Below are 231,228 nucleotides of genomic sequence, written 5' to 3' on the forward strand. Positions count from 1 at the left end.
AGTTAACTGAACTTAAAAAGATAAGTTGAGATGCATTTGTGATTATTCCAGAGAAACACAATTTTCTAGTCAAATAAACTTGACATCAAGTCAGTTGTACTTAAATCTTTAAGTTAACAAAACTTTTGATCACAATTCATTTCCTGTGAAATTATCTAGTTGAGGCAAAATGGTCTTTCAATTTCTTTTGACTTGAAATCCAAAATTAAAAATACTTTATCAAAAGTATAGTTAAATGAATTAATCAATTCAAATTGAAAATATATTTCTATTTTAGTAAACTTAAAATCAGTTTAGTTAATATATTTTTTAGTGATTCTCTTTTATGGAATCTTTCAACTTCTTTTCAAATATATATAAAAAAAAGGTATCATCTCTACAGGTTATTCATTTCATCTTAGAAACCAACCAATTTGAGTTTTTCAACCTTTATTAGCAGATCAGATCAAATGGCACATCTAAACATTTACAAATGTTTTTACATCATACTGTGCTGGCTTGTTGGTAAAAACATGTCCCCACAAGAATCTGCAAAAAACAGTTTCTTTTGCTGCATTTACTATTTATCGGTCACGTTTCTCACCATATTCAGATGAAATAAACATATAAATTATAATAAGTAATTTTCACATTTAATGAGGTGATCTTAGTATGGTAAAACAAACACTTCAGAAAAGATTTGTGAGACAACGTCCAAATATTTCTTGGTAGCTTTCAGAAAACTCCTGACAAATGCATCGTGATGGGAAAAGTGGAAGGAACAAAGGAGGGCCTGTCGGACCAGTGAATACCCAGGAAAGGCAAGCCAGTGATGAAGAGGAAGACAATGGCGCTTCTGGGGTGGTAGGAAGCACTGAGAGAGAAGGTAAGGAGCCAACTCTGTCAGACCTGATGTCCATTCTCCAGGCCCACATGGGTCATCAAGAGGCCTGGGAGGCTAATTATAATGAGCTAACTGCAAGGCAAGAACAGTGCTATAAAGCACTTCAACATCAGTTTCAGCTTCTGCAGTCAGAAGTTCAGGCCAGAACAACTCCAGTACCTGATTCTCAGTTTCCAAACTCTGACCCATCAAATGTGGAGGCTCTTTTCAATAGAGCCTAAGCTGATGCCTCTGCAGGTCCTTTTCACTGACACTATGAGCCCAGGTTGGATAAATTTTCTGATAATGACGACATTGAACACTTCCTAGTCACATTTGAACAAGTGACACCATCCCTAGCTGTTGTGTTCATGGAGACGAGAAGCCTTATCCAACAGCTGACATGTAAGGTAGAAGGTCAATTTTACCTTTTAAACATTGAGGTTGCTGATAATCTGCCTTTAGATGCTGTTCTAGAAAGAGACCTACCAGATCTTTTTGATTTGTTGGAGCCAGAACAAAGCAGAAAGTGTAATGCTGTGGTAACCAGAATGCAGGCCAAGCACTCCAATGAGCCCTCCACAATTCTCAGTGCCCTGCCCTTTTTCAATGAGGAGTTGGAGACCACACCTGAGATGTCCCAGAAAGAGAAGCAAAGCAGGAAACTGTTATATGCTGGTTTTAACAGACTATGCTACCAAGTGTCCAGAAGTATTTCCACTAAAACCCATAAAGGCTAGCTAACTTTATGTCTACTCTGCCTTAACAGGTGTACCAGTTACTGGGTATCAGGAGCCTCAGGACCACACCATATTGTCCTCTAATGATTGGGCTAACAGAGCGCTTTAACCAGACCCTGAAAAAGATGCTCCAGAAGTTTGTAAACAACACTGGTACAGACTGGGCTCAACGGCTGCCCAACCTCCACTTCGCATATGGAGAAGTACCCCAATCCTCCACTGGTGTCTCTCCTTTTGAACTTTTGTATGGACATGAAGTTCGGGGGCCGTTGGTACTGTTGAGAGAGATCTGGGAGGGGGGCTTGGGGAGGGTGGGATCTGTTAATGTTGTATCCTATGTCATCCAGATGAGAGAGCGGCTGGAGAAATGGGTAAGCTGGCCCAATCGCACATGGCGGACGCCCTGAAGCAGCAGAAGTCCAAGTACAACAAGTCAGCCAGGCAGAGATCCTTCGACGCAAGTGCTGGTGCGCCTACCTGGTGATGACATCACACTGTTGGCTAAATGGAAAGGACCTTTCCAGATCCTAAAGAAACTTGGACCAACTACATACCAGGTATAAACACCAGGGCACTCACACTCCAGTAGGGTACTTCACATAAATCTCTTAAAAGAGTGGGTGCAGTGACCTGAAAAAAAAAACATTAGTGATGATAATAAAAAGTGTGCTGGATGAAGAAGAAGTGGATGAACAATACTTCCCTCTCTCTCAGTAACCTCTCAGACGACTTCAGGCTTCAGGTGAGATCTATCTGTAATTCAGAAGTTTTCCAGGAGAATCCTGGGAGAACAGATATTGTTGAACATGACATTGTTGTTAGAGAAGGTGCTTCTGTGAGAAGATTAAGTTACAGGATCCCTGAGGGTCTGCTGGCCTCACTGAGGAGGGAGGTTGACCTGATGCTGTCCCTGGGGATCATCGAGTGGTTTAACCCAGTGGTGCTCGTACCAAAGAAGGATGGAAGCATAAGGTTCTGCATTGATTTCAGGTACCTGAATTCCATTTCTTAATTTGATTCCTATCCAACACCAAGAATTGATGAACTGCTTGAAAGGCTAGGAAAGCCTTCAGGACAGCATGGGGCCCTTTCCAGTTCACAGTAATGCCATTTGGGTTGCACGTCGCTCCAGCAACTTTCCAGAGACTCATGGACCAGGTACTTTGTGATTTCTCTGGTTTTTGCTGGAGCATATCTGGATGAAATTATCATTTGCAGGAACACCTGGAACACCTGCAAGCTGTCTTGGATCGCCCTCATTCTGCCGGGCTGACTGTCAACCCATCGAAGTGCGTCTTTGCTGCTGCAGAGACGGAGTACCTGGGCCATGTCATCGGCAATGGGGTTGTACGCCCTCAGGTCAACAAATCCCAGGCCATAGAGTCCTGTCCCCTGCCACAAACAAGGAAGCAGCTCTGATCCTTTTTGGGCTATCAGGCTTCTATTACCGCTTCACCCCGCATTTCTCCAACAGGGCAGCTCTACTCACAAACTTGACTAGATCCCAGAGTCCCAATCAGATCCAGTGGACAGAGGAGGCAGTGGTGTGGCAGAACCTGTTCTGTACAACTCTAACTTTGATGAACATTTTCTGATGCTTCTGACAGGAGTTTGGGACCCTGTGTTACTCCAGGGACCTCAGGATGATCGGCATCCAGTCGCATACATCAGCCTGAAACTGTTCCCCAGAGAGGTTCGGTATTCGATGGTGGAGAAGGAGGTACTGACTATCAAGTGGACCCTTGATTCCTTTCGGTACTACCTTCTTGGTTGAGCGTTCACCTTGGAGACGGATCATAAGGCCCGTTTGGTTTGTAAACCTAGTTTTCTATTTTTGGGTAAAATAAAAACCCACCTTTTCTTTAAACTTACTACTATGTCTTGTGCCTTAATGCTCGGTCCCTAACAGTCCCCCACAAGAGAATCCTTCAGTGTTTCCTAATTCCTAATCAATAGCTCGAGTTAACATCAGTTATTTCCACTGTACTTTCATAAGGTAAAGATTATTATTATTATTCAAGAAAATAACCACTGTAAGAAATACACTTCTTCTTTTGTGAAGTAGGCTATGTTGTTTGGGACATAAAACCTACTTTTATATTTTTTAACATCTGTGTGTACTTAGTTAGCTTTCACCCTAGTCGATTAAAATGTTTATTTTCCACCTCCTGTTGCAATTAATAGTTTAAAGCTCTTGCCTTTAGAGTATTGATGTCTAAGAGCATGAATGCATTTTGTGCTAGAAGTCCTCACTGAATAGGTATGTGTGCATGCTGTAGGTCTGGTTGGAAGGAAAACGTATGGGCTCACATGAAAAACTATGCTGAAGTTTCTTTACTGCTCTAAAGAAAAAATGATATTTTGTGTTCACACTATATTATAAATTGCCCATTGTTTCACAAATGCTCATCTTCTCTCTCCAGATACAATCATAAACCATCCCCTGCTATCCCTGGGTCGTCTGTGACCACTTCTGCTCCCTGCACTGTTTAATATTGTTTGTTCTGTTAAACTAGTTGTTTTTATTTATGCATAACAAATGTTAATTATTACTATTTTATTCATGTTTGTTTAGAAGTATTTTTTATTTCAAAGATAAAGAAATTATGTTAAATATAAAGATGTATGCCAGTTTTCTTTAAAGTTTGTCTATGAATATCGTCTTTGGTGGTGGAACTGTCTGCCAAATCTTGCCTAGGGCACCAACATGGTTAGGACTTGCTCTGTGTCTGTATGTTTTAATTTTGTTCTATTTAAGGAGGAGAATTATGATTCCAAAGAGTTGGAGAATCTCACGTCCCTGGTGTCTCAACTCCATCAGCTTTTGGACCTGCACAAGAAATATGACTGCAGAATTTCACTTTCAGTCTTTGAGAAGGTGGGTCATAAAATACAAACTTGTCTGATGTTACAGTTGAATTCATGATGAGATATGAGATATTCATATCTACTTCTAACAGTAAAGTACTCATGGTGTAATGTAGAAATAGACTTAAAAAGAAACAAGTTGAGTTCAGGTGACAAAGTGACATTTGTGGGGATGCGATATTGTTTATCACAATACTGATGTTTTTCCGACTGCATTATAAGCTGGTTTTGGCTGTAATCATTCTAACTGAACTGACTTTGACAGGGAAGTGGACGGAGTGTGGAGTTCTTCATGCTGGACAAAGAGCTGGATTCAGAGCTGATCGCCTCAACAGTGGAGAGCAGTATCCTGCCTCGTGACGATCTTCTTCCACAGTATATCAAGATTGTCCTCTCCTCAAATTTATTTATATTTTTCTGCTGTGAAGTTAAACAACTTCTGACTTGCTCAAAACTACCAAACATTCAATTATTTTCAGGATTGTAACACTTTAAATGCTAGGTTATTAGTTGGATGGTGATTAGAGTCTTGTATATGTGAAAGACTAGCAACAAAGTTGATTTGATTGCATTAGTCTTTTCCCTTTACACCTTTGTTGCCAAAATGTACACACAAAGTCTGCAATAAAATCATCAATATTTGCTTTTGTATTTTTCTGTTTTTTCTGCTTTCTTTTCTGCTCTTTTATGGCTTTTGACGGTAGAGGGAAATCTCGCCAAGAGATCTCACCTCCCCACCGTTAATGGTTGCTATTCTGCGTATTTAATACTTTTAATTGTTTGTTGAAGGACTGAGGATCATACAGAGTTATCTTATGATGATGTTTGGGGTTTGAATTACTTTTATGTTGGTGTTCTGACGGATGGCTGCGGCTAATGGTTCGATGAAGAGTCTGAACAGAGAAGGGGAGAGTGGGCATCCTTGCCTAGCCCCCCCTTAGAAGTGTGATGGGTTGTGATGATTGTCCATTGGTGATAACAGTGGCTGATGGTGAGGTGTATTGACCCAGTTAATAAATGATTCACCAAAGCCAAATCTGTGTAGTGTGTTTCTTAGAAAGGACCAGTTTACTCTATCGAAAGCTTTTTCTGCACCATATAGTGATGGGTTTATGTAAACTGGTGAATTCCATTTGAATGAGACTGAAGCATGGTCACTAATGATGTTGGCATGGATCTTGTTGTCTGAAATGTTTGTGATGATTGACTTGTTGGTAATAAAGAAGTCAGTGTGAATATGAGTAATGGACCAGTGAACAAAAATGACTATTCTTTTGTTGTTGGGTGCCGCAGACGCCAACTATCGCCAAGACCAAAATCACTCATGAACTGGTTTATTGTTTCAGTGGATTGCCAGATGCGTTTATTACTTGGGATATTTGATCTGTCTATTGATGGGTCTCGGCACAAAAGTAAGGACCCAAAAGCAAGACTCTGAACACAGAAGCACAATTAAACAGTTAATAGTGCAACAAAACTAATAGTGCAAGGGGAAGGAGTGTTCAAATCCTCTCGGAGAGACGGTGAGTGTAGCTGCAACGAGCAGGCAGGCAGGCAAGCTGGCGATCAGGCAGACAGGCACGAGCATGTAACAAAGGATCACACGGAGAGATATAGGATACTCAGGCGACGAGCGGTGAAAGACCAGAGTAGATATACTGCTTGATGATGAGGGGTGGATTGTCAGCACCTGGGCTGCCTGTAGAGATAACCATGCCTACCTGCACTCACACACACAGGGGAGTATGTATTTTAATAAAAAACTGTCTTTTGTTCACAATATCACAATCACAGACCCAGAAGGACGTTTCATTATCATAAACATATCAATCAACAATAGGTCATTAACAATAGGTAACTCTATGGCCCAAAGCCAAATGAACCATCATTTTTTCACAATTTAAGCTCATCCATATCAAGCATTTGCAACTCCCCAATAAGCAGAGGTGACTTGTTATGGTTCACCCATAGCAGCCCCTCCCTTCCTCTTGTATCTGTCCATCTCTCTTACTATTATTTTTCGGTCCAAGACGGTGAATGCGGTGGAAAGTTATGATGTTGACAAGAGTCGGTGGGAAGTTGTTCCAGGCTGAATTCAAGGCTTAGGCATAGAGACTTAACCTTATTTGTGTACATCTTCAATCAGTGCGATGCGGGTGTCGAGGTCGGTAAGTTTATTTTGGGACGAGAAAGTTCAATGCCACTGGGAACGCAACTCTCACGAGACAGTGTGAGATCCATGATGGCAGCATCCAGCTGCTAGACGACAACAAACAACTCTGATTGGACTTTTAAGCATATTTCTTTTTCTTTTTCTAAAATCTGAATTTCAAGCGACCTGGACCCCCTGGAGAATTGTCTTGATGACCTCGACAACTGTTTTGACCACTGTTCCAAAAGACTCAACATCATAAGCACGGCAACTTCACTCACCAAGAAAACCGGGAAATCCAGCCACTCTGCAGATTACAAAAGAGCACGTTCAGACTCACTGCCCAGCACAGGTACACCTCCATCTCCATCCACATCCCCGAAACCCCCTTGCTGCAACCAAGTAAGAGAAATACTCCTCTCAATAGAAAACAGAGCTCACCATTTTGAAGTTAATATGAAACACTTTTCAAAGTTGAAAAACTGTCAATTAGTTGAGGTGATATAAACATATAATATTGAGTTAAAACAACGTTTTCATAGACTTGAAGTAAAACTAACTTAGAATTTTATGTTATCATGACTTTTTGTTATTACAGTGCAGTGTCTGTCTTTAAAAATGAATCCCTCTCTGCTTGTAATGAAGCTGGCAGCTTGTCAGCCTGAGATGTTTTACAGATGTGTCATGAGCTTGTTATGAGCGAGCGGTGGAAACCTTTCCAGGAAGGCAGAGTCTTAGGAACGCGGTCTGTCTAAACGGGACGGTGATGGAGTGTTGTGTGTTTGATTTGTGAGTAAAAATGAACACGTCGTACGTCACTTCAATGCAAGCATGTTGTGTCTGAAATCTGTTTGAGTGTGTTTTTTTTTCTGAACATGTTTGGATAAAGCAGCTGGTCCTGAGGTTAGACGATTAAAGAACTACATAAAACACAAACAACACAACACTTTACGTGTTTGGTGCAACACGTCTTTCAAATAAAATCATAAGCAAGAGCTTTAAAAATTAGAGTGATGTTTCTAATCGGCCACTACTGAAGCTCAGCCCTTTGAGCTGGATGTTAAAACGTTTTAAAGATAAAATCTAATCTGATATCTTTCCTGTGATCAGATCTCTCCTGGGCGAGATTTAAAAAAGCACTTAGTAATGAAAGATGAATCTCGAGATAAAACAATGCAGTAGGATCACACGCTTCCTTAACAACATTAAGGCGCCTACATTTCCCACAATGCAGCTGAGAAACAAACAGCCTAATGTAGCCTCAGGTTGCTAGCATGCTGCAGGGATTGGAAGGAAAAGTTTGAAAAATCGAAGGGAGGAAGCCATAATCAAACATCATTCATTCATTAATGTAGAACTTTTTTGGGACAACAGTAGTGAGATTTTGAAGAACTACTCTGGAATAAGGATGCAGACCATCAGATATTTTATTCCAGGTCTTGGTCAGATCTTCTCACGGCTCCAACAGCCTATTTTGACCTCTGTAGGACATAATGCTGCAAATAAATGTACAAAAAAATAATAATGATAATAATAATTTCAATAAGTCACAGATTTTATGAGTCATGAAGCATCTTTGATTTTAGTCAAGTGAAGTTTATTTTTAAACATTTAAAACAGCCTCAGCTGACCAAAGTGCTTCACAGACAAGGTGTGATAACAACTACAACAACAAATATACAATAGAAAGACATTTTGAAATATACTATAAATATATATCTATATCTAGATATACTGTAGATATATATATGAGCTTGAGGGACGACAAGGAGAGACCGCTCAGGTTTTCAACTTTAATAGTTTAATTCTTTAAAGTGTAAGAATTGTACTTTTGATCATGATCAGGAGCTGTTCCATCTGGTCTGAACGTCGTCATGGATACGATTTGTGGACACTTCTTACAGTTCAGTCTTCAAAGAGAGACTGGCGAGCTGAGAATGCTTAAAGAGCCCCTGCATATTTCTTGATCAGTGACAGATACATAAATAACATCAAAATATGACAAAATCAAAATATATGGTCCTAAAGAAAAAAGTAGTTGCCTTTTCTGTTTGGACGAAAACATCTAACTAAGGAATGTATTTAAACCAACGTTAGCGAGCGTGGTCCTCTGATGATGGTGAAAGTGAACTCTTGAAGTTTGGCCTCCAGGTTTGAAGAAAGAACTGTGTTGTTGATGCTCCTCTGTTTAAGAAAGCATCAGTGTTCAATATTTTAAATGCAAATGAGTAAGAGTGACAGAGAGGGATGTTACAACCCGTCAGAGACAATGAACCTGCCCCCTAGTGGATTACTTATTGCACGGTGTGTTATCAGGAAACCAGAAAATCTTGGCATGTTGATAGATTGTCTTTTTTTTAAATTAGCAGCACAGCCGAGTTTTGACTCGTTCTTTAAAGATGATTTCATTAGTTTAAAACTGGCTTGTTTAGAAGTATTAACGTGTCATTGATGATTGAATGTACTTCCTTGACTTTCCAGCCAGTTTCCACAAAGTTTACCTTCCTTCTAATGAGCTCTCATTTTCCACTCTGCTCCTGTTAGAAATGCAAATGCACCAGTACATCCATCAACTGCTTAACTGGGAATAAAAACACAGTCCTCACTGTTTCCTTTCAAGCTGTGTTCCCCCCAAAAAAGCTGCACTAACTTCTACTTTCTGGGATTAGCATTTGAAGGCTGCTTCTTGACGTCACTCACCTTGAATCTGTTTCCTCATCTGTCTGGATCAGCTTTTCAGTGGCAGATTTCCTGCGCGTGACGCCATCTTTACGGGACAGCTGGCAACGATTACAGCGGCCCGAGAGACTGACGAGGTGTTAAAGCTCAGAAGAGAGAGAACAGACTTCAGGCCTGAACTGAAGACGGGAGTTTTCAAAATGTAGTTAACTCATTAAACAGCCTTACTGCAACAATAACACAGAACCAGTTGATTTACACAATGAAGCAAGCTATAACAGAAAGACAGCGGTAAAGCTAAGTGCGTCGTTGGAAGAACACATTTTCATCAGCTGATCTTCAGCTAAGAAGAAGAATGACCACGGGAAATCACTTTTACACTCTGTTATTGAGACATGCTACACACAAACAGGCTGAAATACGCACACATGCACAAAGAGGTTATTATGGACATGCACCAATGGAGTGATGTCAGAGTGAGGGTCTGCACATGAAGTAATGCCGGAGCATTTGGGGGCTCAGTGCTTCTGCTATAGGACAGTGGTTCTCAACTGGAGTGGCTGGACCCAAAAGTGGGTCGCATGGCCATTTTCAATGGGTCGCGATTGTTTGCCATGGAAGAAAAATGCAGTCAAAAAGTCTATCAAGACATTTATTTATTTTTTAACAATTTTGTTTTATTCAGTTTCTTTGTCCTATCATGTTTTGCACTGTCCGAGGTCTAAACTGCATAATATTTCTTTAAATGAATCGGATTGATTGAAAATGTAAGAATTGTTGGTCGTGATTTTTCATGAAGGAGTAGTTGGTGCGTTGTGTCGCTTCACCAGTTGAGAACCACTGCTCTTGGACAGACAGCTAGCTCTCCAGCTATCAGACCGGACTGGGTCTGTACTGGGACTTGAACCTGTGACCCTACGGTTCTTAACCTGAGTCCCTACTGACTGAGCTACTACCGCCCAAAAATATGAACTACACCTATTATATAATATATAAGCTCATGTTTCTCAGTTGGGTTTCTCTTAATACGGTTTGCGACACACGACCTCCAGTCTGTTTACTGTCAGCTCTGTTGGTGGTAAACAAACTAACCAACATGTTGCAAGGCGGTGGATATCAAGAGTAATCAACGCTGTGTATAACGAGAATGTTAGGGGGGTACTCAGCAAAAGTTTGGAATAAGGGCAAAAAAAAATACATTTCATCTGGTACTCATGAGTGATTTTAAATAGAAGATAAGATCAGGTCAGGTAGGACTTCTGAAGAAATGCACCTCAACTTCTGAAAATGTTCGATGGAAGGAATATAACTGATGTTAAAGTGTTTTATCTTGACTATTTACCGTCTATTCTGACTGGAATACTTTAGTGCAGGAGGCAAATCAAATGAATAACATGAAAACTTCAAACTCCTCTGCTGGGAAATATTGGAGAAAGTGTTGAAGTTGAAGTTGGCGGTCCGTGGGCGGCGGCGGCTCCATCCGTCACCGTGAGCCTCACACAGAGCTGCTGCCACACACACACACACACACACACACACACACACACACACACACACACTGTGAGTGCTGAGGGAGTGTTTCTGTGGCAACAGTTTGTGGAGTGTTTGTGAGTGTTTCAAGCTCCCGCGGGATTTGGAGGGGGTGGACGAGCTATAAACTTGTGTGTGTGTGTGTGTGTGTGTGTGTGTGTGTGTGTGTGTGTGTGTGTGTGTGTGTGTGTGTGTGTGTGTGTGTGTGTGTGTGTGTGTGTGTGTGTGTGTGTGTGTGTGTGTTTGTGTGTGTGTGTATGTGTGAGTGTAAATCAGTGTTGGCTGGGAATGCCTGGGTGACCTAATGCACATCTGCGAGTGTTGGACTGATAGACAGAGAGCTTTGAAAAGAGAAAAGTTCCACTTCTGTCTCTGAGTGTTAAGAAGCAGAGAGCTGAGTCTCTTTTCTAACTTCCTAAACATAAACAAACAAACCAACAGGAAGGAGCCCCACTAACGCTCTGCTGGCTCAGCATTTGGATCAGGTCGGCTCAGATCAGGTAGTGGCCTCCAGCAGCTGCTCCTCTTCTGAGCTGTTATTTCTTATTCATGACCTGCTGAATAGAAACCAGATCCGGCTCATTCTTCTTCAGCCTCTTTATCAGGCAGCTGCTCACACCTGAGCAGTGATGGCCGAGTTACTGAACTAAGTCACTAATTATAATTACTAGTTACTACTATTAACCTAATCATTAACTGAGTTACTTGGGATTTTTGACAACTTATCTGTTTGATTTCATAAAGGATAAATGTTGGCTGACCTGACTGACAGGTGGTCGCTGTGTAGCTGTTTGTCAGGAGGCTAAAAACCCGCCTCGGCTTCAGCTCTTTGTCTGGTGTTAAGTTGACTGAAAGATAAGTTGAGACAACATTTCCAATATAGTGACTGCCTTCAACGGGATTCAAGCGTACCCACCAACGGGTGAAGTCACTGACTCTTCGTCCATGTTTATATACACGGTCTATGATATGATCCTAAAACATTCATGAAGACTAGAAGTAGAAAATATTCAAACACCACAGTCCTGACTGTTCGGGCTTTCACACTTGCAGAAAACTCCTGAAAAACTGCTGATATTTGCTGGGAGGAGCTGTATGTGTGAACACAAATAGCCACATTTTTCTCCTGACAGACCCCTGGTATTTTTTCCGCAGAGTGAGCTGATGTGAGAACACAGCAGGATATTCTCAGGAAAATTCACCTCGAGCCAATAGGAGAGAGACTGATGTTTATATCCTGTGATTGCTGCACGCTGCATAGAGTGTCTGCACGCGACCACTATGATCTCCATGCACATAATTAAACGGCTGCATTAAGGTTTTCTGTTCATCAGTATGTTGTTCTCCGTTCTTTTGTTGATGTTGTCATTCCGTTGGACTACACATAGCATTGACATGGAGGCAAATATTCTCATTATAGCGTGTAGCGGACTCTGTTGCTCCATCTACTTCAGCGTCTTCTTTTCCACATCACCTTAGGAGACCCCCCGCCCCCCCCTCCCGTTTGACAGGGATAGTCTCCAGCTGTGAAGAGCATATGTGAACAACCGGGTCAGGAGAATATCCGGAACAATCCTCCTGAAATTATCTAGATATTTTCAGGAGTGCAGATGTTAAAACAGCTTTATGTTGATATTCTGTAAAAGTGGTGACTTGAAGTCGTTTTTTAAATTTAAATCTTTATTTTTAACATCTTCTAAGACACCAAGACCTGAGCTTCATCCTTACACGCATGTTGAAGAGGTTTGTTAGAAGGTGATACACTCTTCAAAGTTTATTGGATTTTGATGGATTGTGCAAAGAGATAAAGCGGGTAGGTGTAAGTAGGTGACGTTAACGTGGCTTATTTATTTCACGGGAGGCTGACCTAGTGATAGTCACAACAAAGTGAGACTGCTGACACTCCCCTCACAATTTGAATTATGCACAATACACATGCATACGATATTGTCAGCTATCCTCTGTTATGATATCATCTTACTCTGGGGAGAGTCACATGACCCCTGTTTGGGATGAAGACAAGGGGGGGTCAGAAAGCTTCAATGAAAACCACATGGAGGGAGGAGAGAGCTGCGACTGAACAGACAGAGAGAGGGAGAGAGAGTGAGAGAGAGAGAATGAGTGCGAGAGAGAGAGATGGCAACAAGAGCCACAGAAACATCTCAGGATAACAGGAGAGCAGCTGTGAGAAACTTCTGAGCCTCCAGACCAGGATCAGGACCAGGACCAAGGGTTACAAGACAACCAGAACCACAACCAAAGACAAGGAGCAGCCCTATCCAGCATGTCAGAGTCGATCAGGAGGAAAAGCTCCAGCAGACAGCTGCTGCAGAACCTCATCAGGTGAGAGAAACTCTTTGAACACATTACAGGTGGGTTTTTTAGTACTCTGACCTGCAGGATTTAATTTTACATTAACTCACAGTGTGTCTACAGAGGTGGATCAGGTCTTCTTTTGCTTAAGGTAAGCGTATTGATAATGCAGAAAAGCCCATTTTAGAAACGTATTTATTATAATACTTGAGTAGTATTAGAGATACATTAATATTTGCATCTCTCTAACTACTTTTTTAATGCCTTGGTGGCATCATAATATAATGTTGTTTATTTCTTGATTTATATTTTGCATTGTTAAAATAAATTCACAAAGTTTTCTGAGCCATCAAATAGATGTTGTGAAGTAGCAAAATAAAGCAACACAGAGTGGAAATAATAAAGTTAAGTTTGAGAACCCCACAGCTTTAACATGGTCATCAATACGCTGTTCAAATTTTACTTACAAAGGCTCAAAGGTAACTTTATGGACTCCATTACGGTTCTTTAATTCTGATGTAATGTGAGATTTATTTTTGTGATGTTTTATTTGGTTGGAATAATTCACATTATTTTCTTTTATTTTTATTTGTACTTGGTTTTAACTTTGGTTTAATAAGTGTGCACGTTCCCTTTAAGGTTACTCCTAGTTACTGTTGGTTGAGTGATATTGGCTGAAGACAAATTAAGTGATGTGTCATAGTTGACAGTTTTCAGTCACGTTATGAGACATTAAACATGTACCAGACTCAGAGCAGACGTCGACCTCTTGCTTATCTTCATCCCAAAGGGAGTTAGTGTTCATAGTTCAGTGAAGTAGTGTTCACATTATCAGCATCGAGACATACTCACGTTTTCACAGCAGTAATGGTTGCAAAACCGTCAAGACTGCTGTCAGATTGGGATCCCTTTGGGGGGTTTCCTATTATCATTGCAAAATTTGCACATTTTGAGCCACTGCTGTGGTTGAAATTTTGTCAGTCCTTAGGTGCCCCCCTGTCAGCCCTTTAGGGCCCCATTGGCCTCGGTCCCCACAGTTCCCTGCCTTGCCTGTTGACAAGCAGCGCCTCTGTTAATGCCAACACACACCAGGGTGGACTGGGAGTGAACATCACCAGTGGCTAATCTAGAGTCTGTTTGGCTCCGAGGCAAAAACTCACAGGGGGCCCCTCCAACTAGCATTCATCCCCGTTACGTTATATATAACCGACAGAGGTGCAGCTTGTCAACAGGCAAGGCAGGCAACTGCCTGGGGAACCCTATGCCTTTAAATGCCTTTAAAAACCGTGCTCTAATGAAAAGAGAGCAAGAGTTCAATATTTTGTGAAAGGCTTCAAACATAGTACAAATAACATCAAATAAGAAAAAACAAAAAAGTGAAATACCAGAAGAAGTGATATTATCCAAGTCAGTCATTTACTGTAATATTTAATGGTCATTATCTGCTCTATTTACCACTGTCTTACTATCTTCCAGACAGATAATTCCTCTTCATTTATCTTTGTTCACTTCATTGACAAAATTTTGACAGTTATGGTTACTAGAGACGTATCTATTTGCAATGAACAACAAATTTGTAAGGGCGGCTGTGGGTCAGTGGGGGGCGGCTGTGGGTCATTTGGTAGAATCGGTTGTCTCTCAACCAGAAAGTCGGGGGTTAGATCCCCAGCTCCTGCAGCAACATGTCTGATGTGTCCTTTGGCAAGACACTTAACCCCACGTTGCTCCTGCTGCTTCGTTGGCATACGCATCTTTATGAATGGGATTAGTTACTTCTGATGGTCACTTTACATATCAGCCTCTGCCATCAGTGTGTAAATGTGTAGGTTTGACCTGCGGTGTAAAAGAGCTTTAAGTTGTCAGATGACTAGAAAAGGGCTATACAAGCTCAAGTCCATTTAACATTTAAGGGAGTGTTGTATTGATATTATTGATTCTATGTTTACATCTGCAGAAAAGGGGTGGAAGAAACCACAAAGGAGAATGTTTATGTTCTTAAAAAACACAATGTAGTAACTTTTCCTAACTTCTGTTATGGGTCATGGGTGCTGATTTGAAAAGTGTTCATGTAGAAAATAACAAGACGTAACTGGTGGTATGTTTTGGGATGAGGCTCAGTTGTTTGTGGTCGTTGTCAGTCGTAGTTTCTAACTTTGCCTCCATGCAGGATCTTTTGATCTTTTACTCCAAGCTTTATTCAAATGTTCTGTGTTTTTGTATGATAACCAAGATCAAATTGTAAACCAGATTATTACCGGAGGTGGATTTTTTTTTCTGCATCACTGCTAGTCAGAAAAGGTTTCTAGTTCTTGAATTACAGTTTAAAGTAATTTTTTCTTGCAAAGAGATATAACTGAACACGCAACCATGAACAAAAAACAATTGAAATATGTATTTTTTGACTTGTAAAGCCTCACATGTCACTTAAAGAATCTATTAACAGCTGGATTATATGCAGACACCAACATCAAATCTGAACAAAGGTGGTTAGAACAAATCTCACAACATTATTAATCTGAGGTCAGATGATCCTGACACTTTAAACAGTTTGATGCCAGGACAGAATGAGTGTGCATGCATGATTCTAGATGGATGTGGAGGGGTTACAGTCTGTGGAGAGCATGACGTAGCGTCTGCACTGTCAGCCATATTTACAGCTTCTTACAATCAGTGAAAATCACTGAAACAAAAAAATCCAAACATTGGCGCTTAGGTAAACTTCTGCCCAAGTATTAAACTCTCAAAACAGCTATACTTTAAGTTTTAAAACCTATAATGATGGATATCAAAGCTCTTAGTGCTGAACTATATGATTTTCCAGGGAGGATTTTTCATATTTACTGTGATTACAGATTGGGGTAGTGGCAGCTAGAAAATTCTTCCTGCATTGACTTCACTGTTACTATGAAGTATAAGTGCCAATGAAGGAGTAAAAAAGTACAAGGTGTTCTCAATGTTATGGACTAAAACAGTAAAGAAAAGAAAAAAGTAAGGGACCCAGAATGAGGCCATGTGGAACACCAGATAAAAAAAAGATACAGAGCACCATTTTCAATCAGGAGTCAAGTGAATAAAGAAATAATTAATTACAATAGAAAACATGGAGATGTGATTTGACAGAACTTCTTTGGTGCTTGGATTCTATGAGGCGGTTGATGTGTTTGGAGAATGTCACTTTTGAGTGTCAACAGAATATATCCCCTCCATGGAGTCCAGGGCCTGATGGTGGTGAAGCTGATGACTTGTTGAGACCGGATGGGTGAAGAATTGATGGATGATGATTCTGCAGAGATGGGCAGTGATGGAGAGGTGGAGGGGCGTATGAAACATTGGCTTGAAGGAACTTAACACAGAGAAAGAATCATATTCAAAAGGGGAGTAGAACGATGCCAGGCTGACAATGAGGGAGGAATGCCATGCAATTGGTTAGATGAATACTACTGATGAGACAGCTGATTACCCAATGACAGCCACAGAAAATGACAGCTCAAGAGAATGACAGCATAAATGTGATTGAGCGTGCGTGAGAGGGATGAAAAAGAGATAGACCCGACCGTAAAGGCAAAAAGTCTTCCTGAACGTACTCCAACTGGCCATTAGCCACATAAAATTAGGTTTAGGCTAACCTGCATTGGCTTAACTATTGAAACCAAGGATATCCTCATTTTGGTAATGGTCAATGTCTTGAAGACTCAAGCAGAGCTGAAACAGCTATTAGGGATGTCTGTTAAGCTCAGTGGTTAAAATCACTTTTCCCATGTGAGAAGGCTGAGCCCTCGAGGTTTGACTCCCACCTTTGGCATTTGCCTCATGTCATCCCTCAATCTGTCAGCCCTGTTTCTAACTCTATCCACTCTCCTGTCCTCTCATTAAAGGCATTAAAAGCCCCAAAAATAATCTTCAGAATCACAACAAACATACAATAGAACACCAATTTGATGCTCAGCTAAGAATCCCGAGAACTGTGTGCAGTGGAAAACAGAGTAGAGTATCAGTATCAGTTTCTATCGTGCAGAGTTGACTGATGTTTATTCCCTTTGATAAAAGGCATGGGAGGCTCATTTCTCGTGTTGTTTTCAATAATTGCATCCGTCTTTAAACTACTGTTCCTTAATGTCAGTGAGCGTTCTTCTTTTCCTGAGTGATCGATGGAACAAACTGTGTGACTTCACCAAACATGACACCGAGCTCTGAGTTCAATGGCTTCTTTTATTGCTGCAACTTCCTTAACGACCATGACATCATCTGGCTGAGTCCTCAACCCCCTCCTGCCCACACACACACACATACACACATTCACTCACACACACAAAGACAACCCCGTTCCTCAGGCCTCCATTGCCTCATTGTGTAAATGGTGGAAAAAATGATGTGTATCCGTCACATTTCCTCTAAAATTCTGCTCTTTTCATGTTCATGCCTCTCAGCATCGGGTTTAAATGTCCCAGCAGACTCTGGAGATACCTGAAGGTACAGACTGTCCCGTTGAGACCTTCCCCCCCCCGAAAGGGAACGCTGCATGAATTAATCTTCATGACTTCCTACATTTCCCAAAAGTCATTTAAGAGTGAGTTAATGGCCTAATTGTCCTCAGCTGTGGGTTTGACATGTATTTAATCACCACTCAGATATTCATGGAGCCCCCAAAAAAGTCCTCATAGATATTCTTTTCATCCAGCATCCTGTCTGTAAATACAGTACTAAAATGTTTTTTCTAGGTACATTGTTTATAAAGGTAAATGCCACATTTAATATCTTATGTTTAGTGGCTGCATATTCTTGAGAATGAAAACTAGGGTGGAGGTTGTACAATGCTCTTAAACATCAGAGTGTTTGGTTTGCATGCAGGATCCGGCCTGTGGTTCATATTAGACAATCAAAGCCTTCTGGTGAAGTATGGGAGAGATCAGGGTTCCATTAAAATGCTAATGAGCAGTTTGTGTCCTTTTTAAACAGAAAAGACTTGCCAGGCAAACAGCAAACCAACAGGTGTTCCAGTGATGGAAGCGGGCGATAGAACTGGTTCAGATAGAAGTGATTGTACTCGACCTAAAAAGCCTCTGCATGTCTCTAATAAGCTCCACAAGCAGAAACATTCTCAAATTAGGATCAATATTGGAGATGCTTTTAAAAAATGGAGAGAGGTTTACAGACCAATGCAGAGCTGGATAAACACTGAAGCTTCAGTGTCCACCACATGGCAACCTGTGTGAACATCGACTCTAGAGAGGAGGGGGCGGGGGGGACAGCTCTATACAATGTCTTGAATTTTGACTGCAGTACCCATTTTAAACACTAGGTGACAGAGTTAAATATTGCTCCTTTAAGATCAGCAGCAGCTCTGCTCAAGCTGAGTATCTCATCATCCCCTCCTTTAAAGTTGAATTTTAAGTTAAATTAATTTAAAGTCTTTTTCTTTTGCCAAATTAATTATCATAATTGTGCATCATGATTTTGGCATTCTGGTATTCGTTATTCTAAATAATTAGGTGTTGAGCCGATGTTCCAGTGGTTGCTTTGCCAGAGAGAAATGAAAGAACGTGTACGGTTTCCTTCAGTCTCTGTCGAGTTGTGAGAAAACAATAACCATGGAGACCAAAAACAGAAAAGATGGATGGAAATGGTGATGATAATAATTCAGAAACTCTTTCAAATCCAAAAAACAATAGGAGTAATTTTGTGAAGGGAAAATAGTCAAAACCATCAGCGAGGAAGCCATTTGGATCAGTGTTTAAGTGAGATCATAGACACATCTGTGATTACTGCTTATCATCATACTGTATGTGTCAAGATCTTCAGAACTGCTTAGTATGTTAAATAACTAATTATACAAAATTAAAATAATGCCCCAGAAAGTAAAAAAAAAAAAATAAGCTGCATAATGTAGCGGACAACAAAGTCATACGTTGTCATTGAACATTTTAGAGACATTTTCTGCATCAGACTTTTTGATCCTCAACAGATACTGTGATTAAAAGCTTTTCTTCATCAGGTATTTATAACCTGTCCTTAAATGTATTTGCTTTTTTACATAGTTGTCAAATTTTAGAATCAATCAATCAGTCAAACTTTATTTGTATAGCACTTTTCATATAACAAATGTATCCCAAAGTGCTTTACATCAACATCAAGAATGAAGCGTGGGGACAAGATTAGCGTGTAAGCAGAAGTTATATCTGCCCAAAAGCATTTTTTAATCTTGGAATATAGGGCACAGTTTGGTTTTTTTTCAAAAAATGTTAATGCATTTTAATTTTCAAATTAGCTATTTAATTTTCTTTATGATCATAATTTAGTGAGGCATTCTTTGAAAATTAAAATGCAAATTGAATAATTGGATATTCATTTTATGTATTATTCAAATACTGTATATTTCTGTGAATGAGTTTTAATTTTAATTTGATTTTAATTTGAATTCTGATCACCATTTGCTTCAATAGATTATAGTTTTTATACACTGGAAAAACTCTGGAGATTCATTTCGAGCTCCTTCCTTTGAGGAATGTTCATTCTGTGTCGCTCTTTTGCAACCAATGTGAATGAAAAGCAAAACTTATCTCTTTACTGATCTTGTCCTGCATGTATAAGTCATGTTTTCTGGTTAAAAGAAGTCTCTTCCTGCTGTCCTTTAACTGTAATATTTATCTCTTACAGTGAATATTTACATTTGACTTTTCAGTTGACAATTTAAATGCAGCGACCCAGTAGCAGTGCAAGCAGACACAAAACAACAAAATAGAAATCATCGGTCTTCTTCTTGCCTGTCTCTTTTTCTCTTAAAGGTCACATAGATACTACAATATTCCTTTAGGTCTGTTTCATAACCTGATAAAACTCTTCAGGGGTGCTTTAAGAGTCAGGGTATGGAAGTTGGGAGTTAGAATTTAAACAAATGTGATTATGAAGTTTTTTGCTAAAGCATGCAAAATCACCATTATAGTCCTCAGAGGAATTTCAGCTCCTTCCTTTTGTTATATTTCAGACAGAACTGATGAGATCCAGACAACCTATCTCATCCCCAGTTGACCCTTTCCCCCCAAAAAACATCTAACAGAGAATCTAAAACAGACCCATATCACACATCCAACTGATTTACAGCAAACCAAAGACCCACTCTTGCCAATATGGCTCCCACTGCGTCCAATATGGCTCCCAATGTGTCCCCGCTGAGTATGATCTCATGTAGGTCACTTTCCCACATAATAATGACCGCAGTATGTCTGACTAAAAGACGCACATGGACAGTGTCCTCAACAGCCACGGCTAATGAGACATTCACATCAGCCTTTTATACTTCAATTCGATGAGTTCATTCAGTCAAATGTTTGATGTCTTGATATTTCAGGAACATTAATCATCATTCTGTAAAAAAAGACAGCGCATTAAATCTGCACAACTGGTCAGTGAAGGGGAACAGTCTGCATGTTTTATGTGTTTGTTAATGAGTACCTACAAGCTCAAGGTTTTGGCCTGTTTCTTCTCCTTGATGCTGCTGCAATCCAGAATCTGAATTAACCAGTAGACTTGTCCAGCCTCTGTTCTGTTCAAAGACTCGTTCCAGAGTTAGGCCACGTTTACACAAAAAAATAGTTTTTCATTTTTATTTTCAGAAGCAGCGTTCAGACGAGTCAACAACATTTTGATAACGCACATGTGGCACACGTAGCCACAAAACGACTAAAAACACTGTAGTACACATGCCAGGCCAATAGTTGGCGACTTGACTTTGTAGTGAAACAACGTGCAAACATACTCTTCTGGATACAGAGCGGTGAGATGTAAACATACAAAAATGGTTAACCGCCCCTCACCGGTGTATTGGTGGATTTAGAATTTGGAGCAATGCTCAGCAATGCTTCTATCCTGATGAAAGTGATGGTGCAGTAAATCTACACTTTGATGAAAAAGCGTTTCATATTCGATAGAGTGAGCAGCACAAGCAGAACTCAGGATTCAGCCATTGTTGTTGTTGTTGTAGTCCACCTTATCGTGCATGGCCCTGACCGGAACTGTTCAGGTGTTTCAGAGGAACTGAATATTTCCAGTTTACACAACGGAGATCCAGCCCTTTTCAAAAGTGTGCCTTCTGGAACCAACCATGTACGGTCAGAGAGTTATAATGTTAGAAGTCAGATGAAAATCTTCTTCTTCTTCGTGGTCTCCTATGTTTTTAAAATCGGTAAAGATTTGAAAATCATCCAGTGTGTAGCCAGCCTTATTTATATTGTGAGGCAGAACTGTTGTATTGGACCACAGCAACAACAACTCCAATGTTGCATCATGTATGACTGTTACTTTCTCGTCCTCTCTAACGTTTGGCACCACATTCTTTGAGATCTCTGCAACTATTTTGGTTAATTCAATGTTATCATGGCCAAATCCCCAAATGAGATCCAAGCTGTAAACTGTAATTATCCTTTAAAGCCAATGACATCAGACTTAGGAAAAGTTATTTGTACCCAATAACAGGTGCTCTCAAGAGATTTCAAACTTACATCCAATCACATGGCTGACTGAGTATTTCCAAAATCCTTGTTATTCCAGATTTTCTCCAGACCTCCATGACGAGATGGAGTTCTGGCCAGGCAGGATTAAGGTCTCTCTCCATCATCCCTCCTCCTCCATCCCTTCACCCCCCTACCCTCCCTCTTTCTTTGTTTCCCTCCAGAGATTTAATTTAAGTGAAACAGCACAGCAGCTGGCTCCAGCTCTGCCAGATGTGCTTGAACAATAAAGAGACTTATTGTTATCAAGTCCGGCCCACTGGAAACTAAACGTGATCAGACAAAAGAACTGAATGGGCTTCCTGTGCAACACAAGAGCAGCTCATTTTTCCCAAATTATTTTACTGTACCTGAATACAACACACGTCAGCTTTTCCTTAGATACCAAGTGTTGCTGCAAACAAATAACAAACAGGAAGTATGACTAATGTAAAATTGAGTGTCAAAGTAATTAATAGAGCAGAGAAAGTAGCCTATTTAAGATCGTTTCCCTGCATCAGACTCGTTTATATTCCTCTGGAGGGAATGCTACATTAGAAATCATGCTAGTTTTTGAAAGTTACCAACCCTGCCTTTAAGGGCTCAAACCTACAGTTAAAATAAATGCTAAAGCTTCTACCTGCTGTGATATTTTTGACACTTACAGTACATGCTTCCAACTCTGTCGCAACACTTTGAAGATCTCATTTTTCAACATGTCTCCAAACACAAAGCTAGCTTGTTGAAGGCATGGTATTTTCATGCAATGTGGGAAGATAGACTTAAAAAAAAAAAGAATGGTCGTTGCCACAAAGTAATATGATAATTTCCCTCACCTTAACTCACTTCTCAGATCGTCTTTTAGTACAATAACAGCCAAGGAACTGCAGCCACACATGTTGCAGCTTGTGATGCGTGCACACAGTAATATTTACAGTCTATGACACAGCCCTGATTTCATCCCTATCCAACACTTTTGGGATTAACTTGAATAAGTTATCCTTTATCACACAACATCAGAGCTGAGCCTCTAATACTCTGTGTCTGAGGGGGGACAAATCCCTTCAGCTCGGCTCCAATGTCTGGTGGAAAAACTGAAACCAGAAGCGTTGTTATAGCGGCAGATTACTGCTCACAGTTTTGGAATGACATGTTTAACAATCACATATGGCTGTAATGTAAGGGTGTCAACATACTCTCAGCTATGTAGTGAAAATGAAGCATTTTAAAGCCCCTGGGGATTGAGGCATTTGCAGGCAGCTGGTGTCAAAGGTCTGCCAACTTCTCAGAGTGTTTCTGTGGTGTCAGAGTGTGCTGAAGGCCTCTGTTTGGTGTCTGTGTTGGTTGTAGGGTGACGGCCCAGCGGAGTCAGGAGGATGCTGAGGAGGTAGAGCGGGAGAGAAGGAGGAGAACCAGAGAGAAGCAGAGAGGAGAGGGGAGTCCCTCCTGGCCAGAGCCCCCCCCTGAGCCCCCCCACGACGACCTCCCACACAACAGAGAGTGAGTATGAGGATAACACATTTAAGGCCTATAAAAAGTTATATGGGAAATAGATTTATGTCTTAGTGAGGTCAACAGTAAGTACATGTATGTTTCACTGCATCTTGAGGGTCACGAAGAAATACTTTCACATTAAGTAAATAAAGAGCACATCAGCACCGTGGCAAATAAACATGACATTTAAGTATTTAAAGTTGACCTATCATGCTTATCCCCATTTCAAAACTCACATCTTTCAATGCCGGATGTCCATACTACAAGTGGGCAAAGTTTCAGCTCATGAGGTAAATATGTGTTGGAGTAATCCCAGGATAGGTCTGCAGAGGGCGCTAAACAGCTTGTTATGCAAATCATGCGATAGTTCTCCGATATGAAACCAAGAATTTCTTGAAACGGCTTCAAGCCTCAATGAAAGCTTTTGAAACCTCCTACATAGGCTCTCTGGTCCCAGCGCTGGGGAGCAGCCCTGCAGCGTTCTGCCCCACCAAAGACTTCCAGAGAGCTGGCCACTCAGAAGAAAGTGGGCACGTGGGGAGGGGGGCCTTAAAGAGACAGCAGCTGAAACGCAAATCATGCAAAGCTACTCTATAGGTTTCACAGACTGACAACAAGAAATGTGAAAATGAGTATAATATAGGATCTTTGAGAAAGGTAATAAAGAACTATTGTGGCTTTTTATTGATATTTTGGGAAACAAAGAAGGAACTCAAAGAACTCATATCTGTACAGTTAATATAGACTCAGAAACAGCAGAAGGTTGGCGTGTCTAATCTTAGCTTAGCTTAGCATAAAGACTAGAAACAGAAAACAGCCGGCTTGAGTCTCCAAAACAACAAGCACCTTTGACTACATCCTCCACTCAACGTCTGTTTTCATCTCCATTGCTCACTAATTAAGGTTTTATGTTTCCTTTGTTTAAGCGTGACATTCCTGCTAACAGCCAAGAAACGGTCCACCACATAACACCTTGTTAAAACCACACCGTGTCATTTTTACACTTCAGTTTATGAAGACATTTAACAAACAAGATACCACACATCAATTAGTCAGGTTTAGGAGTTTCCACTTGCTGCTAATCTTAAATCTAAGCTAAGCTAGTAGTGTTGGATATTCATCTTGTTCGTTCAAGCAAGAAATTAAACCAACTTTACCATAAATTAAAAAAATTGGTTAAAAGATTTGTACAGTGGCCGACAAGTGCAAAAGGCAGAAATGACCAGGGATGTCGCCCTAGCTGCCCCGACACACACAGCACCTCTGTCAAAGTCCAGACTGGACTTCAAATCTCTTAATTGCTGAATTTCTATAGCTTTACTCTCTGTCTTCAAGCTATGATATTTTCCCATCCAATCAATGAATTCACTTCCTCTTCACCCTAGCTCTCTCCTGTTAATTAAAAAAAAACAGTTAAACTGAGCACTTCTGATTGAGCCTGGATGTGCAGTTTGTCTATTTGCAGATCTTTTTTTTAAATATGTGTGTTTTTGCTTTGTATGTATTTGCAGTGCGTTTGATGTCAATGCAGTTGTTTCGACTTTTTGCAGCGAGTTTGTTGCATTTCAGCATGTTTCTGAAGTTGCATGTGTTCAGCATTCAGCATTTGTCTTTAGTCGACTTCTCTTAATTTGCTACACGATTTTCTTAATGCGAGTCGTATAAAACGAGGCCAAGCCTTTTGACTCATCGAACGCCGTAGATTTGGTATAAGCATATGTATTCATTAAAGTAATAAGTACAGTGAGTACTAAATATGGTTGCAGCACTAATTAAACGATTTTAGTCTTTGCAGCAGTGACTTATTTGTTTAACATCACGTCTCTTCATGTTTACAGCTGCGTCTCCACCCCGCAGTGCTGATTAAAGGGGAAAGACTTTTGTTTATGTGTGTAATTGATGGTTCAGTCCAGTGATGCTGCAGCTAAATATGCTGAGAGAGATGCCTCTGGTTGATCGCTCAGAGACGTGATGAGGGGAAAACTCCTCATCATCAGCAGAGACTATGAGCTGCTGATCAGACTTGTTTACAGCACTCTGAAGGGAAACGTAGTTCTCTCATCAAATGCTGCACTGTTCATTGGTTTAATTATCAGCTTGATGGTTTTTCCAGCAAGCGTACAGTGAAGTTTGGTTGTGAGACAGCTTGTTGGTTCAAAAAGCAGCTGGGACATCAACACTGTTCAGTTCATCACCCTGTATTTATAGACTGTAGCCGAAGACTGCAAAAATGAAATTAGATTATTTACTGATACTTTTGGGGGATTGCAGTGAAACCAAAGTATTTATGAGCCAAATGTGGTTTTAATTGAAGGGGACTTTTGCAAAAAGTGTTCATTGATGACATAGCTGAGAAATCCTGTGAAGTATATCTCTGCCTCAGGTTTCATAAATGGCTTCCTGGTAACTTTCTTCAGTCCATGACCTTACATCCCACCAAATTTGAGAAGTTTTTGAAACACTGCAAACTAACACAACAAGACTTTGACTTTAACTTTAAACAACAAGAAGTTTAAAGAGACCACATGAGACTGATCATAATACTGGGCCGCAGTGAGAACTGTTTTTGTGTGATCCTGCTTCATTCATTCTTTGTAAACCTGAATTAAGTGAAGTCTTAAACAAGCACAGCTTACATGCTCAAGCCGCTAGACACTGTGGAAAAAAAATAAGCTTTTAGGTGTTTTGTTAGCGCAGACGAGGTCCACTCTGCTGATGTGAGCTCACCTGGAACAAGAGTCCACAGTGCCACTCTGTTTATTGTTTCCATGGAGACCGTCTCTCTTTCCAGGGAGCCTGAGGCTACAGGCCCTGTCTGCAACCTGCCATCTGGTGAAACACTTTGCCCCATCAGAAACCTTTAGGTAACATCCGAGACACCAGGGTGTTTAGCTGGATCCAGTCCAACATGTAATTGGTTCTTTCTTGGCACCTTGATATACACCTATACACCTCTGATAAATTGTATGCACACACAGGAGCGCTTAAATCCATTGCAAAAGCCCAAAAAGCACCTTCAGTATATCCTCTAAACCAGCCTAACCCTAACTCTAACCCTCACCCCCATCAAGAGCAGAAAACCTTTGGTTGAAACATCAATTGATGTCGTGTCTGAGCGAGGCTCTTTGTTAATGACAGCCAGCAAAATGAACAAAACCAACATGTGTGTAAATCTAATCAACGCCAACAGATGCACTTAACATCTTCAAAAACAGCAGCTGAAGGGGGTTCATACTAAACAAGAGACATCATTGCCTCAGTGACGTCACCCATTGGTTTCTGAGGAGGCGTTATGAAGCTCAACGATGGCATTCACCATATTGGAAATGCTATCTCAGCCCAACCATCAGTCTAAAAACAGACAAAGAGGTAGCAAACGGCTACAACCCACCAACCTGACACTCACCTCACCCACGCCCCTAACTATTCAAATATATTCACAAGTGTTACCCTTAATATAATCAAAACATCAATCCATAATCAATACTACTTTTCCAGTTCAGGGTCGCGGGGGGGCTGGTACAGATCCCAGCTGTCATTGGGCGAGAGATGGTGTACACCGTGGACTGTTCACCAGTCAATCACAGAGCTGACATATAGAGACAGACAACCAACCACACTCACATTCACACCTACAGACAATTTAGAGTCACCAGTTAACCTACCAAGCATTTTTTTGGACCGGAGTACCCACAGAGAACATGCAAACTCTACACAGAGAGGCCCTGTCCGAATGGACGTTGGAACCAGGAATCTCCTCGCTGACTGCACCACCGTGCAGCCCTATAATCAAAACTAGTTATAAAAATGTTTTACACCCCTTACAGTTTTTTCAAATAAAGAAATGAGCTGTAGAGACCAAACAGCTTTTTAATGCCAGGCTATAAACGTGTTTATTTCTGCTGTAAAATTGGGCATTTTTATATGGGACCTAATGGAGATTTCCTGGCTTGACCAGCATGACTTCAATGGTCATGTAACCGTTCTCCTCTCGCTCCTCAGGCTGGACGAGGAGCTGAAGCCCACCTGCCGTTTGGTTCTGGAGGAGGACGAGGGCTTCAGTGACTGGAGTCACAGGTTGGAGAATCGTAATGACCAGGAGGTGCCAGTTGCCTGTAGAGCCAGGGTGCAGAGATCTTTACCACCACAGTGGAAACCAGAGCCTGAAGTGGAGAAACAGCAGGAGAAAGAAGAGGAGGAGGGATGTACTCCAGAACAAAGCAGTCCATCACAGGAAGCTCAAAGACCTACACAGAAGGTACACTAACAGATCAGTAGAGTCAAGTAAAGTAACCGATGAGTCTGTGTTTTTTTCTGTTGTGTTGTTCAGTCCAGTCCTTTAATTTATTTAATATTATGAACTCTGTATTTTACTGGTTCTTATGTCGGTAAAGGATCTGAAAACGTCCTTCACTTTAGAGTTACAGGTTAGGCTTACCATATTTTCTTTTGGCTCATTGTAGATGTCCAGCAACAGGAAAGAAATCAGGACGTCTTACAGCTCAACAGTCTTCCTGCCACAGGACGTCAGGCTGCCTGACAGGACGTCCTACCTGGTGGCGGGGACGATGAAGCCCCGGTGTGTGCTTTACTCTTTTTTTGAAGTTTTTTTTTCTGTTTGTTCTCCTGGTACTGATTCAGTAGGATCTGATCATGGCAGTTTCTCACGTTCACCATTTTATTAACCAGTTATCTGCTGTCCTCCACAGAGGAGGGGCCCGCAGGGTGGATGGGGGGGTGAAGCACGACGAGCAGAAGGAAGAAATGGAGGTGCAACCTGACCTGCAGAGGGAGTGGAGGTCAGCAGGGGCCCCACGGAGCCACAGAGATGAAGATGAGGAGGAGGAAGAAGAAGAGCTGAGCTTCACACATGAAGGGAAGGAAGACTTCCACTTCGGACAGGAGGAAAGACACAAGGAAGAGGAGGAGGAGGACCAGGAGGACCAGGAGGAGGAGAAGATGCCAGACGAGGTTAGCTGTCCAATGTTATTGATGCTATTACATCCCTGCAACCTTTTATTCCAAGATGTAGTCATCGAGGTGATTTCTAAAATATATGTTGAAAGTCACACTGTTTCCACATCTTGGGGTAATGATGGGTCTCTGGTCAAATATTGGCTCAGTTGGTAGAGTCAGTCGTCTCTCATCCAGAAGGTCAGGGGTTTGATTCCCAGCTTCCGCAGCCACATTTCAGATGTCTCCTCTGGCAAGACACTTAACCCCAAGTTTTTCTCACTGCTACGGCAGCTGTGTTGTTGAATGAATGTGTTCTGATGGACACTTTACATAGCGGCCTCTAATATCAGTGTGTGAATGTGTAGGTGAGACATGCGGTGTAAAGTCAGAAGACTAGAAGAGCGCTATACAAGCTCAAGTCCATGTACCATTTACCAGATCAGTGATACTTGTATAAATACCAAATGTGTCTTCTAGCAGGGTTTCATGAAACATGACTTTGAAAAACATGCATGCTGTTAAAAAACATTCACAGTTCATAAATCTGAAAGTAGTAAAGTAAAAGAATGCCTGTTTGGCACAGAAAGTGTAGAAACGAAACATGCAGCCCAAGGAGAACAGCTCTGATGTAACATGTAACAAATTATTTCTTTTAGCACCTGCTGTTTGCCAGTGTTCCCGAGATTCCTCAAATAACTCAGCCCGGGTGGCCATGTGAGCTTAAGAAGGTTTTTAATCATGAGGTGATACATTCAAACATGACATTATACCATCTATATTTTTCTACTCTTACAGACTGCTGGTTAAGCAGTGGCATGATGATGATGATGTATGTATGTTGGTGTTTGTGTCTCAGAGGTCAGCGGAGGGCAGGAGAAGTGAGGAGATGAGCAGGAGGTCTGCAGAATCTGTTTGCAGCAGCGAAGGAGACGAGGCATTAAACTGCTACGGACCCATGAGCCCCACATTCAAGGTATCTCAACAAACCCAAAGTCAGCTGTTTTATGGAGTATACAATATATAAAATATAAATGTATATATATATATATATATATATATATATATAATACCGTTTCATTCCATGAATTACATTTTAAAAAGTCCCCCCAAAATTACAGTGTACCTTGTTTTTAAGTAGCCACTTAGCTCTGAAAGAACATCATCTACTTCCTGTTTCATGTTGGACACCAGCCATGCACAGTTTGTCTGATGTGTTCCGACAGGATGAGTTGTTCTGTCACTAATTCCTCAAGATTTAAGTATTGAAATAGATCAATTATTTTTAGGCTGTATCATGTTAACCATCTGTTAATGCTTTGATTTCAACAGAAACTCCTCATCCAGTTCTACCCGGTAAGTCCTGTTCAAGTGTCAGCTTGTGTCACACTTTTCTGGACTGATATTTATGTCAGAAACAGGATTCATGTCGCTTACTGTTTGTCTGGATATGATGTTGACAGTGATCTGTGTCTCTGTACAGGATGAAGCAAACAGCAGAGTCTCAACAGATGTTAAATGCAAGGTGAGTACTGCTGTGAATGAATGTCAGGGATGTAGCAGGTCACTTCTTCTTCTTTCCTTCTGTTATCAACTTCTTTTAAGCATCAACGGATCCAGAACTTCTTAATTACTCAACTTTTATCAACTCTAGCTCACTGTTTGAATTAAGGCTGTCATCGGTAATGCGTTAATCGCAATGTGATTAAGGTCAGAAATTAATGGGTTCATTTTTTAATCGTATTAATCACGTGCTAGGGGTACCATAGGTGAGTGTTTTTTTTTTCTAAACGACCCAGCTGCATCTTTGAATGGCTCATTAATTTTGAAAAAATCTCCCAGACAGCTCAGTTAACGAGTCCAAAGTCAAATCAACATCATGACATCAAACATTTCACTTTAATACCATTCCTTAGAGCTGTTCTCACTTTTTTTGTGATCTGTAAAAAGTTTGTTTTTCCGTTGTTAAGTTCATTCCCTGACCTTCGATCTACAAGGAGTTCATTATTTTATTTTAAAATAAAAATGACGTTTTCATCAAAGCCAACAGTAAGATACCCTTATTAAGACAGTACACAAATTCAAAATAAAAGCACAACAACTGTTTGAGTGCAAAATAGCAGAGTTTCAAACAAGTAATTAAAATGTGAATAATGTTGATTTAAAAATCTTTTGACTGCTTTAATTCTGGCACACTATTTGTTTTTATTATTTTCCTCATTCCTACTGTATGTTTTACATGTTTTAATCCTGCTTCCAGCTTGTAAACACTTTGCTCATTTTAGTGCTGCATGAAAAAATGTTTCCCCTCTCATTTAAGTATTTCACAACCTCCTTTAATTTACTCCATGTTTCAGATTGAAGTGTTTTTTTCTTAAACCCTCCCCTACAAAGAGAACACAAGTTTCTGATTTGCTTGATGAAAAGATATCTGTTTATAATTACTTGAAACTACAACTCAGTGCTGGTTTGTAGTTCAGATGGAATGGAACACGCCTCGATAAAAAGTCTGTTTCACATTTCCCATGTGCGTGTTACAAGTCTTATTCCCGAGAGTTTATTGATTCTCCTGATTCTTTCCTTTAGATCATAGAGAGAACCGAGTCGCTGAAGAAAAGGTGAGCCTGTGTTTGTGAAGGTCTGCAAACATCTCTTATTATGATACACTTAACAGGAATAAAAGCAACAAAATCAAAGTGCAGTGCTGTTCACAAAGACTTCCCCCTGAACAGACACTCGGTTAAAGCTGTCTTTATGTTTTCAGTCACCCGGGTCATGGTAAATTTGAAGCTTGATCCAAAGGCAGCTGGACTTGGTTGGAGATCTTGGAGATTTTTCGTCTCTGCTCCTTTGAAAAGCTTTTTTCAGTTCTGAACTATATGATGGACGGAGCTAGAAATCTAAGCCTCTGTGGATGATTATCATGCTAATTATCAAGGCTGACTCACATGAGAGTTGTTAGCTGAGTTGTTAACCCTCCCAGTTGTCTATGAGTCGTTGGGGTCACATGTTCCAAGGTGTGACCATGCAGCAACCTCTGATCTTGAAAAGCTGAAGCTGATGCGGAAGAGCAGAATCCTACAGTACGCTGAGTGTCCACTGTCGTTAGGTTGACTGAAAGTTAGGTTGAGACAGGATTTCCAGCATGGCAGCTGCTGCTGATGAGCCTCCAGAGCCCCCTGCAGGAACAGATGGGTGACGTCACTCAGGCTTCAAACATTAACATTTACAGTCTGTGGGTTGGACTGGGGCTTGAGTTTTTTCACCTTTGGATCAAGCTTCGATTTAGCTCCTGAGGCACAATCTGTGCATGCTCAGCAATTATTTGACACTTGTACAACTATTAAACCTTTTATTTGGGCTGACAGCAGAATTTACCTGAACATTAATCCTTTCTTCTAAAGCACCAGCTGCACAAAGAAGACGCCGCCACCTCTCCCTGTTTCCAAGATTAACAAGAAGCTGGAACAGTACACACACGCCCTCGAGGTAAAACCCCACCGAGTGACTCTTAACATGTTTGTTTGTTCTCTTTGGCTCTTAAAATAAAAATTATGACAAACAACAACCTCATCACTGCAGCCATGTTGACGAATAATAAGAAACACAGCACACAGAGAAACCTCTAAAGTGCATAAAAACAAGAGAGCTTGGAAGTTCAAACATAGTGAAGGTGCTCTTTGGTGGGGAAAGTCATCAAAAAACTGGATGACTAACCCAGTTTTTAACATTTCTGTGATGAAATAGCCAATTTAGTAAAGGATTGGTACTTTTTTAGATGGGTGCCTTTCATTTTTCATCATTATGAACCTCCATTTTGGAGGTTTTAGTTTCAAGCCTCTTATAATTAGAGTCAGTCTGGGCCTTAACATTATTGCAAATGCATTGAAATTGTTATTATCAATTCATCAAAAGAAAAAGCAACACATCTGTATATGGTCCTGCGTCTTTAACTAAGAGTAAAACATATAAAAAATGTAAAACTTGTCGATTCTCGACATGTTTTTTCTCAGGTTTCCTCAAAAGAAGGCCGACCGAGCGGTCAGGTGCTGACAGACCTGACGAGTCCTGCTGAACCCGTCTCTTCAAAGAAGAATCTGTTTGAGGCCGGAGAAGCCTGGAACCAATCCAGCGTCTCAGTCACGCCATCCAAAGTTAGCAGTTACATTAACTTCATCCATCATACAGACTACTTACAGCAAGACTGAATAAACAGGCGCTCCTTCTCCTGCTCAGTTCTGGTGTGAGGTTTAATGTTGATGTTGTTTAAAGGTGAATGTACTCTGAAAGGAAAAGGTGATGATACTGTACTGTAAGGGGGTGAATTATAGTAAACAGCTCTGTTTTGATTTCATGAACGATGCGTGTTATCCATAGTTAGGTGCGTGGCTGACATGACTGACAGGTCGTTGCGGTGTAACAGTTTGTCAGGAGGCTAAAAACCCGCCTCAGCTCCAGCTCTCAGCCTGTCATTAGGTTGACTGAAAGTTAGGCTGAGACAGGATTTCCAACATGGCGGCTGCTGCTGATGAGCCTCCAGAGCCCCCTGCAGGAACAGATGACTGACGTCACTCATGCATTAATATTTACAGTCCATGGTCATGACGTATGATAATAAGTCATACGCCACAAAAAATGGGTCCAAGTCGGCTTGAACTCGTACAATGTACACCAAGCTTACAGCCTCTACCAATTAAAGGCTCAAAAGTGTTGCATGAAAAACCTTTAGAAGTGGTTGATGCATGCTTTGCTGCCACTAAGTTTTGAGACGTTTGAATGAGGGATTTGTTTTATAGGTAGTAAAAACAGGTGTAAACAGCATGTTTAAAAATGTAGTCCCTCTTTTTTTTTTTTCTAGCAGGATGCAGATGGATTAAAAGTTGGGGTGGCTGATCTCATCAACCAGTGGGTGAAAGGAGGTGAAGACGCCAGCCGCTGCAGCTCGCCCTTCAGACCAGCAGTAAGTCACAATTTGACCCTAAATGACCTTTTTTTTCATAAAACTTTTAAATGTGATTTACTAGTTTGCTACGTGGTTGTATTTGGCAAAATTCCTAAAAGCATTTTACATCATTCACCTTTTCCTCTCTGAAGTTCTTCTTAGTTCTGTTTCAGTCTGTATTTTTCTCTGGTGCAGTCAGCTTTATGCAACCACACCCAGCCTCTTTTCATCTGGTGTAAATCATCTCAATTTAACAGAGCGGTCAGTGAAAGCCTGCCCCCTGTTGGCTGCCGCAGCAACTACCCAGTTCATAATTGTGGCGCTCACACAGCACACATGACAAACTGCAGTGTGTGTGCTGCTGTGGTTTCAGGAAAAGAAACCTGGACGTGTTTTAAACATGACAAATCTGTTTTTTTTTTCACTGCAGAGATGCAATATGTGAGCATGTTCTTCTCAGTCCCGTTTCTTAAGACAATAGTTTGTTACATAATTCTGACATTACTCTTAGTAATGTGTTTAATAAATGTACGGTGGCTGGGAAGTTCAAACCAAAATTACAAAGTGTGAAACAGTTTTACAAAGCTTGAGACACGTTTTGGAAAACAAGTTAACAAGATGCAAAACACTTTCACAAGCACTGAGATTAATGTACAAGTCGCAGAACATTAATTTTCAAAATTCAAAATTATGTTTTGTCCATTTTGTGGAACCACCAGAGACAGTTAAGCGATGTATAAAACATTTCACACAGTATTCCCGCCAAAATGAAATAATTGACCGCTCAGTTAGTCACTTCCGGGTCCCTTTTGGTACGTTCCCTTTCCTTAAATTTGTTTAGGGAATGGTAAAATTGTTCTGCCTCTTGTAAATTTGTCTCAAGCTTTGCACAAGTGTGCCACATTTTGTAATTTTGTTTTGCACTTCCCAGCCACCATAGTATAAAACAGACTACATGAAGCCACAGTGTAAATGTTTGTGAACGTGTATCTGATAAAAGTCATTTGATGATCTGAATTTCAGGAGGGCTCAGCCGGTAAAAGATATAAGTTTGTGGTGACGGGTCACGGCAAGTATGAGAAGGTTTCTGTCGATCACGACTCCGGTGAAGACGCAAACTGTCCGTCAGGTGAGAACAATCGTGCATCCTTCACTCAGTGAGAAACATCTGAGGATGACTATCATGTTTTTTAAGGCTGTATGTAATGTTGGAATGATTTTTAAATGTGCGCTTCTATTATTTAATTAACTATTCACTCATTTAAACATACCTTTACTGTATGCCTTCAAAAACCTCATCCCTACTTTTTCTAGTGTGTAAAACCAGTGAGAATTTGAATTCTCACCCCTTCAAAAAACCTGTTGAGTTTGAGTAAAACAACCCCATAGTGCTAAAATGCTAACGTACTTCCTGGTTTTAGATTATTGTCGCGCCCTGTTGAAGATGTCGACCAAAGTTTTGTGATAAAAGAAATAAAATATACAGAACAAGAGTTTCACATTCAACTTTATGCATTTTTGAGAATCACACAGTGAACAAGAAGAAATGCCGTATTAAGCATCAGTGTATTAAAAGGCTCTGTGGTTAGCTTATAGGGGTAAAGCCCCCCCTCACCAAAGATTACTCCACATTGTGATATTTTTTTGTAAGGCAAAAAAAAATTAAAATTCAACATAGCAACAGAAAGGGTCAAAATGAACGTCAACATCAACATGCTAATTTCTGCAACTGCAGCAGCTAAATCATCCAAAGCTCATTATCAAACATCTTTTCCAGCTATCACGTTTTCCCTCTTAGTCTGTCTTACTTCAGCAGAACTTATCATCATCATCATCATCATCATCATCATCATCATCATTATCGTCATCATCATCATCATCCATTGGTCTTTACTTCCACATCCTCGATACAGTCTGGTCTCTGACATATTATATACACAGGTCCTTTCTGTTAAATCTGGTCACACTAATCTATAATTGATAATGCTGCTTGGATTTATGATCAAAAGGAGTTCAACTCTTTGATTTGTTTGGGCTGGATAATATATGATATGATGATCTTAGCACCAAAACCATTATTAGGTCTCTTTCCCAACCCCAATATGCTAGCATTGTCACTGTGAAGATGCTAACAGCACTGAACATGTTCAGTAGGTATAAAATCCACCAACCCCACAATAACTCATTAGCACCACACATGAAGTACAGCTGCTCTTAATGGGAATGTCATTACATATGCAGCCACGTCAGCAGAAACCAATGTTTTTGACAAATTAAAATTTGTCTAGATGATGACCTCATAAACTAAATCAGCGGGACACTAAATTTTGAAAGACTTTATCCTTTAGGATCATGAAAAATGTGCAAATATATTGGCAATCCAGACCAAAGTTGTTGGTATATTTTAGTGAAGATAATAATAATGAACCAACTCAACAGCATATCCAACATTGCCCTACCTAAAGTTAAAATCACTTGAGCAGCTCTTGACCTAAGCAGATACTTGACTTAAAAACAAATATTTAAGGTTTCGTATCTTTTTAAATATCCAAGCCCAACAAAATGTGTTTGTAGTTTCTTACCCTGATCAAAAGCCTCAAAATCCACTCATGTTTCCAACCATACTTGACTTACTGTACAGAAATCTGTTTTATCTGGACCTTCATCCTTCATCCATCTGTTTCTCTTCTTTCAAAACCCATCTGCCCTGTTGTTCCAGGAATGTAAAAGCCCTATTTATCACATAGATTTTTTTTAAACTGCCTACTAGCAGTGTATACTAAAAGCTAGCTTATTTAGAAAAATAGAAAAGGATGAAATCAATACGTTTTTTTTTTTTTTAATCGAAGTATCTACAGTTCATGCATTTAATCAAAGGCAACACTAGATGAAAAAGGAAAAATCAAACCAAGGAGAGTTGCGGAGTATATGAATTTTTCTTCCTATTAAATCAAAATTTGCTTTTTTAGTTTGAATTGAAGGATCATACCAAATATTAAGTCCCAACAGTGATTTAAGATGATGGCAATTGAGCAGTAATCAATGAAACATTTAATATTATTCCCTTCAGAATTTAAGAAATTGCCCACAGCTTACTGTATTTGTTCCTGAACTTGACAAATGTTTGTTTGCTAATTTCTTACACAACTCCCTCAATTAACTGAGCAAGCTTTTTTGTGTTTTATGATTAATTACACAACAGTGAAACCATACACAGCACTTATCATATAACAATCCCAAACATACTTTTGCATCGGTTCAAGTTACACAGCATCAGTTTTTGTCGGACCAAATCCTCTTGCCTTTCTGTTGAAGTCCTTGTGTTCCTCTTCCTGACATTTGCGTTTTATCAGCCCCCTCTCAAACACAGCTGCTATTTTTGTCAGCGGTTTCTCAGCCGCCTCTTTTAGCTTTCGGGCATCAAAACGGGGGCTGTAAAGCAAAATTGGCAGACGATTGACAAATGAGGGGACTTCTGCTTGATTGTCCTTTGATGCCTTTTTCTCTTCTGAATCTTTCTTGGTTGCTTTGACATGTTGCATGATTCGGTCTTTGGTTGAGAACATCTGAAAGAGGAGGGCATCCCACATCTTCAACGCCATGGGACCACTTTGGTTATTTGCCACCTCCTGATTGGCACATTGGTCTGTGGATGGCAAATCATTATCTCCTTTATCCACTCTCTCCTTGTTGCCGCTGGAATCAACTTGAGATTTGGCCTCCAGCTGTGGAAACTCTGGTTCCTCTGGTTCAACAACCATGTGTTTCTTGAGCCGTGTCCATCCGCTGAGCTTACCCTTCAGACCTTTTGGCTTTTTGGCTGCTTTGTGCTCAGAGGCTGTAGAGGATGTCTCTGCTTTTACCGTCTTCTTGTCAGCAGTTGAAGATGCAGTTGATGTCGGTGACTTCGTGGAGGGCTCGACTGTCGGGGCTTCCGTTGGTGCTGCTGTAGTTTTGGTCCTCAGAAGGTCCTTGGCTTTGAGTCCAGTTTTTTGCTGAGATGGCGGTGACATTCCTCTGTTTGGGGATGGAGCTTTGACTGAGACTGAGGCCTGAGGCAGAGGAGCAGGAGTGGCAGAGTCAATCACAGCGGCTTTAACTACGGACGGTTGTATGACAGTATCTTTTGATGGCTTTGCAGAGGAATTGTTCTCTACTGGTAGCTCTGTCGAAGGCTGAACATTACTGGTGTGCAAGCTAGTCTGGACCGGATCTGGGGAGGACTTTGACAAATTGTTCATAACAACTGAGGGCTTAGTTTCTACAGTGGCAGAGGAAGGTCTTGATTCAACCTGCGTAGTGGGAGGTTGTGCTGGTAGCATAGGTTTACTGACTGAAACAGTATTGGGAGTATTGGGAGAAAGATCAGTGTTTGGTGAGGACAGTTGTCCTTCACTTATGTTATTAGTTGCTATGTTGGTTTTTGTCTTTTGCATTTGGGATTGTTCCTTTACTTCAGCACTGTTAGGCGGGACTGAAATGTGTTTAGTGGTAGGGACTATTGCGTCTGGTTTTGGGATAATCTCTGTTCTTGACTTAGCTAGAGGTTTAATGGTGCTATTAGTGGAGTTATTTGGAACAGGTGACATAGAAGGGTTTGTCTGGTCTTTCAAAATGACTGGGGATTTCATTTCTCTGGTATGGTTTGGTGAACAACGCACTTGGGAGGACTTGGGCAATGTTGGAGTATAAGATCGGATAGGAATATTGTGCATTCTTGGATCTGGTAGAGGGGAGGCTCTCATTGTGGGCAAATGTTTTATTCCTGTGGGAGGGCTAAGTGGTAATTTAGCATCTCTGGTAAGAGTATTTGAAACGTGAATGTTATTTTCCATAGATTTCCTTGTTTCAGGGATAGATTCCCTTAACTGTTTTACTCCTGTCTGAGGCATCATTGAATTCACAAAATTTTGAACATTATTTTCTGGCAACATGATTTGACTTTTTCTTCCAGTGGTTTGCTGATCTATGCTGAAACTAGATTTGTTAGCAATGACATGACTAATTAAAGAAGAAGTTGTTGTTGTCTCAGTAAAAGATGTTGCAGAATTCTTAGTCTTTACAGGTGGACTTGGTACTGACTTATTGACTATAATTGGCTGAATGAAAGGGGGTTGTTCTTTCATGTTGGTTTCAGTAGTAGCCAGTGGTGGAGATGTATCAACAAATCTAGGTTTTGCAAGAAGATTTGCAACCTCTTTATCATTTGGCCCTGGTAAGGCATAGATCTTTGTTTGAGCATCAATACAGGAAACACGTTTATCAACGGGTTGCATTGCTGAAGGTTGACCCTGAGGTCTGTCTAATCTCATTTGAGGGCTTTTCGGTGTGACTTGCCTCATTTTAGGGCTAAATGGCACTGGAGATTTACTTACCTGTAAAGTATTAAAAGACAGTTTATTGCTAACTCCTGTGTCTGTCATCACAGGCAAAATAGCTTCTGTAAAAAGCTTCTTTGGAACTTCTGTTTCAGTTGCTTGAGTACTTTGAACATTATCCAATTTAGGTTTGTTTGTCTGTGTAGTTTCTGCAACAGGTCTAATTTGTTGAATAGCCATAACGCCACCTGGTTGCCCAGGGGAGAGTGTGTCTGTTGAAGACTTGCTAATAGTAAGTGATCCTGCAGATGGTTTGTTGGGAGGTTTGGTTTCACTGCTGGACACATTAAGTTCCATGTTTCCGTTTGAAAGACTAGAAGATGTTGGTGGTAAAGCTGGCAGATGTTCTGTTGGTGTTTTCCCAGTCAGTAAACCTACTCTCACATTGGTGGGTTGTGGATGTTGTTTAGTTTCTACTGGTGTATTTCTAATTCTGTTAATGTCAGTAGTATTGTTAGTGGGGAGTTTGTTTTCTATATTAACTCGGCTCGGCAGAACTGCATCTTTAGCAGGCATTGGAAAACTTGTTTTAGTTGCTGTTTGGCTCTCAACTGTAGAGTTTGTGTAAAAACTTGCTCCCTGAGCCATGTTTTCTTGGACATAGGAACTTACATTACACATTGTGTTTAGAACTACAATATCATTAGTTTTAATTATCTTAGGAGGCTCTTGTGCTAGCAAACTCGAATCTAATGGAAATTTAATGCCTAAAATTTTGGGTGATTTGGTTGCAGGGACAGATGGGTCAGGTAGCATTTTTTCCTTGGTAGATTTATCTGACAGGTGAGTATTAGTAGGAGGTGTATTTGGTAGACTGTGTGCTTTAGAAGGTGTGAAAGAGAGGCCTCCTCCATGCAAATTAACTTTTGTTTCTTCTCTGAGCTGCTGGGTCGTTTTAATGTATTGGCCCACAGCTGATACAGTGCAGGTGCCGTACTGTGCAGAACATACTGATGCTCTGACAGGTTCATGTGGCATAATTGATTCAGTTGTTGCTCTAACTGAATCTTTATCAAATGTATTGAAGATCTGTGGCTCAAGGTTCGTTTTGACAGCGATACGTTCTGTATTAGCAGCCATTGAAGTTGAAATGCTGCCATTGTTTGTATTATTGGTAAGAGTAGCCTCACTGTTGGCTTTACTATGCGTATTGAGATCTTTTCCTTGTTTGGGTAAAAGCCCTTTAGGAGTTGTTTGACTAGGAAGTGGTGTTTCTGAAACTAATTTGGTGGCTTGATGCTTTCCCAATTTGAATGCACCATTTGTGTTGGCACACCCTGAGAATTTGGGGTCTAACTCAGTTGCAAGATATTTAACAGCCAGATTTTTATGGCCAGCTAGATCTTTCACAGGACTGGCAGAGAGTGGGACATAGAAACCATTAGTTGTTGGCTGACTGACTCCACCAGCACTTTGGCTAGACTTGACTGGAGCTATCTCAGTTTGTCTCTGTTTTGCATTTGCGACACTGGAATCTATATGTTTAGGAGTTTCCTCACATTTTTTAGCATTGTCTATGACATCTATCCCTTTTGTAGTATGCTGTGTCTTCACATTAGAATCTTCTTTGACTAAAGATGAGAAAGAACTCAGCAGCGTATTGTTATCAGCCAGGTATGGATTTGTGTTTAGCACTGCCTCTATAGAAAGTATAGCCGCACTTTGTGTGTGTACCTCACCTGCTTTAGGTATTGATATTGAAGCATCAGAGTATGAGGCTTTTGGTGTGGATACATCACTTGATGATTGTTGCTTTGTTTTCTCTGCCAAGCCAGATGGAAGCTCAGGTTTTATTGTGTCCACAATAGATGTTTCAACTGATTGTATTCCAATACTATGAGCTTCAGACTGCTTTTCCTCAAACACATCTTTGCTGTGTGTTACGATCTGTTCAGCTGGAACCTCAGGATCCCTTGGTGGTGATGATGTTTTAGTACCAGGAACCTCCACTGAAGACAGAAGATCTTGGTGTCCATTGAGTTGTTTTGTTGCATCGGATGTTGACACCTTGGGTTCATCTAAAGCTAAATACGAATGTGTTTTCTTTGCAGAGGTTTCATTAACTCTGGGAAGTATGGGGCTGTGATGAGAGGAACTAGTCCTGATCCCACCATAGGCCAAATATTCAGTTGGTGTAAGTCCATAATACATGGATCGGGATTTGGGCTTTGAGGCTGCTAATGACATTTGATTCCCCAAAAGAGATGTTAAAGACTTGCGTGCCTCAACCACAGGTGGACCATAAGTGGACTTAAGGGGGCTTGGACTGGGTGGGGCTCGCACCAAATTCACAAGCGGAGGATTAGAAAACTTTGGTGCGATGGAAAATGATGGAACCTTTGGCAAAAAGGAATCTTCACTTTCCGAATCTTGGACTGATGGTGGTTTTGAGTTGACTGGTTCTGTCAGTGTTGGTTTAACCACAGCAGATGCAGGTGCATTCACATTTGATGCTAAAGTATTTCCGGGGTTGAGCTCACAATATTTTGGACTTCCTTCTTTATTTTGAAGTTCTACATCTTTATAATTCCTAGCTTTTTTGATTGAAGAATTGTGATTAACATCAGTCTGTTTGAGCTCAACTGTGGCAGCTGGAGGTGTACATATACTGTTAGTTTGAATCCCTGACTTCGGTCGGGTAGCCTCATTTGGAATCACAGGAGCTTGAGACTCTTGAGAGCAGTTGAAAGCAGGACTTGCTGCAAATAAAAGGGGGTTAGGTTTGGATATTTCAATAAAGGGTGTGGATACTCGAGCTGGTGTACAAGAGGGAGTCTTAGGTCTTCCAGATTGGGGCCTTGACATATACAGATTACGATCAGATTTCACCACACACACAGCTACTTTCTCCCCAAGTACAGCAGATGACAAAGTTCCATGGTTAGTTTGGTTTAAAACTGTTAAGTCCTGCATGGAGGGAGGTTTAGAAATCTCATAAAATGTTGCCTTTGATGTATAAATCCTGGTTTGTGTGGCTTCAGGCCTTGTCTCTTTGACTGCTTCAACAAGTGATATTTTTGAAGCGGTTATCTCAGAGGACATTTGGCTCAAAACAGAGTTCCCATTATTGGTAGGTCTGGCGGTCCAAAACACTGTCTGGTTTTGAGGGTATTCCCTTGAGCCGGCCTTTGTCTCCCTCTGGCTGGGAATAACAGGTTGTGTCTGAGGGTTTGAAACTGATAGCAGCGCTGGAAGAGGAGGTAGGTCTGCAACTTGAGAAGGTGCTGGGCCTGGGCCAGAGTTAGGTGAGGCTGGGGATAGGGTCAGGCTGTGGGTTGATATTTTAGTGCTGGACTGCGACACAGCAACTGGGGGTACTGTTGTGACTGACCCATGGGAATTTGGTGTCATGTTTACATTGAAGGCAGAAAGAAGAGGTGTTGCTGGAACCTGCTCAGGTGGTGATGGGGGCAGTGAAGCTAAAGGTGGCATCATGAAAGGTGTCACGTCATCAAATAAGAAAGAAGAGCACTCATACAGCGGAGCCACCTGCTCTTCAGAAGTACTGATATGAGCTATGGAGGGCTGAAGGGGGTAGCTGCCTGTTTGGCCATATGGACTGATCTGAGGATGAGGGAATGCAGATGCAGGGTGATTGTAGAGGGAGCCAAAAGGGAAACTGGAAACTGTGGAATCCGCAACATAGGCTGAATCTGGGGTCCTTGGTGGGCTTGACTGATCACTGTGTTCGAGGTCGGTGCTTGCCTCGTTGACAGGCGACAAACAGGATCGAAAGGGTACTGGCGTCTGGGAGAGGTTCCCTTTTTTCTTGGCTCTCTTCTTCTTAAGTTTTTGAAGCCTTGCGTTATCTTTGCCCGGCTTTGGCAGTAAGGGCGGAGGATACTGCTGGGAAAGGTCAGGATCCAGCCCATTACTGTATCCAACATCCATCAGCATTTTAAAGGCCTGCAAGCGAGAATAGACTGGTCACTTCTTTTTTCTGCCGCTAAAAATATATTGAACTTTTACAGCAAAATGGACACAAAATAGTAATATTGATCACCAAAAGAAGCGTGTCATATAAGAGTTAATTTGCCAACAAATCTATATAGAACAAAATGGTTCCAACATTTATGGTCAATACTTACCTCAAACTAACTAAACTAGGAAACCTTTTGTACCTTTCTAATCAAAGTTATAAAACCAGAGGCAAAAAAAAATATCTCATGTAGGGGTTACAAATGTTCCTGATAGGAACCATATTATCATGAAATCAAAGCAAACATATTATATGATGCAGGTTGCATGATGTGAAGTTCTCTTTCACAGTTTGACATGGGTTTAGTTTCAATACAGAACTACCAGTAGGTCCATTGTAAATGCCTGACATCTGTTTTTTTTTTCAAATCACTGAGTTTGCATGTGATTAAGGGTTTAAAGATGTGTATATAGATACATTTTGGTCACAAATTGGGTAAATATAATTACTGACAAACTCTTTTTCCATATTTTGCAGCTGGGCAGTTCTATGAAGATTTGTGAAAGACAAGCTGGACTTTCTGTGTCGGGAAAAAAAAATTAAATACAGCACACATTTTAGCCACTATCACTTCTTCATTCCCTGAATTTCAAATGTTTGTTTGTAAATGTATTTAAATCATGTTGTTTGGATTTCTTTCTTTTTTTTCCCTTTGCAACTTTGGTATCTTTTTACCACAGGTAATGAAGAAAATACCAAGTCATTTTTCTCCTGTTTATACCAGACAGTTAACCGCTTATTTTGTGAATATTAATCTCAGAAGTAGTACATCTTTAATAAAACAAATTAAATGTAATTAAGAAGTTATTTTGTGTTTCATCTGTCAGTACTTAAGCTGTTACAAAGTGTACCTTCTTTGTTATATCCTGCGTACGTGAGCTCATCGTCATACTGTGTTCCCAGTATGCAGCTAACTGCCCACCAACTGTACTGATTTAACCCGTGCTAATGGCTCTCAGACAAGCCTGCAGCTGGCTTTAGTAAACCACGAGCTCTCATGACAACGGCCTCATTAGCAGGTTTCGAAACTCTTAATTGGGTCCTTGAAGATGCTGCATGGCAACAAGAAGCGTCACTATTGTAAATAGAAAGGCATGTAAAGCTGTTACTTAAAGCGAGGCTACTTTGAAATGATGACAAACTACTTGTGAAAATAGTCTCTCAAGGAGACTGTCTGGTTTAAAAGTGACCTCTGCAGGAAATGACAGTAAATTCAGAGAGAGACGATTGGGACATACTGTACAGGAGGGTGACCAGGTTCTTGCAGGAAGGAGGGGTAGTAGCATCTGAGCTAAAGATGCTAAACGTTTGACCTGCAGGAAATTGGTCCTAATACCTCAGTCACTGGCAGTACAAGAAAACAGTAAGGAGTTTAAAGGTTAGAAGAATAATTAACAGACAATGTAGCATACATTCCTCTTTACCCAGGATTAGAAAGACAATTGAGAAAGAAAATAGAAGTTGAATGTGACTCAGGTTTCATACTAAAGCTAATTTAAAACTTACTTAACTGACAAACAATGAAAGCTGGATTTACTTACTATACAAAAAATACTTCTATCTGGTTGTCTCACATGGCAATAGCAGCCTCTTTCTGACTGAATATTTAAGTATCTTTGGGTGACAGTAGGAAAGGTCTTCTGTCTAATTTTAGACTGAGGGAAATAAGAGCAAACATCCTGACACCCAGCACCTGCTGCCTGCTGTCCTACGATCACACAAACAGCCTCAGTCTGCTGGAAATCAATCCCAGGCCCAAATCCTCTCAGAGCTGCTCGGACTGTGAGCTTAGCCTCGTGTTACAGAGTGATGTTTGTCTTCACTTTTTAGTAGTGCCATTTACAGTATACAACAACTTTGTCTGAGGAAAGATAGAAGTTTTTCCACTGGGATGTTTTCCGCAGTTTGGACTTAAATATTTCGATTTTAAAAGCTTCAATGGAAAAATACGTCCTCTGAGAGTATGTCCTGGTTTACTAATTGAATTGGTCTGATTGTTTGAAAAGTTTTGAGTGAAAGTTTAACACGAAGCCTTGTTGTCAAAGTGACTCCTGCACTTGCTGTGACAAGGAGGCCAGCTGACACATGAGAAGTCCCCCTTTTAAGGCTCTGGGGTTGGATAGCTGGGAGGCTTTCATTGGACCAGCTCAAAAGAGGAAAGTGTAAGATTAGCTTTGCGATAAAACTGTGCCATGACCTCAATCTTATTAGCTGTAAAGAACTTCATTAATCAAAATGGAGGAGGAGGTCTTTATTAATAATCAGCCTAAAAAAATCCAAGCAGGACATACCGGAAGAAGATTTAGGTGTCGCTTGTGTTTTATCTTGACAGACTGCAAAGCAAACAACAGTTCTATGTCAAAGGGGAGGTACAGAGACAGTGAATATATTTCCATTGTACAACTAAAATTTAATAAAAATGTCAAGAAAATAACTGGAACAAGTTAAGTGTCTTATTGTTCATGTAAGCTGATTCATGCCTTCATTTAACTATAAAAGCATATAATTGTGCAGAAACATACAGCCAGACTGCAAAGCAAGCTCTTCCTCTCATGGGTAAAAAGTCTGATAAGCATCATCCGTTTTTTTCACATCGTGCACGTGCTTCTATCAAATCCTATGCATCATTGGCAGGTTAGCACCAGGCTTAAGGGTCAGGACCATGCTGCAGTTCAACCAGCTTGTCAATCAACAGACATTGAGTTTGACTGGTTTACCTTCGATGAGCGGCTGTCGGGACAAACTGCTGTCTGCTTGTTAATCCCGGCTCAGGGTGCCACGGGGCTCATCCTGAAGTGAACTGGAGCCTTAGGGAGCGAGCCACAGTGCTCACGGCTACTCCAAAAATAAAACTGTCCCCTTCAGTGTGTGTTGCAGCAGGGGCAGATGGGGGTTTCCAGGCCACCTGAGATGGCTGAGGTGCAGCACCTATAGGCAATCGGCAGAGACCTCCACCTGAAGGTGGTCGATTCATTCTGCTCAGCAGACCATGAGCGGAGAAGTCCAGTTTGTTCCACTAACGTAGGCTCTTTATGTGACATCAACATGGGTGGGTTTCCTGTTTCTTTCCTAACCCAGCTTCAAAAGTAATGTTTACCACAACATCAATCCGACCTTTAAATTAGAGGAAGTCTCCACACTTCTGCTGCCTCTTAACTTGTTCATGCTTTTAAAACTGGGTTAAATTTCCATCTACATGGAGTTCAAGTTTCTACCATGGTATCAGAATTGCAGAGTGAAGAATTTTTCTTTCCATATCTTCTTTTCCAGCTTTCTTCAAGTTACATTGACATGGCAGACCTGGGGTTATTCAGTAGAATTTGTTCGACAATATTCAAACATTTTGGTCTACCAAACCTTTGACTAAAGTTCTATGCACACTTGTAAAGTTCTTTGATAAAGTTGGATTAAAAAACTCCAAACTAGTTATGACATAACACCAAGAATGGGCGTCATTGTACATTGAATCTTGCTTCAGTTGCTATTAGTTGCTGCTGTTAGCGTGTCCTCCCATGAAGTAGGTGTCCTTCAAACTAAGTGTCACTTTACCTCGTAAAAACTTGGGAAGTTTATTTTTATGAGGCAGCTTAAAGAAGTGAGCCTTGGATGAGGTGATCCCTGCTATCAGTCAGTTGTTCAGTCTTTGGGCAAGACATCCAAATATTCTGGAGGATCCAGTCAGGGTTCTGTAACAGGTTCTGGTTGCACTTTTAAGCTCCCATGTGCAGAAGTTTACAAGTATTCCAGGTATTTGTGGCTTTGTATAAAAGTTTTGTGAATTATTATGATATTCTGTTTTGGGTCTGACTTTCAAACTGTGTTTTTTTTTTAAATCAATTATGATGTTGCAGTTAAGCCTCCAACCACTAGAGGCAGTGTGGTGCGACATTGAGGCGCAGCACTTCACTCACTGACAGAAGAAGAATGTATTCACCTATCAGGGCTGTGTGCAGGGAGGGGTCTGGGTTGGCACCGGCCCCTCTTTTAAACTGTTGATAGTTTAGCAAGCTGTAATCAACTAGGCAGTGTTTCAACCAATGAATTAAAGGGATACTTCACCCGTTGAAACATCAATCTGTCTTGACATTGGGTCATATATGTAGTAGAAATGTGAAATACATTTTGAAGTTGTTGCCTTCTTGGCCGAGAAAAGGCAGAAAGTGTCTTTTTGACTCATGTGGATGAAAGACAAGAACTCCCAGAATGCACAAGAACTCCCAGAATGCACAGTACCACAGGCCACTCCCACTAAGGTCCTCTAGTTCAGAATCAGAAATACTTTATTAATCCCAGAGGGAAATTCGATCGATACAGTTTTTCCAAAATATACAGTATAGCAGTAGAAATAAAGTAATAAAAACATTTACAGACATATTTACTTAAACACATGAGGCCATTTCCTCAACTGATTCCGAAATTTCTTCCAGAATTGATCTTGGAAATTCCTGGCAGAAAACAGACTCTATGTCTGTGTCCATAGGCAAACAGTGAGAGCACCGACTCTACCAGTCCGCCCCAGCTCAAGCCGGCCCGGGCTCCTCGTCCTCAACGCCGTCGACAGGCAGGCCTTATGTCTCGGCTGCTGAGCCGGCAGCCGGTGGTCTTGTGTCGCGGCGGCCAGCGCCCGCCGGCAAGCAGCAGCCAGCGGCCGCAGCAGCCAAAACACAAGACCGGCCTGTCGGCCATGCAGTCTATATTTATATTTTATTATTTATATTTTTTCGCCATTATCAGCTTTCTCCATAGAGCCTGTTAGCATAGCTTCCAAGCAATATGGAAGACGTTAAGTTTCGATTCTGGGAGTGAGTTCCAACCCACTAATGTGGGCTGTAGCTTCAGTGGTCGAAAATATGAGGAACTAGTGTTGTAGTTTCACCCCGCTAACCGCAACAGCTTCCAGCGACGCAAAAATCATCATTTTATGTCATCAGAAGCTCCTTTTCAGACTCAGAAATACAAAGATTTCCCATCTCAGGGTAAAATGAGGGTGGGATGCACGACTATTCAAAAATACTACCAGGTTTCTAATGATACAAAGCTTAATGCAAATGGGTGAAGTATCCCTTTAACAACAATATCCAATACTACCAAGTCAACAGCAGCAGATAAACACATCCTCTATACCAATGCTCAAAGTTGTTAAGGGTTTGCATGTTAGCAATCAATTCGCAACATTAGCATTCATCAGGGGTCATGTTTCTGACCCTATTAAGCGAAATATTCTCTCCTCATTAACCCCGGTTTGGTTATCTAGTGTGTATTGGGTCATTATTTGATTATTATCAGTATGACATTATGACATCTTGCCATCATCTGCCCATGGACAACAGATGGAAATTAGCTAGTTAGCTAAATCTGGTACAAAGCATCTCTTCTCTTCTGAGATTAAAGTTTTTCTTTTGCACACTGTCCCTGATTAAAATAAACTAATAAACTAAACTGAACATAAGAGAGTAGTGTTGGGACTTTACACCAATTCATTGAGTTGCAATTTTCTTTGGGAATGACAGTATTTTGCAATAGATTTGGTTTTGAATTCGAATCACAAGTGAGGCTGACATTTTACATTTGATGAATGAATGGATTGTTATAGAAATTGTATTTCTCCATGTGATACACTTCCTTTACGATTCTTATCCATTCCCCTGTTGTTGGTGGTTCCTTGTGTAACCACTTTTTTGCTACACGTAGTCTTTTTTTAGGTTTTTGGGGGGCCTTTTTGTCTTTATCAGATAGGACAGCTAAGAGTGACAGGACATGTTGGGAGGAGAGAGTGGAGGATGACAAGCAGCAAAGGGCAGAGGTCGGATTCGATCCCATAGCCGCTGCAACAAGGACTAGCCTATTCATATTTGGCGGACATAACCGCTAGGCCGTCTGCGCTCCCCATAAGTAGTATTTTTAACAGGTATTTGTCCTGGGAATTAAATGTAGTTTGTATATATGTTTGGCCAAAATCACTATTGTACTCTTAAGATAACTTTCTTTTGTTTTCTCCTTTTGTTCAGCTCTTTTGTTAAGCCTTTATTTTCCCCTGACTGTTTGTCCGACTGATTGACTGACTGGTTAATGAATTGGCACACACACAAACATCCCCGCACACACACTTTCCCTCCATTGTCTGGATGCCAGGCTGATGTGTAACCCCCCCCCCTCTCAGCCTTCACTGTAAATTTAGCAACAGAAGCTTCTCAGCTGCTCCTTTCCTAAACCTGAGCCCTCCTCTTCCATCCGCAGTATTTCATCCATCTCCTTCTCCAGGGTCATGACTGTCCGCCCCCCCTCCTCCTCCTCATCCTCATCCTCCCCGCCCCCCCTCCATCTATTCCTAACATAAACATACATACAACACACACACACATACACACACCTCGCTGTCATCCTGCAGCCAATAAGGGCCTGATGAGCTCAAGTATCAGTATAACACAAGGACTTATTCTCTGAGCCGAGCCTGAAGATTCTTACAGACCTTCATCTTCATCGCCAGAGGAGCTTCTTGTCCTTTCTGAGGTAAGACCACCGCTGACTGACAGACACACACACACACACACACACACACACACACACACACAGAAAAACACCTCGTCGACACTAAACTACATGTTTCTGTCTCTCTGTTTCACCTTCCAAGAAAAAGAGCTGCTGGTTTATTGTGTTAGTGCGCTGCAGGAGACAAAACTCTCAGGTGTGATATAAGAGAGAGTGTCCCACAGTGAAACCTCAGGAGGGACTGATCAAACAGACGGACACGTTCTGTCGCGTGTCAGACGTGTGTAGTTTATGTTGGGGGCTGTTAACAGTCTGTCTAAGGAGCAGGGCTCTAGTTTCTTCAGACCAGATCCGTTTTACAGGTCAATAAAAATGTCACTTTGTGTAATCAGGTCATTAGCTTTTAAATAAAAATGACAACTTCAACATGTGAACCTTTGAAGGAACATAAATTATCCTTGAAGATGGAGTAAAAGGTTCAAAGTGTCAGAGGGAAGTAAGTGAAGGTGTGAAGTTAAGACGTTTGGTTCTGCCAAATGTTACGTAAACTACCAGGAGTTTGCATTTCTCTGACGTTCGATCTCTGAGCAGATCCTTAAGAAAGCTCAGAATTACAGCTACAGGATATTTAACTCCAGTGTTTTCCATTCCTTTATTTTAGTTTCTGACAGTTTTTTTTTTTCCACACAGTGTCTTGAATTAGTCCCATCACCCTCGAAACATCTACTTCAAAATAAGGAAGCTGTGACATGCAGCTACATAGGACATTTCACTTGTACATTCTCCATCCCTTAATTTTAGTTTCGGACAGTTTCTCCAATGCGGTGTCTTTAATTAGTCCAGTAACTCTGGTGTACTAAGATGTACTTCCAACTTTTGCATTGCAACTCACTGAATTGTCAAAAGATCATGTTCTGGTAGATTTCTGGTAGCTAGCTTGGAAATACTCAGAGAAAGGTACGCTACATCCAAACCCCCAAAAACAACAACTTAAACTCAAAAGCTTTGCTGCGCTCCTATGCCTGAAAAAAAATCCCAATTCTTGACAAACCAAAGCTTATAACCCAAGTCACACTTTATTTTTTCCTGTATTCTTTCATATACTGTATTTCCAGCAGAAAATTAGCAAATCCTATGCAATTGTTTAATTTCTTTATTGTAAATGTGATGTCTAAATCTACACAAACACGAGACACATGCATGTTCACAGTCTTCATGGTGCTGCTTTAACATGAGCAGATTTTTGTCTTAAATTCAGCCGTTCGCTAATTTTTTTCTCATTATTTGTAATTTTTTTAAAAATAGTATCAAATATATTATACACTCAAAGGAAGAGTCTTGTCAGCCTGTTGAACTTTAAACTGATACGCCGTCATAGCTGACCTTAAGTCCAGGCCGACGGATTAAAGATGTGAAGTTTTGAGATTGTGATGATGCGTAAGCTGTTAACTCTCAGAGGCAGAATGCACATCCTTCACACAGCCTCCACTTTGTCTCTGTACGTCTGACTGATGTGATCGGCCTATACATTCCCCACGTGCCTCAATCTAAATCTGCTTTTTGATTGGCTCGGGATGTGCTGTTCCTCTGCAGTGTCACCTGTGTATTCAGTCTTTCAGTTTCGAGTTTTAGTTTCAGAAAAGACTCAGAAACCCTTCTCAGCATTCTGTGCTCTCACACTGAAGAAATTAAGTGTCCTTTCACTAAATATACTACTGAGTGCTGAAGTGTCGGTATGTACTGAGCGAGTGCTGGACACACAGAGGTGAGGTCGCTGTCAGCTGTGAGTCGATCAAAGGGCCCATTTGTTGGACAGGGATGCTGATTGGCTGCATGAGCGCTGAGATCCTCCCGCCGGACCGAGTTGGGGGGATTAAAGCAGCTATTTGGACACTGTTCCCCAGCTGATGGGGAGAAATATGATCCAGGACTAATCCTCGAGTCCTCTGCAGCTGTGCCCACAGCAAAGTGTGAAGGAGTCATCCAAAGACACTTTATATTTATCAAATCACTCGTACATAGAATACACAAAGAGCAGAAATCCTCACGTCGAATCAAACCGATCTGTTCTTTGGACTTTATAAAGGATGATTTGAAGGCTTCAGCTGAGCTTTTAAAGGCCTGCGGGAACATTTTCACACTCAGGCTGGTTAAAGAGGAATTTTCCTTATAAAGTAAAAGGAATCTTTTTTTATGAACTGTGAAGGCTGGTGTTGAATCCAGTACAGCAGGCTTAGTTAAAAGAGAAATTGGGTTTCTTTATGGAGTATGCCTGAGGTTGAAAAGTCGTTTTAGTGTGGCGTCTTAAAGTGAGCGTAAAGCAAAATGAGAAATTGGTCTCTTAACACTTGTAGCCTACGTGTGAAAAAAACAGAGAAATATTTTTGACTGAATTATTTTAGACCGTTCAAATGTTTAAAAAAAAATCTCTTTTAGACTCAGGTTTGTCATAGTCTGGCCCGAAATGCGGGGCTCGATGATGCATTAGGGATCATTAGCATACTCTAGCAATACAACGGCTGTGGCTCAGTTGGTAGAGTCGGGTTGTCTCTCAACCAGAAGGTCGGGGTCCGATCCCCAGCTCCTGCAGCCACATATACAATGTGTCCTTCGGCAAGACACTTAACCCCAAATTGCTCTTGCTGCTTCATCAACTGTGTATGAATTTTTATGAATGGGATTAGTTACTTCTGATGGTCACTTTACACAGCAGCCTCTACCATCAGTGTGTGACATGCGGTGTAAAAGTGCTATACAAGCTCAAGTGCATTTACCACAAAATGCACTTGAGCTACACAAAAAAAAAGGAAAAGGAAAGATATCCTAAAACCTAACACTAAGTCTACCAAACATTGCAGATATGAGTACTTGGCCTAGTCACAGCTCACTCTTTCAGCTCTGACTGAAGTAAGAAAAATAGATACAGTAATTCCATCACAATACCTAACTTACCAATAACTAATAAGCAGCCAGTATGCTGCTAATTAGCATGTTAATACGCAGCTATGGTGAATATTGTGACCTTAATTTAAAGTGTTACCTAAAAACTTTCAGTGTGGATGATCATATAGTAAACTATTTTGTTGGGTGGAGGACTATAACTTAAATGTTGAATCACCTCTATGTTCACTCTGAGTCATCGGAGCTGAGTTTGGGTGGTCTGCAGACCACCAGAAATGTGAACAGTCAAAGTGAGAGCAAGAACAAGAAGCATTAAATGTTCTCCGAGCTAAAAATGGCTCTCATGACATAAGTGATAATGAGGTTTTATATTCAGCGGTCTGGGATCGGATTCTGACGTGTGAAAAACAAAAGAAAAGAATGTTTCTTGTAAAGCAGATCACACCTCGTGACCAGCTGAGTAAACACTCTGGATGAGTCAATCAGGCCGAGTGTGATCATGCTTCAGTGAGGACAGACTCAATGTGCTGCAACTTTATCATCTCAGAAGCACTGAGGTATTTAGATTCATACTACAACTGAAACAAGTAAAAGTCCTGCTTTAAAAATCTAAGTAGAGGTACAGAAATCTGAATTCTCATGATGTGGGAATAATAAGCCATGTGAAGCAAATAATGAAAATAATCATTGTACATGATTAAATTCCCCCGCTGCAACCAAACCCTCTATTTTATTTGTATTTTGCCTCTTCTCTATTGTTGTCTGTACCTCAGCACTATTGGAAACTACGCTTCTCCCTCATTGTGTTTTCTGAGGATTTATATAAATAAATGATGACGATGTCCCAGAGGATTTTTTCCCCCAATAGAAGGAAGAATTACATTTTTTTCTCTTCTTTTTTTTTAACCCAAACGATCCTAATCACAGCACAGTCATCAGTCATATGATTTAAATATTGATGCATTACTTGCCGCTGCCTTTCATGTCATTAAAAGGGGATAATAAGTGTATCGTATCGTAAACTCCAAAATGAACGCAGTAATAGACGGCGGAAAATGAGCGTTTGAACATTTTATCACATATCAAAGAGGAACTTTTGTATTTAGCTCTTTGATAGCCTACAACTTCATTTTATAACCTCTTTGAAATCTTAGCAAAGTCATGTTTTCTTTTCATAAAAAAGATGAGACTGGCTGAGAGTTAGACAGGCTAACAATCTTATGTTTGTAAGCAAATGAAGCTAAACCCTGGAGGCAATTAGCTTAGCTTAGCACAACGATAAAAAGCAAACACTCTAGTTATGTCGATAGTTTAATAAAAAATAATCCCTTACCAGTACATAACACATTATCCTTTTATGATTATTTACTATCTCATCATGATGCAGGCTATCGTTCTTACCTTTGGGTTGCCAGGCAACCAACGCTGACAATTCCCTTTGAGCCCAACATTTTGTTTTAACACACATAGGCTACATTTGTGTGAAGTAATCAAATTAAGTTAAATACCACATTAAGGAGAGAGCTGCAGAGGTGCTGGTGGTTTGTTTTGTTATTCGGACAGAACCTTGTTATTCGGCATACCGTCTCAAATACTGATAGCCTACTTAGCTAACCGGTTAGAGCTCCAGCTAGCATGCTTCAGCTAACCAGATTCAGCTAAATGTTTCCTTTTTTTTAACTGAAGCTTCTTATGGACCATCAGAAGCTTTTTCTTCACAACTGTACCCCCATATGTAATAGCTGTGACTAACTTGGACACTGAAATGGAAACAATAGAAACAGACTGATCTTGCCGCTGAAGCTCGCGCCGCGTGCTGTTAGGACAGGCTGTTAGCTTACCGGCTACTAGCAGTCTTTATGTTAACAGACTTCAGCTTATCATTTTCAGCCCCATGTTTTTTTATTTTTTAGGTGGAGCTTACATTAGCAGAAGCTTCTTTTTTTAAAGATATACTTCCAGATTTGGTAGCTATAACTTTACATTTATTGGCAGTTGCTTCATATTTAAAAGCTATAGCTTGATATTAACTGGCTAGCTCCATATTTACCAGGATCATGTTTGCTAGCTACGGCTTCAAAATTAAAACCAGGGCTCCATATTTAATAGCGTCATATTAAGTGTATCAATCTGCTTAACTGGAAAGAAAGCTCATAAGCTTATTTTCTTTACAGCTTTGACTGGCCTCCATATTGTCGTATCATTTTTATCATTGAAACAGATTCACAGCTTAACAAAAATAAACCAAGGGAGGAGTTGTTGGTATTTCTGCAGCAGGACGGCTGTCTCTGTTGGGATCAAACTTATGACCTTTTCATATCCATACAGTCTCTGTTCAACTATTTCAACCATGTGGCAACACACCAAGCTCTTTGTCTTTTTCTCCCAGGTGTGAAGTCGACTGTCACCATGTCTGACACTGAGGAAGTGTAAGTGAATCCCACACTGTCAGTACCCACACGCACTGCTGTCTCATGTTTTTTTTACATATCAAAATGGACTGATGTGACTGGGACTCTTTTTAATGGCTTGTTTCTTTTATATTACAGGGATCAGCTGGAGGGTAAGTGACAATCACTCAGTTTGCTTCACTGATAAAAGTTTTATAAAACAAGAAATAGGTAACTTTATTTTATTTTCCTGTAATAACGAATAAATTACAATGGTTTTGTCAAGTTGTTTATCTTGTTAATTCTTAATTACAGTGCTGTTTTTTCATGATAACAAGGTGATTCATGTTCTTGAGATCTTGACAAATAAACTTGTTACCTCACAAAATAAGCTTGTCTTCAAACAACAGAAAAAAGGTTGGAAATTACTCGTTTTAACAGGAAAACAGAGTCAAATAAAATGTGTAGCTGTATGTACAGTATGCTTAGGGCTTCTGTTCCACTAATCACATACTGTATATGATTTTAAACCAGTGGTCGCTGGTCAATAGAGGGCGCTACAGCACACCCATTCCCTACAAGGAGAATGACAGATCTTGACTAGATTTTTTTTTTTCAAATTTTCAATTAAGGCTTTACATTTACAAGTTTCACATGTGCATTTGCTCCTCTTTCATTCAAGAGATGGGCGCATCCAAAAGGAGGCAACAGAGGGACAAGTCCCATGAACTGAGACATAAAGAGCGACTCATGCAGTGTCACTGGATCACAGCAGCAGACTAGACTAGCATGAGTCAGCATTTGATTTTTTTTAAAGTTTGTCTCCACAGAGTTTAGGAAACATTCTCCTGTAAGTACAAATACTCATGGTGTTTGTTTTGGAGTATGTTAAGTTAAATCAATATTCCTAATTATCCATCCATCCATTATCTACCACTATTCCCATTATGGGTCGTTGGCGGGCTGGAGCCGATCCCAGCTGTCGTTGGGTGAGAGGTGGGGTACACCCTGGACTATAATTTGCCAGTCAATCACAGGGCTATTCCTAATTATCACAATGCTAATTCTGGAAGCCAGTCAAAGGCATTTTCCAGTATGTTTTAGCATGGAGCTAACCCTAAAAATGTACATCCTGGTCCTTATGTGAGAAATTGTGCAGACTCTGGAGAATAATGCACCAGCTGCCCCTGGTTTAAAGTCTTTTTTTTTTTTTATTGCTCAGCTTCACTGTTCCCTCTCTACTCATGAGAGGCTTTGTGTTTACAGACTTGGAGGTGAACTTTGCCCCAAAAAGATGAGCTCTGTTCTCCTGTATGTTGTATTACCTGAGTGGTTGTATCGATAAATGAACTCACAGCAATGGACGTTGCTTTCATTTACTTTTACTTATATTATACGATTGTGATATTTCAGAATAAAATATCAAACTGTATCTTACACATGATGAACACATGATGAATTCTGCTTTTTACTGATTATTTTGCATGCAACTGAAAACGTGTTCTGTGATCTATGAATTTTCATTAATTATAAGTCCATAACAACACAACTTGAGCGGACATTTAAAGCAAATGTCTGCTTGAAGAATAGATAAATTATGAAATAACACCATGTTTCTGTTGTCCCACCTGCTGACGGGTTCTTCCAAAACTGAAGAGGAGGAAGGTAAAGACGACTGAATCGATTCGACATTTAACACCTCTGTCCATTGCACTAATTTGTCAGCTACGCTCATGCTTAAGTTAAAGTGTTTGACTTTTCGTTTGAGATTTTTTCCAAGTACATCTTTACAGATTTAGTTTGAGTGAATCAAAGCAGGATATCTGTAATGCAAAGTGGAACTGTGAAACCTCTTGTAATCTCTTGAATCATCTGATCTGAAATAGCTTCATGTACTGATTAGAGATATAAATATCTTTATGGAATATGTATGCCTTAATTGTAAGTTTTAGCGAATTATGTTCTTGAAAAGTAGGCTATTAGATTCTTGGAAGGGATGAAGCTAGCTAGCGAGCTAACCTCCAGCTGTCGGTCAAACACTTTGAAGTTAAGGGTGACTTTCACAGACTGAGTGATCTCTTGAATCACATGGTTTAGAAAATAATGTGAAGGAGCTTTTTGGCTCTTCCCACGTTCATTTTCTTGGCATGTGACATGTTTACATTGTCATCTGTAAATGTCAAACATCAATGCAACTGTCATTGACCTCATTCACACAACGGCCATATTTATAACAGTGGGGGTGGAGAGCTATACCTTGATATCAAACTGGAGTAACTTATACATGAATCATTGTTAATCGATCATACCAGCAGAAAAGAGATGACATTTCACTAAGCACCTCACCTCAACTTTATTTATAAAGCAGCTTTCATACAACCATGCTGTCCAATGTGCCTCAAAAAGGAACAAACAATAGGGCTCCCAGAATTGTAACATTAATAAGGTCTGAAATGATTGCTTTACTTTATTTTAATCCCATAATCATGTACTATTTTGTCCCCTGAGGCACTGCAGCGTCTCCCTAGCCACTGCCTCATTTCACTATAAAGGAGCAATATGTAACTCTGACACCTAGTGTTTAAAATGGGTACTGATGTTCACGCAGGTTGCCATGTGGTGGACACTGTAGCTTCAGTGTTTATCCAGCTCTGCATCGGTCTGTAAACCTTTCTGAGTTCTAATCTCTCTCCATTTTTCAAAAGCATCTCCAATATTGATCCTAGTTTGAGCACGTTTCTGCTCGTGGAGCTTATTAGAAACATGCAGAGGCTTTTTAGGTCGAGTACAATCACTTCTATCTGAACCAGTTCTCTCGCCCAATTCCATCACTGCATCACCTGTTGGTTTGCTGTTGGCCTGGTAAACTGAGGGGCAAAACTGCCATGTGGGTGCCTTAAAAACCGCCTTCCTTCTCTGACCAAAATAAAAACAAACCATTCAGAACCAGAATCTAAAGTTAGAAGGAGGACATACTGGCTGCTGCATTGTTGTCAGGGAAGCCAGCACTTCAACATAGCATGTTTCCTGAATGTCTGCTCATAAAGTAAGCTCCCTTTATCATTTCATTCAGGAGATATCTTACTGATTGAATCTTTTATATCAAACATCACACAAATATGTTCACTTCAGGAAGTTTACCTCCTCAACAGTTCGATATGGCTTCTGTGCGAAAGGTCAACTGACTCTCTCTCTCATCATCATGTGTTTCTCTCTCTCCAGAAGCTCTGTCCCTCGTTCATCCATCCATCTTCTCTGTAACTACAGTAATCTCTCACTTTTGGTTTCTAATGGCTCTGTCATGTCTGTGGTCTTCATTAACGGCCTCTCCGACATCCTCCCTCTTCCCGGCGGTTTGGTGCATGCTGCGTGCCCGTAGCCCAGGAGGAGCTAGTAGAAGTAGAAGTAGCCCCTGAGGCGGAGGCCCAGGTAGAGGCAGAGCCAGAGGTAGAGCCTGAACCTGAACCAGAGCCAGAGCCAGAGCCAGAGGAAGTGCAGCGGGTGGTTCATGACGAGGAAGGTACGTGGCATGGGCACTGCGTTCACCCTTCTTCTGCAGGACATTCAGAGCTCCATCAGACAGAGCAGCCTGTCGACATCAACATGCTTTAAAACACACCTCACCCAAAGGACAAGTAGACATGTTTCAGTTTCTCACATTACGACTACGATTTGATTCTCCATTTTATACTCTTAACTCAAATACTAAAATAAATACACTTTAAGTCAAAGATTTAAACTGTTTTAATTTAAAACATGGTTGAACATAATTTTGATCTCTTCAGTAATTAGATTAGTGGAAAATAATTATTTAAAGCCAAGGAGAAGGCAGTAATTGTGTCTTCTCCTTATTGGTGCACTTGTTTTCTCCATGTTTTCTTATCAGACATCGACTAAATGTTTTTAGTAATGTATGTCTCCTCTTACTTTCTTCTTTACCCTCCCTACAACAAATTTAATCTTTATAGCTCCCCTACTGAAGACTGCAGGAGTAGTATTGTGTCACAAACATTGCAGCCAATATTTGATCTACACACACCATCAGTGTATATCCTGTTTTTCAATGTAAGAGTGCACACCTGCAGCATCAACGTCGGGATATTTCATACTCCCCATCATCAACGCCGACAACTCTCCCACACACATTGGCTTCCTTGATGAGCGTGGCATGACAAGGCCAGTGTGTGTTGCACTTTAGACTTAGAACCCTAAAGTGCACTTTGGTGTTTTCGGTCTCCTTGAGGAGCCAAAAAAAACACCTGATTGTTTATTTTCAAAGTGCTCCACGGCAAACATTTGGGCTTTGCTTCATAAAATGTTCACAGTTATCACTTCACATCCCCATCAGTGTTAGCTGACGTGCAGTCAAAGCCGAACATTTTGTCCTGTTTGCAGCATTATTGCTCAGTGTCGTGTGTGTTCTGAATATGAGCCGTGCATTTAAATAGTGAAGGGGAGAAAAAAAGAAAATCAGCTGCCTTTACATGAAGAAGCTACTTCGCCTCATCCGCTGCCTTCAATACATTTTTATGTCTCTTTTTGTTGTTTGCATTTTTTTGCAAACCTTTTGTGTTAGTCTTGAAGGCCGAGGAGCAAAGGATGATGGGTAATTTCAGTCATGTAAAAACTGTTTTTGCCTCCCTTCAGTCTATGTTTAGTGTCTTTATGTCCATGTGTAGATCATTTGTGAGACTGGATCTAAAGCATTTACATTGGGGTGTTTTGATGCAAACCATTTTGTATTAATATTTAAACAATCAGAGAAAACTGTCACACAGACGGAGTCGCTGCAGAAGTCCCAGGCTTCACTTTAAGCTCGTTCAACTAATGTTTGGTTTTTGCTGCTTAAGCAGTTTTAGTGAAACCAAGTTAAGCTCAATCTTTATCTAAATTGTGCCAAATCCCAACAAAATCTCAGTCATGACAATTGATAGAGCACCTTGACGTTTTAAATTTAATCTTAAATTTCAAACAGTGTGGGTGTGCTGGTGGCATGATGCGTGCACCCCTTGTGCGGAGCCTGCGGTCCTCCAGGCGGGCGGCCCGGGTTCGAGTCCGACCTGTGGCTTCCCAATTTCTGACTGTCCTTTCTCTAAATTAAGGTATAAAAAGCCCAAATAAACTAACTGTTTAAAAAAGAAAGAATTAGAACAGCGGAAAGTGAAACAGGCAGAAACCTTGAGCAGAATGGAGTACACACACCGTGTACAGAGGCTGTGGTCCTCGCAGCGAGTGGCCCGGTTTTCAAATCCTACCTGTGACTCCTTTCCCTGCATGTAATTCCCCACTTTCTCTTTGCTGATTTCTGACTCTATCCACCGCCCTGTCTCGACAATAAATGCATAAAAAAAATGAAAAAGAATTATTAAACGAGAAATTAACCTTGAATCAGATTTATTGGTTGATAGCCATCTGTTAAAACCAAGCAGCAACTTTGGTGTAGAAAAATGAAGCCAAATGCGTCAGGGTGTCCACAAGAGGATGGCTGCAAAAGCCACGAAATCCCATTAACAACCATATTAAATTGTCTAGTTTTACATCAGCAATGAACATGTTTACAGCCTGGTTCACACAACTGTTTTTTGGGGTTTGTTTATTTATACACGCTTTGTAAGATTAACCTGCAAGATTAGAGAGTAAAACAATTATTTAGAAGATGAAAAGGTCGTTCACTTGTTGTTAACTGTTAAACAATTTCCCTTATGGTCTAGATCCGGCCCTAAAAAACCCTGAGCACTTGGACCAAGTTACACTATTCCAATGACAGGATACATGTAGAAATGGGACTGCTGCAGTGACTGCCGCTGCGTGAAAAATTAAGATTAATTAAGAAAACCCCAATCTGGTAAATGTGCTTGATAAGCTGTGCAGCATAAAGAGGACAGGAACAAGCTGCCCAGTGTGCCCTCTAATGATTTCTGTTCTGCTCTTGCTTTGGACGCTTGCTGCATGCAGACGCCTATGAAGAGGAAGGTATGTCCATTTGAATTCTTCTCTGTTCTTCTGATTTGGACCTGTGTCTGTTTACCTTTTGAACAGGGACTCTTTCATGAATACTTTATTTAGATATGTTAATTTCATACATCTCCCCTGAGAGAGAGGCAGAATTCAAAGTGTGCTTCGATCTGCTGTCCCACAGAGACGATGCTGAGGACCAGGGCGCAGACTTATGAAAAAAAATGCTGAGTCATGTTGATTCAAGCCCCACTGCTTATATCTGCTTCTTCTCTTTTTTGCATGAATGTGTCCTGCCAGGGGACGATGGAGATCAAGATGGTAGTTTGTATTTCCTGCTGAGTCGCTGTCGCTTTGCCTGCGTTTTTCTCCCGTGTTGTCTGGTTTTTTTTTGGTTTTTTTACTGTGAAGGTCCAATAAAATGCTAATCACAGACTTGATTATTATGTATCAAATCCTAGCTGTGTTGTTACCTTGCACACTGATTAACAGTAGTTACATCCTCCAACTTCCCGTTGTGAAAGTGTGTCCCAAATAATGTTCAAAAACTTAGACCATGTGGTGATTTATGACACACACCGTACTCATCCCACTTCAGATTTCTCAAACGATGTTGGTTTGATTTACGTACTAATTCACAACAAATTAACATTTCTTTAATAGAAAGAAAAGTCAGGTGAACTAGGTACTCACTGCACTTCAAACTGAGGCTAACACACTTCAATCAGGCCCACTGGTGATAAAAATTTTTTTAAAAAAAGTGTTGCCGTATTGAGACTCACTGAAATGATATTATCTACTGGAGGTGTGAACCAACCTGCAGCCCTCAGATGTATCTCAGTCTGTCCGAATGGATCCCCCACCCTGATTAACCAGCAGACTGCCTCCCACCATGGTTATGTAACTAACTGTTTTTTATCTTTCTTTTCTCTCTTTGCTGTTTTGATGCTGAAAACTCAGAGGAGAAGCCAAAGTTCAAGTGAGTACTTTTATTTTCTTTCACCTGTGAAATCTTTGCATTCATGTTTTCACATTTCAATCCTAACAGTAATCCAGTGACAGAAGTTTGAAACTATATGTGTGCATTACTAACAGGAAGTGCAACAGGCTAATTAGGGACACTTATTTTAAAGAGGACATATTATCCCCCTTCTCCACCTTTTCAAACAGTCCCCTGTGGTCTAAATGAAACATCTGTGCTGTGCTTTGGTTAAAATATAACATGAATCAAGCACCAGAGGAGGTTTGTGACCCTGTATAAACCAGCTCTCTCAGAACACTCCGTTTTGGTGTGTGTGTCTCTTTAAATGCAATGAGCCCCCCCCGGAGATTTCCCGGTAGACATCACTCCTCTGTAGCAAGACTAAAAATGGTAGAACTGTGTAAAAGTTTTGTTCTAGTCTGGGGGTGGAGTCCATGGGTGGAGATATCAGGGGAGGGGAGGGGATTTTTTTTTTTACCAGAATCCCACTGTGATGTCACAAGGTGAGCAAATTTGAGACATGGTTTATTTCACATTTTGTGGGTTGGTAGACACTCAGGTTACCCAAATATATGTTCAAAAACACTGTCAAAGTAGATTTTTCATAAAATGTCCCCTTTAAAGTTTGTTTTTGTTCTAATTTTAATGCTGTTTCCCTTTTACAGACCCACTGCTCCAAAGATCCCTGAGGGTGACAAAGTGGACTTTGATGTAAGTCAACTCGTTTGTTTTTTTCATTGAAACATAAATGCATGCAGAGGCTCTGTCCAAGCCCCTTAATACTTACAAGACTTGAATAAACTTTATTTATAAAACAGCTTTCATACATAAAAACATGCGGCCCAAAGTGCTTCACAAAGGAACAGAGAGACCCATAATCCTAATATCTGTGTTTGAAGTTGCATCTTATTTTTGTCAAGTCTGTCCATAGATAAAATGCAATAAGTCATTGTAAAGCGTAATTCAGACATCAGACTATAGGCTGTGATCTTTCAGATGGAAGAACTGTAACTTGTCAGTGCAGAAAACAAAGTGTGTTAATGCTCTTATTTTACATGATGTGTGATTTAGAATTAAAGGGACCTGGGGCGTTTTATGAAACCAATTTTACTTTGATAAGGCTTTTTTTTTCACGTTCATGAAACCAGCAAGGGTATAAGATTTTAAAGGTCCCCAATTTAAAGTTTCTTCATCTACTCCCCCAAAAAACACATCAAAGTTGTTTTCCTCACCATGGTAAAGGACGAGTCAAAAGAGGAGCATTGGAAAGAAAATCCCAGAGCATCTTCTGATCTGTTAAACTGCAATTCAATTGGCTGCAATTAGACAGCAGTGCATGTCTTTGTTTCCACTCCTCTGCCTCTTTGTTATTGACCTCCTGTGAACCTCCTGCAGGACATTCAAAAGAAACGTCAGAACAAAGACCTGGTGGAGCTGCAGTCGCTGATCGACGCTCACTTTGAGTGCAGGAAGAAGGAGGAGGAGGAGCTCATCGGCCTCAAAGACAGAATTGTGAGACTTCACTCAAACACTTAACAATCACATGTGTACTTTACTGATGAGGTTTGTTTTTTAAAGATTAATGTAATCCCAAACATGTTCAGCTTCATCGTTTTTCATTTTGTTTTTCAGGACAAGCGTCGTGCCGAGCGAGCCGAGCAGCAGAGGATTCGCGCTGAGAAGGATAAAGAGCGACAAGCCAGGCGGGAGGTGGACTGTCAGCTTTTTATCGAAAACTATTCACAGCAAACAACTTGATTCTAATCTCCTGTTTTCTTAGAATAGACTCCAAATACCCATCAGTGTTCCTCCACAGAAAGAGCTTTTTACTCACTCACTTCTTAACTTAGACTTAGACTAAAGCTTATCAAGCACTTGAAGACTAAAGAGTCACAACGACTTCTCCTAAGAGTTTAACGTTTGTTTCATATCTCATACACTCAGCAATCACTGCATGTACATGACACAGTACATTTATACATTACTGCAACTAGGTGATAAGTTTGATGACTGGAGGTGAGATAACGAGTTTTCTGATTGATCCCCAGGCTGAGCGTCTGAGGAAGGAGGAGGCCGATGCCCACAGGAGGTCTGAGGATGAGGCCAAGAAGAAGATGACACTGAGCAACATGGGGTCGGGCTACAGCAGCAGCCTGCAGAGGGTACCACTTTTATCACTTAGGTTTAGTTTTTCTTTGACTTTCAAGTGAAGTGAAGGCCCGGAGTTTAAAGCACTTTCACTTCTCTAGATCGAGCAGAAGAGAGGCAAGAAGCAGACTGAAAGAGAGAAGAAGAAGAAGACGTTGTCGGAGCGATGCAAACCCCTGAACATTGATAACTTCAGCGAGGACAAGCTGAGGTAACTCACAGACAGAGATGGTAGCAGATTAACAAGAGGCTGCACATTTACGACAAAATCCTGTACCAATAAATAAACAATCATAACTGTACTAATCCTATCAGATCCTCCCTCACAACCATTCTTTCGTTCTAATAGTAATCCAGTGACAGAAGTTTGAAACTAGATGTGTGCATTACTAACAGGAAGTGCAACAGGCTAATCAGGAATACTTTTAATTATTTTAATTAGCCCAGATTTGTATTTTGCCCAGGTAGAGACAGAAAGAAGACATCCTTTACTCATAATTATTACTCCTTTACTTGTTTTTTGTTTGGAAAAGTTCAAATACAGATAAAAAAATAAAATACAACTCTTCTGCGTCTGCTTATTCAGTTTTCCGTGATGTATTTAGACTTAGAAAACTTTATTCATCCCAGAGGGCAAGTCGACTCCAGAGTCCACCCAGACCATGCATACATTTACAAACAAACTTGACAAAGTGTCAGCTGGCACGCTGACACCCTCATGTGGTCTCTTTGGGCAATGACACCCACAAGGGCCAGATGAAACGTTTAAGGACAACAGTAATAAATCAATAAATACATAACCAAGACATTGTAGGTTGAACCGCTGCCACATTGAAGACTACAATCAAGGAATGTACATACAGACCTCTGCTGCAGAAGTCTCAGGAATAATCCACTTTATCGTTAAACCCAAGAGCACGGGACACGATAGAGAGAGACATGAATACAAGGATGTTTTCATTCAGAGTGGTTACTATCGAGATTTAGCAGCCTGATGGAGGATTTGAATAGTGGTTTGTCGTCCTTAGGGGTCGTATGAAGTGGTGGCATGAGGGCATTACCTTGAACTCAGTGGACTGGACGTGGTCGTGTTGGAACATTATTCCCTTAGATTTTTGTAAATGTTGTGTTTAAGTGTGTTTAATAGTTTTTTATGTTTGACTTTGCGTATTTAATGGCATGTATTTGAACACGCAGGTCAAAGACACATTTCAGCCTTCACTTGCAAAAGTAGATGATAAAGAATTATTCTCTATTCTATTCTTCTACCATTTACAGTATGAAGACCCTTTCAGGGAGAGGTCATTAGCCGCCTGTTTATTTCTTGTTTTCTGTTTTCTGTTCGTCAGGGATAAGGCGAAGGAGCTGTGGGAGTGGCTGTACAGCCTGGAGGAGATCAAATACGACCACAATGAGGCGCTCAAGAGACAGAGATATGAGGTGAGTGAGGGCGTGCTGCTGCTGTGACACTAAACTCTGGATCAAAGCTTGTGTCTATATCCTGTTTCTAATGTGTCCACCTCTGCATTGATTAAAGATTTGTGTTATTATTTAAACAGTAAGCAGCTAAAGTTTCATCTGTATATTTCAAACTGCAGCTTTTTCCAGCTTCTGGTATTTATTTCTCCTCTGGTGGGACAGAAAGTTTCCGTACAGTTTACAATCAGAGTTCTAACTTCTCCCTTTACAAATCACTTTCCTTCTCGGGGTGTATGATCCAGCACAGCTCACAGCCACTTCTTCATTCATTCATTCGTTTGTTTGATTTTGTTCTGTTCAAGAAGTATCTACACTTTGTGGAGCACCAATAGCCTAAAGGTTATGTCATGCGTCACATGTACACAGGCTATAGTCCTTGTTGCTGTGGGTTCAAATCTAACCTCGGGCCTTTGCTGCACTCTCTCTCCTCCCAACATTTCCTCTCATCAGCTGTTCTATCCAATAATGGAAAAAAGGCCCACAAATAACTTTAAAAGACTGCCCTTTGTACGAGAAGAAAAGTAAACAGGAACAAAAATATTTACATAAAACTTTCATTTTGCATAATTCTTTAATTCAAACAAGGAGACTTGTAGATTTAGTTCAATCGTTGTTGTTGTAATTTTTTTAACCTTGTCGCTTTAAACCAGAGACAGTGAAAGTCCTGAAGGTGTCCAGGTGAGATAACGTGTGTTTGTTTTTCAGGTGATCTCTCTCAGAAACCGTATTGACGAGCTGCAGAAACAGTAAGTCACATGTCATAGTTAATAATAAAGTGATAAACATGTATGTTCATAAACTCAGATCTTCCTGCAAAGAAGTGAAACAGCGATGGAATATGAAACTGGACTTCAGTTACGTTTGTTCATGTTGCTGCTGTACTTAATTACAAAATATAACTTAAAACATGTATAGCTGTCAGTCACGCGACTGGTGTGGAGACCTGCAGGGCAAAAACAGTTTAGGAAGTTAGCGTTTACATCACCTGACAACCACAGAAAAACAGAGGTATTCAGATAAACTGCATGTTTTTTATTCACCAATTAAGAAGAGACTATTTCAAACTCTGACAACTGCAAAGTGTGAGCCAGAACTTAACCTTGGTGATGTCTTCATAGATTTAGTGGAGAATCCTTCCTCTCACGCTGATAAACAAATAAAATATCAGAATCAGAACAGTTTCTTATTGACAAGTAGACTTAGGCCACATTTACACATGTGAGGAATTTGACTCATTTCTTTTCTTTTTTTAAATGAATACTTAGCCTACAATCTTATAAGTCAAATATACATTTATTGGTTGTCATGGTGATTTAATCCTCATTACAGCTCCCTCTAGGTGATTTCTTTTGGTTATTTTGTTGTATTTAATTGTACAATTCTCTAAACTTCAGTGTTGTTATATTAGACATAATTCCATTTAGCCTCCGGGTTTAAACAAAGTTCTTTGACTGAACACATGAGGGCGCTGTCGCTTCAAAAGTAGCTGGTTTGTTTCTCCACATTTCTTGACATTTGACAAGATCTGTGTTTCATATCAACGATCATCCACGATGAATCCCTGATTCGGTTTTTGCTCTTTGCGCTCTGCAGCAGCAAGAAGGGAGCCGCCAGTCGCCGCAGGAAGTGAGCGGCTCGTGTGGTGACGGTGAGCCCGGGCAGGAGGCACCTCACCCCGGGTAACACAGCAGCCCCAGAAGAAAGGCAACAACTGGCAACAGTCTTAGCGCCTGTGTCTGCTCGAGTGAAAATGTTTTCCTGGATGAATTTAACTTCAATAAAGACATTTTGAAAAAAATATCTCCCTTGTGTTTGTTAGAAAAAAGAACCGTTTCAGACAATATCAGAATAATACCTTAACTACCATTAATACATCTCTTCAAATCAACTAGTTTTGTGTAAAGATACGATATCAATTCAAGTAGTAAAGGTGAGGGTTAAACGTCAGAAATAAGTTTTCCTTTTTTAACAAACCTGCATTTTAACAAATTATTTAAGATGTAGGCTTAGCCATTTTATAGTCTACATGGATCATTTGTATGAGCATGTTATTTTGTATCTATTGATGGATAGGCTAATTAACACATCAACATCACAGATGTTTTAAAATTAATAAGCCTACAGTCGTCTCGTCTGAACTTTATAGAACATTTTACAGCAAAATTTTCATAAACTCAGCCTTGATTTTATTTAATATCTTTTTAAGGATTATTTTTGAGGCTTTTTTTTTCTATTTTAGAGACAGGACCGTGGATAGAGTCAGAAACCAGGAAGAGAGAGAGAGAGAGTGAGTGATCCAAAGGCGAAGACAGAAAGGCTTCTTCACTTGGTGAGAGGTGAATCTTCTTCAAGAGCTTCAACTAAATCCAGTTACCTCTGGATCAGGCTTCAAATGTACCAAGACCTGGGTGACTGAGAACCTGTACACAGACATATTAACAGCTTGTTTTCAGCGCCCCAAGTGACCAAAAACATGTTGATGATGTCTTGGGAAGAAGATGACTGCAGTTTAAAAAAAATGTCAGCATGTAGGCTTTCTTGAGGAAAAAAGTCAGTTCATTTTAGAGGCTATAACAAGGAAATTTAAAATAAATCATTGAAGCAGATCAGAGAGGACACACAGTGAAATATATAAATATTTATTAAAATACCATTCACTCATAAATAATGTACGAACAAACAAATGGCAAGTCAATCTCAACAACCCTTGTGTCTGTGTGTGGGTGTCGTATTTACAAAATGTACAAAATGGTCCTCACTTCTTATTTTTCTGCAGCTTAGAGAAATATTTCTTTGAAGTGGATGGAAATCAGCAGGTTGGAGTACAAAGACTGAAGCAACAGTCTTGAGAAAAATAACTCAAATGTTCGGGGTAAAAGTCTTAATGAGGTCTTTGTTTGGGGGGGTTCAGAGAGGCTCATAGATACTGTTTGGACTGCAGCCTGCAGGGCTGTTCAGAGGAGATCCGGGGCCCAGGGGGACCACGCTGTCGCCCTGGGGGGCCACCGCTGGATCTGTGCTGATCCGCTCTACGATGCTGGACAAACAGTCCAAACTGGAAATGAGCGACCGCTTGTTGGAATCTGTGAGAAAGAAAAAGGAAATTTAGTTTGTGCTCAGCTCTTTAAAACGTAAAAGTTCAAGCTCCAAAGATATAAAATGGTTTCAGGAGTCATATCAAGGTGCCACTAATAGCCATCATAGGGAAAGGTCACACTAAAATAGGCAATGATCAGAATGAAACTGATATTTCAAGTGCAAATTATCAAATAAGAAGTGAAACTAAAAAACTAAACTAAACTTTGGCACGCTTCGGAGAGGTGTGCTTAGGCACGGTACACTTCATGCATGAGCAGAAGCACGGGTACACAATGTGGAAGGCCTTCATTATGAAGAGAAGGCAAACATATTTCTGTATAAACAGGTTTTAAGAAGTGAGTCATGGTCAAATGAAATTGACTCATACTAAAGTAAAAAAATATGTCATATAAAGGAGTGACCGTGAGAAACTGACCGTCTGTCCGGCTGCAGAAAGAGCCGTCGCTGTTTTCACTCTTGGCCGAACATGAAGAGATGAAATCCGTCTGCAAACACACGTCAAAGAAGACACATTTAGTCACAATTTCAACACACATTTTCTGTTACGGGGGATAATGTTGTTAGAGAGTCAGAAAAAGAAGAAGTAGTAGTAGAAGTGAAAGTAAAAGAAACATTTTGTGACATTTTTAAAACATTTTATGCCCAGAATTTTAATTTCTTCTGTCCCTTTTTGTACAGTTTTTTTGTTCTGCAGAGTTTGTTCAGCTAGCTTAAAATCAAAGATGACATTTCAGTCCATGAAAGTCTTCCTTTTTTTTTTAAATTTTGCATCAAAGCTAAATAATCTGAGGTCAAAAGGATGTTGATCTTTTTTTTTGGAAAACTTTCCAAAGCAACTTCTCAACAAAAATACATCCCAAAATATTTGACCTTAAATTATTGATCATGGTTAAGCATTTATGTAAAAAAAATGTAATGAATATATTCTAATGATGCACTTGTATGGTTTAAACACAAAAAAACACAAATGCTCTGGCTGTTAAATACAGAAAAGTTGCACATGTGTTGATTTTAAAGTTTAAAGAAAAAAGATTCAGGCCTTCATTTAAGATGGCTTTAAAGGTTCTCTCCTTTAAAAACCGAATTGCAGCTCTGAGGTCTGAAATAAATATCCTCCACACATTCCAAACATTTCCTGCAGCACCACATGAACCGTTCAGCTGTTCTCGCCTCACCGTGCCATCGGAGCAGTTGGAGTGGGGGCTGGAGGCGTCTGAGTCTCCGCTGTAGTGCTCGAGCAGCGGGTAGAAGCTGTCGTCTCGGCCCGTCCTCAGCAGCGCCTGCAGGGACTCGATGTAGCTGATGGCGTTTCTCAGGATCTCCACTTTGGGCAACCGCTGGTTGGGATTGGACGCCGTGCAGCGCTTCAGGGTCTCGAAGGCGTCGTTCACCTTACCGAGCCGCCGCCTTTCCCGCATGGTCGCTGCTTTCCTGCGGTCTTCGTGTGTTGTCTTTCTCTTGCAGGCTTTGCAGGCCCAGAGCAGGCAGTGCCCCGACTGGTGGAGGCCCCCGGGGGCCCGCACATGCTCGTCCTCCTCCTCCCCGTTAGGAACGTGATGGTTGTGTTGGTGATGGAGGTGAAGATGGTCCTCCGACTTCAGCAGGCCGGCGTGCATCAACCGGGAGTCCAGGTCGTCGAAGAGGTTCATGTCGCTGGTGCTGAAGCAGGGGTCATCGTAAAGGTCATCAGCTGAGGAGAGAGGGAAGGGAAGGTCGGACAGATCCATCGTCCCCTGCAGGAGATTCCCTCAAGAAACAAGATGATGAAGACGAGGAAGAGTCCTCAGAAACGTTCCTCTGATGACTCAAAAATGTTAAACAATTCACAAAATGTCTCCTATTAGTTTGAGACAAGTTTAGGACACAGAGAAGAACGTTTTGTCTCCTGTCAAAGTCAGCTGATCTTTAGGAAATCAGTTCAAAGCTGTGTGTGCAGATCTGAGTGTTTAAAGGAGCAGTCTGTGTAACTTCTACTCCCTGTGCCTGGCGTGACTTTTTAAAGGAGTCACTGTGTGGGCGGGGCCGTGGTGTCAGTGACCAATGTTCTGAGGGGTGTGGTGTAAGTGTGTGTGTGTGTAAGTGTCTCTGAGTGTGTGTCTCTGAGTTTGTGTTGGGGGGGGGGGTCACTGAGGTGATTCTCAGACACAAAAAGGAAGCAATAAAAAAGCAGTTAAATCCATCTTCACAAATCACTCTGTCTCCAGGTGAAGCTCTTGTCTCTTCCACTTATTGTATAAATGTATTCTTCTTCTGTACTTTACTTGTTTCTTTATTTCATTTTATTTACAACATGAAGTCAGCTGTTTTGGTGCTGGGACTTTTCTGTTTTATTCCATTTCCATCACTTTTTTTTTAAAATCCCTGTGTAAACTCGGGAATTAGAAAAGGTCTGTCAACAATCACTCATTTCAGAATCAGAAATATTTTTTTTAATCCCAAAAACTCATTTATCGATCATTTTAGGGATTTGAAACGACCTTTTGATGACTTCAGTAAGGCTTTTTCCAGTTTAGTCTACTCCCAGTTTGAGATATTTTAAGGGAATAAAGCTTTGTACAAAAACATTTACATAAATCAAAATAGTACATTTACAAATGTACACAATCCAACTGAAATTGGATGTGTTTCGTAATTTAATGTCAGCATGTTGTTTTTAAGAATTATTTATTTATTCAACTAATTTTGTTTCTACAGCACACAGACATCTGCAGAAACTAAAACAAATTTATACTTCGCAGATTCATTTTCACCCTTCCCTCTTTGGGCTTCCGTATATTTCAGCATTTTTAAACTCTATCATAATAAATGAATGAAAATCAGATTTATTGTGACTGATCAAAACCTGAGCAAATGTTTGACAACAGACTCAGTTAGCCAACAATGAACCTTGACCTTCTTGGCATTTTTGAAACCAGATTTTAAACCTCCCAGCCTCTGTTAGTAACTGTTTAACATAAGTGTGTTTTATTTACTGCATTTGTTTTTTTAAAGTTGCAGAATTATTTTAGTACATTTTAGATTTTTTCTTACACTCTAGTATTTACTTATTCCTAAACTAATTGTCTTAGCTTCTTAGAAAACCCCAGTTTGTTGATTTTAGCAGTCATGTATTTGTCTGTCTCTCCATTAATTCTGTAAAGACTCGGTGTCTTTGTAAATGAGGAGTATTAATCCCAGGGGGAAGTTCAGTGTTACCATTGCTCTTCACACAATACAGCAGTAGGAATAGAAATAAAATAGAGATAATAAAATAAGCAATAAGTACCAAGTAGGGTTACTATAATAAGATATACAAAGCAATATTTACATAATGAATGTACAAGATGAACTGTGTTGTACTGTGTACATATGTATTATATATTAGGAGCAACGTGACATTTTCAGCTAGCTCTTTGAATTTATTACCTTTGCTTTGTCTATGTAAACGTTCAGTATGTTTCCCATGTCACTAAATCTCTTTTAAATTAGAATTTGTTCATGTGAGGCATCAGCAGAGTCCCACATGTTGTCAGACTCCGCTCTCTCCAGAGGAGCCGAGAATGTGAAGACTTTTAAACGCAGTCTTAAAACTCACGTCAGGCTTTCATGGAGCACTTTACCACTTTATGGCTTTTATTTAAATACTTAAGTTTTTATCAGTATCTATGTTTAAGAGAACATTTTACTGTTTGATTTATGTTTTTTATTATTTCTTATTATTGTGACTGTTTTAGTTCTTACTTTAGTAACACACACAGAATCTTATTTTTACATTTATAAATTAATTCAATCTTGACATTATTTTTTTGTCTTTTTATTTCACTATCATTTTAAACGTTTCTTGTTTCTTGTGTGTGTTCATTTGTCTTCACATTGCTTTGCCTCATTGTCTTTTATCACTTTTTCCAGCCATCGTTTTGTTTATTCAATTCTTCTTGGTGTTTATTCATCTCTCAATGATTTTTACAAACTACTTTTTCACTTTTTCTGCACTTTGAACTGTGATTGAATTTGTCTGAAAGGTGCTGTATGAATAAAGTTTGATTGATGTGTTGTAAATGTGTTTTGTGTAATCGTTGACTTTGAGTACATTTTGTATTTTATTGTTGATTTCTTGTCTCTCAGATGAATGTTGTTGTTTATTCTTTCCCTTGCTGTCTCGTTAGTACTCATCGTTCGTTTGTGAACTCGTCGTGTGTTTAGCGTGTATTTGTCGTCCTGTAAATGTGAGAGTTTTCACAGCTCCAGAGGTATAAAGTGAGGTGTGTGGGGACAGAGGAGCTCACATCACAGACTCCTCACAGCTTAATGGGAGGCTGGACGTTAAATTTAGCAGCTTGTGAAATCTAAGACCGCTGCCCTTTAAACTGAGGCTGCTATCATGTTAGAAAATCCCCCCGACTCGCTCTCACACACACTCCTCGCATCTCTGCAGGACACTTTCATAGAAACCCAGAGAATAAGACAGAATCAAATGCTGCATTAAAGGAGTCGATCAATCAAAAGTCTGGCTTTTTGAAGCTCTTTTTTTTGTGTTTGATGCAAAGAGTTACAAAACAGTGTGAACTAAAAACATATCAAGAACATAAATTAATCTAAAACCTGTATTTTCTGCCTAAAGATGCTTCTGAACAGTTTCCAAAAAAAAGTGTTGGACATGAATTCCCAACATGGTTATTATTCTAATGTATGCTTTCTCCAACATGTTGCATGATTGATCAGCAGTGAGAGGGAAGTTACAGTAGCCAAACAGGCATCCCGAACTACTTCAAAATAAATGCACAAATTATGCACAACACTTTTTCATATTCATTCAGATTAAAACAGAGACTGGCCTGGAAGTGATTCAGACTGTTTTATGCCTTAGTGTACTTTTTATCTAACAAATATTTATTTTCCAAAAATAATTAAACATACCGCTTGAGGCTAAAGTCTCTTTTCCCTTTCTTACTTCCTTTCCTTGTTTGTGGCATCATCATAAGCTCACTAATTCCTACTTAAAATACTCTCTTTAAAGTTGTATTTTTTTAGAGACAGGACAGTGGAGAGAGTCAGAAATCGGGTAGAGATAGAGTACGGGGAAAGGAGCCACAGGTCGGACTCGAGCTTGGCCCGCCCGGACGACCACAACCTCCGCACATAAGGGTGTATGCACTAACCACTAGGCTACTAGTGCCCTTAAAATATTCTCTTTAAACAAGGCATACACTCACACAGCGTAGCTCTCACTCACCGAGGAAGCTGTGTGAACTATAAAGAAGGAAAGTGTGTTTTTGGAGGGACTTGCCAGATTTGTGAGAAAACAAGGAGTGGGAAACAAATGCAGAAATAACAAAATAATGATTTTAAACAAAAAGGTTCATATGAATTCTCACTTCAGGCTCAGAGACAAAAGGATGGTTGACAACAAGAGGGAAGGAGCACTGAGACTGAACAGATACAGGGGCAATCAGGCACAGGTGAGGCTTACGACGCAGGTAAAGACAATCAGGGTGATCAACATGGAGGGAAACACACAGGCCGTATCCGAATTGTCAAGTACATACTCAATCTTTCAGTAGGCAGTATGCAGTACCTACTATCCGTGCTGCATACTGTTAGTACCTCCTATTCAGTATGCACACACAGTAGGCAGATATTTGTGCCTACTTCTTCTGATTCATTCAGTATGGAAGTGACGTCAATTACGTTTCCTGAACCGGCCGCATCCACCCGTTTTTTTTTTGTTTTTTTTGTTTAGCTTTATTCAAGAAGAGTAATGCGCATATACAGTCAGGTAAACAAAAAACAATATCACAATGTAAATCAAGTAAGAGACAGATTAAATAACTAAATAACATACAGTACATAAAGGAAAGAACAAATGAAAGACAGTAATATACAGAATATAAAATAAACCAATAAAGACGCATTTAAATAGTGAAATCATTATTTAAATAGAGGGGGAAAGGTTTTATAATAATGCAGACATTTGTTAAATTGTCTGTTGTTAATTTAAAGTAATGATTTCAGTCGCGACTTTAAATTAAGATTAGAAATTGATTAAATTAATCCACGCTCGTTTGTTTTGATTTGGAGGCGGACGTGACGTGACGATTTACGTTTAATTTCGCACTGCATTGTGGGTGGTAAAACACAATTCATTTCCTGAAAGCACGCATCCGATCCATACTGCATGAAACCCAGAAGTTAGTATCCATACTGAAATGTTCAGTATACTGAGGTGGACCCAAAAAATGCATACTGAATGACCACGAGGGTTCAGTACACTGAAAGTCCCTACTGAATAGTACGCACAGCATACTGAACTGTGACAATTCGGAAAGGGCCACAGAGAGGAAAAAAGACGAGAAACACTGGGGACAAAAACAACAAAATAAAACAGGAAACGCATGGTCTGTGGTCATGCACCTATCGCAGGGAATAAACAGTGCCACACTAGATTTCTTACTGCTGGAACTCTTGATGAATTCATTTTGGTGTCGGGCACATCGGGAAAACGAGTTTCAAGTTGTACAATTCTCAAGAACACCTGCTCAAGTCGGAACAACGACTCAGAAACTCGGGGGAAAAAATGAGTTGCCCTACTTGGCGACTTGATGTCATATTCGTCATCACATGGGGGGTAAAATATGTTTAGTTAATGTTAAGATACTTTTAATTGATTCACATTTTGCACGTCAACATTTTGCTGAAATATAAGCATCTACATTTGTTGTTGTTGTTGTTGTCTGAACTGAAATGACATACTGAAGTTGGAAGAACGAGTCCCAACTTTATTGACAACAACGGGCAATTTAGATCTCCAACTAAGCTAACGAGCATGTGTTAGGACTGTGGAAGGACGCCGGAGAGAACCCACACATACACAGGGAGAACATGCAAAGTCCCATTTATGTATTTATTTATCTTTGCTGATTTGTAGAGAATCTCTCTGCCTTCCTGTCTTGTTTTTGAAACATTTTCTCACCACTCCCTCGCTGATTCCTCCAAATCCTTCTGATCAGAAACAGGATGAGTGTGATGACTGGAAACAACACTCCTCCACACTCCTCCTCCACCTCGTCACTAAGACTATATTTGTTCAAGACAGTAAAATTATTGATTTAGAAGGAATTGATTTCAACACAATTTGTTTGGATATCTGGTTTCACTTGAAAACAAACTGCTGTGAATATCTTATGCAATACAAAAGGCTATGTGGGATCAAATCTAGAAAAACCTTCAGAACAGTCTAAAGTGATTTTAAACACAGTTCGGTTCAGTGGTTGTGTGGGTCTTTCTCAAGCAAAAGGGTGGAGGTTCAATTCCCGGCCACTCAAACACAGAATTATGTTGTATGAATGTTCTGATGTAGCCAATCACAACTCTCACTGTCACCTCTTTGTAGAGTCAGTTCCCTTTTGAAAATGTCTCTCCCAAACATCGTTCTCATGCTCGTCTTAAAGAAGAGAAATACTTCAACATTAACCTCTGACCCCTTTTGGTTTGCATGAACAAAATTTTTATTTTTCTATTGAACAAAAGCATTAATCAAAAGCTTGGTGTATTCTCTCAGGACAGCCCACTAAGTGACTCTATTATCAGGTTTTTAAAGTCCCCATTTTCAAGAACATTTTAGGATATGCGTCTCACAGCGGGAGACTGACCCTGTTGAACGGGGACTGGGGGGAGGAGGGGATGTTCAGGCCGCAAGACATGATATAAAAACAACAAAGCAGAAGTAGTGGATGAAGCAACACAGTCTGCTATACGAGGCAATGATGACATGCTATGTGAAGTTCAACTGAATCACAATAGCAACAACAGAGTGGAGAAGAACATTCTGGAGAACAGAAACATAATGAGGCAGTTTGATTTTTTTATGTGCTTGGAGATCGATCGCAACAGAGAGTAAAGTGCACAGCCACTCAGGCTTCAGGAAGGTTTCAGGAAGTTTTGTGCTAACTTGTGTGGATGCACCCAAAGCCTTACATCCCCCTGCCCTTAGTCACTTAACCATATTGCAGAAATCCCCTTTTAGAACAGGACGTTCAGAATGAAAACAGCTCAATTTAATCATCGTCTCTAAAGTCCTTCAGGTCCAGAACGTTCATATCCAGCTGGCTGTTAAATCACACCTTCTGTCCTTGATCCAATTCTTCATGTTTTTGTGTTCACCAAAAGCTTTAAATCCCGTTTCCTGCTGCGTGTTACAGAGAACGTCTCACATTTCATGAGATCCCTCGTTATACCTCCAGGGACTGATGCCAGATCAGTTTATAGTGACTGGTAGAGAGGACGGACAGAGGATATTTTTATGAGGGTGTTAGAGTGTGTGCATGTTTGTCCATTTACTCACAAGATTATCAAAAGTAGCTTCAACTTAAAATGTATTTTTGATTTGTCCATTTTGAAATAAATCCTGAAGAGTCATTTATTAGTGTCATATATGCGTAAAATTATAATTTTGACAATCTTTAATTCGTTTAATTTTCTTAAATAGGCCAACTGTTTCTGAAGAACATGAAGAAACAAACCACACCAAACAACAAGAAAAGGATATGATGATTTAAAGCTAAATAAATCACATATAATGTCCCTTTGAAGAGTTTTCTGTTTAGTGTTTTTACTTTATAAATGTCTGAAAATAATCGAGAGGTTAGATAAATCTACGTCTGTTCAACAAAACCACTTTATCAACGAAAAATTCAGCTCAGGTGTTTAGTTAAAGTCTGCCTTTTTCGAGTGCTGCGGTTTGTTTTTTCTTCCTACTGAACTCAAACAGTGAATGGGAGCTCTGTCACCTGTCGGCGACGTCACTTTCAAAGCTCAAACGAGGAAACCATGAAGCCTCGATGGGATCTGATGAGCCGAGAGCCCGGGACGTGTTGGGACACGCAGGACGGGACGACAGGACAGCCTGCTGGACCTGGATGTGGATTCCAGATGGATCAGAGCTCAGAGGGACTCCCTAAACACACACACACACACACACACACACACACACACACACACACACACACACTGTACCCCCTCCTTGTTTTTATGACTCCTGTTAACTGTCAAAGCAAACTGAGTGTCATCTGGTTAATGAGTTGTTTCACTCCTCTTGATTCTCAGCACCTTTTTTCGCCCTCCTGTTGTTTTTATTGGAGGGCAGACACAACAAAGCTCCCTTACAGCTACTCTATTCTTTAAACTCAGAGCTGGTCACAGCTTCTTATGGCTTCTGAAAAAACACTTTCTAATGCAGAATCAGAGAGCCCAACAATCAAGCCACCTGCACACAAATGGGAAAATGCCTCTCCAAAGTTTATTTTCAGAACAATCAGAGTCTAATGGAAGGAAACTTGAGACCAAAAAACGATAGTATAAATGATCCAGGTCCAGGCTGGTCAAGCCTCATGACCCACCACCAAACTCCTTAATAAGAAATAGAGACCCACATTTGGGATATTTTTTAACCGATGAGTTTTGTTCTATGAAAAATGGTGCAGTTTGGACCTCAGCCAGTACAAAACATATGACAGAGAAAATTGGTTAAAGTGTTTTTTAAGACTTTCTGACACTTTGTTTTTCCCAGGCACACTTCCTCGACCCACTGAAAACGATGCCAAGACCCACTTATGGGTCCCGACCCACCAGTTGAAAAGCACTGGTTTAAAGTGTATAAAAGGCCTTTAATACAAAGAAACTATAAAATACACCAACACTTCTTCAGGTGGAACGAGCTGATATGTCATACCAATGATTGCAGGTGGAGGTGGAGGGGGGAGGTGGAGGGCAGTGGCGGTTCCAAACCACTTTTACTGAGGGGGCCAAACTGGGGCCAGTTGTTTTGTCAGAGGGGAACAACCCAGGTGAAAAATAGACAAAGATGATCGCTTTAAAAAATGTTTATGTATATTGCCAAATAATAACTGTTGGCCCTTGCCTAGAACCGCCCATGGTGGAGGGGAGGTGGAGGTGGAGGGGGAGGTAGAGGTGGAGGGGGAGGTGGAGGGGGAGGTAGAGGTGGAGGGGAGGTGGAGGTGGAGGGGGAGGTAGAGGTGCAGGCGGACAGGTGTACAGCAGCACAGTGAAGTGTCCACTGGCTCTCTGAGTTACTACTTCCTGTTAGGGGCGAGGTGACCGACCTCTGGACACTCTGTGATGGCCATGACTAACTGCTGTTACAGGAGGTAAGTGGCCTGCTAGAACAACCCCCCCCCCCCTGCCTCACACACACACACACACACACGCACACAAACACATGCACACACACACACACGAACTCCCTGCAGCCTCAATCAGTTCAAAAAATAAATTTTCTTTCAGATATATACTCCTGCCTCGCTCGCCTTATCTAATGAAAGCAATGATAGATACCTTTGCAACAAATCAATTAATCTCCATCTTTAAAATATTGATTGATTTAAGTGTTTGGTGATAAACAATGTCCTCCTTAAAGAAAATAATTAAACCAAGGCTCAAAGCATGGAGACCGAAAACAGAAAGGGATGCCACACAGATTGAAAGGTTCGAACCCAGAGCTTTATTTGCATAAATCCCCCAATAAAACTCAAAAGTTAAAGAAAGGGGAGTGGAGCCCAATCTGGAATTTTAAATATCAAACATCAAGCGAGATCCGGGATGCTCCGACTTGATCGGACGATTATTTGGGTGAATATTGGGTTGCGACAATCCTTGGATAATCTGGCCTAAACCATCTAGTGTGTCACCAGCCTTATAAAAACGAAAAACAGGACTACAAGTGATTTCCAGACCAAACTGCAATGGACTGGAAATGATCAGTATCTGCCCAGAGAGTGTGTGTGCCCCTCCTCTCTCCTCTACCTGTGCCTCTAAATCCACCCCCCCCAAAGTTGTGCAGCAGGTAGAGGGAGGAGGTGGAAACCAGGGAAAGAGGCAACAGGGAACACAACTTGATACACTTAGATTCAAGTGGTGGATAGTCATATGATTTGCAAAGTCATGATTTATCTTATTGGAGCATTGCTTTTCTGTGGATATTGTAATTGCAAGTCAGCGTATTTCTGAGGATAAACGTCATCTCAGGCAAACTGCAGACGCTGAGAAATTGTTAATTAGTACAAACGTATTCTAACAATGCTCCTTTTTGGATGTTTTAAAAGTTTATCATTGTGTGAGTGTCATCACGTACCGTCAGGAATATGATATCAATTCTTGTGAAGTCTTCTTTTTAACTCTGTATGACTGTATTCATGTTGTAACTCTGACCATAAGTGAGCGCGCACACACACACACACACACACACACACACACAAACACTTACACACAGACACACACATACACACACGCACACACACACACACACACACACACACACACACACACACACACACACACACAGACGGTGATCTCTACAGCTGCTGTGTCCTCTGATCTGAGCTCCAGCTCTGATCACTCGCGTGTGAGTCCTCGTTGCTCGATGATGAACCCTCATGACCTTCAGTCATTTCCTGAAAGTTTTGAGTTATGAATCATCATTTTACAGAGAAAACCACAGAAATGTGTTCCCTCACTTTGACACACAGTGTGTGTGATGGATTGTTGGAAAGTTCACAGAGGACAGAGACGGACTGTGATCTCCTGATGTTACTGAATATCTCCTGCACACATCAGAGAGGATTGTGTTAAGTACCTGAACATAAGATTTCAAAACTTCCTCCACCATTACACAACATTATGATCTCACTGTTCTCACTGTTTTGGTCTTGAGAAGAGATCAGACCTCTGTCCTCTCAGAGCTCAAAGGTTAAATCAATTCAACCTGCACTCTCTATCTGCTCCTGCTGGGACAAAGACATCAGGTCACTTCCTGTACACGGGACAAATGTCCTCCTCTCTCTCTCTCTCTCTCTCTCTCTCTCTCTCTCTCTCTCTCTCTGTCCTTGTCATCAGCCTCCTCTGACGTCGGGATGTTTTTTCACTGACCCTGCTTGATGTAAATCTGCCGCTCTGTTCAAAGACATGCAGACAAAAGGTCCGCTGATTGAAGTGGTGACAGTGTCGACATTTTTTATGAGCTTCTGACCTGAACAGGAAGTAAGCGTGGCTCAAACAAGGACTCATCGTCATGTCAGGGTTGGAAACTGTGGGTCGTCTTAAGGCTTCAGTGGTGGACAGAGTTTAAGAGATAACAAAATAATATCAAATATCAAAATTACAGTTTGATTTCAGAGAACCGTACAAAACCTCAAACTAGGGAATAGAAGTAGCAAAACTTTAAAAAATGAAAATGATTTCATGAGACAGATGTGAAGGAGAGGAATGAGTCCTGCACACTGTTTATATTGCACAAAAAATGCAGTTTAACAGTGTACAAGAGTTTGCTTGCAATTTTGATGATTGAAAAAAAACAAATGACCCAGTAGGGAGCCGAGGACTTCTCTTTATGTTGCTGTGGTTTTGAAATAAGTGGTGTTGATATTATTTGAATTTTTACTGAATGATTTTATTAATATTCTGATTGATTGATGATGTTTCACTGCAGAGAAATGTGGATAAAAAGTCTGAAGTGCTGAATGCTGCTGTGATGAAACATAAAGCAGCCTAACGTCCACATGCTGCTGCACCGAGCTGCACTCTGCTGGACTTCTCTCAGTCGTACACACACACACACACACACACACACACACACACACACACACACACACACACACACACACACACACACACACACACGCACACTGTAACATGATATGTGTTCTGCAGTCGCTGACATTCATCGTAATGAGGATTCCTGCAGAGGTGTTGTTCACGTGGTTTCACACCTCCTGTATCTTATTTTTACTCTGATGGTGAACAGTTTATAGGGATACATTTAAAGATAAATACAAAGAAATATACAAAATAGATTGATATGAGAAAAGAGACTAATAAGACATAACTACAGAATGCAAATGAGGAGCTGTGCTGTTCTGCACGATGCTGTCAAAATGTTTGGTCTTTGATACTTATTCAATATTTTTATTTTTTTATTTTGTTAATTGTTTTGTCAACTTGTGCTTGGCAATAAATACCGATTCTGAATAAGCACTTTCATACAAAGTGCTTTACATAAAAATAAATCCAACAGCAACGATGTGACTCCCCCCAGCCCCCACAGCCCCACCCCACACGTTCTTAGAAACAAGGTAAGAACAAACGGGATAAAAACAGGTTACAGACGGACTGAGGAAACGCTTTCATGAATTCTTCGTGAGGTTAATATGATAAAATTCAGGGTGGAAAATAAGACCATAATAAAAGTGGAGGAAATAAATAAGAAAATAAAACACCAAAAAGGTAAGCCATCAAAACAAAACAATAATAATAAAACACTTTAAGACAACAAAAAATACTCAAATAAATTAAACACTGAAGGTTCATATATTGTAAAATATAATAAAATAAATAAGATATAAACCACTCAAAGATCAACCAGAAAATAAAATAGAATATTTAAATAATATGTAAATCAACAAAAAACACTAAATAAATATGTAAATAAATAAAACTACATGATTATTGAGACTTCTTTAAGAATATAAGCCTGTTTGTGAAATGATTTGTGATGATGTAACGTTCATGTTTTTTATTCTGACCTCTCCTCAGATTTAATACATTAATGATAAAATCAAGAAAATAAAACAGCAGGATGAACTTCATGACAAAGATGGAAACTCAGTTTGTGACTCCCCCCCTTCAGGCCCCTCACTTGTGTTTCACTTACACTTAAGAACCACAGCGTGTGTGCTTGTGTGTGTGTTGATGTGTGTGTGTGTTTCTGCAGCTGTTTTTAGCCTCTCAATCTGACAGTCACTTTCCAGTGATGTCACTGTGAGCCTTTACCCACGATGCATTTCTCTCTGGCTGGGATCTGCAGCACAGCTCAGAGTTAAGCTGAGGAGAAACTCTTGGCTCCTGGCTGGGCATGTTGGTGACGATCCTAAAAACAATCAAGACTGATGATAGATCGCTCTTTCTTTCGGGCGAGTGAACGTCCGGCAGAGTGAAGCAAATATTCTCTCTGTGTGGTGTGGACAGTGAAAGAGTCGAGGTTTGGGGATAGAGAGTGCAGCTGTTGTAACAGGATTACCAGGGGCCAGATGACCCTCAACCCCGTTCTAACCCCACCCATGAAACAACACCATCACCCAAACAAACCTCAGAGTCAGCACACACAAGAAACGAGGACTCTCAGGTGACACTCCAATGCAAAATCAGGAGTTTTTAAGTTGTATGTTCATGTCTAAAAAGTCTGAGATTTTGGTTATTTTCCACCACAATTGAAGTTCAGAGATTATATGATGGTTTATTTCATTAAAACAGAACAACTTCCTTCAGAAATCGACTAGCATCAAGAAGCACGTCACTGCAGCTGTATAACAATGTTACTCGTTTAATCCAGCGTCTGACACTGACAGAACAACACAAGCATCAGTCAGGTTCTGTGAAATGTTTGGTGACATCAGAGAGAGTTTCCGGCAGAGGTCCAGCGGGCAGGACGTCAACAGTCGTACGGTCTCATCAGAAGATCACTATGTGCCCTTCTCAGAGGAGCTGCAGCCAACTCTTCATCACACATTCTCATATTTGCTTTGTGTTCCCTGACACATGCTCATTCTCCTGTGACTCCCTCCTGACCTGATGTGACTCCTATTCAACAATTACCCTCACCTCACCTGACCTGCCCTGCCTTCCAACTTCTCCCGTCAGCCCTGCAGTTAATATCCAGGCTCGTTTTCAGTCTATATCTTTACTGTTTTGCTTCTGCTTTAGATTACTTTTAATTCTTCAGCCAAAATGAAAACTGTGTTTAGTTGAAAATGTCCCATGTGAATTATTTTGGACTTCCACTTCAGGCTAAAACAGTTCCCAGGGGCGTTTGCAGGTTGTGGTATGAGATGGCCAGGCCGTCCTTGAACTCTAATTGGTCACCCCAGATGCCACCGCATAGTGTTAAAGTATAATTTGCTATCTGCCTAGTCAGTGGTGGGACAGCTGTTCAAATCAACTACCAAAAAATTATTATTGTTATTCGAGTTGATTTTGTCCTTAAATATTGAATCAAGCAAAATATACAAGTGGATTGGCTCCCTAGAAAAGCACCAAAGTTTAAGCTAGGAGCTGATTTGAAAACTTGAAGAAGGTTTTCAAGGCTTCTCTGACAACAATGCAGCATGCAGTATGTCCTCCTTCTATGTTTAGATTCTGGTCCTGAATGGATTTGTTTGGACCAGAGAAGGTAGTCGGTTTTAAGGCACCCCCACACAGCCGTTTTGGACGCCCCTCGGTTTGCCAGATATGAGAGCAGTTATCAGGTCAAACCAACAGGTGTTGCAGCGATGGAAGCGGGCAAGAGAAGTGGTTCAGATAGAAGTGATTGTGCTCGACCTAAAAAGCCTCTGCATGTTTCTAATAAGCTCCACGAGCAGAAACGTGCTCAAACTAGGATCAATATTGGAGATGATTTTGAAAGATGGAGAGAGGTTAGAACGCAGAAAGGTTTACAGACTAATGCAGAGCTGGCTAAACACTGAAGCTTCAGTGTCCACCACATGGCAACCTGCGTGAGTATCGACTCTAGAGAGGAGGGGGGCGGGGGGAGAGAGCTCTCTACAATGTTTTGAATTTAGACTGCAGTACCCATTTTAAACACTAGGTGTCAGAGTTACATATTGCTCCTTTAAGTAAAGTCATGAAATGTTTGTACTTGTTAGTTCATAATGTTCCCAACAGCTCAAGCTTTAAAACACAAATCTGAACTGGAGTACACTCGGCACTCTTCCTAACACCACTTTACAATATGAGTTCTTTGCAGTCTCCTCAACAGAATCGTGCATAAACGGTGGTGGTCAGGCTTACATGTCTGCTAGAAATCCCTGGATTTTGTGGGTTCACTGCTCAGTATCATTTTTCCATCTGCCCATGTCGACATGTAGCAGCATGTAATCGGCCGTGTGTTCAGACCAGTCAGTCCGTCTGGAGTCTGAGACACGAGAGGAGGGCACATTTACAGATCTCACTTCCTCTGAATATCCATTGCTCATACATCTGGTTTAGTATTTAATTGATACTGAACACTGAGTTTGTGAAATTAGAGAAGTAACTGAAGTGTTTTTATATGGTCATAATGGTCTGTAGTGTTGTTTTCTTACATCTGCTTGGAAGTCTGTTTGAGCAAGAGTTTTAATAATAAAGACAACTGTGAGAACTGATTTCATTCTGCTGTTTAGATCTTACATAACAGATGTATGTTCAATTGTATCTTCAGTTCATATTAAAACAGTTGACAGAATGTCTGCAGGTCTTTTAAATGTACAAGTTAACAAAAGTAAATATTTATGTTGTCTATGAATATAGTACAAAAAAATCCAATTAATCCAAGATACGTTTCAAAGCAAATATTTGATCAGTTTTATTCTCAAAACAGAAAAAAATTCCTCTCACTTAAAATTCACATATTATGCAAAATACACTTCACCATGAGAAAAGTCCATCCTTTCTGTCTTTTTCCTGCTCCATTTTTCAGAAAATGTGTGCTCAACAGGCCATTTGGAGATTTTCCCTTCATGACATCACAAAGGGCAGTCGCCCCTCCCCCAGGTGGGTGACACTCCCACAGCTAGGTGTTTGTTCTGCCTTCTGACCGTAAACAATAGGACATGGAGCAAGAAAGCCCGAGACACCCAAGCCCTTCCAGAGAGGGGGCGTGGTCAGACACAGCTCATTTACATATTTAAAGGTACAGACACAGAAACCGCCTGTTCTGAGCAGGGCTGAAATAGAGGGATTTATAGACATGATCAAATACAGGATCAGAGTGGATTTAGAACAAGAAACTTCACACACATGTTTTGAGGAGCTCTGAGACTTATTTAAACTGGTTGAAAAGGAGAATAATATGTGATCTTTAATGCATTACTTCTAAATGTGTTTCTAAGTTTTGGTCCTTAATTATGTTTCTGGGATGATTGTTTTACCCCTAAAAAGTTTATATTCAGGGGCAGTATTTTCTGAAGTTACAGGAACTTTTTATGGGCAGCTTGCATGCTGAACATGTCTAATTGGTAGAGTGCTAGCAGCATTTTAAGATGCCTCAACGTCATCTTTTCTTATTGCTTTGATTGAGAGCCCCCTCATGGCGGAATTGACATATTTTGCCTTTGAAGGTGTGGGTGCCTTATGTGAAAACTCTTCTTCTTTAATTTCAATTACTCATGAAAAACAAAATGTAGAAAGGATGGTCAAACTTATGACAAGTGCAGAGAGTGACCTTTTAAAGCTACATTCAGTTTCCTTTTGACACTCAAGAGCAGAAAAATCCTCATCTCTACTGCACACGGTCCTGCTGCCTAATAAACAAAGACGCTCTGATTAATTTTTCAAAAGAAAATATTTATTGAAAATGCAAATGTACATTTGTATGATACAAATCCTCTTTACTATCAAAGTGGGATTAACATTAACAAATGTTTGTTGACAGAGAAACATGTGTCGAATATTTCCCGGGATCGTGTTGGATTTGTTTGTTTTCTTTGTGACCCAACAAGAGAGAAAAAAAGATGTCCTCTCTTTGTTTACAAAATCAGAATGGCTGTGCTCTATCAAACTCCAATAAATAAATAAAGTGCTCCACATACAGCTGGAAGTCAATCAACGAATAAAGCTTTGCTAGTATTGATTATATAAAAGTACATTTCAGATTACTCAGTGTACAGTTGATCGTTACCTCTCTAGAAGTGAAAAATAGAAGAATTTTACATTTCAAATGATTTCTCAAAGACAGTAAAGAAAGTTATTTACAAAAAGACGGCACAACGCACACGGTTCAGGGTCACCATATGACTCTCTGAAGGGATCGTCTGTTTCACAAAAAAATCATTTTCAAATCTTTCACTTCTCAGCCAATAAACACCACACAAAATATCAACTCTTACTCAATTCCTCTGCTAGACATTTTCTTTAACGGCTGGCAGGTACGTGGAGGAGTGGTAGGAAAGTAAAACATTTGAGCTCAATCTGCAGCATGTTTCTAAATGTATCAATTATAAGTTTGATAATAGTTAAGTAAGCTAATTAGTAGCATGCTAGATGCTTATTAGTCATTATTAAACAATTAGCCACTGAGCAGTGTTTGTCATATGTAGGCCGCTGTCTTCTCTTTGTGACCCTTTTTTTAAATTTCACTAGGGAGGTTAATATCAAAGGATCAAGTCCACATACAGCAGGCTGTAATTTCCAGCTGCCTGCTGAGTAAAAACGACCCATTGTTTACACCACAATACCACCTACCTGCCAGCAGAGGCAGCAGGACCCACGACTGTTAGATCAAGAACCAGTCAGTCATGCACTCCTGCCAATCACAGCTCAGTATTTCACACTCTGAACCCTTTAAAGCAACATGGCTGTCCGATGTTTATTTTCTTCCTCTCCAATATCTTACAGTTTAACTGCATGTAACTATAAACAGTGTGTGTGTATATATGTGTGTGTGTGTGTGTGTGTGTGTGTTTAGGACCATTGGCAGGAGCAGTCCGTTGGCTCCTGGATCGTGTAGCTGACCCACGTTGAATTGCTGCTACAGTAAAGTTGCACGGAGCGCCGCTGCAGCCCCGTCTCCCTGCAGCACTTGCAGAAGCGAGCGTATGTGTTGATGTTGTAGTTGTAGATGCTGGCAGACGGACACTTTCCATCACATGACACGATGTTCACCTGCAGGACACAGAGAGTCGGTACAGAAGATAGCTAAAGCTTGGTAGCAGAAAAGAAGCAGTGAGGCAGTTAAGTAGAGTTAACTCATTATCAATCATAACAGGTCCAATACATACTTTTTTTATTTACCTGAAGTCAAGTTACATCCACATTTTTGGTATTTCTAACTTTGTTTTGCTTGAGCTAGAGCTGCCCAAGCAAAACTCTCCAGTGGGGGTTACAAGATAGATTGGAAACGTGTCCCTTAATGTGTCAGATTTCAGGTTGAATCATTATGCAGATGATACACTGCTCTCCCTTTGTAACATTATATATATGTCAGCTGTCCTTTACTATTGTTTAACTATGTAAGCCCAGCAAAAAAGCTGTTGTATTTTATTATCCCAGCTACTGTAAGCTGACTTATTATATCTGTATTGTTCTTTATTTCTTTTTAAAATGTCTGATAAGGGCAACACATTGCTCTACAATGTTCCTAAAGTTTCCTGCTCTTCAGGTTACAAGATTTTAAAAATCCTGCAGAACCCTCATCTCGACACAAGATTAGCTGAATTTGCAATGTCTGATTAGTTATGTATTAAGTTTGCCCTTTGTCGTTGGTATTATAACAGAAGTTGTACAAATGTTCCAGGTTTTTCATGTTTGTTCAAAATTGAATAAAAAGGACCAGCATGATTTCACATCAGATACAAACATACCGGCCTGTTGCTGCGACAGTCGTTCTTTCTGATCGTCATCCTCACTGTGACCTTCTGACAAGACTTCCCGTCTTCTTTGCCTGGTCATGTAACAACAAACCAAATAAACAACAAAAGCAACAAAGTTGACGTACAAATTTGCAGCAAAACATGGAAATTGCTGCATTTAGAAGACACAGCAAACACCAAGATGTATTTGTCCTGGGAAGGACAAATGCTGCAGATCATGCCCAAGCTGTCAAGCTGTTTTAGTGGATGAATTAGTGAGAAGAAAAAGAGCCAAGAAATGATTAAGGAAAGGTTTTTAATCAGAAAGTAACAAAGGAGGAAGCTTCCTGGTAAGCAAGAAATGTCAAATTAAGCATCTTCTGAGAGCGATAACAAAAGTATTAAAAAATATTTTGGGATGATGAGATCCTTGAAGAAGATGAGAAGTATTTATCGTGAGAACAAAAAGACGTGAAACAAATCTCAATGAACATTTTTTAAACAACAAAAGACAGTTTTGGCTCACATGCTCCGTCAACCTTTGTGCCACATGTAAACAAATAAACAAAAACAAATTAGAAAAAAGTTAAAGCTGCAGTGTGTGGCATTTATTGTTGTTCAATATTAAAGGTCACATATTATCCTCCTTTTCAACAAGTTTAAATAAGTCTCAGAGCTCCCTAAAACATGTGTGTGAAGTTTCTTGTTCTAAATCCACTCTGATCCTGTATTTGATCATGCCTATAAACTCCTCTATTTCAGCCCTGCTCAAAACAGGCTGTTTCTGTGTCTGTACCTTTAAATGTAAATGAGCTGTTTCTGACCACGCCCCCTCTCTGGAAGGGCTTGGGTGTCTCGGGCTTTCTCGCTCCATGTCCTATTGTTAAAGGTGAGAAGGCAGACTCAGAGGGCAGAACAAACACCTAGCTGTGGGAGTGTCACCCACCTGGGGGAGGAGTTACTGCCATTTGTGATGTGATGAAGTGAAATCTCCAAACGGCCTGTTTGAGCACACATTTTCTAAAAAGTGGAGCAGTTAAAAGACGGAGAGAATGGACTTTTCGCATAATTGGGGGGTTTGTAGACGGACTAGAGACACATATTAGTGTTAGAGAAACATGTTTAGCATAATATGTGACCATTAAGATTCCTTAGAAACACGTTCAGAATTATTTTACTGCACAATGACTTCTTTTTCTTATAATATTTAATACAATTGTGATGATCACACTTAAGTACTTTATTCAAATACTCTTGTACTAGATTCAATTCTCTATGGGGTAGTACATTTGCTTGAGTAAATCACTTTTTAAACCTTTATTATATTTGCATCTGACTTCCATTACCTATTATCTGAGTGTTTCTAAATATTTGTCCAGACGTTTGTTTAGGTGTCTGCACTGTTGATACTTTGATGGTTAAATGCCTCACAGAGCAGCTTCAGTTTCCGACACAGCTCCCTCTGGTGGCCAGGCAGCGCTGCAGCATGCAGATCCTCTACAGCAGCTACATGTTTTAAAGAAAAGGTCCCGCACACCCACACCAGAATCTACAGACACATACAGACATCTAAGCCCGACTACTGGGCCACTACCAACAGTACATTGTTGGCAATCAACAATGCACTGCCCAGACAGTGCTAAATGGGGGGTGGGGGGAAGAGTTTACAGTAACTGTGGTGGATTTATAATCCATATGATCCACGGGGAGGGTCAGGGGAGTAAATTATTGTCCCTGTCCACTCAAGTGTGTCAGCATTTTTGGCCTACAAGAAAAGGGGGTGGACACAACCAAGTTAACAGCTCCAAAAAGAGGGGTGACTGCTATGCCTGCAACAAATAGCATTTTTGAGGAGTTTTTGAATTAATTTCTACTGATTTTATTTCTCAAAGACCTGAAATGAGACAGCAGTTGAGAGGACTGTTTTGCAGAGGGGGGGAAATGTTTTAGTGAGACTTTCCTGTGTCGTCATTTTGTTGTTGTTTTTTGAGGGAGTACATTGTTGAATATCAACAATGGCACTGACAAGCCTTGTTGTTTTTATGTACCTCGTTCACAGTTTGTGTTAACTGTGGGAGTCAGGGGGCTAGTGGGGAAAGGGAACAGAGAGAATCCAGTACCTGGTGGGATTGGTACATGAATGATGGTAAGCTGCAGCACATAAACCCATAAACCCACTTTGCATTCAATCAGACGCTTCTCAGTGACACGTCAGAGACGTTTTCTGTTGACATTTTGTTCTGATTTCACTGAGAAGCATGCTGACAGATCTCCCGAATCTGAATAAACAGCAGACAGATTATAAGAACTGGGATCCAGCCCTGACAATGTGCATGATTTTATTTTGGACTGAAACAGACCAACTGAAGGGCAAACATGTTGGAAACATGTTGAGCGGCAGATGAGTGCACTCTTCAGTGTCAGCTGCAGCCTACAGAGCGACACTAGCTACATTTATGGCCACTACACTCAGATCAGATACTCACATGTCTTGCAGCATCCGTCCATATAACTTACGACAGTTCCACCGATCTGAGTGCAGAGAAGAGTCAAAGATTTAACACAGCGGTAAAGATAACCTTCATAGTGTGAGACCCTCAGAGAAGGCCCTGAGGAATGGGATTTTGTGAAAATATTCAATGTGTTGGAAATTTACATTTTGAGCGTCCTCGATATACAGTATGCTTTAAGATAACTGCTTTTTTTTTAACTTTGTCTGAACTCATCTTTATACTTGACTTACAATAAACCAACCATCACACATTTGATATGTAAATGTTTATTTATTGAAACCTCACTGTTTTCTGTATCTGGAAAAAAGCTTTCTGGGAGCTCCTGAGCTCTCTAATCTCATTGGTGGGGACGGCCTGCTGCTATCATCCCTCAGTATTTAACTAATCCCTTCACACACATTCATTCACTGCCGACCAAGAGCGGGAGCATATTGGGGTTAAATGTCTTGCCCAAGGACACATCAGACATGTGGCTGCATGGAACTGGGGATCGAACCTCCGACCTTCCGGTTAAGAGACCACTGAGCCACAGCCGCCCATGGTGTACTCGTGCTTTGTGCATTATGTACGTTTTTTCATGTGTGTGTTTCTGTATGCTCACCTTCATACACTCTGTTTCATTAAAAGGCGGGCAGCTGAAGGAGTAGGAGATGAGTGTGGGTCCAGATAAAGTGTCAGTGCAGTCGAACTTCATGCAGTTTGAAACCCACGACCTCCCCGGCTAAAAAAAAAACAACAACACATCAACACCATAAATATCAACAACAGACTGTAGCAGCTACGCAGTGCTGTAAGGGATCCATACAAGCATTGTTGAAGTTACAGGATGTGTGAGGTATTTAAGAAAATATGTGAAATAGTCATTATTACTAGTTTCTGGTTAATTTGAATGTAGCTGAATTCCTACCTTATAGAGAACTGCTGTCCCATTCTCATGTTCATAGAGGCAGGAAATATTCTTACAAACTCCGCAGCACGTCGACTGATCCTTCGGGGGGATGTACATCTGATTCTGAAACATACGTCAAGTCATCAGTTTCAAATGCAAGCTGCATTGCTAAATCAGATTTGTTTGAAAGGACGAATACATGGAATTAGTTCAAGACCCAGGTTCAAAGGGCAGCAAGTGAAAAAGTTGCACTGGTGTGTGTGTGCGGTGGTCTTACTGGTCGGCAGTGGGCGGAGCAGTTGATGCTGCTGGTGCGTAGCAGGTGGAAGCCGCTCGCAGGGTCGAGGCTGCGGCTGCACTGCCTGCTGTGACACAATCCGTCTTCATCGTGCTCCACCAGAGTCTGACCCGGCCGCAACACGCTTCGCTCTCCAAACACACATACCGCCTCACGCACTGGACACACACACACACACACACACACACACACATAAACAGAAGCAGGAAGGAGGTCACAGTGAATAGGGCTTCATTTTTTTTTGCTTTGTTAATTTAAATTTAAGCTTTTTGGTAACCTGAGCAAAAATCTGTGAAATTTCTTTGATTTATTTTTCTGATTTTGTTGCTCTCTCAACAATTCATGTGTTTGTGCATCTCGTGCTTTGTGGTAGTATTTTTTAAGCCAAAATCTCCCCCTGCTTTCTTTTAACAGTCAAATATATCACTCATCGAGGATTTTTACAGTGCTAAAAAAAAAAAGTTGCCCCCCCAGCAGCAGTAGATAGAAATAGAAATAATCAATCTTGCAACTGATGATTTCTTTTGCTTTTTGAGGTCATACAGAGATATCAGCATTACATTCAGCCTGCTTCATAACCACCTAAAAATCTACTCATAGCAGCTTTAAATTGTGAATCAATTTTCATGTTTACAATAAAATATGAAGCTCATCATTATTATTACGATAAAATGTGTAGTAGATATGAAACAATGCAAGTCTAAGTCTGAGTTTTCTCATCTCGAACTTGAAGCAGTTTCCCTCGTCTGCAGCACTCACCACACTTGTATCTTTTGCAGGCACACTGGTTCTGTGGGTCGGACAGGAAGGCTCGGTCCAGCTGTGCAGCCTCTCCCTGCAGAACACAAAAAAGAACCAAATCAAAAACAAGTAGAGCAAACACAGACACACACATAAAACACACAGAGAATAAGGAACTATTATAAATGGACAAGAAGAATAAAATTATGTTTTCCTTTTAGTATCTTTGAGATCTCAACCTTTTTGGAATGAATAAAGTTTTTCATGTCTGTCTTTTCGGCATATTTTGTTTTATTTATTTTTTAAAGCTCTGAGACTCTCAAAGTTCGAGCAGCCATTACATCAGATAAGTTCCAAACACATTAAATATGAAGAAATTAAGATTTCACTTGCAAAAACAGATAAACGCTTGTTCTGGAAAAAATGCGCCGAGAGCCTAAGAAGCTGCTGTTTTCTGATCTTATAATCCGTTTTTGGTGCAAAAACCCAATAAAGCATATTGGAAACTGGGTCAGAGCCACCCAACTACAGTTTGAGTGATTCTATCTGAAGAAGAGTTTTATAAAAATGTATAAAACTGGTTTATCTGCTTTTGCAAATGAACTCTTCAAAAATGTCAAAAGAATACAAAAAATCATGTCGTACCAGGCCGCATTTTGGGGAGGTGATCTTTTCACAGGAACACTCTGAAAAACAGCAAACATGAATTATTTTCTACTCCACATGTCAGCTGCGTTTAGACTCAAAGCTGAGACTAAAAATAAACCATTCTATGACCATAAACCAAACATGTTAATAAAGGGTTGTCTTCAAAAAAACAAACTTAAACCTATCATAACCAGATCTTATGTTGCTGTTGATCTTAATCTCCATCTGATGTAGCTGTGACTTTAAATTCATTTTAAATGTTCCTCTTGTAGCTGGCTCTACTCGTCGTACCACATGATTGGCTGGGACAGCAGCGACCCGGAGTGGAGACGGACGACACCGACATCCCGACAGGACAACTCAGCTGAGGACACCTGTAGGGCTCACACACTGAAAACACACACAAACACACACACACACAGGCACATAATGCCATCATGTATATATTCAAAGTTTGTTTGCTGTCTGTTAATATATTACATAAGAACATAATGTGCTCTTACCACACTGGTAGGCGGGGCAGCAGTGGTCTGTGGTGTTACCGTCCACCGTCAGCACCTCGCCATCCTGACAGCGAGGAGGCGTCTCCGCACAGGAAGAACACACTGCAGAGACATACACACTTCATACATCACACTGATCTTATCATTTACTGAAAGGTTATTAAGAAGTAGAAGACAGCATTTCAGCTGCTGAGTTTTCAGACTGACTGCAGATGTGGGCGAGGCAGCAGCTGCCGTCGGCTCGGGTGGCGATCACAGTCTGGTCCTCTCTGCAGGCGGGAATATCGGACTCGCAGAGGTCGGGATCACACTCTGTAACACACACACACACACACACACACACACACACACACACACACACACACACACACACACACAGACATTGTTTATTTTTAAAACGAAGCTGCAGGTTGGATAGAGAAAGCTTGGATAAACATTAATGTTGGAGCAACAGAAGCCAATACATTCATGATTTGTTTTATGTTTTCCCCCTATGATGCACAAGGAAGGCCAAGAGCGAGCTGTAGAGTTAGAAGACCTCCGTAAGTTTGTGCTTGAATCAGCTCACATTCAGGAAAATTGGCCAATTAAACTATCAATCAATAAATGTGAGGACAGGGAGGAAGTTAAAATGCAGAATATAAAGGCAATCTTCCAGCTGTGAAGTGGAAGTTATCGTGGCAGTGATTCAATTTCTGAAGACACAAAATCTTTGTGCTGGTATCAGCTGATTAACTCTTAATACAGTGAAAGTGACAGTACAGTAAAGAGGAGCCATCGCTCTATTGTTCGGAGGGTTTAATGATAAAGAGATAAACTCACCGCACACGTAGTCCGGGCAGCACGAGTCCTGTCTGTAGTACGACACCAGTTTCTCCCCGTACTTACACTCAGGAGGGAGCAGCTCACACAGACTCTGGTTACACACTGCAGAGTCACACCAGTGATTAATAATCTTAATCTAATAATTAATAATCATAGAAAAAAAGAAAGTTGTAAGATTCAGATGCTTGCTTAAATGAGACCATGCTCAGGGATCCTTGTTGGTCTTACCGCAGACTCTCTGTGGGCAGCAGCTGGTGTCGTCAGCGAGGCTGATGATCACCTCTCCTGCTCTTTGGCACACGGGGGCAGCTACGTTGGAACAGTTGTACTCAATGGGAACGATGGTGTCGTTGTCGCAGCGGTACATGCAGCAGGCGTCCTTCGAGGCTTTCCAGATCTCACCGTGTGCATGAGGAACACCTGAGCTGTCAGTGCAGGCTGCAAACACACACAAACAAATAGCATGCACACAGAGAGACACTATTTTAGGTTATGGAAATTAGCTTTTGGGATTAAGGCCAAGTTATTATTTCGAACAGCTCCAGACCTCCCTCTCTGTAGTGCAGACAGGTACTCATGTCTTACCACACTTCTCAGGTGAGATGCAGAGGGCGGAGTACGGCCGATGGAGGAGAGTTCCCTCCGGGCAGACGCAGCCCTCCGTCAGGCCTGAACACTGGTCTGGGTCTGAGTCATAGTCGTGGTTAGGGCAGGACTGAGACGTGCAGGTGGGAAGACATGCCTGATATCTCAGAGTGTCGGGACACAGGAAGGCTGCAGGAAGAGAAAACAAACATGTCAGTGCTTCAAGCACAAAACTTTGTTTGAGACGTTAAACCTGGTACACGTGTGGTGGTGTACAGAGCTCAGAGCTGGATCTGCCTTCATGGTATTATATTGCATTGTGAATAATTAGTGATGTTGGCCTCATGTGATTCCAGTTCCTTTTAAATCGTCAAACGAGAAGCACAGTTGTGAATAATGTTAATTTTGGCTGATTTCTGTGTAGTCTGGCTGGCTGACGGTCACACTGTCATGGCTTGAATGTGGTGAGATTAAATAGAACAGAACCAAAAAGGTTTTTAAGAAAATCTACCAGAATAAAGTCAGTGGAGGCACTGTGAGTCAGAGACAAATTTCCCCATGGAACAATAAAGTGTAAAGTATCTTATCGAGATGCTGGTGAGTCAGACTTGAGACCCTTTATGTCACAGTGTTGACAAATTGCAGACACAGCCCCCCAAAAAAGTTTTATTAATCACAACATGTGACGTTTCTCGGCGTTGAGTAAAGCCTAACCCTCACTCTACAGGAGTTTTAAAATCCTATCCGACACAAGCATGCTCACGCTGCAAGATATGAAAATCATGGCGCATCACATACTACATGATTTTACAAAGATTATCGTGCCTGGTGGAGGAACGAGCTCATCCAAACAATGGGTCTGGGGGTTCAATTTGAGATTTTAATGCATTGTGCAGAGAGGCAAAAACATTGAATATAAACAAACACATTTTGGTTGTCTGGGGAGACGCGGACCTCAAACCGGCCTGATTATCCTGCAGTCTGAGCCAGGCTTTAGTGTGTGGGCTCATCTTCCACCACCCTTAGATCTGGCAGTAAAAAAAACGAACTCAGAGAAGCTAAAAGTAGCTGATTGTTTAAAAAGGCTTCTAGAAATCTTACGGCAGTAATCTGGACTCCTCCACTCGATGCAGATGTTGAATTTGTGGCAAGAGGCCACGTAAGCAGCCAGGGCCACACACTGGTTGTTGACATACTCCGCGTCCCGTACCCAAACCTCACAGAATGTGCTTGGTGGGACCTAGAAACAAAGAGAAAATAAAACATAACATAAAATAACATTTTACAACATTAGCTTACACTAGAGGTTGTATTTTTTCATCATTGGATGCTTCATAAATCATCACTCCTCATTTCCCAGTACAGGTTATACCAGTAGTTCAACAGCCTATGTCTTTTAATTCAACTGTCAAAAGCTTTTGCTTACATAAGAGAACAACATTAATATTCTGAACACTAACTAATGATTCAATGGTTCACATACAAATGCATGGCAGGGAGAAAAGGCGTTCTTTTGCAGCATGCTGAGGCAGCTGGAGCAGTCGCTCGTGGAGCAGTTGTGCTCTCGGCGGCGGCTGTGGCTGATGTAGCTGGTGGTGTTGGGAACCTGCCAGCTGTCGATGAAAAGAGCCGGATCTTCATTTACACCCACTGTTGTGCCGTTTGCCATGGTCAGGTCATTTGTTGGGTCCCCGTCACAGAAACCTGAGGAGAGTGTGAGGGGGGTTTTGTGCTCATTTACAAGAGTTCAAAGTTAAAGTAAAAAATTAAACTTGCTTTCACATGATGCTGCTGTAACCCTACATATCAGTTTTACAAACTCACAAGTTGGAAGTGCCAAAAAACGCAATTCCTTTACTGGCCAGTTGGGGCAGAGAAGTGAATAATTTCACTTTGAGTCTAAAAAAGAAAGGCTCAACTTTACAGCTAAATCAAACATGTTAAAGCCTGGTATAGTTAGGGGCATGGCTGCTTTAAGACAGAAGAAGGTGCTACTAGCTGCATGCTAGGTGTCACCTCAGCTAGCTCAATGAACTCGAAACGCTCGGCTATGTTTGTTTTGTTGGTGACTTTTGGCGAGTTTTTCCAAGCTAATATCAGAAGTGTCTTACTCTGACTTTTATAGCACTTGCAGACCAACTAAGAACTCCTTGCTCCAGATTTTTTAGTGAGTGAATTCTAGTTTTAATATGCTAGCACAACTAATAAGCATCCACTGGCTTCTTTCCTACTCCACATACTCTCCAAATATGGTCAACTCTGGATCCATAAAAAACCCAGGCTTATCTGTTCTACAGTATATAGCTCGCCCTCATGAAAGGAAATTTATGTTTTTATAAACACAGAGGTTAGGGCTAGAAAGAGAACTGATACTGGGGAAATTGTGCAGGGAGTAGGAGTTTGGCTGCTCTTACCACAGAGGCCCATGGTGGGAAGCTTGTTGCTTGAGCCTTCAGTGTCGATCACCATCATGCCGGTGCTGTGGTACCACTGCAGCTTGAGACCGGCCGGGCTGCGGATCAGGTACATGTTGCCGGTGTCGTATATCTCAAAGCCAAACTTTTTGAAGCGAGGCTTGGCATACCGAGCATTGACATAAAGCTGAGGGAAAACATCAAACGCATGTTATCCTGATCTGTAACAGGAGCATATAAAACACCTAAAAAGTGTTTCCTTTACCCTCCTCTGCAGCCTGTTGATGATGATGTGGTTAGAGTTGTGGGTGATGTTGAGCGCCACCAGACACAGGTTGGTGAAATTCCAGAGGAGCTTCAGAAAAGAAGAACATCTGGTCAAAATCAATGGCAGAAAAGTCAGTGACTTACATTGAAATCTGCTAAGTTAGATATTGACTCACAGGTGAATCAGAGTCGGCAGGACACTCCTGAACCAGGATGCTGACAGTCTCATTGGGCAGCTGGGTCACCACATATGAGGCAGCCTTGTAGATTGCAACACTGTTCCCATCAAACGTGATCACATTCAGATCTGGAAACATTGAGCAGCGACCTGAAAAAAAGGAGGGAGAACACTCAAAATCAGGAAAAGGTTAATGGAATCACTCAGAGATACAACCAAGGGGGATATCATCGCTCAGGTGAAATACAAAATCAGGGGGTTGCTCATTGTCACTCTATGTCCAAGCTTGAAACTTGAAGTAACTGTTAATAGAAATTCAAAAATAGTTTTCCTCACATGGACAGTCCCACTTAGGGCAGCACTTGTCTCCATTGACCAGTATGGCAAAGCCGAGCAGGCCGCAGTTCGGAGGGTCAGAAGTGAAGGGGCAGCTCTGGGATTTGTTGAACAGGACAAGCTGGTTGTTGACGCAGATGTACTTTGTGCATTCATCGACAATCTCAGCATAAGGAGGCTAAAAAGAAACCAATAAAAAGCTGAAAATCAAGGGTACATGGTATAATAGAAGATGTGATATAGGGACTAACTCCTAAATATAGAAATAAACTGCATTATCACAATGTAGATTCCTGCTATGGGATACACATATATGCCTACCTCAGTGAGCAGAATTTCTACATGATTCCTTCACAGTGTTAAAATAAAAGAAGCAGAAATACCACCATTTCATCATCAATCGACTTATAAAGTACAATTCTGAAGACCTAAGTTCGGCATTTTGTCCACTGCGACCTTGGCTTTTATGGTTTTTAAACAGATTGTTTATAGACAAGGATTGGATATGCATTTCTACATCTCTATCCTTGTTATCAGGTCACCATGCGAATGACTTGTAAATTATAGGTGGTCACAAATTAAAGCATGCCCTGCTTTATGGTCTACTGTACTTGTAATGAAACCATAATCAGCAAAAATTTGCATCTTGGGGTTTTGACAAATACTTAAAAGTAGAGATTACAGCAAATTATGTCAATGTATAACAAGTATACCTACAGTGCACATCCTTGTAGGTGATACAGCTATGGGTATTGTCCCCTCTGTGGTGTGTCTGGTTGTTTCTGTTGGTGAATGAGGCGACGTCAGAGCAGCAGGTGTTGTTGCACTTGGAGTGGTATGATCCACTGTGTCCTGCTCCGTTGTCCTTCCTAAGGAGGCTGCTGGGACTGAAGTTGTAGAGGGAGTGGGAACACCAGGCTTCTGGGTGGAAATCGGTGTTTCAGGTGGCGGTGTAACAGCTTTGGAAGTGGATGGTGACATGTCAGTGTCTTTTATTGTTATGGTTTTCTCAGGTGTTGATGACTCTCTGGTGGTCACCGTAGGGATAGCTGTAGTAGCTGTAGGTGTTGTTTCAGGAGGAACAGGCATTGAAGAGGTTATGGTAGTTGCTATGGTAGTTGCTGTGGTAGTGTCTGCTCTTTCTGTTGTTACAGACTCTGTAGGTGTTGTAGACGGCACTCTTGACATGGTTGTTGTGCCAGGGCTTGGTGCGTCAGTTATAGGGACAATAGTGGTTGATCTGGTAGCTTCTGTTGGTGGCCTTGTTGCTATAGTAACCCTTGCAGTGATTGGCCTGATGGTTGACCTTGGGGTAACTCTTGCTGTCACAGGAACTCTTGGGGTTGTTCTGATGGTGGTCGTCTGAGTGCTGGTGGTAGTCGTTGTAGCAGGTGAAGCTCTTGCAGTGGATACCAACCGAGTGGTGACTTTATCCTGGAAAGTTGTCGTCCTTGGTGCTGCGGTGGAAGTAGTTGTCTGCAGCTGAGACCAAGATGGAGGTGGCTCAGCAGTGGATCTTGTTTGCAACTCCTCTCTGCTGGTTGGTGTATGTGTTGTCTCTGTAATGGGCTGTATGATTACAGGTCCGGGAGTGGTGGTAACAACACCTAGTGGGGCTCCTGTGGAGACAGTGGTGAGAAGTGTCTCAGGAATACCGGGTGGAGGTTGGTGTGTGACCAGTGTATTGGTTGTGGTGGCAGGAATTTCTAAGATTTCTGGGGAAATTGTAGTTCTGGTGGTGGCTGATGTGGCAGCAGATGATGTAGCAGAGGTGGGAACCACTTTGGATGTTACAGGAAGGCCAGACATTTCTGTAGTTTTAATGGATGTGACAAAGTGGAAGTCAGTTTCAGAAGTGATCTCTGGTTTAGTCTTCATTGTAGGACTGTAGCCAGGGATGGAGGAGGTCTCCCAGTGGGAAGGACGCCACTGCTCAGAGGTCTGAGTGGTAGACGTAGTATGGGTGGAGCTTTCCGTTGTTGGTAAAAGTGATGCAGCAGTGGTTTGTGGAAGAGACACTGGTGGAGAAGTTGGTTTCGTTGTAATAGTGGAACTTACGGGCACACTGGACAATTCTGAAACCTCTGGAGCTCTTGGAGTTGTGGTTTTCTCTGTTGTGGAGACAGCAGCTGACCAGGATGTTCTCTCAGAGTAGGTTGTGGTGGTGAATGCAGAAGAGGTTGTGGTGTCTGTGAGCTCTAAAGTTGGCAGTTCAGTCGTTGTTCTGGTAGTTGCAGGTATCTCAGATACAGTGGATTCAAGTGTGGTCGCTTTCTTTGTCGCTGTTGTTCTCCAGTCTGTAGCTGCTGAAGTAGGAGCAGTTGTAGTTGGTGCTGTGTGGATTGTGCTTGATGTTGGTGACTCTGGAACAGTCGTTGAAGAAGTTGTCAGTTCAGTTGAAGTTGTCTGATGAATCTTCTCTGTTGTGACAGGTGGTGATGTTGCCTCTGGACTTATGTACACTGTTGGTCTACTTGTAGGGAAAAGTGCAACTGGTGTGACAGATTCTGTGGTTTTCACTGAGGTGACTGCGGGTAATGGCACACTTTCTGTTTCTACAGGTGTTGACATTGGGAGTGGTGAAGAGGTTGTGGAGACTGTGCTTGGAGGGATAAGTGTAGTTGTTGGGGGAGGTTGCTCCACTGTGACAGGCTTGGTGCTGGTGTCTATGGATGCAGTAGTAGATGCACTGGGTATAGTAGTCCTTTCAGTAATTCCAGATGTCTGCGAGACTGGCTCAGGTCTTGGACTAGTAGTGGTTACAATTGGAGTAACTGCTGCTGATGGAGTTGTAGCCTCTGTAGTGTCTTTGGTTGGGTGTAGGACAACAGGAGGGGAAGCAGTGATGGTAGTTGGTCTTGGAATGGTGCTTGTGGTAGGTGCTGAAGCTATAGATGGCTGCAAGGTTGTGGACGTTGTGGTGTAGAGTGGCTGTAGGAAGTCTGGCTTTGTGGATGAGGTGACCCAGAGCAGTGCTGTGATGGCGTAGGGAGCGCTGCTTGTTCTGAATGTACTGGAAGTAAAGGGGTTACTTGTAGAGCTAACTGCTCCAGTCGTCCTTAATGTTGCACTTGCTACAGTTGTGGCCGAGGCTTCTGTTTCCCTAACAGTAGAGAGAGGCTCCTCCACCTCTGGCCTGACTGCAGGGGGCGCTGTTGATGAAGAAGGGGGTCCTACTGTTGTAGAGAGCTCAGGAGCTGCAGAGGGGGCGACGGTGGTTAGATGCGGTTGCTCTTCAGGCACAGATGGTAACTTAGATGATGTGTGTGTGCTCACTGCAGGGATAGAGGTGGTGAATTTAGCGGTAGAAACAGTCTGCAGAGGGTTGGAGGATGCTGCTGTGGTCGTCATGGTCTTTAGGGGGGTTGTGGAGGCAGCAGGGCTTGAGGTGATTGATGAAGTGACAGCTGCAGAGGTTGGATGAGCAGTTGATGGTATTACAGGCTTCACAGCAACTGGGACCTTGATGCCTGAACCCAAACAATAAAGAGTGTGTTAGAGTTGGGCTGAGCTCAGCTATGAGGTGCCCTTAGCTCAAGACACTCCTAACCTCTATGGTAGATGACCTCATAGTTCATTGTCTCTGTTCTTTTAAAGAGAGAGAGCAGACGGTAGAGGGCAAAGGTTTTATTACCTTCCACATATGATACCTGTTCTTAAATGGTTGGAGGTTTTTTGTGTTGCACACACAGTTGCAAGGTTTTTACAGTGACACAAAGATTACATTTGCAGGCCGAAAGATAAGATAGTAGCTAAATCTGAAAAATGTGCATTTGAGAGAACTACAACAATGGGCAACACTCACAGTCTTCAATGTAGACACACCGACGGGTGACTTCATCCAGGACCATGTGCGATGGGCAGACAGGAAGACAGCCCTCCACTCTGCACAGAGAATAACACACAATCATGAGAACTAACCCTAACCCTAACCCAACAGAAACCGTTGCACTTTAAATAATACAAGCATGCAATGAACAAAGGACAAATTTCTAAAAGGAAGACAAAATCTATAAGTTGTATTTGTGGTCAAAGAGGATGCAGGATCACATTAAATTCCCATATGAACTATTCTGCAAACTGAGTGAGTTTTGATTAGATTTATTAGACAGGTGAAACTTCTCACTCTGGGATGCTGACACAGGCTTCAGCTGACGGGTCGCTGCAGGTCTTGAAGCAGGGGACGACGCAGGAATCATACCTCCACTGACACCGAGGAGCAGGTTGAGAATCTGGGCTGGGACCTGATGTGTAACACACACGCAATGCAGATATTTTACTAAGAAAATTGGTCATGTTAAAGAGAAAATAAGTCCATCTCTGTGCTGCTGTTGGGACAGAAGAGGTACAGTTGATTTGAGTTCAGATTGCTTGCTCAGCATTATGTCTGTATTAACACTCTGAACGCTGAACTTCTCCAAAATCTAAAGATCTCCCTTTAGCAGAGAAAATATGTTTTGTCCTATTAGTATTATTTTTGGAATATTCTTGATTTCATGTTTTTATTTATCTGTTACTTCTGTAATGTTTTTATTTGTTGTATTGCAATTTTCTGTAATACATGCTGAAGTATCAAATAAATACATTTTCTTCTTCAAACATTCGCTCATAAGCTGACCTCTGCATATTTACATTGATATGATTTATGTGCATTTGCTTGTCTTCAAAGTCAATAAAGCATGAGTATTTATTATTTATAAAAATAATTATATAGAATAGTTTTTACTTTTAAAGGTCATTCCTCTCGCTCTCTCTCTCTCTCTCTCTACCAGGTTTCTGACTCTATCCACTGTCCTGTAATAATGTAATCTACAATAATCTACAATAATGGCATAAAAAAGCCCAGAAACCAACCTTAAAAAACTCAGTTAACCATGATCTTATGAAATGGATTGAAACAATGTCTCGTCACAATACATAAGCCATACCGTGTTGCAGCAGGGTCAAAAATATACAGAAAACTGCTCTGGAGTAATCAAATAAAAACCCTCTCATTAATAAAATCCTGGCAGTAAAGTTAAATGTAAAGATAAAATTATTAGAACTATGTAGACTAGCTTAAAAGGACCCACAAATGTTTCCACAGAGCAGTAATGTAATAAACTTAGAAAGCCATTAGTGTGTGTCTGATGTGCAGCATTCACTACTGTCAGAGGAAACACAATCTGCTGCCGGCTTCTCAGCCTTTTCCATTAGCTAAACTAAAACAATAAATTCTGAGGTATTTTTAGAAGCAGTTATTTGGCAGAGCATGCAGGCACAGGAGTCACTGGTCGTGACCTTTGACCCAAAAACAGAAAGCTTAATGATGCCTGATGGGGTCAAAAATATAAACCCAGGGGGCACTGGTAGCATAGTGGTTTGTGTGGAGGCTGTTTAGTCCTCCAAGCGGGTAACTCTGGTTCGAGTCCGAGCTGTGGCTCCTTTCCTGCATGTCATTGCCCTCTCTCTTTCTCTCTCTCTCTCTCTCTCTCTCTCTCTCTCTCTCTCTCTCCTGATTTCTGACTCTATCCACTGTCCTCTCTCTGAAATAAAGGCATTAAAAGCCCCCAAAATATCAACCCAGAATACAAACCGGTTCCCACAAAGATCAGTTTTATGCAGATATGAAGTCAAAGGAGTCAAACTAAAACAGAACTCAAGGAAATACAGACGAATTCTGCTAGTAGACCTGAGCTTTAGCACTCCAAAGTTTCACCTGAAGCCTGCTAACACTTTGAAAACAGCTTCTAAATAATATAAGAATTTAATTAAAATGAATTTGTCTTAATCTGTTTAATGTTGGAAAAAGATTTGCTTGACAAAAAAACAAACATATAATCTTGCCAATTTGGGCCGCTTCAGTGCTGCTGACCTGTGAGTCTGAACAGCGTGGCCTTGCGGAAGCTGTCGGTGTGTCTGTGTTTGAGCAGGTGGAGGCGGGGCAGCATGGCGTACAGGAAGAAGCCGGGTTTGGCGTGGGACTCCAGCGAGTCGTAGCCGGGGATCCAGGTGTTCCTGTGGAGGATGAAGGTGGCCCCGTCCCAGAATGCCTCGCTGTCCTCCCACTTGTTCAAACTCACTTGGCCGCTTGGGCTCGCGTACAGGAAGTAGTTTGGTCTGTCAGCAGCCTCAAAGGAAACCCGGGATGTGTCTGCACAGATTGAAACAACATATTTGATCACAACAACAAGAACCAGATGAAGACAGGAAAGGACAGAGGACAGGCGCTGACATGACGGAGCTTCTCCAACTCTAAATGTACCTACTGAGAAACTAAGCTGTTGTTTATTGTCTGCACAAACTCTTTACAAAAACACCAAACTATCCAGCTTTTAAACACTCTATTTGATCTTGTGCTGGCCACGATGTGTACTGTGAAATTATTGTGATTCTTAGTTGAAGAAAAGAGCAAGAAACAGGATTGTTTTTTTATTATTATTACTCATCCTCGGCTTAATCGATTGAGCTTGAAAGAAAAAAATAGAAGAAGGGGTAGGACCCTTCAGAACAGAGACCTGTTGAAGCCAAGGATGAACATAAGTGTATCTTTGAAGTCTTTTTTTAAAGTCACTTAATGTGTTATATTTGGGTGATTTGGGTTATTGTTTATGGTATAATTTATTACGGGATTATATTGAGTATGGAACTAGTGGGTCACATGGGTATCTGTGGGGATGTTGTATTGCTGATGTATTGATTTAACTCACCTGTTCACCTTTTATTCTCAGTGGTATTCAGCTGGGTAGCCTTATTTTTTGACGACTGCTAATGCTTTTAGCTCACTGTGATGACTTTGATTATGAGTTAATGTACAATATCATCCTTAGATTTTTCTTTTAACATAAAAGTCAAACTTATTTTTTGTATCACAGTCATTTTTTGGAAAGCGCGTCAGACAAGGTACTAGGCTCAGAGAAGTCTATTCCTGTTCTACCTGTAAGTAACTCAAATGTTTTCCTGTTGCAAAAGCAGCAAGTGAAGGCATTTCTAACTTCAGTAGATCAGAAAACACTGAAGACATTTTTTAATCTCTTTAAATTCTTCTTGAAAAGGATCCTCATTACATCAGTATCACAGCTCCCATGCAGTAAGAGTGAGAGAAACGTGTTCCAGCCTTGGCTTTGTGTCCAGCCTGCAGCTCAGGTTCCCATATTAGCATTTAGCAATCTGATCTCTGAACCCGTCTGCCACTGAGGCTCATCTCGTCCATCAGTGTTTTTACCGGATCATCCAAACACCGTTAAAAGCAGAGGAAACAGAGGAAGAGGAGAACGAACTACTGGCTGACAATTCTCTGACTTCATCAACATCTGCGGCCCAACTCTGCCGTCTGAAGAGGAAGAACTCACCGTGTGGTCGGGCTCTGCTGAGGCCTGGCGTCATCATGAACTGTGACAGGACTCGGGAGGCGGTGATGTCACTGAGGTTGCCGCGCTGCAGGAAAACCAAACCGCTGGACCTGCTGGCCGCCAACCACGTCGTCCGGTCCCTGAAGGTGATCAACCTGAAGGGACCTTTACCCAGAACTGCAGACAGGAGGACGTGTTAGTGTAGTATTTATGAAGATGTCATGATTGCAGATTCTACAGACTTTCTGTTGCAGTTTGACTTTTTTAAACTATTGTACACAGATTATGAACTTTTAAATGGGCTGATGAGGTCAAGTTTCTGTTTCTCATTCATCTTATCCTGTAAAAAAAAAAAAATGTTTTATCGACAGCTTCACATTTCTTAGAGCTGTTTCCATCATTCAAAGATTTAGCCTGTGTGTTTGATGTTGTTCTCAAAGCTAACATGTCATATGTGGAGAGGTCGTCGTACCTTTGTTGTAGTATTCACAATCATACGCTGCAAAGGGAAGCAGAGAGAGAGTTAGTTCCAGTGATAGTTAAAGGTTCTTTATAGTCATGACAAACATGCACCAGGGTCGTTTATGTGTTCACTCATTCAGTGATTCACTCCCTGAGTTCTGACTTACGGCACAGGGATGGGGAGCGCCAGTCCACAGGAACGCCCTGGTGGCAGCAGCGCTGGGCGTAAGCCGCCACGCTGGTGCAGAAACACTCACAGTCTCCTCCGCGACTGCAGGCACATGTGTCTGCCAGGCAGTTCATGTAGAACCAGGTGACATCCACCTGAACATAGAGAGAAAAATATTTTTGATAAATAAATAATAATTCAGCTCAAAGATTCACTCATCTTACAAAAATACCAAGAATGGAAACAAACGTTATTTCGGTCAATTATTTCGACCCTTTGATAATGCTGATTGGTGTTGTATTATATATCGTTGGAAAGCCTGATTAGTCACCTTTACAACGATGTATAACTTATAAGGATTGTGCAGTCGTGGAATGAGCAACACAGCTAAATGTGTGGGTAGCGCCCAAGAAAAATGTGCCAAAATCCCCTGCAATATTCTCTTGTTGGTAACACCAATCATTATTATTAAAGGGGCGAAATAATTGACGGAAATAACGTTTCCAAACTTTTTTTGAGTAGTTTATATATGAATATTTTAATTTAAAAGTGTTTGATTAAATTAATGCATTAGAAGGAGTTTCACATAGCAAACTCTGGATTTCATTTCATCATACTAAGGTACAAAGCAGTATAATGTGAATCAGAGTGGACTCTACAGTTCAACATGAGACTTTCAGAGCTTTCAAACAGTGCTACTATCTGCAGGGTAGTTGTGTTCAGCTGTACTGTATGTTTACTCACCACTGGGTGGCAGGCCTGGAAAACCTCACTGAGCAGCACGGCACACTGACGCTTTGCAAAAGGCTCTCTGAGAGGACTGAGGCTGCAGGGGTGTCTGATGTCTGGGCTGTTCACACACTGAACACACACACACACACACACACACACAAACATGGACATTGATGTCTACATACAACTTTTCATCAAAGGTTGAGAAGTAGGTGTGAACATTTTAGGGTAATCTCAATTTTTTTTATAACATTAAAGTGCAATCCAAAGGGCTTCACAGTGTTGATAATGTTACAGGAGTTGGCTCTCACTCACCTCTGCTGCAGTCCAGCTGTTTCCAAACTCCTGCGGAGTCGGGGAGTCGATGTTGTCTGGCGTCCGCATCTCATTTACCGTCTTCATGTCAAAGTTTCCACACAGCCCGCTTAACTTCCCCTGTACATATTAGAATCATCTCTCTTTGTGAATGGATCTTCATATCATCATGCCCTTCATTAGCTATCTTATTAAAAAATGATCCACCCGTGTGATAAGAGTGAACCTCTACCAGCAGTGGAAGCTGCTGAGCACGCAGCAGCTGAACAGTCTGTTGGCTGAATGAGGATGAAATCAAATTCACCGAGTCTGATTGATTCAGATTCCGATTCAGAGGACTTCATTAATCCCAGAAGTGTACTTCAGTTTCACAGAGTCATCAAAGAAGCCAAGACAACATAAAGGAAACAAACGCAGTCACAGCAGCATTCAGTCGAATAAATTCACAAGTCAGTAACAACAGATCAGCAGACAAACAGGTCACAATGAGAAGTCAGAGGAAGAAAGAAATGTCTGAATTAACAAATAAAACACCAGAAATGTGTTCAATAATTAGATAAGTAAGTCAGTGGACTTTACAGGTTACCTAAGCGAGGTTACCAGCAAGATAAACAGCCTACATTGCAACCTTAGATTACAATCGTGCACACTCCACTGAGGCTGAAAAGTCCCTGCCGCAGCGCCTCACCTGCCAACGAGGTCCAACTTGGATGTGGACGGTTGTCTTACGGTCCCAGAGGACGGTGACGTCTTCCTCTGGGAAATGAACCACTGTGTAGTATCCAGCTGGCCAGATAAACATCCTCTGCTTCCTGTCAATCACACTGGATGGATTCTGCAAGTCAGAATAGGTCAAAAGTACCAAAATGTTAACCCCGAGTTGACTGAGTGTAATATGATGAACCAAAATTAAACTCAGAAGTGATAATGCATTTATTTAAGGGAGGATTGATGCTGGTTTTATGACTCCATTTGTGAAATTATGCATCAATTTTTAGATGTAACCTGGATTATTTTTGAAGAAACATGTATACAAAGCGACTCTTACTGGCTTTCCTGTGTCATCGTCGAACGCTACAAAGGACCTGCCGATGTTGATCAGCAGAGATTTCCTGCAGATGACTCCGCTGTCGAAACAATCCACGTTCTCAGCCGCCACACTGAGCATCATATCAGCGCTGCTCTGTGGACAAGAAAAAACACAATCACAGAAACTGCAGAGGTCTCACTAACTGAGGAATTCTGCTAATGCTTAAACTTTTATACATCCAACTGCTAGAACTATTAATATCAGTCTAATGTGTATTATCATTAATACATTAATACGAGCTAGTTGACTTACAGCCAATATCAGTCCACCAACTATACATCTGTTTTATTTCTTATTGTTGTCTCTCTGTTTGTTTGTCTCTCTCCCCGCTCATCCCCAAAAGTGTTTCAGCAGATGGCTGTTCAGCATCTGTCTGGTTCTGCTCAAGGTTTCTGCCTCTTAAGGGATGTTTGTCATTACCACTGTAACTTTGCTAAAAGTTCCTTATGTCTGTGCTCATGATGGATTCATGTTGGGTCTTTGTAAATAACATAACAAAGAGTGTGGTCCAGACCTGGTCCTGAGAAAATATTTGTTATAACTTGGTGCTTTACAAATAAATAAAGATTAAAAGTTGACATTATATTATATTCATAGTTCTGAATAAAGTGATGGAGGTTACCTCAAAGTAAAGCATGTTAAGAGTGAAGTATTTTGTAAATTATACAATTATACAATTATACGACCATATAATTCTTTGCACTTCATGCCTTGTACAAGAAGGAGTTTTTTCTGCTGTTGCACTTAATGTTTAATGCAACCATTATCCAAAAAGACCCTGCATAACTAAAACTAAAGCCATTAAATGTACCAGTGAACGGGTTAAATTGAGCAAAGCCACAGTTTTTGGCTCTCCTTTTGTGAATATAAGTACTTTAAATACCTTAACCAGGTACACTTTGCATGCACCGACGTAGTCATAGAACAGTCCATCAAACGTCCTGTAGTGGCGATCCCCGTAAGCCATGCACATCGACGGACACGGATGAAACTCACACTGGAACGTCCCATGCTGGCAAACACTACAAAGACAGCAAAGCTTCAGTGATTCAGCATCAACTTGTTCCCACTTAGTGCACAGACATTTTTTTCATCTCTAATGGCCTTCTTTTGTGGAGAGACTCGGGTTTACAGCAGTCAGAAAAGTGGCCAGCGATTGTCAAAGGCTGAATCAGCGCTCATTGAGCTATTAGGCTGTCATCTACATCGTCTTATCTGGCTATGGCTTGAAGAAGAAGTGGAGGGATGGGAGAATGACTGAGATCACCGGGAGAGTGTTTTCTTTCACCCGTCTGAAACTAGAGTGAATCAAAGAGTCACACAAGGCCCTGCTCTGTTTCTGAGGCCTCTTTCTGTCCTATGATAACTGAACTGAGAATTATGGATATCAGGTGGCCTCTTTACCTGCTCTGAAAGACTCAAGAGTCATCACTCTCAGGCCGAATGTGACTTTGATAAATTAGCCACGTTGTTGGAGATTTGTTGCAGAAGATTGCTGACAGTAATACAAATTGGTGCTGCGTGTTTAAATGGATTATGAGCTGCTGAAGGAAGGAAAATGAAAGGTTAAAGATCATGTGAACCACAAGAGTATATGTTAATGACCAAAGTTTTCTATTAAAGCTTAATGAATGTTGTACATTGCTCAGTCTCCACATATGAACTCACCACTGATGGCAGGGGGAGGAGACTCTGTCGCCAGGGTAATACTCTTTTCCTTTCCATAGACAGGGACATGATGTAGATTCAAAGCACTCATCTCCATGTTTTAACAAGCTGAAAGAGAAACAAAGACTTTAAGTATAAAAAGTTCTGCAATTATTAAAATTCAAGATGGAGCTTGGGTTTGGCAGCTTAAGATCAACAGATTCTGGTGATGCACCAATGTGTTGTCTTGGGTAAAAGGGGAAGGGGCCCTGATATATTTTCTAGGGTTTAATGGGTAAATGCACCAATGTGTTGTCTTGGGTATAATGGGTAAATGCACCAATGTGTTGTCTTTGGTAAAACTGGTAAATGCACCAATGTGTTGTCTTGGGTATAATGGGTAAATGCACCAATGTGTTGTCTTGGGTATAATGGGTAAATGCACCAATGTGTTGTCTTTGGTAAAACTGGTAAATGCACCAATGTGTTGTCTTTGGTAAAATGAGTAAATGCACCAATTTGTTGTCTTGGATATAATTGGTAGGTTCAAAATGTAAGTAGCTGAACAAAACTAGACTTCTTATGGAAGCCATAGGGCACTAAAAATGCCCTTTCTGTTCACTTAGGTAGTCGGAACTCTTGGTGATTTCAAATAAACTTCTCATCAATAGCACAATGCTGACTGGTAGAGCTCGACCAATTCATAATTTCTGATTTTAGTACAATCAGACTAAGAAAATATTCATTGAATGATGACTGAAATAGTCAAAAGGCCAATGGAAGTGCTTGATGATTGTCAAATTTGCAGCAATGTTGGGCATTATTCAAATTCTCTGGGCAAACAGTGGGCTCAAGTTATGACCAAATCTTCGTTTGAAGCTCCTGTGTTGGTCTCTAACCCAGATATGAGGATTGTCTTTTTGCCAAGAGCACGACAGAGGAAGAGCCAAAGCAGGTAAACTTCCAAAGTGAAGTGATACCAGGAAACAAGAGAGAGTTTCAGGGGTGGGCAGTCGTGGATGAAAAGCGGTAACACTTGTTGGCTACATGAGAAAACCAGACAATTAGGATTCTCAGAGATAGAGAGAGAAACAGTCTTTGTCTGGATGCCTCCATTTGCTCTCCACTCTGCGAGACGAAGCTGATAAGTATCTTGTAATATCCAGGGTTGAGCTATATCCACTGGCAAGGCTGCAGACAATGAAGTGACATACTGAATGGTCCCAACACAAACCTCAGGTTCATCTGAGTAGAGTTACATCCCAGGTAAAACCGTGTTAACAGCTTCCTTTATCCGACGGCCAAGCTGCCGTATCAAGTACTGTGATCAAAGAATCTAAAATCATTCGTTATCCTGACCTACCTGCACATTATGAATAAATTTTCATAATCACTGTCCTCATTTGAATCTAATTCTATCAGAAAGTGAAAAAGTATCTGAGGAAGATAAGGTTTTCATAGACCAGCGACTGGCGAGACAGATGGCAAAATGGGTTTTACTTAGGACACAGGCTGTGGCGATCTCGTTCTCATGTGCTGCAAAGTAAGCCAGAAAGGTCATTTTGTATGTTTTTGTAGCTCATCAAACTTTTCCAGTTAGACGCACTGCAAGTTCTGTAATCCCCTTTTCTTCCAGATGTTGAGAAATCTTGTACGACATTTGTTTTTCTCATCAGCTGACAAAATTCCCTGACAAAATGGATTCATCCTTTTCAAAGTATTTGCAGTCGTATTTGTTACAGAGGCAAAAGTGAAATGGTGGTTTGCGTTATGTTTCTCTCAATAGACAAAGGAATGCAGCTGAGGCGGTGTCATAAAAGACAAGATGGCATCTACTGATCTGGAAAAGTTTGAATCTGCTATCACCTCAGTATGAAAATGTGCTGGTTAGCTAAAACATTAGATTTGTTATTGGTAAGGCTATGGATAAAATAAGAATGTTGGAAGTGGCTGCTTGGACTATTCAGCCCAGCACACATTACGTTGGTGTGTTGATCAAAGCTTCTTGCATCTAGCATTTGGCTCTATAAAAAACAATCTGTCAAAATGATCAGCAAACAGAGTGGGGAGGGGGAGCTGTGGAGACGCCTCAGTAGGAGTTGTGTCATTATAAAGAAAACAAGAAAACTACCGGCCCCAAAGTACACCCACCCTCTGGAAAAGTGCTCCATATGACAGATTGTGAGACCAGTCCTGGTTGTGAGTAGCGTCTTTACGCTCTGCAGGTTATCAGTGAGAGAGAGGTCAACGATTACGTTTCTCTTCAGAGGCAAAGTTCAGTATTTCATGTTGATTATTAACCTTCTAATGCTGGTTATTGCAGTTGCCAGTCTTACACTGCACTCTTAGTTTTGTTATGTTATGAATATGTCTTCTCACTCAAGGCTCACCTGTCGTTAACGCTTTTAAACTGTCGCTGTGTTGTTTGGGCGACTTTATGAAACTTATTAATAAACTTCAAGATTCCAGTTAAACTAAAATAAGGTCAATACTTTTCGGTGCATGACAATGTGTTACAGATATGAATCACATTCTGTATTCTATTAAAAATGTCATGACTACAAGTAAAAAAAATAAAATAAAAAAAACTTAAAAGTAAATCCAACAATGTCAAAAAAAATGCACATGAACTAAGACAGGTGTCCCCAAAGTTTGTCATGCCAAGTCCCCCTTCAAAGCATTAGACTCAGACAGGGACCTGTCTTACAATCTTTCTTAGTTCACTGAATATTAGAAACAAAAAAATGGAACAAAGATTGTTTGCTTATTATTTTAATTAAGAATTAATCATCTTTTTATCTTGTCATCCATTTATTTTAATCAATGTCTCCCTGAGAAAGAGAGAGAGAGAGAGAGAGAGAGAGAGAGAGAGAGAGAGAGAGAGAGAGAGAGAGAGAGAGAGAGAGAGAAAGAGAGAGAGAGAGAGAGAGAGAGCGAGAGAGATTGTTTTTAGTGGTGCAGCAACTTGCCGATACCTCAGTGTCACTCAGCAGCTGCTCGATTCTGATTGGCTAGAGTGCTGTGTAATGTTTTTTAACTGAACTATTGTCATATAAAAACAAACCCAAAGCTATGATATTCAGTGATAAACATCTTAAGAGACATAATATTAGAGTCACAAATCATGTTATTTATTTCAACATAAATAATCACTTTGTGAATAGTAATACATCTTAATGGTTGTGATTCCCTCACATGGTGAACATCAGTTCCACAAAATCATCAGGCACAAGATGTCCACATGTAATTCAAAAAACCCAGAATGCAAACATTTCATTAAGAGATATTCAAAGTGGGATTTTCTGGCACAACTTCATAAACTCATAGGTGCTTGAAGAGGTCAAATAGCTCCAGCAACCACTTCATTCACAAATTAGACCGACACGTTTCGGCTTAGAACAGGGTCCTGATGATGTCATTTTTAACACTTGGAGCAGGAGAAATAAAAAATCTCCATTCAGCTTTCTAATTTGAGAAGATGACAGATTTCTAAAAAATTCCAGGCATGAAACAAAATATGAGAGATTACTGAAGAAAAAAAGAGAGAAAAATAAACATCTGTTATTTAAACTTAGCCCAACTCCATTCAGATAAGAAGAACATGCATCTTCATCTCTACCCTTACTGTTCCACTGATACAGACACCTTCAGTCGTGATATCTTCAGAGGGGAATCAAAAGTCCAAATGTATGGAAACAGCTTGCGAGTGAAAGTGTGTGTGAAGGTGTGTATGTGCGCGTTATTGTCAGGGTCAGAGAATGACAGCTTTCCTCCGTCACAGTCCAGATGCACTCGGATCCTCTGAGGCCGTCCTCTCACTGACAGAACAGTGTAGTCATCCAACGTGGTGTATGCTCTGTATTCATTAAAAATGAACTCCACTCTCCATAATCCACAGGATGTGTCTACCTTCCCGCCTGCAGACTTCTCACACACAGCCACTTCCCAGCTTCTGTTCTGTCCAACCTCGACGATCCAGCTGTGAGTCCCTGAATTAAAACCCTGAGAGCCCAGAACAGTGCCGGAAAAAGGAGGCGCCCTCTCTGGATTATCAGGAAGCTGCTGCTGCTCTCCTTTTCTCACACCGGTCAGATCTGCAGACAGGATGAGTCCTGAACCGGCAGTGTTTGGGTCCAGAACCACAGCAGTGTAGAAGACCATGTCCTTCATCTTGTTCCAGACGTTGAAGCTCAGGTTGCCCAGGTGTTTGGCCACATCTATCAGAGCTCCCGAGTGCAGCTGTGGATCCTCCAGCAGGGGGCACTGCTGGATTCTTACCCCTGCTGCCTTGTAGTTGTTCAGAAATGACAGGTCTGCAGCTCTCAGCTCGTCCTCTGTGGCTCTGACCGTGTCTGAAAGAGCTGCGATCTCTCTGCTCAGAGCCTCCATCTCCTCCTTAATCCTCAGACTCTTTTGCTTCTCTTCCTTCCTCAGAGCAGAGATTCTGGCCTCCTCTTCCTCTTCTAAGAACCGGTGAAACTTCTTAAACTGCTCCTTTATCTGCCTCTCTGTGTTTGCAGCCTGGGCCTTGATGTGCTTTCTTGTTTGAGTCCACTCTGTTTTGACTGTATTAAAGTGCTCCAGTTCATTCATTAAGCCCTTCAGGGATACCTGGAGCTCATCCCTGAGATCTTGAGCAGCTTCGTCGATGGGTTTGAATGTGTGGTTGGTGTGTCTTTTAGAGTCTCTGCAGACGAGACACGCTGGCTGCTGATGATCCAGACAGAACAGTCTGAGTGTTTCAGAGTGCAGACTGCAGAGAGCCTCAGAGTCTGATGAAGCTCTCTGATCCCTCCGCAGTATAAAGGCCTCACACAGGTTCTTTAACACCAAGTTACAAGCTGGATCGGACTTAGAAGATCTTCTTTTACAGAGTGGACACTCCTGCTTCTGTTTCTCCGTCCACCAGCTCTGCAGACAGGCTTTACAAAAGCTGTGGCTACATGACAGGACGACAGGATGTGTGAAGACGTCATGGCAAACAGAACAACACAGATCGTCCTCTGAACAAGAAGAAGCCATTTTCCTCTGACAGAAGACAAAACAGACGAGCAGAGAACTCAAACTAGTCGGACTGCTGAGGTTCCACCTCCTCCTCCACAGAGTTTCGTTGAACTTACTTTCACTTTGACACTTTGTGTGTTATTTTTCAAAGCTCTTTACAGCATGCAGTCAGCAACAAGTTGAAGGCAATAGTCCCAGTTTGAGCTTCTGGAGCTGTCCTCTCTCTGTGGAAGTCGTCTCTTTTATTTCTCACGGTGAAAGTTTTCTTCCGTGTGTGCGTGTTCATGGAGAGAAAGAGTGTTTCCTGATGCGTCATATACTGGGTGGAGCTTTGTAGGACTGTCTCTGTTTTACACTTGTACCGCAGTAGAGACAATGAAATTGGATCTGGGTGTTAAAGAATTATTTTTTTTTCTTTTTCAAATGGAGTGATGTTGGATTATTCAGAACATACATACACACATCCAAAACCCAGGGTTTGCGGAGTTCAAACCAGCGCAGGAGTCTTTCCTATTTCCCTCCTGACGCAGTTTTCATTGTAACGCTCAGCGCTCACGTTGAAATAAGAAAATGAAGTCGCGCTCCCCTTAGCGCCCGGGGGGGTATGTTTGTTCTCATGAGGTGTGGTAACGCGCAAAGCTGGCGCGTTCCTATCTTGGAAGCAGAAAAACGACTGCGCCTTCGACCACCTAAATAATAAAAATAACAGTGCATTGGCTGATTTATTGAAATTGAGTTTTGAATTGGACAGGGAGCTGAGTGACGGAACACTTGTTTCTGTTTGTCTCCAAGCTCTCCATCATGCGCGCTCGCTTCAGCGCACACATTCGGTCTGATACACAGAAACACACACAGAAGCACGCACACACACACACACACACACTCACACGCTCTCATGCAACAAAGAGTCAGATGATTTATCATAAATCTTAAACACAACGACAATATAGCCAACAGATAGTACAGCCTGCATGTCCGGGGTCCATTGCGCACACATATGAGAATAGAAGCAAAGATCAGGCTACAGCAGATCAAATAAGTAGGTCTAAATAAATATTAACAGCCTACCTTAACTTGATGTTGAGCACACAGAACAATTAACACATACTGTCCGATCCTGTCGCATTGCCTCGAGCTTTTAATTATGACTGATGAACCCTTTTGTGCTTCGATGCGGAAAGTTTCACCGCGTCTTCGGTCGTTAATGATGTTGTGATAAATAAGTCAGCGAAAAATAACTTCAGTCCTCCTTCAATATCATTCATGCAGTGTCCGGTGTGTGTTGTGTATTCAGGGGCACAATGAAAGAAGAGAAGCTAAATTATCCAGCTGGAGTTTCGTCTATTAAACCATAAAGACAGTAAGCAGGCCAGGGGCGTGTCAAGACTTTTCTGACTGGGGTGGCCCAACAGGGGTGGCCCGGCTGGTGCACTGACTTGTGCAGGGGTAACCTGAAGTTTGTGTGCACACACATGAATAAAGAGAATGTATACGCCCTTCTGTCTGCACTCATCAAATTATCTGTTAAGTAACACCAGATAACGGCAACATATAGCCTTCATCTTCTCCACTTAGTTCTTCAAGGACTCAAAACAAATATGTCCAAAGTCACAATTTAAATGTATTTTATAATTGCACACTTAAAACTATTAACTGCCTGTTGCATCGCAGTCTGAATAATTGATTTTAACATAAGTCCCGCCTCTGACAAGGCAAAGAGCCAATCATAGTTAAGGGTTTGGGGGTGAAGCTGTCATAACTTGTACATTTTGTTTTCCAGATAGTTTCTGCGCCACCTCATCTCTACTTTATATCATTACTTCTGTTGAATCTGGTCAGGGTTGTATGCAAGCAGATAACTTGCTGTTACAGCGGATGTATTTGTGTACAGTAAACCAAACTCTGGTATGCTGGATGGTCCTGGTCTGCACCTGAAAGTCCAGGTTCACATGAGTTCAGCTGGGCTAATTTTCACAGAATGAGGTAGGAATGAATGGTCTACATTTTGATCATAAACAAAGTGTGCCATTGTGAATGAAACACAATGAATTCTTCTGTCAGCAACTCAGCTAATTATTCCCCATTAGAGGTTTTTAAGTCTTGCTGCAGATGAATACCTTGCAGTAGAACTGTGAGTCGTGTGTGGTTTTTTTTTTTCTCTTTCCATGATTATCATCTAAGAGTCGTAATAAACCGACACGAGGAACACCTGCTGATCATCTGCTGTCTGGGTTTGACAAGAAAACGAAAGCCAGCTAGTTGTCAACGTTTTGCACTACAGATTCATTCACTGCACTTGGCTTGATAGGTTTTCTTAATTTTCATACTGATTTCCTTTTGTCCTTCAAAGTATAATATGTGACTTACAGAGTTGATGTCCAGTAGATGTCACACTTCCGCATCTGTCTCTCAAACTAAAAGAAAACGCACCACTCCCTCTCAGTGTTCCAACCCAGTGCAGCCATTAGTAGATGATCAATATTCATATTCATCTACAGTTTTGATTGATTCTGAAATTATTTTTTTGAGTAATTTCTGCCAAAATAATGTTTTTTCTTGGGGTTGGGAAGCCTGCGTCGGTATGATACTCCGCTAATGTGCCTCAACATACAGCGTCCCTGAGTGGGCGGGGCTGTCACTCTTCGAACCCATGTTGTGTTAGGGCTAAGAGTTGGGGATGGTATATGTTTTTAAAAAAATATATGAAACATGTTTGAGCCTCTAAGAGAAACATTAACGAGCTGAAGGAAGCAATGTCCCATCAGTGTGAACACAAAGCTCAAACAGCAAACCCAGAGGGGAGTTTGACTGCAGTAATTACTCAACGATTTATTGAGTCATTAATGTTTGAAATGTTGCACTTTCCTTTCTTTTCATTTGAAACATTTGCAAAGCCAATCATGACACAGGTGAAAGTAGGGACTTGGGTTGGGAACCGGAGTGTCACCGGTTCATGTCCTGGTGCAGACTGGTAGCTGGAGAGGGGCCAGTTCACTTCTTTAGCACTGCCGAGGTGCCCTTGAGCAAGGCAAATGAACACAGGAGCGCTCGCTGAGGGCAGCCCCCTCACTCTCACATCTCCCCATAGGATCCTGTTGGTGCATGTGTGTGTATTTCAGCCTATTTGTGTGTTAGTGTAAAACTGAATTTCCCCTCGCAGGATTATTAAGTTTATCTTCTTCTTATAGCCTGCTTTGTTTGATCTGAGTCAGACTTCATCCCTCCACTTTTACTACAGCTGTGTGTGGAGCTAAAGGAGATCTCTTTGTGTCCATATCAACCTCTAAATTAGCCTCAAACTATCAGGTACCAGCGATTTATTAAACTCTTGCAACATGACTGACGTTATGTGATTAAGAGTTTGAGAGGTTCTCGTCACTATAAAGGTCATCTTGGTTGTGAATAGGGAACCAATGAATCACAGCAGGGAGGTCAGCAGAGGTGACGCAGAGTCAGAGTGACTACAGCATATCTCTGTTACCATCAGACCTTTTCACTTGTGTCACTGATACAATCATATGCTATTTATAGACTGAAGAAGGAGAAAGGTTATTCACATGTTTTACCTGTGTGTAACTTATTTGACCAAAAATAGGTTCAATTGGTGCTACAGAGCTTGTTTCGCTTTGGCAGCAAACATCACCAAATGTGGTACACACTGTATTGTTATTTACCTCTCATGTGTTTCATTTTATATCTAAAATAAAAAACATTCTATAAACTGTGAAATCTCAGTACAAATTATTCTTAACTATTTTAAGCTGGCTTCACGCTAGATGATTTGGGGCCCAATTTTTTGGCCCCAATTTTTTTAGAACTCTAAAGACTAAATAGTGTTTAGCCAGCCAACCAATTAAATCATCATTATTGTTAGTTCACTTCTTTCTGTAAAATGCTCTATACATTGATTTGATTTATTGAGAATACAAATAAACAGATCAGTATTGGGCTCTGGTGTTGACAAATGTCCGTCGCATACTTAAAAAAACATCAGAAAGAATAGATTCAAATAAAGTCTTGTCAAGTATTTGTGTTTTTATAGATTTAAAGATTCAGAGCTGATTCTACTTTTGTATTTTTAGTTTATGTGGCTCATTAGTTCGGCCTTTAGGAGTTTGTGTTAGTACATAAACCTGACTCCTTTGAATCAATTACATAATATATAATGTAATTTGTATCCAATATGCACTTGATAGTTACGCGGCCCTCAATCTGAGGTAGTGTTGTAGTCAAGACCACAGAGAGACCATATCTGAGACCAGACTGCGCCTAGACTAAGACAAGACCAAGACATTTAGGGATTGAGACCGAGTCAAGACCAAGACCAAGGCAGGGCAAGAACGAGTCAAGACATCATCTTCAATATTCTAGCTGTTTACATTTTGTTTCTTCTCGTGTTTGTTCTGTATCCTGTTGTAATGAACAGAGTTAACAATAAAATACCTCACGAGTCTGAAAACATCAGCTGTGAATCTGACAACTGAAGCCCTCCTGTTTAGTCAGTCTGCGATCAAATCTGTCGTAAGCTTGGATGTTTACAAACTGACCCCCTGTCTGTGCATTTTGTAATCAGTATGACTCTGCGTTGATGTCACAGAAAGAAACCACTTAACCCTCCTTTCAGGCCGACAGCCAGAGGGGATTATAGATATCAGATGACTGTAATCTACTCCACCATGTCTGTCCAGCTCATCTGCTGCTGTGAGGACTTTTGTCTCATACAGATGATCTAAGACTCATCAAATGGCAGCATAGCAGTGAAGAACATCAGTGCAGTGGGGTACAAACAGGGGCGGACTGGGATAATAATTCAGGCCAGGAGTTTGACTCCATCCCGGACCACCCTGTCCACATGAACCACTAACTGTGTGTAAGCTAACCACGTCCCTCGTTCTACATTTTTTTACATTCAGTTAAAACAGTCGCCACAACAGCCTCCAATATTTTATGATGGCTCTGCAGCACTCATTATTGCTATGATGTAACAGAGAGATGTTTAGAGAGGTCTCTTCACTCATTCTTACCGTTCACATTGACTGATCACAGCAGGCCAAATAAACCATCAGGCCATTGGTGCACAATCTGCACCCGGGTGCAAATGTCTTACACTTTTCAACTGAAATTCAAACAGGCCCATAAAGTTGTCGGTCTTTGCGTTGTGTACTCTTGTTTTGGATCTGATTTTGGAGAGGAGGAGCCTGCATCTCCACTCTTTGCTGCCTGAAACGACCCCCTCATCCTGATGGGGCTGACCTGTCCCCATACGGATAATGAGATGAGTGGGGAGGGGAATGACACGTTTCCCAGTTTATTGTGAGTTGAGACTCAACAGATGTGGTTGTGCTGTGTTGCAGTTACCAGCAAATCTCAGCAGATGGTTATTTTTTCACTCTTACTGCGTTGACCTTTTGCTCTGAAGCTCATTTACATGAAAGTTTTGCCACAAACGAATGCATGATTTTAATATAGGCTAACATTCCCACAGCATAAACTCCATTTGCTCTGCAGTGTAGTTTGGTGAGAATTTAACCCTTCCATGTGTCCTTTTTGTCTCATTCACACAGGTACAGCTGGCACAAAGGCAAAACAATCCTTTTGTGAATAAAGAGTACATTTTTCTCAGCGTTACAAACACAAACTTAACTTTCAGTATTATATTGGAGTTAAAAAAAAACTCCTCTGTGAAAGCAGATCTCCTGTCTGAATAAATCACAGCTGATTCAATGAAGACACCCTGCGTCCCCTCAGGTAACCAGCTTCATCAGTCACAGGGATTATTTGATGCTTGACATGCTGCCAGGGAAAGAGTCAGAGGATTATTCCTGCCTCATGTGACATTTGTACTGCCTTTAACCCGCCTACAGCCTGGCCATCCTTAACCAAGCCTCTGTGACACACTGACTCAGAGCTTTAGATTTCACCACACCTACTCAGTCATTCAGGAAGGTCACGCTCTTTTGCAGCATTGCCCTGAACCACTGACATACCCGACAGCTGACCAAGGACATCTGCAGCGAGATTCTTAAAAGTTCATGTTACTAAATGATTTCAACCTGGAAGCCACAAAACAGCAATTTCTCTTTCACTTTTTTTACAACAACATTTTTACAGCAGTGATGCATATTTAAACTTCAAGCAGCAATATGTAGCATTTAAAATAGGTACTGCAGTTCAAATTTATAACATTATAGAGATCTGTCTCCCCATCCCCTCCTCTCTAGAGTCGATGTTCATGCAGGTCACCATGTGGTGGACACTGAAGCTTCAGTGTTTATCCAGCTCTGCATCAGTCTGTAAAACTTTCTGCGTTCTAACCTCTCTCTGTTGATAATAAAATATTTGGTACTTTTTTTCAGGGCGTCACTCACCCAGGAGGGCAGGTACATCCGGCCACACAGGGCTCGTGTGTGGAGCAGGTGAGGTTGAGCAGGTACGATTCACAGGTCCGCTCGCAGGCCACACCCCTTCCTGACGAGAAGCCGTCCTCTCCCTCTGAGCAGTTCTGGTAGAGCTGACCGGACGGACACAACTTGTCTGAAGGAGGACGAGGGGAGAAAGACACAGGTCAGAAAACGCTGCAATGATGGAAAAGAGTCTCACTGTCAAGACACAACATAAGAAGAAGTTATAAATCATCATGTCAAAAAGAAAGTTCTATCAATGACTTTAAGTCATTTGAAAACAGGATCTGGAATTCCATGACTAGTACTCACAACCATAAAATGACCTTACTAACAACAACATGCTGAATGTTGAAGTGCTCGCTTCTCTAACAACAATGCAGCAGCCAGTATGTCCTCCTTCTAACTTTAGATTCTGGTCCTGAATACTCTGGATTTGTTTGGAGCAGAGAAGGTAGGCGGTTTTAAGGCTCCAAGAGCAGAAACGTGCTCAAACTAGGATCAATATTGGAGATGCATTTTAAAAAATGGAGAGAGGTTAGAACACAGAAAGGTTTACAGATCGATGCAGAGCTGGATAAACACTGAAGCTTCAGCGTCCACCACATGGCAACCTGTGTGAGCATCTACTTTAGAGAGGAGGGGGCGGGGGGAGACAGCTCTCTACAATGTTTTGATTTGAGACCACAGGACCCATTTTAACCACTAGGAGTTGGAGTCACATATTGCTCCTTTAATGAAACCTGGTGAACATTGCATTTCATAATGAGCTTATGAAGTGAAAAAAATATGTGATTGAATTGACTCACCACTGTCTGTTGTCTGGGAGACCAGTTTACCGTTCAGACAGATTCTGCAGAGGAACATAGAGGATAAGATGATGATGATGATGATACATAATGATAAATACAAAAACTACACATGATTAACATAACTACACATGTAGGCTAATCTGAAACCTTTTTCTTTACTTTGAAAGTGTTTTTCTCTCATGCCGCCTGCTTTCTTTCTTTTGTGTTTAGTCTTTTTCCGTCTTCTGCCAGCAGTGATCAATTTAACTCAGGATTCAGCACTACATTTATGTGTTCATTATGATGTATGTGCTCACACAACAGGCCAATAAAGCTGGTTCTAGTTCTACAAGGTATACATGTGTGTTAGGTTGAGTATTTAGGAGGAAGGAAATGAAGGAGAAGGTCTTACTGAACACCTGCTGACGTCATGATCACATCTCCAGGTTCATAATCTGCTCCGAGGAAACTGCAGGGACAGTCGCTCCTGGGAAGGCAAACAAAAGAAAACACGCCCGATGGATCACATGTGAAACCAGCTCCCTGATGAGAGTGTGACTTTATGTCCAAAGGTCTTCAGAAAGCTCCTAAATACTTACACACCAGGCACTGGGTGATGTTAACCCGACAGGGCTCAGTTAGTGTCATTATTGTGTAAAGATTGATGTTAAAGAGGGCTTTGTGTTACCTTAAACAGAGTATTACAGGTAAGGGGAGACGGGGCAGATAAGCAGGCTTAAAGAGGTGAAATCAGTGCTGAAGGTGTCAAATCCACAACCGAACCTCCATTAAAAAACATCTCATGATACAAACATACCATAAATAAATATGATGTGTTGGACTGTGATTATCGAGGGCTGAAATCTTTGCATCTATAAACCAGCGCCACACATCGGCCTCTGTACTACAAATTCTTTCTCACTGGTTATCAGATATCTGTATCGTCCCCAGACCGAGTGGGAATGAAAGGGGGGTTTCACGGTGAATTCCTCGATGTAACTCTATCACATGTTAAGTGAGGCACCGCGCGGCCACTAGGATGTAAAAACCTGGGACATTTAAAAGGAATTAAGCTGAAACGTCTTCCAGGGCAGAGCTGGCCTGAAAGGGAGAGCACAATTACCGAGGTCCTCCGGTTCTGTAAACGTCTGCAGGGAAGATGCAAGGCTTTCCACTTAAAGGCTGACCTAAACTCCAGAGGAAATACAAATATCACTTAGATCTTGTATCTGTGTGGTGGAGCGTCTTCAGCTCCTTTTACAGTTCAGCTGGCTGCAAACCTACAACATGGCAGCATGCAAACCTAAAGCTGCAACGATGAACAACAAACAAACCGGCTGCAGATTTCCTTAAAAACTATCTTTTCTAAAACAACAAAGATGTCACATTTTTCTCAGATTTCTCCAACTCACAACAGCGGGAAAATATTCAATTTTATAAAAAAAACTCCCTGTTTGTGTGGTAAGTAAAAAATCTCTCTTGTTGTTCTGTTATTTTCCGCAAAAACAATACAGCTCTCAGGGCGCCAGTGGCCTAGTGGTTAAGGCACACGTCCCATGAAAGAAGGCTGGAGTCCTCAATGAGGTTCAAATCTGACCTGTGGCCTCCTTCCTGCATGTTTTTCCCCACTCTTTCTCTCTCTCCTTGATTTACAACTCTATCCACTGTCCTACATACGTCTCTACAATGATGGTGTAAAAAGCCCATAAATAAACCTTTAAAAGAAAACAACAACAATACAGCTCTTTTGTTCAACCAACTGTTTTATGTTGTATTATTCATTTCTCCAGTTTTAGCTTTTCATGATTTAATTTAACATTTAATCTTTTAGTTTATTCTCTACATGATGTGCTTGTATCTTACTTTGCATGTATCCTTAATAAAAGCATTTTGTACTCCTCACTTATAAGACGTTATAACAATTAAAATCATTAAAAGTATTGTTTTAACAATCTACTTTTTCTGTGTTTTTCTCTGCTCAGAGACTGCACCCCCCCCCCCCCCCCCATCAGCCTTACCTGTGCACGCAGGAGTGTGTTCGATGGTTGTAGAAGGATCCCAGGGGGCAAACGCAGCCCTCCTCACACTCCTCCCCGCAGTGCTGCGGGATGGAGAGGGCGGAGCAACGGCGCTGGCAGGACGACACGCAGGTGCCGTACTCCATTGTTGGAGGACAGGTGAGCGCTGCGCGGAGAGACGGGTTGAAAGAGTGATGGAGAGTCTGACTGAAAAACTATCTGTGGGGTTATAGATTATATTCACTGTCCTGTTTCTAAAAACGGGGGGCATTAAGAGCCCCAAAATAAACCTTTAAAAAAAGAAAAAAAAAGTTGATGTTATGCTTCTAGGTGCTCATGTAGCTCCTCTTGTCATAAGAGAGCTTCTTAAGTGATATCAACCTCATTCAGAGTAAAAGACAAACTCTATGATTCTGACAGAGCTCTGAATGTCAAGTCTGAAGCTTGACATCAACACCCAGAAGGACAATTTCAGAGTAAACACAAAGTAGTCTGGGGTGCTGATGACCTAATGGGTAGGTCGCGCCCCTTGTACTGAGGCTACAGTCCTCAAAGAGGGCGGCGCTGGTTCAAGTACGTCCTGTTTCTCCTTTCCCACATGTCATTCCCCACTCTCTCTCTCTCTCTCCTGATTTCCAACTCTTTCCACTGTCCTATCAAAGGCAAAAAGCCCAAAATAAATCGTAACAAAAAAAAGGTCTGAAAGGTAACATGAGGGTAGGAATAAAGTCAAGGATGATACCTTAGAGATCTGTGATTTCTTCCAAAACAAATCACCTAATTTCATTTCTAAATTCTGGTGTCAGTAAATGAAGGAGGTCAAACCCAAGACAACCCGGCACCCCTGACCTGTACTCATAATGTGTCAGTGTTGTAAGACGCTGAATGCTCACCACAGTCGGGTATCTGCGATCGAAAGTCGATGATGACGGAGAATCTGCGGCAGTGGCGGGCGTAGTGTGCGAGCGCCGAGCAGAGGCAAGGTGTCCCACACTTACAGGTGTCGGAGCGACACTGCTGATGGAAGGAGGTCGGACTGAGGTACTCGTGGCAGGCAGAGAACAGATCCTGGTTCAGGACGTCACACATCTCCGAGGCATAGGTCACTGAAGAGAAGGGAAGAGCAGGTCTTTGTGGTTTTTTATGTGTTTACAGAAGATCTACTGCCTGAGTTTATTCCACTGCAGAATTAGCCCTGAATGCTAAACAGTGCATCAAAGAATTGTAAACAGGTAGAATAAAGACTGCAATAAATATGTTGCACATATAGCCTCTGTATTTAAGTGGGTAATTTCTTTGGGGGAAGAAACAGGAAGAACTGACCGGCTTGCTGGTGTGTGTCGCAGGGGTCGAGCTGAGGCGTACTCAGGCTGGGGGAGCAGGCTGACGAGACTCTCCAGGCGTTTCCAAACAGATTAGGAGTGCTTTCTATCATCCCCGACGGAGATCTGCAAGAAAACAAGAGCAGAAATTCATTAAAAATCAGAGGTGCTCACTTATGCAGTGATACTTATAATTGATTGTACAACACCTGGGTTCCCCTCCCTTCAGACGCCCTTTCCATCTGTCTTCTCCTGGGCTTTTTTCTTATTACATGTGTCTATATTATGTCTTAACAACTGTCTATCCATCAATGTAGCTACTGTAGTTTTAAGACTAGCAATAGCAACGCAAAGCTTATAAACACAAGAGAAATCAGGGATTTAAAGGCAGTTGGGTTGGTAATTTTCAACTAGCATGATTTTGAAAGTAGCATTCCCTCAGTCTGTACAAAATGACCAACCCTGCCTTTAAGACCAAACACGAAGATGAAGTATCCTTTTAACTTCTGAGTTTTAAGAACGCTTCTGACACATTGAGCTCCGGCTTTCCTTCTTTCAGCAAACGACCACTTCAGACTCGGACTGTGATGTATATCCATTTACAGCTGTTAGACAACATCCGCCCTCTACGGTCGGCCATTACAGTACCGTACAGTGGAGCCCCTATTCCACTAACAGTAAATTCCTTGTTGAAGTGGCGTGTCCAGTTGGGCGCTCATCTGGCCCGCCTTAAAGAGCCGATCAGAGAGCAAGGCTTTTGATGCCGAGCCGCCCGGCAAGTGTGCATTACAGAGAGAGAGAGAGAGCACTTCTCCATCACCTCCCTCCCCGCCTCTGAAACAGGACCACGCTCTCTTTCGCTCTCTCTTTCTCTGTCGCTGCAGGGAGGGTTAACGGAGGGCGCGGGAGGGGTCCAAGGTCAGCCGGAGCACACTTACAGGAAGTCGTCTTGGATGTTGCCGTTGAAGGTGCCGCACAGCCCCACCGTGTCGTCCTTCCACAGCTCGTCGGCCTGCAGGTAGAGACGAAACTCCTTCCAGCTGTACTGCAGACGCAACCCGAACGCCGTCTTCACCTGCAGGAACAACGACGACAGCTCCTGGATGTGGAAGACGTCTGAGGAGGAGAGTGGGAGGACATTAAGACTTTCAGGTGGGGGAAGGCCCTGAAGTTATAGAATTACATATTAATTTACTTTTTAAAGAAAAAAATGGCATTAGGAAAAGAAAGCAAACAACTGAGACCAGACGGGACGGGACGAGATACGTTCAGACGGGACAGAACGGGACGGGTTTGGACGAGGCGGGACGAGACGGGATGAGACGAGAGGAGACGGGACAGAACGGGACGACAAGGGACGGGACAAGATGGGACGAGGCGGGACAGGACGGGATGGGTTTGGACGAGACGGGACGGGACGGGACGGGACGGGACGGGACGGGACGGGACGGGACGGGACGGGACGGGACGGGATGGGACGGGACGGGACAGAACGGGACGACACTCCCTGTAGTGAACCTTATATCATGTATTGACTCGGGGCTGAGTGTCAATCATCACACTCCAAGATACGATACTATGCAATAGGAGACGATATGATACCATGCAAAACCATACGACACAATATGATACGATACTACGATACGAGGCGATACGATACGAGGCGAGGTGATACGATGCGAGGCGAGGTGATACGATGCGAGGTGATACGATGCGAGGCGATACGATACGAGGCGAGGTGATACGATGCGAGGCGAGGTGATACGATGCGAGGTGATACGATGCGAGGCGAGGCGATACGATGCGAGGCGATACGATGCGAGGCGATACGATGCGAGGCGATACGATGCGAGGCGATACGATGCGAGACGAGGCGAGGCGATGCGAGGCAAGGCGAGACGATGCGAGGCAAGGCGAGACGATGCGAGGCGATACGATGCGAGGCGATACGAGACGATGTGAGGCGAGGCGAGGCGAGGCGAGGCGATGCGAGACGATGCGAGATTATACAAGAGGAGATGATATGCAATATGTAGACCGTGATAATAATGATATCACGATACAGCGATTCTTCTGATTGATAAATTGCAAGACACTCATATAATGACACATCATGATACCTGATTAGAAGAATATCAAATGCCTCTAAAAAACAAAAGTGCAGGATTTATGTTTTTATTTACTGATATTTGGTGTCACTTTGACCTCTCATTATTCTTAATCTTGTAATTTCGAATTCCGACTCTGTTTGTCCCAGATCATAAAGTACTGTCAGGTTAAGTTTTGTGTCGATTCCTTAAGGTATAAATATATCTGATCATTCTCACATTATTGAAAAGACGTTCAAAAGTCCGCTGATTCAATCAACAGGATGCAGCATTCATGACAACACTGCTGTGAAAAGGGAGTAATACTCAGAGGGAACACTAACCCATTAAACCATCGAGAACAATTCTGTTCAATAGCATGTCATTTAATCCATCTCTGCCATGACCTGAGTGCTGAATGTGAGTCTGGCACTAGATGTGAGCAACGTCAGAAGTGATAAAAGATGAGGGAGTTACCGTCAGAATACGGCAGAGAGATGCGGTACTGTCCAGCCATGAAGACCTCTCCGATGTGACTCAGTGTAATCTCCGTTCTCGGATCTTCGTCAATGACCAGGTTAACTGATTGGATGCACGCCCCGTCCAAATTCTGCAATTGAGACAAGACAGTTGGAGAAAGCATGCTGGCATCTTCTCAAACAGCAGCAATGCAGATAAACAAGGAGACACAGAATGGGAGTAAAATAAGTCATATCCTTAACAATAGTTAAACAAATCACAGTCCCGCTTTTTAGTTTTCTTTCATTCTGATGTAAAGAGTAACGCCTCTGTGGAGCCCCTTAGAGTATACAATTTGCATTACAACATAAAACAAAAAATAAACAGAACAGGCTGATGTAGTTTCTTGGCTTGAAAAGTGAAACAGATGTTGAATAGACTCCACTGGTTGCAAAGGGAAGTCCACTTGTCCGGAACCAGATGAGAGACTAAGTCTACCTCTCACCTGATTAATTATCTCAGTAAACATTTGACTACTGATTTAAATGCTTGATGGCTTGTTTCTCATTCTCATAAACAGCGTGATTTCTATTTTGTAGAATTTGGCTCTATTACAGTAAATCAGCGTTTAGCTGATGATCACCATGGTGCAATCACTGCAACTGGAATAGAGGTGTTCAAATAAATGGTAAATGGCAAATGGACTTGAGCTTGTGTAGCGTCTTGCTCAAGGACACATTTGGCTGTAGGAGCTGGGAATCAAACCCCCAACATACCGGTTGAGAGACGACCGACTCTACTACTGATCCACAGCCGCAAATATCGCCACATGTGGTAAAACATTCTGTCGCAAAAAGATGCTTGTTTGATAAATTAAAAAGTTAGGAAGCCCGTGTGTCTCTGACATGAAGCGATCTGCCTCTATGAATCATCTCTTTCACAAGAGAAAGGTTTTTTATCATCCCCCCTCCTCCATCCCCTCTTTCTCATCATTCACCTCCTGTTTTTTCTCATAACCTCCTCTCTGTCCAGGTCCCCCCACCCCTCTAAAAGCCCCTCTACACCTCCCTCCCTCACTACAAAGCCGTCCACAGCTCTGTCAGTCAGGACTGATAAGGTAATCCTGTTCACTTGGCTGTTAGAGGTCCAGGGCCTCTGCTCTGATGAGTGGGACATCTTATATCTGGCCTCCACCCCTTCATCACCCCTCAAAGGCTGCTGGGACACTGAACGCTTGTAGGGAGGGGAGGGGGAGAGGGGGTGAGGTGCTCTTTCTTTTCTTTTCATGTCGATTATCTGCCACAGTTTGATCGAGACATTTCCTCAGAGGCTTTTAGAGCATCAACAAAATTGACCTGGACTCCGCGGGGATTATTGAGCACTTAAACTACGATATGATCTACATGACAGACTAATGGCACAAACCTGTGAGCTGACAAAGCAGAGCCGTTTGATGCAGAGTGGAAAAAAAGTGTTGGAGACTTTTCCAAGTGGTGTCCACATTTGCAGTAAATGAAAAAGTCACGCCTGAAGAAGTTGGGGATTTTCTTCTTTGTGCATTTAAAAAAAATAACAATACACAGATTGAATATGACTCACCGCTCCACAGGGGGCGTTCTGGATGGTGACCGTGAACTTCCCTGAACTCCGGCTTTTGGCCAGGACGTACTGACATGTAGCAGGGAAGGTGAAGATCCGGCCGTCAAAGGATTGGAAATACATATCACCGGTCACAGAGCACTCGCCTGCAGAGAGAGGGAGAGATGGACATTTTAAGGTCATCCCAGAACCGGCTTTAATGTTCCCTAAAGGTTCTTTGAGATGTATAGTGCTGTCTTGGTGGTTCAAATTTCAACAGAAAGAAGAGACGTTTCGAAGTAGATTGAATGTTCAAATTCAGCCATTTTGGAGGTTTCAAAAATGTACAGTCAGGAAAATGTTAAGGCGTTGATTTGAATTCTAAAAACAGTCTTTGTATTTTAGATTCATCTCCTCCCATCACAGTGTTGGGTTTATAACCTGCAGCATCAGTTTGTGTTCAAATGAAACCACCCACGGCGGAAATAGACACAAACCTGGGCAGCTGTACTCGGTGCAGTTCCACACTCCACCCACACATGTGCTGAAACAGAAACACACACACACACACACACACACACACACACACACACAGGTGGGGACATTAAAGGCCGAGCTAATCTGCAGCATCACTGATAGAAACTGGACACACTGAGCCCAGGTGGTCAGATCTGAGAAGATTAAAAGAACTGCAGGGAATCTGCAGGACAGTATCATGTTTTATACATGATACATGTGTTGAGCAACACGTGTGTCCATCTAAGAATCATTTCACAATCCAAAGGAGGGTAGAGGTTATGTACAGAAAAAACAAGATCCAGTAATTTAATAGTTATAAAAATAAGACAGTGCTCCTCTTTGTTTGCCTTTTTCGAAGGAAAATGTTTTTTAAACATAAATCAAAGCTGTTTCTTCACCCACAGTTGTCTTAGTCATGATACTCAACCCATTGTGGGATCCTATTCCATACAGATATTGGTGTTAAAGAATGCACTTATTAAAGATTGCAGGGTTTACATGGTGAACATTTGAGCTGGGGTGAAAAGGGAACTTTTCTCTAAGCTGATTCTGCACAAATATTCATTAGATAAGACGATGCAAAAGTACTCTTGCTGCAAACTCTGCTCAGAGTATTGTAAACTATTAGTGCTTTCACACTTGCAGAAAACTCCTGAAAACCTCCTGATATTTCCAGGAGGAGCTGTATGTGTGAATGCAAACAGGCACATTTTTCACTCGGACTTGACCCAGAGTTTCTCCTGCCAGACTCCTAGTATTTTTTCCGCAGCAAGTCCAAGTGAGCTGATGTGAGAATGCAGCAGGATATTCTCAGGAGGATCATAACGTGAGAATCTAAGGAGCAGTCGTTCTGAAATTATCTAGATATTTTTCGGAGTGCAGATGTGAAAACATCTTATGGTATCAGGCTTCCCTGAAATCAACCCTGAGCATTGTTTTCTGCATTTTATACTTTCAAAAGAAAAGATTTTAGATACGTACAAATCCAATAACATATACGTTAATAGACTTATATCTCTGACGTGATTAAATCAACCTAAGGTCATATCTGTGAGGTTGTAGTTATAAAGACTATACTCTAGGAGAAAGAGGATATCACTCACCAGTTGTTGCATTCCTCCTGCAGCGTCTGTCCAGACGGATAGAACATGCCGTGATACTCACAGGGACAGTCAAAGGGCGTCACACAGCCTCCGTCCTCATAGATCAGACCTGTGGTGAGACCATTTAAATAATCTGGGGTTGAAAACATGACAATACACTTAAAATGGAAGAAGCTGGATGTGATGAATAAACATTATAAACAATTTAATCTGTGGAGAGAAAAGTTTGTTAAGTAGGAGACAGAAGCCTCGTTTAAAGGTGTATTTTCTGTAAGGATTTTCAGGTTTATAGATCTCGAAAGCAGTTGTTGAGCATGAATCGAAACCCACCATCAGGACAGTAGCATCCATCCAAACAGGCCAGCTTGCTGTCGATGCATGTTCGCTCCAGGTTGCAGGTCTCTGGGCAGCAGCTGATACATTCTCTGTAGTGCAGACCTGAAGGACACTGCTTCGCTGATCGCAAGAATGAAACACGACACACATGTCAAACATGATCCACTGACAAGACTGAGACAAAATGCAAACAGCAGATTGCTTTCAGATCAGAACAAACTACAGCCGGACATATTGTTTTTAAATAGTTAAATGAACACAACAAGAGATGTGAAAGCTGTGGCATCTTTGTTTTTCTTTTTTGCTGTTTACAAAGCAGGTTGGTTTTTACCTGTTTCAGCTGGAAATAACAACAGGGCAGTTTTGTTTCATGGGGACTCTCTTACATTTATAAACTATCTGATTGATAAAAAATTAAGCTGTTTTTTGGATTATAGTGACATTTTTTAAACTTAATTTTTTTCATATTGATGCCAAATTCTGTTTTTAAGATAGCTTAAAGTGAAACTGTTAATTCTGCAAGTTAACTACATCTGTATTTTAATTTGTGCCTCTACTTGGGCACGGGTAGCGTAGTGGTTGGTGCGCACGCCCCATGTGTGGGGGCTGTAGTCCACCAGGCAGACCGCTCGGGTTTGGATCTGACCTGTGTGTCCTTTCCAGCACGTCATTCCCCACTCTCTCTCTCTCTCTCTCTCTCTCTCTCTCTCACTGATTTCTGACTCTATCCACTGTCCTCAGACTCAAAAACCTTTAATAAAAAAACTATACTCTATGAATCTATCTACTAATACTCTCTGTGAACCTAAAGAAGTGCAGTGAATTCAATTAGTGAGGTAAAGGGAGGCATGTTGTCAGAATATTCACTTCTAAATCTTGCATTAGTGACTCAAAGTTAAATATCTGATTTGCTACAATAACTTTTTATAATCAGTTATAGTATTTCCTAATCAATCCCCGGGGCTCTCTTTCTTTATTAATGAATGCTCTACGTTTCTGTTTCCCAGCAAAAAAACTCAGCTGTTGTTCGGTTTGAACGGAAGCGTCCAGCTCCTTTTGACCTCTGTCTGTGGCGCTCTGTCTCAAACACCTGGAAACACGTACCACACTGAGGAATGTGCTGCCTCCAGTCGTGCAGTGGGTGGTCAGCGTGGGCACAGGCCCGGGCGTACTCGCTGAACACCTGGCATACCACTTCACCGTTGGGACCCGACCTTCAAGAGAGAAACGAGCAGAGAAGGAGTCTTTGAGTGGAGCCAGGAGAGGTGTGGCCTCAGGGACAGGTACAGGTACTGACCAGACGGTACAACTCAAACATAGAACCATCAACGTGCTGAGTGTCAAACATGAGGGGGAAACTATCTGACTGATGTTTAATGATAAAATATTCTGACTAGAGTTCATTTAAACGCTGTAAAGGGTTGTTGTACGGCTGTATCAGAGATGTTCTCAGTCGATGTGAATCATCTGATAGGGTAAATTTGTCTCTGAACACAGTAAACTGTTTTGTCTTCAGCTCAGGCAATCTGTTGCCTCTGAGTTAACAGAAACAGATTGCTCGAGCTAATGTTACTCACAGAAAGAGGGCACGTTCAGGATCATGGACCTGAGCCACTATAAACACACAACCGAGAAAGAAACAAGAAAAGCGCTTCTTTGTGTCAAAGAACTAAAAAAAAAAAAAAAACAAGAATTCTCTCTGACACCTGAAGTAGCCGGATGTATTCTGAGATTTCCATGTGTGCTTTTGGCCACAACTCAGAAGACATAGGTATGGATCAGCTTTGAAGAGGGTCAGGATACTACAACGCTATGCCATGTGCCCCATATTATAACCAGTTATACGACCGGTTAGGCTCTGCCAATTGGACAGTTGTTACATTTATGCAAACATGATGGTCATTGTCAATCTGGAAATCTTTTTTTTGTGGCTGTATCTAAACGGTTACCCTAGATTTGCATTGCGTTATGTCAGTGTTGGCTCTTCCCCATGAGTGAAATATTATCATGAAGGTCATGGGAACAGTATTTTTTTAGAACTCTTTGTCAGAGCACCTTAAGTAAAGCTCATCTGAAGTATTATAAAGAACAACAAAGTCAAAGGTATTAACCCAGGAGATTGAGCCTCATCTTAGATTCAGATTCTTCTTCTTACCCAAACTAGAGTTCTGTCTTCGATGTACAAATAGGTGCGTGCAAAACTTAATGAAGTTCAGCTAAAGATCAAAGTTTGGGCTGAAAGAAGACCCAGACAATGACTGTTACAGGACACGAACAGGGGTGACCTTGGTGAAAGAGAACGTTTTTTCATGACATAACCCCAAAGTGTTGAGGTGCTGGGTCAGCTTTGTTGGTGGTAGAGTGCAGTTTTAGAGGGTCCCATGCCCAGGGACAAAGTCCTCGCCCCAATTGGCCCCAGGTTCTACGTCAACCAATGGCCTATTGCTGCATGTTTTTGTTTCTCTTGACTGACCAAAAAGGTCATCGCCAGGACATTCATGGTCTTCCATGGATTTAGCCCATTGGACTTTGGTAACAAAAAGCATCGACGCATTAAATGCATTGATAAAAATAACACAATGTATTTCAAGAGGCTGGTATAGATCTGGTTGTCTCACATGCACAAGTCGTTGGAGCAGCTGGCCATGTAGGACAGCGGGCTGACAAAGTCATGGCAGCTCTGAAAAGGCGGATCCAGCAGCATGGCACACACCTCCTCCACTTTCTGCAGCAAGAAAACACACAAAGACAGACTGCTCAAACAAACCATATTAGATCAAAGGGGAATTCATTTGTTTCAGTGCATTTTTTTTTCTTGTATTTGTGAAAGGGACAATTTTTTTTAATCAGTCATCTCACCAGCATGACATGAGCCTCTACAGCAGCACAAGGTGACGGGAAGCCTGAAGGCACCATGGGACACTGTGCCTGATGTGGCTCCGCCTCCACCCAGCTGTTCCCAAACATTTCAATCTCATGAGTCAGCACACCTGTGGGAGAGAAAGAGAAACCGTATTATAGTTCTGCTCATGGAAAGTGAGAGGATTTTACTTCAAGTCCAACCGTTTCTGAGAAAGAGCTAGAATTCTTCCTCCACTATGACCTTTGAACTCTTTGTTTAGCCCAGGTTTAGCCAGTCGGATTAGTTATAGGTCACATGTCACAGATAAAAATAACTCACCATAACTGGTCTTCAGGTCGTCCTGGACGTCAGCGTTGAAGTTGCCGCACAGGCCGCAGGTTCTGCCCACAAACTCTGGGCTGAGTTTGATATAGACGGAGCCGCTGCTTCCCTCCCAGGCCAGCGTGAAGCCGTGCTGCTGAGTAACCAGGATGTACTGAGAGATCTGCTCCAGCTGCAGGTCATGGATGTGAGCAGGTAGCTGCAGACTGAAGACAGAGACAGTCAGTCCACCACGATACAGACAACCCCTCTTCTTTTTGTGGATACACAGCATCAGGATGTATTACTGACCTTTGGCCCTTGAAGGTGACATTAGTAGCGTGCAGCCGAACCTCCCCCTCCCATGGGAGGAAGAGGCTGACAGATCGTTGGCAGGTGTAAGGTGCAAAGCTGCAGCTCGGGTCATTGTGGACCTGCAAACAAAAACGTGTACTTGGAAATAAAGCCTTACAGTAGGTAACCCAAGGTTCAAAGAAAGAGTTGAAAACTTTAGTATTGCCCTCATTGAGACAACAGAGTGTGATTTTAAAATGACCAGACTGGCATTATCCATTTAAGTCAAATTATACAACATATTTTTTATGTTATCCTCCATTAACATTAAAGTATTTCCTTATGATTTTTTCACATGTGAGAAATCACACAGAGACAAAACCGTACTTGCTTAAACTCAGTGCTGCATTTTTAAATATTTTTGCACACTTTACCAGCTGACTGCGCTGTCTACGAGACTGATTTAAAGGTCACATATGACGCAACATACACTTCACCATGTTCCTCTAACACTAATATGTGTCCCTAGTCTGTCTACAAACCCCCCAATTATGAGAAAAGTCCATCCTCTCCGTCTTATGCCTGCTCCACTTTTCAGAAAATGTGTGCTCAAACAGGCCGTTTGGAGATTTTCCCTTCATGACATCACAAAGGGCAGTAACCCCTCCCCCAGGTGGGTGACACTCCCACAGCTAGGTGTTTGTTCTGCCCTCTGAGTCTGCCTTCTCACCATAAACAATCAGGCATTGAGCGAGAAAGCCCGAGACACCCAAGCCCTTCCAGAGAGGGGGGCACAGCTCATTTACATTTAAAGGTACAGACACAGAAACAGCCTGTTCTGAGCAGGGCTGAAATAGAAGGGTTTATAGACATGATCAAATACAGGATCAGAGTGGATTTAGAACAAGACACTTCACAGACATGTTTTTGGGAGCTCTGAGACTTATTTAAACTGTTTGAAGAGGAGGAGAATATGTCACCTTTAAATATTGAAACTTGACTCTGAAAGTAACACATAGACCCTCTCTTATTCTTCAGCACAGTGAAGGTGTTTCTGATACAAAGAAAAATGTCATGTCATAGATGTTTCCATGATTCAGGTTTTAGTTCTTCACTTTTATATTTTATTTTGTTACATGTTTTTGGTCTTTTTGCTGATGAAATTGTTTAATCAAAAACCATCAACTGCTTGGATCTCGTCCTGTTCACAGTTTTCTTTCTTTTCCCATACACAGATACAGTATCCATCTGCTGCCTATTCAGGGGAACAATGTCTCGGTCTGTTGCAGATGCTTTCAAGGCATTCTGAGTAATTGCAGTATTTAATGGTAATTGACTCTAATAACCAGATAGCTTTCACTAATCTTCAGAGCAAATCTTCTCCCCGGGCTGAGACTAAACCTGGCACAAGTCAGAAAGGAGAGGGTGTTTTATAAAGCAGAACACTGCAGAGTCCAAACTTCAGGCTACAGACTGAAACTTTCTGGGCAGCTCTTGGTCTGAAGAATTTATTTTAGTCGAGTTGAGTCTGAACCTACCTGGATGATGATGCTGGCCTGGGTGGTTTCCTCACAGTCCCTCATCAGAGTGTACGTGCATGGACCAGGGAAGTAGTAGTAAAGGCCGTCAAATGTCTCATAGTTGTACTGACCCCACGACCTGCACGTCATCTCCCTCTCAAAGCCTGGGTTTGGAACTGAGGACGCAGAAAAGGAAATTATTTCCCGTTGCATAGTCTGATTTTAAGAATTATTTAAAACTGAGCTGACAGCGTGGTTAGACTGAACCAAGCAATAAATCAGCTTGAAACCCAAAACATGGAGCTTCCTTCTTGTTGCAGTCAGACTGTTCAACCAAGCCTGTCCCCAGTAGATCACAAAACACACACACAAGCTGGACACAATTCACTCATACAATTATCATATTACAATATCTATCATATGAATATCCGCTGGTACTTATGTGCAATAATATACACAACTTTTTATGTTTTAACTGAATGTCCAAATTTTGCTGTTTTTGTGTGTTCGCTTGTGATAGTCTGTTTTAAATTGCTTCTGTAAAGTAAAGTGTTCTGTGAAGTATAATTATTGTATTAATGAACTCAACTTAATTAAGAATTGATGATGATTGGTTTTCACATTCAAATAGATTATAGAAGGAAGATGTGTCTGGTGTGTGGTTTACCTGTCTGACATCTGTGTCCAGTGGCCTGATACAGGCTGCAGTCACACGACTCTGACTGAACACAATGTCCTCCGTTCAGGCATGGAAACACACAACGCCCCGCTGGGGGAAAACAAACAAACAAACAATTACAAGATGTTCCTCAGACTACAAGACTGAAATATGAGGCAGGACAGTGAGGCCTGAACCAGGGATACGTTCCTTTTTCAGCTTGCTTCATTGTTTTAAATTTCACCAGGTAATCGTTAATATGTTAAATTTATAGAACAGAAATGCTGTGTTTTTCTGCCATGAATTGTAAGTATCTTCAGGTCACACTTTTAAGCAAAAGTCTCCATCTGTCTACCCCGCCCCCCACCTGTCAGGAACCAGGTGGAGCCATAGTCAAATGTTCTGGTCATCGAACGCACCACCAAACAACAAATGATGGGTCCTCATAATGCATTAACAGCATCTGCTCAGTGGGCCTACAGCTCGTCTACCCAGTCAGCCATGTCCCACACAAGCACAGGTACCATACAATGCATGTGGGGGGGCAACCTAATTTCCTTTAGGTAAGTAAAACAGAAGAACTACTTGTTGTCTGTTTAAAGTCACATTGACCAACCTTCTGGTGTTACAGGAGTTCACCGTTTGAACACTTTGAACCTCTTTATCCAGAACAAATTTTGAGTCTTCAGTCTTTTAAAACGTAGAGACTGGTGATTGTTTAGCGCAGTGCAAACAGTCAGGTATGTTCATATGTGATGATGTCTCACAAAGTTTGTGAAATAAACTCAGTGCCAATGCAGATACGACTGACAGAGAGACTGATAATCAATGTTGAATGATTGGTCCCATCACATTTTCTGTCCTGATCTTTCAGAAATTTTTCAGGATGTGGTAAATAAGTTTTTGTTGATCAAAACCCCTCTTGTGGCTGTGCTAGATAGAGCAAGAGCAAAAGCCTAGTTTTGCATGAAGGCAGGAAGGAAAACAACATTTTTGGCTTTATGCAAAGTTTAAAATAAACCCCACTAAAGCATGTTGCTTAAATGAGTATGTCTTGTTCTGTGCCCCAACTGTTATGGGGACTGTGAACTCTGACTCTTTCTTAGCAACCAGCAGTAACAGGCAGGGTGACTATCAAAGCATAAATAGTTGTTTTTAGTTGGTTAATTTAGTCTGTGTATTCAACAAATGGATGAAGCCATATTTATAGGCTTTAGATGTGTTATAAGGTATATTTTATTTACTATGAACCTAGGCAGGCAAGCTGAATATGGTAGCAATTTTCAAGTGTTATTCTGTTATATTTTAAACGTTGGCCTCCTCAGTGGTCTTTCAATATTCCCATTGAGAAGACCACTGGGGAGGCCAACGTTAAAGTGTCTTTCTTATTAAATGTGGTTACTGTGAACAGCAGAGCTTCGATATACATTGACTGAACATCTGGCAACTTTCACCAGGCATTTCTCAATCTTAATATAACCTTTACTATCTTTAATCAAACAATTTTGCCATCAGAATAATTCACGGCAGAATACACCGCAGCAACTATTGAAGCCTGAGGGGTATAAGCAACAAAATCCACTTTGAAAGGAATAAAGGACTGAATTATGTGGAAAGAATGAACAAACCCTGGGGTGTATTTCTAACATTTTCAGTACCCAAACAAATTACATCACAAATTAATGAAAATTAAACCTACCTGGAATCCTCCGAAACGACTTCAGGGCTTCCTTCGCCTGCCTGGTGAGGACTGAAATATTAACTGGACGCTCAGGTGTGTTTCCTGTGGATCCTTGTGAAGACAGGTTTGATTGTACTGAGCCGGTCAGCAATTGGACAGATGGTGTGGAATTTGATTGGTTATTTGATGTAATGCTGGATGATATGTCATGCGATGCTATTGAACTGTTTTTGGATTGATTAGCTTGTATTGAAGTTGTTGGTGAAGAATAAGAAAATGTTGGAGTTACTGATGATTGATTTGGTGTTACTGAGCTGGTTATTGGTTTGTTTATCTGTGACTGGCTTGATGATGATTGGCCAGATTTTGTGGTACTGCCAGTTATATGGTGAGATAAAGGTTTGGCTGGCCTGTTGCTGACTGGTGAGTGATTGGCTTGCACTGCTTTGATATGCGATTGGCTGGATTTCTCTGTGCTGGTTAATGACTTACTAGCTGGTGCCGTACTGGTTTGCGGTTTGCTAATAGGTGATTGGCGGGGTGTTGACTTATCTGTCGGTGATTTACTGGCTTGCGCAGTATTGGATGGTGTTTGGCTGACTGTTTTTGTTGTGCCTAACGGTTCTCTTGTTGATGCTTTGCTCGTTGGTGATTTGCTGGATTGGGTCGTTGTGCTTGCTGATTGGTGGGCTGGTAAAGTAGTAGTGGTTGGTAATTGGCTAAATGGTTTTGAGGTGGTTGGAGATTGGCTGGTTGGTGTTGTGCCAGTTAGTGATGGCCTGGTGGTGGTTGAGCTAGCTCCTGATGGGTCGGTTGGTGGTGTATTGGATTGAGTTTGGCTGGATGTGTCTGGACTAGCAGACGATTGGCTGACTGGCGCTGTCATGGTTAGAAATTGGTTGGGGTGCATTGTGCTTCCTGGTGACTGGCTTTGTTCTGCTACGGTTCTTGGTGATTTGCGGGATGGTGTTGTGCTGGTTGTTGCCGAGCTAGTTGATGATTGGCTGTCTTGGGCTATGTTTGTTGTTTTTTGGCCTAATTTAGTTGTGCTGCCTGGTGATTGGCTTGTTGGTGTTATGCTGGTTGGTGATTGATCAGATGTTGCTGAGCTTGTTGGTGATTGGCTAGTTTGTGTTTTGCTCGTTGGTGACTGATTGAATGTGACTGAGCTTGTTGGTGATTTGCTCGCTGGTTTTGTGGTGACTGGTGAATGGCTTGCTGATGTTGTGCTGGTTGGTAAATAACTTGATGGTACTAATCTATTTGATAATTGGCTAGATGTTTTTGTACCACTCTGTGACTGGCTAGTCCTTGCGTTAATGCCTGATGGTGCTGGGTTTGTTGATGAATGCCCGGCTGGTGTTTTGGTTGTGGCTGACTTGGGGGTTGGTGAGTTGCTAGCTTGTGTTTTACTGGTTTTGGATTGACTGAGAGGTTCTGGCTTAGTTAGTGGTTGGCTACCTGGTGCTATGGTTGTTGGTGATCGGTTGGAAAATGTTGTGCTTTCTGTTGATTGGTCTGTTTTAGTTGTACTGGAAGGTGACTCACTGGATGTTAAAGCACTAATTGGTGATTGATTGGCTAAAGCTGTGGTTGCTGTTGACTGGTTGGATGCTTCTGTCTTAGTTGCTGTATTTCCAGATGGTGTTGCTTTGTTTGGTGATTTGCTAGTTTGTGCTGTGCTGCCCGTTGATTGGCTGGATGAAACTGGACCTAATGCTGTGAGACTAGATGGTGTTGTAGTTGAAGATGATTGGTAAGCGTTGAGGGTCCGTGATGAGGTCCTCTCTGTGCTGTTGGACGCATTGATCCAGCTGACCAGTAAATGATTGGAGGGAGATGTGCTGGTTTCTGATGCAACAGATTCTGTCTGGAGATCCTTAAAGGGAGAGACTGTATCAGCAGGTTTTTCAAACAATAATTGAAACCATTCAGTCATGCAGCCATTTTCTGATTTCTCACAAACCTATTGATATTTCAGAGCCTCTTCCAGCCTTATATAGCAAATCCAATCATTGTTATACTTAGCTATGGTATTGTTTGGCAAAGAGAGTGCAGCTTCAGCAAACCAAAGTTAAATCCTTAATGCAATCTGATCCTTTTAACTAATTCCATGACTTTAATATTATATCAAGCACAATCTGAAAAACTGGCTTAGCTATCAAGTGACAGTTTAATTAAGATTTGATTGAAATATTGGAGACCTAAAGCTTAAACAATTCTACATTTGTTTTCGGCAAAAAATTCCTCCCAGAATTACGCTGGTTGTTGCCAAACCAGAGTCCAGACCGATGAGGATGAAACCGAGGCAGCGCTGGGAAAAGAAGAGGCATGAGAGAAAAGAGCTGTCATCCAGTCTTCATTAACAACTCCTCTGTGACTTCCAACTCAGCTTTCCCATCCAGGTTGACAACTCCACCCTCTCCTCCGCCTTCTCCCCCCTGTATTTTTCCCCTTGTACATGATCTTTGTCGAATGGAAACAGCAACGAGGGGATGTTTATCGACCATCTTGCCGAACTTTAAACGGAGAATTCTACCTCTAAAAGCTTTACCTTTTCCCATGCAAAACTGAAGAAATTAAAAGCCGTCTATGGAGATTAAAACTTTGAGAATAAAACTGAATATCTGTTTTATTTCTGTATGAATATTTTCTCATTATAATGGGAAGATTTTGACAGGCCAGTATTGGACACAGAGCACATAAGTAGAGCAGCTTTGGTTGAAAAATATTGGCATGACTGTTCAGAAACCAGAAGTTGGACATTGTTTTCTACACTTAAAGCTCCCCGGGATACCTGAGCTCCCAAACCAAAGCTTTCATCTCAAATAGCAGGGACAAAGGAGAAGAGAAGAGGGGGTATGAATAGTGTTTGACTACAAATTATTAATCACTGATCAGTATCAAGACATATAGAGGCTGAGCAGGTCAAACGTGAAAACAACCAGCGCCTTGACACAGGTGTCCCAATGTTATGAGGGACGTTAAGTCTTTCCTGTTGTTTAGAGATCTGACATGAGATAGACCTTTTCTCTATACCTGTGACCTGCAACCTGTGTTACTAATTGCTTTGTATGTTTACTAACCCGGACAGTTTGGACCGGATTCTCACGCCTCTCTGGGCCAAAGGGAAACAGCACAAAGGGAATGACCACATTCAGGCTGATGGAGGCTGTGATATAGGAAGAGTGAGACAACAGAGCAGCTACTGTATATTCCTGCTGGGACTCCCCTCACATGGCTGTTTGTGAGGAATAAAATGTCACCGTGGGGCGTTTTACTTTGACATACTTCAGTAGTAAACAACATGTATTTCCAGACAGTATCTTTAAGTGTCATGGAGGTCGAGTTGCTGCCTGATCTCGTGGGATATTTGCCTCTTTTTTTTGTACAGAAATTTGCTTTTCAGGACTTGTCTCAGGATTTTTCTTGAAAAGATATAGGGTGTTCGGACTGAACAAAACTAAATACTAAAACTTTAAAATATCAATTTAGGAATCAGAAAAATATTCTAGATGACAAGAAATTTTACGAAATTGACATAATCTTTAAAGCAAGGGCTGTCGGGATAATAGTTTTTTAAAAATCATTTTGACAATGTGCAGCCGTACATTAGTTCTTTAAATACATCCCACTGTATTTCTTCTGTATTTACATCCTTTTATGTTATATCCTTATTAATGTTACACTGTTCATTTTAAATGTGTTCCTTAAAATGTCGTTGAATCCTCAACTGTGAGCATATAGTGTCAATGATGGACATTTGTACTGGGAATACTGGGTCACCGGGAATAAAAGATATGAATAAAAGCCCTTCAGATTATGTTTTCTTCATTTCTCTTCTCCGGCTCTGTGTTTTGGTGTGAGTGCTGCAGATCTTTTTGGGGAGAGGGATCTCTGGTTAGTGTGTTGGTCGCCTGAAGCAGCTCCATCAGCATCAGTGATCAATGCGGCTGCCTACCTGCCCTCCCTGGGAAGCGGTGTCCCATTTCTGCTGCTTTATCCTTCTGCTCCCGCTGCTGGGACAGAGAGAACAAGGAGAGGTTTGTTCCTGCTGCAGCTTTTTTTTGTGACACCACAAACCCACCACCGACCGACCGACCGATCGACCGACCGGGAACCAACCAAACCATTAAAAAACAAATAATGGCAAAAAGGAAAAAAAAATAAACAATCAATCAAAGCTCTATGAATTCATACCACAGTAACTTACAACATCAGTTTAATCAGATTTCTTAGCTGATTGATTTGGTGGTTTGTGTGAAAGATGAACTACCCCATTATTTTCTAAAGTCAAAGATGAGAGATTTTATAACCAGCAGTCCCAAAATACATCCTCTATTACATTACTATCATAGAGAAACAAAGACACATGGGATATTCACATTAATGGAGATTTTTTTTTTCTTCCGAATTTTCACTTTTTATTTAATTTTAATTTCCAAAATAAGAGCTGATGAATGATCATTTTAAATCGTCTAATAATTTTAAAACTATATTTGATGAAAAAAAGGCCCTTGAAAATGTTCTATATTATAACAATAGTTATCATTATTCTTAATGATGACAAATGACAAGATATTCGTTAGGGTTATTATAGACCTTTGTATCTATTCAAGCCAATAAATAAAATGAACAAAAATAAAAACGTTTAAATGCACATGACATGAAATGAAAACATTAAACATTTTGTCCAAAAAGTTTGAAAATAACAGGTTTGGCCTTCATTGCTCCTTGACTAGAAAGTAAAAGTACTTACCTATTAAATTGATCCAAATTAGGATGGTTCACTCTCTCAATCCCCCAGGACAGATGCGCTGAAATCGAGACAATAAGAAAGTTGGAATAAATGAATAAAACCAAATATGATCCGACTAAGAGGAAACTTATTAAATCTGAAGTTAGACAAGGGAGAAACCTGAGCTGTCACAAAAAGCACAGTTAAAGGAAAACCAACATTAAGCTTTTTATTACAATTAATTACAAAAAAAACTTAAACCCCGTTTTTCCCACTCTATGCTATAATTCATAAATCCTCTGTTCTTGAACGTCCCGTGGTTTAAACATCAGATCAGAGTGATATGTGTTTATGAGGTAGAGATGACTCACCTTGATAGATGAGGATAAAATACAAAGATAATAAGTGCAAAAGCCTTTTCCAGCTCCGTCTTAAATGGGGATCCATTCGTGTTTTTGCGGATCCGCAGTCAGTCGGGTTTGGACAGCATCACCTGGTGAGAACCCTCCGGCTGGACTCCCGCTGCTCCCTGCGCTGCTCCATCCGGCTCCTCCGCGAGCGGCCCTCCGCGCGCCTCAAGAGCCACTGCACCTGCTCATTAGCATAAAATATGCGCAGGTGGGCGCGCGTGAGAGGGGGAACGGGGCCAAACACACCCATAGGTGCTCTGCTGTGGATGTTATAAGGACGACCTGACCTGCTGACAGTACAAAAACATCTAACATGTAATAAAAACATCTTCTGTTTGCAGATTAAGTTTGATTTGGTGAAATAAATTAAATTTAAATCAAAAAGTATAGTAAACATAATTCACCCAGTGAGATCCATTGTGTCTGTCAGTTCGCTGTGAATTATATGAACCTTACAAAAACTTATTGGAAGTTGTGTTTAAGGCATTTAAACCTGTCACGTGAAACTGCAGGTTTTACATCGAACAAGATCCATGAGTACAACGCCCCCTAGTGGACCACAGGAAGGTTAGCAGCACCGCAGCATAGTGCAGGAGGCCTTTTATAAGTAGCCTAAATTTAACAAACTCTTACCATGTGATCACAACATAACATTTAGAAAATTAATGCAAACACAACCATTATTTTCTTGTTTATTGGAGCAATTTTCACCAAAGAAAAAAAAGGATTAAAAGGAGAGAAAATGTTTTTTTAATGTTTATTTTGCAGACAAGACATGCAGGCTGAGAGTAATGATATTTCCAGAGTAACAGACAGTGTTTTTTTAATGGCTCTTTTGCCTTTTTAATATCTCTAGAGCACTTGTATTTTTTTTTACGATGAACAATGTTTCTTCTTTTTTAAGGTTTATTTCCTTTGAAATTATTCAAGAGAGCTTTTTTCCATAATAGAGTGTTTCAAAGTGAAGCTCTTCTTTTGTCTTCCTTTGTGCTCGATGGCTCCTCGTCTGGTCGCTGCTGCAGACCGTGACGACCCGCTCTGAACCTGATCATAGGCGACAACCTCCGGATACCTGACAGGAAACCCAAACCTTCAATACTGCTGAGCTGACTCTGGTGTCACCAGCTGCACAGACTCGTATTAACATGTCAAAGTCTGGTTTTCTGCAGAGGAAACACTTCCTGAGTCCGTCCGTCTGTCTGTCTGCTGTCTTGGTATAAAAAAAGGCCTTTGACTGGCTGAGGCCCTCAGAGACCTTTGCGAGGCTTTGTGTCACCCACTCAGGAGGTTTCTGCTTTCATAAATGGAAACAGGAGCAGGAGAATGAGGGGAGGGCTGCAGGGAGGGAGAGAGGCTTTAAGAGGCAACATGAAAAAAGTGAAATATGGTTAATAAGGTTTAAACCACAGTCCTGCAGCTCCATGTTGTTACAGATTAGAAAACTGTTACTACCAGACTGATAGGAGAATTTGAAGTTTTGATACTATACTAGTAAAAAAACAAATAAATCGATTCAAGTTTGGATACCACAGCAACAAACTAGAAGTCCAAGGCACCCAATAATGGGCAATATGTTGTTTTTATTGATACAAAATTGCAAGCAACCTCCTGCACACTGTGATGTGTGTTTATTTAGTCTTGTACATATTAGTCTTTGCTTATTTATTTTTGTTTGTTGTTGATATTTAATGTTATACCTTTGTACAAAGAGAGCACAGTTTACCAATGTCAAATTCCTTGTGTTAAAGCTGATTCTGATGAAGACCGTTTTTGATACTATTGATCATTTAGATATCGTTTAAAAACATGTGGTGTCAAAGAGTATCAGTGTATTAAGTTTTTGACGACCGTACTTGGGTTAAAGCCTTTGCACCATCTCTCGTGCACTATTTTGAAACATGCCGACTGCTCGATAAAGTCCCAATGAATCAGCTCATGATCTGTGCATGTCTGTCTTTCTGTATGATGTTAGGGCTGGTATTGAAGAAGTTTGTTACTTCATCTCAGACTTGGGGGCAGATTCTGCAGGATGGTTTTTCTCTTTTCAGGCTAAATTTAGTGTTTTGTTAGTTGTACTTTGTCTCCCTTTGTGTCTCTGTCTGTAACTCTGTGTTTTTTCTGCTGCCTGAGTTGCTCAGGTCTCCCTTGGACAATCAACTCTGTCTAGAGGAAAGTGTAGATAAAAAGTGAAGAAAGCAACATGCCGGACTCAAAAGATTTCATTTTAACATCTTTATCTACTTGCTAAAAACCCATCCTGGAAGATGGCGGAGCGTCAGCTTATTAGCTTAACAAACTGTACAGAAAGATAAACAGTGAAAAAAATCAGCTGCTAAATAAAACAATGTTTGTACCAGGTATTGGTCTTATCGTTTCCAGAAATGTCTCACAACACAACATAAAAAAGGCAGCAAAGAAATAAAACATTCAAAGATCACTGAATCAAAAACCTCCACATGTTCGAGGACTTTTTTTTAAGAATGATTCATTCATTCAATCGAGTTGGTTCGAGTGCACAAAGTGAAAGTATTAAATACTTTTAACTGTCTGCTAACCTGCTGCTTTTTCTTTTACTTCAGGTACCTTCTGATCCAGACTTCAGTTTCATTGTCTTTGGTCATATGAGCAAATCTCTTCATTCAAATTTGGGCGACAACAATCTTTTAGGGACAATGTTTAACTACGGTGGTCGTTTGATTGGTCTATAAAATCGCTCAATGTCATCACCAACGCTGCCGAAGGATCTTTCTGGAAACGTGTCCGCTGCCGGTCTGCACGCAGCTGTTCCTCTCAGATCAAGACATGAAAGGACATAATTGAGTGTTCTTACTTTCTGGTCTCTTTCTGTGCTCACACACCTGAAGACTCTTCACTGTTTGAGTGTCCTCCTTATTCTACTGTTAGTCGTTAAAAATGTCTATACATGTGAATAATGATCTTTCACAGAGTCCAAAATTATGTCCTCAAATAATCTGAGAAAAATACTCCTCATTTTCTATCCTAAATGAAACAGAAAAGGCAGAAACAGCTAGTGTTGTGGTCAAAACAACACCCACTGAAACCAAGACAAACCCGAGACAGAGACAAGACCAAGACATTTAGTTATCAAGACCGGGTCAAGACCAAGACAGGGCCAGGCCGAGACAATACCATAAATATCACCGAAAAATCATCATCTTGTTTGCCTCCGTGTCACTCATCCAGCCCTTAAGACCGGGACGTAACCGGGGGATACAAATCTAATTATGAATGAATTAAAGTTAATTGTTCTTTTAGAAAGGGGGGATTTCTTTAGTATCAAAGTAATGACGCGGAAAAATAGCTGATCAGTGGCGGTGTTGTTTAAAATCTGGAGTCCGCCCAGTCTGAGACCGAGACCTTCAGAAAGTGATCAAGAGACCAAGACCGATTTCGAGTACTACAAGACTAGAAACTGCTGACTTTCATGATTTAGAGATTCCTCAGAAGATTAATCAGTCATCGAAATTAGAGACAATAAAATTCATCCTCCTTCAAATTAAATTGACTCATCACGTTTGCGCACTATCAAAAATGTGAGCGTTGAATAAAACAAATAAACACCGGTCATGTTCTCCTCTCAGCTCCTGTCAATCAAAGGCAACGTTTTTTATATGCAGACTGAAGACAAAGAGTCCACATCTGGAGAATGTCTGACACTTTGCACTAACCACATGAGGACATTAAAAAATGCAGAAATATGTACACAAAGAGTTTTTGTTTATGAATGAAATAAAATCCAACCTCTTACAAGATTTCACACAATCGACAAAGAAAAGCTGAAAACGTCAGAAGAATTATGTACAGGATGTGAAGGTTTTGTTCCTCTGTGGGTTCACCCGGAGCGTCAGGCAACAAAAAGGGGGCGCTGTCTGCCAGATAGAGATATATTTACAACCTCAGCATGTGAATTAAACTCAGCATTACAAACTGATCTTCTGAATTGGACATGAATCAAAACGATCTCCCATATTAGTACCTTTCTGTCATTACACTCCCACTGCTCTTTCATTTGGGGGTTTCATACTTAAGATGATGACTTAAGTCTTAAAGGATTAACAGAGGGTGAACACTCCCTTTTTGCTGTGATCAGTGTGTGTGTGTGTTTGTGTGTGTTTCAGTGTGTGAACTCAATGATCTTTGGATAAAGAGTCCTGCACACGGCCTGGCGTGCTGCGTTATCTGGGCCGGTGGTTGGCCAGCAGGAAGTCCTTGTCTTTGCAGGTGAGGCAGAGTTTGAGGTTTCTGAGGGAACCACCTGCCGAGTAAAACGCCCAGATGCCCATGAGGAACAAGATGACGTAGGTGGGAACCAGACTGGTGACATACTGGGGGTTCTGGAAAGTCTGTGTGTCAAAGGAGAGTAACAGATATCAGCACAAAGGATGAACATTCAAAGAGTTTAAACCGATCTCAAAGTTTCAATAAAATTCTGAGTTGTTTAATTTTTTGTCATGCAGCACTCTAACATCTGTCAAATTAGATTTTGTTGAACAACATGGACCAATCAGAGACATATTGGTATTGCTTGTGAAAATAAATCTGTGTACAGTCAAGGTAGAACATGTCTAGTTTCATTCCAATAAATAAATAAATCCCCACAATGGCAGCCTAATCAGTAGTCAGTGTTATTTTCAGGGCGCGGTCACACAGGCCAGGAATAACCGTGCTTAAGCAAGATTACCTCTTGTACATAACGTTGTTATACAACACATGCATGTTATTGTGAAGCGTGCTCAGCTGACAAACAGGCGTAGAGAGAGAGAGAGAGCTGCGCATGACAGCTACTTTACTGACTTTGCAGCTTAATTTAAGCCATTTTTATCAGACACAGCCATAAATTAAAAAAATTTTTAAAATAGGGTAACCCATCGGAGAACACAGAGAACATGACTGCTACTTTGTGGCTTATATCGTGTCATGTTAGTCAGATACCACCATGAAACTCTGGATTTCTCCATAATGAAGGCTGTCAGCGTTGTGTACCCGCGTGCTCGTGCATGAAGTGTGCCAAAGCCAAGGAAGTGTACCGTGCCTGAGCACGGCACGGAGCTGTCACACTGGCCAAACGAACTGGACTTTAGGGTTGAAGCGTGCTTGGGCACGGTACGGATGGCCAGTGTGACCACGCCCTCAATCTCTAAAATCCCAAATCGGTCTTCATGTGCTGCTGGCTGCTGTACATGTAAATAATCATCCACAAGTCCAACCCTAGCGTTCTGTTATAAAGGAAATAATTAAAAGAAAGTAGCTGTATGCTAGCCGTTTAGCTACTTTTTATTTGATGTGTTGCCATTTCTCTGTATTTAAAAAGGCTTAACAACAGTCTTCATCAACTCACCAGACAGGAAACGATGAGGTGGCTGATGACGACAGCGGCCACTGCCCACCAGCGCTGCTTCTCACAGGCGTCGAAGAAGACGACCCCCCAGAACATGTGGAGCAGGATGATGGCCAGGGTCATGAAGGCTGGAAAGGAGAAGGTAAATATCGTGATTTTTATAATTAGGGGGAGTTAAAACGATCGAGACATTTTAGAGGCTACATGTTTGTTATATATTTAAATCTACCTCTAGGGAGGAAGAAGTGACATACATCCAAAAAGCAAAGGAAACATGGCAGCTAACAGCTGTTGGACTGACTTTTGTCAGTTTAAATTGGTACCTGAGGACAGGAAGTAGTGCTGTGAGTCTCCATGAATCCCGATCGTCCCCGGTCCCACAGAGTCAGCCAAGATGTTCACAACCGAGAACGCTCCACTCATGAAGCCGAAGCCGAGGCCGGACACTGAGACAGAACGACCACAGAGGAGGGGTTTTATTCAACAGCGACATCTTACACCAGAATATTGACTAGTACCACAGAGAAGCCGTTTAAAAAAATCTGATATATGGGTACTGAAGTTACACTGAAAATATTTAGTAACAGAAGCTGTTGTTTCTACAAGAGTTTGTCCACCTCTGATGTCCGACAGACCCAAGCTTATAGGTTATGTAAGTTAATACAACAAATTATAATTGAAGAAGGTATTTTTGAACTGAGCCATGTCATTTTATCACATTTTTCAAGACATACTGAACCAAAAGAGTTTTTGATCTTACAAAATGGATTCTGAGAAGTCCATGACTGAACTCTTTGCATTTTTGTTCTTTAAGGTATTCTCATCTTGAAGAGTCCTTGGGTATTTTGATGCCTTGATGCTTCCTGGAGAATTTCCAAATGCTCCATTTCCCTCCAATCTGGAGTTATCAAATCAAAGCAATCAGCTGCTGCCTGTCTTAGCTTTTAGCTTGAGAAAGAATTTAAGGTTCTCGCTATCATACATTTTATTTTGGATTGATTTGAACTGGATTCTGTATGACTGCTCTCACAAGCTGAGGAATTTAACTTAAGGAGAGAAACTGAGTGTCCTTGAAAATTTGAAATGGGCTGAATATAATTATTGTGTCTTTGAAATCTGTAAGCTGGTGTAATCGCTCAAGTAAAGTGCAGACAGAGGTTACCGTAGGCCAGCTGCCTTATGGAGATCGGCATTGTTTCCTCCTGACTGAGAGTGAGAAGACCTTCATTTGCTTTCCTGCAGCAAAAAAGAACATAAACACACAAACGTTAGATTTTGAGTCTTTGGCTTCACTGCTTCCTGAAACATCAGAACACAAACAGGAAATATGTTTGTGAGTTAGTAAAAGATGAAATGAGCTCCCTTTGCTGGTGTGACTTACTTGAGTAGTTTGTAGTAACCGAAGCGGAAGGTTTCCTGCAGCAGGACGGACAGCACCACGCCGAAGATAAGGAGACCTTTCTGCTGCGCCGCACTCTCCTTGTTACTGATCTGAACTGAGATGAACCACACGAGAGAGGAGAGCAGCAGAGACACCAGCCAGAAAAACGCCCTGTGAGGAAAAACAGACAAAAACACAAAAGAGCTTTATAAGAAGAAAAAAAGGATGTTAAAATACATAATTTGTTTGTTTTTTTAAGTGTTGTATGTCTACTTAGTTCTAAATTATTTACATGGAGATTACTGATTCTGCTTCTTTTATATTGTTTAGCCAGTGTTTGGATCGGCCTATTAGTCTGTAATCTGCTCTGCACATGTTAAATTTACAAATTATCCCTGCACTCATGTTCACTTCATTTGTCTGTCTACTCGCTGTTATATTGTATAGTTTCTGCTTATTATATGTCGACACTCATGCACTTTAACTTATGTCAATACTGTCCATTTACTACTCTGTTTTAGCACATTTACATTTAATCTTCCTATTTAAGACTAGTAATGCTTAGTTAAATCCTGGTTGTATATATTCACATTCTTAGTTTTGATATTTTTAGTGCTTATTTACTTTGTATTTAATATTATATTGTGCTTAGATTTGCTAACATTGTGTTTATTACTCATATTGTGTGTTTGGATAACCTGCTGCTGTAACGCCACAATTTCCCAGTTTGGGATCAATAAGGTGATTCTATTATATTATATTCTATAGTGCGTGTGCCTGGCTGTGTGCTACGTTATATGCCTTAGCCACCTCCAGAGAGATTGGGGGTCACCAGTCTCTGGCACCCTTATTTTGGGGGCCACAAACTAAAAAAGTTTGGGAACCCCTGGTGTACAGGTTACTTATTAAAAAGTGTAAAAAATAATTAATTTTTATAATTATTTTACGAGACAGATGCTTGAGAGAGGACTGAGTCCAACAAAAATTGCAACTCCACTCATGCACACTGTCATATTGCACAAATACATTGGCAACATTTCAGCCATGAACGGGGCTGCACTGAAGCCATTTTGTATTATTAATTATTATTACTACGAATTAACAATTTTAATTATTAATATTACTAATAACATTATTAATAACAAAAAAAGTTTGGTGCCTAGGAGTTTTATTTTTGTCGCTAATGTGTCCAAACGTGTATCCATAAAGTTTTGTTTTTTTTAACTAATATTGTATCTTAGTTTTAATGTCTTGTATCATAGCAACGCCTTTAGCTAAGGCTAACTCATTGAAGCGGTGCGTGAGCTAACAGGCTAGCACTAGTAAATACTGTGTTTTATCGAATAAACACGACACATGAGTAGACACGACACGTTTCCTATCACTCTGTTTACTTAATATAAATGGACTCTTACCCTGCTATGAGGAAAATGACCCTGAGCGGATCCCGGGCGATGGTAAACAGGAACAGAGCGATGGCCGGCCCGAACGCGATGAAGGTGCAGCCGAAAAACACCGCCGCCGTCATTTTGGCTCTTCGTGGAGAAGCTAGCGGCCAGCAGCGCGACCTAAAGCGCTTTGTCTTGTTCCGTAAGACCGATTTACCGACGTGTTTCTTCTTTCTTCTTTTAGTTTATCAAATCCCAGCCCTCTGTTGTCTCTGATGGGAGAGCTCCCTCTACTTCCTCCACTGTGTCACACGGTCTGCTCATGACGTCACATGCGCTCACGTGACCCAAGGGAGAAAAAAAAAATCCCCCAAAAAAACTTTATTGAAAACGGAAATAATAATAATACAAACATATTATAAACCCGTCTCTATTTCTATTTAATTAACATTTTCAAGAGTGCACGTTGGTGGTAATTTGCCTTTGTAATATATGCGAAATAAATACATTATAACTTTATTCTATCCTTTTTGTATCAGTATTCATACAGATCTGGTTACTTTATTCCTGTTGTTTCTTATCCATCTTTGCACTACGGTCACTTTATTTATCTCATTTTTACCTTTACAGTTATATTGTTTATATTAGTTCTGTTGTTACATTATTCACCATGCACCTTATAACTTATCATTTAGTATTTAGCCTACTTGCACATAGTTCTGTATATATATATTAATTTCTCTTTTACTGCACATAGTTCTGGTTACATCTGTTTACATCTGTTAGTCCGATCACTGTCCACTTATATCTACTCTTTATATTTTGTATTTTAAGTTAAGTTTAAGCTTTAAGTTGTATTTTAATTGACACTTTAAATTTAGGTTAAAATGTTTCATACTTGCACTGTTGTTAATTTACTGTGTGCCTTTGAATTGCCCCCCGGGGACAAATAAAGTTTTTTGAATTGAATTGAATTGAATTGATAAATAAATAAATACACTAGCCAACAGATAGCCTAAATATTTAGGGGTATCAAAAGCTGTTGTTTTTTATGATGCAAAAAATACAGAAGCCCTAAGCAGACATACATCCATACCATACAATTTATTTTGCTGCTTCCTCCTGAGATAACAAATAGTTTGGTTGTCAATTTAATTATTTTTGTTATCTTGGGACACAAATGTTGGTAATTCCAATTATTAAGATTTTCCCATATGTATAAACCTCTTTTGAATTGAATTGAAAAATTTAGTTAAATTCTGTTATCTCCAGAAAATGACATTAGTTACTGATCAGCGGCAAACGGAGTAAAATAAAAAATATTGGATTCATGTCCTCTTAGGGCTTCAATATCCGAGGGAATACAAGCATTTTCAATTTAAAAACTTCTCAGTTAGCTTTTTGATAAAATGTTATCTTATGAAAGAAGATTTTGGCAAATTAAAATCCAGGCTTACTATGAACAAATCCTATTCAACCTGTCTTTTAGCAATCTTAAACTCTACAATGATTTCTTGGAGGCTTGTAAATTCAAGTTAACCCATACATTGAAGCCAAACTTTCCACACATCATCTGTAAAACACACTTCTGCTTCCACTGCATCTTAAACTGTTATTGTCTGCCTATGCATTTAGTATGACGAAAATGAAAATAGGCTGCTAGGCCCCAGTTAACCCTCTCTTGTTTCTTCCTCTCTCTGAGTAATACATTTTTAAGCTTTTGTAATTTTATTGAAATGATTTATGTCTTAATCTGGTTTTATTTCCTAGTACATTTACAAATTTGACGCTGTGTTCCTGTACAAAAACAATAAAAACAGAAGTAAAATGCAGAAGTATAAGGATATAAAACAGCAGTACAAAGTCCTAAAGTCATGTTGAATTCAGACAAGGACATCCTTTCTAAGATAAATATTGCATAATGCAAGACTCTTCTCCAGGCTTTTAATATTATGAGGCCCTGCTTGAGAGATGCTGATTCCCAAACACATTTGTTATTAAGTTATTCACAAAACCAGCTGACACGTAAAAAGCCTGGAGGCCCAGAGGCCGACCAACAAAACAGTATTTGACAAGCATGAAAACATTAGACCACAGCAGTGTGTCTGTCCTCAACTCTGGAAACAAAGAGTAAATCTGTTCCCCTTTTTTATCGACTATTGTTAGTTCTGCGTTTACCTAAGACATAAGAAACATACAGTATATCACTATAGCCTGCTGTTAATGTTAGCTCTAAGCAGAGGCGCTGCTTGTCATCAGGCAAGCCAGGCAACTGTATGGGGCCCCGCCCAGTAGGGGGCCCCTGAGCGCTGACAAACTTAAACCAAAGCAGTGGCTAAAAATGTACAAAGACCCAGCACTCACTCTCGTTGCCCTGCTGAGCGTCGCGTTCATTATTGCTGTGAAAAAAAAAGGTTGTCAATGAACGTCACCAAAGAAAAATGAAGAGGAATTATCAGTCTATAGGAGAGAGAAATAAAAAGAGGAGAAAAGAGGAGTTAGAGTTGGCTAATAGACATAATTGTGATGAACTCTGGTTGGAGGGCCCCCCAATTTATTTTTGCCTAAGGCCCTAACAGACTCTAGAATCGCCACTGGCTCTAATAACACTTATCATATATCCGTCTACTATCTATTTAATTGGCTGTTTTACTTTCTTTATATTGAAATTTTTGTATTTATTCATTTTTGTTCCTGTGTGACTTGACGTTGACATGAACTTCAAGAGTAATCAACTTACAGCCATAAAACACACAGAACACATGATTTCATCTTTTTATCATTTATACAAACTTCCAACAAACTGGACTCACATCACACACAGAAACAAACGATGCTGATCAACAGCAGAGTCACACACAAATGTTTTTTAAGCGTCTGTCTCAAACATCTTCTTCCTGCCGTCCATCCCGGCTTTGTCTTCGATGTTCTTCCTCCAGTCGCCTGTTTTCAACTCCTGTCACAGAAACAAAATCAGGATAAAGCAATCACATCATTAATAAGGAATGCTTGTTTTGTAGAAGTAGTCTCAAAACCTAAAGCACCCACCTCGTCTTTGACCTCCTTCTTGACCTGCTTCAGGTTGGCTCTCAGGTCCATGGACACTTTGTGTTTGGAGCCCAGCAGAGCAGCCAGCATGGCGTCGGCCGACATCTTCACCTTCTTCAAGGCCGGCTTCTTAAACTTCCCATTCAGATCCTGAACCTTCAACTTCAGGTCGTTGATCTGGACAGGAAAAAAAAAATACTTAGATCCATTCGACAGTTTATCTACAAATCTATTCTCTGCTTTAATGCTTTATGGCTTAGGATGTTTCCAAACATAGCAGCCGAAATGTTTGAACTGTACTTTATTTCTGTGAAAAATGCACAATAAAGATGGACAGCTTTGCTCCACTCTGCTTTAAAACAGAGAAAGCTTCTGACTACCATTAAACAACACCTGGTTTGTGTAGAAATAACATGCCACTGGTGTCATCCTTTTCTAGGAAACATATTGTGCTATAAACACTTCATCATCTTGTTATAACTCTAATGTGTGTTCCTAGTTCGTCTACAAACCCCTCAATGATGAGAAAAGTCCATTGTCTCCGTCTTTAGCCTGCTCCACTTTTCAGAAAATGTGTGCTCAAACAGGCCGTTTGGAGATGTTCCCTTCATGACATCACAAAGGGCAGTAACACCTCCCCCAGGTGGGTGACACTCCCACAGCTAGGTGTTTGTTCTGCCTTCTCACCGTAAACAATAGAACATGGAGCAAGAAAGCCCGAGACACCCAAGCCCTTCCAGAGAGGGGGCGTGGTCAGACACAGCTCATTTACATATTTAAAGCTACAGACACAGAAACAGCCTGTTCTGAGCAGGGCTGAAATAGAGGGGTTTATAGACATGATCAAATACAGGATCAGAGTGGATTTAGAACAAGAAACTTCACAGACATGTTTTGAGGAGCTCTGAGACTTATTTAAACTTCTTGAAGAGGAGGAGAAGATGTGACCTTTAAAACACACACCTCTTTGTTGGACTTTGTCACTTTTAACTCCATGTCGTATCGCTCCTCGTCCACCAGATCGAGCTGCTTGTGAATTTTCCTGCACAGCTCCTGAAGTTTTGATCGATAGGAAAAGACAGAGTTGAAGATTGAGGATTCATAACACTGGTACAAACTGTAACCATAATCAGAAGATCTGAACTCTCAACATTTTCATATCACAAAGGTAATATAATCTGTCGTACATCCTGCTCTAAATAATGCCTGAAAATCACAGTATTCTCACAAAGGACTCAGGTGATCTGTAAATATAAAGAGTTTTAAATTTAAGCTGTATTAATTGACTATTTTCTGTAATTATAGTTAGCCACATGGGGGCGCTGTTAACACTGACATTTTATCACATTAAAAAGCTAAAATAATCTCTGAATATCGGCTCTGAATTGGTCTCCACCAACATCAGACAATATTCTCTGCTTTGTTTAGCAACTGGTCGCTAATTCACGCATGAGAAAGAAATACATAAAAACTTAGCCTTGAGTATAAAAAATATTGCCAAATGGGATTCAAAAAAGGAATTCATGACAGTAAATCAAAGTATAATCGATTAACAACAAATTATGAGATAAATAGTCAAAGATATGAAATAGGCATGATGTACTGTCTTTTGATCTCATAATCATGTCTTTCTGTCTCTTTTTTTATTTTTATATCTCATTAGTTCAATCTGTAGATAGTGCTATTTACTTGTATAATTTACATTTCTTTATTTTAGTCTTCATCTCATAGCATCAGGACACATTATACGTTTGACGTTTAACTCTCGATCTTGAGATTTAAGAGTCATACATTTGACTTTTTCTCTCACTATTTGGGCTTTTGTACCTCATAGTAATGGCTTTTGATCTTATAACTAGGACTATATCAAATGATTTTGTCTTTTATCTTCTAATTGTGATATATGATCTAATAGTAATGACTTTCAATGTTGTGATTTTGACTTTATGCCTGTTAATAATGACACACTGGCATATATAAGCTGTCATGAAACCCACACGGGTGTTTGAGGTTTACCAGCATCTCCTGCATGCAGCCCGGGATGGAGAGAACAGGGCAGGTTTCCTGGATGAACGTCATCTTCTCCTTCTCAGCCTCTCGCGCCTCCTTCTCCAGCATCGACTCCCCGATCAGCAGCAGCAAGCTCTGAGAGGAAGAGGGGGGGGATGAGAGGGATGCACCATTTTCTGACTGATGAACTGAAACTAGTCTAATTTCAATTGTTTTTTTGTTTTTTTTAGAAATGATGTATTTTAAAAGCTCTGTTAAGTTTGTTTGTTTTGTGCATTGATTTTAATACAATCTTCTACATTTTTCTGGCAGGAAAACATGCAGATATGGATCTTTATGAATCTCAAGAAAGCATCAAATAAATTATATTTAACTGAACTTAAAAGACTTCAGAAACTCTGACATTTCTCTTGTATATAATGGGTGACTAACATTTATCTATTAGTACTAAAATCATCAGTAAAAAGGTGCTCATGACATGTCACAGCAGTCTGTCTTGCCACAAGTAAGTCTGAAATAAGCTGCATACTGCTGCAAATGTGCAAATACGATCATGATTAAGGGACTATTGAAACCTGCCCAGGCTGATATCTCCAAATGTCCAGACTAGATATAAAAAAAAAATCAGTTTTATATGAAACAGAGAAGTGCTGAAAACCTCAGGAGGAGAGAGGAGGAGGATGACTCAGTTCTGATACTGTAATATTTGCAGTGTTGACATTTTAACCTGAAGGTGAAAGTAGAGGGAAACTCATGGAGTCATCTCTGTGGAGGAGCAGTCGATTTCTCATATTTATGGAGGAAAGGTCGGGACATTTCAATAAAACAAAACACAGAGATCGATTTTTACATAACTGAGTGTGTTGGTCACAAGGATATCTTTAGGAAAAATCACCTGTAAACTTAAGACCAACTTTATAGATAAACAAGGTTTAAGGTTTGGATACCAGACCACCAATCTGGAGATAAGGGGCATGACCAAAGATTTGTAGAGAAAGTCAAAAGGGTCTTATCCATATAGACTGCATATACAACATGGATGAAGTGTCTGTTTTGAAAAAAAGTGAAGCCAATGTGAAATGCTTTAAACCTGCATTCTTGACCAGCAGGGGGCGACTCCACTGGATGCAAAATGAAGCACAAGACAGTCTGGCAGCAGACCTCCACTGTCAGCCCCTTACTAAGACTGCTGTTTTAAGGTGCGATATTTACGTACCTGTGAAGCTTTGCCTTCAATATGAATGTTGTGGAGGCAGATCGGGGGGGACAAAGAGACCCTCCTCTTTGCTGGCCCCCCCTCAGGTACTAACAGAGGTGCTGATGATAGGCTGGGGCCCGCAATGTCCCATGTGATGTTAAATTTCATTAAATGTGATTTGAAGCATCTGTTGTAGAACTCAATCTTCCTTAGGCTATCATATTTCTGTCCAGGATGAGTGTAAACAAGCTTCAATTAAAGCTTAAAATAATTTGAATTAAATGTAAAACATTTTGGGCCTCATCAGCAGCATCTTACTCTACCTTGAGCTGGTTCCTCCTGCCCGACGACATCTTTTTCCTTCAGAGAAAGAGAAAATGGAAAGTTATTCATGCATCTTAAAGTTTGTAGATTCAGATCTTTCAGTTGAGGTGAGGACTCACTCTGCCATTCTGACCAGTAGCTGAGTCCTGCCTGTAGAACGGGATTTGGGAAACACCACAGTGTAGGGGTCCCTTTATAGGTGTTGGTTCAGTGTTTGTGTGTGTGTGTGTGTGTGTGTGTGTGTGTGTCTTCTTTCCTCCCACAGTGTGTGAGCAGCTGATGGCAACCAGTAGGGACCCATAAATTCTCCCAGTTTAGAGCTGACAGCTGCTGGGAGGTTTTTTCTGGTTCATCGCTGAGGTAGATGATTGTGACTCAGCAACACAGTCACACATGTTGTACCCACAGGAAGTTTGCAGCGAGGGAGCCTGTCTCCTTTTCCACACACAATCAACAGCATGGGGGAAAAGAAAAAGATGATACAGGGACAACAGTGCTCAGTACTAAAATGGGTAACCATGGGTAACAAAACAAGATAAAAATAACCCATTAGTGAGAACAAGGCAGATAAAAGAAAGATAAAAATAGGAATATATACCATCAATCCTTACAAACATGGTAAACCAGATAGAAATGTGCTATCAGTAAATCAAGATAAAGGGAAACAAGATACAATGTGCAAAGATCAATAAATTCATATAGAATATTGCTACTGCAACATCCTGTCGCCTTAAATATTTCCCAAAGCATCAAATGTGTATCAATCTGCCACTGAAAATAGTCCCCAACAAATGCTTTACTTCCTTCTGTTGGAGTAACATTTGGTACAAAGCTAAGTTAGAGAATCAAAGACTTGTTTTCATGCATGAAAAACAATACATATTCAAATTTGACAGTATTTCAGGTGGAGGCTTGACGCTGAATACAAACTGGGACTCGGACTTAAAGTATGAAAGTCGAAATCGTCATACAGTAGGCTATCATACGGTGTTCTGAGATTTCTGCAAGTGAAAGATGTAAGTGATGTAGTGATGATGTAAGTGAACTCGAGTCAAGAGAAACCAAGACTGAGGCCGTTGGATAGCCTAGTGATCATGACGCACAACCCATGTACAGAGGCTACAGTCCTCATCACAGCGGCCGAGGGTTCGAATCCCACCCGCCTTTTGCTGCATGTCATCCCCTCCCAACAATCCCTGCCTCTCTTTAGCTGTCCCATCTAAGAAAGGCAAAAAAAAAGTCCAAGACCAAAACTGACATTTACAAAGATCCATCTGAAGATAAAACCAGGCGACACCAGATCTTTTATATGAAGTCAATGAATGCTTAGTTAACGCTCAGTCAGAGGGATAATGATCTGCTGTCCTTGGTTTCCGCTGAATCAGCTCAGCTGAAGTCTTTCACAGTTGACGTCTCCTCTCATCTGTGTGGATGCTTCATTACTTCTGTTTCACAGACTGTAATGAGAACTTAACAGAGATCCAATCACAGCGAGGTACAAATTAACATACTCTGATCAACGCTTTAAAAAACAATTATCTATGAGATAAAGATGTTATATGAAGTATATAGGGGGGGGGGGGGGGGGGGAGGATATATGAAGCGATGACTGTGGTGGAATTTCTGTAGTTATTTAGATTATAATGTACAGATGTCATTATGTTTCTCTAATGTCAGTCAGACCTGATAGAGTTCAGTTGTTATTAGAACAACAAGTACAGATTAGAGAGTGTCAACTGTTCTTCCTGATATCTGTAAGGATGTTTGGTAGACTTGTTGTCTGCTCCAGTGTTATAGACATCACAGTTTAGTCTAGGTGGGTCAATGTGACCCTGATAATGATAATGTCTTTTAGGATATATGTGATGCCTTTCGAGAAGTTCTGCAGATGTGATTGAACAATGTGATGTTGAATCATGTCTCCTCCTCGAGTATTCATCTGATGTATAAACTTTGATCAACGTAAGCCATCTGAGTCAACTGAGTCTTATTGTGTGGAGTCAAGTCTTAGTAATTTCCTCAACAGTGACCATAAGATACAATGAAGAGATGGATTTCAGTGAAAGTGAAACAAAGTGAAAGTCTTGTTTTACTTTCTTGGTTATTTTTCACACCACAGTGCAACTTTTTCTACACACAGCAAGAAAATTAGGTTTCCAAAACAAACTTTTTGAAGCTTAAACTCAAGAAACCAGATTGTGTTCAAAGAAGTGTTCCTGTTTCAATCTCAAAAGATCTATTAATTATCTTTCAGATCTAAAAAAACATTACTCCCAATAATCTACATCTGTTGTGTTCTATTAGATCTGTAAGATAATTGGTGGTGGCTGGTGAATCAAAGATAAAAAACAACAACAACAGAAACCTTTAACACAAAAGTTATAACTAACAGAGACAGCAGGATAGATGTGTTAGCGGTGAACCAGAAAAAACCTCCCAGCAGCTGTCATCTCTAAACTGGGAGAATTTATGGCTCCTACTGGTTGCCATCAGCTGCTCACACACTGTGGGAGGAAAGAAGACACACACACACACACACACACACACACACACACACACACACACACACACATCAACATGGATATTCTAGCAGCAGATTAATCTAAAAGCAAAAAAAAAATTGATAATACTGATAAACAACAAAATTTCAATGTTAGAAAAAGGAAATAAATAACTTCCGATTTGTGTTGATCTCTGGCTACACACTTGAGCTTTTCAGTCATTGTCAGCGAACCTCTACCCCTCCAAACATGCTCCCCCGACAGGACAGGAAAGGAACACCAGCTGTAGTTGAGCAGTGGAGGTTGATGTGGCCCCCTAAAGCACGTTAAAGATGCTTGTTAAACCATTGTGTTGTCAGTCCAAAAATATCCCAGTTTATTCATTTAAAAGTCTCTACATTACAAAGAATGTTTGAGCCAGATTAAAATTACAGAAGAGATTAAATTACATCCCAGATTGAGTTTTTAAAATTTAAACTCTAAATCATTAGCACTCAAACTCTGAAATCTGTAAGTCGTACATAAATCTAGTGGACGCATTTGTTTATGAAAACAAGCAGCAACCTCAGATGTTGAAAATTATTTGGATGTTCATTAAACTGCAGTTCCTTGAGTCGCCACTTGAGGCTGGCTCCAAAAGCCAAAGCAGTCCCATTAGATGTTGTGTTAATATGCCAGTTTTAAAAGCAGAAATAAATGTTTACAGTCTGGTTCAAAAAATGATTTAGGCCTCTCTTGAAAACATCTGTATGGGTGAAAACTGTATGTGTGTTTTTTTTACAACATCTGTTTTGTTTCATAGAGAGCTTAGGGTTGCCCAAAAATGAACAAAGGGGCATTGTTGAGTACACAGGTGGGCATGTTGTAGCCAAGTGGCAACCAATGTGGGAGTTTAAAAACCTGCAGTTTCTCAGGGTCCACTTGAGGCTGCCTCCAAAGGACCTGTGAGTCCCATCCGCCTCTTTGTCTGTTTCTATGGGCCTATTGGTTCGAGGTTAAAGGCCTAAGTGGTGATAGCATTTCCAAAATGGCAACCGACATCATTGGGATTCAAAATGCTTCCTCAGTAGCTTATTGGCTTTCATCACTGAGACAGTCTGAAACAACTAATGGAAATGTTACATGACCAAAACATTAAAAAGCCTAATCCACAAAAAAATAACCAGACTGATTCCAGCAAAAATCACTACATTTTACAACATTTCATAATATCTAGCCTATTAAATTAATTTTATTTTTATTTATTTATTTGTTTTTTATTTATTTATTTTACTTACAGTGCCTTTGGTGCTGTAACATTTATAACAACTCAGCAGTGTTGTTCATAAATGTTCATAAAACATTAGGGGCCATTCCTGCCAAAACGATATTTTTAAAAATAAAATTACCGGAAGTTGTGTGTTTGTTCTCGTCAAGCAGGCTTTTATTATGTACCCGTTGACCGGAAGTGATGTGGTGTCATTACACAGACTTGACAGGAGTGTGAAGATGGCGGCGTACAGTCGCTCTCAGCTGCTGTTGCTGCTGTTGTCGTCCGTGTGTCTCTGCAGCTTCAGCTCCGTCTTCGGCTTGAAAGCAGCCAGCGGCCCGGCCGAGCCGCCCAACCCGCCCGTCCTCAGAGCCGTCGATCCCCCGCTGAAGGATGCACCTGCCGCCGCTGCTGCTGCCGCTGCTGCCGCTGGGGCCTCTCAGCCTCGAAGGGCGACCGGTTGGAAGCTGTCGGAGGAGGAGGCCTGCCGGGAGGACCTGACCCGCCTCTGCCCCAAACACACCTGGACCAACAACTTGGCCGTGCTGGAGTGCCTGCAGGACCGCAGAGAGGTAAGCGACAACCGGCCGGGGCTGAGGGTTCACAGCGGTCCCTGGAGGTGATGGGAGTCTGCTGGGTGTGTCGTCCCGGTGAGGTGAGGTCCTCCCCGGCTGACAGTGAGAGTCTGATGCAAGGGTGAACAGCTGATGGAGGGCTGCAGCTCCATCAGTTTGGGCTACGGAAATCCACATTTTGCGTCCTCATTTCATTCAGAAACGCACTACAAGTGTCTGATCACACACACACAATAAAGAGGGATTTGTGCAGGAGTTGATTTAAGAGCAAACGTCACTCTTTCACATCTTCTTTTTTATAGCCTTGTTATTTATTGTATGATGGTCACAGCTTATTATAAAACTCACGCTAAACATCTGGTATGCTTACAGAGGTCAGTGATGTGAAGACAAAGAATGTAAACCGTAAAAGAAGGCTTTAAATCGCTCTTTTAGATCTTTAATTGAGATGTTGTCAGGTGGTAGTCGTGGCATTAAAAGACCTGACAACTATTTCTTTATATGTGGGAATTAAATTGAAAACGATAAAGGAAATCACTCTAAAATGCACACGAGGGCGATGATGCCGTCCTCACAGAACACCTCAGTGAAAGGTTTGGTGTTGTCTGAGGTTTTCCACCTCTGCACACAACAGCTGCTCACTGCAAATTCAGTGAAGTAAGTATCAGCCAGAGTGAGGTGTGAAGTCAGTGTGTGTGTGTGTGTGTGTGTGTGTGTGTGTGTGTGTGTGTGTGTGTGTGCAGTCATCCAGCTTTCACATGACTCACTGGTGAAACAAAAAACAAACTTGTCCTGCTTTTGTTTCTTTAAGTTGAAAAAAAAAACACAAAACATTCGCTCTCTCATCATTTCCAGATTTCCCGCCTCCTTGCACAGATTTATTTCTGACTTTTATTTTGAAAGAGATTGTGAAGAGGTTTTTTTTTTTGTTAAATCCGACTTCTCATTAATCACACCGAGTTAATCAGCGTATCGATCGATGAACAGAAAACAAATCTGCTGCTAACTGAGTTGTGTGGTTTTGGAGACGAGCCAGAGAGCTCCTCGCAGAGCAGACTGACCTGGTTCGGCTCTTTACTCTGAGCCATGTGATTTAAAAACATTTCTTTTCTTTTTTTTACATGTTGTTAATCTGAAACTTTGTTCTGTTAACTGCACATAAAAAGTGATCGTGTTTTATAGTACTATGAGAACAGGAAAGTGTTTCACAATATTGCAGACGAAATAAACACATAAAAACGGCTCAAAGGACACTCAGAGATCTCTTCTACGTCTGATAGTCTTCAAGGAAGTGCAAATCATCAAGAACAACTTTGCTGGTGTCAGAAATGCAGATTTATTCAACTTATTTCAGCTGGTTTTTTTTTTTAAATGTAATGTTTTGCTTTTATGCCTTTTATTTTATAGGACGGTAAGTAATCAGAGAGAGAGAGAGAGTGGGGAAAGGCATGCAGGAAAGGAAAGAAGCAGCATGTTGGATTAGAAGCTGTGCTGTCCGCTTGGAGGACTAAAGCCTCCGTACATGGGGATGAGACCTATAACCGCTTGACCATCGGTGCCCCAGTTTTAGGATGGGTTTTTCCAACTTCATATCTGACACCATAAAGTCCCTCTTGTAGTGGAACCTTGTTATTAGCTTTGTTTGAAGAAGTACTGTGTGATCTCTTAAAGTTGCTGTGATATTTCAAGGAAGAATGTACGTTCCAGTTGGATAACTCCTTTGTGTAAACTCGAGTGAAGAGGGGTTGGAGGTGTGTCGCTGGAGGAGAGCGGAGGATCCAGTATGTAGGAGTCAAGTTTGTTTCAGTTTCGTGCTGGTGCTCAGGGGTTACTGGATCAAAAAGTCGCACATTCTCCCTTCAAGTCATCACAAGCGCTGACACAATGTTCAGTCCCTCCAGGATGTTCAAATTTTGCATTTCAGCAAATTCACACAAATTAAACCGATCTCCGTACATTTTTCTTGACACTTGCAATTTTGGCCAATCACTGCAACTTTTCAGAAGATTTGACTTGCAGCTTATTTCTTGTGCTCCTGTTGTAATGTGTCATGTCGGGGGGGGGGGGGGGGGGGGGAACTGGGGAGGGAGAGAGAGGGAGAGAGTGGGGAATGACATGCGGGAAAGCTACAGGTCGGACGTGAACCCGGGCCAACCGCTTCGAGGACAACATCGTCTGTACATGGGGTGCACAAACTAAACGGCACCCTAGTTTTATTCAACTTTAACACATTTTAAGAACATGTTTTCTTGCGTATTATTTTACACACTTTATTAAGCATCTCAATACGGGATGTCAGAAGACAAACAGCTCACTAAAATAAAAAAATAAATAATAAAGCCAATAAAAGGCTGTATAGTGTCTCACTCACTCACTCACTCACTCACTCAAGGGATGTGTAAAATGTTGCACACTAAAAAAAGCCTTTAAACATCCAAACTTGCATTGCAGCTAATTTTATAAAAGCTGCTGAAAAATCATTTATTTTGGGCAGCATCAAAGACTGAAAACGCCTGCTGAATCCTGGAGGGACTTCCTGTTATGCCGTCTCTTAGTGTTATGGTACACTGAAGTCTTTCAAATTAGACGGTATATCTAAAAAAATCAGGCCTGCGTGGTGGTTAGCGCTGCTGCCTCACAGCGAGGAGGTTCCTGGTTTTTGAATCCCCGTGGGACAGGAGCCTGCCTGTGTGGAGTTTGCATGTTCTGCCCGTGCATGAGTGGGTTCTCTCGGGGTAGACAGCTCTCTCCAATGTCTTTAATTTGGACTGCAGTACCCATTTAAAATGCGACATATTGCTCATTTAATGGTCAGAAGCGTGCATCATGTTAGAATCATTGAAGCATCATCTTTTGGTCGGTCACATCCTTTATTTGATTGTATTGCTTTTAAACGTATCTATGAATTATGTGAAGATGTTGTGACATCATTTAAACTGTGCATTAATAATGTTATTCTAAGTGGAAATACTTAGAATGGGAGCAACTCAAACCCCCCTTACACCGAAATCATAAGTAATGGACTTCATGCTGTTTTTTTAGCTGTAAGGTACAAACTCCCAAATATTTCTCCAACTAGACTTTGGATATCTGCCGTTGATATCCAGCTAAAGATTTAAGATGTAGTTACCATGCAGGGCTCTAAATGTGATCGAACAATGTAGAGCTAGGTTTAATTGCAAAAGAAATGAAAAGTGGTTGTCATGAGAGTGTAACAGGCCCGGAGTGTTTTTTTTTCATCACATGTGAATAAAAGGAAAGAAAAAGATGAATAATCATCTCGATCTCAGCTGGGGACACAATGAGCCGCAGTTTAAAAGCTCTCCTCAGCTGGTAGAAACAAGAACAAGCAAACAAATTACACGCCTGTCATGACTCATCTATTGTGCATCTGCTCGTATGGAAGAGAAAAACCTCCTCTGGAGCTCCTCCGAGGCTCGCTCCTCCATTTTCTCTCCCCCTTTAACGGTTTTGTTTTTGGGTTCTGATCTGGACGGAGGGCCTGAGGATAAACCACATCGTTAGCTTACAAGATGTTGAAGCCCCTTTGGTTAAATCTTTGTTTGTGAATGTGATGTTGGCCTGACTATTGAGATAAATGTTTAATTGTGTTAGTCATTTTGAAGCTAAATTGCCAACTTGTTTAATGATTCAGTATCTCCAATGTGAGAACGAGCTGCTCCTCTTTGTCTTATGCAGTCTTAAGTAGACTGCAATTCACAATAACGATAACATAGTTGTGTGAGAACGACAGGAAGTGCCATGAATAAAGAAATATAAACCTGAACTCAAAGTTTTAATAAGTAGCTCCTGATTTTTATGCTTTCACCAAACCTTTTGGCAACATGTTTCTCCTGAAATCAAAACAGAAAGCTGTTTACTTTTTCCACCTTCAAATTGACTCCAATGAATCTGAGGGCAGCAGGTAGCTCAGGTCATCTGATGTGCATGAACACTATGTCCAGGTTTCCTTCCTATAGTTATCAGGTATGCACACTGAGTGGGAAAGAACAGCTGATTTACAAAAAGTCATCCATCGAGATACATTCAGACTTGACTCTCTTTTTCTGTCTCCTCAATTTCTGGCTCTATCCACTGTCCTGTCTTTCCAATAAAGGCGTACCCCCCCCCCCTTTATTTTCACAGGCCAGATTCAAGCTGAAAATACAAAATATTTAAATATACTTCGAGTTCATGTGTGTGTCAACAAACAAATAATAATATATATTTGAAAATTGCCCTGTAAAGGAATCATCCTGAAAATTAAACACATTTTAAATCTATGTGGTTTTCAAAATGAAAACTATGATGTGAATCTCTAACAGATAAATAATGACAAAATAGTAATAAACCCTTCTTATAATATAAACTAGATTAGTAAACTCTCTGATGTTTGACTGTTTCCTCTGAATAAATTCATTGCAGATTGTTCCAAACTAATAAAAACATTCTGAAACAACCAGAGAGATATAATGCTTTAAAGCCTTTGTGTGGGATTTTATTCTTACAACTAATTGACGTCACCCCCCGAGATATACACACCCCACCCCTCTGGCACACTGACGTCAAACACACACACACACACACACACACACACACACACACACACACACACACACACACTCCTACCCCCAGCTCTGAGCGATGTCCTCTTCACTGAGATAATTACATTGTTTTTACTCCAGAACAGCTGTGACCTCCTGAAGACGTAAATTACTCTTATAAATCTGCTTCATCTCTGGAGAAAGACACACACACACACACACACACACACACACACACACACACACACACACACACACACACACACACACACACACACACACACACACACACACACACACACACACACACACACACACATACAGCGTGTGGTAACAATGCAGCGTCTCAGTATTTATTTGTGTCGGTCTGAGCTCTGATATCCGACACTTGATCGATGTCTGACAAACAGCGACGCAGAGACAAACTCACTGCTGCACTTGAAGTCACTTTGAGACAACACGCCCGAGGATGTTTCCAGATGAGGTCACTCCGTCATCTTCAGCCTGTGGAACGACAGTGTGTGAAAACGCTGTGTGGACCGTAGAGCAGCTTCAGAGCCGCTGAGTGTCTGCAGCTCTGTCCTTTTTGATTGACTGGTTTCATTTCAATCCACGTTGATGCCTGCTGTCACTTTGTTCAACTTCAAATCACAACACAAAGACTCTTTCTAAAGCTGACATAGCAACTGTGATGCCACTCTGCTGTGCTTAAGCGTCTTCAGCAGGATATGAACGACGATGTGGAGCTGGAGAGCAGCGAGGGGTTGGCCAAAGCCTTATCAGTACTTCTGGGTCAAACTATGCCGTAGTATCTGTGGTGGAATTTCTGTAGTTATTTAGATTATAATGTACAGATGTCATTATGTTTATTCACTGTTCTCTAATGTCAGTCAGACCTGATAGAGTTCAGTTGTTATTAGAACAACAAGTACAGATTAGAGAGTGTCAACTGTTCTTCCTGATATCTGTAAGGATGTTTGGTAGACTTGTTGTCTGCTCCAGTGTTATAGACATCACAGTTTAGTCTAGGTGGGTCAATGTGACCCTGATAATGTCTTTTAGGATATATGTGATGCCTTTTGAGAAGTTCTGGAGAAGTGATTGAGCTAGACACGAGTACAGAAGTGTGATGTTGAATCATGTCTCCTCCTCGAGTATTCATCTGATGTATAAACTTTCATCAACGTAAGCCATCTGAGTCAACTGAGTCTTATTGTGTGGAGTCAAGTCTTAGTCATTAGAAAGTAACTTTCTAATAAGCTCCACGAGCAGAAATGTACTCAAACTAGGATCAATATTGGAGATGCTTTTTAAAAAATGGAGAGAGGTTAGAACGCAGAAAGGTTTACAGACCGATGCAGAGCTGGATAAACACTGAAGCTTCAGTGTCCACCACATGGAAACCTGCGTGAGCATTGACTCTAGAGAGGAGGGGGTATCGTATTCCCTGTCTGTGTTTCTGTTCATTGTTTGTGTTGTATAAAGGTTCTTTTCACAGGTTAGGGTTTTTAGCCCAAAGCCCAACCGTCTCCCCCTAACTACTGTCTTCTAGGTAATAGATTACAGTCTCGTACTGTTGAAGAAATGACTAAGACTTGACTCCACACTCAGACTCAGTTGACTCAGATGGCTTACGTTGATCAAAGTTTATACATCAGATGAATCCTCGAGAAGACATGATTCAACATCACACTTCTGTACTCGTGTCTTGCTCAATCACATCTGCAGAACTTCTCGAAAGGCATCGCATATATCCTAAAAGAGATTATCATTATCAGGGTCACATTGACCCACCTAGACTAAACTGTGATGTCTATAACACTGGAGCAGACAAGAAGTCTACCAAACATCCTTACAGATATCAGGAAGAACAGTTGACACTCTCTAATCTGTACTTGTTGTTCTAATAACAACTGAACTCTATCAGGTCTGACTGACATTAGAGAACAGTGAATAACCCTAATGACATCTGTACATTATAATCTAAATAACTACAGAAATTCCACCACACGTACCACACGATGCCAGACAGGTTTTGGGTTGTGTACAAGCTGTCTCGGCACATCAAGCCCAACCAACTCCTGCTGCTGTGAAGTGAAAGCTGCAACCAAAGTGAGCATTTCCTACCAGCAGCACGAGACAGATCTCATATCCTGCATTCACAGTATTTCTGGTATCACTGCCATTTTCCGAAATTCTGCAGAATCCTTTATTTTCTTATGGCAATAATTTCACTATGATTAATTTGTCCTCCATATTCAGCTCCAACTCCAACATAATACGCTTGGTTACAGTCGCCATGGTTTCCTGTTAACAAACAAGGAGAGACTTTGGCAGAACAGGAAACTGGACAACTAGCATAGAAGGATTATTGAAGAGCTACACAGACCCAACAACACACAACACACAACTCACAATGGTGTAGGCCACTACGGCATAACGACAGCATAGATTCAGTGCAGGAGTATAAACCAGGCTGTAGTTCAAAAAACAGTCTTGGCTAAATACTCATTCATTATCTGGTTAAAGTTAGCGAGTAGGCTTGAGTCGACTTGTGTTGTATGCAGATGATGGCAGTAAAGTGTACGCAAACAGCCGCTGATTCCCAGACACGCTGATTACCTCCTGAAGTCATGTTTGCTTCCACCTGATAAATGTTGAGTTCACATTCATTCTCTTTTCATCTCCTGAGGGAAACATCTTCAATATCTTTCTCTTTTAGAGCTGCAACATTTTCACCAGCTTGTTTCAAACCTTGTCTTTTGTGCTGCTGGACGCTTGGATCTGGATTTCTAGTCGTCCGTTGCGGCTGGAGGTTTGTGAAGATCGCTGAGATTGAACCCGAAGCTGAACCAAAACATTGAGCTAAAATAGGCTTGTGTCATGCTGCAGATTTATCCCTTCACATCACACACGGTCATGTGATCGTCTTTTCTTCACAGATTAAAGGGAAGTTGGTACAGTCTGGTGCTGCAGACCACCAAGAACTTCTTTACAAGGAAGGACTCTGCGACAGTAAATCCACAGTGAAGCTTTTGTGAGCTTAAGTGTACAGAGGCAGACGTTTGGTCTTGTGTGTATCACATTAGCCCGGAGGATTTTTTGTCACATTACTCCTCCCCTCATGCAGAAACAGTACGATTCTGTTATCACTTCAGTTTGATCAGACTGCTTTCAAAGGCTTTCAAAGTACAACATCTCCTCAGTAATTAATCACTCCAGTATCACTAATTGGTAGGTTGTTTTTTTTTTCTTCTACTGACGAGGCTGCTGAGACTTTGGTTCCTCATTACACTTGTTCGTCTGTCTCTGAAACATTAAGTGGAATTGACGGTTTAAAAGTCAGGAGGAGGCTCTTTTGTTTTTTCTGTCTTTGTTCCCGTGGGCTGAGCAGAGTTAACACCAAGCGCTTTCATGTCTTTTTTTTCTTTTTTTTCTTTTTTACTGCGGAGTGATGTGAAGGAGGACGGAAAGCTTCTCGCTGTGATTGTTGAGGATGTTGTTGTGGGAGAGTCAGTGAAGAGCCTCTGATTCTTTGTTCTTTCTGAACCTCTCCCTGTTTGGAGGAAACACTCGGGCGTGGTTTAGGTACTATTCTCCCCTCTGCACTTTTGAATCAGAGTCGGTTTAATGTCTTTATGGAAACTTAAAGGGACGAATGAGAGCTTCATTACATAGCTACACAACATCCATTTAATCTCCTTATAAAGGTTTGCAGGTTTTAATGAATATGCATTTTTTGTAGGAGGACCAATAAGCCTGTTTCCCTGAAATACACACACACACACACACACACACACACACACACACACACACACACACACACACACAGAGCTTAAATGGATAGTTTGGTGTTTTTGAAATGGGGTGGATTGAGGTTATAGTAAGTAAATTAACCACAGGAGATGTCGGTCAGCTCGGCCCCTCTGTGGCAGGCGTGCAGGTGAAGAAGCTTAAGGCTATATATGTAGAAGAACGGTACGTTTGCTCCAGTTAATTTTGATAATTAAAAAAATAAAAAGCCAACAAACACCATGGGGTTAATGTACGCTATGATGAAAAAAAACACAGCACTTTACTTTCTTGCTAGCAAGCCCCTTTGTTGGAGCACTACCACATAGCATACCTGTACTTCCCCCCCTGCAGCGAAAGTGAATGTCAAAATGTAACTTTGATTCATGTCCAGATTTCTTCTTTTTTAAGGGGTGATCTGTTTGTTTCAACTCCAGATATTAGTCACATTGTATGCAGACTATAAGAGTTTCCATCTCCTGCTGAGGAATCTAATCAAACTTCTCTGTTCAGTTGATACACTTTTCTTAATATTCAAACACAACAGTGTGACGGTTTCTTCTTAAACTTTTATTTCACCGATTAAAAAAAAAACAACCTTTGACTGATTCCTTTTTGTGTCTTTTCTGCAGGAGACTGAGATCGCGCCTGACTGTAACCATGTAAGTATTCCCTACAAAACTAACACACACACAAACATTCATCCTGTTTTATTATAAAGCGGTGAGAGTTCAGAGAGGAGATCGAATGGCTGGTTCATGCATGACATCAGAAAATGATTTAAATAAACTGGTTGGTTAATAAATCTGTGCACGTTTCCAGCACCTCAGTGTTTGGTTCCTGCAGCTCGTCTCCCCGTCTGCTGCATGATAACCTTCAGTGTTCACAGTGCACAGCAGTAAACGGCAGACAGCTTCATGACTCGCCTGAGGTTTAAGCGACCACTTTGACAGTCTTTATTACAGCTCAGGAAAGCACTGGCTGCAATTAACATGACACACACACACACACACACACACACACACACACACACACACACACACACACACACACACACACACACACACACACACACACACACACACTGTGTTGTTGTGGTGTTATTTTCTGGGCGGTCTGACCGTCAGAAGCTCTTATCTGTGGCTGCTGCAGCTGCAGCCTCGCTGGCAGGAAGACAATAGAGACATAAATAAAAAAATAAAAAAGGGCAGACGGAGAGAAGAAGAATCTAAAGATAAACGAGAGATTTAGGGTGTTTCTTTCTGAATGAAATAACCTTTAAAATGACGTACTGTCCGATAGAGATGCTCTAAACTGATTTGTCAGGATCGGACTTAAAGGACGGTTTGACCACTAAACTTTTGAAAGACATATTTTAAGAAGCCTGCAGCCGAGGCGGAGATATCCTTCCTCAAACATTAAAGTCACTTGAATCATCCTGACATGTAAACATGTAATGAAGAGTTATTGTTTGTCTCCTCTCTCTCTCAGCTCCTGTGGAATTACAAACTCAATCTGACTACAGATCCAAAGTTTGAGTCGGTGGCCACTGAGGTCTGCAAGAGCACCATCACTGAGGTCAGAGTGCCGCGCAGGGGGCTCGGACACTTTTATTTTACATTTACTCACCTGAAAGGTTCCAGTTTGTCTTCCCTGACTGCTCAAACAGGAGTTTTGGGGTTTCCTCCTTCAGTGCACTAACTCCCTCGTCTCATGTTTGATTCCTTCAGATAAAGGAGTGTAATGAAGAAGAAAGGGGGAGGGGCTACCTGGTGTCCTGCCTGGTGGATCACCGCGGCAACATCAGCGAGTACCAGTGCAACCAGTACATCACCAAGATGACCACCATCGTGTTCAGCGACTACAGACTGATCTGCGGCTTCATGGACAAATGCAAAGACGACATCAACAACCTGCACTGCGGCAGCATCAACGTGGGACAAAAGGTGAGAGGTCACGCTGAAGGAGCGTCACTCTGATTCATGGAAGTTTATTTTTTCTAATTCAGAAATTATCTGTGCAAGAATAACGTTTGTTTAAGCACCATAATATTATTCATTTACTTTAGATCGTCTCAGCTCTCAGATTTGAGTGTTTTTAATGATCGTGATGCAGCGACCACTTCTGACCTGATAGTTTCTCTTTCTCTCCTCATATCCTCCCTTCCTCCTTGTCCCCTTGTTCCCCTCGCCATGATTCTTCTCTCGTCCGCCTCGTTGTCGCTGCAGGACGTCCACTCGCAGGGAGAAGTGATCGCCTGTCTGGAGAAGGCGTTAGTGAGGGAGGCGGAGCAAAAGGATCAAGCTCATCCAATCAAAGAGGAATGTCAGCGGGCGATTCTGAGGGTGGCCGAGCTGTCGTCGGACGACTTCCACCTCGATCGACACCTTTACTTCTCCTGCCGAGACGACCGCGAGAGATTCTGTCAGAACGTAAGGAGTTTAGACTTTCAGGACTTTAAACATGCAAATAAAAAATGTTCTTCCTGTAATCAAATCATATTGAAATTAGTCGGTTTTAGGGTCCAATGACTCGGTTAGTCAGTGGCTTCTTAGTTTCTTCAACTTTGTGCTAAAAGTTGAGTTAGGCCCCGCCTCCACATAATGTTTTTTTTCTGGTTAGGAAAAAAAAAACGCTCGGGACTGACTGACTCGGCTTTGTTACTTTTTACTGCATGTTTTATATTTGAGATCGTTTATTTCCTGATCAGTTGGGAGCAAAGAGGATGTGGTTACAGGACACGATCCTACAGCGGCAAAACTACAGGGAATATCAAACATTTGGAAAAGAGCTGCGATGACGTCTACAGCACTTTTCTGAAAAGTTGAAAGCTTTTCAACTTGAGCGCTCGGAGCGGCCGCACAAAGAAGGCGGAGCGCTCGAAAAAAAATACGCTGGGTGCTGTGCTTTTTCCCCGGGCGGCCACTTGCTACTTCAAACACTCTCTACTCGTTGAATCCAATTTAAAAAAAAAAAAAAAAAAAAAAAAGATGCTGACGATGAGAAAGAAACGCCAGGTGGACACGGGGCTTTAGTCGTCTTAATATCACAGTCCTCACACTTGGACTCTGGCTGGCACAAAAGATACAAACTGAAAACTAATGGGAGACTGCATGGTTTAAATTTGTTATTTAACTTTGTTCTTAATTTTAGAATTTGCATAAAGAATAAAGATAGTTACAGTTATTTTCAGATGCTCACCAGAAAATGCATTGGTTGACCTGACCCCTGACCTGTTGTCCAACTTTAAAACACAGTCTATAAAAACATAATAACAGGTTTGTTCTGGTGATTGACAAACACACTTTGGGATTAAAATGTGGAAACCCGCGGACTAGCAAACTATTGAAGAAAATATTTAATATTTAATGTTATTAAAGCTTCTTGTTCTCGTCCACAGACTCAGGCCGGAGAAGGAAAAGTCTACAAGTGTTTGTTCAATCACAAATTTGAAGAGGCGATGACAGAAAAGGTATCAACTCTTAACTCTTACGTCATGCTGGAAACTCAATGTGCATGAATTGAAATAGTTTTAATCTCTAATTCTCCTCCACAGTGCCGTGACGCTCTCACCACCCGTCAGAAGCTGATCTCTCAGGACTACAGGGTCAGCTACTCTCTGGCTAAAGCCTGCAAGGTGGACCTGAGGAAGCAGCGCTGCAGCCTGGACACAAACCTCCCGCGAGCCCGCGAGGCCCGACTGTCCTACCTGCTGCTGTGTCTGGAGGCTGCTGTGCACCGCGGTGAGTGGACGGAGAGTTGAGGTGAACTTTTATATGCACCTGGGTTTCAACAAACCAATCACGGTCTTCAAAACGCAACACAAGTTTTCTGCAGAGGTCAGGTGACTTTGACTAAGCAGGGGGATGCATCCATACGTCATACTGAAATCGTCACCACGGGTTGGCAGTAGGGGGCAAATCTGGAACTGTAGTGGTTGAATTTTCAGGTGAATCTGATGTTTTCTCCCCTAGAAAGATGTTTTTAACAACACTTTATGCAGAGAGATAATCTACGCCCATGATTCTAATCTGGTGGGTCGAGACCCATAAATAGGTCATAAAGTGGTTTTTGGATGTCCACCAGGGGGAAAAAAAGTTGTTGCAAAAAGCTTATGCAGTGCTTTTCTTATAAAGAACATGTGTAGCCGGGTTGTTTCTTCACACTCAGTAGGTAAGTTAATGCTGTCGCTGGAATCATGCGTTCTTTTACACTGAGGACAAAAAAGGAACAACCAAAACCTCAATGTGTTGTGTACAGCGGAGCAATGTCACATGACAGTATGATGTCATCGAAACTGAATCAGCTTTAGAGTCGAAACACTCATAAAGACAAACCCGTTATGGTAAATGATAAGAAGACATGTTGAGTAGCCTTCTGACTACTCAAAGCACTTTTTTACACCCCATGTCCCACCTCTCCAATCACACCCATTCACACACTGATGGCAAAGGTTGCTATTGAGACCATCAGAAGTGCCAAAGGACACATCAGACCCTGTATTTAAAACTAAGGTTTAAAAATCTAATTCTGTGAAGGTCTGTCATTCTTCTAGTGGGGAGTGGGTATATCAAAATATCAGAAATCAAAATATCATCTGTAAATTCTCTCTGAGTCATGACTGTCTACAATGTGTGAGAAGCTCGAGTCCCGCTGGCTGTGTTGTTGTCAGAGTCGTGTTTACATGGACGGGACAGGCGGCTCCTCTCGTTGTGTATAAAAGCTGTTTTAGTCAAGAACTAGAGAGAAGAAGAAGAACGTACTCACTGATTATTTGAATGTCACTTAAGTGTGTTTAGATCACGGTCATTCTGTGTATATTTACAATTGCTGAAGAAATGACTAAGACTTGACTCCACACACTCAGACTCAGTTGACTCAGATGGCTTACGTTGATCAAAGTTTATACATCAGATGAATCCTCGAGGAGGAGACATGATTCAACATCACACTTCTGTACTCGTGTCTTGCTCAATCACATCTGCAGAACTTCTCGAAAGGCATCACATATATCCTAAAAGACATTATCATTATCAGGGTCACATTGACCCACCTAGACTAAACTGTGATGTCTATAACACTGGATCAGACAACAAGTCTACCAAACATCCTTACAGATATCAGGAAGAACAGTTGACACTCTCTAATCTGTACTTGTTGTTCTAATAACAACTGAACTCTATCAGGTCTGACTGACATTAGAGAACAGTGAATAAACATAATGACATCTGTACATTATAATCTAAATAACTACAGAAATTCCACCACATTTACATGCTACATGAAGCTACGAGCTAACTAAAGAGCGCTAACATTAGCATGCTAACATAACAATGCAGGACACAAGTGATTGCAGTGCAAAAAAGTAGTGCAATCTGTGCTTATCCCAGTACATTAATTACAAATAATGTAATAACTATTACAAAATAGTACAATAATTGGTACTTGTGTTGCAAGAAAAACTGATTTTGCAGCTTCACAGCCTCCCAAGTCAGAGACACTGTGAAATTCTGAAACAATTGCACGCATTTTATTTTTTTATTATATAACAAACCCAGAGATTAAGTTGAAAATCAGTGAACCGTCCCTTTAATAAAATGTAAATACATGCCTCATGGGTGTTTTATTTCTGTGTCAGTGATCTTCTTCTCTTGTGCTGTGCAGGTCGTACTGTCAGCGGAGAGTGTCAGGGGGAGATGCTGGACTACAGGCGGATGCTGATGGAGGATTTCTCTCTGAGTCCGGAGATCGTGCTGCACTGTCGGACCGAGATCGAGGCTCACTGCTCGGGCCTGCACCGCAAAGGACGCACGCTGCACTGCCTGATGAGGATCGGACGAGGAGACCGCAGCACCACGGTGGACAACGTCTGCCAAAGCGCTGTAAATATTTCTTTTTACACACGTGTGCGTCAGTGTTCTGCTGTGCTGTTTTGTAATTAACAAACACATCACTTTGCTTTCTGTGTGGGCCAACGCTTTGTAAGATACATTCTCCAAAATGTATCTAACTAAGTAATTTATGTTGAATTGTTTTCTGAATAACTCTAAAACCACTTTACATAAATCATTCAGTTTTCAAGCTGTTACTCGCCCATTTTCTGCTTCAGCGTCTTCAGTTAAATACTCACGGTTAATATTTCATAAAGTTAAAATCTGTTTCCACAAGAGAAGTTTGAAAACTACCCAAAATGACTTCTACACTTCCCTGTGTTTGTTTACAATATATGTTCAGCTTTGGATACTGAGGCTCTGTTTGAGCAGCTGCTCTCCTGCAAATATACAAATCAAACATGAGATCCTCTGCAACTAAAACAAGCTCAACATTTAAAATAGTTTAAATATTGTCTTTTTTTTTTATACAAGCTTTGTGAAGCTAAAAGAGTAAAAACTGGTTTATGAGTTTGATTTGCAGCGATCATTTGTCAGATATGATGCAATACGAAACGATATGTTACTCTACTTAACGATCTGAAGTGTGAATGTTTCCATAATCTTTGTCCCCGCTGCAGCTGCAAACGTTGATCCAGTCTGCCGACCCCGGAGCAGACTACAGGATCGACCGGGCGCTCAACGAGGCCTGTGAGTCCGTTATCCAGACTGCCTGCAAACACATCCGCAACGGAGACCCGATGTGAGCAACAAACACACACGTCGCACACACCTACACACTCGTACATAATACATAACAAGGCCTGTCAAGATTATTGCTTTTGTGAAAGATTTATGGCCAAAGAAAAAATGCTTTAAGCAAGATTTTGGGGGTTTTAAGACCATTATGAAAAAGAAGAAGAACTGGACCTTTTTATGTTTCTTCCTGTTAATCTGTGACTCTCTCTAAGCCAACTGACACAAAACAAACATTCATCTACACAGTTGAAGATTCAGGTTTTGATGCCCATTTTGTAAGGATGATGTCGCAGGAACACCTGGAGGGAGTCTGATCACATTAAGCACCCGTGTCATTTATTTACTAAGAGTTTTACTTGGTGTCAAAGGTCACTATTGTTGAAGAAATGACTAAGACTTGACTCCACACAATAAGACTCAGTTGACTCAGATGGCTTACGTTGATCAAAGTTTATACATCAGATGAATCCTCGAGGAGACATGATTCAACATCACACTTCTGTACTCGTGTCTTGCTCAATCACATCTGCAGAACTTCTCGAAAGGCATCACATATATCCTAAAAGACATTATCATTATCAGGGTCACATTGACCCACCTAGACTAAACTGTGATGTCTATAACACTGGAGCAGACAACAAGTCTACCAAACATCCTTACAGATATCAGGAAGAACAGTTGACACTCTCTAATCTGTACTTGTTGTTCTAATAACAACTGAACTCTATCAGGTCTGACTGACATTAGAGAACAGTGAATAAACATAATGACATCTGTACATTATAATCTAAATAACTACAGAAATTCCACCATAACTATGATCTTCCCTTATAAAGGACTTTTAAATAAAACTTGAGAATTTAAACACTAAATATGACTTAAATGTCTTAAAAATAATGTATGGCCTTTATTCCTGCTTCAATTCTTGTGATCAGGATATCACCCTAGAGTTTTTTTTTTACCTCTGTCAAATGATGATGTCTTTAATATAAATCATTATTGTGTGTGGTGCGTGTGTGGTGCGTGTGTGGTGCGTGTGTGGTGCGTGTGTGGTGCGCGTGTGTGTGTGTGTGTGTGTGTGTGTGTGTGGTGCGTGTGTGGTGCGTGTGTGGTGCGTGTGTGGTGCGTGTGTGGTGCGTGTGCGTGTGTGGTGCGTGTGTGGTGCGTGTGTGGTGCGCGTGTGTAGGATCCTGTCGTGCCTGATGGAGCACCTTTACACGGACAAGATGGTGGAGGATTGTGAACACCGACTGTTGGAGCTGCAGTATTTCATATCCAGAGACTGGAAGTAAGTCATTCATATAAATCCATTTACAGTATATTGATTAAATAAATAAATATGAATATTGCATGAATACAACTTCAACACAAACATCCTCTGATGTTCAAAGTTAAATAAACAATAAGAATACAGTAGATGTTATTGTAAATCCATTTTCACTTCACCAATTGACAGAGAGAATAAGGTCATGTCCACAAAATCAAAAAAGGGAAATATGCCAAATAATATTCAAATTAAGACTTTGTTTCCACTTAAAAAAAAATCAGAATATTTTCATTAAACCTTCAAAATTCAGACTTTGTATTGTTATCTGTCTGCACATGGCTCTGACCTTTTCTTTACGATCTGAGGTCCGTCTCAAGGTCATGAATAACACCTTTTCTCCTCTCTTTGTGCGTCAGACTGGACCCCATCCTCTACAAGAAGTGTCAGGGCGACGCTGCTCGACTCTGTCACACTCGCGGCTGGAACGAAACGAGCGAGCTGATGCCGCCGGGCGCCGTTTTCTCCTGCCTGTACCGCCACGCCTACCGCACCGAGGAGCAGGGACGCCGGGTAAGGATGACATCACAAACACACGCTCTATGAGACTTTTGTAAAGACTGACGCTGGAGTCTATGTATTGTCTGAACAAAACTTTAGAATCAGGTGTGACTCTGATATTTTTAAATTCAGCAGGTGAATCCAGACGAGCAGGTAAGTGCTGATTGGCTCTCCTCACTCTAACGGTCAGAACGTTAACAGGCACTTTATCTGATAATGATGACGATTATTTTGATGAAGAGAGAGATTTGCTCTTCATCTCTCAGTCCCTGATTGGCTGGGTTTATTTGAGGTGTTGGGATGTGATTGTGGGACTTGTTGCTTCAGGAAAGGTTTCACAGGTCAGAGTGGAACTCAGGCTGCCCGCTTTGAGGACTGTAGCCACTGTACACAGGGTGTATAAACTAACCACTGGGCCAAAGCAGAACATCTCTCTGCTGCAGGTCACATCCAGGGCCAGACTTTGTTCGGGTTAGGGTCCAGGACAGTGAAAGAAACGGCTCCTCCTGTCTCTTCAGTTCACAGCCGATCCAAACAACACCCGACACTGCAACAAGACTGTCCCTTTAAAAGTCTCTATTTCAGTCTATTTTAAAGCATTCACCCTGCATTCATGTGGCGTCGGAAACATCGGGAAAACCAGTTTCCGAGTTGGAAAATGCAACGCCTTTTCAGGTTGGAACAACAACTCAATAAACTCAGGAAATATGAGGTGTCCAACTTGACGACTTGAGGTCATAATCATCATCTCATGGAGGGCAAAATGTGTTTTTTTGATGTTAAAAGATACTTTTTATGAATTCTCGTATTGAAACTTTCTGCTCAAATATAACTACAAAAAGATCTGCAGCAGGCAACAAGACAGGTGTCCAGAAGACAACATGTAAATACAGATAACCCACAGCTCACATGAGAAACAGGAACTTCAACCACACTGAACCAGTTCAGACAGAAAAGTGCATCGAGTCAGTAAAATAAATATTTATAATGAATTATCAAGCTCAAATAGGTAAGAGATCTTCTTTGAAGCGTCCTTGTTGTTTGTTGTTGTTGCTACAACATTTTTACTTCATTTGAACACACTGAAGTCGGAGGAACGACTTTCCAACTGGGAAACTGGGACCATCGGCTCAGCACATGAACGCAGCATTACCGGCAGATCAAAGTATGAAATGTCTTTCTGCTCGTACTGCAGCACTGAACAGAATTCTAATGATTTGTTTTCGGAGGGTTTGCTCTTTAAACTAAAGCTTCTGCACAGCATGAATGTAATGACGGAGCCTGAGTGGGTCCTGCTCGGCCCAGATATCTGTGTAATCAGCGTCTCTGGTCCTGATTTCTGGTAATTACGCTCTTCTGAGAGGAGACCCTGGACTATGATTACAGGGTCTCAGTAATCAGTGTGTGTGTGTGTGTGTGTGTGTGTGTGTGTGTGTGTGTGTGTGTGTGTGTGTGTGTGTGTGTGTGTTTCAGACCTTGAGATGAAGACATTTCTGGAAATTAAGGATGTTTTAGTTTGCTCACACTTCTTCTAAGAGATGTGAAAAATCAGTCTCAGGTTACAGGTCGTCTGAGTCGTGCTTCAATCAAAAGAATCCATTTCATAAATATGAACAAGACCCTTTCATAGACAGTTAAAGTCATACTGTTTTAAAGACTTGCTACTAATTATCGACGCCATGAATCATCAGCTTCAGGCCTAGTCCAAATGTAGATGGGTATTTTTTAAAGGTTTTCATCCTATGTCTAAAAACACAATCCCGTCCGTCCACACACGCTCAGTTCTCAAAAACATCTTGAGCATGCAAAGTCAAAAACGACATCATCGACGTGCTAAAATGTTCTCGCCATTCCTCTGTAATGACCTTTTCTAATACAAAGTTTTCCATTCAGGCCGTCTCTGCTCGTCAACATGGTGGGAGAGTAACTGTGTATGTATGTGTTAGCGTGTAAAAACTCCAGTTAGCAACGTTCGCACTAGTTTGGTAACGTCTGCCATCGCACTAATCTCATGTAAACAAAAGTGAGAGCGTCGCAAAATGGCGACAAACGCAGGAGAAACGGAGAAATTCAGTTTTCCCCGTCTACACAAAAACACCTTAAACTGAGTTTCTGACAATCCTCACCCTGGGAGGGGTTTTTCCAAAAGGTGCGTTATCAGTGACCTAAAACGCACAAAAAAACTCAGGTTTAAAAAATACCCGCCTACGTGTGGACTAGGCCTCAGTTCCGTCACATTACAACTAAATAAGTTGCCCCCTGCTGGCCATTTGAAAGAATGCAATGCAGTACATTGGCTTTTCTAAAATGGTTATATTCAGTCTTTGGTCTGTGTTAAAAGAATGATAAAAATCAGGAGTATCATGCTCTTATAAAGGCGTATTGATGTATTTGTGTGTCTGTTTTTCTTTGCAGTTATCTCGGGACTGTAAGGTGGAGGTTCAGAGGATTCTCCACCAGAGGGCGCTGGAAGTGAAGTTGGACCCTGAGCTGCAGAAACGCTGCATGACTGACCTCGGGAAGTGGTGCAGCGAGAAGACGGACACTGGCCAGGTGAGACGAACCAAAACCTGCCACTTGAGTTTTTAATGAACCTTTGATGAATGTTTGAGCGCCCTCTGTTGGTTGTTTAGTTCATCATACCGGCTCTCATTTCACTTAATCCTGTTTTTTTTTTTTTTTTTGTTAAGTCTTTCTGATCCGTGAAACCTTCTAATAAAACCATCTTGTGTGTGTTTAGGAGCTGGAGTGTCTGCAGGATCATCTGGAGGACTTGGTGTCCGCCTGCAGGGAGGTCGTGGGCAACCTGACGGAGCTGGAGTCAGAGGTAAGAGGTTCAGCAGACACCATCAGAGAAGATAAGGTTGTCCATTTGAGTGTTGTCTTTGTGTCACCTGCACATGATACACACCTGTGTCTGTGTTTCTGTCTCTTTCAGGACATCCAGATCGACGCTCTCCTCATCAGAGCCTGTGAACCCGTCGCCCAGGCTCACTGCCATGTGAGTGCATGAATACAAACATTTACTGTGGAGGCATAAAACCTGTACATTTGTAAAAACTCACTAGAATTTTTTCTCCCTCATCTTTGAACTACTCATCAAAAATAAAGTTTAGATGGTAAATATGTGTGTGTGTGTGTGTGTTTGTGTGTGTGTGTGTGCAGGATGTAGCTGATAACCAGGCTGATACCGGTGACCTCATGGAGTGTTTGGTTCAGAACAAACACCAGAAGGAGATGAACGACAAGTGTGCAGTCGGCGTCACACACTTCCAGCTGGTCAGTTTTTTAAAATCTGCTTCTCTCTGTAAGCTCTGTTGTGCTCGGTGTTCATTTCTTTATTTTGTGAAGCCAACATCATTTTTGAATTAGTCTCAAAGGATCACTTTACTGTATTTAGACCTGAGTTTAGTATAAAAAGTTAAAGGGGACATACAGTATTATTAAAAATCCACTTTCACAGTGTTTTTGAACATTTATTTGGGTAACCTGAGTGTCTACTGAACCACAACATGTGAAGTAAACCCATCCAGTCCTTTGTTTGTGGTCTGCATAAGTCTTACAACACAGAGGAAAATTCTCCGTTTTAAATTTGCTCTCCTTGTGATGTCACAGTGGGATTCTGGTAAAAAAAATTCCCTCCCCTGGTATCTCCACCCATGGACTCCACCCCCAGACTAGAACAAAACTTTGCGCAGCTCCGCCATTTTTATTCTCGCTACAGAGGAGTGATGTCTACTGGGAAAACTCAGGGGGGGGGTCATTGGATTTAAAGAGACACACACACCAAAACGGAGCGTTCTGAGAGAGCTGGTTTATACAGGGTCACAAACCTCCTCTGGTGCTTGATTCATGTTATATTTTGACCAAAGCACAGCACAGATGTTTCATTTAGACCACAGGGGGACTGTTTGAAAAGGTGGAAAAGGGGGATAATATGTCCTCTTAGCGGTTATGTCGAGTGTCTCATGTACAGAGGCTGTAGTCCTCATCGCAGCGGCTGTCGGTTCAAATCTCAGCTGATTAGCAGTGATGGAGTGAAACAAACTACAGTCACACAAGCTCTGCTCTTAAATATGAGGGGAGGGACTTCAGCATTATGATAGGCTGGCTCGATACCCCACTTGTCACTAAATCCTTTAAACGGGAGTCCGTTGTTTGCTTCTCTTTACCTATGCGTGTCTTTTTGGATTTTCTTTGGGATGTCTGCATTATAAGCATCTCAAACTAATGCTTTGGAGGTTTTTAATTATCCTCATGTTTGTACTTCTTCTGCTCGAGTAAGATTTAAGACGCAGGGCTTTTCTCCACAGTGTTGATGAGTTGACTTCAGTAAAGTCCCATTACTTCTTCCTCCACTGCAGTTTAACATGAAACATATTAATAAATGTTTTTTTTTTTCAACTCCAGATCCAAATGAAGGATTTCAGGTTCTCCTATAAGTTCAAGATGGCGTGTAAGGAGGACGTTCTGCGCTTGTGTCCGAACATCAAGAAGAAGTGAGTCTCAAGAACATTCACCAAACTGAGACCCTGTGTTTCTGTGTTTCTGTGTTTCATCTGTTCTCCTTCAAACATGTTTCTGATTTCACATAATCTGCTGTGTAAAGGGTGGATGTGGTGATCTGTCTGAGCACCACGGTGAAGAACGACACGCTGCAGGACGCCAAAGAGCAGCGGGTGTCTTTGAAGTGCCGGAAACAGCTGAGAGTGGAGGAGCTGGAGATGGTAACACACGCATACACACTCACACATGTACAAACACATTAAAATACACATAAATATTTTTCTGGAATCACTCCCTCTCCTCTTCTTTCAGTCTGAAGATATCCGTTTGGAGCCCGAGCTGTACGACCCGTGTAAGTCCGACATCAGCCGTCTGTGTCCAAACGTGGCTTTTGGAAACGCTCAGGTGAGGAGGAGAGAGACACAGCGGGACAAATCCCAACGTTCAAAACATTCAGTAAATATCATTTGAGACTCTCTCTCTCTCTCTCTCTCTCTCTCCCTGCTGCTCCGTCAGATGATCGAGTGTCTGAAGGAGCAGAAGAAGCAGCTGAGTCAGCGCTGCCATCAGAGGATCTTCAGGCTGCAGGAGGTGGAGATGAGCGACCCCGAGCTCGACTATCAGCTGATGAGAGTCTGCAAGCAGATGATCAAGGTGACCCAGAGGAGGGCAGGGGAGGAAAGCACTGATGACATCTTTACAATTAGCCATCCGACCACAATTACTAAAATGTTTGGCGTGCAAACGTATCATAAAACATGAAAAGATATGGTTTCAAAACTGCAATTTGTATTCAAGGTTCCACTCTTAAAGTGACATAATGACATCACAGAAAATACTTATGTTGCGTTCCATTTACCTCTGAACTCTGAATCGTGGGGCTGTTAATGTCGTCAGATCTGAGCTAACCGAGTTCCAATCGCAAGTCTGCAACAAGTCGGACAGGCAACATGGCGTGCTCCCCATGTATGGAGGCTGTAGCAGGCGGCCCAGGTTCAAGTCCTACCTGTGGCTCCTTTCCCTCATGTCATTCCCCACTCTCTCTCTCCTTGATTTCCGACACTATCCACTGTCCTATCTCTACAATAAAGGCACAAAACGCATATCAGACATATTAGACATATCAGACCACCGTTACCATCAGCTTTGAGATAATGAATAGGGCTGAATGAAGGTGACATGTAAATCGAGAAAACGTCTACACAAGCTCAAGTCCATTTATCAATGTCAGAGGTCTCAATAAATGAAAATGAACTTTCCATTACAAACTGTCTCCTGCAGCGTTTCTGTACTGAAGCCGACGCCAGGAACGTCCTCCAGTGTCTGAAACAGAACAAGAACAGCGAGCTGATGGACCCGAAGTGTAAACAGATGATCACCAAGAGACAGATCACACAGAACACAGGTCAGTTAAACGCTCACTAACATGGACCTCATTTCATTCAACACACTCACCTCGCCTCGCTGACGAGCCTTCATCATCCTCATCCTCCTCCTCCTCCTCCTCCTCATACAGACTACAGGTTGAACCCGGTGTTGAGAAAAGCATGTCGAGCTGACATCCCAAAGTTCTGCCAGCCGATCCTGAACAAGGCGAGCGATGACAGCGAGCTGGAGGGTCAGGTCATCGCCTGCCTCAAACTCAAATATGCCGACCAGGTAAGTCCAGGAATACATTCCAATCAGCGTCCTAAAACTCTAATGGAGACCAAATATGTAATAAAGGATGAAGATGACAGTATGACAAGTGGTATCAAGAGGTCATAAAGGAAGAGTTTAACCTGAAAGATCTAAATATTGCAGGCAAATGTGTAGAAATATCATGTTTATTGGGGTCATATAAAGTTGGTGCTGGTTCCTAAAATGAATGATGGATGAGTTTTTTTTTCCTCTTAAGCCAAACATAAAGCGTCTAAAAGATGAGTTCTGACACACCAAAGGTTCTCTTCTTAAACTGAGTGTTTTCTGGCTGCGGTTTGGTTCAGAGGTTGTCTCCGGACTGTGAGGACCAGATCAGAGTGATTCTGCAGGAGTCAGCGCTCGACTACAGACTGGACCCACAGCTGCAGAGACACTGCACAGACGAGGTGGGCACACACACAGACACACACACACTGATAAAAAACACTACCTCTTTTCCATACATTTTTGACTTGATTATAACTTCCTCCTCGTCTCCTGCAGATCTCCAGGCTGTGTGCGGAGGAGGCAGCGGCTCAGGAGCAGACGGGTCAGGTGGAGGAGTGTCTGAAGGTCAACTTGCTTAAAATCAAACAGGAGGCCTGTAAAAAGGTAAATACTGAAGACCTTTATGGTTCCATCTAGCGCACTTATTACTGATCATTCGTCCAAACAGTATCGTGTTGTGGGACGTTTTCTCGATGCCCTGTGATTGACTTATGACCAGTTCATCAAGGTGTACCCTCCAGCCATACTCCAACAGTATAGATAATGGATGGACTTTCTCTTGATAAAGCAGTAGAAAGTCTTTCTGTGGATGGTTGGAAATGTTTTGGGCTCTTTTGGTCTCCATGGCAATCTCAAAAATGACTTCAAACTTCAATCAACTGATGCTGACTGTTTCAGTTTCAGTTTTGTATCATAATCTAATCGACGCCTACTTGAGCAGGTTTACAACATGTTTTTTTACAGGTGACATTGTCAATGTTTTAATGAGACGAGGCAGTTTTAGTATCAACACAGAATATATTTGGAGTAATTCTCCTCTCCTGCCGTGATCAGGTGTCTTTGGACTTTAGGATAAATGTTTCTTTAACTAACAGAAATGTTGGTGTTTGAGGTGTGGTCCCTCAATAATCCACACAGTTTCTGACATAGGGGAAAAAGTTTAGCAGGAAACTGTTTGCTAAACCTTAATGTGTGCTTCCACTGTGGCTCCACTGCTCTGCGTCTCAGCTCCATGTTACCACAGAAAAGATCGAGTGGGATGGAAGGTCAGACACCGAAAGAACCCTAAAACATCAGGTTTATTTTAAAAAAAAAACACTGACCAATGACCGTATGTGTGTTTATTTTTTTATTTTAAATGGTTTTATAGGGTTTTTTTACAACATGCATAATATTATCTCGCACTATTGCAAGTGAATCTGTAAAATGACTGCTGGAATTCCGGCTGTGCTGCTCTGTGCTACGCTCTGAGAACACAGCCGGTGATTGTTGATGGACGAGGCTACACTGAGCTGTAAGAGAGCAGAGCGGACACACAGGGCACACATAACTGCCTGACGTTCTGGGTTAGAATGATCTTTTCCCTAATTGGTGGTCCTTTTAAACTTCCTCAAAGCTCTGCCTCTCTGTGCTCATGGTCGGGAAGAATTTCATTGTGACGCAGAAACTAAACCTTGTTTTGTCCATCTTCCTCCCTTCTTTATTTTTCTGTTTGTTTGCAGGAGGTCCTGAACATGCTGAAGGAGAGTAAAGCGGACATCTTTGTGGACCCGGTCCTGCACACAGCCTGCGCTCTGGATCTCAAACACCACTGTGCCGCCATCACACCCGGCAGAGGACGACGTGGGTGTTTTTACTCAAGACATTCAAATATTTTCAGCAACGTTTCCAAGCTTATCGAGACAGATTTGTGTAAGCTTGTGTTTGATTGCTGCTCCCTCTCACCACACAGAGATGTCGTGTCTGATGGAGGCGTTACAAGACAAGAGAGTCCGCCTGCAGCCCGAGTGCAAGAAAAGACTTCAAGACCGCATAGACATGTGGAGCTACGCTGCAAAGGTAAACACCAGGAGGAGACATTTTCACTGAGAGCGATGGGTCAAGCACACGTTTACACAAAATGCACATGTTGTTGTTTTCAGGCACAGCGGTGCATTGAGCTCGATGTTGACGTCAACATGCAAATGTTTACTTAACAGTGTATAACCTCTGGGGCGGAAAGGTGAAACTTCAGCTCCACTCCCTCATTCAATATGATCACTTGTCTTTCTGCTCTATTCAGAAATGATGATCTGATGATGGTGATAAATAAAATAATCAGGGTATTAAACAAAGTTCTGCAGATCCTGTAGGGATGAAAACTTTCTGATGGCACAGTTACGGCTAAAAAGCTGCCTCGGTAACCTTTCCCTCCTTCCTGCAGGTGGCGCCAGCAGAGGGCTTTTCAGACCTCGCTGTCCAGGTGATGACATCACCCTCCAAGAACTACATCCTGCTCATGATCGCACTGAGCGTGTGCATCCTCTTTCTGGTTGGGCTGCTGTGCGGTCGCATCACAAAGCGAGTGACGAGAGAATTAAAGGACCGGTAGAGGACGAGCCCTCGATAAAGACAGACTCCTCCTATACCTTCCTCATCTTCTTCCTCCTCCTCCTCCTCCTCCTCCTCCTCCTCCTCCTCCTCCTCCTTCTCTCTGATGCCCGGTCTGTAACCAGCCAACCTGCACAGTGCCAACGCCAGCGCCCACATCTGGAACTCTTCTGTTTATTGGCTGCTGCTGAATATTTGCATCAGATGCAAAATGGCCCCGAATCCCACAAATACTCCAAACCTTTGAGGGCAGTTTTGACTTTCTGATTGGAGCCTTTGTTCGTCGATTATCATCTTTGCTCCCAATAAAGTATCCGCTTTTGCCAATGACTTCGGTCGGGTCGAATGTGAGGTGGTCCGGCATCTTTTAAGTTTCTAAATAAGTGACTGAGGGCTGCTGCTTCTGAGGTTAGGGTTGCTTTCCCCCTGGTTGATCCCGATGCTTTTTTGTGATATTTAATGGAGACTGGAGCATGAAGAGCAGCTTTTGAAGTGACTGCGGCTGCCTGAATCGCACAAGGAGCTAAATTAAGTCTTGAGAACTTTTAAGTTGAATTTTGTGGTGTTTTTTTCTTCTTCTTCTCATCAACCATGAAGTCTCACCTTCTTCACTGGTGTACAAGTTTTACGTCCAAATCGCCAAGTACGGATCTACACGTTTGGTCCAGCCCCTCAAGTTTTGGATTGTAAAGATCATTCGGATATTTTCACCTCGTCCTGTGTCGTCCTCTGACCCCCTGCTCTCTGTTGCCTTTAACGATACAACATAACACACAGAGGCTTTGTTTTATAACTCAGCAACCTGCAAGTGCAGCTTTTATTTAGTTGTTTTGTGACCGTGTAAGTTATTATAATATGGATATAGCATTTAAACATGAGACTTATGTTGAATACAGCTGGTGATCTCTGCATATGAAGTGAATTATTTTGATTTCTATTTATGAATGATGGCATCGAAGAGCTTCAAACCCGCTCTTTAACCTGCACTCAGCTGCTCAACCATTGAAATGCTTTGCCTTAGGTCTGAATATTTTTGATTTACTGTCATTTGTTTTTGTTTTTTACTTTTTTTTAAGACTCATTTAAGCTAACAAAAATCCTGTATGTGAACACGCTGCAGATGAAATGCAAACATGAGTCCAAAGACTGTCTGAGGGGGCTAAAAAGTAAATTAAATCACTGAAATGGCATTAACCTAGCTTAGCATAAACACTGGAAGCAGGGGGAAACATCAAGCCAGGCTCCGTCTGAAGTAGCCACAGCTGTTTAGTCCACACAGAACATTATCAGCTCCACTTAACAGGTATGTGATAACAACTTTGTCGTCACAGAGACTTTCAGATTCACTTAGGGTGTTTTTTTTATGTTGTTGCTAACAGCTGCTGGGAGCAGAGACTTCCTGTGGTCTGCACAGGTCATCACACCTTGAAAATGAAAGAAATCAACAGGCATAGTTGAAAAATGAAGCCAAAGCTGAAATGCAAAAAGAACAGCAGTTCCTTGAGTCTCCACTAGAGGCTGCCTCCAAGGGCAAGGACTCCCCATTAGAGCAAATATTAAAACATCCATTTTAACAGCAGGAATAAACATGTTAACAGACTGGTTCAAGAAGCATTGTGGACTAAAATAGCTCAAGTCTTTATTGGTAAAAACTCTACAGGGGGGTGAATTTGGATTATATGATGGCTAAAATTTCCGTAAATTTGCATAATTAGAGGTGTGGCTGAGTTGACTGACAGGTGGGCGTATTGTAGCTGTTTCCCAGGAGCCTTAAGGCCCATCTCAGCTCCACATCCTTGTTTTCAGATCGAACAAGATTTGGGTAGAATTGTGTGCAATATGGCGACGGCCATCATTCAGCTTTTTAACACATGATGTCACTGAGACTACGTCTGTGTTTCAAACACTGGATATGAATAGATACGACATCTAAAACAGTTTTCTTGAAAAGTATCGGAGGTGTTTGTTGTTTGGACTGTTTCCCCCGGCCTCTGGTCTTTGTGCTAGTCTTAACTCGACGTACACATCCTGTCCAGCACAAAGCTTCAAACAAACAAAACGCAGAGAGCAGCTTTAGAATAGTGTATAAGATCAACGTTGTTATGAATGGTTATTTGGAGACATACCAGTCTAGAGCTGACTAAAAACCAGATGTTTATTTTTATGTACATATCACATAAAATGTATGTGGCTTTTGCCAGGGGAACAAAATCTGCTGATAAAGGCTGGGTCGGTCATTTTCAAAAACTAGCATGATTTTGAAAGTAGCATTCCCTCAGTGCTGCGTCTGCACCCACCCCCTCCCCTCTGTGCTCCTTCAAAAGCCACGCCCCTCACTTAAATGCACTCTGAGTGTGGGCTAGTGCACACAAGGGGTAGAGAGCGAGCAGGGAGACAGGGAGGCGTGTGATTGGTTCATCAGATTGGTACCTCGTGGCAGAAATTGGTCAAAGTTTTTACAGGCTTACAACTGATACAGATGACGGATTTTCTCTGTTCCTTTTTCAGAGCACCTGAGTTATTAATGTCTGTCAGGACCTAAAGACAATTTCAACCAAAATCTTAAAAAAGTGTATCAGGAGAAAATTACCAACCCTGCCTTTAAATGAACTCAATATTTAGTAATTTATAACATAATAAAATGTATGTTTGGATGTTTTGGAAACCCAGATACAAAATCCCTTGCCACATTTTGTTCCCGACATTCGAGCCTCAAGTGTATTATTGTTTTCAAAGCGAATGATTTGTTACTTTAGATATAAACTTAAGACGCGGAAACATTGTTTTTTTATTTGATTTTTTCATCTAGTTTTTGAATATTTAATTTTGCACTTTAACTTGATGCACCTCTAACCTGCATTGAGGTGCTTATCTGCAAACAGCTGATTGGACAATTAGCCGCTCTCATCTCATCGATTTGCTGCTTTTGGTTTTTATGGTTTGGTTTTATATTTATACATGTGAATGATTTAAAATCCCACTAATGAGGAGTGTGCAGCATGTACACAATAATTCTGCTGAGTAACAGAAGTTAAAGCTGAGGTTGCAGATCATTTCAAAGGAAACGTCTTCGACCTGACGCCAAGTCAAAACATCTAAACAACCTTTCTGTTCCTGTATGTGTGTTCTGACTTACGGTGTCCAATCAGAGCTATCAAACACAGCTGTCATAACCTGTTTAGTACGTCGGCCTCTACGTGTACAAACTTTATCAATGTGCAGGTTTATTTTCTCTTTTCAGATTATGCCATGTAATACGAAGACGTAACAGATTCATCATCGTGAGATTTGATTTTGCTGTACAAATACAATTTGTCAATTTAATAAAACTGTCTGCAGATTTTCATATCTTTGGCTCAAGCTGACTTCTCTTTTTGAGGTACCTACTGTTTGGTCTGCAAAAAATACAAATTGTTTGATGAGCATATTTAATGAGGTTCCCGGGGTCTGAAATCATAAAAATCTCATGTTCTTATCCAAGTTCAGACTGCAAGCTGAAAAAAAACAACCAAAGACAAACAGACGTAGCATGGAGTGACCATCTCATCTCATTTTAGTTTCATGATGATCTGATCCATTTTTACTTTCAGAACCAGAGATGCCTTTAAAGGGTCACATATAGGACATTACCATATTGTTCTCACACTAATATGTGTCTGTGTACAAACTCCCGATTATGAGAAAAGTCCATCCTCTCCGTCTTATGCCTACTCCACTTTTCAGAAAAAAGTGTGCTCAAACAGGCCGTTTGGAGATTTTCCCTTCATGACATCACAAAGGGCAGTAACCCCTCCCCCAGGTGGGTGACACTCCCACAGCTAGGTGTTTGCTCTGCCCTCTGAGTCTGCCTTCTCACCATAAACAATAGGACATGGAGCGAGAAAGGGGGCGAGAGAGGGAGCGTGGTCAGACACAGCTCATATACATTTAAAGCTACAGACACAGAAACAGCCTGTTCTAAGCAGGGCTGAAATAGAGGGGTTTATAGACATGATCAAATACAGGATCAGAGTGGATTTAGAACAAGAAACTTCACACACATGTTTTTGGGAACGCTGAGACTTATTTAAACTGGTTGAAAACGAGGAGAAAATGTCACCTTTAAAGTATTTCCTACTTAATACTCCATAACATATGAACAAAATAAAGTCTGCAAAACTTCCAGCTGCAGAAAGCTTTTTATTATGTCTTCCCACTTTATGTTCTGTACACAGAAATAAAAGCAAAGGAGCAGCACAATAGCATTAATTATCTCTCATTACTTGGAAGTCTACATGGGTTAGCTTAGCTGTTAGCGATGCTCTAAATCAGCAGAGCAGAGGAGGGTCCCTCACAAAACCAAACAGGAAAATCCCCAAACCAGACAAAACACAATCAGTTCTCTTGGACCAGCAACAAACCACAGGTGAAATGACCTGAAGCTTACAGTCAACTTTTCTCTCTCCCAGCCTCGGTAAAAAGAAAGACGATCTCTAAAACAAAAAAGGGTAACAGATTACGGAGAAATAAGTTGACAGTAAAAATGCTACTTAAAAAAGTTTAAAAGAAACAGGTAGCAACAGTTTACACCATTCTTAAAAGAAAAGACTTATTATAAACTTACAGCTATTGCAATTAAAAAACAAGAATCAAAAGAGGAGAGGAAGTGAATTCAGTGTCGCACCTAAAAATCTACAAAATAACTGAAGCTGACTGTCATTAAGCTTATTGTGGAGGGGGAGGGGCATGAAAAGGTTTACAGCCAATCACATGCTGCATGCATAATCAAAGTTTACACATTAAAGTCAAGGTATCAACAGAGATTTCACTTTTTTTTTTTTAAGGGATGATCAGCAGCTGTTCACCCTGCAGACAGCTGTAATTCCCGGGTCAGACAGCAGGGCGGCGCTGTGTAACATTTCCAGCCTCATTGACTAAGGCACTAAGTTCAGTCTTTCATTGTTTTTTTCCTTGATTTTCAGCAACCACAGCTGAGCAATGATGAAGAGGCTGCAGTTCCTCTGACGACCACTAGATGACCCAACCATAAAAACTAAACTGAAAGCCACTCAAAAAGTATTTTAAATTCCTAAACAGAAGAAGTTTATTCAATGTATGTAACTGATTTATTCTTTGATAAGAATACTGAGGGTAAACAAACTGATTGACATTTTGGAAAATCTGCTTATTCGCTTTCTTGTTGAGAGAAAAGTTTGAGAACGTTCTCATATCCCTGCATCAAACACACTGCAACCAGCAGCTGGTAAGCTTAGCTTAGCTAGCTTAGCATAGAGACTAGAAAGAAGGAAACGGTCAGCCAAAAGCAGAGCCTAGACAAGCTAGATTTACCTTCTCAAACGGACCAAATAAAAAGATGGACCACATGACAGCTCTCCAAAGTGAAGCCAAAACATTCAGAGCTCCTCCTACTGCCTGGCTGCAGTTTATGTCGTAAACCCGCCTCCTCTATGCTAACATGTTGGACAAAAATATAAATACACATTACATTTTTCCAACATTACTTTTGTTATTCTAGTTAATTCTTAGGGAGCTTTTTACTCTAGTGTTTTTTGAATAACTTATTTAATGCTATTGAAAGGAGTCATGTTTGTTGCAGTGCTGAGTGCACCTGATTATCAGAGCAGAGGAGTAACAGTCAGAGCAAAGATAAACACCAGAGTCAATAAACTGTCCATGACCTTTAGTGTCTGCTTCAAACCCACACAATAATCTATTCTGCTGTGAACTGCATCCACCTGAGGGATCTATAATGTTTTATCTTTTATTATTAACTCAAATATGTTTGGTTAATGGAAGAGACAGGACGTCGATATCCCGGCTCCTCCAGGCACTCCCTACTGAACAGACTCTGACTTCAATGCACAATATGTCACTGTTCTTTGCGAGAATATTCTGGCTTCATTTTTGTACACCATGAGGAGGTGGAGACATGTCATCCATCTTAATATAAAGTCAAAGAAGGTATCTGTAACTTCTCTGCATTGAGTGTGAAGTTGTGCTTGCCAAAATACTTCCTACTGCTTAGATAAGATAAGCTAGCCTTGAAGTATGCATTTCTCATTGAGTGTGGACATTTCTCTCAAAGTGCCAAACAATTCCCTTACAAAGAGCAGATTTTTACAAGATGTGATGATGGATGTTTAAGCCAGTCACAGTCCGTCACGGTCGATTGTTACTTCTGATTCCTTAGCTCCTCCCACTTTGTCTTTCTTTGATCAAATTAGCTTTTTCCGACGTATCAGAAAAAGATGGCTGTGAGCTGCAAACCAAAATCTAGAGTTTGAAAACATCCAGTCCAAGTTCGATGGGAATCCTTTTCTTTCTTTTTTTTTTTTTTTTTTTTACAGTGTTCTGTGAGTTCACGTTGGCAGGCTTCAAGACATTCCTCTCTGCCTATAAAGCTTCTTTCAAACAAAACTGTCATTGACCTCAGACTGAGTAAACATCCAGTGAACTTTTCCACCAGCTGGATTAAAAAATGAAGCTCAAACAATAACAGAAAAAAAAATTCTGAGACGAGTTTAACAGTCAGATACCGAAATCTGTTCGGTTTCACTGAGGGGGCGTCTACTTGTCAGCACTAACAGCTTCTGATTGGTCCTGGCATCTCAAGTGTTGTTTTACCATTGGCTAGGTGAGCAGAGGGGGCGGGACATCAGGAGGCAGGGGCCTGGACGTAGTTGGCAGGATAGAGGCCGACCTGGCCGCTGCTCAGCTGCCCTTTACACCAGCCCTGCTCATCCTCCTCCCCCAGCTTCAGCAGCTCCTCGCCTGCAGGGAACAAGATGGAAAGTCAGATTAAATAAAATAAAAGGTGGAAGTGTTCATTCGTTATAATCAGCAACTGTAGGAGAAGAGGCGAGCTGTCTGTGTTTATCAGTCATCAGGTCGTTGTTCAGGTTAAGCAGAGCTGAGCTTGGCTTAGCTTTTCCAAACGTAAGTCTGTCTCTGTGTGGATCCATCAGGTCACATGAACTCTCTCACCCGGTCTGTCTCTAACGCTGTGAGACATGCAGAGGACAGACTCAAGCTGCACACACTCACCACTTTACCCCCTGCTGAAACTTCAGTCACCAAACTGGAAAAGGTCCTGACCCTTTGGCTCAGCAGAGACGTTTTTAGCCTCTTTTAGGTCAATGTTTGATTTACAGCAAATCACTGTTTGTCATCCAAGGGTACAAAAACATTCAAAACTGAATAAAATAATACATCAAGATATAATCTAGATCACCTGACGATCTCAGGGTCAGCGTGCCACCAGAGCTGATACAGAGCTCTGTCACTGCACAAATATTTGATGCCCTTTATGGCACGTGTCCATGACAGAGACATAAATAGGTGTATTTTATGAATCCTAAAATGGGAAATTGCAGCGTTACAGCAGCAGATTACTATAGAAAACAAAGGAAAACTAGAGGAAAGAAATGCAAAGAAGCAGAAATCCTAGTCAACAGCAATCACTTGATATATTTATAACATAAAATAAAAACTAATGCATAGAGTTGCACATGTGTAATTACAGTGTCTATGTCATGGGAGAGCTCAGCTTGATTTCTTAGATGCATTCTTTTTTGTGGACAGTAACTTGAACCTGGTACTTTCTTTGACATCACCTCAGCCCAGGTTCAAAGTCAGTAGAGCAGAGACCCTGCTGTGGGGTCAAGCTGCTTTAGTGTTAGGTCAGACCCGCAAACCCTGGTGGGAGGAGAAAGGCAGCTCTGAGAACAGGGTGGCTCATCAGTCTCAGACAGTGATTTCAATGCGGTCACTGCGACTGGTCTAAACAAAGATAAAGTATAGATAGTGGCGGTGCATTACAACATTTCACATAATAATAACAGATTCATTTTAGCGTCCCATGGGGGAACAAAATGTAAAGGCCACATATGATCCTCCTTTTCAACCAGTTTAAATCATTCTCAGAGCTCCCTAAAACATGTCTGTGAAGTGTCTTGTTCTAAATCCACTCTGATCCTGTATTTGATCATGTCTATAAACCCCTCTATTTCAGCCCTGCTCAGAACAGGCTGTTTCTGTGTCTGTACCTTTAAATGTAAATGAGCTGTGTCTGACCACGCCCCCTCTCTGGAAGGGCTTGGGTGCCTTGGGCTTTTACGCTCTATGTCCTATTGTTTACGGTGACAAGGCAGACTCAGAGGACAGAGGAGGGGTTACTGCCCTTTGTGATGTCATGTTTCTGCAAGCTCAGAAACAACAACAATAACTTACAGGCATGCTCGTACGGAATTTCAAAAGAAGCATGGATGTTTCCTAGTGACTGTCAGAGCTCCCTGTCTGTACAGCCGGGACAGAGAAAGTCTGACATCAGCTTCTCAGAGCAATTTGATTGGGCTAACAGCTCTGCATGTAGCTGTCCATGCTTCACTGAGGGTCTTCATGATGTCTTCGACATATCAAAACCAAGACTCCAACAGTTAATGCTCCTCTCTCCTCTCTGTTAGCACTGACAAAATTACATCTGCTGGCCTGCTGTGGCTCAGTTGGAAGACCGGGTGGTCTCTCAACCTGAAAGTCAGGGCGTTTGATCCCCAGCTCCTGCAGCTACATGTCCAATGTGTCCTCAGTGAAGACACTTAACCCCAAGTTGCTCCTTCTGCTTCATCAGCGGTGTATGAATGTGTATGAATGGGATAAGCTCATACTGATGGTCACTTCACTCAGCAGCCTCTACCATCAGTGTGTGAATGTGTAGGTGTGACCTGCAGTGTAAAAGTGCTTTGAGTAGTCAGAAGACGAGAAAAGATCGATACAAGCTCAAGTCCAAGTCCATCTGTGAAGCTCAGTTCAGCTGAAGAAACCAACAAACAGTTTTCTGACAAAATACCAACAACTGCAGAGCTCATTTCCCCTGAAAATAAATACAAATCTGTAAATCTGTCATTTCATAAAACAGTGAGCTTATGTTATGTTATTCATGCTTAATGTTTGACATTTCAAATCATCACTTAGTCATTTAAGCTCTTTCGAGTAACTGTGCCGTGAACAGGGTCATCTAGAAAACTCGACTTCACTCAATTTATATGAAAAAGGAAGATACACGATTTGGATTATTCCATAAACCCCTCAAATTAGAATGGGACATACAATAAGATTTCAAGATCAGAGTAACCTAGTGCACACCATGATTGTTCAGATAGACTTTAAATTTAAATGCATATAAAACATTGGTGTGAAAAGTTTATCTGAAAAACCCTGGTGTGCGCTGGATTATTCTGGTCTTGAAAGCTGTCTGTTCCTGCTTCAGCTGCACCCCGGGTGAGTAGCACAGCTCAGCACACTGCGCCCATCGGTCATAAATTTAGCATTCTTGATATTCAGATAGATGTGAAGAAAATCTATCAGATCAGGGAGATAAAACCACACACAACAGGTTTTACTCCAGCAAGAATATCTGAACTGTTTGGTGAGAAAAGTCAAGTATTTAGTGAAGCTGAGTTTTTCCATTTCATCAACAAGGAGCCAGAGTGTCATATCATCAGAATAAAAGCATCGATGCGGATATTTAAAGGAAGAATATGCAACTTTTTTTTACACATAAATAAAGCAGAAATCAAGTCTATCCTGTGTAAATGTGTCTCTGAGTCATGACTGTCTACAATGAGGGAGAAGCTCGAGTCCCGCCGGCTGTGTTGTTGTCAGAGCTGTGTTTAGATGGACGGGACGGCCGGCTCCTCCCCTTGTTTATAAAAGCTGTTTAAGTCAAGAACTAGAGAGAAGAAGAAGAACATACTCACTGATTATTTGAATGTCACATATTAGTGTTTGGAGATCACGGTCATTCTGTGTCAATTTATGTGCAATATGAAGCTACGAGTTAATCAAAGTGTGCTAACATTAGCCTGCTAACACAACAATGCAGGACACAGGTGACTGCAGCTCGAGCAAAGGACAATTTTGTCCACCCTTGCTCTTAATGGAGCTTAATTATGCTGCGTTCTTATTCATAATTCCTTCGTGTGAATGTGAGTGGAGAGGGGTTGGAGGTGTGTCTCTGGAGGAGAGCGGAGGATTCAGAATAGCGGAGGTGTGGCCAAACAGCAGTTTGTTTTGGTTTCATGCTGGTGCTCAAGGGCGACATCTACTGGATCAAAAAGTCGCACATTCTTCCTTTAATGTAGAGTTAAGCTGAGTATGCTTTCATTTCTTCGGTTTGTAATACTTTTCATTTTCTCCGAGGCTTCAGCAGCATACGTTGATTTCAAGCTGCTCACACTTCACATCTGTCACAGCTGCACACATCATGCAGAAACGATCTGCTTTGTAATAATGATCCGACAGGAGTCACAGGAATTCACCAGTTAAACATCTTTACAGCATTCAGCGATGACCAGCGAAAGAAAACTTTGTCTATTTTCACACTTTGTTAATTTCTTGATCCAATTACAAAACCAGTGTTTGTCATCCAAACTTTTCTTTCACTTTCACATTCGTTTATTTTTATTTTTATTCATTCAACAAAAGCTGAGATTTTTCTGTGACTCAAGTGGATTCATTCACTCACAGCAGCTCAAATATCATGATGTTGATTGACACACTTAAGTAAGATGTATGAAGTGTGTTTCATGGTGTGAACACACGACATCACAGTCCTCTCTGCATCTCATCATCAGTGCTCATGTCAGAAACTGTGCGTTCAACATGAGTGTGTGTAAATGGAAGAATGAAGGACGAGGCATCACAGGCGAATTATAACAAAAAATATCTCTGGAGCTTTTTCAGATTTTAAGGCTTCAAGGCAATGTAAAATAACTAATAACTCCTGTTCTGATGCAAGCTGTCATTTCATATTGATGTGCAAAACAGTCACAACACTAGAACTAAATGATGATACTTTTCTTTATACTCATTTCCTTTGGGAATTTAATGTGATAAAACAAAGAAAAAACAAACATGGGACAAGAAATCCTACACAGTAGTAAATACTGATGTACTTTAAGAGTGGCTGTATTTGTTATAAAAGTCTATTTTTTCCACTTTTAACTTCTACAAAACTACACTTAGGAAGTAAATATTTTACTTTATGCTTCACTAAACAAAGGTCAATCGTAGTTTATAGATTTAGGTTAAACATGTATATAATTAAAAATATCTATTTATAGTTATATATATTATAACTATACATATATATATATATATATATATATATATATATATATTATAACTACCCTTAAAGGTCGGCCCTAGTTTTTAACTCTTCACCTGCTGACTGAAGAGAAGCCAAAAACAGATAGCACCCTCTGCTGGTTAAAACAAGTACTGCAGTATGTATTTTGTCAAATCGATTTAAATTGTTCATATTTGTATTGATTTTTAATCACATTGTAAGGTATGGTCACATCCCTATATCAAAGTAATGGATTCATTTATATAACCTGGTGATAGTATATATTATTGTGTGAAATGACTACTTTTACTTTAGGTACTTTAATATTAATTTGTTTTGTACATTACAGGAAACAACAGCTTGCGTCAAATCTAAAACCAGTGAATCAAACCGAAAGTCGACACTCCTCCCCTTCCTGTGATGCCTCCCCTCTGTAAGCATTAGTAAGTGTTAATACCTGCTTTAAAGCTGAGCTCATCGGCCTCCTGGCCCGTGTAATCATAGAGCGCTCGGACTCGCACCCCCTCTACCTGATCCTCCTCCTCCTCCTCCTCCTCGTCCCCTGCCTCCCCCACGCCGTTGACCGCCAACACCTTCTTAGGACTCTCCTCGTCTGACCAGTCTGATGAGTAATCTTTAACCCTGAGAGAGAGGTGAAAGGAGACATAAAGACAGCCAATCAAACACAAATATACAGAGGCTGGTACCTGAATGCAGCATCACAAATTACTGATAAGTATAATCCTGCTTCTATCAGGGACATTCCCGTGAACATCCTCGTTAATAAAGCTTCCTATAGTTAGTATCCTGTGCTTTCAGTTCTACATTTTCTATTTTTAAAGCAAAAAAAAAAAAAAAAAGTGAAGAAAGGTGCAGCATCAAGCTCATATTTCCTTGACTGTAATGTGGCTGCAGCCAGGTTTTTTTAAGCTCTAGCTGGGTTACTGTACACCTCGAGAATCCCTTTAAACTCAGCCTGCACCCACTGAGGTGTAAACAAACTACGAGAGGATCTGTAGCTACTTCACACACATCTCCAGGCAACCGCAGCCGGCATCTCCATGGACATCAAGTGGAAAGAGAGTGTGTAAAGTGTTGGACTGCACGCTGTGAGGAGCAGACTGCCGAAGCAGGTTTATGGGACAACAGTGAGCTCACAGAGGGAAACATGTTTGAACAGAGGAGCTCATGAAGCGGTCTGGACCTCCCATTGTCTGACTCATTTTAACTGCAGAGTTTATTAACTCAAAACACGTGAGCCGTGTCGAATAAAGGTGAAAAGCTAAATTATTTTAGCCATTAAAACACGAGGAGCTATACATTTTCTAAAGATTAAACCACAAAATAATGTGAGTGCACTGTGAGCCCCTATGTGTGTCGTTTTGACCACTTGTGTCGTAATTAAAGAGACTTTTTTTTTTTTTTGCACTGATCTCTGCCCGTGGTCGTAATGGTGAGCTTTTATCACCTCTACAATTTTCCCAATTTCCCTCAAGAGTAACTTTTTTTGATCCCCCAAGTAGGCGCAGTGAAGTGAAACCAAATAAGAGGATCACAACCCGTATCCAGCAGAGTGGAAATAAAGAATCTCAATCTTAATCTTGGCCCCCTGCTGTCATTCCTCGAAAACTTCTGAAAATGTGTTTTTTTTCCCTCCAAAGACTTTGAAAAGATTTGCTCCAGCCGAGGGATTTTTGGGAAGAAGGGATTAGTGACTTCGAGCCAAATGTCTGCTGCTTTTTAGGAAACTTACTGGTCGAGTTTGACAGCGGGTTAATCTGGTTGTTACACACACACACACACACACACACACAAACAAACATATAGAGACAGCTTTCAGGCCTCTAATTACAGTTTGCTGTGTGCAGGATGTGAACTCCTCAGGGTGACTGCAAGGCAACAAACACACGCACGCACAAACACGACCTGCAGACGTTGTGGTGTTTTCTCTACCTGCTCATAATGGGACTGGGTGGGACGTCACCTCCACCAGAGGAGACGATGTTGGTGAGGGTGACCACGTTGTCCTCAGAGTCTCTACCTCGCTCCTTCCTGCTGATGGAGCGGCTGGCCTCTGGAGACCACTCCTGCACACACAAACACAGAGTTTTTTAGTTTCACTCGATCACAGAAACCTTTACAACAGATATAACTAACTGTGAGAAAAGTCTTAGCCGGGTTTCCATTGGTCAGTGGGTCGCAAGAAAAAATGAAAATCAACAAAAATTGCAATCAGGTGCTTCGTCAAAGTTCATTCAAAAGCCATTCACCGAAATGCTTTAAAAAATGTTTAAAGGCATTTCATTTCATTTCATATTTGATTTATTTGCTCATTTCAGTGTATGATTTCAACACAATAATACACAACAAAAAAATGTTTCTCATAATACTGAAACACTGTTCATGAGCAAACAGGAGCAGGAAGAAGAAAACTTATAACACCTGCCCCCTTTCTATTCAACAACAACCATAAAACTTAATACACGGACAGGCATCGACAGCTCATTTAGATGCAGATTTATTGCCTAAGACTCAACAGAAATAACTAAATTCATCCAGGGCAGCACAGAGTAAGTTGAAGAGATCACAGAGACAAAAAAATCGTCAGCAGATATTTGTGTAGGACGGCTGGTAGCTAACTTACAGCTGAAGTTTATATTGACAATAGAGTGGCTGATTGTTGTGAATTTAAACAGACTTAACACACATTCATCTTCACAGGGGTGCTGGTGGCGCAGTGTATGGAGGCTATGGACCTCCAAGCGGGCGGCACAGGTTCAAATCCAGCCTGTGGCTCCTTTCCTGCATGTCAATCCCCTACTCTCTTTCTCCCCGATTTCAAACTCTATCCACTGACCTATCTCTTCAATATTGGGCACAAAAGCCCAAAGATAAATCTAAAAAAAACACTCGTCTTCACACTGTCTTTTTTGATGCTCTTTAGGGTACAGCTAAAGGGTCCACTATCTTTTTGAATCGTGAACCCGAGTAGGTAATAAATAAGATCCTCACACTAAGAGGCTCCCGTTTGTAGGTTTTTTTAGACGGGTGACGTTTCAAGCCAAGATGCTCTTCCTCAGACCTGAGGTGGTCTTAGGCATGGTGCCCAAGTACGGTACCATAACGGTAACGTCTGTGTTCACACTGATCAAATGAACTTTAGAACTTTAGGGTCAAGCTTACTCAGATCTGGGCCCGGGTCATTAGTGTGAAACCACCCTCGTCTTTCAGCTTTCACACTTTGATGCTTGTTCAAAAACAGAGCAGGACAAGAGTCTAACAATGAGTCGTTTTGGGCGGCTGTGGCTCAGTTGGTAGAGTCTGAGCGGCTGAGCAACATGTCCGATGTGTCCTTGGGCAAGACACTTAACCCCGCATTGCTCCCGCTGCTACTGTGGCGGTGTATGAATGGATTAGTGTTGTAGTTACTCTCTGATGTACGTCGCTTTGGATAAAAGCGTCTGCTAAGTGAATTGTAACATTGTAGATCAGTAAACACACTGAGGTGGGATAATCAATGGAGTCTGATCGGGTCACACCCTGACTGAAACTAACACACACAGGCCCATGATAACAGGGTGCTGACAGAGGTAGGTGGTATTTACAGTCTCAGTGGCGCACAGAACAACCTCCATCTAGAGCTGCTACAGGAGGTGTGTGTGTGTGTGAGATCTGAATATCCACACAGGAACAGGATGAAACACAGATATGAACTTTGTTTTGTTATAAAAGGTTGACAAGAGAACATTTAGCTTCTCATCCTCACTTGTTTTGAAGTCTTACATTTTGTAAACTTCAAGGCACGTAGCTCAAGAGTTCAGGTTGAAGTTGTGAATTAATAGAGTTGGAAGAGTCCTCACAAACAGAAATAAAAACATGCGCCTGTGTGGAGACAATGTTTCTCTGTGTAAGCAGCGCTGTGGGAACACTGGGAGATTCCTCAGAGGACAGAAAGAGTTTTTCCTTTCCACCAGTATCGACTAACTCTCTCTCTCTCTACCTCTCTTGTTTTAAAACTACTGAAAATCTTGGGGAGCTACGCAGACTTCACTTTGTCATCACAGGGCGGTTTCCCACAATTTTCTGCACTGATTGCCCAGTGGTTAGTGCGAGCGCCCCGTGTGCAGAGGCTATAGTCCTCCAAGTGGGCCGCCCCAGGTTCGACCTGTGGCTCCTTTTGGCTCATGTCATCCCCTACCCTCTCTCCCCCCGTTTCAGACTCTATCCACTGTCCTATCTCTAAATAATATGCATATTCAAATGCCAAATGGGAACAATCTCACTTGCCTGCAATTTTAAAATCCTTCACACACTTAATTCCTGAAAATCTCGAGTTTAAATGGTTAACCCTTTAAAAGGAGTAACTACAGAGTAGAATAAAGTTCAGAAGATCATTCCATTCCTTGAAAAACATGTTAATGAATCAGCTTATAGATTCCTGAAGGCAAAGATTAGACTGCTGACGTAAGGGTCGATGTACATGACTGCTTACAAGCTTAAAACAGGCATGACATGGCAAAACGTCCAGCTTACATAACGAAGCGTTTCCTGCAGCGTGCAGCTTTTTTTTTTTTTTTTTTTTTTACATGTGGTTAAAAATATGACATCTGGAGATGATGATGTAGGTTGATCGAGATCTTTTTCCAGTTATCAGAGTTTTTGCTCCAGTTTTTCAGTTTGACGTTGTCGACTCATCTGTAAAATTTGAAATCAGAGGATCCAGGTCTGAAGTTGTACACACATACACACATACACACGCACACACACGCAGTCTGTGTCTAGCTGCCAAAAATAAAAGTGGAGAGTGGGAGGGAGGCAGGAATCCAGATGATTGTATCTCTATTATTTGTTGATAATTGGGTCTGCAGATCTTTTCACAGACTGAAAACAGGACCAAAACAACGGCTCCTTTCTGGTGAATCAGGAACAGAGAGAGCGAGGAGAGGGTGTGGACATTCCTGAGTGTAACTGATCACTATCGGTTATATCATCCTCGGGCTGGATTCACAAAAAGGATTGTTGTAGGATGAACTGCTATTCATCGTAATCAATGTCCATCTTTGAGGGACGAGAGAGTTCATTGAAAGCAACGTAGCCTCATTCAAAATCAAAATTACTGACAGACTTTTTCAGTTCCTGCTTCAGTAGGGTTAGGGTTAGGCTTACAGTAATGGGTGTGTTTTAAATTATTGTGCACTTTGAATTATTTTGATTACAGAACGAAAAACAAGAATGAGAACCAAGAACAGGGCTGCAGATGAACCGACTAACCTTTCTGAAAACTCTGTTTCACATGCTGATTAATGAAGAAATGTCTCGAGAATTAGAGACAGATATCTGAATGAAAAAATTACATAACCCAAAGCAAAAATGAGATTTCTCCTTTAACTCCATAAAGAAAACTGATTTCTGCTCCTGCTTCCTGTAATCTCTTGAGCTCTTTTTCATATCTGTTAATATTTGTCCGTCTTTAGCAGTCTGCAGAGCTGAGGACCTGACCATCAAATAAACCTGCAGAATCAAAAAGAGTCATACCTTATCGACTCTTTTCAGTCAGTTTATGCTTTTATAATTATGAGGTTTTAACTAGTGTGTATTTTGAACTATTTTTATGAGGTGTTTTCAGACCGAACAGTTCTGGGGACTTTTTGAAGAGGAACTATCCACTAGTGAGTTCCCTGAGAACGACACAACATGAGGACTCTTTTCTGTCTGCGTTTGCATCAGGGGGAGGCTTTCAACAGTTCCTAGAACTATTAGAGGATGATGAAAACTATTTTGTACCTGGACTTTAGATGAAAACTAGATTTTCTGATGACTCTGAATCTGTTTGAATGCTGAGTTGCTGACATTGTCTCATGAAATAGGGATACATAACTGAGTTAAGAGTTTTGAAGATGAGATGATCTGTCTCTCTGTCATAAATAAATAATAAATAATAATAAAATGATATTTAACTCCATAACCATGTTCTATTTCTACTCCAGCTTCTCAGAATCTCTTGTGTTTTTTAAATTCCTGTAAATATTTGTTTGTCCTCAGTGGCATGACCCGCAGAGCTGAGGGGGAATCTGTAGATTTCCACAAACAACTACACAAACCTGCAAGTGTCTCTGTGTGTGTGTGTGTGTGTGTGTGTGTGTGTGTGTGTGTGTGTGTGTGTGTGTGTGTGTGTGTGTGTGTTCAGACATTCCTGACCCAACTCAGAGCTCTCAGTCACACAACAAGTCTTTCACTTGAAGCCTGTTTAAAATTCAGTCCGTTAAACTCACGCTGAAGAACAACAACAGTCCTTCTCAGCGCCGTTGTTAATATGAAGAAGTTTCAAGATAAATCATGAATGAAGGAAGTTCAAGAAAAAGTCCCAAAAGTGTGTGCAGTCAGCATTGTGTGTTTGTGTTGTGTGAGTCTGTCAGCACCTCAAACTGTGGCCAGTTCATGCTCATGCCCGGCCCGTGGGTGTTCCTCCACCATCGGAGATCTTCGGTGTCATTGGCTCCCTGGATGGTCTGACCCAGGTCCCGGTAGAGACTTCTGAACCTGTTGGACAAAGTGGGTGTCAATCTTCTCATCTTCACATCTGCACCCTCCTCCTCCTCCTCCTCCTCTCTTTTCATTTTCCTCCTCCTCTCATCTTTTCCTCCCCCTTCCTCCTCTCCTCTTTTCCTCCCCTCCTCCTCTCCTCCTCTCCTCCCTTTCCTCCTCCATATGGGGGCCGCACGCCAGGCTATCTGCACCCCCAGTTGATCGCACACTTCAAGTTGCATTCACTACTTGATTTTGTTTTTATTTAGGGGAATGATTTCAGTGACCAAACACCATCTAAACACAAATAAAGGGATGTAAGGAAAGAATGTGAACCTGTACCTTTAAGGGCCTTTAAGGGTTTGAAGTTCTTATAAATGCCGTTACATGTACGGTAATTCACTTCAAGTAACTGGAGACTCCATAAAGTCAAGTTTGTGAGGACTCCGGTTTGTGAGTCTGGACCGAGGTCACTGATAGAGGACAGGTGGTCTTTCATGAGAGGGGCCAGGTAAAGAACCTCAACAGTCTTTCTACTAAACAGAAGACAAATCAAATTAGTCTAAAAATAATAGCAAAGCGATGACTTTTCCAATCAAAATGTCATCACAGACCGTCTGAAGTCTCGTCTTCACAAAGTTTACAACAGTTTTGTCCAATATTTAAACAAAGATCTTGTAGGACTTTCCCCAATCACAGTTGCCATGGTTACAGTAGCATGTTTAAATAGAACAAATAGGTCACTGGTTAATGGACAACACTGTAGGTTTTCTATTAACCCCTGTGTACATACACACACACACACACACGCTCACACACATCTGAACCCTGAGAGATCTGCATGCCTGCGTCCTGAGTCATCGACCATAAATCAAACGATCGCCCTCTCTCTTTTTCTGATGTTTGTGAAGGTGTGTGTATGTGTGTGCAGGTCTGTCCTACCCTTCCTTGCTGGACAGGTCGAGGTGGGTGTGAATGTCCAGCAGAAGCTCTTTAAAGAAGCGCAGCCTCTTCCGCTCGGCCTCCTGCGTGAGGTCGAACACTTGCTCCATGTCCTCCATGTATCGAGGGTTACAGCGGTTCAGCTCCTCCAGCGCCTTCGTGTAGCGATCCTTCGCCTGAAGCACACACAAACACACACACAGAGAGAGACCACATGCTTAGCTACTGCACAAACCTGTCACCCTGCAAATACAGTAAGAAGTGTTCCTGTGCTTCCGTCTACAGAGGGCTTGAAAATATTAAGAGTGATGTCTGCACGGGTAGTGGGCTATATAAACACTGCCAACGACTTAATACAAGAGAGAGCTGCAGTGACAGTTTGAGCTGAGTTAAACAGCTTTAATGAAATAAATGTCTCAGTATCAAGCCAGGTGATTTAGACACCATTTTTGAGTTTGGTTTAAAAGAAAAGGTTTTGAAGTCAGGACAAATTTCAGCCCGTCTTGCGTCATTAGTCGTGCAGTGTACACTGAGGCACGACGACAGATCATGGCCCAGTCAGATGATGTCCACGCAGGAGAGAGAGAGAGAGAGAGAGAGAGAGAGAGAGAGCATAACTGAGGCGTGCATATGAAACAACTGATACTCATATCTATTGACAACTGTGAATGCTCCCGTCCGGATTTCACTCGAACAGTGTGCACTCTCAAGTGGTACATTGTGAGCTTTTGTTGTGCGACAGAAATGATTCACTCGTTCAGTGTGAGCTGACAATCCACCAACCACTTCTATACAATCGAACAGTGTGCACCGGGCTTTATGACTCTTCTTGATCACATCCCCAGTCGTAACGTGCACCTAACTAATAATCTATATTTACAGATTGCAGGCACAGGACTGGATTTTGGTATCGGACGTGTTGTGGTTTTTCATTTTCTAGCTTCACTAGTATCATTCAGTCACTTCACTTTTTGTTTGGAGAGCAAAGGGAATTATAATGCAATCCCAGAAGACATCTGGTCACCAAGCGACACTTTACCTTAATTTAATCTTTAAAAAGCTATCTGCAAGTTAGCGCTGTTAGCGATCCTCTCTTGGATATCGTTGGCCATCACTCCCAGAGGCATACAAGGTCGACAGATAATTACCTGATGGGTAAGAGTGGCTTTTAAAATAAAATATGCCACAAACACAAACTCTCTTCACTTCACTAGACTACCCCTGAACTTTCTTTTGCTCATCGCAGAGGTAGGTTGAAAATATGACTGTAGATCAGTCGTTTTTTAAAGCTTTGGTACTTTTTGTAACAACTGAAGTGAAAACGACCTGAGATTTTTTCACAACCCTTTCAGTAAAGGAGGCCTTTTTCCCCCCGAAACTACCACATGATTCATGATATTGGATTTCACGTCCTTTGTTTGGTTTCTTGGTTGTTTGGGTCTCAGGATTTCCCTGTTTTTGGTCGATCGTTTCCCTCTTCAGGACCTGCAGCTCTTTGAGTTTGTGCAGAGAACGCAGGAGACAAGCCTGGTCATGCTTCAGAAGTGAAACACACACACAGGTATGTTTTTCTGGACTCGCTGACACACCCAGACTGCTCCAAGAGGAGCTCCGCTGGGGACTGTGTGTGTGTGTGTGTGTGTGTGTGTGTGTGTGTGTGTGTGTGTGTGTGTGTGTGTGTTTTGTACTTTTTCGGTCTCCTGGTTGCAGCGCTCCACCCGGGTCGTGTATTTGCGGACTTCCTCCTGTGACTTGGTCGGGTCGGCCTTGGCGTGCGTTTCCCTGGTAACCGCCGTCCACTCCTCCTTCCTGGCCTGATGGAAGGTCTTCTTGCTGGACTCCACCTTGACACACACACACACACACACACACACACACACACACACACACACACACACACACACACACACACACACACACACACACACACACACACACACACACACACACAATGAAACTCTTTGATGGGCTATTGTAATCAATACAGCGTCAGTTACACAAACCACACCTTGTTACATTTCTTAAACTGGAGTCCTGTTCGCTTGCTGACATATTTGATGGAATTATCCGATGAGGAGCTTAATTCACTTTTAAACATTTAACATATTATTGACAAGCATGATTATTTAGGGAAAAGACATGGGACGAAAGGACTCCCAGGTACTGAGCTGATGTGTGCCTACTTAAAAATACTTTTTTTCTTAAATGTTGAAGGTACAGTAACAAGAGACCATATAGGTACTGCAAAAACTGCCAGTTAACCCTTCATGTCAACTAAAAATCCACTTAAGCATCACTGACATGCCACTGACTGACCTCAGAGACCCCTCCAGCAGCCCTCACCTCTTTCAGTTTGCGGACCCAGGGTTTCTGTGCTTTGCGGAAGCCGTCGTCCGCGTCCTTTGTCTCCCTGAAGCCTCCTATCATCTGCTTGTGAAATGCATCCTTCTGCCAGTCTCGCATCTTCGCCGCGTCCTCGCCGGCCAGCCGCTGCCGCAGCTCCAGATGCAGCTCGCTGAGCCGGTCGGCCGCCTGCATGAAGGCGTGCCACGCTTTTTCCAGCGTACCATACTGAGGACCTGAGACAAGAAACAGTCGTTAAAAAAATCCCATTTAGTGCAGATCCTTCTAGTGGTTGGTTTGTCTAAATGCCTGTCAATCCTGACATGTAGTTTCTTTTAACTTGCTGAATATGAATGCTCTGCTGCAGTATTTATATCCCATATGATTCATGTTTTTTTTCTCCTCACCTTTCTCTACGACTCCCCTCCATTTCTTTGCCCAGTCACTGAGCTGTAGAGCATAACTTTTTTCTATCTTTGCTCTCTCCTGGAAGCAGCTAACCAGCTCGTTACACAGCCGGTGGCCATCGTCTATCCTCCTCACCGTCCTTTTGTAGTTCCCCGGCTGCAGAGGAACACAAAACACAGATACAATATAAAACTAACGACTCAGACTAAACTGATATCAGTTGGTGTGTCAGTTCAATGCATGTCACTTCCATGCTAATAACAGTGTGGCAGATGTTAGCATGTCGACCCGGCAGGATGTTTGGCAGACTCCTGATGATATATCTAACACTGAAATAGAGGGAGGAGTGAAAGAGGACAGACAGATCAGAGAGTGAGTGGAGCTGAAGGTTTGTAGTTTTCCCAGATGGCGGGCTGTGAAGCCGGCGGTCAGTCAGCAGGGACTCATTATTTTGTCTCTGTCACTATTTAAACAACAAACACTGAAATGCTGCCTCATCTGCCAGCTTTGACCTACAGATGCTCCTCTTAGCTCGTCTAATAGCCAGGTAGGGATATATTTCAGGGTTTAATGGAGTTTAAATGGATCTGATGTTGTTAAATAACTCAGTAAACTATACAGACTTGTCTCTTATTTGTTGTCAGTTTAATAACTTGCTCATTTTGTCACACAAGCGGCTGTGGCTGTGTTTCAGTAGTAGGAGAAGCTCCTTCACTGATCACAGGGTTGATGGTTCTGTGCATGCTGAAGTGTCCTTAGGCAAAACACTGACCCCTAAATTGCTGCAGATAAGCATTTTAGAAGGTTAGCATAATGCTAACTTGAAGCCATCCTTGTTAAAGTGTGCATTTCGATAAGATACTTGACAAAGCAGCCATGAATGTAATGAAGTCTCATCAGTCCTGGTATTATCTAAATATCTAGAGTTATCTCTCTCTCCTGTTAAGTTGTGGTATAAAGTGGTGTGTGTAGATACTGTACCTCCCAGAAGCTGTCAGAGCTGCCCAGCTCGCTGAGGTCCCCATTAGAAGACATATTGGGGTCGGACTTACAGCACCGAATGATGGCGGCTATGAAAAAGACTGCAGAGACAGAGAGAGAGAGAGACAGAGAGAGAGAGAGAGGGGAAAACATGAATTAAATCAGAGTGTTTTTGAACATTTCAAAATACAGCAGGAACACTTTTACATGACAGAGTTACGTAACCATGTCATGATGTTTCACTGATTAGAAGAAGGATAAGAGAAGGGAAGTAAGGACAGCAGAAACAACAGAATCTGATGTGGACCAAGCCCAGAATCAGAAATACTTTGTTTATCCCCGGGGGGAAATCCAGTAATTTATGAACATTAGGTCCAAACACAGAACTTAAGAGAAGCCCGTTTTTCTCTCAAAAGGAAAAATGTAAAAAAAAAAATCTGTGCGGCAGGGGCAGACACGTCCAGGCTTTTAAAGGCTCAACTCGTCAAATCAAGGATCAACTCTGTAAAGGCACTCTTTTGAAATCATGTAAAAGTTGCTAAATGAGAGCGATACGGACTACACACTACAATTCTCCAAAGGTGTGGCACTTTCACTGGATCCCGATATTGAATTTGAACAACGATACAGCAGAAATCAATACAGAAATGATAAGAATGTGTTTGTACATTCAGTCAGCTGTAACCTGACCTTCAAAAGCCAATCTGACCTCTCTATCTGGGCTAACCGCTCACATATGTTCACTTCTTGGGGCGGCAGTTGCTCAGTCTGTATGGACTTCGGTTGGGAACCAGAGGGTTGGTGGTTCAAGTCCCTGTACGGACTAACGTATGGAAATGGGACCGGTTTCTGAAGAGGTGCCAGCTTACTTTAAGAGCACTGGCGAAGGGCCTTTGAGCAAGGTATCAAACCCTCTTAGGAGCTCTTTTTTTAATATCTACATTTTTTATTTTGGAGCTTCAATGTCTTTATTTGGATAGGACAGTGGATAGAGCAGGAAATCAAGAAGAGAGAGAGAGTGGGGAATGACGTGCTGGAAAAGGAGCCACAGGTCGGACTTGAACCTGGGCCGCCCACTCTGAGGTGAATATCCTCTGTACGTGGGGCGTTACCTAACCACGAGGCCATCAGTTCATGTCCAGAGCATCATGTTTTTTGCATTTGTGTTTTCTCTGGCCTATGTGTGTGTAGCATGTTCCAAAAAAAGGAGTGTAAAAACTGAATTTCTAAAAGGGGTTAATGAAGAATGTCGGCTTCTTCTTCTTCTTAGCTCCAAAAGAAGAAGAAAACAACAACATTGTGACGACCAAAATACCAAACTGAAGGCTTCCAAATAATAGCACAGAAAGCAAAACAAAGTCTACACATCATAAATAAAAAACAACCTACTGTTAATATAGTTAGTGTGACACAAACGTTAAGTAAATACAATCAGTGTTTGTGGAGGGGTCAGGCATTTCTTTAACATTTCCCTAAAAGACATTTGTTAAGAAAATGTTCACAAGCTCGTGACCTTCCAGTCTCACAGCTCGACTATACTCGGCCGTACAGTTTCAGCCTCTGGCAAACTGCAGCTCCACGTCAGTCGACACAGAAAGCTTCAGAGTATTCCCCTCTCTCTGCCCACAGGGCTGTTTTCTCCACATTGCTGCCCAATTTTCCTTCTGAACACAAATGAACTGTGTGTGTGAGTGTTATCCTTGTCTCACTCATCCGCTCCATTACTGAGGCAGGAATCTGTGTCAGCCCGGCCTGCTCTTCCACAAAGGACCTCATTCATCAGAGAGGAGATGCACAAACATTTGTGGAGAATCCTCCAGATAATAACTCACAGGAAGAAGAAATGTTGAACTGCCCTTTTTATCCAAAACTAGGATTTAAAGTACTCAATTATCAATTCTGAGAGGACAAGTACTGTTCCCCTTAAGGTGCCCCATGGAGTTTTCTTATAAATAATTAAAATGTATGTTTATGAGTAGTTGTCCCAACTCATTTTGGAAATCCTTGATCAGTGAGTACTAAGAAAGGCAATATAGTGTAGCTGCTCAGGGCTAAAAACTCAACCCAAGCCTTTAGACTCCTTTAGATTAAATTGTCTAAAATAACACAATCCTTTTTAGATCAAGTAAAGGTGATTATTAAATTTAACATTTTGCATTGTGCAAACAAATATAATTCCATCCATACTGCAAGTATTCATTTTGTTGGTATGGATATTTTCTCATCTAACAACACAAAGGTAAATTACACTGAGTTAATTTGTACTCATTGTGTCCTGAGGGGACCTCCTCTGATGAACCCTGGGAAAAGTTCATTGTGACCCGACTTCTCAATACATGGACTTCCTCCGAGCTGCACTCCCATTGGACAAAACCCTGTTTCAAGGCCAAACTAACTTCCAGACAACAACCTGGGGGGAAGCATGCCAGTCCTCCAGTCCTGACTGTGAGCAGTGATCTTTTCTGTCTCCATTGAACAAGAGCCATGCTGCTCGACTCGGTCTATTGTCAACGCTGATTGACGCTACACAAGTTCAACTTCACAGGAGTACAGTCATCGTTGTATTTTAACTGCTTATAAACTCTACTGCAAAACAAGAAGGTATACTGTATGTCACGGTTATATTTGGTGACACAGATGATGTCTTTAAACATCGGATTAAAGCACTACAAACAAATATTAAAGAGACAAACACTTGTTTATTCTATCTATAGCTCAACAATCTCCACTATGTACAGTGTAAGATTTGGCAGATAAAAGTCTTAGTCTTTAAAATCTTTTCGTCACATTTTAGTCATGTTCACCCTTCAAAGTTTTGGTCTACTTTTAGTCGATAGCAACAAAAGATTTTTGTCGAGCTTTAGTCAATAAAATGTCTTAACTTTAAATCGAAATGTTTTTTTATCTCTAGCTACACTGTCGTGCATTTTCCTTTCTATTGAATTTGTAAATAATGTCCCTATATCTGTCCTTTTTGGCGTCATCACCAGTATGCCCGGGTTAGATCAAGGGGATCTGCCACCCACCACTAGAGGGAAAAAAAGTCTACAAGAATGTTTCTCATACTTTGACAGACAGTTAAGAAGTCGGATAGCTCACCACTAACATTTTAGTTCTGTCTCGTCGCGGTAATGAAAACAAAACATACGCGTCATCACAGTTTTTATTATAAAAGATCTGTTTTTAGCTCAACAGCGTCTCATCTTTGCCACAGAGATAAGGTTGTTAATGAACCTTTATAGTCATAACTTGTCAAATTAACACTGTGTACTACATTTGTGAACATGCTTGAAATTTAAATGGAAAAAAAACACAAGTATCTAACATAGATTTTCCCAGAACACTTTTTAAAGCAGAGTAGAATAAGCTATACCTATTTTTTAAATACATTTTTACAGATCTGTCACTTTAAAGCACTTTAATTTTGTTTGTTTGAGATACTGATTTAGAGCAAGGCTTGACTTGACAGGACTGTGAGGAGTTCCCACTTCCTCCCTGTGTTTCACAACGTTCTCTCTCACTGTAGATAACTAGCTCACTCCCAAAATAAGAGAAGAATATTTGAGCTCTCTGAGCATGTCGGTGGTACGATAGACGCAGAAAGGAACAGTATGCTGCTTGGCGTGACCTTCAGGGAACAATGTGGGAGCGAGTCTAAATAAACACCACAGTAAGCCCAGGATACAAGAATGCAAAAGGTGGTATCTACTTGTGCAACAAGCTCACACAAGGCTTGTACTCACAGGTGTGAAATGCTTCTGCTAGCTGTGTCTGAGGCGATAGGTGACATTACAGATTAGCAAAACACTGATGTTCAACAACACTATGGGACATTACACCTCTCAAGACACCTCAGCTAATCACCTGCAAACATCAGTGCTGTTATCTTTTCTTCAAACTGCATGGACTGATGAAGGCAATATATCACAGAGTGTGTGTGTGTCACAGGGAAATGGCAAGTATGCTAGCAGCAGCGGTATCTGCCACCGGCATGCCAGAACATGAGAGAGTATGAGAAAATGTACTTCACCATGGATCACTAATTACTGCTCTTAAATCCTACAGGACAGCAGAGTGTTGGCGTGCGTGTGTGAGTATCTGGGTGCGGCTCATTGACAGTTCGTAGGTTTGCTGCTTTAATGTGTAAAATCCTGCTGGTTGGTGTGCAGGCGCTGACAGTAAAAAGTTAACATAGAGCTAGATTTCAACACCAGAAGTGCTGCATGTTCCCTGATAGAAAGCAGACACAATTCTTACACAAAACACTGCCATGGTCAAACACAAGCTGCTATAAAACAAATGTAACAGGTGATGAGGACTTAATCTCACAACTCTCTGTAATTCAGACAAAAACTATGCAGAGTAAGTTTGTGCATACAGCCTTAACAAAACAAGAGGCTCAAAAAACGGTATGGTATCCATTTTGAAAACCTTCCTCTTTTAAAGACAGCACTTTTAGTTCTTCTTGAAACTACCTGTCGTTTAAGGCTTTTGTTATTTTAACAAAGCTCTCTTATTATATATACTTTTTTTATGCTTTGTGGTATTTTTTTTTCTGGGTGTGCCCCAAGGTTCAGCCTGTGGCCCACTGATATTTCTGTCTTAAGCATGCTATTCAGGTAGAATGATATGCAGACGATACACACCTCTATAGTTCTATACAAGCAAAACTAAAAAGCTCTGTTATTAGATTTCAGATGTTAGTAAATAATCTGTAAATATTTATTAAGTATAAACTGGTTTCCAAAGAAAGGGGAAAACTTCCATTTCAGATTGTGCTCCTTTTTTTATCACGAAACACAAAGGTAAGTAAAGCACCTTTAATACATTTTTGTTTGTTTATGTTCTAGTTGCTAAGTCGTGAGATCACACTGAGATAGACTCAGGAGTGAGTTTGCATGTTTGTATTCAGCAGTCACATGGTAACTACAGCCAATAGTGAAGGGATTAGACTCTCTGCTGTCTGAGACAGACCTTGTTAGCTGGATACAGTAGCCTGAGTGTAATTCAACATGACCGCAGTACTCTTAAGCAAAATGGAAAATGGAGCCAAGACAAACTGAACCAACTATCTTACTGCAGCTACTAAAATCAAATCAGACATCAGTAACGTGAATACATAGACAAAGTCTGTTTTTTTTACAGCCAGAACAAATCTTACTATTTTAATCATTTTGAGTGACAAAAATAAACAGATAGAGCTCATTTTAAAATAATAACACAATGTCGACGAGAGCGGAGCAGATAAATAGTCGTTCATCAAACAGTAACACCTACCACGAGTCTGACTACCTACTCAAGCGATCAGGAGAGCTAGAGTAACAACACAACTACACATTGACCTGCATTTTTTGATGTCATGTAAAAACATATGATGGATGACACAGCAGAGCTAACTTGTAGGTTTCATTTGCGATTTCGGAGACACCATGCAAACATGACAGAGAAACACCAGAACTGTAAATGTCTCCTGTTTATAATAATATAATGCATTTGACTTGTTTCCTGAAGTCATCAATGCGGTAACATTTTGTTTTCTCCATAAGAATCAATCTGTAACAGTAATGTCATAACAACTGTTTTAGCTCTTACTCTGATTTAGATGATATTTCTGCTAAACTGTTGTCTACACAACTTGTGAAAACGATGATTTCACAAAAAAATCCGTTAACATACAGTCATAAAACGATGCACACTACATTTAAAACTAGATGTGTGAACTATTGGCTGGTTAGAGTCAACAAGCAGAAATGACCGTGAAAATGGAAGAGGCTCTGTGTCACAAATCACTTTAAAAACCCAACCGAGGGACATATTCACATATTCTGAATGTGTTTATACATTTCCAAAGAATCTCTCCTAGGGGCGCGCTGGTGGCGCAATGGTTAGGGCGCGCGTCCCATGTGTTGAGACTCTCGTCTCAAGCGGTAGGCCCAGGTTCGCTTCCACCCATGGCCCCTTTCCGCATGTCATTCCCCGCTCTCTCTCCCTGGTTTCCGACTCTATCCACTGTCCTGTCTCTGTATTAAAGGCACGAAAAAGCCCCCAAAAAAAATCTTTAAAAAAAAAAAAAAAAGAATCTCTCCTATTTATATGCTGATCGACAATATCAGCATATCCTACATTTCTAAATCTAAAATTGCAACATTCATTGGGCCTACTTCAGAGTGTCCAAACGGCACATTCTGCATGTTTGGTTTAACTTCAGCTCTTTTCTTTTATCAACAGGATTTATATCACTGTTATCGTTTTTAACTTGTATATGATTTTATAACATTCTGTAATCTAGCTTTATTCTGTACAGCTCTTGCTGTTCAACTTGAACTTTATTTGTCCTCAGAGGGCGATTGGTTTTGCGGCAAGGCAGAACAAGACAGTAAAAAGACAAAATACAAAAGTACATCCAAAAAGCCAACACGGCAAAATGCAAGAGGCACTGCATATAGCAGCCTTCAAGAAACAACAGGGATCCTTGACTGAGGCTTTTAGCATTTTCCATTAAAGTAATCTGCTGAGTCAACGTAAAATATAAATAGGTCAGTTAAATATACATCACTATTTTTAAATGTGCTTTATATGTACTTGTATTGATTGATATAAATGTTAAAGTGGAAATTTAAATCAATTCATTTATTTGGGGAATTGAGGCATCCCTCAAACTGACCAGCTACAGACAGTAAGTAAATATTAGCAGCGTACAGTAGACACTTTTTTGGAGATGTTGATGAAAATATGACTATGCAATCCCAATTCATTATTTAGAATATCAGTTGAGCCTTTGGTTGGGGCTTAGACCTCTGGCATGAGCTGGTGGTCAGCTGAGTGTTGGATTCATGCGGATCATCCATGATACACCCATCATCCCTCCCATGGCTCTGTGTGAGCTGAGCTCTACGAGGATGTTTACATTCCTCATCACTGATCGTGAACTTCAGTTCAGTCTTCTTGGTCTAACCATGCACACCCTCAACAAACACACCACCAAGGACATCAAACAATCCTGGAGATCTGGGAACAACTACTGACTCAGATTCCACTTTTACAACATCTGAAGGAGCCTCTCCGACTGCAAGAAAATACCCAAGAATCATCAAAAAATGTCTTCAAAAACATTGTCCCTCACAGTTTGTCCCAACATGTGTGTGTCATACAGTGCCTGGTCTCTTTTAGACTGAGTCTTTTAGCCATTCAGAGGTATGCAAAGGCTACAGCTTGATCCAATACTGGGCAGCAGACTGTCAGGCCTGACCGACAGAGAACAGGAGGAGCGTTCAAAGAAGGGAAAAGTGATGGAAGAAAATGAAGCCAGGAAAGACTGGAAGACAAAAGCAATGACAGGAGATGCTGATCACCACTTCAGTGTTGAAAATGAAAAGTGGAATAGGGACCCAAAGCATTCAGAATAAAGACAGAAGGACAGCGTGAAAGGGGAGGAGGTCTGATGTGGTTTCTGTAACACAGCAACCCAACAGATTAAAGGGCAAGGGGAGCAGGTTTGTCAAGCTCTGATAATTGAAGTAGAAGTGTGTTGGTGCACAAAATAAAGAATCAGCTATCGAATAACATTCACAAAAAATACCAACTGTTTTTGTGTTTGTGCGCTGACCCTTAGCCCGGTTCTAGACCTCTTATCGCTCCTCCCATCTGTGATATGTTCATTGATTAAAAAAAGAAAGATCAGGTGATCTGCACAATGTGCCCCCCTCTGACCCCAACACTGAGCCAATCGCAGCTTGCACAGGGGATTAAAATTGGAAAGTAATCTCCCATCTTCACCAGAGAAATGCCATCAGAGCGTTTGCCTCCGCAATGGCAGAACAGTTACGAGTGGATTTACACAACGATTCCTGAATCCACCTCCTGAACGCAGCGCTATTCAAGCTTCTGTTTTAGCTCGCACAGCTAAGAGTGCACACATGCTATACCCTCTTTGAGTCTTTACTTATAGGCACAGTGTTGCTTTGAGCTAAATGCTAAAAGCATGCTGGTATACTAAACAAGAAAAAGCTTCCATGCAATAAATAAATAGCTGTGATGTTTCTCATTTTCACCAGATTATTTCAGCATGACAGCAGAATAAAAATCGCTGATAGGCACAAAAAGCCCTTTTTAAGACGGTAAACACTGGGAAAATATGAGCTGATTCAGTGATTTCCCATTAGATGCACAGAGTGACTAATTTCATAGTTTATGACTTAGTTGTATCATCCTTAAATCAACCAAACGTATCAATTCAGGCGCACAATGGGGATCTGAAACACGACATTCTGTTGTGAACATAATTGAATCCACAACACTGAGATATGTGCATGTAATAAAGGCCTGCGAAAGAGGTGGGTGATGGTACAGAGAGATAGAGAGACAGAAGGAGATCCAAGTTGTGGTTTGTAGAGAAATGGGTCAGGCCAGTGAAGAGGAGGAGGAGAGACCAGCTGAGGGAGTGACGGATAGAGAGGCAGGTCCAGACCTCATAAGCTCCACTGGAAAACCCACGATCACTAATCTGATTAATGTACAGCAACAGTTTCCCCTGCAACCAGCCTCCGTCTTCATGGATCTACATATCGGGCACGTGGAGGCCACCACGAGTGTGAGTCTATAAGCTCCTCTGCTATTGCACGTCTGCATTCCAGCAGAGGTTCAGAGTGTACACATCAGGGCCTGGAGGCTCCAAACATCTATACACAAAAACACTCTGAGATACTTTTTTTTTTTTTTTTTTGGGCTTCAGATTCTGTTTCCGTGCCAACAGCTGGCTGTGTGTTGGAGCCTGAGAGACTGCTGTGTCTCTTACTGAAATAAGAGACTCTGTTTGAAGGAGGAAAACGAAAAAAGCTCAAAAAGATGATTGCTATTGACAAAAATAAAACCTGTTATGGTCTACTTTGAAAGCCACTATCATGCTTTGTTCAGATAGACAAGTACAAGTCCCTTAGAATGGCTACAGAGGTACTTCAGGGAATAAAATCTGTCTTACAAAAGTTCATTGCTGCTGCAGTCTTTTAGGATAATCACTTCTTGGATGAGCTCTACCACACACTGTTTTTATTTGGCCTTGTGCCTTTTACAACGCACCACAGTGTGTGTGGCTGAGCTGCAGCTGAAGCTTCACTGAAATGCAAACAGGATGACTTCATTCTCACTGCTCCCCTCACTCCCTGGTGTCATAACAACAGCTAAACTTGCCGAGTGAAGAGTGAGGGAAAACTCTGCACAGTTAGCGTGCTGGTGCCAGAAGAATGACAGATATTGCAGCTGGATGAAGCAGCAGCCCCCAAAAAAATAGAAATCATCTGCCACCACAACCGCAGCCATTTTTGTACTACATACAAAACTCAGATAGATAGAGACAACGTAGAAAATCTGCAATCCAAGAAAGGCGGGACAAATAGACCATTGACTTGGTGCTACTGTAAGTCCTCTCACTTCATAGATTGGTCTGATATGTTTTAGTTCAGGCTCAATCACATTCAGAAGTACGCTTTTAAACTACATCAATAAATTAAGGGCATTCAAAAATTGTCAAAACAAACAAATAAAGCACCGTCATGTTTAAGAATAGGGTTTCCCGAAAGCTCTTCTGTGTCAAGGACATCTGGAGTGGCTACCAGACGAGCAGCCAACGACGTCATGAGCTCAGATTGAGGATTTGGATTCCTTTAGTTTCTGTCATTGTGCAGGTTTCTATTGCATTTTCTGCAAAGGTCTCTTCCTCTCAGAAACAAACTAGCAGAGTGACTATTCCTAATAATACATTTTTAAAAAGCTGAACTCATTCTGGTGTACTTCTGTGTGGATTAGGGGGCTGAGAGCCGAGCTGACACTAGCAATCCTAGCCCTTAGCTATCTGCATGAACAATAAAACAAATACATTAACATCGTTTTTTATTTTTTCTATTAAGGTCTATTTATTGTTATATTTGCACCAAGTCTACTACCTGTACGTTATAAGTACTGTGCATAACGGCCATTTATATTAGGCAAAAAATGTCCAGAGTTCATCATCATTCAACATCAATATAATCACAATCCTACCCTGATCATGAACAACGCCCAGGCCGAGGTTAGTCTACATGTTGGATGCATCACACAGGAAGAACCTTCCTGAACATTAAATGCAGCGTTTCAAATCTAACAGTTCATGTTGTAATAAAGGGAGCACATTAAGATGGTTATGAAGAGGACATGTATAACAGACACAGCACACAAACCACATGTTGCACACCACCGTGTCAGCAGAACTTACCTTATTAAAGATGAAAACAGAGATGGACAGATGTCCAAACAGAAGACACTCTGTCTCCACGGGCCTGAGAGACACAGAGGGACAGACGGGGAGAGAGAGAGAGGAAGATCCCTCAGGAGGCAAAAGCAAAAGAAGGACACAGAGAGGTTTGTTAGACAGCAGAGCAGCATGCGGTTAGATTCCCGCAGCACACCGGCAGTGTTCAGGCGGCGCTGAGCCAGTGGTCTGTTATAAGGCGCTCTGCAGGCTGGAAGGTGGCACATTCTGGGAGTGGAGGTGAAATGCCACACATGGAGCAGGGAGAGGACGGTTAATGAAACAGTCAGAGAGCAGCGGCCCCTATTAGAGAAGGTCAGAGCAGTTAGCTCACACCTCTAAAATTACCTGCCCAGGCGATGAGGTGGGAAGGGAGTGTCCCGTTTAATCCTCCGAACCGGGCAGTAAAAATAAGCTGCCAGTCCACGCATTGGTATTTTTTGCTTATTGATGGGTTATTTCTGAGGAGTTTTTAATTCCCAGAACGATCAGTCGAGACAATAAATCATATATATATGCATATATATATACATTATATATAACTGCATCATTAATATCAAAAATGTTTTTTTTTTCTACAGATGTTGCTGAAATATCAAACTGAACATATTTATCCAAATTATTCTGAATGTAAAAAATGAACAAAACACTATTTAACACTTGGGAAATAATTTCAACTCTCACAAAAAAAGTACTCTTTTTCAAGTTTGGGTCATTTTCCGTTTCAATGAGCAGATTGCTAAAACATTTAGTTAATTTAATCTGCATTAGAAATGTGGGATAATTGGGATATACTGTATAACTAAACCTGTGAAACACAACGGTCTGGCAATGATGTAAAGTATAACTTTGCTTTAATAGTTTACATTTTGGATCAAGTCTAACAGGTTGAACAACAACATACCACAGCCAGATCTGATTTCACAATGTGTTGTTTCTCAGGTCCGACAGATAAGAGATTTCTGAGGCCGATAATAGGGAGAGAAAAAATGCAGATACCAAAACAGCATATTGTGATCTTTCTTAGATCTGTCTTCGATGTTTACAGATAGCTACACACATATTGAGTTGTTTAGTCCCTCAAAGGCTTTTATCAAACACTTGTGAAAAAGATATATAATGAAGACAAGTTTGTTTACAGTTTAACAAATTCCTTTATCGGCCAGAATAACAACAGAGCACTGAAACACAAATGTTTACTTAGAAATTAGTCAAATAAAAACTACATAAAATAAATAATTAACTTAAACTGAATAAACCTGATTATATCGGCACATATCAGAGATAAAATTGGCCGATACTGATACTGTCTCCGATATCGTCAGCTGCCCGATCAATCAATCAATCAATCAATCAATCAAGCTCTAGTTTTTTCTCTTGTACGTCAAAGAAAGATAAAATGATGATGCAAAAGACGAAGCTTTAATGTTCTATTGCAAAAAGAATAAAAATAAGGTTATAGCGCGCCCCATGTATGGAGGCTGTAGTCCTCCAAGCGGGCGTCCCACCTGTGGCTCTTTTCCTGCATGTCATTCACCACTCTCTCTCTCTCCTTGATTTCTGACTCTATCCACTGTCCTAAAGACACCAAACCTTTTTAACTTTAGGATGACAACAACAAACTCAAAATGTGTTCATGAGGAAGTTAAAAGTCTGAGCTTTCTGCTGCCAGAATAAATGCTGTAGCTCTTATCGTTTGTATTTGAGATTAATTTAAGCAGGACAAAGGGAAAAACAATAACCCGACAGAGAGAGAGGTCAGTCTCCAAGGGGTTTATAGGACCACACAAGTGACTTAGTACAAGATGATTGACTGTAAATCCTTTCATCAGTACTTCTGATCATGTTCAAAGACATGAGAGTGAACATTTTTGAAACGTTTGTTAAGATGCCAGAGCCAAGAACCCTCTCAGGCTCCATTCATAACAAACACAATGGATGCTTTCAATTAGAAAACCTGACAATGAAAAATGCAAAACCAACACAAGCTGCTTCTTAAGACATTATTAATGAATGAGAGGGCAGACAAAGCGTGCAAGAAGACATGCTTGAACAAAATCCTATCCCATTTGAGCACCAACAATTGTGCCTTAAGTACAAAATTAAGACATACATTATCCTTTTCATTTCACAGACGTAGCAGAATTTGGCCTTGTTTATATATCTCAGTTGTAATTGCCGTTCCTGTAAGCAGTTATGTCAACATTTCACACTCTGAATAATTCTGAAATTGTACTCCTCTACTTCTGGAAAAGCCTGGACAAGGACAGAACATAAAAACGAAAGCAGATCACAGAGAGGCGGAGTTCAGCAGCAGACCAGAGACTGAAAGAAAAGGACAACTCAGCCTTGTTCCCACACACACATACACACATACACACACACACACACACACACACACACACACACACACACACACACACACACACACACACACACACACACACACACACACACACACACACACACACACACACACACACACACACACACACACACACACACACACACACACACACACACACACACACACACACACACACACACACACACACACACACACACACACACACACACACACACACACACACACACACACACACACACACAGCTGCTCTCCCAGTTCTTCTCCAACCACAACCACATCAGTGAGGCCATGCTGCTTCTCCATGCCAGCTCTTTCAGCTCTGCACTTTGCAAAAGCAGGACTCTGGCATGGCCCAGCTTGGCACAATCTGCTGTATTGCAGTGCATCGCTCGCAGAGATTAACCCAGAACCTGCTCGGCCTGCTGTCCACATCTGACTCCAGAATGACAGACCTAAGCCCTGCTGTCTAGAAATGCAACGCAGAACACCCAGGATTTAAATAAACGGAGGAATCAGAGCTTTAAAGGGGACATATTATGAAAATCCACTTGTACAGTGTTTTTGAACATTTATTTGGGTAACCTGAGAGTCTACTGACCCACAACATGTTAATTAAACTCATCCAGTCCTTTGTTTGTGGTCTGCCTAAGTCTTACAACACAGGGGAAAATGTTCCATTTCAAATTTGCTCTCCTTGTGATGTCACAGTGGGATTCTGGTAAATAAAAAAAACAACCCTCCCCTCCCCTGGTATCTCCACCCATGGACTCCACCCCCAGACTAGACCAATCTTTTGTGCAGGTCTGCCATTTTTATTCTCGCTACAGAGGAGTGATGTCTACGGGGAATACTCGCTTAAAGAGACACAAAACGGAGCGTTCTGAGAGAGCTGGTTTATACAGGGTCACAAACCTCCTCTGGTGCTTGATTCATGTTATATTTTGACCAAAGCACAGCACAGATGTTTCATTCAGACCACAGGGGGACTGTTTGAAAAGGTGGAAAAGGGAGATAATATGTCCTCTTCAATAAAAGGTTCCTAACTGCAGGTTTCTTTGGGAGTATATCTGAAACTGAAGTCAATTAACTGATCAACAGTCTGAGACTATTCGGTTCTTTTTCACATCATTTTCCAGTCAATCGTTGGATGGCCTCTCAAACGTCAGGATTTAATTTTTTACTTTATCGTACAGTGAATTATATTTAATGACACTCCGACAAAAAACCTTGCTGTCTCCTTGCTCTCAAAGAAGCAGCTGTTGGACATATTTCACAATTCTTCTTAGACAAGACAACTAATGAAGACAATAATCAACGGAGACTACATCATAGAATTAACTGAAACGATTCCTCTATGCCGGGGCGTCCTAAACTTTTCGGCCCATGACCCCCCTAAAATAGGTACAAGAGAATGGGGACCACCCACTGTCCATGGAGGTGGTTAAAACATTTAGCGTTGTGCACAGCCAGGGCAGACTTATTGGCCTATCCAAACACTGTGATTAGAACAATTAGTTACTAAACATTAATTTCGTAACTAATTGTAAGAAGCAGAACATGAGTAATCTCTTCAGTCTTCAACTAGTTTTTTTTATTAAATATAATGGTTAAAATATGCAATTTTTGGCTGTTTTTTTTTTTTCATTCTAATATGTTTTAGAAGAATTCTCGTGACCCCTTCTCAGTGTCTTGCGACCCCACAGGAGGTCCCGACCCCCACTTTGTCTCTCTTGATTTAATTTCTATAATCTTAAGTGACTTTTGTTCATCGTTTCAAACTTCATATTTTTGTATTCATGTAATTATGAGTCGTGTTTTAAGTCTTTTTAAAGTTGGTAAATACAAATGAGCAGCTTGTTGCACCTTGCGGGTTGCTTTTTAGCGGCTCTTTTGGGTTAATTATAACTTTCAAATGTCAAGATTTGCACACGAGATGCACATCCAGTGAGATGCCACATACAGATTATATAAACAGGAATATTTTGATGAATTGACAATGGAGTCTATTCTGCCATGGAGCCTGTATGGAGGTTGTTCCTGAATACTCTCACTGTCCCACAATGAACTGAAACCGTCAGGTGCGACTTTCTTTAGTTCTGGATTTTAATGAGCAGACGAGCGAGCCAACCAGAGAAGAGCTACAGCAGACTGTGTGGGAGTAAACGTCCTTCAGTGTTGAATATTTCATGTTTCTATGATATTCCTCTTGCCTGGCAGGATTTGAAGCCTGCAGCTGAAGCTAAGTTCCTGCCTGCCCCACCCCTTCATGAATCCTGCTGTATTCCTGCTGCTTATCAGAAACTTCAAGACTCCCCGCAAAGATTATTAGCAAACAGACCACCTCTAATAATCTGAAGAAACCTTTAGTGGTTAGAGATGATTTCATAACGTTGTGTCCACTTAACACACTGCAAGCTAGCAGCAGCTTTTTAGCAACCATTAGATGCTACTGGGTTTGTCTGTTAGCGTTCAACATAAAACCTCCTGCTATATTTTATTTGTATTGAGTGTTTCCGGAGTTTTCCTTCAAATTAAAGTAAAATTATCAACGTTTTTCTTTCTTTTTTTTCCCCTGGCAGCGCCCACGACCTCAGTTTCAGAGCTCTTCTCACCAGCATTCACTGTTGCTAGGTTACCAAAGTTAACCTCCACTTCACTTTGTAAGGAGTCAAGGACAGCTTTGATTTAATAGCACTGTGTACTTGATATTTGCTTTCCTACGAAAGACAGTAATGTGAAGGCATCGTGTCCTGGCATTAGCAGCAAGTTTCAACCTGGAAAATGACGAGTCAGATTAGTTTCTTCTCCAACATTGTTATTGACAAAGCCGACATCAGAAGACCCGCCGGTCGTCTTGATTCTGTTTGGTCAGTGAAGGAGAGGTGACACTGACGAGTGCAGTACCCTAACGTTGAACTTTTTAAAACTGAGTGCTCTGTGAACACAGCGGCAAAAAGAACAGCTGACACTGAAGTGCTCAGGATGCTGAGCGCTGAAAAACGCTGAACAGCACTTTAATTGTGTTTGGATTGATTTCTATTGTCTTTGTAATTGATTATGTCTTGTGTTTTTGCTCGCCCTCGACAGAACTGGAAACGAGGGACACTTCAATGTCCTTTCGAGAATAAGTAAAGGTTTCAGATTTGTTTTTGCATTGGTTTTATATTGAAAACGGCGTAAAAATAATATAAGTTCAGAAAGCTTTAATGCTACACTGACAGTACATTTTCAAATGTTCATTTAGAAAATGCAGTTATTGAATATGCAGTCATTGATCAACATAAGGTTAATATTTCTATGTTTTGGGGGGCTATGCTACTGCCCCCTAGTGGTCAGAATCCCCTTTAGGCACCTTTAAAATGAACTAAAACCCTCTGGAAGATGAGAATGACCCCAATTCAGAATTTTGATGAATAAATAAAAATGTGTCAACATATTATGTGAACTCTGGGGCAACAAAACAAGCTAGCAGCATCTTATAAAATACCTGTAAGCTGACATGTGTGCAGGTGGGTTTCACCTTCAGCTTTCTGCATGGACACAAACTTCTCCTGTACTAAAATAAATATATTGTCATATTCAGGGCTATGTTTTTAAGCTTGTTTCTCCATAAATGATATAAAAAAAATGAACAAAGGGGATATCAACAATCTATATTCAAACCTGGGGAAGCTTGTAAACATTTCTGCTCACTGTGGGTTAGTTTAGCAGCCTAATGACAGTATTTCACATTTGTTGATACTCGTCGCCAAAGACACATTGGAGTTGGTAAAATTGCTCATGTTGTAAACTTAGTCGTGCATACATATAGATTTAATCGTGTTTACAAGCTTCCACAGGGTGAGCATGTGGTAGCTGCAGACAGGTGAGGTGTGTTACCTGTTTCTCTCCAACCTGGAGGAACAAAACAAGACTAAACTCCTGCAGGAGCTTCTGTCTGTCTGTCTGTCTGTCCTCGATCAGAGATTAATTCAGACGTGTCTCTTCCTCGAATAAATACAGAAAACACAGCAGCTCTTCAGTCTTTTAAGACTCGACAAACTGCGACATGTTGCAAGTTTCCTCCGCAGTCATCCGTCGGTCCCCCTCAGCCATTTATCCGATGACAAGATCCGACCCGAAGCGAAGAAATCCCCCCCCTCCTCCTCCTCCTCCCCGACAAAGATCGCCTCCGCTCCTCTTTGCTCTCGCTTCGGTTTAAAAAAAAAGTTTTTAATTCCCAAAGTGAAATGTTGAGAAACAAAGAGAAATGTTTGTGTTCTTCTGAAGGGGTTAAGAAGCAGTTTCGGCTGGTAGATAATACGTGTCGTCCCCCCTCCGGTGCCTACTGGCGTCTGTGTGTAATCAGATGCTGCTCAGCCACAATATCCATTCATCCTATTACACAGGTTAACCCTTCACTGTCTGCTGCGCGGCTTTATGCTGCCTTCAGGGACTGTGGGAAAAACGCATGTAACACAATGGGCCGTATTGTAAACAAGTCAATTGTTCGTTGAAAAACCTCATTATACATTTTGCTGGAGCAGTCTGCCGGAGGATCTGCACATGGTTTAGCCCTGCACTGTCTGCTGCCTTCAGGGACTGCAGGAAAAACGTATTTAACACAATTAATTATTGGAAATACGTCAATTGAATATGCAATTTTAACAAGTTTGCTGAAAAAACGTTATTATATACACGTTGCTGGAGCAGTCTGCCGGAGGACTTTGGAGTATTGATGCTTTTAAACATTAACTGAAACCACATCTATTCAACAGAAGAGTACAGAATAGGATTAGGGCCACATGAGTAATAAATACTGAGGAAGAAGGTTTTTGTCATTATGCACTTTGCCAAAATAAGGGGGCAGATTATATACGCTTTTTAATCTTTCTGCTCATTTTCATTCAAGATTTGAGATTTTATGTTCGTATTTAATTGTTTGGACTGGTCTATGAATGAAATAAACTTGTATAAATAAATAAAAATAGGACATACACAGTAGGTAAACCATATTGGGCTTGATTGCAAACAAGTCAACAGAATAAAGTGGTTTTTGTTTTTTTAATATTATTTTGCTGGAGTAGTCTGCTGGTGGATCTGAGAGGATCTGAAAGTATTTATGCTTTTAAACACAAACTAAAAACTATATATTCTACTAAAGAGTATGGAAGATTAGGGTCAGATGTGATAAATAAATAATGAGAGGAGGAAGATTTTCTGTCATTGTGCACTTTGAGAAAAAGGAAGAAATGCAGAGAAAAAAGTGGACAATAAAATTGAAATACGATTTTGAGACTTAAGTCGAAACTTCAAAGAATTGTATTTGAACCTATTTCTCATCATTTAATTTATACTTAATATGTCAAAAAACAGAACAAACTACTTTTATTATCATTTCACACATTCACTTGGTCGAAAATGTAATAAAACATATTTATTAAATTCCTGGACAGTTTCTCCTCTCGACACTGCAACTTCTTAAAGTTGATGTAAATCAGCATTTAAACTTTGCACTGAGCAGTAAAATAAAAGTTGACTTACAAACAGCGCCTCCTTGGGACAAAATCAAACACTCTACAACTGAGTACTGTAACTTGTACAACAGAACTGAAAGGCCTCAATGCATATTGACTTCCAAAAATGTATAACACAGGAGGAGAATAGAGGACAGTATGTTTTACCATCACGCTACCAAAGTTGTTCTATTAATGTATTAAAACGATTCGTATCATCCCCTGTAAGTCACACAATTTTAGTTTCTAATTTACAAGGAAAAACACAAGATATTAATTTACAACATTCACAAAGACATGGGACATGGGACATGTGCCCTGTGATGACCTCGTCTGGCCAAACTGAGCACACAGTTCCTTTTTGGGACGGCTTTGTCTTCAGTTCTTCCAAGTATGTGGAAAATGGAAATATTGATGATGTAAATAATGTTTTGATTGATATATTTTTTTTTTTTTACTGTTTTAATAGAAAATAAAACAATTTTTATACTTACTGAATGTCGGCTCTGTCTTGACCGGCTTGGAAACGAGACTGGTTTGCCCTTAGTAGTCCTCGCCTGTTCCCACTCTGCTTTCTCATTGAAATGCTTTGCATACAGGCTCAGCCTATTAAAAGATCAGGCTGTACTTAGTACTATTAAGCACTTAAAGGCAGAAATTTGTCGGACATATTTGTAAAAATAAAAAATAGGGAAACAAGTGGGGGCGAAAAAAAGAAAATAGTTTTTACTTAAATTTGCTGCTTGTGCAACTTTAAAAACAAAACCACACTAAAGATCATGATGTTAGACTGAACATCAGCACCTCTGGGATTCTTTTCTACAACCAAATCACAGAAATGTTGATATTCAGTCCAACATCACGACCTCATGGTTGGTGTTGATTCATTAGAGGATGTCAGTCATTATAGTTTTAAAGGGAGTGGTTACCGATGCAACTTTGCCTTTCTGTTTCAGATCCTGAGGCGTGGTCCCTTGATCCTTCTTCCATTTGTGATTCATAGCAGATTAGAGATACACCCTTGAATGCCTCCTGAAGATGTCACATAGATTTATGGCTTTGCAGATCCGACAACAAAGCAGAGCAAATGCTATTAGCTTGTTTTAATGTGTGTGCCTAAATCAAATTATTTTCCTCTTGTGTAAAACTTTGACATCATAAAATATCTTTTCTAGTTCAAGGATGCTGCAGACTTTTGCCAGTTTCCAACAGGTGTGCTGCCTCGGATCAGCTGGCTCTGCCATCTTCTTGTATACTGGCAGTTGGGGCATAGTTGAGTGAAGGTCACATAGGTCCCGGGTTTCTGCTGCTGCACGTCACAGTGTTGTTTGCACAATGGACAGGTCTGGAAGAGCTCTCTGAGGCAGCTCTCAAGGACCCTGTATTTAGGCTCATTGTGACGAGTCGTAGATTTTATCTCACTATGAGCGGGTCGGAAAAAAATCATGAGCAAAATATAAGATTCAGTAAATTTCACTATCGACATCTCTTACCTCACTTGCGATGGTTCTGTCAAAGACTCCCCTGGCTGACATGTGGACTTGGGTGCCTGCTGGATTTTAATCATGCTCTCCTCCTTCTCCTCAAAACAATCTAGGCAAGGCCTCTTGGCAGGTCTAGCACCAGGTACAGAAGCAGAACCCTTTACTGGTCTGGAGGATGGTGGAAACCCTAAGACTCGAGGGGTGGTCTTTGTGCCAACACTGAAACAGGAAACTGTGGCCTGAGTACCTGATTAAGCACAAAAACATGACAGCTTTTAGTTTGTGATGATGGGATGCAAATCAAAATATTACAGTGTCAGAAATTAATCCATACAGCATACACTCCATTGTGGTCAATATTACATACAGACCTTTACTCCTCACATGCTTCAGCTTCTTATATGACAGCTGGGTCCCGATGGAGCTTGTATATGAAGGGTGGGGAACCTGTGTGCCTACAGATACCATCTTCTTGGTGACCTGCGTTGCGACATTGACTCTAAGTGCCCGGGCAGTTCGGTGAACACTGGCAGCGAGAGGCCGTCGCAAAGTCCTCTGTCAAAGAAAAGACAATAAAAAATAACTTTAGTCTTCAGAATTATGGTGGATTATTTTAGCCTACTGGATTTGAGACAGAGTAGGGAGGGTCATCCCTTCAACATCCTAGGGAAAAAAATGCAGCTCCAGAATATTTGGATTTGGAAGTGGGTATATACCCTATGGAGGCTGAAAGATAAGTCTCTGTATACCTGCTGCACTACACCACTGATGTCACACAGCCTGTTGGAGTTACCTGACACAGCTAGCCAGTCATGAAACATGCAAGAAAGTTTGTGTTTTTACAGAAACCGTACAGTTCCTTATGACACGTTTATGGGGCGCCGATTGTAAAGTTACGCACACTATAAATAACAACAACATTTCTCCACATTTAGCCCTAAAAAAAATCACTTTTTATTCACATTTAGAGAAATATTTGTGAACTTTGTCATATTTACTTTTGTGAATAAAAATGTAAGATAATTTAATTGGCAAATAAAAATATTTAATATTATATCTAAATGTTGAATGTTTTATCTAAATGTTAAATGTTATATATAAATGTTAAAAATACATGTCCTAATTCTAAATATTTAGCTACGTTTCTAAACATTTAGTTTACATTCTAAATATTTAGCTAAGATTGTAAATATTTATAATCAAAGCTAAATATATAGAATATAAACTAAATATTTAGCAACGACTTCTAAATATTTAGAAATCAAAGCTCAATATTTAGAGTCTTAGAGTCTGTGTGTCATCCACTAATACTGTACCAGGAGCGGGGACCAAAGTCCAGTGTGTCCAAATCTGAGTCATGAAAGCTCTGTCTCACATTTTCAATTCCTTTTTCACATATGTCATTTCTCCTACTTTCCTTTGAATCTTGTCGTACATCTGTCCTTTTCCATCTTCTT

The 231,228-nt window shown here is 41.2% G+C and overlaps 9 protein-coding genes and 1 long non-coding RNA gene across 15 annotated transcripts; 4 read left to right on the forward strand and 6 right to left on the reverse strand.

Annotated features, from left to right (window-relative positions):
- The first annotated feature begins 12,910 nt into the window (after positions 1-12,910).
- LOC109988652 (lymphocyte-specific protein 1-like) lies at positions 12,911-44,808 on the forward strand. 2 transcript variants are annotated; one of them, XM_029278516.2, is made up of 15 exons: positions 12,911-13,174; positions 22,978-23,127; positions 27,124-27,379; positions 27,585-27,700; positions 27,831-28,092; positions 28,734-28,820; positions 28,934-29,050; positions 29,407-29,430; positions 29,558-29,599; positions 30,661-30,692; positions 31,479-31,563; positions 32,088-32,228; positions 32,936-33,034; positions 34,040-34,145; positions 42,851-44,808. In XM_029278516.2, the coding sequence occupies exons 1-15, from the start codon at positions 13,116-13,118 to the stop codon at positions 42,874-42,876; spliced, it is 1,602 nt and encodes a 533-aa protein (XP_029134349.2). In that variant the 5' UTR covers positions 12,911-13,115; the 3' UTR covers positions 42,877-44,808. The 2 variants fall into 2 exon arrangements, with proteins under 2 accessions (XP_029134349.2, XP_020495864.2); XM_020640208.3 differs by having other exon boundaries at positions 12,913-13,174; positions 32,933-33,034.
- Positions 34,506-45,797, reverse strand: LOC136178574 (mucin-2-like). 2 transcript variants are annotated; one of them, XM_065952626.1, is made up of 3 exons: positions 45,091-45,797; positions 40,074-42,300; positions 36,755-37,068 (listed from the first exon to the last, which is right to left on the reverse strand). In XM_065952626.1, the coding sequence occupies exons 2-3, from the start codon at positions 42,289-42,291 to the stop codon at positions 36,890-36,892; spliced, it is 2,397 nt and encodes a 798-aa protein (XP_065808698.1). In that variant the 5' UTR covers positions 42,292-42,300; positions 45,091-45,797; the 3' UTR covers positions 36,755-36,889. The 2 variants fall into 2 exon arrangements, with proteins under 2 accessions (XP_065808697.1, XP_065808698.1); XM_065952625.1 differs by having other exon boundaries at positions 34,506-42,300; positions 45,091-45,633.
- Positions 45,798-47,899: 2,102 nt separating this feature from the next.
- LOC136178575 (uncharacterized) lies at positions 47,900-56,505 on the forward strand. Its single transcript, XR_010665951.1, has 3 exons — positions 47,900-48,883; positions 54,153-54,192; positions 54,313-56,505. It is a non-coding gene; the product is annotated as an uncharacterized lncRNA (long non-coding RNA).
- Positions 56,506-57,480: 975 nt separating this feature from the next.
- Positions 57,481-66,517, forward strand: LOC109988612 (troponin T, fast skeletal muscle; the record flags this gene model as incomplete). The annotated part of the gene is made up of 12 exons (XM_029278512.2): positions 57,481-57,673; positions 60,109-60,126; positions 60,409-60,429; positions 61,069-61,087; positions 61,756-61,801; positions 62,486-62,602; positions 62,723-62,800; positions 63,139-63,252; positions 63,340-63,449; positions 64,588-64,678; positions 65,423-65,463; positions 66,311-66,517. Coding segments are annotated over 12 exons (885 nt in total), but the record flags the coding sequence as incomplete, so codon positions are not given.
- Positions 66,518-67,335: 818 nt separating this feature from the next.
- LOC109988648 (myoblast determination protein 1 homolog) lies at positions 67,336-70,231 on the reverse strand. Its single transcript, XM_020640203.3, has 3 exons — positions 68,992-70,231; positions 68,232-68,301; positions 67,336-67,800 (listed from the first exon to the last, which is right to left on the reverse strand). Exons 1-3 carry the CDS (start codon positions 69,541-69,543, stop codon positions 67,625-67,627), a joined length of 798 nt encoding a protein of 265 aa, XP_020495859.1. The 5' UTR covers positions 69,544-70,231; the 3' UTR covers positions 67,336-67,624.
- A 14,931-nt stretch (positions 70,232-85,162) lies between these two features.
- Positions 85,163-143,461, reverse strand: otog (otogelin). The gene is made up of 55 exons (XM_065953254.1): positions 143,306-143,461; positions 142,025-142,079; positions 136,392-136,493; positions 135,743-135,900; positions 134,223-134,344; positions 133,929-134,137; positions 133,607-133,737; positions 133,366-133,472; positions 131,852-131,961; positions 130,742-130,867; positions 130,412-130,520; positions 129,287-129,333; positions 128,811-128,956; positions 127,230-127,362; positions 125,606-125,781; positions 124,667-124,808; positions 124,237-124,449; positions 123,344-123,509; positions 121,738-121,812; positions 121,344-121,387; positions 120,502-120,667; positions 109,151-109,258; positions 108,366-108,504; positions 107,441-107,575; positions 107,081-107,227; positions 106,393-106,512; positions 106,090-106,206; positions 105,344-105,500; positions 105,187-105,213; positions 104,715-104,891; positions 103,238-103,516; positions 101,510-101,627; positions 101,189-101,268; positions 98,101-100,853; positions 97,384-97,561; positions 97,046-97,197; positions 96,868-96,957; positions 96,603-96,789; positions 95,672-95,892; positions 95,290-95,428; positions 94,189-94,377; positions 93,832-94,041; positions 93,601-93,705; positions 92,986-93,090; positions 92,779-92,880; positions 92,567-92,665; positions 92,273-92,313; positions 91,646-91,721; positions 90,866-91,044; positions 90,607-90,711; positions 90,301-90,420; positions 89,673-89,718; positions 89,235-89,306; positions 87,199-87,278; positions 85,163-86,500 (listed from the first exon to the last, which is right to left on the reverse strand). Exons 1-55 carry the CDS (start codon positions 143,459-143,461, stop codon positions 86,300-86,302), a joined length of 9,747 nt encoding a protein of 3,248 aa, XP_065809326.1. The 3' UTR covers positions 85,163-86,299.
- Positions 143,462-146,932: 3,471 nt separating this feature from the next.
- aph1b (APH1B gamma secretase subunit) lies at positions 146,933-151,660 on the reverse strand. The gene is made up of 6 exons (XM_020640192.3): positions 151,367-151,660; positions 149,952-150,122; positions 149,733-149,806; positions 148,894-149,016; positions 148,571-148,698; positions 146,933-147,575 (listed from the first exon to the last, which is right to left on the reverse strand). Exons 1-6 carry the CDS (start codon positions 151,477-151,479, stop codon positions 147,408-147,410), a joined length of 777 nt encoding a protein of 258 aa, XP_020495848.1. The 5' UTR covers positions 151,480-151,660; the 3' UTR covers positions 146,933-147,407.
- Positions 151,661-153,070: 1,410 nt separating this feature from the next.
- Positions 153,071-161,938, reverse strand: LOC109988624 (troponin I, fast skeletal muscle). Of its 2 annotated transcripts, none has more exons than XM_065952633.1 (6): positions 161,809-161,938; positions 157,919-157,955; positions 156,404-156,532; positions 155,351-155,440; positions 154,388-154,564; positions 153,071-154,295 (listed from the first exon to the last, which is right to left on the reverse strand). In XM_065952633.1, the coding sequence occupies exons 2-6, from the start codon at positions 157,946-157,948 to the stop codon at positions 154,209-154,211; spliced, it is 513 nt and encodes a 170-aa protein (XP_065808705.1). In that variant the 5' UTR covers positions 157,949-157,955; positions 161,809-161,938; the 3' UTR covers positions 153,071-154,208. The 2 variants fall into 2 exon arrangements, with proteins under 2 accessions (XP_065808705.1, XP_020495830.1); XM_020640174.3 differs by lacking the exon at positions 161,809-161,938 and adding an exon at positions 158,039-159,415.
- LOC109988623 (Golgi apparatus protein 1-like) lies at positions 161,909-191,166 on the forward strand. 2 transcript variants are annotated; one of them, XM_065952627.1, is made up of 27 exons: positions 161,909-162,241; positions 171,213-171,242; positions 172,072-172,158; positions 172,311-172,526; positions 172,809-173,012; positions 173,981-174,052; positions 174,137-174,323; positions 176,245-176,462; positions 177,092-177,213; positions 178,396-178,497; positions 178,893-179,046; positions 179,167-179,187; positions 181,450-181,587; positions 181,775-181,861; positions 181,973-182,035; positions 182,200-182,313; positions 183,445-183,533; positions 183,644-183,761; positions 183,853-183,945; positions 184,057-184,194; positions 184,822-184,945; positions 185,057-185,199; positions 185,526-185,627; positions 185,725-185,832; positions 186,951-187,071; positions 187,181-187,287; positions 187,652-191,166. In XM_065952627.1, the coding sequence occupies exons 1-27, from the start codon at positions 161,909-161,911 to the stop codon at positions 187,817-187,819; spliced, it is 3,459 nt and encodes a 1,152-aa protein (XP_065808699.1). In that variant the 3' UTR covers positions 187,820-191,166. The 2 variants fall into 2 exon arrangements, with proteins under 2 accessions (XP_065808699.1, XP_065808701.1); XM_065952629.1 differs by lacking the exon at positions 179,167-179,187.
- Positions 191,167-191,977: 811 nt separating this feature from the next.
- Positions 191,978-227,319, reverse strand: pacsin3 (protein kinase C and casein kinase substrate in neurons 3). 2 transcript variants are annotated; one of them, XM_020640145.3, is made up of 11 exons: positions 226,672-227,319; positions 220,389-220,452; positions 210,143-210,243; positions 209,161-209,317; positions 208,754-208,989; positions 208,099-208,254; positions 206,411-206,586; positions 205,363-205,483; positions 200,897-201,030; positions 199,401-199,585; positions 191,978-194,589 (listed from the first exon to the last, which is right to left on the reverse strand). In XM_020640145.3, the coding sequence occupies exons 3-11, from the start codon at positions 210,194-210,196 to the stop codon at positions 194,474-194,476; spliced, it is 1,335 nt and encodes a 444-aa protein (XP_020495801.2). In that variant the 5' UTR covers positions 210,197-210,243; positions 220,389-220,452; positions 226,672-227,319; the 3' UTR covers positions 191,978-194,473. The 2 variants fall into 2 exon arrangements, with proteins under 2 accessions (XP_020495801.2, XP_020495802.2); XM_020640146.3 differs by lacking the exon at positions 220,389-220,452.
- Between the last annotated feature and the right edge of the window lie 3,909 nt (positions 227,320-231,228).

This window comes from Labrus bergylta, chromosome 3, assembly GCF_963930695.1.
Source record: "Labrus bergylta chromosome 3, fLabBer1.1, whole genome shotgun sequence".
Taxonomy (NCBI): domain Eukaryota; kingdom Metazoa; phylum Chordata; class Actinopteri; order Labriformes; family Labridae; genus Labrus; species Labrus bergylta.

Excerpts from the sequence above, each read along its gene's own strand:
- LOC109988648 (XM_020640203.3), bottom strand. The coding sequence starts at position 69,543 with ATGGATCTGTCCGACCTTCCCTTCCCTCTCTCCTCAGCTGATGACCTT. Across the intron at positions 68,302-68,991 it reads CCAACTGCTCCGATGGCACG|ACGGATTTCATCTCTTCATG; the intron begins GTGAGGCGAGAA and ends GTGTGTTTGCAG. Across the intron at positions 67,801-68,231 it reads TTTCTGCAGCCGGACAGACG|ATTCCAACAAGCGGTCGCTC; the intron begins GTCAGTTTCTCA and ends TCTTTCTCACAG.
- LOC109988624 (XM_020640174.3), bottom strand. Across the intron at positions 154,565-155,350 it reads TGACAAAGTCCAACAAAGAG|ATCAACGACCTGAAGTTGAA; the intron begins GTGTGTGTTTTA and ends TTTCCTGTCCAG. Across the intron at positions 154,296-154,387 it reads AGAAGGAGGTCAAAGACGAG|GAGTTGAAAACAGGCGACTG; the intron begins GTGGGTGCTTTA and ends TTTCTGTGACAG.
- aph1b (XM_020640192.3), bottom strand. The coding sequence starts at position 151,479 with ATGACGGCGGCGGTGTTTTTCGGCTGCACCTTCATCGCGTTCGGGCCG. Across the intron at positions 150,123-151,366 it reads GTCATTTTCCTCATAGCAGG|GGCGTTTTTCTGGCTGGTGT; the intron begins GTAAGAGTCCAT and ends TTTTCCTCACAG. Across the intron at positions 147,576-148,570 it reads ACCTCATCGTTTCCTGTCTG|ACTTTCCAGAACCCCCAGTA; the intron begins GTGAGTTGATGA and ends TTTGACACACAG.
- otog (XM_065953254.1), bottom strand. The coding sequence starts at position 143,461 with ATGGGTGTGTTTGGCCCCGTTCCCCCTCTCACGCGCGCCCACCTGCGC. Across the intron at positions 89,307-89,672 it reads GGACGGATGCTGCAAGACAT|GTACTGGATTCTCTCTGTTC; the intron begins GTGAGTATCTGA and ends CAATCCCACCAG. Across the intron at positions 87,279-89,234 it reads TAACACAAACTGTGAACGAG|GCAAAGAAGACGGGAAGTCT; the intron begins GTACATAAAAAC and ends TTACATGACCAG.
- pacsin3 (XM_020640146.3), bottom strand. The coding sequence starts at position 210,196 with ATGTCTTCTAATGGGGACCTCAGCGAGCTGGGCAGCTCTGACAGCTTC. Across the intron at positions 209,318-210,142 it reads GCTCTGACAGCTTCTGGGAG|CCGGGGAACTACAAAAGGAC; the intron begins GTACAGTATCTA and ends GTTCCTCTGCAG. Across the intron at positions 194,590-199,400 it reads TGAGCTCAGCTTTAAAGCAG|GCGAGGAGCTGCTGAAGCTG; the intron begins GTATTAACACTT and ends TGTTCCCTGCAG.
- LOC109988652 (XM_020640208.3), top strand. The coding sequence starts at position 13,116 with ATGTCAGAGTCGATCAGGAGGAAAAGCTCCAGCAGACAGCTGCTGCAG. Across the intron at positions 13,175-22,977 it reads CTGCTGCAGAACCTCATCAG|GGTGACGGCCCAGCGGAGTC; the intron begins GTGAGAGAAACT and ends TGTTGGTTGTAG. Across the intron at positions 29,431-29,557 it reads TCCTCATCCAGTTCTACCCG|GATGAAGCAAACAGCAGAGT; the intron begins GTAAGTCCTGTT and ends GTCTCTGTACAG.
- LOC136178574 (XM_065952625.1), bottom strand. The coding sequence starts at position 42,291 with ATGCTGATGGATGTTGGATACAGTAATGGGCTGGATCCTGACCTTTCC.
- LOC109988623 (XM_065952627.1), top strand. The coding sequence starts at position 161,909 with ATGGCGGCGTACAGTCGCTCTCAGCTGCTGTTGCTGCTGTTGTCGTCC. Across the intron at positions 174,053-174,136 it reads AAGAGGCGATGACAGAAAAG|TGCCGTGACGCTCTCACCAC; the intron begins GTATCAACTCTT and ends TCTCCTCCACAG. Across the intron at positions 184,946-185,056 it reads ACAGATCACACAGAACACAG|ACTACAGGTTGAACCCGGTG; the intron begins GTCAGTTAAACG and ends CTCCTCATACAG.